The following is a 249,619-nucleotide window of genomic DNA, read 5'->3' as shown; positions in this document are numbered from 1 at the left end:
ATATTATATTATTTGTAAAAGCCTTGAAAAGATATTTTCGATATGTATCTCATATTAATGATACATTATGAAACATACAAACCTATTGCAAATATAATATTGCACGTCTCAATTATTTGTTAAAGGCAATGTCAATAATAAAGAAAAACAATTGAGTGTTTGTGTCATACTGTCACTTTGAATTGACAAAGCTGTAAAGTGCATACTGACTATGCACACCTTTGGCAAATAAAATAATATTTACAAAGTAGTATTTTACTATGAACCACTAATTGGTCATATTACATAGTGGAAACGGTATTATCTCTCTGTATACCTCACCGTTTCATTCATATTAGCAATTATTTATAAGAAACCTTCTATGCAATCAATGTAATATTAGTTGTTAATGATGCCCTTTCGTTATTTTTTTTATTACTGTGAATCCTTATAGAAGGTCATATTAATTAAATAAATAATAACGTAACTATTAATATCAATAGAAAATGTCTCAACAAACGAAATCGGTCTTAATAAAGTACAAAAATATGATTGTTATTATATTAAATATATGATTGATATGTTATAACCATAAAATATGGTTATATATATATGTGATGCTACACGTTAATTAATTCTTACAGTTTTATTTAATTATTCAAAACTATGTCCCTGCTTTTTCGTACAAGGTGGTTGTTAGTAATTTTGAACAATTACAAACACACAGGCTCTGAGAAAATCACATAAATATTATACCTCATCGAGAATCGAACCCAGAGTTACCCAGCGCTCGAAATGGAAAAGTTAACGAACCGGAGCGCTCGAAAATTTTCTGAGGATATTAACATGGTTATCAAATTTATAAACATGAGTGTGCTAGATTTTTTGTTATATGCCATATCTAGCTCAGACGGTCAAATTATTTTGTCCACGAGATGGAGCGATAACTTTACAGATTTCACGAACCGGAACGGCGCTCAGGTCCATTTCGAGCCCTGGAGCTACCGGATGAAAGGCTAACGCTTAATTCTTACAGGTTGTACGAAATCGACTATTAATAACTATCAAATATATTGGAAAAAAACGTTATACAAAGATGAAGCCTGTAGAAGGGAAACTGTACGTCATTTTAGCAATGGAAATTAATTTATAGTAAGCTTCCACTTGAAACCTGAGATTTATTTATCAGGGTCGCACTGAGATTTAAAAATAAACACGTTGCATTCGAGCCGCATGCCTAAAATATTGTATAATGAATAATTTATATGAACAATCGCAAGCAGACTGCTATTGCCTTTTTTATTTCCAATACAATGCTGCCGACGCAGGTAATATTAGTTTATTCTACCAGTTTAACCTTCCTAAAAATGTTCTGGAATCGCTACGTACGTATCGTAATATAAAAAGTATGATTTTATCCTTATAGTACAGTAGTTTAATCGCCTTGACTTCGATTTCTTGCTATAGTCACTTCTACATAAATGTAACATTTTACACAATTAACGCTTTTTACACATTAAAATATCAATCAAAGCAAGATAAGGTGACCCTCGTTGTCCAATCCGTAAGATACTGGATTGTCATTCCGGTGTCTTCGGGTTCGATTTCCGGGAAGGTCAACACACGATGCTTCAACGTCAGGCCTGGGCAAACTACGACACGCCCGTATTTATGTGGGGCCCGCAAACTTCAATCATATTTCTGAAAAAAGTTTTTTTTTTCAACATTTCAACGCATTTTTTTTTTTAAATAAAATTTGAATATACATGAATTGCACCGTCGAGAAGGAATCTGCAAATTGTACAACACTCTTAATTATTCAGACAAATCCGAACAACTTAAAGATTCTGCTCGAAAAATGATGGTTATTTTTGGATCAACCTAGATATGTGAACAAACATTTTCAATTATGAATATGAATAAAAATTCTTTTCAATCAAGCATCACCGATAAATATTTACAAGCAGTTTTAAGAAACTCTACTACAAAATTAACACCAGAAATTAAATTAATGTTGAAAAATGTAAAACAGTTTCATTCTTCTCATAAAATTTTTGGCTATTAGAAAATCATTAATTTTTTTATGTTGAAATTCTTTTTCATGATAATAAATAAAGTACCTATGTCTAAAAATAGTATTTTACTTGCGGCCCGGCCCGTCGTTCATTGTATATTCCTAATGTGGTCATTCATCCAAAATTTTTGCCCAAACCTAATCTATGTGATTTTCTGACACCTATGTTTTTCTGTGTTTGTTTCATTGCTACTAAAGCATCTATATATTGTCCCGGCATTCAGGAATCTATATCTCACCTACCCGCAACATTATGGTTGTGATTAAATCAACAGCTGATGGCCGAGGGATCATTTTTTTGATTCTGAACCGAAATCTACGATTAATCGTACAAGCTCTAGTGCACTACTTCGTGGTCTATTGTAGTGAGAAAATGAAAACAACTACTATATTATTAATAATATTAAAACGTCAAAGATCAATCAACTGTAATATGATTATAGTTTATAAATATTATTTTGTAATAGTGAATATAATTATTAATTATGTGTAGGTACGTATTTAAACAATGCGTAGAATTTGAATAACAATCACATCGTTCATTATTCATGATCCATCACCTTAAAGCATGAGGCCACCAGTTCTGCCGACGCCTATGTAATAATATCATAGTCGTATGCCGTCTTTCAATATGTGACTGCCTATAAGAAGCTTTCAAGGCTTATTTTCTGATGAAAGTGATTATTGAGACTATAAAAACTAGACTTGCAAATAAATTATTTGGCTGTAGGTAGCAATGCCATCGAAACTGATTAAGTGATCTGACTTAAACTCATATTTAATCTAAATTATGTTAAAAATAACAAACCAGGAATAAGTGTGGCGTATAATCAGAAACAGCGGCGAGAAGATTTAAAAGAGGGCATCGAAACAGTTAAAAACAAGTAATTCAATTTAAAAAATAAGTACAGTAATGAGAGTGCCCTGACTTACGCGAACTCGGAGTTACGCGGTTCTTGGTTTTTTCGTTTGGCAACACTTCAGATCCAGTTCCGCCAGAAAAGCACATAACAATTTGCAAGAGCAGAAGGTCTCAGCTCAATTATTGAAAAGGGCTTATTCTTTTTAGAAAAAATAGACTCCAACGAAGAACGAGTTATAGCTGCAAAGCAAGGATTAAAATTATTAGCTTGCTACAAACCAATCCTGCATGAAAAAAGAAGGCATTGTATCGTCAGACGAATTAGATTTTATGAACCCATCGAAATAACTTTACGAAACATATTTATTATTTTCAACATATTAATATATACGAAGAACTGCAATTTTAATAAATATTTTACTTCTAAACTAGTGTTTTTGTTAGTCTTTGGTCCCAATTTGAAATAATGATATGTATAATATTTATATGCAAAGTTGTACCCCGACTAACGCGAATTCGACTTGATTTTTGTCGGATCCACCTATCGCGTAACATCTTACTGTACAGAATATTACCCAAAGCGTAACAAAATCCTTGCAACTAATATTATAAAGAGCATATAACATAACCTCAGTCAGATACTTGTAAGTATACAAAAAAAATCACTAATATTATGAGGTGGGTTTGGGTCGAAATCCCGAAGGCCGGAATCCCGAAGGCCGAAATCCCGAATGGCTGAAATCCCGAAAGCCGAAATCCCGAATGGCCGGAATCCCGAATGGCCGGAATCCCGAAGGCCGAAATCCCGAAAAATAAAAAAATACAAACAGCAACAATTGCGCAATCTTGAATTGCGCAATTTTTACAAGAGAGGCAAAAGCCCATTTTTTCTGGAAATATAAACATCAATAATTGCGCAATCTTGAATGGCGCAAATTTTTTTATAAGAGAGACAAAAACCCATTTTTGCGAAAAATGGGTTTTGCAGATTGTGCAATTTTTTGCAGGAGAGACAATTTTGTAGAACAAATGGATTTTGTCTCTTGCAAAAATTGCACAATTATTGATGTTTGTATTTTTATTTTTTTATGTTTCCACAAAAATGGGTTATGTCTCTCTTTTAAAAATTGCGCAATTCGAGATTGCGCAATTATTGATGTTTGTATTTTTTTTATTTTTCGGGATTTCGGTATTCGGGATTTCGGCTTTCGGGATTTAGGCTTTCAGGATTTCGGCCATTCGGGATTTCAGCATTCGGGATTTTGGCCTTCGGGATTTCGTCCAGCACCCTTATGAGGTATGTGTCTTCAACTCTTCATTGTCATCTTCGATAATAATTGGATAGCAAAAAGATTCATTGTTATTTTACTAGATACGTTGGTATTAACGTAGCTAGTTAGAATTTGTGTTTTTTTTTTAATCTTGGGGGGGTTCTCAAAGTCAGTCAGTGTTTCGGGCCCCAAAATCCCTAAGCCCGCCACTAGTCACAAACGCGAATTCTACGAAGAATTAGGGAAAATATTCTAAGATATCTAAATTTTACGACATAAATTTGCTGGTCATGTTCAACGAATGGAAAGTTTATCATGCGAAGCCGTCTCGGACCTAGTCGGAGAGTGTTGAGCACCAAAATTGCGACCCACGTGACCCAGACCGCATAAAAACAGACATATTCCAAAAAATATGATTTTTTTTTAATTTATGTAAGAAGACAAACAAAATAGAATTAGAAAAACAAAAATAATTCAAAACATTACTTATTAAAATAGAATTTCAAAAAACACAGACTGTCAATCGCTTCGTCTGACAATCGCGTACGCTTTTGAGACACAAAATTCCCTAATGTTGCAAAAATTGCGCTCATTTTGAGTCGACGTTGGCTTAAGCAATTGCTTACACAATTAATTGCGTTAAATTCCCCGATCAATCTTTGAATGTTTTGTGTTTTCTGTCCACTTTTTTCGTATAAAATCGTTTTTTTTCAATTAATATTTGATAATAAAGAAAAACCGAATACCGAGATAAGATTCTCCAGATTCGGGATGGAAAATCTCGAAAATTTCTCGAGAATTCCGGTCGGGAAATTCCCGAAACCCAACTCTACGCATGAGCAATCGAAAGAGGTTTGCGCAGGATGCACCGTATCGGATACGACGGATTGAGGAAGCAATACCAAATAACGACGTGTGTCTGCGCTCTTATTAACATTAATTACGAATTTATTATATTAATAAAATTATCTATTATAATTCTATATATATATATATATAGGTATATCAATTATGTTTTCGTACAACTAAATTTGCACAATACTGTTAATTAACTGAGTAACAACTTTGGCTCACGAGTTTTTGGTTTTCATTGATTATTGAGTATTTTTACATTCCTGAATTGAAAAATCTTGCTTTTTTACCTTTGAGAACATGGCATTTATAAAATTTAAAGAAGAAAAAATAAACTAACCTTAACATTAATAATTGAATATTAACAGTGAAATAATCGTTGAAATTTTCCTTTTATTTCATTTATTTATTTAAGAAAAAAAACATTGTGAACATAGCAAAAAACATACTTACTTACAATTTTAAACAAAAAAATAAAATTTTGAATACAAAATACATGGCACGTCACCAAAAATGTGTACATCTTTGGGGAGTGGGGACCCCTCGCTAATGGTGTCTGATAGGCTTGACACGAGGAAACGGTTCCGATCCAGAATAAATCATGGCTGCGACCACGTAGGTAATTGACAGGCGCATGTAAATTCAAATTCATTAGGACACCAGGATTGGAAACTATCCCTCGCGATAACAGGCAAAAGTGTTTCAAGAGCAGAAGAGACCTACGAGATTCAAAAGGGTGAAAAGTAAGCATGCCTCGTAGAAAGGCAGTCGGAAAATAATCGTTTGACAAATTATCGTAAGGAATATAGTTATATTATGTCTTAAAATAATTATTATACTTTCGAACAGTCAACCGGTTAAATTTCAACACATCAGAAAAGTATTGCGAGATTTATGGAGAGCAAATATTTAAATACAAGAATATCAGAATGCATCTGGAGCAAATGTCGCTGGTTATCATAATTATAAATTGTCTCGCAACAAAATTGCACGGCATTTGAACATGAAATTAGCGGTTGTGCCTTTATTTTTATTGCGTAGTCTCTGTAGATAGGTTAATGACTCTTCTAAAACAATACAATTATTATTTACATAATCATTACTTAGCTTAGAATGATTGGAATTTAAATGTTACGTTAATTAAATACAATTCCTTAAAAACATTTATGAAAAACAATTATTAATTTAACTATAATAGGTACCATATTTATTTTTGTAACACAATCCAGAAAGCAGAAATCATTGCTTTCCAGATATAATATTCATACACAAAAATGGAAGAGGAATGAGTGGATAAGGAAGCAGACAAGGGTTTTCGATGTAATAGAGTTTATTGAAAGCCTTAAATGGAGATGGGCTGAACACATAGCTCGAAGAAGAGACAATCGTTGGACAAATCTAGTGATCCAGTGGTATCCAAGAAGTACAAAACGTCCGCAAGGTAGACCTAGAGGCCGCTGGATCGATGAAATGATAAAGTTCTGCGGAAGTACGTGGCAACGCAATTCACAGGACCGAGAGAAGTGGAAGCAGCTTGAAGAGGCCTTCATCCAGCAGTGGATAGATTCAGGCTGATGATGATGATGATGGCACAAATATATTAGTGAAAACATCATATGATATTATTTTATATTGTATAAAGAGGTGGATGGAGTACATGAATAATTTATTAATTACAGTTTGTATTCACATTAATTGTAATACTCTTTACCTAATGGATATTAAAATAACGTTTTATCATTATTCTTGTATCTAGTGACATCTATTATAATTTCAGTCGACGTAATGACATTAAGTTAATATTATATTTGAATGCGTATTGAATTTCTTTATAGGCACTATCTATGATGATTTTTCACAAAGTTTTCCACGGTAAAAAAAACTATTTTCAATGAAGTATTTTGTTGGTGTTTGCATGTAAGTTCACTAGATGTCAGGTAACAACACGTTATAGAAGGAAAATCGTGAGATTTTTTTAACATTTCAGTTATACAATGTATCAACAGATGGCAGTAGTTGTACATTATTATGTTCAGTGAACATTTTTGTACTGTTGTGTTTTTGATCCTAGATAATTCATACCTATAACCAGTATAACCAATATCGATACTGATTGGGAAATGTATCATGCAGCGTTGCCATAGCCATAGACTGAAATTTCAGTAGATCTACTTATATTTTTTGCCAATATACTGAATTTTTTTTTTTCTTAATTCAAGATATCTACTGATATTTTGTGTTTTTCCATATTTGTAAGTTAACTGATGATTATTTTAATAATTAACTTGAAAATAATGTATGACACTTCCAACTGGACAAAGAAAGGATTGTAACTCTACTCAAGAATGCCATTTTACCCACTGACATCATCATTGATTATAATAAAATAATGTTATTAATTAGGTATTGTTTTACATAATATCAATATAAATAAAAATATAACAATAAAATTTAACGAAGTTGACTAATTTTATTATAACAAGAGGCATTATTGACAAGTTTACAAAGAGCTCATGTCTACTGAATAGATTTATTATTGTTATTTTTCATAATTAATATACGAGCATATAATGAAGTGCATGAAAGTCGATATCTGCACAATGTGGGCTATCTCCATATTTTAAAAGCATATCAAATATGTTGCATTTTCCAAAATCTACTGATATTTTATAGAATCTACTGATTTTTTTTTGTCAAAATATACTGAAATTTAAAATTTTGACTTGGCAACACTGAATGTATGGTTTGGGATGCCATTGTGGTAGATACACTCGCGGCATCTCATCTGAATAAATCAGTCGAATCGTCAGGGCCAGCTCTTTTAGCTGAATCTAAGAAAACCAGCGCTCGAAATGGAAAAGTTTACGAACCGGAGCGCTCGACAGTTTTCTGAAGATATTTTTTAGTTTATTTATCAAATTTCATGTGTATTTCATTAAAATAAGTGTCTATCTAGCACAGATGGTCAAAATATTTTTTCCACGAGATGGAGCGATAATTTTACTGATTTCACGAACAGGAACGGCGCTCCGGTGCGCTCCGGTCCATTTCGAGCTCTGAAGAAAACCAAAAAATACGACTGACTGTCAGCAAATTATATCGTGTGTCCCTTGTGTTTCGAGATCGGTCATTGCGTGAATGATAAAACATATGAGTTCTAGTCAACCGAGTACCTTAGACATCGAATACGCAAATAAATTCAAATAAGTAATGAAGGAGTTATTTTATATGCTAGGGAGTAGGGGAAACCCGGGATACAAATAGTTTCATAAATATTAATTTATAATATTATAAGTATGTAATATACACCTATGTATGTTTGTGTATACCTATATCATTTAATTGTATACCTTTTCTCACTACTATTTTGCTTTACTCTTTAATTATTATTATTATTTACTTATTTATTTACTATGTAATTTCATCTTTTAGCTTATATTCGCCCAATAATAAAGTCTAAAACTCAATCTAACACGATACCGATGAACTAATTTTCTGAAAATTTATCGGAAACCCGAATAATGGAGATTAATTTCCCAAAGATTCTATGATTCTATGTTCTATGGCACAGTTGGGATTTTAAATGTTTTGCAATCAAATAATTGTTTAAAACTTCTATATTGTAGTATTTTTTGTGACGTCAAGGTATTCTAGGGCGTGAAGCTAAATTGGGCCCAATCAGTCCAATCACCGTAAGACCGGGCCTGGTATTGATAGGTAGTAATCAAACAATATTTAAACATCTTTTTACATGAGACACATGATCACATTGGTTTACAATTATAATTTATTTCAATTATTTTTAAGTGGTTACATTTAACCATATTACATAGTTGATGCATCAGAATTGCATTAGCGCACTTTGGAACCACTCATCAAACGGATGTTATGCTAAATAAATTCAGCCCACGATGTCTGAGTAGTTACCGCGCCTTTTAGTGTCTAGGAAACCGGGTACGAATCCCGGATCTGTCAAAATTCACATGTGGTTTTTCTATGTGTATTTGGACCCAGCGTATGGATCTAATGGGTTGAGCAAGTGGTTAACACCCATTTCTCGTAAAAAAAAAACAAAAATCAAACGATCTTCTTAGGATCGAATATGGTATAAAAAATGTGTCGATATATGGAAATTTACTCAATATAGCTTGATTATTCCAAATCCGAAAAGACTGGCTAATCACTGTCATAAAATAAATGATTATTTTTTCCTCATCATAAACACGTTAGGTGCAGTCATTCACATACAAAAAAGTTATATTGTTGGTAACAAATAAAATTTAATGTAAGTAATTAAAGGAAAATGTATTTTTTTCTGACAACCTCATAATATTTCTTGTAAGCAGCATTCCATTTTTTCATCTCATTTGACCTCATCTTTTTCTCCCCATCAAAATACAAAAACAATCAACAACACTAGGTACTAAAAATCTTCTCTTCGTAGAAAATTTTTTTTGCAGAGTTTTTGCGGTTGACACTTGATTCTTGAAAATATGAATGATGATGTAAATATTATTAACACTATTGACCGAGGGTACTTGATGGAATGTGAATTTAAATTCTGGCGGATTTAAGTTTTGTACTATTCCATTTGAGTTATTTTTGCAATCCGGATTTCGCCTTTTGGCATCTTCAGGCAATAGTACTAAACTTAAATCCAATAGAATGTAAATATTGTAAGAGAAGGCCAGCGGCACTGACTGATTTTGATGTCTCTAAATTAAATAAAAACCATAAATTACAACTGTATCAATGTATCTTTTTCCTAAAATCACTGTGATTACACACACTACAATATCAGTAGGTAATTTATGTTTTGTACAAGTACAAGTATCTGTTTAAGTGGTTATTTTACAGTCCCTTTGCTGTTATTAACAGTGATTTTGTTATGCTTTAGATATTATTTTATACTCAATTTGTGAGAATCCGCATCTTTTTAAAATTTTGGTATGTTCGAAGCCCTTTTTAAATTGTATGAAGAATCAAATTGCATAAACATTTTTCATTTTCAAGATTTTCATATTCATTTCCAAGAATTTCCCAAATGAGCGAACGCATTATCTTTTTGATTTTTATGCGCCTCTACTCACCTAATCGGCACTCACCTGTTATGTTTCATCCATTAATCAATTTGTATTACCATCATCAAAGCAGTGTCAGTGCCCCAATATATCAAAACCCCGAGGACAGAAAATATAGTTTTGTAACGGGTGGGTGTATTTAAAAAAAATGATACCTTTAGCAGAGATCTGCCAAGCCCGATGACTCAGATGATACATCCACTACTGACTACAGTGTCATTTTAAATCGTGCATTTCCTTTCACTCCACACAATCATCATAAAATATTTACGACTCAAAAATAATCGAATAAATTTAATACTCGTCATCTCGTTGCATCCATATACCCATTCTGTCTATACTACCCACATAATACTGCTTGCCTATGATTAAAAAACCTCCAACGCTATCGTTTTATAGTACAATACTATTTAAATAATAAGTATATCTTTTTCCTACATACCTACTCTTCAGATGAGAAAAACAAGGTTCTGAATATTGACATTTCTTTCATTACTGCATTAAATATTGACATAATACGTCATAAATCATACAAACATGTCCTATATTACGTATTGATTACTGCAAAACCCTTAATTGTTGCACAAAGCCACGACATGCGTCTGTCATCCAATATAATATTATATGTAAAGTACCAACATGTTGTTTACAGTGGCTTTTAGTTCAATGAAAAGTATCAATGACAAAATTTAGTGTGCCACCCTTCATCAATGAGATATTATATATCTGCTAAATTTTATTTTTGGTGAGGGTAAAAGGAAAAAATATATATAAAAAGCGTAAGAAATTGTGACTTTATCACACTCAATTAGAATATTTAAGGGAAATTGAATATCCTCTTTCCCTGGTTAGTGGCGCAATGTAATTTCGCTACTGATAATTTACAAACATTCCCAGAAAAGACGATATTATAATTATTATTATCTACTTATAAAAATATATTATACGTTAGATTTTTCGATGCGCTCATAGAGACGTTCATACAAAAGAAAATCGTACGTTGCTCCCCGTCAGTTTGGGCAAACCCGATAAAATAATTTATTGGCTGAAGATTACTCCACCTTTGTTAATTTTTAAAGCGAGATAGACAGTTTTGACAGTTTAGAGTTTAGACGGCTAACCTTTTGTAACAATTATAACACCTCAATACATAAATATTATAAACTTACCCCGATAGCCAGCGATAGCAGCCTTGTGTACATAATAGATGCGCAGATCCACATAGTATTGTAGAACGAATTAAAAAATATAAAAGTACTTATATATCATTTTAAATTATATAGTAATATGTGCTATTCATATTTTGTATTATGTGAATAATAGTTTATAGCAAACTATCTTTACAGTAAATAAATTTAGTTGATAATGGGTAAAGTTTATACGTCATATTTAGATAAATTTTATTTCTACTATTAGGTAAGCAATTTGGAAATTATTGTTATATTATATTATAGCTACAAGTAACTTAATTGTTAGATCCCGCATGTTATTCAATAATTGATGATAATAATTTAATAACCATATTATGAATAATTCATTCGTTAATAATGAGAGTAGGGGGCAGTTAGTATTAACATTTGAATATTATCTTGCAGCATAAGATTGTTTTAATAAGACAGGGGTGGCGAACCTTTGGCACTCGTGCCACTGCTGGCACGCGAGTTGATTTTCCATGGCACGCGTTTGAAGAGAAAAAAATACCTATAATAATAATAAATGACAGATCGCATTGTATAAAAAATAGCAGGCAAATACTCTTCAAGAATAAGCATTACGTTGAATGTAAATGTATAACTGCATAGGTCTTTCCTTAAACTTTATTTGTCACATATACTATTATCACACTAACCTCATCAGGCGGCGGGGGATGCCGTGCCGTGAACCTCTAATTTTGATCGAGACCACTGTAGCGAGAGAATGCCTCATCTGATCGGAGCAATTCTCGTGTCAATTTGTGCGATTTGATTAGTAAGAAATAAAACTATTATTGGTTGCTAAGTGGGTCCTAGCAACTAAATTATTAATATTAATATATACGTGCGTTACTATGGAAATATGGTTTAGAAAATTTAAAAACGTTGTATATAAAAAGTTCTTTTTATCTTGTAATTATTATTCATTTTATCTTAACAAGAATATTATAACCTAACATAAAAACAACTCATAAATTTAAAATGTGTTTAAAATTTTATAATTAATGGGACATTTCGAAAAGCCTAGCTCAGTGAATTTTTAGGGATTCTATTGAAGCCGTTATTTCAAATACTAATATGGAGTTGGGTTTAGTTCCAGTTGAGTATGAGACTTATGTCGCATACGCACGCCAATCGCTCTATATTCCAAATACTAGTGAGTATTTTGGAACAAGTTTCGATAGGTACTAAGTATTTTTTATACTGGTAGTAAGTATTTATTTGTCTTCAAAATCGACCAGTTTTCCCACCTCTAGCATAATATACCATCTGATATACCGCTGTAGACGCTATTATCTAAGTACTGCAGTGATACATAGTTTAACTAATTTAACCTAAAGTTGTATTACATGAAATATATATATGATATACATATAATTTAACGTATACTTATACGTTTAAATCAATATAAATAATCTAGTGCTTAGTATCAATCGGCATTTCAAATCATGCGAACTTACCTTCATATAACAAGCTCACGACATTTTTCACACCAACTTGCATATTATTTCCACAAACATTTGAACGATATTTTCTTAAGTAATATTATAGCATAAGTCATAAACTCATAATACGAGGTATAATGATACTAATGACGTAATATCAACATGAATTTAGAGGTGTAGTTATTCTGATTAATCGGTTCAAAGATTTAGAAGAAATTAACTAAAAAAAAGATTTAAAAGAAAGAAATTAATTTAAAAAAAGATTTAAAAAAAATTAACTTATTTTACGTATTTATTAATCAATTTTACAATGTTTACTGTAATCATAATAAAAATAAGGTGCGGTTTCGTCCGCTGAAGCCATGTACACACTGATAAAAAGTTGACAACCTCATTTTTGTCGTTGAGCTATTAACAGCTCTGGTGTTCCAAAATTGAAATTTTACAGAAAAAAAGAGGTACAGACCTACAAACTTATCTGAAGAATGGGATGGGGGAGCCACTGTCGAAAACTATCTAATCAAGCCTCGTAACTGGGCAAAATCTGACATTCGAATGAAATTTTTAAAATGGCGTCCTATTTTTATTTCGTAGTTCCATTTTTGGCCATTCTAAAGATACGTTTGTAGGTCTGTACTTTGTTTGTCTGCAAATACGAGGGTGGGTCAATAAGTCCTTAGAAAAGCCAACAGGTGGCGCGACTAGTACTGTAAGCGGTTTGTTTTCATGCAGCGGCACTACCGATTCAGTATGCTGCGAAGTTTCAATCAGATTGGTCGGGTTGTTGTGTGTTTCTCGTACATTTAAAAAAAAATTTGCTTGTGGAAAATGGAAAAATGGAAAATGGAGAAAATTGAGTTTAGAGCTGTTATTAAACATTTTAATATAAAAGGGTTAACAGCAAAGAAAATAAAAAATGAGTTGGATTTAGTTCACGGCATATCTGCTCCTTCACTTGCAACTATTTATAACTGGTTAAATGAATTTAAACGTGGTCGTACATCAACAAAGGATGAACCACGCTCAGGACGTCCTGTAGAGGTGACTACACCAGAAATGATCAATAAAATCCACGATATGGTGTAAAGTGACCGAAGATTAAAGTTGAGTGAGATAATTGAGGTTACAGGGATCTCAAAAGGTAGCGTCATTTCTATTTTACATGACAAATTGGGCATGAAAAATACGAGGGTGGGTCAATAAGTCCTTAGAAAAGCCGACAGGTGGCGCGACTAGTACTGTAAGCGGTTTGTTTTCATGCAGCGGCACTACCGATTCAGTATGCTGCGAAGTTTCAATCAGATTGGTCGGGTTGTTGTGTGTTTCTCGTCTATTTAAAAAAAAAAATTGCTTGTGGAAAATGGAAAAATGGAAAATGGAGAAAATTGAGTTTAGAGCTGTTATTAAACATTTTAAAATAAAAGGGTTAACAGCAAAGGAAATAAAAAATGAGTTGGATTTAGTTCACGGCATATCTGCTCCTTCACTTGCAACTATTTATAACTGGTTAAATGAATTTAAACGTGGTCGTACATCAACAAAGGATGAACCACGCTCAGGACGTCCTGTAGAGGTGACTACACCAGAAATGATCAATAAAATCCACGATATGGTGTTAAGTGACCGAAGATTAAAGTTGAGTGAGATAATTGAGGTTACAGGGATCTCAAAAGGTAGCGTCATTTCTATTTTACATGACAAATTGGACATGAAAAATATTTCTGCAAGATGGGTGCCGCGTTTGCTCACAGTCGACAATAAACGCAATAGGGTGGTGGCCTCTAAAGCCCTGTTGTCGCTCATGCAACGCAATCCGGATGAATTTTTTCGTCGCTTTGTGACTGTAGATGAAACATGGATACACCACTATACTCCCGAGACGAAAGAACAGTCAAAGCAGTGGATTGCGAAAGGCGAACCATGTCCAAAGAAGGCGAAAACCGTAAAATCAGCTGGTAAGGTTATGGCTACTGTATTTTGGGATGCACGTGGAATTATTTTCGTTGACTATTTGGAAAAAGGAAAAACAATAACAGGGGATTATTATGCATTTTTATTGGACCAGCTAAAAAAAGAAATTGAAGAAAAACGGCCTCATTTAAACAGGAAAAAAATCCTCTTTCATCAGGACAATGCCCGTGTTCACACATGTTTACGATCAATGGCTAAAATTGAAGAATTGAAGTTCGAATTGGTCGACCACCCACCGTATTCGTCAGATTTAGCCCCCAGTGACTTTTTCCTTTTCCCAAACTTAAAAAAATGGCTAAGTGGACAACGTTTTTTTTCAAATGAAGTAGTCATCGATCGGACAAATGCTTATTTTGAGGACCTTCCGAAAACTTATTTTTCTGACGGTTTAAAAAAAATTAAGAAACGTCTAACCAAGTGTATTGAGCTCCAAGGAGATTATGTTGAGAAATAAAAAAAAATACAAAAATAAAAACTGTTTTAATGCTTTTTTCTAAGGAATTATTGACCCACCCTCGTATTTCTGCAAGATGGGTGCCGCGTTTGCTCACAGTCGACAATAAACGCAATAGGGTGGTGGCCTCTAAAGCCCTGTTGTCGCTCATGCAACGCAATCCGGATGATTTTTTTCGTCGCTTTGTGACTGTAGATGAAACATGGATACACCACTATACTCCCGAGACGAAAAAACAGTCAAAGCAGTAGATTGCGAAGGCAAACCATGTCCAAAGAAGGCGAAAACCGTGAAATCAGCTGGTAAGGTTATGGCTACTGTATTTTGGGATGCACGTGAAATTATTTTCGTTGACTATTTGGAAAAAGGAAAAACAATAACAGGGGATTATTATGCATCTTTATTGGACCAGCTAAAAAACAAAATTGAAGAAAAACGGCCTCATTTAAACAGGAAAAAAATCCTCTTTCATCAGGACAATGCCCGTGTTCACACATGTTTACGATCAATGGCTAAAATTGAAGAATTGAAGTTCGAATTGGTCGACCACCCACCGTATTCGCCAGATTTAGCCCCCAGTGACTTTTTCCTTTTCCCAAACTTAAAAAAATGGCTAAGTGGACAACGTTTTTTTTTCAAATGAAGAAGTCATCGATCGGACAAATGCTTATTTTGAGGACCTTCCGAAAACTTATTTTTCTGACGGTTTAAAAAAAATTGAGAAACGTCTAACCAAGTGTATTGAGCTCCAAGGAGATTATGTTGAGAAATAAAAAAAAAAAAAAAAAACTGTTTTAATGCTTTTTTCTAAGGAATTATTGACCCACCCTCGTATCTTGATTTAAATTCTAAATAACGAGTAATATAAGGCATGTTATCATCGAAGGTTTATAATATCTACGATGTAATATTAAAAGTTTTATTAAACCGGGGGGCTCTCTCATTAATTATATTTTAATTTTAGTGGTGCTTAGAAGATTGGGCGTTTGCTTAAACATGCGGTGCAACATAAAAAAACAGGAAATACAAAAAAAAATAGTTTGACAACTTTTTCAGTGATCATAATTTGTTTTTCCATAAATTGTTTTTATTGGTTGTTGCACTAAGAACGACTTCATTATAAGTATATTGTTTTCCCATATTTAACACACGAGTTGAGTAAATTTGCCGTTTTTATGATATCAAGAGAATAGTGGGTTAATATAGTAATAATTATAATATTTTATGTGTTAATATAATTGTAACATATTGCAACAATGAATTATGGGGTGAGTGAGTACGTAGTATTAACGTCAAAGGTATTTTTTTATAAATATATTTTATGTTTAATTGATTAATACCTATATTTTTTAAATATCCAATATCAAAAGTAGGTTTTTTATAATATGTAATATGAATTGTAATACAATCACATTTGTTTTGTTTAGAAAACCTTTTTTAAAGACTTCTTTGTTTAATAAATAATATGTAAAAAAAAGTAAGATGTACTATAATATAACCTTGTATTTTTCTCATTAATTTTTTTCCAGAACAACACATTATTGAGAAATATTTATTTCAACAGTACAAAAGAAACATTTTTTTATATATTGAAATAATTAGCAGTGTCACGCTTGACATAATATTATGACCATGGTCTTATGATATTATTAATTCCTTAATACTTATTTATAAATTCATTTTTAATTGTAACCTACATAAATTAATTAATGAATTTAAAGTAAGAGTATTTTCCGTGTAAGGATTACATTGTTTTTAAATAGATAATACAAATACACAAACTCTTTAGGTACATTCTATGTCTATCTATATAGGACTTTTTAACACAAAAATAAACTTTTTACTTAGTGGTTACAATATTAATATGAACTCATTGAACTTACATTATTATTTCTTAAGCAGTTTTTTTTTTATTTTCTTTATAATATAATAATATAGTATGATAGCTGATAGCCGTCGAAAAACTTACATATTTTTCGTTTGATAATTTTGCTTGAATGGCATTCAAAGTTCAATAGGTATATTGTGTGATATATGTAAGTACATACTCAATATGCGGATCTCTTGGGACACATAAGAGGAGGAACTTTATTTACTTTTTTTCAATTATTCAATGCGCTGTTCAAATAAAAATGCGTATTTTCATATAGCTTAACAAAATGTTATATTTATTTACACTTATTTCAAATAACAATAACAAGTTTACGTACAGTATAGAAATTGGCTGTTTGGTTTTATTCTAGAGTGGAATCTTTTATTTGACCGCGATTTCCTTCGGATATATAATATTATTGAAAAACTTACTTCGGTCTTTAATTATTTAAAAAACCGTAGATAATTTTTTCCAACTCCTAGACAGCACCCATCACCTTTGAGTGGCAAGAAAAGCGAAAAAAAATTGCATTGAAACTGTCTAGATAAAAAGTTAACGGTAAGGGAAACATTAGAAAGAAAATTCAGATGGATGAAGGAAATAATTTGGGGAAAAAAACTAGCTTCAACGGGGAAAAATGGGAAGAAAAGCTTAAAAATGGCGTTGACTTTCGGTATTGACTGACAAATATATACAAAGTAATTAACTATTTCTTTAATTCAACGAATAATTCACAAGATTTAAGAATTTACCATTCTAATTATTGAACATACATAATTTTGAAAAACACTTTCCGAGAAAAAATATTATAACCAATGGAAGAAATCTTTTTCGAAAAAAGTAAGCCACCCCGGCAGGGAATCGAACCCTGCATCTCCCGGGTTTACGCCCCATCCGCGCATTACTTTTATGCTACGCAGTGACATACTAATTGCGACAAATTTTAACTATTGGCCACTTTTAATACCCACTCGTCAGCGCTCTTCTAAATCAATGAGTGGGTAGTATTTGTGTAATGAAAAATTAAAGGCAAGAAATTAAATCTGAAATATATAAACTATAAGAAAACGAAAGATAAAAGTCTACATTTTAAAAAATAAAATAATATACATCGATAATAATTTAAGCATAGTCATACAATTAATATGTAATCAGGGACACATACATCATGCGATACGCACTAATTGTAAGATAAGTAAAACCGTCAAAAATAAATATTGCGAGATATAGAAATAGAAAGATTACAGGAAAAATAATCCGAACCTAATGCCCGATAATTAATGTTTTATGAAAAATACAACTGTATACATAATACAATTGTTTTTTTTTTATTAATAATCAATCTTTGTCTAAGGACTTTGGATGTCGAATTCAACCTCTAATCGACATTGTTGAAAAATAAGTACGTTTTGAACCGTGTGTATACTTGGATCAAAGGGTATGTAGCCTTTTGTTTGAATTTAATTTAATTATTTAACATGTTCCTTGAAACATAGACAAATGGCATTAGAGGGACTGCAAATACATACCTTAGCCAACCAACTAAATATACGAACAGAACCAAAAGCTTATTCAAACGACTATTATAAACGTTGCAACGATATTGAAGACAATTCATTTACAAAACTACAAAAAAATAATTGTGAATTAGTATATTCATTTGATAGATTGGATAGTATTTTTTTTTAATTTTAAATAATCGACGTTTTTGCACGACAGTAAAATATGTTTCATAATATGAGGATTTTTTTTTATTTTATAATCCGTAATTAATACAACAGTCTTACAGTAGGCCCTCGTAGTCCAGTGCATATGGCGTTGGTTTTCATAAGGGATCCCAGGTTCGATTCCCAGTAAGGTCACAATATATTTACTTATGTGATTTTCTCAAAGTCTGGGTGTTTGTATTTGTTTCACTTAAGTATATCTAACTACACTACTGTTTTACTCCACTACTGTCATTCGGTACCATGGCCGGTTGTAGTGTTAAAAAAGAATAAAAGAAAGTGAAGGTTAAAAAACGTAATTATTAAAGTAATACTTCATCTGCAGTCAGATGTCTGTGGCGCTCAGTTTCTACAATGCTACAAAAATATAATTCCTATAAATTTATTATTATGTACAAATACGAGAGTATATTATGATATTATGAAATGGCAATTGGCCGGATCACCCAGTGAATGGACAACCGCTGGACTAATGCAGTAATAAAATGGTACTAAAGTACCAAAGTGTTGCCTGAAAACCTGCTGGATTGCCAAACTCACCAAATTCGGCTGATGTACACGGCAGCAAGGAACTAGGGACTGAGAAGAGTGGAAGAAGGTAGGGGATGTCTTTAACCTGCGATGATTCGATCACGACTGAAGATGATGATGTAAAATTAGTGAGCGTCACTGATTATAGTGTAATTTAATATTATTACCGTATACATAGATCAGTTAGTATTATTTTGCATTTATTTTAATAAAATACCGTGTTTTAGTGACTTTCTGTTACATGTAAATATCAGGCTGGCAGACTTTCTATGTCAATGTAATTTTAAATCTGATATAAAATAGAAGAAACCGATCATTGGAATTTATTGGAAGCAAAAACCGTTTAGACGGTGACGAACGATACTAGTAATGTTGCGGTTTATTATAAAATAACGTTCCAGATTTAATGTATAGGTACATTCTGACATGAATCTCTGCAATAATAAAAATAGATTTCTAGATGATTTTATTAGATATTGAGAGTAGGTAGTTGTTTTTTGTGTAGATTAAAAACACTTCTATTAAACATAAAAAAGTATTCATTTTTCAGGCTAATAATCATAAAATATAATCTATTAATAAGTAGACGTCGGATTTTTTGAATATAGAACACAGAATCAGTAAATCAGTAAAGACCGACAAGTTTAACGTGAGGCTCCTCGGCAACGCGGCAGCTACGCAGCGGAGCCCCACGTTAAACTTGTCGGTTTGTTCGGAATCGAACTTGGAGCTCCCAGATGAAAGGCCAGTATCTTACGCACTTCACCACGAGAACTGCACTTGGCATCATCATGGACTAGTTCCATTAGGCCCTATTTCCCAAACATTCGACATCCGTGTACCCCTTCTCTAATTTTCTTAACCCTGAGTACCCCTAGTCAAAAAAAATGCATATACTTTAATAACAATCAAAATATATATTTTTTTCTTTTTTTAGTACATAAACAAAATAATAATGAACGAAAAATAAAATTCGTCCATAATAAAACACAAATAAAAGTTATATTATAAATAACATTCATTATAATCAATGAGAAGGATGAAATTGTTTATGTTGAGACAGATGATCATAAATTGGCGGTTCCATATCCAAAAGCCTGTTCTTTTTTTTATTTAATGTCTACAAATGCTGAAAAAGCAACTTCACATAGATATAAAGTTGGAAAAGGAAAGATGTATTTCAGGACTTTCTCTGTTAAAACTGGATTCACATGTTGCATTTGCAACCAGAATGGTGTTAAAGTACACTCCTTATATTTATTTTTCAATAATCCGTCTGAAGCTAATTCCAACAATAATTATTGCTCTTATTCCGCATGCGATAAACCTTCTAGCATGGATGTTGTATTGATGTATTAATACTTGTTGCACCAGGTGCAGCCAAAGCCCGGTGCAGCGGGTATCCCCACCAAACTCTTCCAATACCCCACGGGGTACGCGTACCACACTTTGGGAAACACTGCATTAGGAAATTGTGGGATATATCCAGACAGTTTCTCCTAAAATACATTATATAATTTGAAATATGTATAGCCTACACACAGCTAGACAGCGGCGAATTTCTTTGACATAATCTATTTGTCAGAATATATAAAGGGGAACCTCAAAACAGTTAAAACCAGTCGCACCAACATTCGATTATACCAAAATCTTAAAAGGATGCGTATTTCTTACAAATTGGGTATAAGATATTATCCAGAGCAAAACAAAATCCCTGTAACTAACTAACTAAAAAGGTTTATAACCACTCAAAGAGATTCTGTACAAAAAAAATTTACCACAATTTGTCATCACTGTCATCTGAAACAAAAATTTTATATGGAAGTTAGTTGGGATTTATATATATATATATATATACATATATATTATCGGGGGATCTCAAAACCAGTCAATGCCTCGGGCCTCCGATTCCCTAAGCTTACTAATCATGCTAGAGGTTAAGAAATTCAATAAGCTCTCGTAAGTCACTTATGCTGTTAAAGCATTTTTCTTTGATCTCACGCGGTATAGTTTCCAATCCTGATATTCTGTAAAATTTGAATTCATATGTCAATATGCTTGGTAGCAGCCAGGATTAGATGAAAACTATTTCCTGGTTGCAGGCTTATGATCCACCAATATCGAGGACTGTGCGGTTCTTCGAGACGTAGACATTGTTATTGATGCGCTATATATTCTGTTTATTGATATTTTTTTGCTATATTTAATATTATTTTTGGGTTTTTTTATATTCAATTGGTTTCATTTTAAATATCATGTTCTGAACGTCTTGAATTAGTAATTTATTATGTACTCAATATGTTTTTTTTTAAATAAATAAATATACTTACATCAAACAATTTCCAATATACCTACAGGTTTACATATAATATCATATCGTCAAATGCAATTATTGAAGTTAAACGATGATTTAATTGCATAATTATTAATATTTAATTATGCATGCATCATTATTTCATATATATATACGTATGCTAAGCGATATATTATAACAAGTATAAACAAATTATCATATTATTTGTGAGAAATATTTATGAGGATTGAATGCGTTGATTGAATTTTAATTCGTTGTTTCCTAAACAACCTTGATCGTGAATAGTATAACAAAACACCTTCCTTGGGTCATGGATAGATTTTCTTCGCGGTGAGCATAGAATTTCATTTAATACCGCATCGGTATAAAATTATATTTTTATAATAAATTATTTATTATATCCCACGTATACTAAGCTTATAATATTTTTTTCGACCATGTCCGATCCTAATAGGATCATATTATGGGCCTTCATAGAGTGAAGGTTTGTATTAACAGATTTTTGTTTTTTACGAGAAATGGATGTCAGCCACTTGCTCAACCTATTAGGGCCATACTCTAGCTCATAAACAAATTGAAAAATAATATGCGTACTTGGTAGACCCAGGATTCGAACCTGGGACCCACGACGCCGCGCGGCCATATAACTCTTACCATGCAATCTCGATTAGAATTTGCAAGCCTGGGAGCCTGCGGTCCAGTGCAATTTCTTCAAAACGTAATTATTTTGAAAGTACTCTTGTGTTTCTAAATACGTTTATTAAAATGTGAGTTGTTATTATTTATTAGGTTTAGAAAAATATTATCAAATTTAATATATTTTGGGATTATTCAATATAGATTTTTAATTAGCATTTTTTTCTCATCAGATGTTTAAAGGTTGTTTTAAGATTTTCCAATAAAAGTCTTGAATCAAACATTGCTATCTCGGGATTACGGAATCAACTATTTTTTCAGTATTTGTATTAAACAGGGAACACAACATTAATGGGAGCTGGCTTACCCTACTGCATGTGGTATAATAGACTATGGATGTCGAGTGTGTAAAAATACGGGATAAACTTAAACACGTGTTAAATAATGTGTTCTTTTGAATAGTTACGTTTGTGATATATAATAATATGCATTAAAGTTTTTCGCGTAAATGTAACGCGCATTCAATATTGAGTGCAGTCGGCTAGTTTTATTATACTTAGGTTTTACGGTCTGACTATCATAAAATACCCTGCTTCAAAACCTTGGTCCGTGACGATGGCTTATACATTAAATTGTATATGCATTAATTTGCTATATTGTAGGTTGTTACTTGTTGCTAATCCCAGGTTCCTGGACCTGCTTCTGGATCGAAAATACTAATCCCGAAATCCTGGGATTAAAAAATCTATATAGGATAGCAGAATCTCGGCAATGCCGTTATATTATTTTTACGTATGGAAAATAACATTCACTGAATGTAAAAGACATCAAATGTCATCTTTATTAAACTTGTTTTATGATATTGTATGCGCATAACTTAAGTTCAAATCGATTGCTTAGAGCATTGATTGTTAATTTTTTTTGTTTGTTGGAAGAATTGCAACATTTTGTAAAATATCAGGGAACCCCTCTCTTTCTAGATGACATATGAAGCGCCTAGTTTCAAAAGCCCCTAAAACGGTTTTCATAGATTAGATATATATTTAGAGATATGTTTTTGTCCACTATATGTTGGACAAAGTTATAGTTTCAAAAAAGGCCTAAACCCTCAATATTTATTATCAAAAATTAGGCTTAATTTCAAAACCCCCTAAAACAGTTTTCGTGTGAATTTCAAATCCCCTTAAAATTACAATCCCCCTAATTTGTACAAAATATATTTATTTTTTCTACAAGAAATTTAGCCACAGGACGCCTTTTGCAATTTCCTCATGCGCCCCTCCATGCAATACCCCCTAAAATCATACATGTTAATTTCAAAAACCCCTAAAACGGTAGTTGAGTTTCAAAGTCCCCTAAAATGAAAATCATTTGATTTTTAATAATATATTCTCTCAGTAAAATATGCAAAAAATGAGTAAAGGATACTAAATATTATACTCTTTATAGTGTATAAATCAAATAATAAATACATAAAGTTCACGCATTCAATAGATATGACTTTTTCTCATTTTTCTCAGAACTGTCAAAAGTCGTTTTAGGGGCTTTTGAAACTAGACGCTTCATATATTACAATACATAAAAACACATTATAACTATACGTAATAAAATACACCTAAGCAAAGTGACACCCTTAATTAGTAAACTCAAAAGGGTTCCATGAATAAACAGAACATGATATAACAGAACATGAAGAAACAGAACGGTGACAAAACAGAACATGAAAAAAAGAGTAGGTACCTGGTATTTATCGCTAACATTTAGTTACACATCTACCGATCTAAAAGATTTCGTTGTAGCTTTTTCGGTCGCATTTCAGAATTTCCGTGTACGCACCTTACGACTCGCGGAACTCATGTTGAGAATCACAAAAACGTATTATTTTATATGACATAAAATAAACCAGAATACATTTAAATGCACAGAAATTAGCTGTTTTCGCACACATATCATCCTTATTTATATTAGACATTGACTTCGGTACTCGTAGACAAGCACCAGAAGAATGTAAATAACATCTGGGTATTCTTATACACGTTCGGTTTTTTTTTTAACAGATAAATACAGATGAATGTGGTTAAATAATTAACTTTACATACATTGCAATATGGGTGCTTATTGCGATTCTATGTCCATGTATTTACAAAAATGTTGTACTATTCTGCTAGCTCTTGTGTATAAAGTATTCTACGTATGCATATTTACATAGTATACTTAATATTTATTAGTTTTATAGCTTTCGGTGCTTTTGTATAGTTAGCAGAAATGAGTACCTTTATAAAAGTACATTCATAAAAAATATTTTTAAATTGCATGATCATAAAATAATACAATAAATCTTGGTTTTGAAAAACCGCAATAAGTATATTACTATTTTTATTGAGTATATGAAAACTTGACTCTCGTGGTTTAGAGCTTAACATACAATATTTCTTGAATACCTATATGGAAATATTTCATCAAAATAAGTAGCATAGCTATGTTTCTAAGGTTGTTTCAAATTATAGGTATATATAATACTCTGTTCAATAATGATTGCTACGTTATTAATCGTGTATGTTATGCATTGTATATTCTTTAAATAAGGAATAACCAGGGCTCGAAATGAACCAGAGCGCACCGGAGTGCCGTTCCGGTTCATAAAAAACCCAAATTTATCGCTCCGTCTAAATTAATTTGACAGTCTGAGTTAGATAGGTCATGTAACACATTTTTTTATAAAATACACACTTATTATGTATAATCTATGTACTTATGTTAATATTTTCGTAAAATTATTGAGTGCTCCAGTTCGTAAAATTTTTCATTTCGAGCGCTGAGAATAACGTAACGTAATGTAAATAATAATAATATTGACTGAAACGAAAGAAAATACGAAATTTTCGATGATAGAAGACGTCATCATTATTGGGATTTTCTTCTTTCAAATAATATAGTAATCTTTTCCTCGAGGAAAGCATATTAAATTATTTATTACGTTATCTACCTGTCATATTATAATAATAATATAACACATAACATGATTAAAAATATATACCGGCGTACGTTGCCGTTTTGCAGAATTCAGCCCAAAGTAATCATAAATTGAGGTTACTGCGATAAAATGTATTGACTATATGTAAGTAAGTAGATACTCGGCCTTCGTTGTAAAAATACACCCAACATTTTCACCCATATTGACAAGTACTAGCTAGGTACGGCGCGCGCGCAAAGGTTGTCTCCGGCCAAGATGAGCCGGCTTAAAAGCAGTAATTTATAAAATTAATAGAACCTTTCGCAATCACCTTACAAGTACGCATAGTACGAACGGTTATTTGATCGGACTGTTGCATTTCAACCAGTATTTTTGATACGTTATCGTCGTTGCGAGCCGAAAAGTTGACGGTAAAAAAACGGTGTTTGGCCGGCGAGAGAAGGTTTTAGCATCGCGCATGTCAGTCGGTTTCGATCTGTTGCCGCGGCTGCGCGCTCCGCTGGAATAACCAAGTGTGTCTACGATAAACGAACAATCCAGCCGGTGAAAAGTTCGGCTTTGTTTTCTTTCCGTTTATACTATTTTTCTGAAGTTTCCCGGAAAGCAGTCAATGAATATAAAGTTAATAATAAAACGTTCCGCGTTTCAAATATTTCATTCAAATCTGTGCAAATTCACAAATCGGAATTATTTTTGGAAAGGACTTATGAACATTCAACCTCGTAAACAAACAAAAGTAGTTCAATTATTTATTATTGATCTAGTTTTAAATAATCTGCAGTTATTTTTAAACGGGTAAGTTTGTCTTGTCTAGACTTAAAGACATGCATATTATAATACTATTTTCAAATATAAATGCCTGATATTCAGGTATTAGGGGACGCAAAAAATATACAATGTCACTTTTAACCTTTTATGTATTAATTTCATTGTGACTTTTTGTCGTTAACTTTCATCGGTATAGTAGTAGAGATACATAGTATGTCAATGTGCAATGGTTAATAAATAGCCTTGTATTCAATTATTATTTAAAAAAAAATTACAACTGTATATTTTTGTGTTAGAAAAGATAGTAATTTGTAGAATTTACACACATATAAACACATTAACAGTTAGGTGCACAGGTAAATAATATTATGCTGTTTACAATTATCTTCTTCTGCTTTAATTAGTAATTACCATTGACTTAGTTTCTAAATTCATTCAATTCATGCACTCATTGATTCATCTCAAGATATTTGTAAAAGCCCTTTGTTAACTACTTATAACATAACAATCCAAATAATTTAATCTAATCAATGCACATTTTTTCCTGCATTTTTACCATATACGTATGCCTGATATAAGTGACACAATAAACAAAGAATAGTTATCATAGGTACATCTACATACTCATTATTAAACATGTTATGGCATGAAAAATGCACTATAGCATCTAGGAAACTAATGTAATACCTACTTAAAAAATCAATTAAATATTTTCAAATGTATTGAACATAAATATATCAGAAATAATACGATTATATCGGTTATTTCTCAATACTGCAAAATATAATAAAACATTTTATAAATGGGTGGGTACTTTTACACATTTAAATTTATTTTGAGAAAAAAATAACAGGACAAAATATACCAACAGTTTTAACCTGGCAAATACAATTTATTTATGTATGTATAATGTGAATGCACCGCCTACCTGAAGCATTTATAATATGAAGCCTGCAATTTGAGATAATTTAAATTAATCAATACCTACGTATAGATAAAACATTTAAAAAAATCAAGCCAAAGATCAACTTAATGTTAAAAAAAAAACGGTTTAAAATATGAATTTATTCAAGGATCCTGTATTATTAGTACATACTAATTGACGACTACGTTTATTATTATGTTCATAGTTTTAATTTATTTTAAAAAACATTGATTGTTATACAAAATAAAAATGTGTTTAAATTTAAATCGTTTTATTTATAAAAAATCGAGCTCCATGGTGGCCGAATAAAAAACCTTTTAAGACCTTTAAAAAGCATTTTAGTATCAATCTGTTATTTATATATAACATACTTGTGATATCCACGGGCATACATGTAGACATGCAAGATTCACATATTATGTTTTTATATATAATATAATTGTAAATACTTTATTAAAAACTATTTGCACCAGGTTATTTTTTACATGAAGAAACCTACAACGTTAATTAAATACATACAAATTTTGAAAAGGTGGTAGCAAATAGAGCGGTAGCAAGAATTATTCAGTGTGTGTAAATGGTTGAGAAGCACTGCACATAGTGCATTATTAATAATTACGCATATTGATCAGAAGTCTGAAAACATTTCAACACTACACATTATTAACCGTTTTGCGCTGTTTGTATTGTTCCCAAGGTCCGTTAGTTGAATTACTGTGGCACAACTTTTTGTCAAATTTAATATTATTTTGTAAGACGCATTCATTCATTGCACAAGCGGGTAAATGAAAATATTTGAGCAATATTTTTTTAATTAATAAAAAAAATGTCATCATTTTTCCCAGGAAGCAAATTAAATAATATGTTGGTACACTAAGACAAGAGAAAAAGTGTCTTCACAATAATCTCTTCAACGTTTCAACATTTTCTAACTAAATACACAATGCAATGAGGTCTGAAAATATGTCTTGATTTTGAAACAGAGCGTATACATACATTTTCTATTCAGCTATTGTAGTAGTACAACACTAGGGTTTTAAATACCGGAATTCTGATGCCGCTCAATTTACTAGTCTTAGAATCCAGGGATTTGGGGATTAGTTTTCATATGATTATCATGCGAGTAGTCATAATACAATAATTATATTATAAGTGAACATACATAATTTTGAAAACACTGAAGAGAAAATATAAGCAATAGAAAAAATCTTTTCGATAAAAGTAAGACACCCCGCAAGAATCGAACCTGCATCTCTCGGGTATCGCGCCCACGCACATATACTACTATGATAAAGGAGTCATACTAAATAGCGACAAATTTTAACTAATGGTTTTTAATATTCACTGAAGCGCTTACCAAATTGAGCTACTATTTTTTTATTCAACGAATAATTCACAAGATTTATGAATGTAACATTCTAATTATTGAACATACATAATTTTGAAAACACTTGTGAGATGTTACTTATGTTACAATTATTTAAAAGGAAGCAATTATTTATTTTATTATTTTATGTACATATTTAAAATATTATTGTTATTTATATTATTTCGTTACATTATGGATAGAAACTTAAAAAAAATCATAAAAAGCCTCATTGTCATCTTTACATAAGTACTTACTTTTTTCGAGATCTAAATACATAATCAATGAACCATAAATATTATTTTTTTTAGATAATTTAATATATTTAAACCAATTTCGACTTTCCGGGTATAACAATTGCATGTGGACCTCGACTTTCGTACGTTCTACTTTTGTACAATTCGCTATTTCGTATCGAGGGATTCAACGTGCGTGTTCTATTAATGCGATCGTGCAACAAAGACGCAAACTCTTTCGCAATCGATGTAGTTGTTTTTGTAATATAGGTCCTATATACCTATTTGTAATAACAATTAGTTATTTATTTTCAAAACATTGTCAATGAGAACTATAATGTGCTGGCATATTATTTAGAGCTGTTAATTTTAATTAACATAAACCGGTTTTCATGTGCAATCATATTATTTTTTTAGGATAAATATTAATCGCCTTAATAATGAAGTACCGATACCCGTTTAGTTTTTTTATTTTGAATTTAGAACGAGTTCAACATTTTCATTTATGAATTAGTTACATGTTATAACAATGAATTAAAATTTAAATATGAGTTTCCTTCCCTGCTTCAGTGCGGAACATATTTTAGTAGTCTTTTTACGAACATTATTATTTAACTTTTTTCTCAACCCAATGTATCCAAACACAATATCATTGATTGAAACAAAATAATATAGGATGAGTGCAAATTTATTGAAATTGTGTATTTATTATGGGAAATACATTATTTGCATTTAAATAGTATTTTACTTTTAGAGGCTGGCAATATTAGGTATGCTTTTATGATAATGAAAACCACATAATATCCTTGAAACATTCTCATATTTGAATCTTCGTCTTGTTGACCTGTTATTTGCATAATTTATTTTTGAAACAGTAAAATTTAATGTAATATTACGATAACTTTAAAAGTAGTACTATTTTTTCTAGACGTTTGGTAAACTTAATTTTTAAAAAACGCTTATTTTGTATTTTATAATACGTTGTTTCATTCACAACGTATCTCTTATAATGTGATAATTACATAACAGCATGTTTTACTACAACGTTGTTAATTACATGACAAATTAAAAATAACACTATAATATTTTAGAGGTAAATTTTCTACTATATTAATCACTGATTAGTCAAAAATGAATTCATATCTACTTTTGCAGGATAAAAATACTAAATGATTAAAAAATTAAGTCAATTTTGTTATTTTTACATTTTTAAGTTACAATGAATCCGCAGAAAGAGCGATTTGCATTTGATGACTGTAAAATACTATTTATTTTTAATTTGACAATTGCATAATTTTATTATATACTAAAACTATTTATATCATTTGGTTCCCAAACTTTTTCATAGAACGACCCCGAAAATCTAGAAAAAAAATCCCCGGCCCCCGTGTGCCGAAAAATATTCCGAAAGAAAAGCAAATCGTCATAAAGTTCTGAGTCATACTAATACCTGACAATAACTACTAAATAACATGCTCAATTTGTAATATCAGTAGATTAATGGAGCTGAATTGCGCCTTATTTTAACCAAAATATTAATTGACTTTTAATATTGTCCCCATGCATTCAACTTTTCTTTTGATAGTTTTATTTTGGTCAATATAAATATTTTAATAAAAAGTTTTGCATAGTGTGTTTTTATCTGACACATTTAAATGTATAAATAATTGTAAAAAATATTAACAAATACTTACAGTTCTGCTGAAATGTTTCGCCCTACCTCCCCTCCCCCGCAGAAATCTTGCGGCTCCCCAGGGGTCCGTGACCCATGAGTTTGGAAAGCACTACCTTAGAGGCCATCCATGGACTGAAACCGTATGCGGTTTAGATCGGTGTGCCATACTAAACTTATGAGTTTTGTTCATGAAAATATATTTTCACTAACTTTGTTAATGTAAGTGTATGGTATAAAAGATCAGATGCTTATAATATACTTTGTGGAAATATATTTCCATGAACAGAAAAGATAAGCTTAGTATAGCACACGGTTCGAAACCGCATACGGTTTCAGTCCATGGATGGCCTATTAGTAGCCATAAAAGATCTCCTCCAGTCCCCAAGAGTACTCTAAACAGCGACTGCATTTTACCTCTTTAGATTTATATGCTTATTCGCTGTCTCAGGTACTCAGTTGAACGGCATTCACCTGTTTTATCAACCAAGCATTGACCGATCTCAACCACAATAATAATAATACTTTGATAATGGTGTGACAACCGAAATAGCTATCGACTAAAAAACTCACTCTTGAAAACTAATATTATATAGCCAATCAGTACCTATATAAGTATCCACTAATACGTCCAGTTAGGGGATTAACAATATTACGAAAAGTCATTTAAGAATATTTTTACAATCGATTTTCTAAAAACCTGGACATACAATATTAGTACATTAATCTATCAATGCATGAATATTATATATTACTATTTTTAAATAAATTATAATGTAACTGTGTTTCAATATCACTTTTCAAGTCAAACTCGACGAAAAATTCACTCAAGTATGGCTCGGCTGTAATATAATTATTGTGAACACGAACTTTCACGGTCGCGTGTATGTAAGCCAATTGACCTTTTTTTAAAACACTTTCGCTGCAAGTTCTCAGCATCATGCTAGAATAATCAATTCATTACCATCTGCTCACTTTATCTTCAGAACAGTTAGTCAGATACATATATCATTTATTTATTTTTTTATCATTTAATTCACACTGTTTTGAACCTATTACTTTCATTGAATAAATAAAATTTCTTTGATACTCTTCACGTTATTATTTTCAACCTGATAATTCTCCACTAAACCATATTGACATTTTCATTAGTACCTATCTATCACTGGAGCTTTCATCTCAATACGTTATTTATAATGAGATATGAGGTCAACTGAAATTGATATCGATTTAAAAAAAAATCGGTGTGTGTACTTATAGTTAGAAGTTATACTTCTTTGGCATAACAAAACAAAATAAGCCGTTACCTGAGTCTATTAATATTACAGTGGGTTAGATTGATGAAACCGTACGCGATTCATCTGTGTCTCATATAGCGCATGATAATCATTGTAATTTAATTATTGTATTGAACCAAAACTCATCTTTGCCATACAGCGGTTATAATCGATTCAGAAGTGCCCATGATGAATTAATAAAAAATCTAATTTTAATATAATTATTTTTTGAATTATTTATCAACTATTCATTCACAAAATGTATTTATTTATTGATTATACTATTGATACAATTTTACTCATAAATAATACTTACATAAATATAGCCTCAAATCTTGATACACAATCTTTACAATGAAAAATAAATATACACGCCAATATAAATAAAGTTTTATGAATATAAATAATTAACAGTGTAGAATTTTTTTTTTATAAATTTTAGTTTTGTTTATAAACATATATATTTATTATAACACAATATTGGTTATCTTTACAACACGTGTTGTTTACTTGGTTGCATTGAACGACTAACTAAATGACACTATGCGCATGCGCATGTACCCCTGAGACCGAAATGAATATAATCATAATAAATTATGTGTTGCATCGGCGCGCGCAACTTCGTCACCCGCCAAAAATATACTCTTATCTGTTTTCCCAAACGCGCCAAAAGAAGTAGGTATAACTTCGGCGGAATGTAACATATTATGATATTAAACTAACATAGGAAGACAAACATGTTTGAAAATTACTGGTTCACTCTATTATCAGTGCAGTATATTTGGATTATATTTACGTAGTAATTAGTGATGAAATTAATATTTTTTTAAACATTCAAACTTATTAAATACGCACGGGATTTGAATATTTATTCTGAATTGTCTGTAAATGTAACGTATTAAAATGTTGCACTCGACAATTGTACCATTTTTGACACATCGATAGTTATTTTATGAGTAACTTGGAGTTGAGAACAAACGTGGATTTTAAACAAGATGTACAATATGTATCTGCAAGTGTCAGTGCTCAATTCAATCTGTGGGTCTATTCTATACTTATCGACCGCTAAAGTGATAAAGTGATAAATATTATCAAACTTAGGGTAGGTTTGTTTCAAAATATTAGCACTCATTGTAACAATTAGACGAAGTTGGTTTTTATTGTTGCAATAAGTGCTAGTTGTTAAAATGTTTGAAATAATGGTCTATCATGTGAGTTTATTAAGTAATCGTAAAAAGGATGACTTTAAAATAAAGACTGTTTATTTATTAAGAAGGTTTCCAGACGGTAAAGTTTAAAATAAGGAACATTTTGGTACTAACTCAATATATCATTTTTTCGAATTAGTGTCTTCTGCCAGAACAGTGACGATATGATATATCATTATAAACAACTACCTACTGCCCGAAGATTACAATATATTAAATGAAATATTTGTAACAATTTGCATTCAAGGTTTAAAAGTTTCATAATAATTATTAATAGACATATCTACTTAGTTATAGTATACTTGTATATTGTAATTGTGTACTGGTATAAGTATAATAGTATATGTACTAGTTTAATTGTCAATCTACTTTTATTAATACTGGTTTCACGAGTATCATGAATATCATGATATAATATTATTTCAATTAATAGAAAAGTTGAATGACACTATGCTATAAAATGAAGATGTCGAAAAACAGTGTCGACGACACGTGTACGTACAGCAAAAAATACCGTTATTAGGTTAACTATATTATAATATCTCTGACTATATTTTACATAATACCAAAAAGTATAATAATATAATATTATCGATTCCTGTTTTAACTCCAGTATTTACTGGAAAATTCACGAAAATCGAGGGTAAATACAACTTTGTTGATTTTTACACGTTTTCAATTCGATTTATACACTCCCGAAATGACTCCAGTGGGTCTATTTTATATTTATCGAACACTAAAGTGATAAATAGTATCAAACTTCGGGTAGGTTTGTATCAAAATATTAGCACTTATTGTAACAATTACACGAAGTTGGTTTTTATTGTTGCAATAAGTGCAATATTTTAACAGCAGCAAGATAGGTGCTGTACGCATTTATGCATAATAATATACATGTTTAAGCTTTATTATAATATTAAGTCGATAAAACGCTGAAATATAATGTAATTTTCATTCTAACATCTAACATTATTTTTAATATTTGTTGTAAATATAAATAAGTACCCATGTATAGACAATAAATTAATTGATTATGCACATCTTTAAGTTTTAACGAGGGAATAATTATTTTCTTTTAATAAACATCAAAAGGCATAATAATTATTCTCAATCTATATTAAAAATGTGTCAAGCGCGAAATGTATAAGGTACGGCTACTGAGAAGATAGAAGCATATTAAACTGACTTGCTTATTTACTCCAACAAATCGTAACGTACGTCTATTCCTTTGCGCATTTAATTCAACTGTGCGGCGTCCAATCCTCCCGGAGGCCAATTGGGTCGGCGTCGAATTGGGTCGGCGTCCAATTGGGCCGGCGTCTGATTGTACCGGCGGCCAATTACCGGAGGCCAATCGGCGGAGGCCAGTTCGCGGTGCCAAATCGTCCTAGACCCCCTAACTAAGGCCATCCTCTCACGTGAATACTCAAAAAAGACGAGACTGAAACTCCAGTATCTAGCTAATGTATTTTAATGGCAGCTCGCTGACGGCAAGACTGGAATCTTTCAGTTCCAAATCGCCCGCAATTGAAACCGAGTAGACGCGACATGCTAGTCTCCCAATCTCTCAGTTACCAGTCATCCATTAAATAGTGGTACCAATATCAGTAGATTTGATGAAAAATCATATTATCTTACCAAAATTCGTAGCACTGAACTGAAATACACAAGCAATAATAAATCAAAACGTCAAAATTTAAAGATGAGCGAACCGATTTTTAATTTTAAATATGTGGCAGATGTAAGTTGAGAAATACTCCTGCCTGTATAATTACAGGTTGCCAGAATATTCCCATGCCAGTTAATGAATTCCATCAGCAACCAGTTTATCGGATTTTAGTTTCTGCGTGAGAGGATGGCCTATCGGCCGCTGTTCAAATTTGGAACACAGTTTATCACTCTATATAAAAGCGTCTCAGTTAGCGCATAACTTATGCTCAAATTACACCGGCAGACTCTCAAGCCGATCGCCCTTAGCATATTCTGAATCGTGAAATATCATTTTGAAACGTTACCTAGAGTCGTGAGCAAAATAGAATAATTCCTATTTTTCGCAAATAATTCAATTGATGACTGGTGATAGTTTCGTCGATGATTACCAAGAACGTACGACAATCGATTCAACTGTCACCAATATTTGATTGAATCGTGAGCAAAGGGTAGGAATTATTCTCTTTGGACCACAACTCCAGCCAACAATCCAAAGTAAATTTTTTATCGGGGGAGATTCGTACAGACGATCGGAGGGACGATCGTGGCAAAAGATTTGCGTGAGAATCTGCCAGTCTAATTTGACTTTTATACTGATATACGATTATTTATACGTACCATTTGCGCAATAACATGTTATTTTTCACTGTATATTTTTGATCCTGAGCATAGACCCAATAGGTTGAGCAAATGGCTTATATTCATTTCTTGCAAATAAAATTTGATAAAAACAACCTCTCCGTGTCACGGACAAGATCTTCGACCAGATTGTAGAGCAAACGAAAAAAATATCTAATAAGTACATAATTTTATCTGTAATGTTTAAATTATTACAGAAAGATTACTTTTATATTATCTACAAATATACATAGGTACATTTGAATCTTATCAGAATACATTGATAATATAACATGATATGTAATACGTATTACGAGGTATGTTTAGGTTTGAGTTTTATTTTGAAAATATTATATTACAAGTATTGTGAAAAAATCATTTTCGAAAAAAGGACGTACTTAGTAATGACGTGCGGTCCATAGATGCTGTGGATGCGACCCCATAAATAGCCAATGAAGTGGTATAATAATATTGATAATATTGCGTGACAATTTCTGTGCAATTGGGCGGTAAGAAAAAAATTAAGTGTAAGTAACACTTTCATTAGTCAGTCAGTATTTCAGTTACAAACTCAAAGTATAGTATTATACTCGTAGTATAGAGTGGACACATGCGTATTTGTTTTTCAACAAAATGCCTACCAGCAAAAGTCACCGCACGCAAGTCGCAACTGCTAGTTAGGTATACTTTTTAGTGTGTCTAATGATATTTTTTGTAATCATGCTTATATATTTTAAATGAATTTAAGTGGTTCTAAAATTCACCTTTTAATGATTCTATTTTGTGTTTACATTTTAATAGCTTGCCAAATTACTTTTTTTGCCATGTACCTAGATCCTCAGAATTTTGATCTTTTAGTTACACGTTTTACAAAATGGTGTACGTCATTAGTTATTAAATTCAACTAGAAGAACAAAAAAGATATAAACCCAACATACTGAACTCAGCTTAATTAGTGCTCAACTATAGCGAAATAACATGTATTATTAAAATAATGATACCTACCTAATTGTAACGTATTAATGGTTTAATTCTTTACATTATTTTTTTTTAAATTCAGCTGCTGATTTAAAACAAATTGACGACTTGTCATCAAGTGACTGAGTTTTTGTATCATCGATAAAAATATTTATTTGCGTATATTTTTAGAAACTTTAATTAAAATCTTTATCATTCTGAGAAAATCAACATCGTAATTATTCGTTCAACAATCCAGTATGAACCAAGACCGCCTCCCGAAGAGCTTTTCTACATTTGTTCAACCTACTCGTAGTATACCATGATCTGGATGCAAACACAAAATAATAAAGCAACATGGAAACGTCCACAATGCGTGATCTCGTAAGTCACGGCTTTAGAAGATGTGGATCGGCATTGCGAAATTAGGATTTTTATTGCCATATCTATCATTTATGAAAATACGCATCTAGCGTATTGCGTTAAATCGGACGTCTTTAGACAACGCAAACAGCTTTAAAATATCATAAAAATAATATTATGTATGAAAATCAACATGCCGGCCTCTTGTAACATAAAATATTTTACTGATAAATTAAATAAATAAAATACAATAAACTGATAATCAAATATTGTACCTGATTAATGTTTGCTCGTATGGCTTAGATATTTATTATTGTAAAATGATTAATTCTCATTCTTCATTTTGTTGTCGTAAAACAATGTTTAAAATTATGACTTATTTTTTAAAAACTGCTAGTTTCTAGACATCTTTAATTATAGGAAAATCTAGCAATTTTTCTTATTTTTGTACTCTACCTAGCATATTTTTATCAATGAAAGTTGGCAAGAAGTGGATATACCACTACTCGACCACTGTGGGTGCTGGTAATGGATAATTTATGTAAGATATAATATATGTGTTATTATCACAACCATGAAACTAATAACCTGACGTATTTTACTCAAGGTTCTGGGGTAGACCGATTATTATTTTTATAGCCAATAATTAAAAAATAGCTCTAGGCAAATCTAATAGAATATATACTAAACGGTATTCTTGGTCACAATTTTCTATCATGCAAACGTTTGTTAGCTTCAATCAACAAGCTAGATTTCAATTACTAATTACGCCAACATTTTGTTTGTATTACCTAATAATGTATTAATATTTACATTAAACAAATTATTTTTTTAACTAAATAGTTTAAGTAAATCGATATTTACTGAAAGAATGGCATGACTTACTTTAAATTAATTGATTAAATTAAAATTCTAACGTTTTCAAGTAGGTAATGCGCTCTCTAGCAGTCGCGAAGAGAATGATACTAATGCCACTAATCAAATGTTTGCCGTTTCATAACATGAACTATTGATTGTATCTCAAATCTTTGCGTGGAGATTTTCCATACCTACAATTTGCACAATTTTGCATTGTTCTTCAACCTTGTATATATTTAACGTAGTGTTGAGGAAAGTATGTTTAGATCGGTGAATCGTGACGATTTTCATTTACACCTTTAACCTCCATAACTTGTTAAGCATTCATAGAATTCTTCTTATTATTTAAACGTCAGAACAATCTGGTCAATTATTGACTACAAAGTTGTTAAAACGATATACCTACAGTAGATACTATACCTAAATGTTATCTATATAATGTTATCCAACCTAGAGTACCTTTAAAGTTATTTTAATACTTTGGACGCGGAAGACGCACACGGCGCGTAATGACCATGTAATTAACGTGCATTTTAAAGGGGACAATTAAAAAATCATTATCGACTCAGCAGCGAATGGGCAAATCTGGTTATTTTTATATCTAATGTCCCAATTTGGTTACTGCTTGCATGTGTTATTTGTATGGAGTTTCATATGAATTTAAACAATACACGTAATGTTGGAACTGTAAGCTCAAAACGTGTTTGAAGATAATCGCATTTCATGGGATAATATTACGCTTTGTTATCAATAACTTGACAATATTATTGTTAATATATTAGTAACGGAAATGGTAAAAATGAAGATAAATTAGTATCCATAAAAAATGGAGCTTATAAACCTCTATGGATTGGAGCTGTATTTATATATTATATAAGTAACTAGGGGTTTTTACAGATTAGCTATGTATTTGCGTCATCTATTGGATTTGATTCGATTCAAGTACATATTATATTAATTAGGATATTGGTCGAGGTAACCATACAATATGTCTTACATCTCGTTTTTATCTTTTTCAGATCTGATATCCAAAGTCTTTTACCCAAGAGAGTGTGCGGACTAATGAAACACAGGAATGCAATCGAGAGACGATGAAATATTTAATTTCTACAAGTATCTACCTACATAAACGTGTCTATCCTTAATAACTTTGCAATTTCGTACGCGAACACCGTGAATACCGAACCGCCGATACAACCTGTTTAAAGTTGCTTGTGGTAGGCCTTCGCCCTACATTATTTCGTTCGTCGCACAAACGGCGCGGATTGAAAAAAAAACAAATAAAACAACTCGATCGGTCGACATCGACACCGAAGCCCCGGTTGTGACATTGTAACAATTGCGTGCAACTAAGTGTACGGAACCGGCGAAAAGTGAAATGAAATTACTATATGTATGGCATGCGATAATGCCCATCAGTGACGCATTGCGACCGTGTTAGTAGTTTGATGAAATCGTGTAACCTTACTTACTTGTGATTTTCACTACGCTAATATACTATTGTTAAAAAAAATACTATAAACAAATAATTTACATTGAAAACAATACTAAATATTAACACAACAACTCTTCGTGTATAAAATAAAGTGCATAATAATAAATTCTATTTGCATATTTTAAATAATTATTTAAATTTAATAGTATTAATTACAACTAAATCAAAATGGTGGTCGTTGCAGCATCACAAAATGGCGTCAAGAATGGCTCGGCCGTCGGCTCCATGGGCCATCTTGCGGACGGTGTATCTTTAATAAAATCTGTGATAGACATCATAATATTTATAATATGCAGTATTGGTTATATACTCCAAGCAATATTTTGGACAATATTTGGCCACCCGGAAAAAGAACTTAAGGATGGAGTGGCCGTAGTGACAGGTGGGGGAGGCGGACTTGGTCGGTTATTGGCCATGCGACTAGCAAGACTCAATTGCAAGGTCATCTTATGGGATATCAACAAAGAGGGTAAGTGTTTTCATATTTTTACTATACTATAAAAGATACACAGAAAAATTATTGTCTTTGAATAAACGAGGATTATTTTTCTAAACGTCACGTCTTTTTAGCTGAGTATGTCCCAAAATATTTAGCGAAACTGATCTATAGTTGTATAAAAACTGTTAACAAACATCTAAAATATTTTAATATAATAATATTCGTGATTTTTTATTGTTTACCGCATCGGATGGAAAACATTTTTTACGTATCTTGCACGGAACTAGATATAAAATATAGTATTTCGTTAAAATTATTGTTTAAAATTTAGCTACGAACCACAGTCAAGAATGGTAGCGATTTTTATATTTGGAACCAATAGTCGACAAGTTACCTTGCAGTTTCTTATTTTACAACGTTTCATAAATTTTGAACACCTTCAATTAACATCATTCAATTGAAACGTGTTAATTAGGAAATGGAGTTGAATTGAAAAATAGTTTAATCTGGAAAAATATGTTTTTATTACCTACTGAATTTACACACAGAAACCTTTTTTCGAATCGTTGAGAAGTGCGGCAAATTAGCATACTTTTTGGAAAATGTACTTTATAACGAATGGAACTCATTATCAGATATATTTAATTAAGTGAAAAAAAATATTATATACATACCTACTACATCTATTTGTGTCGACATTATTATTATTGTTGCGAACAACTATTTTCATCGATGATTTATATCAAATTTAAAATATGAAATCGCTATGGCAACGCTTTGAATGCATTGTGTTTATGATTAAAAGTTTCCAGTTAAAAACTGGAAATAAGTACACAACAAAATAAGTATCTCACTTAATGCTGAAAAAATATTATTGTGTATTGTGTAAATTTGTAATATTATGATAGGTAGTAACAACACCCCCTCAACGATACGCCACTGCGCACTTCGTTGATGTATTTTCCTAGCTCAGTCGGTGGAGGGGTTATTAATAATAACGATGTTTCCTTTTGAAAAGTCAATAATCTCGTTTATTTTCTTGTATGTAGCGTCTAGTAAATAATTTTACAGGCCAAATGTAGGTGAAGGCGGCAGACAGGAATACGTGACGGCCGATGACTGCGAACGCGAGAGATGTTTCCCACCCGTAGGTAAACGGGATGTGAAACTCTCCCCGGGGAGTACTTCGGCGTTCAAGAAGCGAAGAGATGCGCGGCGAAAACTGGTGAAACTGGTCCAGAGTGTTTGAAGAGAGGCTGCTAGTAGAGATGAGACTTGTTCCCGAGGGAGGATCCGGTAGACTGATAAAAATCTCTCGGATGCGCCCTCTTTTATAGCAGCCTCCCTTATTCTAATTGGTCCAAAGAGTTTGAGAAGGGGTGACCAAAGATTCTACTATGTCCGTTAATTCGTACTGCGTAATATCTCTTGTTTATTTAATAAGAATTTACTGGATTGTCAGAAGGACCAAGTATCAAGAGATAATATATTCCGTGCACGTGGATGGATATATTGACGTTATAAAATATCGTCTATCTAATTCTATGGATTTTATATGAATTTATTTAGAGCATTTAAATAGCTATCTCCGGCATAAACTCGCGGTTTTAGTCTTATGCCAGGAGTAAACACACGATTTGATTAGCGTTTAAATTACATGCATTTACAACTACTTACTAGGTACCTATTGACATAATAATAGGCCCTGTAATCATTATCCATCGACCTTCACATAAACATTTGTGATTTTACGACGTAAAACCTGTCTGTTGCCTTTACCTTTTACAATATTACATTTATAATAATAACAGTTTAATCTTAAAACTACGTCTTATATAGTAATACGAAATAATATTTTACTATTTCCGAAAAATAGCAAAATACTACTTCTTCATAGAGGTAATTCGCAATTCAATGTCGAAGAGTATATCGATCGGCGATATTTCCCCCGCATTGCCTTATTTTTAGCCGCTGTCTTTACACCGCACAGCTGCATAAAGGTCGTGATTTTAATTTATTTTATTAGAAATCGGCGAAGCTCCCGTCTGTTGCTATCAAGAATTTACTCTTTCTTAAATATGCGAATTTCCTCATGCTTTATATTACAGACGATAAATACCCTAATTAGGAACACAATAATGAAATAATATTTCCGAAAAGTTGAATTCTAGAGACTTTAAGGCGTTATTTTCTGAGTTAATCTGTGCGCCGGATACTTTTTAGCCGGTAACATTTTCGTATACACGCACAGAGGCACACCCATACCAACGCGTTGGTAGGTGTTGCTGCGTTATAATTTTAAGTGTTGCCACTCGCGGATAATTGATTCTATAATTATTAGTTTGCTATTAATGAGTTTACGAATCGAAATACTATTCGATTAGTGTGTTCCACATGACATATTAATTAATTATATACACTTTTAATACTAATCACTCGCTACCGCGTTCTTCTTCTTTATGTTAACAGTTATTCTTCTTCTTTCATACTATTACAAAATATATTAATTACACTTATACACTCTTATAATAATCTCTCGCTACTGCATTCGTCTCTTTATGTTTAACAATCATTCTTCCCCTTTTATACTAATATACAGTTACATAATACATTTATATCTAACATTTTATAATAACATCGTCACAGGTTTTTTTATTGTACAGAACAAGGCAATTTTACATCCATCATTCTTTCACACTGCATTACCCTGCTCGTAGCAATCGATGCCCCGTTCGATACGTTTACATACCGAACGGGTAGCGTAAAAACCTGTGAACAGATAAACAATTTATATGTGATTCGACAAAGAAGCGTTTTTAGGCGTTTTACTAAGCCGTATAGTTAGAGATCAGGTTTACATGTCGGCTTATTACTAATCAATTTATTGTGCGAAGGCACCTACCTACAGGTAGGTGGTGACAATTCGCCCCCTCCGATGAAAGCTGACATGTACAGCCTGACCTCATCGGCCGCCTATACCTTCCTTGTTTAACCATCATACACATATAATATTTGTTTTTTTTTTTTTATCTGGGTCCATATACATTTTCGTTTTCGTTTATAGTTTACAGTTACAATTGACAATTTATAATTCACTGGTCTGACTGCAGCTCGGTAGAGAGTTTTATTAATTGCAATCGTCGACTCCTCCGAGTGCCAGCCTTACGGGGTTGTGTGCCCTCCGCTAACCGTTTGTTATTTATTCTTTCGTTAACTTTCTTTCGGTTATTATACACGTTCATAGGAATAGGTGTGGCCACATCTACTCCTATGGTGATAATTGTTTCGGGTATCGATACTTGTGTCGAACTAGTTGAGGGCATAGTCTCCTCGCAGATACAGGGAAGTATTTTGAGAGGGCGCATCTTTTTCCATATCCTTTCCTTAACTTGTGCTAAGGGCAACTCGTCTTCAGATTCCTCACGTCGCGGTGACGGGGTTTGGGGTCGTATACTACCCCGCTCCACCTCCTCCGGTATCGCAAGTTGTGCGGGGTCGCCGTCTAAAGCACTGGGTTCTGCGAGTATGGCTTCCATCCGTCCTGCATCATTATTGTCATCCTCGTCATCCCTGTCTTCGGTAACTTCCTCTTCCATTGGAGGGTAATACTTTCTGATATGATCGATGTGGAATTTGTACGGTCGTCCACGGCGATCTACGTAGAACATTACGTCGCTGACCTTCCAAATGATCCGATGCGGGCCGCTCCATTTAGGATCAAAGCCGGCACACGCACCAGGAGGGCGATTCATGAATTTAGCATGGCCGACGTGAGTAGTGTGAGTAGTCATAATTGGATAGTGATGCTTCGACAGAAGCACACTGTTCCTTCCTGTGTCCAATAATGCAACCTAATAATTGCCAAAAACGGGCGTACATTTATGATCGCCTAAGAGTTTTTTTGTCTATGCCCACATCTGACAGCTATTTCTCGCGCGCAAAAACTTTCATAAGAACAGATACGTCGGTAAGTCAGATTTGATTTCAAATATACTGTTTCTTTTATAAAATAATATGTAGGAATCATACTAAAAGTGTATTTATTTATTCCTTTACAGAATTAACAAAATGCCAGCGGCAAATAGCCACCAGATGGAGCAATTGGTAGAATTCATGGAATGTCAGTATCTACCACGTTTTTATTCAATACTCGTAAGAAATGTAGCCTACTAAAATTATGCCAACATGTGGAATTAACACAGTTCGAGGCATAGCCTGTGTCATTATTATGACATACTTATAATTGTGTAATGACCTCGTTTTATGAGACTAAAAACCAAACCATAACTTACTGTAACTCAAACCAGCTTAACCGCAATGATATGGAATACTATAACATTACCATATTTTCCGTAGTGCATCCAGACCTCGTCGCCGGAAGGCTCACCGGGCAGTTCACCAGCCTCGACATGGAGAGGTTGTGGACAGAACTGTCGGAGCAATTAAATGCTTGTTTGGGCGGTGCTACAAAATCCCACAGACAGTGGAAAAAGGTGATTTACTATTTATTACTAGTATTGGTAAAAATGATTATTTATTTAAATATAATAGACTGTGTCAACAACCTATCCAATATTATTTTACAAAATATCTTACTCTCCACATAAATCCACCATAGGTAGCTATAGATAGCAAGTTCAAGTAAGAAATGTTTTCATAAATTAAACCACATCTTTTGAAAGCATCCCAAATGTCACTGCTGTAAATAGTACTAGATCGTTAGTAATATTGTTGAAATTGAAAATTTCTAATTATTATTGTTTACAGGTATGGCAAGACACGAGGCGGAACACGCGGGCCAAAATGGCCAAAATCCTGATCTCCCAGAGGAAGACAGGAGGCGGCCCGCCCTGTAGAATCCGGCTGTCTGCTCTCCAGCAGCGAATTATGGCTCTAATAGTGCCATTTACAGTTACTGGGGAGCAAGGTAGACAGGGCAATTACACTGGGGGGGTAGGTCATTCATGAAATTCTATATTGATTAACAGTATAAAAGGGTTCACCCGTCGCATGTTTACTTATGGTGATAACATTTAATTCACAGGTACCACAGGAAATTTTGGGTCGCGTCTGTGTCAACGTCGGAGCCCCAGCGGTGGATCATCCAACCCAGCACCAGCAGCATGGAGGTGGCACTCACCGCAACCCCTCTTACTGTACCTACTACAGCATATTCTGAATCATCATCAGATGCAGATATGATGACAACCCCCGAATGTGCAATTTCTGCGACACCACGGCTCACGGCTCAAACTGTTGCACTGGAAGACAGTGCTGCTTTCACAAGAGCCCATGCTGCTACAAGTGAAGGCAGTGCTGTCTTCCCAGCAACGGTGAGAGCCCGCAGGCTCTCGTTGTCACAAACTTCTGTGGCAACGCAGACAATGGGTCCGGTGCCCGTGTTGAATGCCGCCGTAGAGTTGCTGACCATCAACATTGCTGCGCTCAGGTCTGACATGGTGGCTCTCGGCATTGCAACCAGGTCAGACACGCAGGCTCTGATCATTGCAGCCAAGTCAGAGACTGCGGCTCTGATCGGTGCAGCCAAGTCAGAGACTGCAGCTCTGATCGGTGCAGCCAAGTCAGAGTTGAGCGCACTAATATTAATGCTAGGTGCAAAAATTGACAATCTCGGCTATGCACCGTAATCGCTTCTTTGGGGTGGTTGTTGCTATTTCGGGGGTTTCACTGAATCATAATTACCGTGTTGAGCCGAATATAAAATAAAATTTTACAGCATCGTGTATATCAGTATAAGTGATCCTTGTTACATTTTAAACGATGTATGATTTCACCTGTTTACAATCAACTGTGAAACATTATTTTATATTTGTCTCAAAACAGTTTTTTCATGTAAATACTCAAAAGAAATCCATTTCAAACTATACATTCATGTCAGTATCCTTATGAAAAACCAATAATTTGTCTAGTTCTGTTTCAATGCAGTGATTTATTTGAATGGAATTGTTTAATGAGTATTTATGTGTTTCTGCATCTATGATTTTTCCAGCCTTATATTGTTTGTTATTATTATAATAAGTGTCTTGAAAATTTGCAAATTTTATGCAAACCTATATTAAATTTCATATTTTGTGCGTATAATTACTATGTATAATTAGTCTATAAAATATTTCTAAGGAATTGTTTAAAGAGTGTTTATGTGTGCCAGCATAGTGTATTTTGTTTGATATTATAATAAGTATCTTGAAAATGCAAATTTTACGCAAAACTATATTAAATTTAGTGAATTGTGCTATTGATTGTGTACATAAATCATTTTTTGAGACAGGATGAAATAAAATTCCAAAGTATATGAAATAATCATTTTTTTTTATTGCTTTCATATTTCACAAGAATATTCAAATATTCTAATATTAACATAGAGTAACAGAATCATAGTTTTGATTTTTAAGTATGTGTCCGATGCATATCGTCGTCAAGATATGAAAACCTCATAACTTCACAGTTTTTTTACTTATTTTATTTTTGATGAGCTATTGAGGCGTCTTAACTCATGTGGTATTTATTTATAGTTACTGATAGATACTTCGCTGCCTTATTTCCAGGTTATTCTATATCACATTTTTTAGCAAAATGGCTTTTTGATTGATTCGAAGTGACATAGAACAACCTGGAACTGATAAGATACTTGATAGATATCAACACGCTCTATCGTCTGGTAAAACAAGCGTCGTCAAATTCATTATACCTAATTCCTCCGTAATTTTATGATATCACTACGTGTTAAGTCGATATTGAATATATTATTACTGGAAAATCGCTATAAATAACTATAACGCTTTTGTAAATCAATATCTATACTGGCAAAACACGATAAGTCAACTAAAGATTATTTGCCAGTAGAGATTGGCGCGTGTTCGCATTGACCAAGTCATATTGGGCGGTCATTTAAGTTTAAGACAATGCCTGTGTATAGTTTGGTATGTCGTGGAACTAGTACTAAAAAATTATTTTTTATTTGTATTAATAAAGTACACTGATATTAAATCGCCATGATTTAAATAATGTGAACATTCCTGTAATTGTAATATTTAACCATTTATGTACCTATTTTGGTTTTCATAAATAAATTTTTTGATAAATAAATGGTTTTATACAAATACAAACATCTTTTTTCATAATTGTTGAAATATCCGACAAACTGTTTTTATATTCCCACATTAATTCCAAAATTCTGCTGGACAAAGACGCTATGTGATGCCATTTTACAAACAAACAAGTAAAACTATGTGTTAATATAACAGAAAAGGTTCACTGTTACATCCTTAATCGTAATCATAAACCATTGATGAATAATATAAACTAGTTGTCCTAACAATTTGTGGTTGATTGTATTTAACCTTTAATCCTAGAAGCCAGTTATCCATAAAGATTACAATGGAATTTATGATTCGCTATTTACATGGATATTTTTTATCCAATTTTGCTTAACCAGATGGCTGCCAAGAACGTCTTAAGACGCGCACTTTTCCGAGAACGCCTTGGACGTACCGCTTTAAACGGGATTTCACTAATGTAAATCAATTATTTTAAACATACAAATATGTTGAACACGTATATTGGGAATATCGTCACACACTCAGAATTGAAACAGAATCCGTTTAAATACATTTTTAAAAAGATATATTTAGAAAGTTTTATTTTGGTACTATTGGTCACACGTTCGATTGGTTTTTTCGGCCCTATTTATGCATGGAGCTTGTTCACATTTATTAAGAGTATAGCCAATAGGTTCCCTATCATCATCAAACAGATTTTCAATATATGTCTTCCAACGAGTCAGCTTCTTTTCTATATCTAATATAATACGCCCATTTTCGTCTTTCAAGATAGTTGATGAGGTTCCTTTCGTAATTCCCAATGTTTCCTTTATCTTCTTGTGCATATTAAAGGAATCATATTTACGTGTAGATTATTAATTATTTTATATAAGTACTCACTCTTGTTTCATAGGCTCCAAATTGTCAGAAGGGAATAGCACCCATTCGTTCAACAAATGGTCATCAATGGCCATCGTCACTTCTTGAACGGCTCTGCTGACAGATGCTTGGCTTATCATAACTGTGTGCTCATCGCCGACACCCGTTTGATAATTTCCAGTCGCCAAGAACCGAAGTGTGGCTAAAACCTACACACAAGAAACAATGTTAAGCAACAAACATTTAATATTTTTTTCATTACCTATATAAATAGACATCAAAGTTCACCACTCACCTTAGTTTCGACGCTTAATGCCGAAGATCTGGGTGGAGGTGCCATCAATTCTTCCAACCTGGTAATAAGTCGATCTGCTAATTTTTTTCGATAACCGAAAACGTTTTACAAATGAGTTGTCGGTCATTTTGAACGCATCCGTTCGATTACCGAATTCTGACTGCGGGACTTCCATTTTGGGGGCGTAAAATATGTTAATAACATCATATTTAATCAGTATTTACCCGTCAACGTTGCGATATAAAACGTACGTAGATAATTAAAAGAAAGAAACGTCTCCATTATTAGAATATTCAATACAAGATACAACAATATTTTACAGACAAACTATTACAAAATCACAATAAACACCTCCTTAAATGAGAATTGAAACACGAAATAATAATTTTAGCGGTAATATGTAGTAATAAATGGTAAATGTATAACAATTTATTAACAGCTTTCTCCAATATTACATATGATACGAATTGAAAATCTGACGTTTATTATGTCAAACGGAAAGTTGCGAGCGCCTCTACCGTCAAAGCATGTGTACTACCAAAGCCTGGCCTAGTGACATCCAGCGGTCGACTTTTAATATGCTACGGTTGAAGCAAGTTGTGCAATAGTTGTGCAACTGGTCACTTGTGCTAAATTCATGAATCGCCCTCCTGGCCGGTTGGGTCGTGTTAGCACGTGTTTTTGTCGAGCTATTTTTAGAAACTCGCGCGGCGTTTGCCGGTATTCCACTGTTTCTCAATATTTCTAACCGAGTTTTCGCACTTGCCGTATTATTTATATCAGCTTCGATATACATGTTATTATTTAATTCAGATACCCTATTTACTTTGTTCTTTAACATAATAGAGTCTTGATTAATGTTATATTGATATAGTACGTTAATATTTTTAAAAAAAGGTTGGTTTTTATTATTAATAGGATCGATGCCTTTATAACAAGAATTTAAACAACAAAATTTTGCGTCTGGCCTGACGTTAATATTTGACGTTAATTTATTACTTTGGCCTTTGAGATAATTGACGGGTGCTTTAAGAGCCGGGTAATTAATAATTTTGCCAGAGTCAGCTAAATATTTACTTACGGTTTGGTTTTGTGAGATCTCTGGATGAGCTGCGCCGTAGAGATGTTCTCTGTTTGTAGATAAAACTTGTTTCCAATCATTCTTCACCTTTCTTTCCTCGGATTTTACCATAGTTTTACGTCTTCCACGTTCGTTACTAATTATTTCACCTAACAACGCCGAGCCAAATACTTTTCGTCGTTTTGACGTAATACCCGTAGTAGGTATTTTTATCTGGGTAGCACCATTTGTTTCGGCGTCGTTAGGCGAAGTTATACATTTATATGGAACGTAAAACTGTTTACTAACATAATCTTTCTTATTACCTTGAGGAGGTTTCACATATTCACTGTTGTCAGCCGTTAGAAGAACGTCCTGCCTTCCGCACTTAACACTAGTATTCAAGGACATTGGAAGAATGTTCCCACTTTTAGCACCATGATGTCTGGCACTTGCAGATCCCCAGTCATCACCGTCGAGCCGTGGGTGACGTCTAGCTCCTGCAAGTCCTCTTCATTGCTCCCTCTGGACGTTCTCAGCCGTTGTCGTCCTTTCTTGATATTCCGGTCGGTTGTAATCCCCGCGCCAGTTCCCTCGGTAGTCGCCACGGCCTCTACCACGGAAGTTACCTCGATTTACGAAATATCCACCTCGGCCAACATAGGCTCCGGCCGGTGTTCTATCTGTGAGGTTTTCTTCCATCTGCGGTCTATGCCGGTCTACGTTTTCTGGGCGCGTTTCCCTCGTGGAATAGTTTATTTCGCGTGGTGGCGGCTGGCACGTACAGTGGCACGCGCAGTCTCTTTTAGTTGCTGGCCTCTGAATATGTGACAGCGGTACTGGAGGCAGGTAGTCTGGTGCCATCGGTCGAACGCGTTTGGCCACCTCCAGCAGTCCGTCTAGTGATTTCCAGCCACTTTGGCCCACTCGAAGCTGGTCGTGAGGGTTAAGAAGGTCGAAGAAAATCTCCGCCAATTCTTCTCCACCCGTAGTCGGCATCAAAACTTTGGCGAGCGCTTTCTTGTTCAGCAAGAACGGAAATACGTCCTCGTCAGGTTTCTGTCGGCGAGTTTTAAGCTCGCTTTCCTGTACTCGTCGTCTTGTGGAAGATTCAAAGAACCGGGTAATCCGGCTTTTGAAGGACTCCCAGTCGTCTTCGGGATCTACTTTCATGCTCCAGGTCTTGGCTTCACCTCGGAGCTGGCGTATAGCGAGTCGCGTCCAGTTTAGTGACGGGCTCCTGGCGGCTGCGTAATATTTCTCGCACTCCTCAAGAAATTCGGCTACTCTGTGCTGAGGTGCTCCGCTGAACGTCACCTCTAGTTCAGGTTTATGCATCCATTCCTTGTATTTTGGAAATTCCCCGGTCCTAGTCTCCTGAGTAATGCTTGGTAAAGATGACTCCGTGCCCGGGCTCCTCACGAACGCTGGTATACTGCGCTCAGGTATTTGTATACCTTCTTCCATCTCCTCATTCCTCTGGATCGGCTCCATCAGTGGAGGGTCCGCCATCTCTTCGCTAGATGTGTGTGGGTCCTTTGTCTGCGATCTAGTTCTCATATATATAATATATATATGAAATATATATATATATATTCCTCGTGTCTGTCGTCCGGTCGTGGATTCGAGAAAAAGAAGCTTTTTCTGAGCCCGTAAACGTTTGGCGCCAAATTAACAACACCCCCTCAACGATACGCCACTGCGCACTTCGTTGATGTATTTTCCTAGCTCAGTCGGTGGAGGGGTTATTAATAATAACGATGTTTCCTTTTGAAAAGTCAATAATCTCGTTTATTTTCTTGTATGTAGCGTCTAGTAAATAATTTTACAGGCCAAATGTAGGTGAAGGCGGCAGACAGGAATACGTGACGGCCGATGACTGCGAACGCGAGAGATGTTTCCCACCCGTAGGTAAACGGGATGTGAAACTCTCCCCGGGGAGTACTTCGGCGTTCAAGAAGCGAAGAGATGCGCGGCGAAAACTGGTGAAACTGGTCCAGAGTGTTTGAAGAGAGGCTGCTAGTAGAGATGAGACTTGTTCCCGAGGGAGGATCCGGTAGACTGATAAAAATCTCTCGGATGCGCCCTCTTTTATAGCAGCCTCCCTTATTCTAATTGGTCCAAAGAGTTTGAGAAGGGGTGACCAAAGATTCTACTATGTCCGTTAATTCGTACTGCGTAATATCTCTTGTTTATTTAATAAGAATTTACTGGATTGTCAGAAGGACCAAGTATCAAGAGATAATATATTCCGTGCACGTGGATGGATATATTGACGTTATAAAATATCGTCTATCTAATTCTATGGATTTTATATGAATTTATTTAGAGCATTTAAATAGCTATCTCCGGCATAAACTCGCGGTTTTAGTCTTATGCCAGGAGTAAACACACGATTTGATTAGCGTTTAAATTACATGCATTTACAACTACTTACTAGGTACCTATTGACATAATAATAGGCCCTGTAATCATTATCCATCGACCTTCACATAAACATTTGTGATTTTACGACGTAAAACCTGTCTGTTGCCTTTACCTTTTACAATATTACATTTATAATAATAACAGTTTAATCTTAAAACTACGTCTTATATAGTAATACGAAATAATATTTTACTATTTCCGAAAAATAGCAAAATACTACTTCTTCATAGAGGTAATTCGCAATTCAATGTCGAAGAGTATATCGATCGGCGATATTTCCCCCGCATTGCCTTATTTTTAGCCGCTGTCTTTACACCGCACAGCTGCATAAAGGTCGTGATTTTAATTTATTTTATTAGAAATCGGCGAAGCTCCCGTCTGTTGCTATCAAGAATTTACTCTTTCTTAAATATGCGAATTTCCTCATGCTTTATATTACAGACGATAAATACCCTAATTAGGAACACAATAATGAAATAATATTTCCGAAAAGTTGAATTCTAGAGACTTTAAGGCGTTATTTTCTGAGTTAATCTGTGCGCCGGATACTTTTTAGCCGGTAACATTTTCGTATACACGCACAGAGGCACACCCATACCAACGCGTTGGTAGGTGTTGCTGCGTTATAATTTTAAGTGTTGCCACTCGCGGATAATTGATTCTATAATTATTAGTTTGCTATTAATGAGTTTACGAATCGAAATACTATTCGATTAGTGTGTTCCACATGACATATTAATTAATTATATACACTTTTAATACTAATCACTCGCTACCGCGTTCTTCTTCTTTATGTTAACAGTTATTCTTCTTCTTTCATACTATTACAAAATATATTAATTACACTTATACACTCTTATAATAATCTCTCGCTACTGCATTCGTCTCTTTATGTTTAACAATCATTCTTCCCCTTTTATACTAATATACAGTTACATAATACATTTATATCTAACATTTTATAATAACATCGTCACAGGTTTTTTTATTGTACAGAACAAGGCAATTTTACATCCATCATTCTTTCACACTGCATTACCCTGCTCGTAGCAATCGATGCCCCGTTCGATACGTTTACATACCGAACGGGTAGCGTAAAAACCTGTGAACAGATAAACAATTTATATGTGATTCGACAAGGAAGCGTTTTTAGGCGTTTTACTAAGCCGTATAGTTAGAGATCAGGTTTACATGTCGGCTTATTACTAATCAATTTATTGTGCGAAGGCACCTACCTACAGGTAGGTGGTGACAGTTGCCAATTTTATTTCTTTTTTTAAGAATTAGGCAATTACTGTGATACATTGACACATCTTAGAAAAAGTTTCACCATCCCTGCTATGAATATAATGATATTGTACCATATGTTAATGGCTACTATTGAATAACCATTGTTAACTTGTACGTAATTTAAGTACCTAATTTACTATTTATTGCTCATTCCACGACTGGTACCCGCCGCGAACAGTCACACTTACACGTCCCGATACTAGTACTAACTTCGGTACGAATCCGCCACTATTCTATACCGCTATATTTCGCCACCTTACTCCGCCACCTTCGCCGATTCGATTTCAATACGACCCTACAACATTCGTTGAAACGATTCCGCCACCTTTGCCGATTCATTCCGCCACCTTTTCAATCACCCACCCAGTTGACACCCAACTGACCTATTCCGACAGAATCAGTCTTTCTTAAGATAGATTCGACAGCCGATTGACTGGAAACTTCTCTGCAAAACCACCACAGCACATAGTAGACCAACACCTGATCTCCAAAAAAAAAAAAAAATTTTTTTTTTTCTTTACTCTCAAGATTCACCCACAAACCGCTACAACAACACAAAATGGAGAAAATTCTACAAGAAATTGAACCAGATATCATCTCCCTAATGGAAACAACCCCATCGTCCGCTTCCAGCATCCACCAGCCACCACAAGCCAACGATGAACTGGGAACCACCTTTAAAAAAATAACAGAACTAATTACAAATAAGGAGCCAAAAGACATCCAGACCACGCTCAGAACCATTCTCACCATACTTACGACATGCAGAATCCTGAACCCCCCATCCACATACCAGAAGATTCCTTCATCCCAACCGAACTCCGTCAGCTTCAAGATCAAACGCCCCAGATTCACCAAAACTGCAAAAGTGCACAAGAAACCCGAATCTGAAGAATCCCTCACAAACTCCATGACCATAACCTCCGCATCTCAAAACCGCCCTACAGAAAACGTCGACTCTGACGCCTCTTCCTCCTCATACGCCACGATCACAAAAAAAAAAAGATGTACCGAAAATTCGCCAAAATTCCCCACCCCTTCCACCCCAAATCCGACCCGCAAAAGGACAGCCTCCGATGAAACACAACCAAACCAGCGACAACAAAAACCCACAAACCCGAACAAGGACACCACCAGCCAGAAAACCAGGATCCCCCCCATCATTCTTCATTCAAAAGCCGATTACCGCACCCTTATCAAGGACATGACTCTAGCCGGCATCCAACCCGGCATCGCCACCAACACCAAGGAAGGAATCAAAATCGATCATACTGATTCTACCTCCTACCGGAAGTCAGTTGCCTTCCTTGAAGACCGAAGCATCCCTTTCCATTCTTTCACGATGCACGAAAACAAGACATACAAAGTAGTAATCCGCGGCCTCACTCCCGATTTCGACGAAGAAGATATCAAAGAGGAACTAATCAGACTGGACTTCCCGGTGATATCGGTCCAGAGAATGAGGCGCGGCCCCAGTCGGGAGCCTCTTTCTCTGGTTCTGGTTGACCTCGAAAAAACCGACGCCGCCAAAGACATCTACAGCCTTGAAAACCTATACTACATGAGAATCCAAATTGAGTCCCTCAAAAAAAAACAAACAACAGGACAATGCCACCGATGCCAAGGCTTCGCCCACTCCAGCAACAACTGCCGTGCCCCCCCAAAATGCGTGAAATGTGGACAATCCCACTTCACTCATGAATGCACCCACACCCCCCAAATGGGCCCAGCCACCTGTGCAAACTGCTCAGGACCTCACCCCGCCAACTTCCGTGGATGCCCCAGCTTCCCACATCAACGTCAGCAACGAAGCAATAGTTCACACAGACAGTCCTGGCCAACCCCCTCATGGCAGAGGCAACAACAACACCAGCGCTGGCAACCCCGACAGCCCAGCCCCTACAAGGACGCCCGCTCCAACCAACAACCGGATCTACCCGATGTCCCAGACAATGAGTCGTACTTCAACAAGACCTCGACTCACACCTCCAGCAACCACAACAACAACAGGTTAGTCGCTCAACCCAACCAATCCCCCAATACCCACTCCACACCATCCAACTCCCACCCAGATTTCAACAACCTAGCTCGCGCTATCTCCCAAATGCAAAAAACTATGTTGGAGGCGACAGCAATGCTAGCTCAAGCCACAAAAGTTGTTCAAAATCGCTACTAAGACCCAACCGGTTTCCTTACAGACGGCCATCTGGAACGCACACGGCACGATGATCAAAGATAAGGGGGAAATCTTAAATTTCCTTACCCTACATGACATCGATATTTTCCTTGTCAACGAAACCCACCTCAAACCCACCTCCCGTATCAACTTCCCGAATTACACAACTCACCGATCAGACAGACTCAACAATAAAGGCGGCGGTACCGCCATCTTCATAAAAACTCATATAGATCACTGTGCGGTGCCCGTGCCCCCTTCACAGTCAATCTTAGAATCATGTTCCGTAGTAGTCTCAACACGCACCTCTGGTCCCGTTAAATTCACCGCAGTATATGTACCTCCGTACTCATCTGAAAACCGCAACCTAATATCTTACACAGATTTCAACAGCCTCCTGGACGCTAAAACCCCCTCAACATTTATCGCGGGGGACTTTAATGCCAAACACCCTGAATGGCACAGCCGCGTACCGAGCACCAGAGGGAGACTACTACACAAATTCATCTGCGATAAAAATGCCAGCATAGCTGCACCCTCAGAACCAACTTACTACCCCACCAATAATAGCCACAAACCGTCACTCTTAGATTTTGCTATTCTTATACAAACAGAGTTCATACACGAAACAAGGGTAGTAAGCGAACTTAACTCAGATCACAAGCCGGTATTAATCCATCTAGGTGACCCATCAGATGCGGTCTTAGCTCTTAATAGATATACCTTTTCCCAAATCTCATGGGAGGACTTTCAAAAAGCTTTAGAGGAAAAGCTCACCCAACCAACCCTTCTTAACACTGAAGAATGCATAGATTCAGCAGTCGCGACGTTCACGGGCGAAATCCTTGAAGCCGTAAACTCAGCCACCACAGTTAACCAATCAAATTCAACACACCGCCCAGACATCCCACATCACATTAAAGATAAAATTAGAGAGAAAAACATAGCCAGAAAGGAGTGGCAGGATCTCAAGCTCCGCACCTCCAAAACCAAATACAATAGGTTACACGACGAAGTCAGAAACGAACTCGCTGAATTTCATAGCAATAAATGGCACGATAAAATCAGTAGATTAATCAAGGGCAGTCCTTCATACTGGTCCCTAACAAAAACTTTAAGACAAGATAAACCAAAAATAACCCACCTTCAAGGGCCGAATGGCCCCGTGTATTCATCCTTAGACAAAGCCGAAGCATTCGCCTTGAGCATAGCTAAACAATTCTCTCCGAACACATACGATAGGTCCAACAAGGAACTAGCAGAACACGTACGGCTTGTCACTAGGAAAGCCAGGGCTATTTACAAAGAGAGGTCAGACCCTCCAGAAAATCCTCTAAAGCCGACCACGATTGATGAAATCGAACACTTTATCAAGCGGCTTAACAACCGCAAAGCCCCTGGTAATGACGGACTATCAAACCAAGCCGTCAAGAACCTCCCAGACAGAGGATTCGAAATCCTAACGCAGATAATCAACGCATGCTTAGAACTCCAATACTTTCCAGCAGCCTGGAAAGCAGCGGACATTGTACTGATCCCAAAACCCGGCAAAGATCTAACCAAACCAGAAAATCACAGACCTATCAGCCTACTGCCTGTACTCAGTAAAATCTTTGAAAGAGTCATAAAATCCAGACTTCAAATCATGATCGATGAATTAAGCCTCATCCCGGACATCCAACACGGATTCAGAGCAAGGCATTCAACCAACCATCAATTACTTAGGGTTATAGAATACATAACCAAATCCTACAACAAAAAAGTCTTCACAACAGGACTCTTTTTAGACATCGCAAAAGCCTTTGACAAGGTCTGGATCAAAGGTCTCATTGTTAAATTATCAGAATCAGGACTCAATAAAGCAATGATCAACATGATAAGCTCTTTTCTTCGGAATAGAACTTTCAATGTTAAATTAAACGGTATCAGATCCACAACAAAAACACCCACAGCCGGAGTCCCACAAGGATCCGTGCTAGGTCCCACCCTGTACAACCTGTACACGCGGGACATAACGATTCCCATAGACAGCACCGGTAGCTCTACCATCTTAGCACAATACGCGGATGATACAGCTATCATAGCAAGATCGCACAACCTCAATCACGCCACCAAATTAGTCCAGACCTCGGCAAACCAAATTTCCAATTGGTGCGACAAATGGCGTATTCAAATCAACCCTTCAAAAAGCTCAGCCGTCATATTTTCCAAACGCGTAAACAGAAGACACTCACATAACGTTAAAAAAATTGTAATGAATTCACACCCCATCCCTTGGGACAAATCAGTTAAATATTTAGGCCTCACCATCGACAAAAGACTCACTTTTAACCCACACATTAATATCAAAAAACGCCAAGCCAAGGTAATAAACTCACGACTTCAACCCATGATGGGTAACAAAAGTAGACTGTCTACGCGAGCAAAACTTCTGCTATACACTGCAATCACTAGACCCATAATGACATACGCATGCCCCATCTGGGCATATTCAAACCCAAAACACCTGAAAACTCTACAGATAATACAAAACAAAACACTGCGTAGAATCACAAACGCACCCTGGTTCGTGCGCGGTTCTACGCTGCACAGAGATCTCAACTTAGAATCCATCCACGACCACGTCATGAAATTGTCAGAAAATTTTTACAAATCCTTGACAGGCCACCCTAACCCGACTATCCTAAACCTATCAACCTACGAAAAAAGCGACACAGATAACGTCTATAGGAGACCGAGGGCGATCCTTGACGACAAGCCACCATAGTTCCCCTCACATCCCTACCACAGACTCCCTCAGCCCGAGCGACTTAAACCACTGTTTAAAAACCAACCTTTAAAAAGACAATTACTGATGTTCGACCCCTCCCCGAGGATAAAAAAAAGATGAAGGGCAACCTGCCGCCCGTCGCTATTGCGCGGACGGAAGGAACTTTCCTCCCCTGACTTTTTAGGGGGATATCATGTATAAAAGATAAAATACTGCTCGGGTGATACAATCGGACATCGGAGGAAGATAATATTTTTGTTATCATCATGTACATCTGTTCTTCCACTTGTTAACTAATACTACTAACAGCCAAAGCTTTCATATCAACGACCAAGAGATGAAGGAGATAGGGGGCCCAGCCCCGGAGCTCCATCCAAATGTAAAAAGCTATACACCAATAATAATAATATTTATTGCTAATTTTATGATCTCCACCTACTAAAAATGTGTACCTTTATCGTATTATATGATATATAATGATAGCCACAAGTAAAGAAGGATATTATATCCTCGTAACAATCAAAGATACCATAATATGACCACATTGTAACCTCAAATTATGCAGTTTATGTATCTGCACATTGGACAATCAAGCATAAATTATATTGTATTAGATTTTTATCTCACAATAATGATGTTCTCTATTATACACGTATGATTATGTAAATATATGTTCAATATAATTACTTATATGAACCCTTTATTTACACACAAACAGTACGTTTTTTTATAATAAATGAAATCAGTTGCCGTTCAAATGTATTGCAACTCATTTTCTTTTGGGCATATTGTACCCGAAAAATAATAATTGTATATAATAAGACTATTTACAAAATATCTTTTAATTTTAACATTTAAAAATATGTTCAGTAAGTAGGTATGCAAATAAACGATGATGCATCTATCTATATCTAAACATATTAGTTTGATATGAATAAGCATCCTAATATTTTTTGAAGACAATTCAATTTTAAATAAGTAATGAAATTACAGTACACGAGTATGCTATTATAAAAATAATCTTCAAAGTGACTTAAAAAAAAGGTTTTAATAGTTAAGTTGATTTCTCCCATTTAAACCATTCAAAACAGAGCGAGGAATTTAACCGGGAACTCTAATAACCCCTTCATTATTTTTATTCATTCATTCCAGTTCTCGCGAACCTTTAACCGGATCAAGAATAAATGAAAATTTTAATCCGCGGTTCCGATTTTTGATTTTATTAAACCGGTTCTCAGAACCTAACCTCATCCAATACGTAAAAGTGGAAGATTCTAAAAAGAAAAAACTAATTTTAAAAGTCTCAATGAATATGTTTTTGGTAGGTTAGTATGTCTTGTAAAATTATTACATCTAGGGGCATCTTTCACTTATAAAATTAAGCTCAATGTCAGCGAAATCTAGGTTACTATAAACAAATTTCATACAGAAAAAAACGTTGTGTCGATCACCGTTATTATTAAAATGTATTATTAGAAACTTGTTCATCCATTTCAGGAATACCAAGCTATCGATATAAATCGTAAAATTAAGGCTTTGAAACAAACAAAATTTCTAAAATACATTACATTTTGACCTAATTAATATTTGCTTGATACATATAAATAACACGCCCATAATCACAATTTAAAGAGTAGTAGTTAGGATACGGATGTGGTTCAGTTTCGGTATTTGGTTATGATCAGAACAGTGCTGCAAACCGTAGAGTATAGGTACGCTTCATAACTTTGCACTCCGGCTCTAGAATGAAAATGATGTAATATATTCTAAGAATATGTTTTTATACATATATTATCTATTCATTTATTTATTACCTGCTACATACATTAATGCAAGTGAATATCATTTGATCTAATTTTATGCGAGGGAGTGTCAGTGTAGTAAAAAGTGTAAAAAAAGTGCGAAGTTATAAAACATATACACCATAATTATATATCTAGTACGTATCCTAAAATTATTTTTTTCCTTCTTTCAATATTAAAATTATATAGTTCGCTAACAATACTAGGTATAATTTTGATATATATATTGTAAATTATGACGACCTGACACTGCAACACGACGCAACGGCCGATGGGTGAGCATAACCACGTGCAGTCCGAATTGATTGTGTGCTGACTGGGTATGCATAAAGGGGAAGCTAGGTAAAGCGTGGATACCAATGGAAAAGGAATACGGTTAGGTAATATATAGATATGAGGTCGCACAGGGGAATTACTATTACAAGACGTCGAAAATTTCTATTGGTTAACCGGTTAACCCAACCACCAGCCACTGCGTGAAGTTGCAGAGGCAGTCAAAACAGACGAGGCCTCTAAAAGCAGGATGCTCGGAAACACTAAAATTAGCTCTCGACTATTATAGTTTTCAAGAGCAAACTGTCTGTCAGCCGCTCGAAAAAAAAATCTCGAACCTATTTCAACGGTGGATTTACCGGTATTATACCCTAAAAATGCGCGGTATGTATTGTATACTAATTAAAAAAAAAAACGAAAAATCACCCAATTCTCGGCAACAATGTTTGAAAAAAATGAAAATACAATCATGGAAATGCTTATCAGAGATTGAACGCAGTAAATCGCCGCCATCATTTTTTTCTTAGTAAGAAAACAAAAATGTACTGTCTGTAACAAAGGCTTCATATTATTATGTGACACAAAAGCTAGAATGGTTGAAGAGAAAAAATCATTTAAATGTATATTGGAGCTATTGATTTCTATTGACATTTTACGTATAATATTCATGAGACGAAAAAATGAGAGCATTACAAACTAAAGAGAGTGAATATTGAGTGAAATTCAAGAAACGTGTATATTTAAGATTTTTTAAATGTATGCTTCCGTGTCATTTTAGGGAAATAGTTAAATTTATAATTGAGAATAGCATTAGATGTTTGCGGTTATAGATTTCTTTTCAATTTGTTATTAGGTGGTTCAGTTTTACTAAGATACTACCTACCGCAAATTCTTAATTTTCGACCTTTATACGGGACGTGTACCCTTAAGAAGTAACTAGGATTTTTTTGTACATATAGTTGAGTTAATAAGAGTGCCATTTTATCTCACAGGATTATTGTAGAATCAATATTATTTATGTCGTACATATGAGCAAAAAACTCACCTCTTCGCTTAACATAGGCGTAACTTGACATAGTGACCTTGATAGATTATTTTAAATCGCAATCATTATCTGATGAAAAAATACGTATTTAACGATCACGGTTGTAATACGGTCAATGTTGAAAATGCGCATGGCTTTGGGAGATTAAAAAGGTTTGCTCATTTGTATTTTAAATATTAAATAGGTAGGTATCACTTTTTTGTGTCCCTTAGAATATATATTTTTTACTAGGTAAACGCTATGTGACCTTTTCATTTAACGCATTCGCTGCTGACTACATAATGAGATTTTAATTGCCCCCTTTAAAATGCACGTTAATTACATCGATCGGCCGCCTGGTCATTACGCGCTGTGTGCGTCTTCCGCGTCCAAAGTATCAATAGTATTAACCAGCGCTCGAAATGGACCGGAGCGCAGCAGAAATCCCTGAGATTATCGCTGTCTCATGAAAATTTTAAATAGTGCTTTCCGGTTCGTGAATTATTAGAAAGTAATTAATTTAACTTTATATATATATTTTTTTAATTTGTACGTAATTTATCGGAATTATAGTAAACAAATAATAATATTTATGACGTGGTGTGACGTAAACCTCGATTTCCGTCTGCGGCGTCGACAACAATATACCCTAATGCCACAAGTATAAAGACTGCTATTCTATTTGATCTTCTGATGTTGGCAGGTAGGTATACAATATACAATAAAACAATCTAATACATTATTTTGTTATGTAATACATACATAAAATAATTTTTGGAATATTATCGAGCGCTCCGGTTCGTACAATTTTCCATTTCGAGCGCTGATTAAGACTGTCCACTCGTCTAAAAAATAAACCCCCAGGGACGAAAATATACGAATATTGTTAAATCGTGATTAAGCGTTCAAACTTTCATCTTTAGTCAGGCGTTACCTCATAGCTGAGGATCATGATCACTTCCAAATGCAGCCATATTATTTTTATGCATCTAAGTTAGAATTTGCCCGATAGGTATATCTGACAAATTTAATTCTTGTGATACTTTATATGGTACGTCATATAGTCCGGAGAAATTACAATAATGATAAAATGATGATCTTAAATTCTAATAATAATTAAATATAATAAAAATTCTAATAATAAAAAAATATTTAATATCACTTTGTTAAAAATACATGACTACTGCTTTTATTTATTTAATATTTCGATGCAAACTTTTGATATTTTCATTTGACATGGCTTTTACCCTAACTCTAAAATTCAAATTCAAATTTATTTATTTATTTATATAAGTATACTTATTGAAATTCACATTATGAATTCAAGACACTCACAATATGATACTGATAAACAAAGAAATAGCATTAAAATACAAAACAAAGAGATAGAAGAAGTATTAGAAAACTAGAAGTACGCCGAATGAGCTAATACCTAATTTAAAATATATAAATAGCAAATTCCATCTAAATACATCCTCAAGTAGGTGAAATATATCAATATCTAAAGCGATTTGGTTAAATACAATTATTAATGCCCGCCAATCGGCATTACCAATGACAGGTTACTTCTGCATCTTGGGAAAACAAAAAACTGATGTTCCCGATTTCTAACATAGTTATCAGGGACACTTAAATCAACACCGAAAGTGGCAGAGTTTGCATTTACACCCCGTATAAAAGCCAAAAAAATAATATATATGTAGGTACTTCACTCCATAGAACACAATAAACAGCCAAAAAAATAAGGAACTAGTTACTAAAAAACATTTTGCAAAAATAGAAATAAAACAAGAAGTGTTTATCTCGGTACGTTATTGTATAATACGAAATCATCTTACTTTATTTATTTACTGAAAACAAAAAAGATGTTGTCAAAAAGTTGTACACACAACAACGTCAACAATTTAAAAAAATAATTATCAAGACATAAAACCTGTATTGCTATAATAGTTATTGCCATTAAAAAATGACAATAGTAGATCAGTTTTTCTATACTTATCTAATCATAAGAAAAAGAATAAAATTTAACGACAAAAAATCATTAAAACTACTATTGATATCGGTGAATTAAATATAAATATATATACTAACCAGTGGTGTTGTGCTAAATAAAATAGTGGCTAATAATAATAAACTAATAATGTATCTTGGTCGCCTCCAGAATACATCTCCATTCTCCTCTTTATAGCGCAAGCTTTCTCCACTGCCTTAGGGTGTAGAATACTGTGTCAAGTAGGTACTACATAGTTCAATGAATTTTATCTAGGTATCACGACCCTCCTTTTTTCGTCCGGTTTATTGAAGAAACGTATCTTGGGTAGTAGCTAGTAGTAGCTCCGAAGATCCATCTCAATATTTTCCTTTTTTAAATATTCTTAGGTCTAACACTCCGAGCCATATGTCAATATGAGATTGATGTCATTTCTATAGAGTTCTGTTTAGTATTCATTGATCGGTGAATTCAGATTTATCTCTGACCCGTATTAGTGTGACAACGTAATTCTTCAACTTACTTCTTGACTGATGTCGTTTTGAGGAGTAATGCGTGATCATAGTTAAATTTAGCAAATAATGGTACATACTATTATGTGAATCGATAAGCATAACTGCTGTCTACATAAAGCATATAGGGGGAATGGGACGACTGGACTCCGGACAATTGGACGCCGCACTGTCGTAGACACGTATACAGAACGTAGACGAGGTATTTTAATCAGTTTCTATCTACTACTTAGTAGTTTTAATTCATTTTACTCTTAACATAATGTATTCTTTATTGCGGATTGAGAATAACCATGCCTAAGGCTTTATATAAAATAAAAAAACTCTTTTTTCGTTGGAACTTAAACATATGCACGATTAAATCATTATTTACGTCTGCATATTTACATTCTCACCAACTATTAAATCATAATATAATCATTTAAATATAAATAATAATATAAAATATTTTTTTAAGTACTTTTATAAGTACCTAACGTCTATTTATTTTCGAATTCCATGGCGTCCAGTTGTCCCGGTGCCAAATCGTCCTAGACCCCATACAGGTATATTCACTTACCTACATAAATCATTAAAAATTATTCAAATAAGGTTATAAAAAAAACGCTCATTATACGGGAGGATTACTGATAACGAATTGCGCGTCGTGGTTGCATAATTTTGAGTTCAAAGAAAATATAACAGGACGTGACAGATAATAATACATTTTTACAAACGGATATTGGCAAGTATATTTCGATTTCCCAATGACATCAGTTGAGGTTCACACTATATGGCAAAATATCGACATATTATTATATTATATTTATCTCTGATAAAGTAAACAATTGTGATTCATTATTTTTGTGTGTGGACAGTCTTAAAAAAAACAATTATAAATTATAGTAATAATGCTTAGAACGTATTTATAAAATGAGAGAAAATGCCGACCATATTATTATCTTAAATAAGTGTGGTGCTGATTTTATGTCTATAAAGTCAGCTGTTGCACTCCGAATAAACGAAAGTAAAAAAAAATACGTGCCAGTTCTCCACAGTGAAACGGATGATAATAACGACGTTATCATTGGTGGCGATGCTTTTGAAACTGTAAACTCGTCTGTGTATATAGGGTCCCTTGTCACAAACACTAATAATACAAGCGACGAAATAAATAGCCGGATCACTCTCGCCAACAGGTGATATTTTGGTCCCCAAAGGTTTCTAATAAACAAGGCACTCTCCAATCTCCACAATATACATATACCTCATTGTAGCAATTAATCATATAAAAACACCCGTGTATTGCGTATTTTTCATCGTCACTAGATCAATAAAAACCACATTTCAACATAATATAATACATAAATTCAATATTGGTCAGAATTCTTCGGTGACAATATAATATATTTGGGTATGAAAAGTACCTATTCATTTAACAGTGATAATGGGATAATAATCATTTACAATGACGTTTTTCAGTTTTCAATGTAAGATTGTTTTAGACAAAACCCAGACAATATCCCTAGCTGAAGATGAAGCTCGAGTATGTAAATGTAACCCTAATCAAAAGTATGGAAGTTATAATATGAAGTATTTGTTTTTCATTAAGTTAAATAGGTACTTCAAATATTTTAATGATATCACGTCCAACAAAGTTAATAATCATTTTATAGTTTGAGTAATAAATAATAAGTAAACACAGGTCTTGTTTGCGTAATATACAACATATTATTTGATAATCACCGCTTGACATTCAACATTTAATTATTCTAGTGTGTTCTCAAATACTTGGCATGTCAGGTATTTATATAATAAGATTAATAAGTAATACTACAACGTCATTCATTAAACCGGGATCTCAACAAAAATATTTCCTTACCTATTATAATGTATTGTATAATTAATTAAATGTATTATTGATAACATTGTTATTTTATTACGAATATTCACAATAGTTTGACACACTTAGGAAACTAACGTACAATTATGTTCGTATCTCTATATCAATGAAACAAGCTGTTTCTTCAACTGTCGCGGTCTAGTGAATTCATACAAAGAAAATACGTTTTAATTATGCTGATTATTTTTAAGTGGCGTCTAATAATGTCATTTAAATAATATGCCGAAGAAAACTTGATTGGAACCGTACAATTTAAAAATGTAAGAAGTTCCGTAGGTCTGCTGAAAGTGCTGTATGAAATTTTGAATACGCCTGTCAGTAGTGGCAAATTTATCGCTACTCAGAAGAAGGACTGTGCGCTGACAAAAAGCCCCCAAATTCAAAAAATATTAAGCAAAAACTGCGAAATTCTTTGCAATTACAATATTATGATGACGTGTATTCCAGAAAGAAAACGCGATAAAAATACAAAGAATTATTATCATCTCGGAATTACGAAAATATTGTTAAAATATTTAGAAAGATGCACATGTCAACAGATAATCTAGTAAACTACTCAAAATACAAACTTACAACAAAATATAAAAAGATATTCAGTGGTATTGAGAACTTCTGAACATTTTTAAAACAAAGATACACAAATAATATTGTTTCACTGAACAATATTTGTGCATTGATTTTTTTCAGTGATTGGTATACCTATATTGTAAATGCTCTATATTAATTTCATCTGTATTTATAAGGCCATCCTCCCACGGCGCAACGTATGTCCGTCGAAACTGAAACTAAAATTCCAGCCAGTATCTAGCTAATGTATTTCAATGGCGGCTCGCTGACGGCGAGACTGGAATCTCTCAGCTTCAAAACGGTCGCGAAGAGATGCGATATGCTACTCGCGCGGTCTCTGAAGTTTCCAGTCACCGTAAAACAGTAGTACCAACATCATTAGATTTCGGTGAAAAATCATATTTTCTTACCAAAATTGGTAGCACTTCGTAAAGCCGCTAGCGTCATATCGTAAAAACCAAAACAACCAGAGACGTCAAAAGTAAATATTAATCGGAAAATTAAAATAACATAATTGTAAACGCTGCAGCGCGCGTATTGACAGTTTTGTACAACACAGCTGACAGTCCAGTTTGATAGTTTTAGGTTATGTGATTATAATTTCAACTGGGTTTCAGTAGCGCCGTGTGCGAAGTATCACATTGGTCAGTTTATGAGTTCCTTCACAAACCAGTTCCATCGGATTTCAGTTGCGCCGTGGGAGGATGGCCTAAGGGCCACATTATGTAGATCATAGCACACTGGACTACTAATCTGTGAGTCACGTTTTCAAATCCCGTGGTAGGGACGAATTTACAATAATTATTGGTTTTCCAATGAATAGACATATTGTCTATTTTGGTTCGGGATATCGACACGATAACACGGGCGAATAGGTTATTAATAATCTTGTTAAAAACTCTTAAAAACCTCTATACTATAAAAAGGATTCACTTATAGGTTACAGTGACGTACGGGGTAGGCAGATTGAGCGTCGCTTGAGGGCGGCAGTTGCTCGAAGGGCGGCAAATCGAGGAGAATCATTAGGTATATATAGAAATAGGTACCTAAACTTAGTAATAACGGGAATAACCTTTCATTTTTAAAAAATGAGCTCACTGGTTGAAAACAAAATGTATTAATTAACATGAAAGGTTTAACAAGAATGTATTAATTTATTTGTCGAGTTTGCGATGTCTAGTTTACTTCCGTTGTTCTTGGACGCCACTTCCTTGATGACCAGCAATGACACGTGCTGATTTTCGAATTATATTTTAATTATAGGTAAGTACATAATAACGTAATAAATTTATCCAAATATTTTTGCCAGTCACTCACGAGTTTTGAAAGTTGTCAGATGTATTTTTAAATGTATCTGAAACCGTGGACCCGCAATATTATCTATTGAAGTAGAGATGGCATTTAAATTAAATTTAGCGGTATATATTTTGTTCTTAATGTATCCATACAACACATTTCTTAGCTATTGGAGTCATGAATAATGATGGTAAAAAATACTGTATAAAAATGGGGCGGCATATTGGCGCTGCTTAGAGGCGGCATTTTGTCTAGAGACGTCACTGACTTATAATTATACCCCGCGGGCTACACAGACAATATTTATATGCATCGGAAAACCAATACATATTGTAAATTCGTTATTACATTTTTTTCTCTGCAAGTTTTACACTATTACATTGACTAGGTAATTATAATATATTATAATTTATACATACTTTTGTTCTGAACCGGATTTTTTTTTATATGAATATATTATAAAATGCACGTAAGGAATTAGATAAAAACTGCGCTGAATTAGTCAATGCAGTTGTTATATTACTAAAACAAACCTGATTGTAATGAAAACGAAGACATTACACCTCCAACAACATTACAAGCGAACAGAAAGGTTATGAAAAATGCCTACGATGCAATTACAGCCATGTTGTACCTACCTCAAGTTGCCCTGGTACGCACAGCTTCACCTGAATGAAAGTACGAGTTTAATAAGCTAGGTACTTGAACATTTATAACCAGTGAGGTGCGTCAACTTAAAAAGAAATGACCATATTATGTGTTTTTTTAATTTACACGTTGTTAAAAAAGCCATGTCTAATAATTTTTGCAAGTATACGTTAGTGAGCAGGGACGTGTCCGGAAATTTGTACGTATGCAGTTGATCGTAGCACACTTTAACGTGAGCCGTTGTCCTGGCAACATGATAATATTTAATCAAATGACGCATTTTTTTTAAACATTTCACCGTGGAGTAAGTTGTACGTGTTACAAAATGCGGCACAAAATGAACAAAAAATATAAAACATTAAAAAAAACCTCACATTATTTTTCTACGCATAAATTTTGCGTGTGAGCAGTGATGCCAACCGTACTATAATTATAGTATAATACTATAACTTTAATTCTGCGAAAAATGTAAAATACTATAATTTTACGCCAAATATACCAAAATACTATAATTTTAAAGGATTCAAGACGAACAATGTTCCTGTACTATATATTTTTTAGAAATACTATATTGATTAAATGCTATACAAACATAATATTATTATGTTTTCACGACAACGGCTCACGATGAAAAGTGTTTCGGCCAACGACATACGTAGAAATTACATGTATGTAACCAAGCAGGGAACGTAATGTACAATTAATGGAAACTTGCTAACCTTACCAAGTATGGTATGACAGGCTATGGATCTTGAGTGTGGAGAAATATGGGATAAATTACTTAAACTCGTGTTAAAGAATACCTGTGTTATTGTCAATAGTTGTGTCTTTTTTAGTAATTATGCATTAAAGCTTGTCACGTTCATGCATTCAATATTAAATTTGAGGACAGTCGGCGTGCTTTGTGACCCTTGGATTTTATGACCTAAAGTAATAAAGCAAACTCTATTTCACTACTTCTCTACTTCTATTCCGGTGGACTTTCACATTTATCTTAATATTAATAATCTGTTCTGTGGTAGTATAATAGTAAACAATGGATTAATTTGTTTATATAAAGAAGCAATGGCCTCGCTATTTGCTAGTAATAGAATTTCACTGTTGATGATTGTGACTCCGTTCAAATGTCCTAATTATGTCTCCGCCGTCTGCATATATAGCTGAAGGTATTAATAGAACCAGGGGCCTTATTTTAGAACTTGCGAGTTGTAGTCGCCCGGTCGACATGACGTCGTATGACATCATTGTGACGTACTACCGGAGTGATAATAGCATTCGAGAAAATAACGCTAGTCAAATGCTGGCGTTATTCATTGTCCCCATACACAAATAGGTGTTTCAGCATAATAATATCTATGGTGAGCAGTGTGTGTTGGGCGGCTTGCCTCGAGCGTGTATTGGCTTACGTCACAATTACGTCATGTCGTCGGGTCACTTTATATGACCAGTTATAACATAGGCTTGCAGAGCGTCTTTATCTTCAGACAATCGTGTAGGCGACCTCCCACTTCCGCATCTGACGTTGAACCTTTCCAACATTACTAATATTACTACTTCCTCTTCTAGCTATAAATGACTAAAATCTGCAGAGATGGTCACCTATTAACTTGATATATCAATTTGAAACGCTTATCGATCAGTTGATCAAACATCGTATTAACAAGGATACAGCTGTTTATTTTTATAAATTCATATTCGCATTAAAATTGGTCGTTTTCCGGAATTCTTTTTTCAAATGATGCTGCGTATCTCGGCACGTCATTGGCAAGGTAAAAATATGTATGACAAAACTGCTAGTGCATGTCTGCTGGAAATATTGCGAGTGGATAACTCGCTCGTCAGTGGGTCACCGGTTGCAATGCGCTAAAAACGGGTATAAAATGTAGGAAAAAAATAACAACAACATCGTCGGTGTGGTCAGTCTATTTTAACGCTAGCTCACAGATTACCAGTTAGATACTGTGAAAGGAAACGAGGAATCCATTAGCTGTGGAGTAATTTCAATTTTAATCTGCCTTACACTAACGAGCAGGGATAATACAATTCGATGCTATTTTATTACGAATGGTACCTGATATAGACAATGAAACAATGCAAAATAAATAATAATATAATAATTGATTACTCTAGAAGTAATATACTTACTATATTAGAATGAACTGATCTACTGCCCTATACCATTATACATTATGTTTTATCAGACACACAATTGTATTTTCTGAAAGTATTAGTTTTAATAAATTGAACGACTTTAACATAGATGAATTTTAAAAAAACCTGTGGCAGGCTACGGAACAATAATTATTGTAAATCCACTATATATTACTTTATGGTGTTAACTTGTCAATTAATTATTAGTGGAAATGCATTTTAATTGAAATAAAACACAACATGCACCCACTACTAGTTACAATTATTGTAGTATTAGGACCGATTTCGTCCTCTTCAAAGGGAAATGCAAAGAATATACAATAATATAGATCAGGGGAGGGCAAACTGCGGCCCGCGGGCCGCATGTGGCCCGCCGGGTATTTTTTCGCGGCCCGCCATCGATAACTGTACTTGTGATTACGAATAACTTTTTTATAATTTTTTAAAAAATATTGATAATAGATCATAATTTGAAGAATTTGTTGTTTCGTAAATGTATTATCTCAGTACGTATTCCTTGCGTCTCGTCTCACACTATGTAACCACGATTTTCTACGTTGAACATCGATTTCAATAGATATTGATAGTGTACCGACAGAGCTACAACTTGAGATTATTAATCTGCAGTGTGACACTGATTTAAGAGAATTGCATCGTCGTGAAGAAATCTCCAAATTTTACAATGCCCTTAATTCAGACAAATTCGACCAACTTAAAGAGTAGGTATGCAAGAAAAATGTTCGTTATTTTTGGATCAACCTATATATGTGAACAAACATTTTCGATCATGAACCTCAATAAAAAATCTTTACGATCAAATATCTCCGATGCCCATTTACTAGCAGTTTTGAGAATATCAACTACAAAATTCACCTAAATTTAAAAAAATGTTCAAAAATGTACAACAGTTTCATTCTTCTCATTATTTTTTTTTGTAATGTTTATTTTTCGTGATAATAAATAGTGTATACCTATCTAAAAATGGTATTTTACTTGCGGCCCGCAGCTCATTTTGAATTCTTGAATTTGGCCCTCCATCCAAAAAGTTTGCCCGCCCCTGATATAGATTGTATACTTACAATTTTTAAAGGAGAAAATTATTTATTGAAGATATGAATAATAATTGTAAGAAATTATCTGTTGAAAAATAAATCAATTAAATTTACCCAGTTTATCAGAAAACATTATTATGATCGCATTGAGGTACTTAAGCTGCATAATTGAATATGAATATTTCAATAATGAAAAGTTACTCGGAATTCAATAAATCATGAGGAATTGGAAGGCAATTAATAGTATCGTAAATTCTTTACCGATTGGCAACGTCCCTTTGAAACGGATGACACTCTTCCTGACTAATATTAACATAAGTGAAACTAGTACTAAATAACATTGTGTTTTATTTAAATTGAAACATTATAAATGATTTAAATTTCATATTAGGTATACATAGTTGAATATTTTGAGTATTTCCTGTTCCATTTTTTTTTCTAAATAATAAAAATTGGTATACCTTTCCACTCCAATGTACGTTTAAGTAATGCCACTATATATATGCCATCATAACTCGTCAGGTGTTCGAATTTAGAACTAAGCTCATCATAGTTTAAAGAGTATTGAATGATATGTCAAATAATGTTAACTTATACTGGTTTCTAGACTTAAGGTACGTTGGGCACAACATCTCATACAAACGTACCTATTCGTATTTATAGGTACGCACCTATGCGTATTTATTAATGTACGAGGGTGGGTCAATAATTCCTTAGAAAAAAGCATTAAAACAGTTTTTATTTTTGTATTTTTTTTTTATTTCTCAACATAATCTCCTTGGAGCTCAATACACTTGGTTAGACGTTTCTCAATTTTTTTTAAACCGTCAGAAAAATAAGTTTTCGGAAGGTCCTCAAAATAAGCATTTGTCCGATCGATGACTTCTTCATTTGCAAAAAAACCTTGTCCACTTAGCCATTTTTTTAAGTTTGGGAAAAGGAAAAAGTCACTGGGGGCTAAATCTGGCGAATACGGTGGGTGGTCGACCAATTCAAACTTCAATTCTTCAATTTTAGCCATTGATCGTAAACATGTGTGAACACGGGCATTGTTCTGATGAAAGAGGATTTTTTCCTGTTTAAATGAGGCCATTTTTCTTCAATTTCGTTTTTTAGCTGGTCCAATAAAGATGCATAATAATCCCCGGTTATTGTTTTTCCTTTTTCCAAATAGTCAACGAAAATAATTTCACGTGCATCCCAAAATACAGTAGCCATAACCTTACCAGCTGATTTTACGGTTTTCGCCTTCTTTGGACATGGTTTGTCTTCGCAATCCACTGCTTTGACTGTTCTTTCGTCTCGGGAGTATAGTGGTGTATCCATGTTTCATCTACAGTCACAAAGCGACGAAAAAATTCATCCGGATTGCGTTGCATGAGCGACAACAGGGCTTTAGAGGCCACCACCCTATTGCGTTTATTGTCGACTGTGAGCAAACGCGGCACCCATCTTGCAGAAATATTTTTCATGCCCAATTTGTCATGTAAAATAGAAATGACGCTACCTTTTGAGATCCCTGTAACCTCAATTATCTCACTCAACTTTAATCTTCGGTCACTTAACACCATATCGTGGATTTTATTGATCATTTCTGGTGTAGTCACCTCTATAGGACGTCCTGAGCGTGGTTCATCCTTTGTTGATGTACGACCACGTTTAAATTCATTTAACCAGTTATAAATAGTTGCAAGTGAAGGAGCAGATATGCCGTGAACTAAATCCAACTCATTTTTTATTTCCTTTGCTGTTAACCCTTTTATATTAAAATGTTTAATAACAGCTCTAAACTCAATTTTCTCCATTTTCCATTTTTCCATTTTCCACAAGCAAATTTTTTTTTAAATGTACGAAAAACACACAACAACCCGACCAATCTGATTGAAACTTCGCAGCATACTGAATCGGTAGTGCCGCTGCATGAAAACAAACCGCTTCAGTACTAGTCGCGCCACTTGTCGGCTTTTCTAAGGACTTATTGACCCACCCTCGTATCTTCAATTTAGTGTGGCTTGACGATCTCGGACAATTGACTGGACAAACAATATCGTGCAGACAAACTTATTAAAAAAAAAAACTATTTCCTACTCACTGCTGTATTGAAGAAGATTGATACTTGTTATAATATTACTATATAACTATAATAAAATATTAGTAGTAAGACATCGACAATAATCGGTTGACAACCCCGAGTAGCTTAGTGTAATTTAAAATAATATATTATTTTAATGTTATTCTAACCTAGCAGTAATTTAGCACGAGGCTCTAATTATTTATAAAATAAGTGGTTGGTATTAATGTTGGCACCAGTGTTGCCAACTTGCAATTGATAAAAATATGCCAGATAGAAAAAAAGAAGCTAGCTGGCAGAAAAAAAATATCGAGAAAATGGCAATTAATTTTTTAATATGTTATGAACTTTGATTTCACGATATCAATGATTGAAGATGAAAATATTGTTTCGCAACTAATAAATAAGTTATAGGTAGAACTGAAAAATAATGTAGATGCGAAATTTTTTGATCATTTAAAAATATCCTGTGTTTCATTACATTTTATTGATAGAGGGCTAGCGTAGGCTAGCTTGTTTATTTTCAATGTCAAACAAATCTACGGTAATATTTCAACTTTTTTATGAGAAATTTAAAGCCGTCAGCGGTATTGGAAAACGGTTGATTTACCGCCATTATCAAATGGACATTTTTCAAGATAGATCAATGTCACCATCTTTTTCTATGTTAATTGTAGTACAAAAGGGTAAAGATTATAGTATTTCTGAAAAAACTATAGTACAGGAACATTTTTCATCTCATATTCTTTAAAATTATAGTATTTTGGCATATTTGCGTAAAATTGTGGTAATTTACATTTTTCACGGATTCAAAATTATAGTATTGTACTGTACTATAATTATAGTACAATTTGTACTATAATTATAGTACGATTGGCAATACTGAGGTAGATTCCTATTCATAAATCCTTAATCTGGAAAGAAAAACTATAAGTTGGCAACCATAATCCATACATTAATTATGTTATTAAAGACTTCCACCATCGTAATATTGTAAGTATGTTATAGGTTTGAGATATGTACTAAAATACGCACTTCTATCAAAGAATTTCAACGATATCCAAAGGGAAATAAATGAACTCTTGATTGCGGCTATGTGCGTATATTGAATTCGTAAATATATAAAAATATATTCTTCATTGAGTATATTAGCTTGTAAATAAAAAAGGAAATGACGGCCTGTTTATCGGTACTATTAATTGCATTATCATGTGAATGTTCATTTAATTAATAACGCTCATTATATATAAAAAAAATCTTTTGTATGCTTTTAACAACGGCAACACAGGGATTGATTATATCAGTATAGCTCTAAAAATATATTATAGACTTATAAAGCACATGCATTATTACTATTTTTAGTATCAGACTTGCTATAAAGGCATCTGCAAATAGATATTAATTGCAGCTATTTCAATCATTCGCCTTAGAAACCCATCTTCAGCTTCGGTTTCATCGTCACAGGTAAAGGTTTTTTTGTCCAATATCTTATTTTTTACTATAACATATTTCAGGGCTTCGAACCGGAACTGAACCGAAAACCGGAAAACCCGTTATTTTTATCGGAATGAAAACCGAAACCGAACCGAAAAAAAATATCGGTTTTTCAGTTCGGTACATGTTCAAACACTCGCGTTAACCTGTGTCAAATTTAAGGCGTAAAGAAATCATTCACGATGGTGTGACGCTTCTTGACATAACTCTCATAATGCATTATTTATTATTAAAAAAAAAAAAAAAAAAAAAATGGCTACACCCGTGCGATGCAGCATAACTTTTTGTTTCGGACCATTGCGTAGGGTTATCATACAAGTACCATGAAATGTTCTAAATTATGGTAGGAAATAATTTTTAATACAATAAAAACATTTAAAAATTATATGTAAAATCACTCGGAGCTGAACCAAAACCCGGAAAAACCGTTATTTTCTTCGGAACGAAAACCGGAACCGAACCGATATATTTTTTTTACATGAACCGTAACGAAAACCAAAACGAAAAAAAATAACGGTTCGAAGCTCTGATATATTTCGTTAAATGATTTTTTATTCAAATTTACCATAGGTACTATAATATTCTATGCGACTATGAAAAATATGGATTTTGATTAAGTATTTGCATTTTTAATAACCGTTTCAATATAAAGTTAATGGTTATGAATCTTTTTTATTGAATAAATTATTTTATAGAAAATAACTACAGGATACAATTAAACATGGTAAATACTCCAATTTAGTTGTTGCAAACAATAATATTTTAATTGTTTTATTGATTATTTAAATGATACACTCTATTCATCATCTATTATTAACTATTATATTACACCCAATGGCGGCTGGTCTATTAGGTCATTTGGTCAATGACCCTCCAAAAATAAACATCTTACAATCTATGTAGGTTATAATCAAGGCCTGAACAAAAACGATGCATGAGTGCGAGTGAGAAAGTATTCGGCACCCTTACGATCTCTTTGACACGCGCTAGAGTAAGATAAAAGGTCTACATTTGTGTAAGCTAGTTTCCAAAAATATCGCCATCAAATCGGGGCAAAACGCTTCACACAGCGTCGATAACTTGCGAGCTCGTGTTGCTAAAATTGATATTTTTGTGTTAAACATAAAGTCAGTGGTAAATATTTTTAGTTAATTAAGTAGAAAAGATGGTTCTGTGTGTTGTCTTAAAATGTGGTAGCCGTACTGATAAGCAAGAAGATGGTATAACGTTTCATAGGTAAGTTGATACATGTTCGTGATAATTTATTTGTATTTTATTATATATTTTAATATCAGTGACCTAGTGTTTGTTTGAAATAACTTAAATTATAGATATCTTTATCTAATGGTTGCATTTTGACCGCTTAAAAATACTATATAACGTAAAAAAATAGAAAATTATATTTTAATTCTGAGCGTCTAGTGCGAGCACTTTGGGCGAGCACTAGCGAAATGGTCTATGGTCTCGAACATTTGTAGACGAATGCGTTTGCTCGCTCACAAACCAAACGCAAGGCAAGCGGCTTCATTTAGCAATGCAACGGGTGGCGTCTAGATGTATCTATAGTCTAAGGTTATAATCTAAGATGTAGGTACAATGTATTATAATAATTATCAGCTAACACGTCAAGGCGAGACGCACACGGACGGACGAACTGTGTGTATAAAATTCAAACAAACAGAATTCGCTTGGTCGCTATACTTTGGGTCATTTTGGAATACGCCGGGATAAAATATTTCTAATATTTCTCTTTCTCTCTCATTTTCCATATGTGAAACGGAGAAAGCACACATTTTGCCAGTCTTTTTTTAAATTTGTTTTTACGCAGCATAGGCAAGATTTTCGTCATTGTCCGAGAAAGAGATAACAATACATTTTTCAGTGTGTTAAAGGAAACAGGTATAAAACGTTGTTCTGTTACTAATTATTATTGCCTCGCGATTTCATCGAACATGTTTTGTTTTACCTACCAAACATGCGATTTCATTGAGCATGTTTTGTTTTACCTACCAATTGTTTCAACCGTATTATTTTTATCTGGTTAACCTTTTTATATTTTTATTATTTCAAACTTCCTATTGTTGTCTGAAAGTTTCATATGCAATGTCATTGTTTGTTTTGTAATATTATAGTACTCTACCAAAAATAGCTTTTTAGTTTAGTTTAAATACAACCTTTGACTAAAACGCATCGACTGCATTCATTGTGTTAAACAGTTAAACCATTGTATAAATGTTACCCTTTAAAATGTAATCTGCTATAGGTATCAATCATAAAAGTAACCTTCTAATAAAATCAGTGGAAATATAAAAAGTGTTTATATATAAATGATCCCGCCATTTCATAACAGTACACAACACTTTTTCTGATAGTGACAGTTTAATGAAAAATGAAGCTAAAAAGCTACGGAGTTTTTATTAAATATTTTTGATTGTTTGATGTGAAAATATACATTTTTTTGAAGGGTAAGTAGGTACCTATCTTTTCTATCTAACTATCTAACAATTTATAGCACTTCTTTTATAATGTTTAAAAAGCCAGTTTGCTATACGTCTTTTAAGTGTACAACGAAAAGGCAAATTAAAATAATATAAAATTATTTAAAACTGACCTCCCATATTATCTAGCAAAGAGCCGCCAATGATTACACCTGAGTTAACATGAGATAAACATTACATCAAGGTGGATATAATTACATGATATTATATTTTGTAATACAATGATTAATTAGACAAATAATTGATTATTATTGTCTTGTAAAAATAAAATGAAGAGGCATTGAATAAAAATACGAAGACAGATACGCATATACTATAATTTCAGTTCACTAGTTTCAGTTCACTACTGCCAAACTACCACTAAATACCAGCAGGCGCACAGGCATAAAAATGAAATAGACTCTCCATTTCAAAAAAATAATATCCACACTAATTTTATTTATGATTTTTAAGACGACGGGGTTGGGGGGGGGTTTGTTAACATCTATCAGGTTAACATCCACTGATTTTCATATTTATTCCGCCTACTACGCACTTTTCCGAGTACATTCCCGTTACCCAGGCAATCTGCACTTTAAATCTAGCGATGAACATCTGACTTACAGCTATAACTACGGATGCTCATTAATGAATTATTACGACCTATCGCATCCACGAGTGGTTATGCGCTAAAATTCATAATTATTAGGGTGGTTAGTTTCCGTTTGTATTGTCCTTGCTCTCTTGTCTTTTAGAAATGTTGCATCAGAATATTAAAGCAAACATTGAATGCCTCAGATGGTAGTCCAAATTCATAAGTTCCGCTGACACCGCATTGTGTGTCGTAGAATGCCAAAAGGAGAGAGACCAATCGGCCGGGTCACGATCCTCAATCGTAAATTTTTGACGAAGAAGGTGTGATACTCCATTTGGTCAAGAAACACTTAAAATCTCGTTATATCTACCTAGTTATATCTAGTAAGCTTATATTTATATTGGACAAAAGGTTTAAGGTTGTTAACCGGCCGAACCTATTGCTTGTGTTCAATGACCCTTTACTTGTCCGGTGCTTAATAACAAACTACTGCAATTCAAAATCAAAGAAAACCTGCTTATCAGCGTATCTTCCATACCATGACGATTATTACTACTATGCAACATAGTAAGTAGCCATGTTATATTATTTGCTTGCATACTTACATCATTTAGTCCATACCAAGATACATCGATTTGGTAAACATTAAGTATTCTTCTCATTGTTCCAATTCTAATAGAACCGACCTTAAATTTTTGCTTTCCGACGTGGATCAAAAACATTGTTAATTTAAAGATGTTGACGGTCACGACTTTATTAGGATAAAGAAAATCTTATGTGGAAACACTATTTCCGCCCACTATAAGGAAAAAACAATGAAATCCTTGATTTAATAATGTCGGTACTTTGACATAATAATGGGAAAAAATATAATGGGCAATAATTATTAAGATAAGATATGAAATTACAATAAAAATAATTGTAAACAAGTGTTATAGCGACAGACCACGCGCGAAACCATTTCAAGGTTTATACTGCATGTAATTACTTGCCAACACAATATTATATTTTTGTCATATTATATAAAATTAAAGCTTGTATCGCATCTGACAACTTAACATTTTTTTTGAAAATGCACGTCATACTAATTATTATCTATAGCTCTAGAACTTTTTTTTTAAATAAGAAACCAACCACTCTGAAAATATATCCCATGATATTTGTACTCGTGTTTGTGTACTTACCTACTTGTAGATTTGTGGATTTGTAGGAGCCAATGACAATTGGTAGGAGCGGATATACGCCTATGGTATGGCGGAGCATACTGCAAGACGCCATGCGATGCGCGCACGGCACAGGAGGCTAAATGATTCTAGAATGCTATATTTTTTATTATTGAAAAAAAAACGATTATTTTAACAAAGCCGAGTAACGATTGAACTCATTTTTTTACTGTCCTGCAGCCCGATTTCCTAACTATCGTCTCGTGTGGCACCAGACGACATGACGTAATTGTGACGTCAGCCAATACACGCTCGAGCGGGCGGCATGTAAACCCAAAAACATACCTTTTGGAAAAAAATATAGAAAAAAGATTGACCGAAATGGAATCGATCTCACATCTTCCACTATGCGAGTGAGTCTTATCATTTGAGCTATCGATCCGTCCATTATTCGTGCAAATAATTACTATTGACTGCTCTATATGAGGTATATTCATTTGTCGAAATATGGACCGAATATTTGAAAAAAAAATCCGTTTAAATGCTGGGCATGGGTACTATGTTAAGTAGGTGCACTGCCATTTAATGTACACATATATTATATATATATATATATACAATATATAAGGACGCCGCTCAGATAAATAGAATAGCAGATCCAACTAAAACATGCTTTTTATTTTTTGGATTTTATGCGTCGTTATTTCGACCTGGCTATGACCTAGACTAGACCATACGCCTGTTTTTGCAATAGTCATTAAATTTATATTATTATCATATTTTTAAATAAAACCTAGTCTTTATGTGGGTCGATTCCAATATACTGCCACGGTATTGGTCCAATTAATTAATTAGTAATGCTACTATTGGATATACAGTAATAATAATTGAATATATTGCGTGTTTCGCAGATTTATTTAAAAATACGGAAACGTATCTGTACTCGTACCTACAGACGGTACAAAATCAGTCGTCAATGTGACGTATTACTTTACAAATGATAACGAGGCATTTTCAATGTTTATAAAAATACTTCCTTGATATTATAACGGGTAGGTATAACAATGTTGAATGTTTTTCGTAATAACACCGCCACTATAAAAATAATTCTCGTAGGTACGTATGTATAATTTCGTTTACATTATAGCTTTTCTCGTACCTACAACGTTTTTTATTAATATATTATTTTAAAAAGAAATTAAAATGAAGTTTGCCCCTTTTTTAGTATGTATATTGGTGAATTTAACCGCTTGTTTATTGTAAACATCAGGTTTGTTGTACTTTTTATGTTGACAATGCTGAATATAATAATATGATAAGTGACGTCCCTAGACAAAATTCCGCCCTTGGGCAGCGCCAAAATTCCGCTCCATTTTTTATACAGTATTTATTATCATTCTTTCATGACTCCAAAATCTAATAAATGTGTTGTATGGCTATATTACTAACAAAATATGCCTATACCACTAAAACATACAACATTAAATATTTTTTCCCCAAAAGTGGAGATTTTTTGACGTTGGAAATACAGTGGCTTCTTACGTGTCATTTTTTACGATACATTAATTTTCTCTGTCTTGGGGAATTAAGGGCGATCCGTGTTTTCGTATTTTCTTCTTCACAAAACTTGGCAATAATTGTAATGATATTTTTAGTCTAAGATCACAAAGGATTAGGCATAATAAAATTGATAATCGATAGAATGACGGCGCGACCTTCGATACAGACTAAAATCGTGGACCAGGAGCGGTAGGTAGGACGCTCCGTAAGAGAGGTGCATCTTCAGTTTCGACGGCCAACGAAACATCCATACGTACTGGTTAATAAGTCAGACTGTAATTATTATTAGCGAATCTGCACGTATAGTTTATGGTCACCAGGGACGTCTAAGGACAGCGGAAATAAACTAGACATCGCGAACCCGACAAAAAAATACAGTCCTATTAAACCTTTTATGTTAATGTAATACATTTTATTTCCAACCAGTGAGCTGATTTTTTTAATGGAAAGATATTTTCGTTATTTCTATATACCAAACTCTTCTCCTCGATTTCCCGCCCTTCGAGTAGCTGCCGCCCCCAAGCGACGCTCAATCGGCCTACCTCCAAGGGACGTCACTGGATAGGTACCTATTTAGTTTTTTGTTTAGCTATAGTCCATCCTGATGAAACCTAAGTGGGATACTGCCGTCGGCCAATTAATATTTTTGTATTCTTTCCTTAAACTACGATAATTAACATTGTGTCTTATCTGTCTTATCCGATAATTACTATCCGACGTGGCATTTACATACGCTGCGATTCCACACTACTATCTCGGACGACGGACATTATGCAGGAAAACGGCGTATTTAAATGTGAAGCCTGCCACATCGAACCGTCATCTAGTATCACAGACATTGGACGTTCACATATTGTATTCAAAATAATTTTTAAAAAGAAACTCCCAGAATGTATTGTTTCTTCTACAATTTAACAGAATATTCATATTTCTTTTGCATATATATTAAGATCAGATAACATATATTAATGTAGATTGATGAACATGCGAGAACACGTGCGTATCGAATGTATGACGTATTAATTATCATTGAAATTAAACTATCACAAATTGCTCTTGGTGGTACTAGGTTTTCCCATTTAATTAAGTCTATTGATTCTAGCTTAATATTAAATTAATTTACCCAATATAAACGGTCTCATGTTTGAACTCTGAGGCATAGTATTCAATATTTATTTATTTATTTATTTATTTGAAAAAGACACGTTGAGTACATAACAAATTATTAATTCAGGACGTTCACAACATGACATTTAGAATAAAAATTACAAGTAATCAGTTAGGAAAATCATAAAAAACAAAGTGGAGGAAAAAAAGAAAGCAAAAATAGTTTTATACAAAAGAAATAAAATTTAAGAAAACAACAATGATTCAAAAAGTACAAATTAAACAATAAAATAGAATTTAAAAAACAGAATATATAATGGATCGCCAAAAATATCTACATCTCTAGGGAGTGCATTGACCAACCGCACAGCCCTCGCTATTGGTGCCTGGTGAGCCTGACATGAGGAAACAGCTTTCACCCAAAATAGGTCATGGCTGCGACCACGCATGTAATTGACGGGTGTGTAAAAATTTAAATTTTTCTAGAATATCGGGATTGAAAATGATACCACGTGAGAGCAGGGAAAAATGCTTTAAGAGCAGAAGTGACCTACGAGCTTCAAGAGAATGAAAGGCGAGCATGCCTTGATATGTAATGAATATGTATATTTTATTAGAATAATTCAAGTACCCATTTAATTTTCAGATTGTACTCATTTTATCTATGATTTTGGCTGGCCAGGGATTTCATACTTAGATGTTTGATCGCATACGGTCTCTATGTTTGAAATGCATGTTACTGCTGTGTCAGACATTGACATTTCATTTGATTTTAACATAAAATGTCTTATTACATTCCAGTACACATAAACACGTCACGTAGGCGCCCTCGGTAACAGATATTCGCGTTAGCTAAGTTTGTTCATAGTGATCCGCTCTTACATTCACTATAATAGTGGTCAACCATACATAATTTGAAAGTTAAATAAAACGCATCTACACTAAAAAACTAAAAAATAACATTTAGGAAACTATCAAACGTATTACTTGAAAACACCTACTAGAAAAAATCACATTTGAAAAAATACGACGCCCGATGTGATCTGGGGACGGGGTATCTGAGGTGTTCTCAATTTCAATATTATAGAATGTTACATTCTCAAATCTTGTGAATTATTCGTTGAATAAAAGAAATGGTTTATTAAAATTATTTCCACACCTCACCATCTAAAACGAAGGCCTGAACAAAAATTAACCATAAGTGTGAATGAAAAACCATTCGGCACGCGTATAAGTTAGAGTAAAATAGGAGACATATGAATAAACGACTTACTGAAGCGAGACATGAATCCGGAAAATATTAGTTTCACTTATATTTTTTTAAGGCAAAGTAAAATATTTTTAGTTAAAATTGAAGATTTACTGTGCGTCATACGCAAAGAAAACGGCTTCATGTAGCCGGACAATACCTCGTCTCTCTAGTATTATTTCTCTAAGTGTAAAACGCTTATTATGTCATAAATAATGGCATGTCGACATACGCTGATGAAAAAATACTCACCAGAAAGCTGTAATGATGCCTAACAATATTAAACTACATTTTATTTTACATGTTAATAATATCAATCAATGCTAACTGCCATACAGAAGCAAGAAAACTACCGGAAACAGAAGAACAAGACAAACAATATCGCTAAATTTCAGCTTCACGACGCCACGTGACATTTTACCTAAAATTTGCAGTGCGGCCATAGCTTGAACCCCAGCATTTTTTAAATACATTTACGTATAAAAGCAGTGTGAGAATCTATAATAAGGGTATTATAATAAATTAGCATCTCATAATAATTTACAAAAACCGATTATTACAAGTTTTTCCTTATTGTTGTATGACTCACCGACATGTATATTGTGTTGTCTATCGTGGTGAATTTGATCAAAAACTTGAAAATACCTACACTGCCTACATACTATTATATTAATCATTTCGCTATTATGAATAGGATGCGTACGTCAATGTTGGTAACCAGTTAGGCACGTTTTGGTTAAGGAAATAGGACTGACAAAATAAAAATACAGTTCCCCATTTAAACTTTTACATCTAGTGCCCCCCGCATGCTACCTACCTACCTATATTCTGTATATTTAAAAACAATAAGTAATAATTAAATATTAAGTAACACACAAAATTTATATACTCGTACATGATTAATATTGAGTGTTACCTTTAATGGAAATAATTAACTTTCAATAAATCAAATTTGTGTAGGAACATGAGTTTATTAGTAAATAAGCCACCAACCCACTTCGTGTTTTTTTATTAAAATCAATTGAATTACGAAACATTTCAATATAATAATTAAGCTTGTCAAGTGATCACTTTTTTATTCTTCCTTATTGGACAAAGTTTGACTACGATACTGTCAGTGGCGCGATTGGTGACCTAGAGGTCCGACGCACTGATCACATTAAATTAATTAAGATTTTGAATAATTTTATAATTATGACTAATTTGAACTATTTCAAGGTCAGTTTTTAAATCTTTTGACGGATCGATTGCGTCATCTGCGTCAAAGAAAATCGCCGCTGGACACTGCTAACTATGTCCGGGTCCTTGGTCATATAAATATGCATACAAGAATTGTACATTACGTAGATAATTATAAATTTCATCGAGAAATACGCGGGTGTTAGGTTAGTATTCCAGTTAATACCATACCCGAAGAAATTGTCGGTTTTTATCAATATCATAATATGTATAACTCAGGGCTCGAAGTAACAACCAGAGTTGTGAACTAATGCAAATAGCGCATATATATTTTTTAATGTTTGGCGCAACGCGCACATTCTTCTGGATAAACACAATTGTACTAAGTATAATTATAATAATAACTTTATTGTTAACCATAGTGGTAAAGGTGGGTGTGAAGTAGAGATAAGAAGGCGCACACAGATTGCGAAAAATTCGATGACACGTCTTACTATAAATATATGGAAGAATCGGGGAATTTCAATTGCCACGAAAATGGTACTTGTACAAACATTACTGTTCTCCAAATTATTATATCCTGCTCAGTCATGGACCCCGAAGGTAAAGGAGCAGAAGGTAATTGATGCCTTCGAAATGTGGTGTTGGCACCAAATGCTTCTTATTTCTTGGACAGAGCGCAGGAGAAACTAGCCAATTATTCAAAGACTACAACGGCTCTCGACAATATGTTTAGGACGCATTCTGCACTTTTTTTGTATATTGTTCGGTGCGGACAGGGTAACCTGGAGAGATTGATAGGTTTGGATAGCCTCCAGAAAAGGCGAAGCAGAATAAAAGCGTTGGCGTGCTGTATTGACCAAGTGATGGAGCTGATTAGAGTACCCTTCACATCGAGAGGGGTGGAACGTTTTGGTCACTCAAAAGATGACAGAATTTCGAGGTGGTCACGATCCTCAGCCATGGGGGAACGACCAAGAAGAGACAGCATCCCTAATTATGTGCGAAAAATTACTCGCTGATAATCCGATTCTTGCTTCGTTACATTTCTGGAGAAAATAGTTATATATTTTTTTAAATATATTATGGGTTTTGCGATTATTTCAATTAATACATTTGTTTTGATTAAATGATAATATATATATTTTCAATGTTGTCAATTTCAAGGCAATTTTTGAAGTATAAAAACATTTTTAATTTTGTTTTTTCATGAAAACTTCTTAATATGTTTTATTGGAATATTATATATTTTTTCTAAAAATTAATATCGGTTAACGATATTTTTCTTCCTCTATAAATTATTTTGTTATCAGAAAACCAGGGTGGCCTCCGTATATTATTTGTCTCTGTAAAAAAAATGTGAAATGCTACTAAAATTACATTTATTACTAGCATTTGATACTGAATATAATTTTTATATATATTATAATTGAGGTTACCAATTTTATCTTTTCATTATTTTAAATAATAACAATGTCAAAAGCTGTAACAAACAAAAGATGACCTATAAATGATTTAAATTATCAGTTGACGAAATAAAACGAGGTCCAGAGATTCGATTCTCGTAACTGGTAATCACCTAATTATATATTACATAAACCCACCACCATTTCAATTAAACTCAATTATAGAAAACATATTCATTTCTAAAAGAAAGAAAAAAACTTAAAGAAACAAGATATTTGTTAATTTCTTTTATTGTGTAACTGTCAATTCATTGTGGAAATGCATTTTATTATTAATATAATTTAAAAAAAAGTGTAATAAGTACGATACAAATTTGCGTTTTATTTAAGTAAATTAATAATACGATAGTTGTTACTTTTATTTGTTTTGAGTTAGGTAAGATGAATTCAAATAATTGGACGTATTTCTGCAAACAAGATCCAATTCACACGTGTGTAATTCTGAGAATATTCATTATGTGACTCTTGATTGATTTAAACTGTAGTGTGATTATTTAATTTTATTAAAGTATTCCATCAGATGTATAAATTAAATAATCACACATCATATTTTTTAAACGAATAATTGTCTCTCAAATATTGAATTTTCAGTGCCATAACGTGCCATACGTGTCGGTTGGATCTTGTTTGCTGAAATACGTAAATTATAATAATGTACAAATAATTATAATAATATACGTGCATATTGCAGAGTAGAATTCCAGGTAGCAAAGACTATGATAGAAACGTAATGACCATTGACTGTAATGAAACCTGTAAAACCAGGTCACATACCTTATCTATATAGTATAATATATTACCAATTATCATCTTTCAAACATCAATAGTATGCTTTATATATATTTTTTAAAAACTGAAATAAATTTTCATAATTAATTATGAATACCAAGTTCAAGTAGATACCGGTAAGTTATTCATTGCTTATAATTTAAAAGTGATTTTTAATCGGTACGTCTTGAATATTCTTCCGTTCAAAATATTTAAATGTCATGGTGAATATATTAAATTAGTTTACTAATACCTAAGTAAATTAGACTTCAATAGAGTGACGATTAGCCAGTCGACCAACCAATTGGTTCATTGCATTAAATCAAACACACATTAAAAAAAACCATTTGCATTTTTGCCAGCCGCGGGGTGAACCTGCGACCTAATGATTCAGCGATGGCCAATCTACTAACTAGGCCAATTTAGGTACGTGATCTGTACTTAATTGTAGTAAATATGTAATTATATAATATTTGACCGTATTGTCTTATATTTATTAATTGACGCATAAGCAGCGATGAAATCGAAAATGCTTATATTATGATTATATTTTTATAATCCGTCTATATGTAGGTTTGGTTTATGTTCGTCATTAATGGCCACATTAAAATGGTTTTCAAACATTCATATTTTACTGCTTATTTTATGTAAATCCATAAATTTTGTTAAAATTTGAAGTAAGTAGGAATATAAAATTGTTTATCATTTTTTTATTCATTCCAAATTTATTATTGGAATGGTTTGACATACCTACGGGTGGCATGTTATGTTATCATGGGCACAGTACAATCGGCACGCGGGTCTTCGGTTGCCAGATATATTAATATCTCAGATATAGAATAAGCAGATATTATATTGGTTCCCTAATATTAATGTGGACGAATAAGCTATGAAGGCAAACACCGACCGCAGTTGACGTCCAAATAAGGTGGTAACAAAAGAAGTAGGTAATACAATATAATAATAATCCACGAAATGGTTTTGGCTGAACAAAGATTTTTATTGAAGTTAAGCACATAGCAAAAACGGTAACCATAATGTGAAGATATTTACAACATGTTACGCGAAATTTGATTATGGCGAATTAGTTACATGCGCGATGACTGCTGCAGTGTTTGCTCACTTGAAACTAAAAAATCTGTAAATAGATGTTTCGTGCGAGTGCATGGATATACTGCTGACAGTACATATTATCGCAACCATAACAAGAAAATGTACGTATAAACATGTATTATCCTGCAGTTGCAAGATTGCATGTATGAACCAAAATCAGCGCCTGCACTGTAGAACGATGGTGTCAAACCTGCCGGCAAAAAAAGGAACTACACCGCACCGCACAAAGACTCATTTTTAAGTTAAACAATTTTCACTACCTGTCAAAATAGTACCATAAAATTACAACATTGCCTCTTGATTACTCTTGAAGAATGAGATTGGAGAGACAGTCAGCACTTTTACGTGTAAACAGTTATTGTCACGATAGTTTAAAATACATACTATTGCTGCCAGTAAATCCATGCACGTGTACAGGCACTATAATAATAACAAATTATTTGCAGATGTATGTCTACTAATGAGACTTGTGTCTACCTACATGGTATGATTAAGGGGGGACATGCTCGTCGTAGGTCAAAATTGAGTTTTTATTGTATTTTCAAACCATGATCCTGGACACTCCTTAAACGTTGTGGATAATCTATTTATATTATTTTGAAGCCTTATTATCCTTTATATTTATTTTAAACATTTGATGACTGCATAAAGTATTTTTGTTACATAAAATAGTATTCTTTTAAACCTCTCGCTCTAATGTTTTAGAATATAATCATATTTCGATACATGAATGTGCAGTGGTGTTAATTTTTTTTACATTTATTAATTTTTAAATGCATTTATAAAACCAATGGTATAATTTATGACGAGATAATTTTACTAAAATATTCACGATAAAAAATTATATTGATAATCTCTGTGATCCCAAATTTTACAAGAATTAGGCATTTTATTATTCAAAAAATGGGCAAGATTGACACATGGTTTGAAAATACAATAAAAACTCAATTTTGACCTACGACGAGCATGTGGGCCGTTAAATAGTCATACCAGTGAACTGACGTCTAAGGCGACAAAGTTAGTTCCAAATGGTAGAAAGGTTATGGTCAATATTTTTATGTGCAAGAAATAATTTTCATTGACTATCTTGCAAAAGAAAAAAATAATTACCAGCAAGTATTATAACAATTTTATGCAATGCATAGACGATGAAATCAAAACAAAGCGATCGCATTTGGCCAAAAAAATATACCGTTTCGTCATGACAATGCACCAATTCACACAGCAACGGTTTTACTGCACAAAATATACGAATCAAGGTTTTAATTGTTTCATAATATTCTTTTATCACCAGTTATGGCCCCCAGCGTCTTAATTGTATTCTTAAATCTAAAAATGATTTGAAGGAAAAACACTTTCTAGTAATAAGTAAATTAATCGATTCTGTAGATAATTATTTTCAATAGTTTTACAAATTATTGTATAAACATGGTATAATGGACCTCGATTACGTATGTATAGATTAAAGATGTTTATATTGAAAAACAATTATAATTCAACTTGCTTAATTATTATAATTTTCATTTCCATTGAATTATGAAATGTCAGGGTGGAATGAAAGTTTGGAAATCTAGAATATTTTTCGAAATTAACCGAAATATTCCTACCAAAATAATAACAATTACCGTCTAAACTGTAAAAACTGTCTATATCACTCTAAAAGTTAACACATCCAATAGAGGTGCTGTTAAATCATATCACTTATTGTAACAATTATAATACCTCACTACACAAATATGTTAAACTAACGTCGATAACGGCCGATAACAATCTTGTGTATAGAATAGATGCACTGGTAAATTATGAAATCATAAATTTTAACATTTTTAATCCACCTTTGTTTCGATATCATTGTTATTATTGTCAGTGATATGAGAAGGTAAAAGCAGATATTTTGAAAAATTACCAACCTGACTTAATTCTCACCAAATGCTTATTTAATTAAGTGATTGTTAGTCATCAGATAACTATATCATCAAATGAAATCGAGAGTCGAATGGACGGGATATTACACGCGGCATAATATGTTTCAATAGAAACCGTTTTCACTATAATTTATTCTAGCCACACTCCAGAGTATACCACTCACCTAAGTATGTACCAGGTGTACAAGGCTACTAGCTAGTGATGCGTTTTATTTTATTTTCATCAACTGCAATGTCGGACATCTTTTCTTATATTGAAAACTGAAGTTAACGTGTTTGTAGTATGACAACGCTATAGTACGAGTATATCGACATACCTACTGTCTCTTTACATTCTCTTCTTTGTGATTATATTAATACGCTATCAGTGTTACCAACCGTACTATAATTCTGGTTTCGCATAAAACGCATGTAATAGATAATAATATATTGTATTATTGAATTTGAATGGGTGGCATTCCGTTTTTGCGAAGGTTCTGAGGAACCATATACTGAGCTTCGTGAACAGGTATTTGCGCCGGATACTGGGTGTACGCTGGTATGAATTTAGATTTAATAACCAATAACGAGGTAAGAATTCGGATCATGCAGCCTTTAGGAGTGAGTGGAAAAGTGACAATGGACCTGATTTGGCCACTTGCTTCGTATCAATGAGAATTTCAACCTCTCCTACCTATTTTTCATACCAAACAGATTCCAGCGTCACAGAAGGCCACTAAATACCATATAAGGTCAAACTACAGAATAGTGATATGACATGGGAAGACACAAAAAGACTGGATAGCGACAGAGATTCTTTGATGCGACACGTGGTGTTCACATGCTCCAACTAATTAACATCGGACATAGATCAAGAATAATATTAAGTTGGCCAAAAGTGACGCCAGCTTTGATAAGGGCTTGCGCAGACAGAGAGCGGCCAGGCGGTCTGCGTTCCGCGTTCGGAGTTCTGCGTTCTTTGTACTGTATGGACTTCATACTGTTTGGGTACCCAGCCGGCGGTCAGACCACGCCGGTCAATTGGAACGCCAGCGTTCTAGAGTTCTATTCCCGGAATTACAAAGAACGCCGTACCTCCCGTCCAGTGCCGTCATATGAATTTGAGCAGTCACACAACATAGAGCGAAACCACACGGGGGAGTGAGTACGCAACAGCGGTGCTTTCTCACTTCTACTCGCAGTCGGAATATAGCGGTCTCGCATTATGCAGCGCCTGTGTCACAACGACGTTTGTATACAAATGGAACGATTATTGTTGACCGCCACCTGTCTGCTGTCCCTGAACGTTAGCGGTCAACGGTCGGTTGAACGCAGAACTCCGACCGCTCTCTGTCTGCGCAAGCCCTAATACTGCGCAGGTTGGAGGTTAAAGGCAGTGACATCCCGTGGGGGTAGGCAGATTGAGCGTCGCTTGGGGGCGGCAGTTACTCGAAGGGCGGCAAATCGAGGAGAATCATTTGGTGTATATAGAAATAGCTTCGTAAACTTAGTACTGAATAACGAAAATATCTTCCCATTAAAAATTCAGCTCACTGGATAGAAACAGAATGTATTAATTAACATAAAAGGTTTAATAGTACTGTATTTTTTGTCGTGTTCGCGGTGTCTAGTTTACTTCCATTGTCCTTCGACGTCCTTAGTGACCAAACACGATACGTGCACGGATGATAAAAAATAGTGCATAAAAGGTGGGGCGGCATTTTGGTTTTGGCGCTGTCTAGGGGCGGCATTTTGTCTCGGGACGTCACTGGTTAAAGGTATTTATTTAATACTGTTTTAATCTATAGTGCATATTATGGATAATTCTGTATAATATTATGAATGTGAATCAAATTTAATATGAGTAAGTAGGTTCAGTATTTTTGAGATAATTTTAATAATATTTTACAATTATTTTTTAATCGAAAACACGTTTGTAGTTATATAAAAGAGACAGTAATCTTAGTGATGAAAATCCTATCCCTTTTATGACTACTTCTTCGACAATGAATGACTTCTTTCTTTTAATTCACCTAGTAAAAAAGTTTACGATGTTATACTTTTGCCAAAATATCATTTTTAGTTCTTATGAAGGACAATTGCACAATATGTGAAATTATTTTCCTTTATTCTAATTACTCCTGCAGTATGGTAGTGGCAGAATAACTGGTTCTAAATTATTGGGTTGCAAGTTCAAATCTTGTGCGTAGATTAAATTCACACGTCATTATTAATATTCAATATCGTGGTCGATTAAGAGAACGTTTTACAACCAATCGTGCTAAGAATCTATTAAAAACATACACACTGTAATGTCCCATATTTTTCGTTTTTGAGTAATAATTGCCGAATTCAAATATATAAAATAATATAATAATATTGCTCTTAATAGAAGCGTGTAGACTATTTAAATTTTTAATCATCACAACATTATATACATTTTCATATTTTCCGCAATGAATAAAATTTAGCAGCGATATATAGGTAAAATGATGTTTGACCAATTATCTTTGTTTCTACTCAATATAATTTATTCATGCAATACCGTTAAATCAAGTTTGTTTCATATCCCGTACTTTTGTGTCTATTTTCGAATATTGAAATAATAAAACTACACTTTCGGCCCAGGTCTGCCCCGACCATACTTGCGATTTTTATTACAACGTTTTTATTAGCTCGTATTCTTGTTTGTCCGGTGGTTGTTTGTCCAGTACAAATCCTACAATCGATTTTTATTTAACTTCCCGACTAGCTAGACATTTGAAACTTTTATAATATATCAGAACACGATGCCAATGCATTCTTTTAATACTTTTAGCTATCTTTAAGCAGAATTGAATTCATTTTCAGTTAATTCTGTTTTGCATGGTAAGTTATTTCAGAAAAATCCGTAAAAAGTAAAAGACTATTATTGATTGCTAAGGCGGTGGTCCTAGCAACTAAATTATTAATATATACGTGTAATAATTACTATGGAAATCAAAATGAAATGTCAAAATGACATTTCAGTAAGATTCTATATTTGTTTGTTTGTTTTTATTTACTTCATATCAAGTACAAGTTTGAGCATATTGAGCATAATAATTCAACAGAAAATTTAAAAACGTTGTATATAAAAAAATCTTTTTATCTTGTAATTATTGCACTCTGCAACCCGAATTCAGAGGACAACCAATATTACATTAGTTGGTTCGTTTTTGTTTTAATGTTATGTCTAAATTATAAAATGTTCAAATGTGAACGACTGTCACCCTTCAAAAATATATTCTTCCAGCGGAACAAAATCAACAAATACTATTATTAAAAGAAATGTAGGTACTTATTTAGTAAATAAAAAAGCATCTATTTTTAGCAAATAAATTTCGTAGTAAACAATATCATATTCCCCACATAATTAAAATAGCAGGTTTCAGAAAAGTATTTCTATAAAGTTAATTTTACCCATACTAAACCCATGTGTTATTTTATCAATGAAGATAGTGGGTTGGATTTTGGACATGAACAGCATATGCGGCAACTATTAATCAACTATTAATAATTATTAAAACTAAATGTTGAATGTGGCACACAAGTTCCCTGTTCTATATAAACATAATATTTTAAAATAAATACGTAAATTATCGTGGATTCGAAAAAAAAATTTTCAACGAATTATTCACAAGATGTCAGAATGTACCATACTTTATTGAACATAAATAATTTTAAAACATATAACAACAAAAAAATAATTTTGAAAAAAATACGACGCGTAGCAAAATTCGAACCCGTGAGGTGTTTTCAAATTATGTATGTAATAAAGAATGTTACATTCTCAAATCTTGTGAAATATTTGTTGAAAAAAAAATTGTTTATTAAATAATTATTAGCAAGTGTAAGTGCCTTATACCTAACTACAATTTTGGAGATATCCTGACACCGGTTAGTAATAATTTTGGTAATTAATATTTTGATTTAAAATACGAAACCTGACTTCCAAAATTAACAGAATTTATGAAGCGTTTCAGACATGTGTCAACAACTACTATCTAGTCAATTTCGCCGCAATTAGATGGGACGCACGTAGCTTAGTTGGTAGAACACATTGGCGCACAATCCCGCTAGGGGTGGTATTTTTTTCAACATTTTTTTCTAGTAGTTATATATTTCTCTGAGTTGTTTTCAAATGATGTATGATTAGAAAATATTTCAGTCAAAATCCTAAGAATATTTAGAAAATTATAATATGTGAGTGTATGACCGAAAGTAGGTCCGCAACTAGCAAGTGCCGCCCACTCATCGAACTGGCCCGGTTGACCTCACGACCATATTCTCTTAAGTGAACGTATCTGTTAACATTGTATGTATAGTAAATGCAGGTGCAATATATATTTCGACACACAATTTACTCTGAAGTTCAACAGACATGATCAGTTTTTTTGTAGTCGTACCAATCTATCGCTAAATAAAATTATTTTCATGTGAATTAACAGTCAGTCGCGCCAGCAAAGGTAGATGAATTAGCTATATTTGGGCGGTAAAGACCTAGTGCAAAAATCTTTGTACTCATAATAGAAGATTCAAATATAGAATTTTAAAAAAAACATTCCGTATCCGTATCTAAGTAACAACATTGATAATAGCGGGAACATTATTTGTTAGTACCGAATCGAACATACTTTTCTTTATTGACTGTGCTTAATTAAAGGTTTACTTACACGGGTTTAGTACTAATAATTAGTACTCGCTACCCAAATTAATACCAATGCATGTAAACAGGGCAAATAGTAAAAAAGATTAGTAAAAATTCTAGTAAATAAAAACTCATCCTATTTACTGATCATTAGTAACAAATAAGAAAACGAACAACAGTTTACGTGTTTTTTTTTGTATTTGCTGTGGTGCTCATGGCCCCCACATCCTGAAGCGGGCCTTCTGGCTAAGATGTTTGGCGGCCCCCCTACCTATCGCTAAGGGTAAAAGCAGTGTGACGCGCTGCAGTAGCGTTTTCCAAATGGTGTACGTGGTAAAATTAAGGTGTATTTTTATCGATTTTCTGTATTTTTAATATGTACATCCACTAAAATACAATTCAAAATTGCATCGTGCAACTAAATATTTTTAGTTATTAATATCAATGTGGTAAAAAAGCGCCGCAGGCGACTTTTTTTACTATTTGAGCAAATTTGTGATCAATGTTTTTCTCACTTATCTGGTCGACTCGTCACGCCGGGCCCTTCCTGAGCCCGGGCCCCCAGGCTAGAACCCTGTCAGCCCCCCCTTGTGGGGGCCATGATGGTGCTACTAATAGTTCTAATACACTTTAATTTTTCTGCTCGCGTAGACTCAGCCTATTAAGTAGCTCAGTGGTTAGTGTGACTAGTGATAACTGATGATTAGTACTAAGCCCGTGTAAGCAAGCCTTTAGTCAAGCAAATAATACGCCCTACGTTCGTAAAACATATAGGTATCGCAATTGTATTCTGAGTCGCAAAAATCCATATATATTTGAATATATTAAATCTAATTTTCACCCATTCATATTCTTACTAGTAAAATTACTGAAAATCGACCAGGTAAACTAATACATAGTTGATTGTTAATTTTATAATCATTATCAATTATCATAAAAAAAATACCATTGCATTGACTCCAGTTTTTATTTTCACTTGGTAATGAAGAATATCAAAAGTGGGTAGGTATGTACCTAATTCAGTTGAAAGTATATTTCGATACAATTATAAGTAGGCTTCATTTTAAGTATCTACCAAATCCAAGGCTAAGTGGTATGTTATCCTTGTCTTATTTATGGCCCTTATACATCTACGGCGTGGGTCTAAAGAAGGAAAATGAAGATCGTTTCCTATTTATTTAGGTATTTAATATCTAAAAAATAACAGCGACAGAAACAATGACTTACGTCATTAATCATCTTGTTGTTTTTGACGTCATTATTGTGTGAAAATTTAATAATTTATTATATTTTACATTTTTGTGGCCCCCAATAAAATTGTTATTGAAACTATGTATGTAAATTATATTGTAAAATAAGCTCAGTCCATGACTTAGGTGTATCAAGAAAAAAATAAGAATAGTTCAACAGATTATCTAGTATCAAAGCATTGAATAAAAACTGTTTTTAAATTAATTAATAATATAAATAACTTTTTGTTATAAACCTATCAAAGATGTGTTTCCTTATATCTTTTGTGAAATCTGCTAAGGAACGAGGGCCATCGGGTCTTTTGCCTATCGTGATGTGTGGAATTCTAGTTTCGTCCATCCGTATGTATTCCAAAATATATTTCTTTCTCTCTCCCAGATCTGAGTACATCTATAGATTTTTATTATTTATTACACTATCACTGAGGGTTTTACCAGCAATCCATCTGTATCTTCATTTCTAGGCTTCACAACATAATATGTATATAGGTACCCATGGCCCCCACATCAGGAAGCGGGCCCCCAGACCAGGATATTTAGAGGGCCCCCCTACATATCGCTAAGATGAAAGGCAGTGTGATTGTTTTACATTAGTGTTCCCCAAATGATATTCCGCGAAACTCCAGGATTCTTTGAGATTAAATTAAGAGTTTTTCGTGTATTTTTAAATTAATCCACTTGATAAATTGAGATGTCGCTACTCAGCATCATATTATGAAGCACTAATCGCCACCCCCTTTGTGGTGGTCAAGTAACCACCATTCGACATACCTTTTGGTTAAATGGCCATTTTTATATTGAGGAAACACACTAAAAATAATTATAAAAAAAGTCTACACATGAATTATCATTTAACTAATTATATCAACCTTTGTATCAAATCAAATTGCATCAAAAATCATGTAAATATTCATTATATTATATAATGACTTTTTTTTACTATTAAATCAAATTTGTCGTGTATGTACCTATATCTCACTTAAATAGCTACGCCGGGCGCTCCTAAGCCCGGGCCCCCAGGCTAGAGCCCTGTCAGCCCCCTCCTTGTGGGGGCCATGTAGGTACCTACGCTTAGTTTTAGCTGTGTCTACTTTAGCCTCGATTCCATCTCCATTATTAGCTATTCATTAAACCCATTATGTCCTTGCACTGGATCAAACACGTGTTGAAAAACAACAGGCATAGTTGTATCTCTACTACCCAGGGCACTGTGGGGACCCCAGAATTATATAAAATATATATGCATAACCGTATGTTCAATCATTAGATTGCATCTTGCTGGTTTGCCTGAAAAAATGAAACATATAAGAATATTAGTATATCATTAAATATACATTTAGTATACAGCTTCTTATCTGTGTTGTAAATTCACGTATTATTAAATGAGTGTCATGTATGCATGTGTACATCACTTTAAATTCACTACGATAACTAATTAGTTTGCGATGAAAATTAACAGAATCATAATTGATTACAATTTATGATTTCTATCGTATCAAAATGCAGAAGTGTTTGAAATAATTTAGATTAATTATTAATCTCAAAGCATCTTTCAGCGGAAGTTATGCACTTTTGATTTTGAGTTTCACCGCTGAAAACATTACATTTTGATATTGTAAAATTGCATTCACCATCAAAGCATCATCTCAAGAGTGTACTCTTAATAAATTATAATACATGCTTTTGATTAAAAAAAATTGTTCAAATAAAAACAAGTTATCACGAAACTACACTTACGTGGACTCATCAAAAGATACTCAAAGATAAAGATATCATCATTATGTCTTTGGTCACTACATTAGCGTAGACTAAATACGATATAATAAATATGTGGTACTTATATCCAGTTAGCATAAATACCTACGTCTGTAGACTTTTCTGCTAGTCGTATACCTATTCACATAACGACCAAGAAAACTGAATTAAAATCTAATCATATCAAGGTAAATGTATAACTTATATTTATGATGCATCGTTTATCAATTGAATTGTAATTACGCCGTATCCGGTTACTTCTGAGCAGGTATATATATATTTTAGTTATTTTGAATAAAATAAAAACGTAAATTGAAATAAAATTCTCTCTTGCATGACAGAGGAATGAAAATTTTGTAACTTCTGCAGAGGAAATATATTTTTTATATTTTGTAAAAAAAAATATTATTCGTAAATGATAATACAATGTATGGTAATAAACCGGATGTTATACGAAATTCATTCAAATTACTATTAGAGGCAAACCAACCGAAACTTGAGTCGCTATTTTTATGATAATTTAGATCGAAATACTTGAAAACTACTATTAATTAATAATTATTCAATAGATTTGGTAGTTTATATTAAATATAATAAATTCGACTTGTCCATATCGTAAACATCACATAAATAACAAAACCTTCAAGATTATTCAAATAATTTCAAAATTGGTTTAAACTTTAGGCATCAAATAAATACATGCTCTCGTGCAAAGTATATTAAAACCATTTTATTACAAAATTACTTCTATGACTAATCCAATTATAATGCAATAAAATTACTATGCTCCAGTTTCCGTATAGGTATAAAGTTTAACGTGAAATATGCTTTACTAATAACTCTGCATATCTATATAACACAATATAGAAGATACCGTATTACTTCATATTTTGTCTTGTTCCATATTCAATTTAAATCGCAATCTTGCATAATACTATCAGTGACTTTATTCCATACTCTGTGAAATCTTTGTTTAAATTTATTATAATTTAAGGGAAGTGTACAATGTAATATGTAAAATAGTATTTAGATATGCAGTTCACATTTTCTCAAAATAATAACCATGATGTTTGCACTGCAAACGAAATGTAAAATATTAAAATATCATGAAGTGAAAGTATCTAAAGGCATACATTACTTTTGATTAAAAGAGATTTTTCTTTGATGCATACTAATATATTGGCCTACTTACTCGTTAATTAAATTCGGAAGAATCAAAACAGAAGTCGTTTTAAGAATTACCTGTCCTAAAAATCAAAAAGTAGAATTTTCTCGTTTTGCTTATCCGCAATCTACGCATAACAATTATTCCCAAAATGTATGGAAGGTAATTTCAATTCAAATTCAATCTTACACCTCGTCACAGATAAAGTACAAATAAATTATATTTAACAATTACACAAATAAAATGAATATTTAAATTAATTGAGCAGGTTACATAATCAACTTCATGGAGGCCGTGAATCTCCAACCCATGTTATTTGGCCTTAATTTTATTTAGCCACACTTACCGAAACTTTTCAACCTAAATATGTTTATTCCGTTTTGTGATTTTCTTGAATCATGTAATCAAGAACAGTTTTTTTGATAACATTATATTATGTAATTTATAATAATTATATTATAAAATATAATAATAATTACTAACAAACGTGAGTTCTTAACTATGTACTTACTTACTATTTAAAATAAAATAATACTCTTATACCGAGAGTGAATATTTTATTGTAAATCTTAACTACACACAAGTACATGCCGATTATATTGTTATAATTTTCTCTCAGAATATGTTTATTTTGTTAATTTTTTCCTACTTATTTTGAGTATGTCCAATTTTCCAAGTTATCTAAGTCAATAATTCGTTATATGTAGCTATTTCAAATTTATTGTCATTGTATTATTAATTTAATTTAATAAAACGCATTTTTTTAATCTTATTTATTCCACTTTTATTAATTATATCTGGACCGATTTCGTCGGCCTTAAAGGGACATTTTCAACTCAATCAACTCTTGTCACAAGTGTATAATCCAAATTAATTTTGTGCACTCATTTAGGTACGCGAATACCAATAAATTAGACTATTCGTTGCACCACTGTGTTTTATTTGATATATTATATACCTATCGCCACAGTATCATGCATCTATCTTTATCTAATAAAGTTTCAATCAAACAAATAAGTATTAACACAAAATAAAGTATACGTATATATAACATTAATAATAATTTATGAAGTATCATGATTCATGACCTTTGTTATACTCGTATATCAATATTTTCGTAATTATTACTTTTAGGTACCATAAATTAAATAATTTAAGGTCATTGTGCACATCTTTTTTCTCTTCGAAATCGATCTATTGTCCTCCGGTAATTCTTTATGGCATAGGTAACATCTGCTAATTATTTCAATAAACATCTTCGCATTCGTCACGAATCGCATTGTTGTTATATTGCCAGTCAAAATGATTATCTTCTAAACTTAAGTGTTGCTTTCCAATATCATTATTCATTATACATAGACGTATAGACGTACTCACATGGTGAGCCGTAATGCATCTGCGAGTTAATTTTAAATCAGCAATTTAATACATTTTAATGATCTTTTTAATTTTATATAGGTAATTCAGACGTATGTATCTAAAAAAATATCAAAAACTTATTAAACTTATTTAAACTTAACATTAATTAAATAATAAACTTAATATTTAAAAAACGTAATCGTAATACTTCGATTTGAGTTCAAATATTTCGCGATACAGCTTCGAATTATACCTAATACACAATGGAATGTACTCACCAGAACATAATACATATTATTACGGTACCCTTGAACCCGGCTCTAAATGTTTAGGGAGAACTTCATTAACCAATGAATAGACAGATTCTTATGAACGTAAGTTATTTTATTTCTTCTTAACCTTGGGTCTAATAATAATATGAGTATATGTTTGTTTTGCTATATGTACTAAGTATCATTAATAACATTTTTTTATACTTTGACATTAGTACTTCAATATATTTTTACGATCACTCGATACGTACGAATTACGAACACTCGATTTAAGAGTTCAATAATATTTTAGTACTTACTTAGATATGTTATTCTTCAACATTCTAATATCCAGATCGACGATGGCGAACCTTTTTATATTGACTATACTTACTTAAAAAAACTAAAATATTCACAATAATGTGTAGCGTATCAGCATTGGATTTCCCAGCATTTCCCTTTTTTTAAGCTACATTACAAGTCGAGATCTTTTTCAGTTTTTCCGCGAAAAAAAACCCATTTATAATCCATGTTAACGACTTTTTTTAGCTTTCCTTTACCAAAAAATATTTACAAGACGTGCGACTTTATCGCATATTCTTCCAGTTTCATTCGAGCTACTGAGTTTTTTTTTAAATGTTCTCACAACTTTGCCAAGCGCTACGTGTTATCTACCGAATGGAATGTTTAATAAAAATCAAGCAGACATTTCGGGATATTTTCCGTTCCGGTTGTATGTCACCCGGACGATTCTGCATATAATTCATTCGCGTGCAGAATTTCCGCTCATTCCATTGGTTTGCTATCACTGTCCTAAACACTTTCAATTAGTCAATTGACTCATAAAACTACTAATCAAGTCTAAGGAATTTTTAGTGTTTCATTTTTAAAACTCAGATAAAAATATCCAAAATACAAGTATATTGTTTCATATAATATTATATTGTACACTATGATTATTTATTATACCAACTTAATCGTATTTTTTGATGTACCTATCTCCTAACTTACTGACAATGACATTAAGTACTGACTTTATTTTTTACTAATTATGTCCTTAATTTTGTATTTGAATGATAAAAATTTCGGATAAATATAATATTTACTACCTTGCACCCCCTGTGCAATGATGTTAAAACGATCATAATATAATAATATAATACATTGGTGTGGGATAGTATTCCACGACTGGGCGAATTCACCTGTTATGAAATAAATACATTATATACCAGCAAAACATACTTTCTTAGATATTAATTTAGGTATGTTATTAATGTGTATTAATGGTTTTGAGACTTTAATAATAATTTTAATATTTTTAAAATAGATATTTATATAAACTATCCAGGTTTTAAAATTAGGTGCACCTTTTTATTGAATAAAAATACATGTATTTATTTGTCAAAAACTAAATTACATCCCGGTATTCTTACACTATCAATCCCGCAATCAATGAATTGTGCGGATTTCCGGGATTGCAAACTTTAGTAACTAGTCGGTACGTTGAACGAATGACTAAGCACTGTAGATATGCCCTTGATTTATATTATGGAATACTTTTAATTTTCTCTATTGCTACATAAATTGAACTAAGTATATTATTCCATTATATACTCAATTCTTTTAAAATATAATTTAACTGCTACCTACTGGCCTTTCTAAAGTATATAGCAACCAAATTGAAAAGGTCTTTTTTAGTTGTTCGTAAACTGACAATTATTATTAAATCGGTATGATGGCGTATTTTTTGTTTAATTTTCTAGAATCTACCGTTCTCGAGAAGAAAGCAATAAGAATACTTAAAAATGGCCTACATTTCCCGCGCTTTGCAGCATATTTTACGATGGCAACATCATTTAACTGTGATTTTATTACAATAGATATATCAGGTATAATAATTTTTTAACTTACACCTGATTATAAATTAATAAAAATCTTTTTCAGAAAAAAAAAAGTTTCTATACTTACCTAAATACAAATATACCTACAGCTAAGTAAATTACCATTTTCGTTCGTAGGCTTTGTTATTATTAACTGTTTGATTAACCGGTATTAACATAATTTTTACTAGTAATGATTCTTGAACATCCACACAACTCATTAGGTCCATGCTTTTTGCCAGACCCAGGATTCGAATTGGCGAACACTTCACTCCACCGTGGAGATGAAAATAGTAGCTAATTATTTTTATACGGCTGTCTAAATATATTTTTAATATGACATACATAATTTGGAAATACTTCAGACACATACATATTAAAAAAATGTTGAAGAAAATATATGTTCAATGTTACATTCTTAAATCCTGTGAATAATAAAAAAACTAGTATATTAAATTACTTTATATTATGTTTAATGAAGTCTTTATTGCTATATTCTTTCATTTGAATGTCGAACATTCTTTTAAAGCGCACAATACAGTCACTGTGACTGATCATGAATGACGCAATGAATATATTCATTGGGTATCGCATCATGCAGTTTTGTTCGCCGATCCACCGCTAGCGGGAAAGACGCCTCCCGAGGCGTTCCGACATTCACCTACTTTCCGAATGCCTCCTTCCGCGACCAGTAATACTACCGGCCAATTCAAACCATTGGTACATTTATACGTGGTCGCTAACGGGTGGCCTGCGGTTTTCAGCTTGTGTAAAATGGTTTTAATGGGTCTATACCAATCATTCTCATACTTTATACACCTCTTCATGGACGCCAAAATCTCGAATATTTCATGAAAAAATAAATTCAGACTACCTCAAAGCATCCGTATCACGTAACCAGGCCCATCACTAGTCCCGTTTTCACTTTAGAAGAGACGTCAAACGAGAGGTTACATGGTCCATTCTATGATGTCCTGATTTCTGACACATAGCTGTATCCACCGAAAGCATTTTGTCAAAGCTCAGCAAACCATTTTTCTGATTCTTCTTAAGATGCAATGAATCGAGGTCGTAAAGCAACACCGTCTGGTTCTAGCAAACAGGCATAACATGAACCCGTAAACATATCGCACAAACTTCTTCAATTCTTCCAGCCATTCCCATTTGGATAACAAGCTCTCTTTTCAAAGTGGCATTTCTCATAGCTATACCTAAAGCTGTCAATGCTATCTGTTTTCATTCCATCACCGGTAAAAGAGTAATCAAGATTATAATATACAATGCAGGGGCGGATTAGTACCTAAAGACCAGCTGAGAAAAATTTTCAGACAATCAACTCAAAATTAAATGAGAAAATATAACATTGTTTTGTTTAATAGAAAGTTTTAATCAATCCGGTACCCAGTGAAATATTGAACGAATCGGATACAACACGAAGAAGCCCAAAGAATTATTCATTTGATCTCATTCAAAATTTTTAAATGTCTATGATACCATATTTTTAATCTATATAATGTGCGTTATTAGCCGCGTACTGACTGAACGAGTAGCCTCGCGAGGCTACCTCGGACGTTTGCTTCGCGAAAATCGCTGCGCGAGGTAGCTCTCAATAAAATTAACGTCATGCGAGTAGCCGCGCGCAGCACCTTTGAGCATTGATAAACCGACAACGATTGGATTAGTCGCGGCATCGCTCGGGCAAGGCGGCGCGTGCGTTTGCCTCGGACGAGTCGCGTACTGATTGACTGAGCATTTTGCCTCGCAAGGCTTTTACATATATTATCTATGGCGAAGCCGCCTCGCGACCACGCGAGGCTGCACGCCCAGTCAGTGCGCGCCTATTGACTATTTGAAATAACATAGTTGTACATCATGGTGATACCTTTGTTGCAGTAGCACATAATTTTTTACTTAGGAAAATTGCTAGTGGTAATGCAATCGATTATTTAAATTATTTTACATAACTTCACTTTTTCTACTTTTCATTTCCAATACAAAAAAATATTTGAGTATAGGCTTACAGTAGAATGGAACTACGAACTATCATATGGACGCATTTTGAAAACGTCATTCGAATGTCAGATGCTGTCCAGTTGCGACTTCTGATTGGGTAGTTTTCGACTCTGGCTCCATCCATTCATCAGATAGGTTTGTAGGTCTGTGTATGTATTTTTCCTGATTTCCCGCCGCTTCAATCCGTCCCTGATTTCACATAACGTTGGTTTTCTGGGTTGAATTGTTTTGCAACCAATTGCAAACAGTAAGTCTCAAACGATAACCATAAATTGTAAACATTGTTCGTTTAATTTAAATTTAACCTTGCATTGGTTTTTTAGCAGAGCTAATTCTAATGATTCAATTTAGAAATAAACTACTAACTCATTAAAGCGAGTTCGTCGATCCAAAAAGATAACATGTTTTTCTTGCCCGTATTTTAATTAAACTACACAAATTATATACAATTACATCGTGATTATAATTTAAATTTAATAAGTAATTCTTTGAAAATCTCGTTTGATATTTTCCCGTATTTGTTTGACTTAGTATGCAAAAAATACTTATTTATGTTCTACGGAGAATGATATTTTAACGTAAAAATTAACAAAATGAATAAGCAAACGTATTGTGATACTTATAGATAATTAATAACACATTCAGAAACTGAAATATTTAACTAGATAACTTCTAAAACTGCTCTAAGTCTTCGCATTGAAGAAACGGCGGTCAATAGTAATTTAGTTATAATACTGCTTCGCACTTCAAATAGTAAAAGCCGTGATCTCAAATGAACTTTCAATGGATGAATGACGAGCTAAAAATTGACATGCTTTGAAGGCCGACATTTTTTTCACTATCGAAAGTCAAACAACATTAAATTCAGCATTCAAAATAATATAAATATGTGTCTCATCTCTGTCACTGTCAAAAAGAAAAAAAGAAATGGGTAAAAGCTATTATGTGACAGATTATTTATTTTAATGGTGCATAATAACTGTTCCGAATACAGTAAACGATGTTACGTGTATTATTTTATGTTGTTGGTGTTAAATACCAGGGCTTCAAACCGTTATATTTTTTCGTTTCGGTTTTCGGTTCAGTTCAAAGTGATTGACTTTTAAATGTTTTTATTTGTATTAAAAATTTATTTTCTACCATAATTTGGAACATTTTTTGATACTTGTATGATAGCCGGTGCCAAGCTCCGAAACCAATAGCTATGCTGCACCGCGCTGCCATATTTTTTAAAAATTATATATTATAATTTATGAGAACTATCTTGAGATGCGTCACTACAACTGAACAATAACTGGAGTGGGAAAAAACGATTTTTTTGGTTCGGTTCCAATTTTCGTTCCGACAAAAATAACGGTTTTACTGGTTTTGGGTTTAGTTCTGGTTTGAATCCCTGTTAAATACTTACTATCCTAACGTCGGCTAGGAATCAATGTATGCATATATTATTGGTACATTGATTTAAACCACAAAGGCCGGTTATCAATATTAACGAATTTTTGATGCTCTTCAGTTGTATTACTACTTATTAATTCCATCGGAATTATGTAATATGCAAGTGGTCAATTGGCAAAGCACATTTTGCCGGAATCTGTAGAATTCAGGTTCGAGTCCCGCCCGGTGTCGTATTTTTTTCATTTTTTTCCTAGTTAGTATCTCTCTGAGATCCTATTTATGTAAAAAAAAACGTTAGAAATAAATTAACATGCTGTAAATTATGACTAATATTATAATACCATTTTGCATGAATGAATGCACTTGAGTACTGTTTTTTTATTCTTATCTTAAGTTGAACAAAACTGGGAATTTAAAAAAAATAAGATAGTACATACTCTATTAAATTATTACATTTTATATTTTTTGTAATATTACTTAACAATTTTATATCAGAAAAAAAGTAATTATTTTTCTTATTCAACGAATAGACATGAATTGAAAATGTAAAATATTCTTTATTAAGCATACATAATTTTAAAACACCTCAAAAAATAATATATAACGACTATTATAATAGTAGAAATCTTTTTGAAAAAAATACATAAGATGCCCAGCGGGATCAAAATTATGTTAAAAAAACATACATTAAATTAAGTGGTTTCGCAATAATTGGCCCTTATTTTTAATTCAATTGCACGTCAGGTTAACTAATATACCTATATATTATTATAACTAAACTTTATCGATGTGGTAAGGTGAATAAGTTGTTACTCTTTGAGACGATAGATATTCAGATGCCTGCTTTTAGGAGAGTGGTTTGACCTCAAATAGCACATATTTGCCTATTCGTACCTACTACATACATACCGAACACGTTTATTATGGTGGTAAATGACGGATCAGTGTAAAATTAAATATTGCATATACAAATATATTACACGTATGATTAACAACAAAGGAAATGACGATAAAAAATAATTATCAAACGCACAGATTAGACAAAAAGTATGTTCAATTATAAAACCTAATAGCACCATAATCGGAAACACTAATTTATAGACAATATCGACTGATTAATTTGCAACCCAGCTAACTGCACCACCACGACGAAAAATTAGATTTTTATTGCATTTCGTTATAAAGCATTTTTTCTATAAAATCTTTCTACAAAATTTTAAACTGCTAAACCTATACATAAATGTGTTATCATTCTTCACACAAAACAACCAAGTGCAGGTGCCAAATTGTCAATATCGTAAATGGAACAACTCGCTCTTTATATAAATTTTCTCAAAAGGGAAGCTAAAATAATGTATTAATTCATAGTGCAGCTTATTTGTAAAAAAAATCCAAAAGTAATTTTGGAATTGTTAAATTCCGCTCGATTCTACTTCCTGAACAATTTGCCCGATTGGAGTTAGCCCGTTTGCAGATTAAACAGTAGATATGTCAAATCATGTTATCATATAATCAAACCCTATTTCATCATCATAATCAGCTGGCGTCCATCCGCTGCTGAAAGAAGGTTTTCCCTAGCTCCCTCCACTCTTCTCGGTACCTATTTCTTCACTGCCACATCAATGAACTTTATGAATTCGTCTACCCAATGAATTTTAAGGCTATACCTCAGATGAGGCACGGTCTAAAAAGATCGTGGCTAGGCGATGCGTGGATTGCGGGTCGCGGGTGCAAATGACGCATGTCAAACGAAATATAATTTGTCATATAAATCCAACATGTGTCCATTTAATGTTCTGTTTATTTTTCTATCAGTAACAATAATAATATATTCATTGACATGTTTTCTTTTCAAAGTAAATGGGTAACGGTTTTAGTCATCTTTACACGATTTAAGAATTAATACGCCCATCGCCATCACGATAAAAATTGACATGTTTCCAGCTCAACGTTCTCTCTCCGAATGGCAACGAGTCCAAAATTTCGTCGCGCCTATAGTTGAAAATTATTTGCCGTTTCACTGATGTATCACCTTAAGGCGTCCATGTGGTTGTTTAACGCCTCTTAGGTACTACTGTATGGTGGTATTTATCGAGGGTTATCTGTTTAGCGACTTCTATCACATCGCGTACTCTTGTCTGCTTTTTTATCTATTAGTTTATTGTGTGGTCTTTACCCCGTTATGCCCTACATGCACCTTTCCATGCCCTTTTGAGCTACTCAAATTTTTGAATTTCTCTTACCTACGTTAAGACAGAGCACTGATAGCACATATTGGTTAAACACTTTACAGTTAGGAAAAATGGTAGGTCACTTGTTAAGATACTAGTATTAGCTTAACCACTAGGGAATGACAAAAGAAATGGCGTATTTCAAAAAAACACTACCTTATTCTTAGGTCAATAATTATTATAAAGCAATCATTATTCATAAGATGTTTATCACACTTGAATGGCCAAAGACATAGCTTATAATAAATATCTTTAGAGTTGTCTTCAAATGTGTTAATCTTGCCGATTTTTTGAATAATAAAATGCCTAATTCTTGTCAAATTTGGGATCACAGAGATTATCAATATAATTTTTTATCGTGAATATTTTACAAAAATTATCTCGTAATAAATTATACTAATGGTTTCATAAATGCGTTTAAAAATGAATAAATGTAAAAAATCTTAACACCACTGCACAGTTATGTACCGAAATATGACTATATTCTAAAACATTAGAGCGAGAGGTTTAAAAGAATACTATTTTATGTAACAAAAATACTTTATGCAGTCATCAAATGTTTAAAATAACTATAAAGGATAATAAGGCTTCAAAAGTATATAAATAGATTATCTACAACGTTTAAGGAGTGTCCAGGATCATGGTTTGAAAATACAATAAAAACTCAATTTTGACCTTCGACGAGCATGTCCCCCCTTCTACATAATTGCTATGCTCATTAATTAGATCGTAAAATATTTTAATCGCCATGCAAATGATTTCATTTACTTGAACATTTTTATTTACATTATATATAGGAATTAATATTAATAATTCAACTTGTGATTATAACATGAGGAAATAGTCCGTTTCTACATAATTTATATTTAATTTTAAATCATGCTTGATGACATTGATTTGTTGTATCGTACTTTTTTTAATGACTCTTAGTATAGATCTTGGCTGATGAGGTGATGTCTCATGAGAAATAGTTGCTAGCCATTTTCCAGATGCAAACACTTTCGCAAAAAAAGTTTATAATATTTATCCACTAGTATCCAGTATTCAAAAAATATTTCATAGCGTTCAATTAAATAATAATTATTCCATCACGATAAAAATACACGACAATATATGTTATAAGTTATAACAAATAGGTACTTCCTATTATTAATTAATAAATAATAATTACAATTTTTAAAAAATCAATCGGTTTATTATATTTGAAACTTTTATTTTGAGCACTAAAGCCATGAAGCCCAATAGCAGTAGTACAGTTAGTAATAAAAGTGAAATAATCACAAACCCAAGGCTTTGCAAAAGTCCGATAAATACCTACATTGTGACCTCGCCGGGAATTGAACATGGAGCCCTCGAATGAAAACCCAGCGCCTTATGCATCGTACTGTGCATATGTGACTGTTTACTGTCCACATAATTTAATAGTATCCGCTTCGATAGAATATTTTCAACAATTTCTCTCGATTTTAAATTGTGTAGAACTATGTGAAAACCACATCAAAGGACGTACGAAGAAAATATCTAAACTCTTTTTAATAATTAGGAACTTTATGTTGGCATCTATAGTTTAGGAACATGCCTCTTTAAAATAACAGAAAAATATTACCTACGATCCCCCTATTAAATTGGTAGGTACCTAATCCTATAGTCAGCAGCCATCGTAGTCCAGTATGTAAGTTGCCGGGCTTGCATCCGGGGGCTCTGGGTTCGACCCTGTGAGGTCACTTTATATTTATGTCATTTTCTCAAAACGTAGGTGTTTGTGATTGTTTCACTTATATTACTCAGTACACTATTATTTCACTGTAATATTATCATTGGGTATCGTGGCTTGTTGTAATGTTAAAAAAGAATATATAATATGTACGTACGTATATATTTTTAAATTGTGAATAAATATTTCAAAAATCATTTTATAAAGAAAATGTCTTCCTTATGTACAATTCCATAAATGAAGTAATCCAAACGTCCAGAATCTTTTCTAAAATTCTTTATGATTTGAAAAATTTTCCAAATTATTTTAATGAATCACCACAACATAATATAATAATATCCACGTAATTTTTTTTCACTGAGTAATACGAATGACAGAAACGCTATTTTAGTTTATTTTTTTCATCTGTCATTGACTTCAAAATATAATAATAATATATATATACAATGAATACAATGCTTTCCATCAAGAATTGAGGGTTAAAACCATTAAATGTATCTTTATTTACTGTTTTGTTTTAAATTAAGAATAATCTTACTCAGATATCAAAAATAATATCTTATAACTTATAACTAATATGTCTCTATATGATAAATGTAATTGGGAAACGTAATTGAATAAATGTTGTCCAATTTCATTAATTATTATATTCCTCTTATCGAGACGAGTCCCATTTCTCATTATGGAAAAATATAATTAATATTGATTGTAAAAAATTACTACCTGTCGGATCACATATTTAAGATTTGGCAATTTTAATTTAATTATAAAATTGTTATTTGCATACTGTGTATGTCACCTTCAAGAGTACCTGTTTTATAAATATTAAATCTAATTTAATGATAATATTACCGGTTTTCTATTTGTAATATAATAATCATAATATTATTATTCCGTATAACTATTACTTACACTACAAATGCGCCATCTCCAATTTGTAGCCTGTTTATAGTCAATTGAACTGAGGTGCATATGTTCACATACTGTTGTTTGTTAAAATAAATTATACCCCTTTATAATAATTATCTGATTAATTGTTTTTTATCATAGTTATCTTTGTATCATTTGATACACTACATGTAAAAAGTAACATTAAAACTCGTATGCTAATTTAAACTAAATAGTGTAATGTAGGTATATCGAACATTATTTGATTTGATTAATTTATTTAATTACTAACATTTATATTTGTCAAGAAGGAAAAGAAACTTTATAGTTTTGTTATTAATCTATATTTTTTTTTCACAGGGCTCGATGAAACTTGCAAACTAGTCACAAGTATGGGAGGAACATGTCGAGGGTACATCGTAGATCTTGCCAACAGAGAAGATGTATACAGAGCAGCAAATTTAGTCAGAGAAGACTTTGGAAGGGTGAGTAAATATAAATCTACAATTAAAAATTCCTAACATGTTGACCTACCAGACCACTGCTACGGTTAATGCACACTGAATCAGCAAGCGGTTTCTAAAAGTAGACACTCAGAACCTATCGATATATTTTTAAGCGAATCCAATAACAAACAAAAAACATAATTCTAGTACAAGAATATTTTGGTCCAACCGATATTCAGACCTAAATATTATTCTTATACATACATATTGTAAAATATTAACTTATCGTCATTTTGAATACTGTGGCTAAGCATTTTCTCAGTGTTAATTTATTTATTCAAGTTATTGATAATCGTAACAATATATTCATAATAAATTAAAGTATTAATCCGATTTGTGGGATATGTATATAGGTAATATATAAATAAATAATTTTATTTACTTGAAAATGATTTCGTTGATATTACTTTATTGACGTGTGCGTAAAATCTAATGCTATATTGGCTGTATTTTTGTTATCGCATCACGTCGTTTGTCTGCAGAAATCTGATATCGGAGGCGCGGTCGTGGGACGAGCTTATTAACTGCAGGAGTTATTTTATTATTTAAACCTATATAGTTATAAACACAATAGAAACCGATACCTTCAAGACAAAAAGTATTTTATACAACAATAAAGTACATTATACACTATTGTATTATTAATCTTCGCGTTACATCGCGACCTTTAACACAGGCCAATTAATTTAACCTTTTCCAGCAACAATGACTTGTTATTTTATATGGATTATAAATCATAACATAGGTAACTTATAAAAAAAATATCATCAGTTTGTGAATTCAACTGTTACTAAATTAATTAGTATTATTTTAATAATAATAGCATATGCCTAATATTTATTCACACATAGTTTAAAAAAAATATCAAGACAGCATCATAATTTGAAGTAACATAGGTATTTCGTGAATAATGATATATTCTTTCCCAAGTCTAGACGTAATACGAGTACCTATGTATGTTGTTTTTAATTAAATGGGTATATAACAAATACTCCGGCCTACTCTCCAGTCTGCATTACTTACCTACACATTTACAATGATTGATAGTCCGAGACTTCTTCCGAGTGACATACGAAAAACCATAGTTAGTAAACAGATTCCTACACAAAATGGAGAAATAAACTGATTCGATTTGATTGTTTTATCAATGATATAGATAAGTATCGGTTCAATCTAGGTGCAAACCACTTTGCTATCTGGAAACTGTAACTACCTACTCAAAATGAATTGTTACAACAGTGTTATTTTCGAAAAAAAATTTCATAATTTCGGAACCTTTCGACATATCAGAATGAAACTTTACTGTAGATACATACTTAATTTATTCTAACAATGTTGTGCAGTTTTCATCAATATTGGCCGAGTAGTTTTTTAACGTAACAAACAGACAGACAACAAATAAAAAAAACTATATTATGTGTTTAGTTATCATGTAAATAGTCAAAACGCTGATGAAAAGAGCAAAAATGCAAACCCAGCAAAGTCCCTAGGCAAAGAACCCCCTACCATTAAACTTAAATGTTATATTAATTCATTGCCTCCCTACAACATATTATTACTTTAGGTATATTATTTCTTGACAAGCATTAAAAATTTTATTATCACATCCAATCTGTTTTAGAAAATGGACATACATGTATATATGCGCGTGGTATCCGAAAATCCTTCTTATTTTTACAAAAAGTCGTTTAATAAAATGTAATTATTTGCATTATTCCATAATTTTACCTCCCTGTAAAATGTGACTCCCTTATCAGGGAATGGACCGCCTACCCCAACGGTACGTCTCTGTCTGACACCGATAGACTGTTCATTGTCAACTAGCAACATTTTATTAACTGTATTAGTGAGTTAGAACTTCTCCAAGAAATGCAGAAAAGTGTAATCGTAGCCAAGTTTATACGAATGGTTTGTGACAAAAGACATCACCCCACGGTCTCCTTAAAGTATTATACACATTTTCCATAATATGAGTCTCAGTCGCAATACACAATAAATTGAAAAAAATATATAATTAAGAGATGAAAGCATTTTACATTATGTCACTAAAACCAGACCTGGATAATTATTAAGATATACCTATATATATTAGAATTTTGCTGGGATAAATTTCATGCAGTGACGTATTCGTCTCTTAGACCTCATGCTATGCACCACTGTTATAAACAGTACCTATTTATATACTCTGTAGTAGACAATGACATTAATATGGACGAATCATCTGGAAAAGAAAATGAAACTCACTTTATTGTCGGGTCTGCGAATGGCATAATCTGTTCTAACGCCATTACAATAAAGGTGATATTGCTATAAATTCCTGATGCTTTTTGTTGGGTCTGCCAAATGGTTTGGTTCGAACGGGTTCGCTCAAATGAACATTGACATTAGAAACACTCCTCTAACGCCATCACAATAAAGGTCATATTGCTATAAATTCCCGATGCGTGATATCGCATAATGGAAATGGCGTGACGTCTACCTATACATGCGAATTTACTTGCTAGCTACTGTATTGAGTGCGTCGTCCATTAATAATGTCATTGGTAGTAGCTCATCTTCTTGTTGATTAGAGGGTATTTTTTTAAATCTAGCATGTAGACATCACAAAATTTAAAAACTAGAAAAGTTACTAAAACGGTCAATTATGGGACTCTATAAAATTGTTTAATTATCAATTTAACTGATACCCCTCTACCTATTAGTAGTAAGTATTTATACAATTACATAAATTTAAATATTACATTATAACTTTGACCTAGTTAGATTGTCGAATTTTATTTTATTAAGAAATCACTTGAAGTGTAATCGACGATTTAAAAAAAAATGGGCAAACGATATGTTATCTGAATACACAGGTATATCAATAAATGAACTGGTTAGCCTTAGATATCAGATGAATTGACTTTGGAAAGTTATGCAATTTATTACGTACCTACCGAAAATTCAATTTATTCTTGCACGTCGTACGTCACACACTGGTTCTTAAAGTTATTTTATCGGACACCCTATTTCCACAACACAATTTTTAGAACGTCCTTTGCTTTCCTTTTCACGCAAACTCTTCTAAATTAATACACAATTATTATTACGCCAGGAAAGCTGGCTGGAATTATTATTGACAACGAGAATATTACTAAATGTAGAAATATTGTAATAGATTTATCATCCTATATAAATCTGACGTAGAACCGACACTCGAAACTTTAAATGCATCTTACACAAAACACTAATAAAACTAATTGTCATGTAGGTATGGCTCGGAGTCCTGGTATATGGACCAAAATATGAAGATATTGCTGGACTTATTTATACGTGGTATCTTTTGATACATCATTAACACAGTTGGGTTAGAGACGGTACAATGACGAACTATTCCGTACAAATGATACAGTCCATCAACTTCCCACAGGATTAATGAATCATGTTTGATAAAAACTGACATTTGAAAAACCGGAAGACAGGCATAGGCATAGTAGACCTCGTAAAAGAGGGAGCGATAGTGTTGAGATTGATTTAAAGACCTTGAGCATCCTAAACTGTGGCTTTGGACAGACCTCCATGAATATTATGCCTGGTCCACACTGAAAACAAGTCGCGCGACAACTCGTTAAATTTTACGATAAGTATCGTAAAATTTAACGAGTTGTCGCGCGACTTGTTTTCGGTGTGGCCCAGGCATTAGAGACAGGTGGATGCTGGAGAGGGCCAAGACTCACTTAGGGTTGACAGGACGAATAAAATTACTCCAGATAGTTAATTTTGAGCAAGTTGAAAAAAAAATTTGGGACAGTCGAAAAAATTACATTTTTCAGCTGTCCTTGTTAACTTTAAAAATATTTTTATAACACGATAAAGCCTTATTCTTTTCAATTTTCTCATCTATGTACGGCTACCAATATTTTCCACGACCGCCAGTTCAAGATCCATTGCTATTAATAATGTGCAGGTAATTTTTGGTTTGATGCTAGTATTAAACAATAAACTGGCCTTCAAATTACATTATTATTTTTAAATCATAAATTAAGCAAAATTTTATTATTTGAAAAAAGATCTGGTAATTGCTTCTCGTACAAGAATGATATTTTATTTACAAACTTTTTCTTTTGATACCGTCTACTATCGAAGGTTGGCAATCAAATTTCAGTACATCTCTATATCATTGGCCAGTCTTACCAGATCACCAACATAGAAGATTTATATTCTGTTTTATTCATTAGATGTTTGTTATGCGAAAAATTCTCGTAACCCGACGATGTTTTTCATTTAACTGAGTTTCCCTTTTAATATTCAAAGTATGTTCAGATATTTTTTATTTACTTGAAAATAGTTCAAAACTCTATATTCAGAAATTATTTCATTACGTTATGAAGCTAATATTATCATTATTTTACAGCAGGAAATTCTTACACCATTTAAAATATTTGTATATGCATTGTATCGACTGAATGATGGAGATTTAATTTATAGTCGAATTTATAAAAAGTTTATACTCTTCCATGATGACCGATTTTGTGCTTTAATAATTGTATTATTTATAGTATAACCATAATATGATTGTATACATAAACAATAAATAATTACAAGATAAAAAGAACTTTTTATATACAACGTTTTTAAATTTTCTGTTGAACCATATAAACTTGACTTGACTAGCTTAAACGATCAAAAAAATTTGTACTTGACATGTCATATTGATTTCCATAGTAACGCACGTATATATTAATAATTTAGTTGCTAGGAACCCAGAGCCCTAGCAACCAATAAAGGTGTCGAAATAACTTTTCATAGAAAACAGAATTATCTGAAAAATAATTCAATTCTACTTAAAGATGGCTAAAAGTATTTAAAAAATGCATTGGCATCGTGTTCTGATATATTATAAAAGTTTCAAATGTCTAGCTAGTCGGGAAGTTAGTTAAAAATCGATTGCAAGATTTGTACCAGACAAAGAACCACCGGACAGATAAGAGTATGAGCTAAGAAAAACGTTGTAATAAGTCAAAAGATAATCAATAAAACTGATCACTGTGGAATAGCAAAAACTTCTTCTAATATTATATTATATTAAAAAAACAGTAAAATAAAATTTTCCTTGTATATAAACAAGGTTTTAAATTGCGGAAAATTTCTAATAGTTATATATTACGAAATACCAGATCTAATAAAAAAATATTTTTCGTAAATAACAGCACAAATATATTAATTAAATATAATTTAGAAAAATATATTAAACATAAGAAAACATAATTTAAGTGGAGGTAAAATAATGTCGTGTCCATTTCTGTTAGTTTTAAAAAGATGTACCTACTTACGCAATCCTAAATATTTTAAGCTTTTAATTATTCTGCTGTTGGCATCATCAGGACACGTTGTCTTAATATTAATTGCTTGATATAAACAGTAGCTATCTATACATTAGCCGCAAGGATCCCGAAAATATAAATAACTAAAAATTATCTAGAAAGCTATGAATGAGCCTCCATATATAATGAAATTATGCGATATACATAAAGCTAATTTTAACTGTTTTTATTATTTTGATTTTCAAAAATTGTTGTATTGCACCCTTTATGTATTAGGGTTGTAACCGACCTCTGGTTTATATGGTTTTACTGAGTAACCATTCACCACTGGTTAGCACTATTTATATGATATTATTTATGTTGGCATAAATAATTATGGTTTATCTTATGTTCCAAACGATATATCACCAGATTTGCTCGACGATATTAGCTGGAATGCTAAAAAATATAAAAATTCATAAGTATTCTCCGTAAGTACTTTATTTGATCTGCGTTACATAAAATATATTGTACAAACACCACCACCATAATTCTTGACGGGTCTTGGCGTCTTTCAAAAAAAATCTCCATGCTTAACGATCTAGCTGCCTTCCTACTATGTTGGTCTAGCTTCCTCAAATATCCTATAGTGCAATCCAATTGTCTCAGCCGCCTTACTCTACCTTACGTAATTACCCACCCAGTATTATACAAACGTGAAAACTTGTAAGATTACCTCCATATAGCATCAAGTGTTGTTAAATAATTAGTATGTGTAAGATTAGACCAATTTGAGTACGATCAGTACAAAAAACTAACAGTGGATTTCTCAATTGAATGGTTAATTTTATTCAATGCAATACTTTTAAGGCACCCAAGCGATTTATAATCCACTTAAAATTTCATTGAATTAAACATTCTTTGAAAATGAACTATGTCAACGTTACCGTTCGGAACAAACAACTAGATAATTAATTTTAATGCGTGCAAGTTTTCGGCAGCTTAAAACAAAAAAAAAAATATTATAAACAACAAATCTCGTACAACTTACATACTCACTACTCAGAGCTAATCAATACTGACGTTATGATGCAGGATCTGGTTAGATTTTTGCTACTGGAATCATGAATTCTAGAGAGTCTTAAGACTCCAAAGTATGAGTTTCCCATTTTTGAGTTTGAATCCTCTTATAGCGAATAGCCAATTAACCTGCGAGCCTCTACCATATTTTCATAGTAATACACTTTAATAGGGCAAATAAAATTTTACAGGATTATCAACATATTCTCATTTGAATTGGTTAACATGTGAAATAACAAACATTTCAATTGGTCTCACTTTACTATTTTCAAATTGTTTACTGGTTATATCACTATTTTTCATTGGTTTTGTTTCTTTTTTTAAATTAGTAAAATTAGCATTTTATTTCACTGTACTACTCTGTGTTGATTTAGTGTCAAACATAACACATTTCTGTGCTTATCTGTATGTCTTATTTTTAGATCCTAGAAAAGTGCTAAAACTTGTGAATTACAATGTGTTGTTATAATGTCGCATGATTTGGAAATAATCAACAAGGTATTCGAATGACAGTGGTTCTTTAAATCTTCAAATGACGCGGTGAACGATCGTTATGAGATTCTTAAGTTTGTTGGATTGTGTCAAGCTATGGTAGAACTACAAGGTTATTGATTTCCATATGAACAATATACCTATACTGCTTTTTGAGAATGCATCGGGAAACATTGGTGTCTTCTTTGAAAAGGGAACAATATGCTAACCAGCTAACATTTATATACGTTTATACTTCACCTGAGGAGAATAAAAAAGATAACATTTTTTTTAATAATTCGATACAATAATCCTGACACGTCTGGTTGAATCTATTATTTGATGAAGCCCCCTAGCCCTTTCTATTCCTCGAAATCATTAGTAAGTTATTTAATGTGTAAAAAAAATTAAACCTCTCATAAATTTCATGTAGTATTTTGGTAGTACCTTTCTAAAATATATACGTGTATATCATTTGTTTGCTTTATACATTAAAAAAATCTTGCTTACGTATATAGTTACTTTGAAACATTCAAGTACCTACAAATTGAATTATTTTATTCACGTAACTTATGAAGTTCTCCTCCCTAATTAAAAATTGCGTTCATCAATTTAACAGGTAAATAAGTTTAAATAATAAGCAATAAAACAGATATTAAATTAAGCTGTCAGTCACCTTGAACGTGCAGTCAACCAAGAGCTATATTGCAATATTGACATAACATAATTATTATTACACACATAATGATTATTACAACTTCTGTTGATTCAAATAATTACTACGTGAATTCAAAAATAATTAAACTGTATTCGAAAACATTTAAATAATTCGTTGAAGTGTAAACAACACTTTGTTTTGATATTTGTAATAATATGTAAGAAGGTAAACAACCCCGCCTTGTCTACACGTGCAAAATGAACACAAGGGCGGCCGAATTTAAGGGTCGGACAAAAATAATTTACTCAGTATCTATTCTAATCTCAAAAATCTTATAGTAGATTCCTACATCAGTCATAATGACAGAAAAAATAAATAATTCGCGAGTTTCATCCGTGCCACTCCTGCCTTGCATATTAAATAACAATATTAATGTGGACACGTTGGCAGAATAAGTTAAATGCATGGACGTGAATTTACTCAACTCGTATTGTAATATACTACTACTAATTATTCACCATATTCGATCCTGAGAGGGTCATTTATGGTCATCCACAGCCACAAGAATATTCATTGAAATTTGATGTGACATTATTAAATAATTTAAATATTTTATAGAGTTCAGTAAAACAAAATTATTGACAGTATCAAACATAGCGATACCAACAAATTTTATAATTATTATCAACAACGAAATAGTTACACGCATGATACAATATAACTATTTAGGGGCTTGTCAAATCAATGAGAAATGGGACCAGTTTCTAGAAATTAATCAAGAATTTGCATAGCAAGAAATGCCTTGCTCAAATTGAGCGGGCTCCTTAGTAAACGAAACCTTGATCTAGCTAGACCTAACTCTGCGTATGATTTGTCATATGTTTATGGTTTATTGTTTATGTATGATCCTCCCAATCGTTTTCTTTGGTATGGAGGGGAGGTATAGACGCTAAACCGAAGATATCACAGAGAGTTGAGACATTCAAGATGTGACTGTATAGAGTAGGCATGTCCAACTTCAGGTAGGCTGTGAGAAATATGTGATCAACTTAAACATGTGTTAAAGAATGTGTTATTTACAATAGTTGCAATAGTTTCATTAAAACTCATCACGTTCTTGAAGCGCGCATTCAATATTGATAATATTTGAGAAATGGTCTGACCGTCATTAATTCGTAAAATGAAACTGGCTTCATGACATTGGTCCATCGTGACTGGCTTTCATATTTATATCTTGTTAATCTGCTCTGCGGCATTTGTAAGTATGGTGACCTAAGCCTTGGGTAATGCATTGTCCACATGACGCATTTTGACTCGCGCGCATTCCAGGTACATCTGCTCTCATTGAGCCGTCCACACGCACTCGTGCCGTGGCGACTGTTGCCCGCGGTTGAGGTACAGGTGACCTCGTTGAGGTGTCCACATGCACTCACGCGCCATGTGGACAAGGCCAAGACAAAGAAGACAGAGCGTATGTTGTGCGGAGCGGGTATGGTTTGGAGGAGCTTCAGTGGTATATTGGAATAATACATCATTATTACAATGTAGTTAGAGTTGACTTTTAATCAAAATTATCTGTATTCGTCTGTTTATAAATACATATTATATTGTATGTATGTGCAAACGCAGATGTCTCATTTACGACGGCCACTTTAGATGCAGTATCCATTAGTAATTCAATGTTTCGTAGACAATAATGATTTCTGAGTGGTCATTGCAGCAAATTACTGCATATCTCATTTGTTGAAGTAATCTGCAGACAGCCGGAATAACCGGCAGTAACTGAGTAGAAGACAAACAACTAGTTGGTACTCAATGTGGGTCATGGCGAGTCATTTGTTCTCTTCGATTTTCATTTACACCGAACATACTCGGTACGAATTAGCACCAACTTCATACATTTTTTCCAAGTAACCGACAGTGTACACTTAGTTTAATACGATAGATTTCAAACCAAATACCACGTATTACAACATTGTGTATTCTTTAAAAAAAAAAAAAACACATGTTCACCGATGCTGTGTAAATTCGAGGCGAGTTTACTCAAATCAAGAAACTTGAAACAACGTAGATCCTAAAACTTATAATCAACCAATTCAATATCATATATAAAAATTATTCTGCACAAAAATAACTGAAACATTCTTTGCATTAAACGTTACACTTTTTTAAAAAGGAATAAACTAAAACAATCACGGATCTCTGTATATCAAATGAGCTTACGGTGGTCCATAATTTTATTGTTACGAGTGGCAAACGAAGAATTTTTAAACGCCAACCATAGAGATGAAGCAACAAGAAGAATATTGACACTCAATTTGAGAAATTTATTTAATTATTAGTTAACATACCTACTATAGATCGTGTTTATGGTGGTTGTATTTAAAACTAACAAGTTCTCCAAAAATCACGTTGCTAGTAGCGGGTTTAGAGAAATTAATTCTTGACGTACCTACTGACTGATTTTGTGACCTCCCTACCGCAATAAAAATTAAATAAAAACCTTAAATTACATCCTTTAACTAAAATTGTTTATCAGTGAAGAGTAAGTACCTATATATTTGAGGGTTATGATATATGCCCTTTTGATATTAGTGACAGGGATTTTGTAGTGCTTTGGGTAAATTTGTATACACAATTTATGAGATATACCCATTATTTAATCATTGTGACTGATTTTAATTGTTTCGAGGCCCCTTTTAAATCTTTTGGCGAATCGATTGCGTCATATGCGTCAACAAAAATCACCTCCACCCGATACTAGTTTTCGTATAGTGATAAAATCCTGTAGGCATGTGCAATTTTCCGAGCACGCTGCAAAAACCATTAATTTATTGCAAACACGAAATCATCTCCGCTGTTACGATATGTTTGATAATTTACTTATAATAATTATTGCACGAAACTTGTCCACGGCCAACTTGAATCGCCCAAACGCAACAGCGTGTAAAAAAAATAAAAACTCGCCTCGAGCGGTTGGTTGCCAAATTAGTATGGCCTTGATTTATTTGTCGTCCTTGAATTCTCTATTCGTTTTCGGCTGCTCGTGATTTCTCACTTGTGTAATTTTGGGTTATCCAAGCGAAATATTATTAAATAATCACAACTTTATGTGTTTTTCATACAATTTACAACAGGTGGTATGAAGTAATATTATTATTAACGTTGATAAAGACGATGAACTGCAATCAATCCAATTCTAATTTTACTAACCATAATTTTATGCCATACATAATAAAAAATAAAGCGACGTTTAATAACAAAAATATACTTACCTGAAAAACTTTCCACGTACAGTAGTGGTCAGTTGTATAACAATACAACCAATAACTACAGTAAGCAGAGAAACATAATATCGGGAATGGAACGACTTGGCACCGCAAACTGGCCTCCGGCGATTGGCCTTCGGTAATTAGCCGCCGGTACAATCGGACGCCGGCCCAATTCGACGCCGACCCAATTAATACTACCGCCTTTTTGGCTATCAAATAGTGATTTTGACAATAAAAAATGACCCGCAGAATTAATAATATCAATACATAATGGACTATATTTGTATAGGTATGTATTTTTATCGAAGTTAACAATGAGGTTAGGAAAACCATAAAAGAAATAAGATCCAAAATGTTATGTTATCTACAGTGAAAAAAATTAACTCAATTAATATTGTCAATTTTATTTTATTTATTTCACGTTAATTTACTGTTGTTTTTTTTTTCAGGTAACACTTCTGATCAACAACGCTGGACTAGTAACCGGGAAAACATTCTTGGAGACTCCAGACCACCTGATCCAGAGGACATTCGATGTCAACATTTTGGCACATTTTTGGGCGAGTTATGGAAATCTCTTAATATTTTTTAACATAGTTTAACATTAATTCATTTAAGAAAATATCGAATTTGTAATTATCAGATCCCACGACCATAGACGATTATTTATTTGTAGTATTAATTCAACCAAAGACAGTTGCAAACCAGCCCCAAATACCGACCATAAGAATACTAGTATGTCTTCACAAAAAGAAAATGTATGAAAATATATAGCGGTCGAGTTTTATGTATCAAGTTATTAACCCAACAATCAATTAATTTTAATGACCCCATGAACGTTGGATGTAAATCAAAATTCTTAATTTGATGTGAAATTATTTCTATGCCGACTCTTAAGCCCGTTTCAGACGGGACACCGGTGTCGCGCTTGATATAATATAGGAGGTCTTTGTATTCCAATAAATGTGCCTTTGTATTTTTGTTTATGAACACCCCAGAGCTAATGAGTCAACGCATTATTTCGTGTTATAAATTAGAACATAAAACAGGCTGCGGTAATAAAAACAAGTGTATCGGCGGCTTGAGAATGTAGCGGCCAATGGAAAAGTGTACCGGACACGCGTTGACTCATTAGTTCTCGTGCATTCATAAACATAATATAAAAGACCCTTTATTCGAATACAAAGGTCTCCTTATTATGGACGGTGTCCCGTCTGAAACGGCCCTTATTATCTTGATGTGAGTACAATAGTGTGGATTAAATCACCCTTTCTAAAAACAGAGATATCCAAATCACTGAAATTATAGTTGGAACCTGCAACGCGGTATGCCTTTTCCGGGGGAAATCTTACTATCAAATTCTAACAAGCCACCTATCATTATCATGAAATCTATGCAGCCATGTGCCAAACAATTGTTTTACTAATGAAACAGTTTCGTCTCAGTTCATACTTTCCATTTATATTCACCATAAACTAGCATTTCATTGAAATTTCGCATTCTTTTAATAAATATTTGTGTGGATCCTAAAATCATTGATAATATTTTAAACATGATATCTTCATAATTGGAAACCATGGTCGCTATCACAATACAAAGTGCACACATTATAAAATATTGCATGTATGTACGTAGGTACGCTATAAAAATGTTTATTAACCTTGTCTTAAAAATAAATTGGTATGAAATGCATGTAATAATGACTGTAATTAGATACATAGGTACATTTATAATTAATTGGATAGTTATATTTTATTTTGGTTACTTAACTATGTACCTACTTATATTACAACATTTTATTTTTTATGTCATAATATGTATGTACTTATCTAATATTCAATGTAAGGCTACTGAGTTATTACAGAATAGTTAGGTACCAACAATGCCGAATTGTTATTGGATAAACTCACCATTTTAGTCTCTCATTAGTCGAAACTTTTCAGTATTTCACAAGCTATTGCTTATTCATTCATATTCATTATTTTTCTTCTCCTAGAAGGTTTCAATCCACATTGCTAACTTCATTTCTTGGAGCCAGTAACATTGAACAATTTGTACGATATACCGTTGAAACACTCTCCCAGTAATATGCGCCATCTTCCTGTAATATATGTGCACTATATTATATCTGCCTGTCATATAATTATCAGTTGCGAGAGGTGGAGGTAGGCTGTTAAGATCCGACATAAATAGTGTACACTAAACTTTATCAGTCATACTTATTTGTTTTCATTGAAAAAATACATTATAGAAATGGTGCTGGATAGTTTGTTAAATTCAATTAAGCCCTGCCTAAACCAAACCATAATAGTTTACGTATGCTATGCTTTCGACAAAAATAGTGCACACTTTTTCAATCATACTCATTTATTTTAGTTGTTTTTTTTTAAATAGTTTCTTTGTTAAACACCACAACAGGCCATGAAGCCAAATTATTGTGGCAAAACTCTCAGGCTTGAGGAATTTACATATAAGATTATGTAAATAATATTCTTTGACCTCACTGGGAATCGCGCCTAGAGCTCCCGGATGGAAGGCCAGCGCCTTACGCACTGAACCACGAGAGCATATTACAAATGGTGTCGGTTAGTTTTTTTTTTTAATTCATTAAGCTCTGACTATAAATTAAACCACAAAACCACAATTGATAAAGAATATTCTTCTATCCATATAATATCTTTAATTATTTGCGGTTAAATGGATTAGGCAGGGTTTAATTGGATTTTAAAAATCTACAAATACCATATTATACGGTAGTTGCTCCGAGCCTCACGATTTTGTGGACCTCAATTTTCAACGCTGTTACAATAAATGCCTTGGTTATTTTAATGGATATAAGGTTTTTTTACAAATATCAATTAATTAGAAATTTAAATTCAGTGTATTAAAAAATACAAGTTACCCTAGTCATTTCGTATACCTACTCTAAAATGCTCTGAAGTAGTTTTAGTTCAATGAAAACATAATATACGTTTAACTAACAAAGTTTAGTGTGCACTATTTATGTCATATCCCTTTGCCACTGTATTATGATCTCATATTTACTTCTTCACTTTACATGCCCAAGGATAGGCCATTAGATTAGATTATTATATCAAAATATAAATTAAGTTATTCATATTCAATCAAACTATACTAGTTATATAATTCAAATAAGTTTGGGGCATATATATCGACTTTTAGCACTAGCTGATATGGATATTGGATAAGTACTAACATCAACTACATGTGACGTTACGCAGATGGCCAGATAAAAAGCGTCCCACTTTCAACCATAAAACTCGATGCAGTTCATTCCCACTAAGGGATCAGATACACAGTGGTGCAGTTGCAGCGCGTCGACGTAGTCTAACTTGATTCCAAATGTATCATATTTGAATCTCAAATTAGATTTGTTGTTATCAAACTAGAGATTTTAATCGGATGCATTTGTAATTAAGTAAGAAGGCCTGCGTCGACACGCTGCAACTGCAGTGCTATGTGTCTGGCCCTTAAATTAAAAAAAAAACATTTTCAGATTCAGTAGTGACCTTGCTGTCAAAGTAATAAGACGTGCTCTTGATACTCTGGATATCGATACGAGTCTCAACAAATAAGTTTAAAAAAAAATAGTGTAACACCCCGTATTCGTCCGGAGCTGGAGGGCAGTCTGTTAGTAGGTACCTACCTATGTTAAAGAATATTTTAAAACGTGTATTATAAAAGTTGTCTATATTATTACAAGATACCATTCAAATAAATTCAAGCGTTGTATGAAGTGCCTATCGACTTGTTTCTAGAATCTATATACTTAGATGATTTTCGTTTTTATACTTCTTGAAACTTACATATAAGTATATAATTATCTTTTGATAGACAATCGTGCACGTCATCTAGCCAAATAGATACCTACCTAATCGATCGTTTCTAATGAGTGAGCACACCTAGTTTTGTTTTCTGCTCACCATCAGCTTGTATCGGTTCTTCGTGGTTGAATGACTAAATGTTATGTTATGAATGTTATGATAAACTTCATTTTGAGTATCCACCTACCAACTACCTGGTAGCGTATTGAAAATAGCAAGCTTTATTAGAGTAGTGTTACTTTATACACCTATTTTTCGTAATATATAGTATTGGTATGTCTCATCGTGGTTTGAGCCACTTATAAAAATATAGAGACGCTAAATTACTAGCAATAAAGTACAGACTTTAAAATATACATCATGCCTATAAAATAAATTCGGCTCTGTTATATTAGTCACGATCTTGTTGTGCCATTGTTCCAAACTTTAAATTACGCACTATCGCCAGGCGTATAAATACTGAAACCATTGTATAGTGGTATCATTGGTATGGAAAAAGCGATTCGCAGTTATATTGGTATCATTTGCAAGCACTGAAACAAACAGTGTAGCAAACAATACCAATATACGTGCAACTCGCCCATGGTACTACTGTAGAACGATTGCAGTATTTCATACGTCCGGACTTTATTTATTTGATTTTTTTCAGTTTAATTAACACTATTTATCAAATGTCTTCAAAGCACCGTCACCTATTTAATATTAACATGTAATTTCCATAATTCCATTTGTGTCATCCTTCAAAATTATAGGTAGTATTTTTAGCATATTCGGCGTAAAATTATAGTAGGTACATTTTAATTTACTGTAATTATATTACAGTATCCAGCCACATAGCAAAACAATTTCAAATAATTGTCTAAATTACAGTAGGAGACAACATTGAATCATGAAAATTGGGAGAAAGAATCTTAATTAGAAAACCATACACGTCAAAGTACATCATATTATGATTATTTAGGGTATGTAGACGAAGATGTACATTTTATTCTTAATTCCAACTGGCATTCCAACATCTCGTTCAAGTCAGGCGACTGTCGGGATTCGACCAAAAAATATAGCACCACAAAGTATTTTTTCACACGCGGCGATTTTTTTCGCGCGGTATTTTTTTCCTATGTCGCAGACATAGATGTGTCGCAGCTTTCATAATATGACGATGAAGCGAATTTTTTTCTAACGCGGGAGGCGATTTTCATCCCCGCAATCTTTCTGCCACCCTATATCGGGGTCATATCCACCAGGCACTAGGGTATTGGTGTTCGTGACCTAATGCATGCTTTCACACGCAGTCACCTCTGTTCGTTGGATAGTTCCCAAACAACTTTACTTGAGTTCCGATTCCTTAGCGATTATTTATCTCTTGTTTACCTAATTGAAAGATAAAATTGACACACGAACGTAATAAATTAGAGAACTTGTTTCCGTTCTACCGTCATTCAATGCATAAAACAAACCAACATCGTCTATTTCTTGACTTATTAGCTCCGGGTACCCAATAAATTCAGTCTCAATTATATTTTCACCGACGATGGTATAATAACCACAACGCAACCACACGCGTATGTTCCGCGCCTAATCCGCACATAATGTGAAAACACCTGATCCGCGCTGATTTTCATCGCAGTAGTACTAACGATCACCATAATATCTAGGTGCACTATCTTGACTCGAGAATAAAATATATCTCCAAAATACTTATCTGGCCTTCATGTGTTTGTACATTGTTGTTTCTAGAGCAAATTTCTTGATATTGGCTATTTGTATTGACCGTACTTTTTATTATCATGCCATCCTCTAATGGAGCTCGACACCATCAGGAGAACACTTTTTGAATGAAACAGTATCAAAGCTATTCATGCTGCCTGCTTCGATTATATACGAAATTATATTTCTTCTTCGATTTATACAAACGCAACTAAAAGTCGCGGAGGCTTTTGTGTTTCATACGCTTCGGCGCTAGAGGCGCCAGTTTGTGCTGGCGGTCGTCCATTTTAATTTTGACAGATCGAAAACATATAGAATGTCAACTTAACGTTGTAAGATTCTGTTATTTATTGTTTTTCTTCTTTTTTTGTTAATTTCGTTATGCCTTTTCTCTCCCCGGCACGTTGCATTAGAGTAAAATCAGTAAATTCAGTCAAAACTCACACGAGACTCGGGTAACTGCTCCTGGAATATTACCGGGCGTAAACAACTATACAGATGCTTCACATCAAACGTAGTGCCTCGTGATACCCTCGATTAAAACCGAGTGTGGTGCGGGGTGGGTTTGGTTTGGAGGGCGTGTTTGTGTTGTCTTTTAAATATTATCGTTGGAAGTGTTATTTTGTATTTAAATTCTTATTTAAGTATTTATTCTAATTTTGTAAAATTCTTATTATATCTTTGATTTATTATCTGCTATCTGGAACAGTTCCATGTAGCTGCACTCGTTCTTACGTCATGCGACGTCGTTCTCTACTACGTTAATCATTGATCTTTCCATGGATGACAAGTTGAGAAATCCTGTAATTTTGTCCTCTCACAGTGTAGCCGAGGTGCTGTAATTTTCTTAATACTACGCAGAACTTCTCAGTCATTTCCCATTATATTGAGAATATCAACATATTTTATCGCCCGGTCAGTCTAAAGAATGTTGAAGTATCTGTCTATAAAGCCACATCTCGATAGCCTCAACTCTCCGTGATTATATCCAATATTTCTTACTCAGTTCTTTGATTTACCGAAGTAGACTTCTGATATTATATATTTAAATGTAATAATTAATATACCTATTATCCGATTAAGGAAAACGGTGATATTATTTATTTGTATGTACCGCGGAATTATATTACAGGGTAATTTACGCTCTTCTTTGTATATTATACCCAAGTAATATCTGAATGAAAAACTAAACGTTGAATAATTTACCTTTTCAGACCACCAAAGCCTTCCTCCCGGCTATGATCAAAGCCGATGATGGCCACATTGTGACGATAGCTTCTCTTGCCGGTCACGTTGGAGTCGCCAAACTGGTAGACTACTGCTCCTCCAAGTTTGCTGCTGTGGGCTTTGATGAATCGCTCAGGGCGGAGCTGGAATCCATGGAAGTTTATGGAGTCCACACTACAGTCATATGTCCATTCTTCATACAGAGCACGGGCATGTTTGAGGAAGTTCATTCAAGGTAAAAAATATTTTGTACGATATGTCACTAATATAAATAAAATAAAAACCAACTAAATAAATAACTACAAAATTAAGAATATTACCTATTTAATTTTTATTGTAATAACTTTTTCCACGTTTTAACTCTTTATTATGCAATTTATAATAGGTAATATTATGATATTAGATGTATACTACTCGTATCTTAAAATTCAACTCCTAGTTTCTATGATTGCAAACAAGACTGTGTTACTTGTTTAGACGCTCCTTTTTATAATATACGAGTATATTCAGGAAAGGAAAGGAAAGGAAAATATTGCAGCACTGTTGTTATGTAAAATAGAGGAAGCTTAGTGGAATGCTTACTTTTTAAGATATCATTTTTATAATAATGACATTACTAATTCAATTTCTATTATTTCCAGATTCGTTCCTCAGTTGAACTCAAACGAAGTCGCTGATAGGATTATCAAAGCGATCAGGACTGATGAAAAGTACGCCATCATCCCTGGCTATCTTCAAGGTTTGCTGGCCTTAAAATGGTAACTGCCCCATACTAATATTAACTTATATACTAGACATATTATGACTACTGGATATAATATGATGTAATTATACACATTTGTAGGGATGTGCAGAAAAATATATTAGGTGAATTAATAGGTGGGTTCACAATTTTATAACTTTACAACTAGAAAAATATACCTGTTTATTAATATTTATTTATTATTTATTATTATTTATTAATTATTGAACTCTAGTGTACGTATTAGAACTCCATTATTAAGGTATTTAACAAAGTTATTTTTGTTAATTCTTTGTTAATTCAAAACCATTTTTATTACCTATTTATTATAAGGCCCCTGAAAATATGAATTCTGCCCAGCCACTAATTTTTATTCACAAACGGAAATATCGGAAAATCATTCGTTATTTGATGGATAGCAACTGACATTTTTGAGTAGCTGGAATATTCGCTCCGGCGATTTTGATAAGGAAACCACATAATTCTCCGTCTTCATATGCAACATCGTTGATTATACGATGTATGTTGATTAGACGTATACAGTCTCTGAATGTTTGAAAATTACTAGCCGAACCGTGTCATCTATAGATAACTACTTTTTGTACAATATAATTTAATGTTCACACATTAATATTATTTTTGGTTATTTGGTCCGTCACTATACTACATTCCGAGTCATCTAAAATCAGTTTAAGCCTTCGATCATGCCTAATGGTGTCCATCCAGTTCGTCAGTGTTCGGACAGCGGGAACAGAATCAATCCACCATGAATAGAGACACAAAACGAAAATATACATGCGTGAAACGTCAGAAACCATCTACAAAATAAACAGCAGCTGAAACATATTAGGTAGGTACTAATCATCAGTGGCGAAGGGTGGAGGTAGGCTGTTAAGATCCGCCATAAATATTGCTCACTAAACTTTGTCAGTCATACATACTTGTTTTCATTGAAATAAGACTACATTTTACAGATGGTGTTGGTTAGTTTTTAATATTCAATTAAACCCTGCAAAAACCAAGCCATAATAGATAATAGTCAAAAAATACTCGTATATCTATAAAATATCTAAAATTATGTAATTAAATCATACATAAATTTGGATATTTTATAGATAGAATAATAATTTTTATCTATTATAGTTTGGTTTAGGCATAGCTTGATGAATTAAAAAAATGAACCAACAATATGTGTAATACGTATTCTTAATCTAACGAAAACAAATAAGTAAGAATGAAAAAATGTGCACAATTTTGTCATATCGCCTAAAATATACCAATACTATTATGGCTTGGTTTTCGCAGGGTTTAATTGATTTTTAAAACCCAACCAATACCATCTGTAAATTGTAGTCTTATTTCAATAAAAACATATACATTTGACTGAAAAAGGTTAATGTGCACTATTTATGACGGATCTTAACAGCCTACCTCCACCCTTCGCCACTGCTAATCATACTAATGAGCTACTTTTTCATGCGACAGCTAGTAAAAAATATAGAGGTAAAAATCAATAGTCACCTTTATTACTTATCTAAGTTACGTTATATGTGCATACATAAAAGATTAATTTGATATTTGTGAACATAATTATAAACTATTATTTTCTATGAGTTCAAGGTCTATGCTTAGTGATTTGATTACTGATTACATGTACGAATAATAGACAGCGATTATTTATTTTTTGCTAGCGCTGTCATTATTCGTGTATTTTCGATGTTTATAGGTACTCATGTGATTTAATGAAGACTTTTTTCACATATTATTATTATTACTATATTATGAGTATTCGGGCATTTTCGCCAAAGTTTGTACATGTTTGAAATTTGGGTAATATTATTTTTTCACTCAAATTAACCATTTTTATATAGCTAGCAGATTCCTTGTTCTATTACTGAATTGGTGATAGCAATTTTTCAGCAAAATATTGATTAATACAATATTTATATCATTTTTATTATGAAATTGGGCATAATAAGTTTCCGTTCCGTGACTACGAAACTTAGCTTTTAAAACATGAATGAAACACTTTTTATCACTTAAAAGAGCTCTATTAGATTAAAAAAACCATACACTTCAAAATAAAACTACAAATAGTCAAAAAATATTATTGAATTTTAATTCTTGGGCACATTTCGTTCCCCTCCGTTACCCTATGTCTATAATGGCAGAGCATTTTTCCTTTAGTATTTGAAAAAACCAATCAATGTTCGTTCTGCTATTTTTTTAAAGACAATAATCACTTTTACTAAATTTTATTGGAAAAATAAATAAGTTTCGTTATTTAATAATCAAATGAAAAATAGTTAACGTTCAACTTTTTTGGGGACATTTTCGGAATGGAACGAAATGGTAACGGAGTGTAATTTGTAAAGCTTAAGTTACATGTTACCATAAAAACAAATTTTTGTTTTATGAAATTTATTTGAATTTTTTGATAGACAGATAAATATTCAACGTGCGTCAAAATAACAAAACAAATCAAACTTAATCACTAAAATAGATATATTTTATAATAAATTTCACAATACTTGTAAAATAAGGTAGGTAATAATTTTGACACACTATACATTACCATAACTTTATTTGGCATTTATATTATTTGTAACTCAGATAAAAAATATTTTTAAGCAAATTAACAATATATGAAAAAAAAATCAGCAAGGGATTCAGACGCGAGTTCCTAGCGCGGCACGGAGTATATAACTTTTACGAAAATAATTATAGTCAAACTCGGTTATTACGATCTCGGACATAGCGAGATCTCGGATGTAATAACGAAACATTTGTTGACAATTGGTTTATGATTTTCGCCATACATTTAATTTTTTCACTGTTATAACGAGCAACTTATCGGATATACCGAGCTAAAATACTGTTAATGTGTCGACCGTTTTAAAACATTTCGACCCTAAGCAATAAAATCCGATTGGACAGGATGCCGCCGGGGTCGGATTACGTTTATGACACTAGTAAAGTGTCTAAGTACCTACCTTATTGGTGTTTCACCGACAATAATAAAAAAGTATCCACGCATATGGTTGAAAAATCCAAGGTTTGTGAAGTCCGTAGGTACCTACCAGCGTTAATTACAATAAACAACTTCTTTTGTAGTTTATGAATGCCATGCTCGTTTCGGGGATTTTTACGATGGTTTCCAAATTTTTTATTTTCGACTTTTTGTGTAATGTGACATGCTCATTTAAAAATACCTATTCTCTGATATAACGAGTAACGCTTATAACAAGCAAATTCAGTCGGTCCCATCTTCCTCGTAATAACCAAGTTCGACTGTATGTTGTCTTGAAATTTAATTGTATTCATCAACATAAAATGTAGCTATACAGGTTGATTGTAATCAAGACGTACTTTTCTGACATTTCGTGAATACCTACAGTTCTAGGTATTAAATCTAATCGAGTACACATTTCTGTTAAACGTGACAAAAAAATACTTTTTCATACATTTTTATAAATTTCTATGCCTAAAATGTATGGAGAAGTTTTAAAATTTTGGTGGCGTATAACAGAAAGAGTATGACAGAGCCAGTGCCTGTCTCGCAATTATTTCAGTCTGGTGTTTTTTCTTTTCCTTCTGTTGTTTTTTCTTTTCCTTCTGTTGTTTTTTTTTATCTCCATACTTTTATGTGCGCTATTTTTGCGTATTCAGATATATCACATACTTTTTTAATCTTTATTATATTATTATATTATAGTCAGGTTATTTTCTATATTTTTTAATGAAAATATTTTTGTTTTTCATACGAACAGACAAAATAAAATTTTTATAATCTATGAAGAACTAAACACACACTGTAAACCCAACTTTATGCATGCCATTTCGTTACTTTTACATTCCACATATACGTTACCACCAATATAGTTTCGGAATGGAAGTAACGGATTCTGTTTCAGAAGTGTTTGAAGCCAAAATTTAGCTTAGTTTTATTGTTAAACCTGCGATATGTTTTATTATATCTGTAGTATGAAAGATAAGCTCAATATGTGTAGTATGTGAAATAGAAATATGTGTTTTCTTACCTTATAAATCGTGGTAACAGTAGTGGAACTTCTTAAATGACCAACCCAGAAAGCAACCTGTTCCGATAGCGATACCGACACACACCAACAATTTAAAGTGTACATGGCGATCAGTGTTATACAAAAATGTTGCTACATTAAAAAAAAACATATTTATAGTGAAAATTTTTCGCCTTCATGCTAAAATCGTGGTAACGGAATGTGGAGTTCCACTTTTTCAAATATCCTGGGACACACTTTAAACGTGATTTTTTTTCAATATTGGTACAAATTTACGAAAAAACTATATATTTTCCAAAAATATATAATGTAAGCTGTTGAAAACACTACGAATTTAATTTTACACACTCAAAATTAATGACGAAATTAGACTTTGTTTATTTGAATTTATGGGTGGGACATGGTAAAAACGCACTACCTTTCGATCTAAATAATCAATTAAAAATATATACAGGTCAGATAGTTGTATTTAACTGATTGAATAGAGTAAATTAATAAATTTGCATGTTAAAAGTACATAACTTTCCAACATTTTATAATATAATAACTATGAAAAAATCAATCAAAGTCATGGGACATGCCAAAAACGCAATGTACAAACTTTGGCGAAAATGCCCATTCACCAGGCAATATAATGATAATTACTTATACCTATGTACCTTCACTTATAGTACAAACTTCATCAATCAGAGAATACTTCTTGCAATATCAACTGATATAATAATTATAAACAGTGGCGATGACCCCTTACTAAACGCTATTTCGATATTACCTTGAAATATATTTTTAAACTACGAGCGTTTACTATAATAATAGACTAGCTAGGAACAACTCCTTGTAAGAGAAAATCTGGTGTGATGAGAAATTTACTATTAAGTAATGAAAAATATAATTATTGGTCGTGTGAAATTTCAATTTTTGATTTTAATGCTACATAAACCTACAATATTATATGTCTAATAAAATATTATATCGTTTAGCTTGCCCACTCCACTGAATATTGTTAGATGGCATTATTTTGTTATATGCTGGGCAAAAAAAGTTTTTTAATAAAATTGTATCATAAAGTCAACAGAGAAAATACATTTTAAATTTTCTGAAGGCATTTTCTGCTGAATCAATAATACCATCACATGCCTGCAGGTAGTTTCAATCAGTATTGTGGTGTATTTTAATTTCTTTGCCGCAGCTATTCTAGATGTGTTGTTAATAGCTGCATAATTTTATATCTGTATGATCTCCAGTCTGCATCGGTGATATTGGGGCGCCGAGTAAGCATATGACTCTTTTTTCTAACATCTCCGTTTCGTTGTTAATCAGCAACTCTAGTTTGTCGTTACTGTTCAGGTGCTAGCTAGTGGTATTGATCTAATAGCCACTAAAGCAACACCCGATTCTACTAAACTTGTGCTCGTGAATTCAGATATAGGAGAGGTGGACTACAGGCTTTTGTGTCTTTATAAAAGAAACACTACACTCACGCAAAAGAAACTCGAGTTTCTTTTTTCAAAAAATATCTTTCAACATCTTTGGTTTAAAAAAAATTATCAATCAATAGATAATTAAAAATACATTTTTTTTAAACATTTTCTGATTGCTACACTAAATTCATTTACTTTTATTAAATATGTACTTAATCAATAATATTCAGTAGAACGTTAATGACAGTATATTTTGCGTCTTTCGTTTGTTTTTGTAAATCTTGTATAAACTGTGTACTTGAGATGAAGAATTTTGAAATTGGAATGGTTACATATTACAGACCTAAAAACTTTTCTGTAGAATGGCCAAAAATGGAACTACGAACTACCATCGGATGCCATTTTCAAAATTTCATTCGAATGTCAGATTTTGTCCAGTTGCGAGTCTTGATTGGGTAGTTTTCGACAGTGGCTCCCCCATCCCATTCTTCAGGTAAATTTGTAGGTCTGTAGGTACATATTATTATAAACATCGCAATATACCCCTTACGAATTTATGATATGAGGCGTCTACTAATAAAAATCGATAATTCCACAGTTCAATATCAGTGGGAAATTACTTTTTAATGCGTCTGGTGTAACTAGTTGGTTTCAACGTTGGTTTTTTTTCTATCGTATTTTGTTTTCAAACTAGAACGATATGCATATTTATATTATCTGATTAACATATTTGCAATACATTCATGAAATATAAAATCAGACATATCAAAATTTATTTATATCACTTTAAATAATCGGTTTCAGTAAATCGTTAGGTTTTCAAGCACTTTCTTGTGTAATTTTAGGGTGTTTTAGTAGTTATAAACTATTAGATATTATTCTAAGAAATTGCATGTAAAATAAAGACGTGGGTTTTTTTGTAAGATTTTGACCATATTATGTGGATTTAAGGCTTATTCTTATTAGACGCCTCGTATATTATGATAATACCCAATTACCGCATAAATGCAGATTAATATAAGTTTTCATACAAGACAATTCTCCAAGATAGCATATTTATTATTATTATTATGATGTTTACATATACCTATGTTTGTAATAATTATTAAAGATAATATATTTTATACAACAAATAAACAGTGCCATCTTCCGAGTAGCTATCCAACCAGTGGATTTTCCAAAAGAAAATAAATCTATCGATAATTTCATACATAGTCACAATATAGAATTTAAATAATCTATTAATAGAGAAATAAATTTGATTATATAGCACCATCTATAGTCCATAAATGTAGGTGTATATATACTATATTATTATATAAATAAATTGGTTTTTTCGACACCAGTGTTCGGTTAATATTATGTTAGGTAAGTGTATTTAATTATTTAAAAAACTATTTATTATTCATTGAATTCAATTTATATTTTCGTTTTATCTGGTAATTTGTTATCGAATTTATCCATGCGCTTGTACCTCATAAGAAGATTTAATAAAACTATGTATATGATTTTGTAAAATGAGAATGTTATTTCTTTAATTTATGAAAAGATGAGACATTATTTATGAGACATTACATTTTTCATTTATTTTGCATCCATATTTTAAAACAATATTTTTAGAATATATTTGGCGGTGCCCAAAAAATTCACCTGCCATACCTTTAAAATATTGGACTAAATTAGTTTAAGAATAAAATCAATTGAATGAATCAAACATACGAATTGAACTAATCCTCGGTACTATTTTTCAGGTTCTTCCCCTGGGGATGTGCATCCGGTTTCCTTCGTCGACTTGTACCTGATGCTGTACCAGAACACGCTTCTCCTACCCCTGTGGCAGTACCCAAACCACCGACAAAGGACGTCGATACAAAGCCTTCGTCGAATGAAATGCCAATCAGAAGAACCGTCACGTCTGAGAGACAGCCATGAAAACAATTGTTTTTTTAATTACATTATGATTGTATTATTTATACCTAATGTTACTTTTCATTATTTACCTACCATAGATTTTGTTTGATTTGACAGAAGAAAAATCAATAGGTGATACAAAAAATCAATCTAACTACGCTCAATAAATAAATCCAAATAATGATTAATTGAGCTAGTAACTATCACTATCAGGATCTTATTTACGTTTTGAATCACCGGTATATGGATAAATTATTATTATCCATACTTTCGTTATTAAAACCGTTAAATTCGGCAGTTATTTCACATGTCATGTACATATTTTTTTTTGTTCTGTAAAGAGGGGTGTAATATTTGTATAAATTGTTATTCTCTAATATTGTCCAATAAAAACAGTATTGTCTATGTGTGTAGCTATGCTTTATTTTTATTTATGGTTAGAGACTTTCTTTAATACAGGTAAGGCAGGTAAGCACATCCTTAGCTATAATATGTTTGGCACCATTCTCTTTATGAAATGTGTTTTTGTGATTTTTTTAATAGATATATAAAAATTATGTCAAAAATTAAATCGTTTGTAGTTTTTTCATCCAAATAATTACAATAAAAAACCTGTATTAAATATAATTTGTGTAGATAATTCATAAAGGAAGTAGGTAAGTACATTCCTAATGAAATTATTTTATTTTATGTTGTGGATTTATTTATGCACACCATGCATGTGTATTGATTAAATAATACTAAATTTCAAATAACTAATATCCTTACATTTTAAATGTGTCAATAGTTATATAATCAAAACAATTTCATACTAATTTTTGGTTGGTGTTATAACATTACAATAATATTACTTGAGAACACATAGTTTCCTAAGTGGAGTATAATATACTTAATATTTTTTCTGTAAATAAAAACTTTATATTCATTAAAAAATAGAGTACGGCAGTTATTTTACCTCTTATTCATTATTTATAAAATATATAGTTAAATGCCTTATCTATTAATGTACTTAATTAAATTGTGATGATAGATTTACCATTGAATATATTGAAGCCAATTTAGGTATTGATAACTTTTTGTACCATACCTCAAAATGCGTATTCTACTATTTTAATGTTGAAATAAAATCGCTACACAACATAAAAAATATGTTTACGCATTTTATGCTCAAATGGTAATCAAAAAGATTATATAGAAAATATAACGTTACCACTTATGTTTGTAATATTAAGGAAAAAATATGACAAATTTATACAATTAATTAATGTGTTTCAAAAAATACATGAACAGATTTTTTGGTTTTTTATCAGTTGTTTTATTATTATATTAAAAGAAAAATTACACTATAAAATTTAAATTATTTTATTATCCTGTTTCCATACAAAAATTAGTTTGTATCACATATTAATACATTGTTCACTTCACACTTAAAATTAGGGATTGCAATACCGAATGAATATATCAATACCGGTATATCAGTATTTCTTATTGAATACCGGTATTCGTCAAAACATATTATATAAGCAAATAAATACCTACCTTTCAATAAAATATAACTATTACAATATGTTTAAAACACTATGGTAACCTAAAGTAACTACCTACATTTATTATGTTGACCTTAGTAAATATGTATAGATCATAATATTTTAGAACTGCTCATTTTTACAAATACTATAAGCTCGGCTTCAGAAAAATCTCTCTGAAATTCAACGTTTGGATCGATAGTTATAGGTATTAGAAATATTTGCCACGAATGTTTTCTTTTTCAAAATATGTTAATTCATTCATTATTCCTATTTCTGAAGGATATTGTTGTAATGTTTTTTGACGTTTTTGTTGGTGTCAGTCCATATATTTGCGTTTTGGCAGCATACAACTTATACACCCAATTTAATATACAATATAGTAGTAAGTAATGAAAATATAAAATTAAATTCTCTTTCTTAATAGCGAAAATGCCGGTATTTTGAATTTTTGAAAGGGTTATCTTAGTATTGATAAATAAATGAATACCGGTTTTGAAATATCGGTATTGCAAACCGTACTTAAAATATATCAACATTGTTTATACTCTAATTCAATAAGAATTTCAATTTGTATTATTCGAGAAAAGTATCTATTAGAAATTAGATAGTTGGTCAACAACTTTAAAACACAAACACGTCATAAATTACACAACTTTTAAAATTAGGTGTTTATGAATAAATGATGCTAACAACGCTCGTATAAAAATCATGAAAACTCTTCATTAATAAAAAATAAAAGTATAAGACTTACATTTATGCATTTTAAAATGTTGCCAATTTTATTGACTTTCATTTATTCCTAAATTGTGGAATGCAATTCCGAATGTACAAAATATCCCAGCATACATTGTTCTGAATACCAATTATTAATGATAATTACAGATTGTTTTGAATACCAGACCAACACGATGCCAGCAAACAAGTCAAATTGTGAAAAGTAAAGAATTTAAAAGGATTAAGTTAAAAAGAAAAGGGCATATGTAAGTATAACTATTTTATTGGAAAACATCCCTCATTTTTAGCAAGCGATCACATGACGTGTCATCTTCAGTCATTTTCACACAGACATGACTACCAACCTGCCAACAGTTAATTAAAATTGCATTTTAAATGAAAGACCAATCGTGGACTTACATTCCTGTTTATAATATTTATATTCTTCGCTACGGGAATATTAATGTAATTTACATTTATTCAGAATACAATATACGGACAGGCTTTGTCGTATTAGCAAATTTGAACAAAAAGATAACACGTCGAATAAGAAAGGATGTCTTTTGACTTTACTAAATAAAAGACGATCGACTTTATTTCTGATGTAGGGGGCTAGATATAATACTTAACCACCACTGTACATAGAAAGTTTTTAAATATTTTCTGGTTTAATTTTTAATTGTTTTAACATTCAGGATCGAAAGTTTTGGGGGACAAAATGGCAGTTTCCATTCTGAGAAAATGCTGGGAAACCAATAAAAATATTGTATTTCTCTCTTATAATATTATGTTCGTAAAAAAGAAATGAAATAGCCATGAAAATGCGAATTCGATTAGTAATAATAATTATAAAATAAGAATAAAAATATCATATTTAGAATACTTTTTTCAGAAATTATGAAATTATAAACATTTTTATTGGTTTCTCAACATTTTCTCAGAGTGGAAACTGCTATTTCCAGAGGCCTCATAAACATGCTAACTGTTCTACTATTCACATGATTGATAACACAATCACTGTTGAACTTTTAATTACCACATTCGCGTATCTTAGATCTTATCAGATACTCGTACTTTATTGCACCTTTGTGCGATCGTATTCATCGGGCATTCTGAATGAAGTAACCGGCGACTTATAAAGAGGATTTTGCGCGACACCGCTCATGGGCACCGTTTCCAATTCCGTTACAAATTCATTGTAGGCTTTCCTATCTCGGCAAAATTGGATAGCCTTAATAATGATTATCACCAAAAGGCCAGCGATTACCGTTATGATGAATATCCCAAAAGCGCTAGCCATCCCGGGATTATTGCAAGGTCCTCGAGCTTCGGAAACTGTCAGAAGAACAGTCCCGTCTTTTTGGACCTCGTATGTGAAGGTATATTTGCAGCTGTTGGGACTTTCCGATACCCAAAAGTGGCACAAACTCAGATTCGTCGAAGGACCTGCAAAATATGGAATGGATTTGAGACGCACATTTAAATATAAACACTCAATATCAGTATTTTTTTCTAAATCAGTGATTAGCAAAGATGTTGACAGCCTCCTTCTATAGAGATGGAGTATGCATAAAATTGTAGTAAAAAGGACCACATGTTAAATTAGGTATAGGTCTGTTACCGAATGTTGAGGCGACCAAAATACTCACGCAGACGAATTGTTTACAAACAGGCTTCAAAATTTTAAATCGACTTTTAAAAAAGGAGATTATTTGTATTGATTTAGGAATAAAATCGAAATAATCAAAAAAGGAACAGCCTGTAAAAGAATACTGTATTCTTCAAAAATACACCAATGCACACAATCGTTCGTATCTGTATCTGCATCCACCAAGGGACGACAAACGTATGTGTTTTTCCAGATGTGTTCTGCAGGCTTCAGATGAGACAACTAAAACCAACACACTGGGTAAGCCAGTTCCTGATAGGCCATGGTGACTTCGCAGCCAAGATGCACGGTTTTCGTTTGATAAAATATGGCCCGGAATATACATGCGGCCACGACCATCAAGACGCTGAACACGCCCTCTGGGACTACCCGCTGATGGGATCCGACCGAGCGGAGCTGTTGTTTGCCAGGGTCCGTCCATACACGAGCCCGATTGGCCGACTTGATATCAACCAAGGCCAACTTTGAGGCATTTGAAAAATTTGGTACGTTATAAATATGGAGGCCGGAATAATTCCGATCCCTCCATAGATGCATCACTTTGACTCCTCTATGTTGGCAGAGTTTCAGTACACGGGTACAAAGACCACTTCATGTCATTAAAGATAAATGACGGCAGAGCAAGTCAAGATTCTTTTGTATTTTCTAAAAACTCTTTCTTTAAGCACCAAAGTTGCGTGGTTGCTACATCAGTCCCTTGTAGCTTCGTTTCGGGACAAGGAAGAGTAGCACTAAAATCGTTTAATTCTGACACGTTTATAACGTCAAGGAAAGCGGTCGTGCATAAATCACGGCTGCATATATATGGCGGGTGGGAATGGGGTAATTCAAACCATGCTCTGAGAAGACCGGTGTCAGACGGTACCACCTGGGAAGCGCCGCCCGGGTCGCGCGACTCAGTGTGTATGTACAATGTAATTATTGGTACTGCCACATGAGGTGGCGCCACTCACCAAATCACGCACAACAATCGACTGTCGGCGAATCAGCTGGCTACTTATAAGTGTAGCAACCTCGTTCAACCATTATTTATTATTCAGTCTATCATACTCCGCAACACAAGCAGCCTGTTTGCTATAAGACACTGGTGATATCATCTGACACTGACCTTCTGAGGATACTTCTACACAACACATCTCAAAAACATCAACCTTCAGCCTCATGAGTTTCATGATTTATTGCTCTATTCAGTAGAGAATGTGAACCTACATAAAGTTTTAATACGTATAAAACACCATTATTCGTAAGCTGCTGATAAGTAAAAAAGATGATGGATAGTTAAAATTTTAATTGATTGTGAATAAGATTAGTCATTGGTGAAATAAATATTAACAAAGTGAATTTAAAATAATATTGTTCTAAGGGGGTGGTCATGGCTCCCATGGCACCCCACTGCCTTTGGATCCACCTATGAATAGCAAATCATTTCATGAAGGCAATTAAACAATACATGTAATATAATCATGATAACGTCTTACTGATGTATTCTTCGGTGAGCTTTGGAATGTAGACCGTTCCAGTTCGAGAGGCGCACACGCTTTCCACGCAGCGCCTCTCATCACCGAGGGTGCAGCGGGCGCACTCCTCGTAGATACTGCATGATGCATCATCACACGTTGCGCAGGTCTGGCAATACGCTCCAGTATACTTGACACCTTCGTTCATATTGTGACATCGGCATTCATCTAGAAAAAGTGCTAGAATGTAAATCTGCCATCATAAAATAAATAACATTAACTCCATACTATGGGGATTGGGAGGTAAAGTTATTCTAAAGTTTAGATAAAAGAATCTGCAAATAGATACGACACATAAATATCATAGTGATGGGAAAAGATATTTTTGTTACTAAGCAAAATAAATATATATTTTTTTTTACATACCCAATTCACATTAATGATTAATGATCGATACCGGGTTCGTCGTCTAATAATAATTACAACTTAACATTTACGTATACCAATATTTTTTTAAATTGTAAAAACGTGTCTAAAATTATTAGTTTTGGTAAGCAGTAGGTATATTGTTAAATAAATAATATGCAAATCTGTCCCTGATATCTTAGAAATCGGAAGCATCAGTTGTTTGCCGTCCCAAGGTGCAGAACTTACCTGCCATCGGTGATGCCAATAAAAGGGAGTGCAATAACTCTGTTCAACCAAATCGCTTCGAATGTTGATATATTCCTCCTACGTGAGGATGAGTATAATTAATAGGCGGGCGTTGTTTTATATTCTTAGATTAGGATCCACTTAGCTCATTCGGTGTGCTTCTATGCCTTATAATTGTTAGGCCTGTTTACTTTTTATTTTGTTTTTGTGATACTGCATATATTTCTTTCTTTACACTGTTTTAATACTATTTTTGCTTTTAAATGTCTTGTTGTCTTATCATTTGTAGTATTTACTATAAATATGCAAATATAAAAATAAATTTGAATTGAATTTTATTCGATTTTGATTTTGATTTTTTTAAATAAAAAGTACCCGTTGAAACCACGCTTCCTTCATATTTTATTCTTTTTCTCTTCCATTTTTTGCGATAATGTTTGAGGCAAAATAGCAATCAGCTGTTTGTATTTGAACGACTTCCGATAAATTCCATCAGGTTTGTTGATTGAATATTTTTATTTTTAATTGCCTGATTGGTCTCAAGCATTGTAAATCGATCAATATCAGAGGTTCACGAGACGGCTTCTCCCGCCGCCTGATGGAGTCAGTGCGATAGTATTATATGTGGCGCATAAAGCCTAAGGGCCGACATTAATTTTACAAACGTAATGCTTATTCTTGAAATTTGTAGTATTTGCATATTATATACAATGCGATCTGTCATTTACGCATTTCGTTGTTTCCGTTTTCGCATCGATAGGTAAATATTATTCGTAAAAATATTATTAAAAACCGAAGAAAATACGCATTGCTGTCGTCATTATTTTTTTAATTTATTTGTAAATTCTTATATTTTTTTAATAAGTCATTTTTTTCTCTTCAAAATAAAACAAAACAAAATCGTCTCGCGTGTCACTAGTGGCACGCGTGCTATAGGTTCGCCATCCCTGCTGTATATGGTGCCCTTGTAGCCTGATGATGATGATAGTGATGAAAAATCAGTCGTGCATGTGGTAATCACACCTTGCAAATCAAATCAGAAAGAAAATAATATTGATACAAATTATCAATCACGTAATAGCGTAATTGGCAGCATGCACACCTACTAATCGAGAGATCTCGAATTCGATCCCGACCGCTGCCGATACTTATTTTATCGCTTGTTGAGACAATCATGAAGCCTTTTCGCCGCGCCAACGCGGAATTCACTTATCCGACAATTTTAGAGTGCCGTGCGTAAAATAGTTTTACAAAACAGCATATTTTATATTATCATCTATCTTAGGTACCCACCGCATTCACATTCTCCCCGTCCAGAACATGGTACAGTATCACCGGGCGCGATGCAATGGGTAACTCCTGTCTTGCAGGAGCACGTTGGCCCACTCCAGCCATCGTTACAAAAGCATTGAGAATCCAGACGCTTGGGATCACAAGCGCACACTCCACGTAACACTCCTCCACATACAGCTCCATTATCTCTGAAATTAAAATAAGTATTTACAACACTCAGGTCCCATTAATAAGCTAAAAAACGTCTCAGCTTTTGAGATCACTTTCTCTCTCTTAGAATCACTCTTAACATCACGGCACACGATGCAAAATATAACATGTTTGCGGCAACAATAAGTACCTACTTATGTATGATATGCTATCACTTTTTTTTTTAATTTTGTTCAAAAATGTTTTGCGTATTTCGCCTGAAAAAATATAGAAATATAATATATTCACACAATAAAATAGACTGTTTTCACCAAACACTGTCAACGTTCTAAATACTAAAATCACTACCAATAACTATAAAAATAGTTTTTATTGTCAACTTACAAAGAGGTTTCGTAACAGATTTTTATTCTACGAGAAATGCACCTGCTTGAGCTATCAGCTCCGTGCTATCAAATGCAAAATTAACATGTGATTTTGGCAGACCAGGGATTCGTTTTCGGGTCCGGACCCCCCCCCCCCCTTCTCTTTCCCAACCACAAGAAATGAAAAAAAACATTTTTTTTTTATTTTAGATTAATGGAATACAGCTCCCTCAAATTCCTCATTCGGATTGTGACCAAGATGATTTGGTTATGGATACAGATTGACTCGTCTCCTCTTGACATTCTAACTCACTCATGTGTCAGTAGAACTCTTGAATTAGTGCAACCATCTGAGGCATCTAATGTTTACTTTAAGATTCTGACAGGTCTAAAAGACAATACAGTATGGGCTGCACTAAGACCCGTTTCACACAGATTCAGTCTGAAAGTGCCCATTCAGTTATGTGTAAATGTGGCCGCTCGTCATGCCAGTTTGCACGCCGTACGTTACAATAGCCCGTAGTTAAGCCACGAGAAGCTATAAGTAATAGGCGGGATAAAAGCGGATGTCAGTGATATATGCCTCGCGCCGCCTCAATAAATCAAAAGTAAATTTATTATTATAGACATATTTTCGAAATGGAAACCCCTCCCCCAGACCACTTTTCTGTGTACACGCCTGGGTGTATTTAAATTTAGAAAAGATAAACCACACGCATTAATATTTTACACTCACAAACTTTTCTGGCAATCTCTGCAGCTACAGTAATCTCCGTGAAAGCCTTGAACGCAACTGCAAACTCCGCAAATGCAGTCACCATTATTCGAACAGTAATTATTTTCGTTCATATAAGGATTGCGACAGTTTTGAAGCTCGGTTTCATGGCCTGCCTGACAATCACAATCATTACCCAACCTGTAATATAAACGCATTATTTATAATATTTTATTTAAGTGAGTTGTCATGTTATTTATAACCTGACACACTATTTTGATGATGGCAACAAAAGCAGAAGATCGACCTGAGTGAGCATGCGCAGACGTTAGTTTCACAGAGCTCGTAAACTATTTCCGGCGCTAAAGAAGAAGAAAGCGGCTTTTTAATATGAAGGCAGAGTGGTAGTCGAGGTCTCTCAGTTTTTAGCTTTCGAACGAACAGACGTCTCTCTTAAGTTCCGAGCCAAGGGAACCGGGGCACATGGCCTTGATTTCCTGACGTTTTGGAGACGTTGATGATGGCCCACCGAAGGACGTCCCCATCAGGCCAGGAGATCGAAGGAAGCCCCATGGACCTGACGCATTCGAGGACGGCGAAGAAAACTGAAGAGCATAATTGTATCGGTATTACTTATATATCATCACGTTACGGTCCAGCGTTTTCATTTGTATTTCTAAAATTGTTTGATTATTATATTGCGTTAGGCGCTCGTAATTAACTAAATTAATATTCACTTTTATGCACTTTCACCCGCAAGCTATTCTTATATATTAATTATACTTCTGATCAATTTCTTTATACGCGTTTAATTTATATTACCTTATCACTATTGTCTCTATGCATTTCATAGAGTGGCGCTCAAATCCGAGATATCTATTAATTCCATGTTTATGTCTTTTATTAATACAGGAACCTCCACAAATGAGTGAAGTAACCGGACAGGTAACTGAGGTCTTAGAGGTATTGTCAAACCACCCACGACCCTGCATTTCCCCCGAGTCTCATGCTCTCCGCACTCCTATCCTATACCAACTCCAATCCACTCCTCTTTTCCTTACGTCACAATCTGATCAATTGTCACAATTCCCACCTTTCCCTACATTCCCACCTTCTTTCATGATATGACAGAGTAAACAACATTTACAGACAACATTTTTTCGTTTTGTTGTCAAAAGTATTTTCCATTTTTTCGTGGACTAAAATCGGTAGTTAGCGGTGACATTAATTTTATTGAATTTCAATATTTGATAACAATTCCAGAGAAATTGTAATTGATGCTTCGTTTTATGGACAACACAGTGTGCTACTGGTGAATAATGCCAACAACCTTCAATGTTGAGTGTTTACTGAATGTCAGATATACAGACTTAGTAATAATCTGTAAAAGAAAAAACCGTTTTGCGGTCGTCAGTATAACAATAGGTTGGCAATGTATGCCTGCACATAGATGGTAGCCCTTGTAAAGAGAGTATAGCATGTGCATTACCTTAGTTACCGTCTACAACTACATGAAGATTTGACCCCGACATTAAGATTGAAATGACAAGGACAAGAAGCAATTTTGAAAAATGAAATATCTCTAGTGCAGGGTAGTCAACCTGGTCCCTACCGCCCACTAGTGGGCGGCAGGGGGTTTAAAAATATTTTCATTATGTTTTCATAAAATTCCCGGTGACAATTTAAATTTCAGAAAATATGCTATTTATATATTTTATATATATCCTTTAGCTCATTCGACGCGGATGGCACGGCTGCCGTGTCCCCGTTAAGCGGCCGATCGATCTAATTAGCATGTTGTTTAAATACGGTAATTAAAAGGTCCGCAGCGATTGTGTTAACTTACTGTAATTCTGCTTTATAAATTTTATAAACTAGAGTTACTGTGGAACCGGTGGGCGGTTAGAAAATCAGAGATACAACAGTGGCGGTAGGTATAAAAAGGTTGACTACCCCTGCTCTAGTGCGTCTAAGTACTCGATAGATTGTGATCAGGTAGGTACTACATTATAACTGTACTAGTTTACGGAGTCGTAGCCTGGACGAAAAAACCATAAGAATACTGAAGGGTTTCGGGATGAGACTGTATCGGCGCACCATGAATATATCCTGGACCGATCATAGTACCAATGAGGAGATTTTGAGATGGAACAAAAAAACTTAATCATTATCAAGCGCAGAAATGTTGCATACTTCTTCCATATTTTCCGCAATGAGAAGGTCTATTTACTTCTGATAATACAGATAAAGGGAGCAGAACAGTGCTCGAAATGGAAAATTTCACGAACAGGAACGCTCGACAATTTTCCAAAAATGTGTGATATTAGATATAATAATATCTGTAATAAAAAAATATCTTTTACTTTTACATGATGTACTTTTTTTATCATCATCTTCGCCCAATACGCTATCGGCTATAACAATTAGTGGTAACATACAAATATAGAGTCATTTTAGTTTACGAAATCGTTTTCTAAAAAATACATTAATAGTTATACAAATATAAATAACTAAACGTATATGAATCTAATTGGAGTGGGAAACAGTATTAAAATACACGAAACAATAGACAAACTAATCACAATTTCCCATTGGTTTCGTTAGTAGTTTGAATAAAAATATGCAACTAAGAGTGGATAGAAATATGAGTGAAGATTCTTCGGCTTAAACAAAATACATGCCGCTTTTTTCAAAGCTCTGATTTTTCGTAAATTCGAAATATTTTGATTATGGTAAACTATTTTTTAATCAAATCAAAATCCATCGTATACGAAAAAGCAAGGGCATGGTTTTAAATAAATTAATTAAAAAGGTATGTAATATGCAAGATTTACAAATGTAGCATTATTTATTAAATATGCATCATTTTAAACAACCTCAGAAGTGTAGGTACATATTATTAGAAAAAAAATATTTACGTCATGTGGACATGTAGGATAATTTATTCTAATAGGTTTCCAATGTTATAGAAATTGTTATATACAGGGAAATTTTTCATATATTTATCCTATTGGATTCTGATTGATTTATTTAAATATTTTTATTTCGTATTGTACCTTAAACAATACAAATTTTTTTAACATGCATACGATGTTCACGAATATGTATCTATATTAATTATGGAATTATTTGATTTAAGTTATTAAATCTATTATAATATTAGTTTAACCATCAAAAACACAGTTCATTCAACCCGAAAAATATCCATATAAAATTAAAACAATAAAGATATATGATAGAAGATAAAAAACACAACTTAAAATTATTAAATTTGGAAAAATAAGGAGTCTAATTTTGTCGCTTCCTCTGATGAAAACGCTTATCATTGGCTGCATACAACTTAATATTGATAAACGACCAATGAACGACCTCGATTGCATTATGAAATACAAAAACTATGAACGCGTCAAACCCATGTCAATTTCGCTAACATAAAATATGATAAATGGACAATTCGGCCAATTATGGTTGTCTCGATACAAAATTTAAAGTTTCATTACAAAAAACAATTGCCTACCACTGCAGTAAAGATAATATATGTATTGAATGTGTTTCATTTAAAATTTAAAAGTTCCAGTGTGCATTATAACTATTACGTTATTAACTCACTATATTTAGGCATGTAACTTAACCTTAACTGTATTAATATAATATGTTTGAACTTGCAAAAAAGTAAGTGTCTCGTTTTATAAATTAATAATACAGTAAATCTACATTCCAATGTAAAATAGCTTCCAACATTTCCTTACAATCATAAAAACCTTTTTTTTCAAAATACATTATTGTCCCATACGACAATGCAATAAATCTAACTTACCCCAGTGCATTTCTTTGTATACAATTTTATTGTTTTATCACCATTGACGCAAGAGTAATATGTCTATTGGTGCATTCAAGGCCAAATTCGTTGAAAAAAGTATTGTCTTGAAAAAAGGTTATTTCTCAAATACGCTGTCTTACACTTACTCTATCACTATTTCAAAAAAACTCTAGTAAACTATGTACGGGTCATAGAAAATCCAGTGGTTCTAAGCCAGTAAAATTATTTTTTAATAAAAAAAATATTTATGTTTTTGTACCTTTGTACCTATCAATTCATTTTCGTAAATTTTAAATCTAGCCCGGAACGTAATAATATTAAGTATGACGCTTGAGGATTTTACTAGACGACTCGCTGTCCGTCGGATATTTAACGAACCGGTACGCCATTTTCGAGGTTTTAACGAACAGGAACGCCATCCTTAAGAATCCCACGAACAGGAACGGCGCTCCGGGGCGTTCCGCTCCATTCCGAGCGCTGGAGCAGAAGCGTTGATAGAAGGAGATTCACTTCGATACGTAAACTCTATAAATGGCTAAATTCCCAGAGCGTTGGAGATCTAATACGGTTATTTAACGGAACACACTTTTGAACATATGAAATATTTTAAATTCTCCCTAAGACCGGAAGAACTAAAAATATATTTCTCAAATCTCTAAAATTCATGAAAACGAAAGTAAGTATGAACATATGGGATATTATAGTGATTGAAGAGTTAAATAAAGACTGACATCCTGTCTGAACCCGAATAAAACAAGCTTACTTATGTAGTTATTATATGAAACACATCTCGATATTACAATAATTTTACAACTTACCATCCATGTTCACAAACACATTTTCCACACACCAAGTTGGAGTTTTTTGGACACTTTTTGGTCAATTCCAGAGTGTCACATTTGCAGTCGCAGATTTCATAATATTCAACTTCGATCGTAAGATCAGTTTGGCCTAATCGTCGAGCATCTGATATCACAATGGTTGTTTTCTAAAATGAGTAAAAATAATCCCAAATAATTAGTTAATTATTAAGTAAAACCAGTAATAAGCCATTCATGACCTAGCTATTCAGCATTGCGAGGTGGTGTTTTCTATAATTTTACAATATTTGAATATAACCCAAACAAATTTTGTAAAAGCCACATTTTTGCCGTCTTTTTTTTTTTAAAGCTTTTTGGCAATGTTATATACTAAGTGAAAGAAACCGATCGTGATAAATATGAAATTAAGTATTTACTATATATGGTGTTTTTATAATAGGTAATAAATCATATACTTTTAATTTATTTATTTGCATAAATAACTATGACCTGTGGGAAATTTGAGAATTTAATGTTAATTCAATATAAATATTAAATTTGATAACTAATAATTACGATCCTCACTTATCTACTTTTTGAGATTAAAAACGATTTTATTACCTCCTCTTTCTTACTTAGGCCCTGTTAAATTTCAACCATGACCGAAAGATCACTCACTATTCGGTTCTTCAGATTTTAGGCTACTATTTGGCATATACTTATACTAACCATAAATATATTATATTAAAGCTAATTTATTAAGAAATCGAACTGCAGGTAGAAATAATAGATAAATTTAATATTTATTACATAAAATACATAACTTGAAAGTACCTCAGATATATACGTACTAGAAAAAATCATATTTGAAAAAAATTCGATGACCCCGTCGAGTATCATATTTTTTTTTCAAAAATTATTTTTTCTAGTGGGTAGGTATATATCTGTTTTCAAGTTATGTATGTTCAATATATGGAATGTTATATTCTCAAAATCTTGCGAATATTCAATGGTTTATTAACTATTACTTACTTAAATAACATAATAAAAAAATCAAACATATTATGAAAATTATATGCAAACTCACTGTTCCTGAGCCGCTTGGTGGAGCTTCATTCAATGTAATATCTACTGAAAACTCGTAAAATTCTCCAATTTTTACGTCACTGCAGCTGGACGTTTCAACCTCCGGTCCGCCGGATCCACATCGTGAGAAGAATGTGAGTTTGAAAGGGGCCGGCGCATTGTGGACAAAATTCACCGACTTGAACAGACCTTCGTACCCTTCATTAAGCAGGTTCAGAATGTTGGAGCTGTCATTTTCTAAGCTTCCGACGAAAGTGTTTTCAGGCAGAAGGTCGTGAAGTTGGTCGTAATGTGATTTTCGATTTTTGGTAACAGCAAATATTACACTAATCTGTCAAAAATATTTAGAGTTCAACATTCAATATATTGCACCATCGCAACTAAACTGTCACAATCCAAAAAACGTCAAACAGAGAAAATCAGATTTGAAGTTTTTACCTTTCGCATTTTTGCACTGTGTTTTTGAAATATGTTTAGATATTGAATGAAGTTTTGACTTGACTTAGAGATATGACATTTTCGGTACATATACTATGAACGATAGACAATGAAACGTAGTAATTAACTCAAAACACGTAAATTTGGACTTGTGGCGGTATAGTTACGATGGTGCGATATATTCTATGAATTAACAACTGTTTATGTAAATAATTCGTTCAGGTCTCATGCGTTCTGATCAAGTTAAAAACACAATTATTTTTTATTTATTTATTTTACTGAAAACCCCAACAACAAAACAACCGAAAACATTTAGGCATTACTCTAGATCGGACACTGTTTAATAAGTAGTGACGGCGTTAGGGATTTTGAGGTAAGATGCAGAGTCTGTGATCGTTTTTAGAGCCGTTTGAGCCGTTACAATAAAAAATAGAATAAAACAAAAATTCCACACATGCCGTAAGTGGTTTATATTTTTGTCTACAAGTACGTATCTATTTGGCTGGTCATGTTCTAACTAGGCCCATTTAGTGTTAGGGCATTTTTTTAATATGCTTCGGTTAATATTTTATACTCGATATGTGAGAGATGTGCATAGTATTAAAATATTGGTATATGTAGTTTAATAATTGTATAGTAAATAATATGCTTATTAATCATATGTAAATAGATAAAATAATATTAAATACCTTTTTCTCTAACAGCACTCTATACATTTGGTCCAATGCTGGGTAGTCAAATAATGTAGAATCAATATAATCCCCATTACTATCTAAATGGCATTTTTCATCAGTCGGTCTAACAACTCCGCCTGAAAATAATAATATCTTAGAATAATTTAAAAACCTTATACCTAATCGTTTATGATTTTTTTTAATTCTTAATTTCTGTATTCAGTAGTAACTGGATTGACTTTTCATTATTCGGTTGTTCATTAAAAATATCTTAATAATTATGATACGTATATCACAGATAAAAGGTGTCGTGGTAAAATGATATCTGTATTGTGATGTATTATGAAAATGAAAGTGAAGCGTATGTTTAGATTGGTGGAAAGACGACATTAACATATTCACTGCTCACCAGATCATTACTAATTAATTACCACATTTAAATATCATGCCAACTAATGGTCTGAAGATCAGATCCAATACATCCAATGGCTCAAATGAATCTACGACCCTTGAATTTCAAATTTTGACGTTGAACCTCGACTGAATTAATTTAATATTCAGTTTTCCGAGCCCCCGGGTAAAGCGGGTCAAATATTACATTGTTTTATTTTTTGTTAATTAAGAGGTTTAAATGATTAACTTTGACCAATGTTATATTTCGTAACTCGTAGATTATTTGAACATGAAACACACATCATTCTAATAAAACTGTCACGACTAATAATTATATTCAATCTATTTTTGTAATCTTTTTATAATTGTGTGATTTTAGTTATGCGATGATCACAACCGAAGTGAATGTTTACATCCAAATTAGATAGCTTTTACTTGTGCGATGATATATGCATACGATCAACGCACTGACGGATTTAAAATAATAATATTATGTATCTACCCTACCCACTGCTACACGAACATCGCATTGGCGAAACACCACTTTATATGGTTTGCTTTGCCCATAGTTTTGAATAAACATAGTTTTTATTGGTACAATAATTAAAATAGCTAGGTAGAAATAGACTTATAGAATTTAATATAATTAATATTATCATTTTGTTAAAATAATGCGTTGGTACCTACATAATAAGCGTAGACTAAGAATTAACTTGCAGCCATAATAGATTCGATAGCTTTTATTATGAAACACATTTAAGTTGTGAAAATTTAACCAAATTCCATATATTTTCTCAAAGGTGTCATAATGATACAATCGTCAATTACCTAACTTCCCATTTCCTGCAAAATGCAGAAACCCGTCAGTCGTTAAAATAACAACGCGATGTGCAGTATGTGACCATCCAATTATGTCTTCGCAGACGGCAACCTGCATCAGAGCATCGAGGCCAGCTTCGGTGTTGTCAAGATTTCCCGTCACCGCAGACGCATTCACTACCTTAATGAAATTTTCCACATTCGACGTCATGCTCAACCTGTGCGCGAAGGTATACGTGGGCAGACATGTATCCTGTTCTGATACGCATGGGTTATGTCTATGCTCTTCTTCCATATTGGTGTAGGGCATCAGCGGTTTTTCGGCGAATGATCCAAAACCGAACCTAGTTACAATATGTGTTAGATTAATTTATTATATATACCAAAGTAGTTTCATACGATTAACATCCGTTTCCGTGAGTTTCAAAATAAAGGATAAAATACAAAAGTATTAAACGTCTTTTAAAACTTCCATAAAAATAGTACGCAACCAATATCGGTACCACAAGTGACCTTCGGTGTATTTTTCTCACTATATTTTTTAACCCATTGATGCTATGATTTTTACCAAAATCGTGACTCTTTTACATTCCGAAAAGTGAAACGTAGGTATCCATTCGCTGCGGACCTTTTAATTAATGTTTAATTACCACATTTAAATAACATGCTAATAATTATATCTAATGGCCAGTGACGTCCCGTGGGGGTAGGCAGATTGAGCGTCGCTTGGGGCGGCAGTTACTCGAAGGGCGGCAAATCGAGGAAAATCATTTGGATTATATAGAAATACCTAAACTTCGTAATAACGAAAATATCTTTCCATTAAAAAAATCATCTCACTGATTTTGTCGGATTCGCGATATCTAGTTTACTTGCGTTGCCCTTTGACGTCCTTGGTAACCATAAACGACACGTGCAGGTATGCGAATAATTAGTCTGATATTTTGTTAGTAATGTATCCATATAACACATTTCTTAGATATTGGACTCATGAAAGAATGATAAAAAAATAATGTATAAAAAATGAGGCGGCATTTTGGCGCTGCCTAGGGGCGGCATTTTATCTAAGGACGTCACTGCTAATGGCCGCAGTGTTGGACGCAGTTAATTGGTACTAAATTTTAGTCTAGGACATTATTTAAAGACCACTACAATAAGTCGTTCTTATCCTAATTTACCAAACTGCCCAGGAGGGCGATTTTTGAACGAAGCAGTATCATAAAATATGAAAACCTGCTTGACATAGCTTCAAAGGAAGTATAGTACTTCGAACGATGTCCAATAATGCAACGAAAATATCGGGCGGACATATTTATGGTCGCGTAAAGCCGGGTACTCATTAGCGAACCGTAACTGTGACCGTTGCAGATACAGTAACTAGTATGGACGTCAAGTAATTAATTCGCAAGCCTAATAAATAATTAGTCACATCTAGAGTTAGTTACAGTATCTGGAATGGTTACAGTTACGACTCGCTAATACTCGGCTCAAGAGTTTGCATTATATTTTTGTCTATGCTGACATGAGAACCAATGTTAGTTCAAGTTAACATGTAAGCAAGAATATAACCTAAATTGTGGTAAAGACATTATTAATTTATGGGCTTACGTTAATTATTTATCTTATATGTACCTAATATTGATATTACCATGGTAAATACGAGAATGTTAATAGAAGTCCCGATGTCTTTACAAACCTAATATTACAAAATTACAATAATTAGTAAAAGACAAAAAAAAAACAATAAATAAAAGAGTTTTTCAACGTTACGTTTCGACATTTAATCTGTTTTCGATCTGTCAAAATTAAAAACGACCGCAGCACAAATTAGCGCCTCTAACGTCGAAGTATATGAAGCTCAAATACGTCCGCCACTTTCAGTGGGTGTATTCTATACTTTTATCGACCGCTTAAGTGATAAATAGTATTAAACTTAGGGTAGATTTGTATCAAAGTATTAGCACTTATTGTAACAATTTCAATAAGTTGGTTTTTATTGTTGCAATAAGTGCTATATTTTTACAGCACCTATCTTGCTGCAGCACTTACTTCGATTTTGTATGAGAAATTTTACTTCTACTTCGATTTTGACAACGGCATCACAGTGGGTCTATTCTATACTTATCGACCGCTAAAGTGATAAATAGTATCAAAAAATATTCTGTTGAGACACTGTGACAGTAAACATAAAAGATATTGAAACTTAAAAGTAAATAAATTCCAAGAAATAGTATATAGTGCTGGATTTAATATAAGAATTCTGCAATCCAATGCATAAAAAATACAATATTATTTTCCTGTTTTTGAGCAAGATACATAGTTCAAAAAATACATCCCGCGTGGCACTCTCTTGATAAAGTGGCCATTGGTCGCAAAATGAGGCTTTCGTTGATTTGTGGAGTGCTGTATAAACATTTTACCTGAATGAGCTCGTCAAATTCCGAAGGGCCATCGGAAGAGCATCACCCAATCCAACAAGAGTATTCTTGTCATCTTTCATGGACCACGTTAAGTCCATCAAATAGTATAGATCAAGTGGATAATTTTTTGCGACTCTGTATGAAAAATTTATCCTTGTCGTCTCACCTGAAACAAAATTGTTAATTGGTCAGGTATTACGGACCTTTTTATTATCGGTTATCCACCCAACATGACCTATCCGCGCGATTTTTGAAGAGCCCAAAACGACCATTATGTCGGTGAACCAAAATCGGCATTACGTAAGAAAATAGATTAAGTCACTAACTTCTGTAGATTTACTAAATTGTAGTGACATCTATTGGCTAACCTAACTCTAACCTAACCTAACCTAACCTAACTTCTGTAGATTTACTAAATTATAGTGACATCTATTGGCGAGAATAAATAAAAACTCGCTTAGCGATAAGACAATTTACTGCATTGTTATTTTGTGTTATACCTAAGTGCCAGTCGTGTTTTCTCATTCATCCCATTCATATTCACACACATTCACCTCGGTCCTATCTCATAATATTGATAGAAAAAACCAATTCGACTTATGGGGTTCGAATCCTAAACTCCGTCTCACTAGCGTGATTCGCTACTTATTTCTGTGATACGAGGGAACAAAGATCTCTTCTTGGGGCGGTATAAACTACAAAATTATCAAGCATATTGTTTTTTTTTTGTTTGATTAGGATTCTATGAAATAAAACATATTAGGTAAGTCAAAATAATGTCAACTGCGTTGTATCCGATTGGGTATTGAATTGGAAATATATTTATAACATGATTCGAGATAAATTTTGTGGAAGTTGTAAAATTTACCTGACTTCAAGCCAATCTTTACTTTTTGGGGTCTAATTTGATTGATGTCGGCAGAGTTCGACGATGAAAAGTCCAGCATGGGTTCGTCTTTTTCTATCACCAATGGTATTCTTTTTGCAGTTAAGATGTTTTCTTCTGGACATCCAGAACTTTTGAGGCTAAAAATATGAAATGAAATGAGATCGCTAGCACTGCACGTCAGAATCAATATACCTAGATAATTTCCTTTTCATCCAGTTATATTATGTGAAAAAAAAATAATCTCATACTTGAAAATAATTCCCCTCAAGGATAGTCTTTACATGCATGGTGGTAGTGCCAGTAATGATACACATATGTAGTTGTGTTATGGTGAAATTGTTTTGTCAAATGGAGAACGATTTATAGTTCAGTAGAGAGACTGGGCTCGAGTGGAATAACGGTCGACTGTGTCGAGTGACCGGACTCGATGTGAGTGAGGATTTATGGATTGTCCTTGCTATTTATACAAATGCAGTTCATACATTATTAGAGACATTGTCGCAATTAAACAAATCATAATAAACTTTACTAATCTAGTTATGATCGAGGAAATGCTGACCATCGCTTCCACTCCATTGTTTTGTTTTACAAACAAAATATACAAATAATTAACGTGTGTCACCCTTGTAATGCTGAGTGGAATTATTGCTACATATATTATATATGATATTCATCTGTTGTAGTGCAATAGAGTAAAAGTTATAATTTTATTAAAGGATGAAAGCGTTTTGGGTTTTACAATTGACGAAATAATTGACGTTTTATTATTATAATTTAAGAAGATTTAATTTAATTTAAGGGCCGCAATTCATGCCATGGATTAGTGGCGAAGACTCCATACTAAGCTATTATTTAAAAATGTCTTTTAATTTAACTTGTTTTTTTATATTCTACAAAAATATTATAATTTCCCAAATTTGCCAACAACGTCTGACTGTAGATAAATGTGTTATCAATTGATTTCTCGCTTGCCTAACATGACTAACACGTACATGGCAATACGTAACCAGCTATGTCACTAACATAATGAAAAAGGCTCTTAGTAATTTCGCACATTTCAACCATACAACACATACACATAACTAAGGCTGTAGATATATTTAAGCCTAACGGGCCCTCTGGTGATATAATATTTTGTAAATGTTCATTTTGGTAGGTACTCTGAACTCGATGCTAAATGGTATCACGGTCAAAACTCTCAACTATCGTGAGGTAGAATTTTCTAGCCAGTGTACGAATCGAGGTTGGACATACCTCTTTTCTTCTTTTCATGTAATATATATTATATATATAAAAATCTCGTGTCACGATGTTTGTAGTCGAACTCCTCCGAAATGGCTCGACCGATTTTTATGAATTTTTTTATGTATATTTGTTAGGTATGAGAATAGGTCAACAAGTATATTTCATACCGCTAGGTGATTAGGGTATCTCTATCCAGAAAAATTTTTCTTTTATTTTTTTGAAAATTTCTTTTTGTATTTTTTTATTATTTTGCATCAAAAAATATCTATAACCCCAAATTTTCACTCTCCTACCCTAACCCTCCCATTTTTTATACGCGACTATATATATAAAAATCTCGTGTCACGATGTTTGTGGTCGAACTCCTCCGAAATGGCTCGACCGATTTTTATGATTTTTTTATGTATATTTTTTAGATATGAGAATAGGTCAACAAGTATATTTCATACCGCTAGGTGATTAGGGTATCTCTATCCAGAAAAAATTTTCTTTTATTTTTTTGAAAATTTCTTTTTGTATTTTTTTATTATTTTGCATCAAAAAATACCTTTAATCCCAAGTTTTCACCCTTCTACCCCCACCCTTCCATTTTTTAATCGCGACTATATATATAAAAGTCTCGTGTCACGATGTTTGTGGTCGAACTCCTCCGAAATGGCTTGACCGATTTTTATGTTTTTTTTTTATGTATATTTGTTAGATATGAGAATAGGTCAACAAATATATTTCATACCGCTAAGTGATTAGGGTATCTCTATCCAGAAAAAAATTTCTTTCATTTTTTGAAAATTTCTTTTTGTATTTTTTTTTTTATTTTGCATCAAAAAATACCTATAACCCAAAATTTTCACCCTCCTACCCCTACCCTCCCATTTTTTAATCGCGATTTTATTATTTTTGTATGAACAAATTTAATCGTCGTTCCTATTTCAAACAGAAAAAAATTATTTATGTTGTTGAATGACAGATGGCGCTACGTCCGAGAAGAATTCAAGAAAAGCGTCACGTCATTTTGACATTTCATTCGGCATATCACAACGCAGTGCGTGCAAAATTTTGTACGATTTATTTTAATTTATCTATTTTTATGTGCGTGTATTACAGTGCACAATGCCAGCAAGACGCAAGGAGGGCCATTTGGGCCGTCGAACGAATAAAGCAACAAACATGCAAAATAGTAGAGCAGAAAGAACAGACGAACAAATCTAACAAGATAACAAAAACGTGCGTGTAAGCATGTCGCAATTGCGTGCATCCCAATCACAAGAGGCACGAGCTGAACGAAATCAACAACAACAATTGGAACGGAGCCAAGCGCGCCGGTTCGTAGTTAACACACGCAGAGCAAATGACCGACAACGCCAACAAGTACATCGAACATTTACATCCGTTTCGTTCCTTCGTCTCGCATTCGAGTACGAGCCAGATATTGAATATTCCGCTCATCCGAAAGTGCTGATTGGTGCTATGGACAAAGAATGTCCCCATTGTCATGCGCTCAAATTCAAACATGAGTCAGCTGGGATGTGTTGCGCATCAGGAAAAGTGCAACTACCAGAAATTGAGATACCACCAGAATCATTGAACGGCTTGCTCATCGGCACGGTTCCAGATTCAAACCTGTTCCTGAAGTCCATTCGCACATTCAATTCATGTTTCCAAATGACTTCGTTCGGAGCAACAGAAACAGTTCACAATACTGCGGCAAATGGTCAGCAATTCCATTTTACGTTCAAAATCAAAGGCCAAGTATACCACAAAGTAGGCTCATTGCTGCCAATGCCAAACGAACCACATAAATTTTTACAAATCTACTTCATGGGCGGTGAGGACATCAATCATGTGGATGCACGTTGCGGCTACAATAGCCTCAATTCGCCTAATGCCAGGCGCATCGTCGGCGAACTGGACGCCCTGTTGAATGAGCACAATGATTTATTGAAATTCTTCAAAGCACACATGCACGAATTGCAAAGTGACAATCACGCTATTGTCATCAATCCTGATAAAACACCAGCTGGAGAACACATGCGTCGATTCAATGCGCCTGTTGTTGACGACATTGCTGGAATCATGGTTGGCGACCGCACATCGACGCGAGAAATTGTGATTCGAAGAAGAAACAATAATCTGGAGTTCATCGCTGACACACACCGTTCATACGACGCTATCCAATATCCGCTAATTTTCTGGAAGGGACACGACGGATATTGCATAAACATTAAACAACGAGATCCTGTCACAGGTAATTCATTCATTATGAACATCATTACTCATTTTGAATTGAGAAAATGAATGATTGATGTTTTTTTGTTTTTATGTGCGGTCATAGTCAACAGCGCTCTATTCCTCTTTCTGTCACATATCCCATCCCCACACACTTACGATACATTCGTTATTTTTTATTTAACAACCAAAATATTCACTAGAAATAATTTATATGGCAGAACAACGTTTGCCGGGTCAGCTAGTATATTATAAAAAGGTAATTTTACCTATAATAATTTTTGTTCAGTTAAATAATGAACATGTTCAAAATTCAAATTCAAGTCCTGTAAATATGGCTGTCCTAAAACTTTTTCAGTTATTTATTACAGCCTACCTACCTTCAACAGGCACCCTTCGCCACTGGCATGGTATACCATAAAGTGTTTCATTTGTCCCCCAGATCCTCAGTGATAGACCACTGGCATACGTAAGGCATAAGGGAATGGATTGTGTTAATTAAATGATTTTAACATTGATTTTACGTGTATTATGAATATATTAGTTTACAAGAACAGAATGAGGCATTACTACTAATCAATGTAAGTATAGAATTTGTAATACTGCATTATCTTTACGATATACATACCCTTCTTCACCATTGCAGGGTCGATTGGAAATGTCATTAATAAAATCATAATTATCACACCAAACGCAATAATCCGCTGCAGACAGGCATGACTTGCAGTCAGACAGCCCTCCGCAAACAAGACGTTTTATGGATTCATCTGAAATTCAATTTATTTTTAATTTTACTGTTCTTAATTATTCTCTTGACAGAAATAACAATATAATATGTACGTATCTACTGTCAGATAGACTCGATTATATAACCATAAAAATGGAGAGTTTAATATTATATGTAAGAATATTATAAACAGATCAAGCGACATGTCAAAAAAGGGAGTTATGAATGACTTATTTTGCTAGCAGGTACCTACCTAATTAAGTTTTTTTTACTATTACCATTTTTTAAAACAATGATGATCGATGTTGCTTTTAGAAAGTTTTGAATTAAGCGACATTGTGTGGAGCAGTATTAATTGCGATCTATTTTTCTGATGACTATCGAATTTAATATTATAATATTTAATTTATATGTGAAAAATAACAAAACATAATTTTCATTTATACCAATGCTGCTAATCGTACTAAGAGTATAATTATTAATTACATATAGTACAATACTATATTTTGACTTTGCGAAAAATTTTAACTAGTATTTTTACGTCAAATATGCCAAAAACACTATATTTTTGAAGGATTCAAAACGAAAAAAAATCCGTGTATTATGGAATAGTATGTTTCAAAAATAATACTGTAATTTTTACACATTCGTAGAGTAGACTGGTTTTAACTTTCTGGAGACTTCTCCGTTTTTACCTACATTTGCACCAATTTAAACTAATACCCCGTTTACACGTGTATGGATTTACTGCTGACAGTACGTATTATCACGGTCATAACAAAAAAAATGCACGTGTAAACATGTATTATTATGCAAGTTGCAAGATTGCATGCATGAATCAAAAAAGTTTCTGCTTTTGAATTTTCACGCAACAGTTGGATTTGTTCGATATCTGCGCCTGCGCAGTAGAACAATAGTGGCAAACCTGCCGGTAAAAAACTACACCACGTAGGGACTAATGACAACATCGCGTCTCGCTTCCTCTTGAAGAATGAGATTGGCGAAACAGTCAGCACTTTTACGTGTAAAATGTTATTATCGCGATAGTTTAAAATACACACTATTGCTGCAAGTAAATCCATGCACGTGTACAGGCGCTATATATTATGTCTTCAACAGCCGAATCTTGTATATTATGTAAAATTTGAGTGAACATAATAATATTATAACATGTATCTTACCTTGACACAAGCAGACACCAGCAAGCACAATAAAACATGTGATTTCTTTTAATGAAATGCTCATATTTAGACTCTTCAATATGGATTAGCACGTTAATTTATTCATAGGTATTATTGAATCATGTTTAGGAAACATGAATACATTTAAGTTTGGTTGCCAAAAATATAAATCGTTAACTGCACGAGTCAGTGCTCAATACCAATGTCTATATTTTTTATCAATATGAAAATTGATAAGATTAGACGATTAGGACGTGGTGAAGGTACCCACCCAAATAGTATTATCATGTATGTATTTAAGATAAAAAATAGTAGGTATAATGGTTTTGTAAAAATAAAATTTAATAGTAAATGACGCATTATGAGAATCTTCATTATTTTTTAGATATAAAGTACGTTTCCATATAGGTACTTAGAATGAATGTTGACTCGATAAAACAGTTTTCTACGACGTAAGTCGTAAATAATAATAAATAACAATATATATATACGGTAGTGAACATACAGACCTACAAACTTATCTATAGAATGGCCAAAAATGGAACTACGAACTATCATTATCATAGGAGTCATAGGACGCTATTTTGACAAATTCATTCGAATGTCAGATTTTCTCCAGTTACGAGGCATGATTGTATAGTTTTCGACAGTGATCCCCCATCCCATTCTTCAGATAAGTTTGTAGGTCTGTATGTGTTTTCAATACATCTCGTTATGATCATTTATGTAACCCCATACAATAATCATTAGAAGAAGCTAATTTTGGCTACTAGGGACATCTAATGACGGGAATTACGAAACATTATATCGAATACATTTTTATTTTACAAAGATAAACTTACAATTGAGTCGTATAGAATCATATTTAGAACTGTGCACTATTCATCGTTTCGAGAAAATGACGAAAAATGCTTTGTTGGATTTTTGAGTTTTATAAAAGCATAAAATATTTTTCTACTTTTAGAAATTAGAAATATAAAACAGAATTTACGTATGTCAGAATTCTGATTGTTGTAAATAATTAAATATACATGTTTTAAAAGTGAAGAGTGCTACATTTGATACTCACATAGTATACAGTTCTGTCTTTGTTACCAAGGTTGTGTAACGTTCTGTATTTGATCCCAAACAATTGTGGATGACGTCACTAAGAAGTAGTTCAAATTTACCAGTGCAGTACATCATTATAATAAAAATAATGTATTTTTTTTTATTTATTGATTTCAATTTTAATAGGTACCTACATAAAATTTATAATACTTTAATTTTAAATTGATTATATATTGTGGGTATTAAAAAAATAACATGAAACTATAAACATACAGGGAGACAGAGATATTATTGTGTGACATATTTTATAATAAAGAAAATAGGACATATTTTCCAATGTATTAGGTATTAAGAATAATAACGGAATAAAATCTATAAGTACTATAAGTTCATTTAGAATGTCATCTTGTATTTCACCAAAGTTCACGTCCCCCGAATCTCGTAAATTATTCCGGGAGTCATTTTCATCAAATGGTTTTTTTATAGAATTGGAGAGTACCTAGTAAAGTTTACCATTGTGCCCCATAATGCTTAGTTAATAATTTATTCAAAAACTTCTTTCACTTGGCACCCTTTTTGCAACTGTAAATGGACGAATCGTATCAATGTTATTATTTTCCTTGTATAATATTCTTTAGTTTCCCGTAGTCTGATCGATATAAATTCTCTACCTGGACTAAAACATTCCCCTAACGTTTTGAACGCTTCATATTTCTTTTGCACTCAGAAAACTTAATATGTCATCGATAAGAAAAAAGGAATGAAATAAGCAGTTCACAGAAAATAAATAACAAAAGATTTAAGAACACAAACAAAAAGTGAACAAAAACAATCCAAATAATTATAGAAACTATTCTTGTTGGTGGAGAGGGGGGACATTGTTTTAACGCTTTCGCTGCTGAAGAGATAATGAGATTTTAATTGCCCCCTTTAAAATGCACGTTAATTACATCGATCGGCCGCCTGGTCATTACGCACCGCGTGCGTCTTCCGCGTCCAAAGTATTAATCAAGTTTTATTAATATAAATAAAATTTCATAAAAACAATTGTACTAAAATCTACTTTATTAATGACTCAGGAGTGGTTTATCCTTATAGGAAAATTTTCAACTGAGGTTTCATTCTTCCGAGGATGAAAAAGAATTAGCACTATGTATTTGAAATAGTTTAAACTTGGATAAATAAAATAAAATAAAAATATTTAATAAATAATATTTTCAATACATTTGATGTAGGTACGCCTATGGATTTTACACGCACTGACCTGCCAACTTTGTCGATTTTTGACTGTCATTTTTAAGGATTTCTGCTTCTCTTGCGACCTTTCTTTATTATTACTGGTGTTGGTTGGACCTCCATGAGGGGACTAGCCATCAGTATTTATATGTTTTGGTCAAAAAACCCATAAAAAACTCAACTTTAAACACGGCATGTCAACAGTCACAACTGAACGATATGTATGAGCGGGAATATTGTGACGTCACTTAGGGCAACTCTGTGATTGGTCGAAACCGAACAGTTCTACGTGTGTTTCCAAAGACGTGAACAGTTCTAACTTTGATACCAAGCCCTATTTTCTTTTACGATTTTATACCACACAGATATGATTTTAATTCGAATATAATATTGCTAGTCATACATTATGATCCGAAGAATAATGTGGCATACTTAGTTCAATTTCGACATATATGCGACAGTTCTACTTTTAATACTATACGACTCAATTGATACAAATTTTCAAAAACAGTTTCAGTTTGTTATTAGGTAGTATTTTATGATTATTTACAGCGTTCGAAATGGGCAATTTTACGAACCGGAGCGCTCGATAATTTTCCGAAAATATTAAAATATTTATGTAAGATTATATAAAAAGAGTGTATGTCATTAGTAGATTTTTTGTTATATACCTACCAAGATTTAACGGTTTGCTGGGACAGTTTTGTGGCATGCAAGATTTGGGCATAATGTTGTCGGAAAGGTATATGAAAATTGAGTTAAGTTTTCAGTTTCGTATAAACTTTAAAAATTATATTTAAATATGTAAATGATTAATTCACGAATCCTAATGCAATTTTTCATTTTTCCACGAGCCGAAGCGATAATCTCGAGGAATTCACGAACAGGAGCTGCGCTCCAGTGCGTTCCGGTCCATTTGGAGCGCTGATTATTTATACAATTGAAATAGTTTGATTTGAAGTTATCTTGAAAATGTAAAGGTGAATTTTGTATTAGGTACAGTCGGTGTAACAATACTGTCTAAACTGCACATTTTGTTATGAAAATGTTGAATTAGTAGTAGTTTGTAAAGGAATCTGTATTTTATTGTACATTTCCAACACAATATTATTATTAACTAAATATATATATATATATATATATATATATATATATATATATACATACATATTTGGCGGTCTCGTTGTAAAATGTAAAGGGACGAGAGCTGTAGGAGGTGACCAGAGAGTTGATGAGAATGAGATGAGAGTCAGACTTGTGGTTACTCCGATGAATGGATGAGTGAGTTTACATACAATTTCACACACTTTAAGAAACATAAAATGCATTTGGGATATTTTTTTTTAATATTTATACATACTTACCTGATAATAATAAATATACGATAATAATATTATATTATATTTGGATATTTGATTTAAAATAATTTTTTGCACATTCTATTTGGTAACATACCGCATACCTATATTTAATTTTCAATGACAACATTCATAAAATATATGAAAAGGTAATAATTTGATAATCCCATCGTGCATTGTTCCAATCCATTCCTGATTCTCATTATCGGTCATCTTTACTTCTCCTGTAGTCAAATTATTTTCAAATGTAGCTGTTAATATGCTTCCATCGGAAAATTTGTAGATACCATTTTTAGAATAAGTCATATCTTTCAAATATCCAACGAAATCTGCACCATCGGCAAAAGAAATCTCAGATTCATCCGATGAAACCAATTGGTCATTTTTCCAACATCCCGTGTACACTTGACCTTCCCATGTTGTATAACATCCTCGTCCTGAATTTTTTACAAGATGTAGATCATTCGTTTGGAAATTAGAAATGGAGTTGGATGGAGAAAATTTGGTTGTTTATTTTATGGACTTTTACGCGCTTTACGCAATAGACGGAGTGTGATGAAGAGATAATAATGTCATAACGACTGTTTAATTTGCAGCTAACTGCACTTTTGACTGAAAATTAGATTTTGATGGCATTTTATTATAAAGCATGTTTTCTATATTCACACAAAATTTCAAACTCCTAAACCTATTAATAATTGCGTTATCGTTCTATCATAAATAGAACAACCCGCTCTTCATATAAATTTTCTTTATATATAAAAGGTAAGCTAAAATAGTGTATTAATTCATAATGCAGCTTATTTGTAAAAAAAATCCAAGTGTACTTTCGGAATTGTTAAATTCCGCTCGATAGTTAAATTATTAAGTTTTTTCTCCTTCCTGAACAATTGGCTCAAATGGAGTTAGTCGGTTTGCAGATTATACAGTCGATAATACAAACGCGTAGATCAGTGATGACCTGTAACATGCACGAAAATTCTGTTGACATCTCCAAAGAGAAGAGATTAAACGTCTCGAAATTTTGAAGGGTATAGGGCATAGCCCCCCCCATGATGAAACGGGTCCCCAGGCTAGGATCTTTGGCGGCCCCCCCTATCTATCGCTAAGGGTAAAGTCAGTGTGACGCTTTACATCAGTGTTTTCTAAATGGTGTACTCAGTAAAATTAGGGTGTATTTTCAACACATCCATTTGAATTATGGAGTTGTCGAGTATCGACACACAATTAAACATTTTATCACACAACCACATATTTTAATATAATAACAGTATTGAAGTAAAATAGCACCGCAGGCGACTTTTTCACTATTAAAGCAAATTTGTGATGTGTGCTTATCTCACATAACTGCTCGACTCGACACACACATCTGAGCCCGGCCCCCCAGGCTAGAGCCCTGTCAGCCCCCCCTTGTTGGGGCCAGGGTATCGAGTATCGACGCTACGTAATACCAAACAAAAATGGTAAATCGATTTAGAATATAGATGCATATTTATTTTCGGTAGAGAAATCTGATCTTTTTGGAATGAAAACTTTCGGCTCTAGGCGTAAATTATTAGGACGCAAAAAAAACGTCTCGTCAATTTGTTAGATGAACAGTAATTATGAGGAAAGCTAAAAATGGTTACCTTTAATTCTATAGTTTTTTTAATAACAAGCGACCTACAGCTTCCTCTAATCTTGAAATGCTCTTTCTAATTCTGAAAAAAAATCCCTTGGCACAACACCCATTGCTACAAAAATGCTGTTTTAGTTATTTTGGTACCTAATCATAAAAAGTTTTACCACCTCTGGTCTACATCAAATATATATATAATATTAGTAATAATGAGTAATGACAATGACACTTATTAAGTCTATAATGACCAGGAATTGAGCCTGAAACGAAGCGTAAACTGATATCCAACCCAACTCGTTGATGACAAAAACTTTTTTCATTACTGGATGGGAGTTATCATGCTGCGCTCTTTATTGATGGGTCTCGCATTCGAATCTCGCTGGTTGAATTAAATTAGCATGTTATTTTTGTTATCAACCATGTTGAGTTTTTGTACGCAGCGCCCAGCAGGTTAAGAAAATGAATAACAAAAAATCTTTCTAACAAAATATTATCAGCGGAAACCTTATTATTTCTCATATAATTTGTAATTTCTCTCAAAAAAATACTCCGGATGCAAAAACTAACAATACGCCATCGTTTGAATCGATTTCTTTTGTAACAAAAAAAAAATACAATATTTACAAACCTTGTTTCGTGATTTTTCTTCCTATTTTTCTGGCTTGGTATTGACCAACATACATATCTCCATTTGGAAATTTAAACTCACCCTCGCCATTAAAAACATTTGGTGTTGGCATTTTTGACGGGGCATTTACATTCGACATCATTTTGTTCAACTTACCTATACCCGTCAAGTACCCTCAGTCGAGAGTAATAAATGTTTTATTTTATTTTATACGCCAATTGAGTGTTTTATCAGGTACCCAAGAATATAGCTCTGAAGCCTATTATATAAAAATAAGTATATCCCTATTCATGACATTTATATTATTTCGATTCTTGTTTGTTTCCATATTCGAAATTCGAATAAACTTCTGTAGTTTTTTTTTTATTTTTATGGCGAACAACCAATTTCCTATCATCCATACTTAAAATGATGTTATCACATGATATTACTCTTCTTGTCTACAAAAAATGAGATATTGAAATACTATTCCGTTCATGATTATTAAAATCAAAATTATACAGTACCTACGTACACATTGATAATAATAACGTACAATTGCACATTTCAGCCTGATTTGAAAAGAATAAAATAATTCATAATTTATCATGATAAACGAAATGATTACAGTTATCAGAATTTAACAGAACACTTAAGTTAATGACAGTAATTTAAATAGTAACGCCCTTATACTACAGTCTTATGTGAAAATACTTACTGAAGGTACAATTTTATTCTGCACGCGTATGTACCATACAGTCCCGAATAAAGGATTAAAATAATTAATTGAAATGCTTGGCATGTTCGCTTTAAATTAGATACTAATCAGTTATTTCTTGTCGCGTTGACTTTTGGGTGATATTTACCACTTTCCATAGAAAACCCAGATTTTGCAAGGGTAGGTAAGTGGTTACAAATTAAACTACGATTCACTGAGCTTTAGCTTCCAACAAATATCCAAAGCTCAACTTATACCAAATCGGCAATTATTGCTTTTACTCAACTCTCTTCCTCTGCCAACTCAAAGTTAGATGGAGATGAACCTGAATGTGTCTTAAATCCACATGAATTGGTTTTATATAATATTCTTGAAATTATTGTAGATAAGTGTAACCGGGTGAAATATGTGTATTTAAAAAAAATGATCATCATAGAATGGTGGTACAAACTGGTGCAATAATGGGAAACCTTCTTTGTCATCATCGTCATTAATTTCTCTTGTCCATAGTAATAACTCCTGAAAACTGTATTGTAACATATTCCACCAATATCAAAATTTGCATGTTGATTCCCTGCAGAGATTAAATACCTTTATTTGCCGCCCTATATAATGTGCTGCCCCAAAGCAACGCATGACCTGTCTACCCCCACGCGTTGTCAGTGTTTATTAAGCTATCATTATTCCCAAGAATTTTATTTTTATCCCATTTAGGGTAATTTACTCAGTTCCCCGACAACTGGTGTAGGGCGTACGAAACATCGAGAAAGGAGGAGAAGATAGATGACACACAATAAATAAAAATAATCCACCTAGGTATAACACTAATTTCTAAAAATATAATAAGTTTCGTTTCATCGTTTTTTTAATCTGAAACTCTAATATTTTCAAAATATTATTATGATAGGTACTTAGTTAGATATTATTTTAATTAAAATATAAAATAAAACAATAGAAATGCCAACTTGGATACGGGACTGGCGAATGATAGTATTTTTAAAATTTTGTTTAGTATAAAATATAATCATAAATTGCTAAACCACGTTTATGAGCATCTGTCTCCAAGCTGCACGCCAAGTGCAAATATTTCAAAAGAAGGCAAATCAGTAATTTTCCCTTGAAATGTTTTTTCTGTTCGGATACGTTTTTCTCATCAGCAGTGTCGCGTCGTATGTAAGTGTTCTTCAATATTTTCCTGTTCGATTTATAGTAATTCATTTACAGTCATGTTCATAAATAATATGTATTTATACACAATAATGTTAGTTACATATTATATATGTATCTACCTATTTAACGGCGCCCTCGATGTGTAAATATTTTTTCACAGCGCCCAAATCTTGGAATCAATCTATAACTGGCTACCGTCATTTCCGACAGAGAAAGAGAGTGGGAATCTAAGTCCTATCTGATTTCCACTCCATGTGTAATGTATACGATAAGAGAAGAACAGTATAACGGCTCGAAATAGAAAAGTTTACGAACCGGAGCGTTCGACAATTTTCTTAAGATATTAACATAGTTTTCAAATTTATGTGTATTTCATAAAAATAAGTGTGCTAGGTTTTTTGTTATATAGCATATCTAGCTCATACGGTCAAATTATTTTTTTCCGCGAGACGGAACAATAACTTTACCGATTTCAAGAACCGGGACGGCGCTCCGGTGCGCTCCAGTCCATTTCGAGCCCTGGAAGTGTTGTTACCACCTAAACAAAGGTGCCGCCAAATCAAACTAATTAAGTAGCATTGTGACCATTAATCTGTGCATTGAATTAACATTGCCTGCAATTATTGTTAAAGCATTTAAATGCCATCATCTTTTTAACGTACTCTGTGTAATTCTATGTACATTGGCGGAAACAAATATCAATAATTATTAAACATCAGTAACCAAACTACCAACAATATAAGTCGTTTAAATCGTTCACAGAAAATTTACTACTTACGATTTATTGACGGCAGACAAGAAACGAAGACACATTTTAATTCCAGGATTTACCAGTTACCGTATTATTCGGGAATCTATAAAATAATAAATCTTAGTAGGTATTTTCAAAACACTTGTGGATCTGTCCGCTTGTTTAATTTTCCGTGCAGTTAATAATTATACGATAATAATACATCAACATATTACATTGTAACCATGGCCGTAACGGCTATTATACACATATCGTACTAGTCATTGTTGAGATGTCACAGATAGACAGACATTCATTTTTATATATAAGGTATAGCCTATACTCTTTGCGCAAGTGCAAGCAATAAGTTGACAAAGTTTTATCGCAATCGGATGAACGGTATGGCAGCGCATAAAACACGAACAAACAAACAAATATTATTTTTTATATTATAGATTATAAACATTATATTTTGCAGAAAGTCAATATAACAGATGTTGAATCATGTCCGAATATGGAAGTAGAACTTCCAGTCGAAGTTTTCAACGTGACCTACGTACCAAATGAAGAGGGTCTCGTCGACATGGTGCATTGCCAATATATTGTGAGAACAGTTGACCAGTCAGATAGAGATGTAAGTACCTAATACAAGATAAATAAATAAATATATACTATAAATCCCGAGATTTTGGGGTTAATATTTCCAATCCTGGTCCAGTGATCCCGGGATTAATGAAAATCTGTGAAAAAATATAACATTTTTAATATGGCTATGAATTTTAGTCAACGAAAAAAAATCCATACCTCTAAATCAGTGATACACAAACAAAAATGCAAAATAACAAGTACTTCATCACCAAATTTTTCATTTAATACGACAAAATTCTAATTTCCTATACCTACTAAGTTCTATCGAGCAAACATTATAACAGCGATTTCCAAATTGGGAGGCGCGGAGGGTTGCAAAGGGAGTCGCGAAAAGTTTAACACAATTAATGTAACCACAGGTTTGCAGTTTGCAAATGCATAGTTTATAAAACGGCCGCTAGTTATAAACTAAGTACATAAAAAACAGTCCTATAAAAGGTTGTTTGCAAACCTATCTGAAAATATCGAGACTAATTTTATTATAATACCTCACTTCAATACTATTGTAATGCGCGCTGGCTATCTAAAATTAAATAAAAGGTCAAATCAAAATTTTGAAATTTGAGGCAAATTTGTTTAGGAACGATAATTTTGGTGTTATTTAACGTTGTAATGATTTATGCGCAAGATATATTGAAGCAAACAAAAATCTATTTACTGAGTTCTTGGTTAGTTTGCTAATGCACTTTCACATTATTTCATTAAGGGGGAACATGCTCAGCGTAGGTCAAAATGGAGCTTTTATTGCATTTTCAATGCATGATCCTAAACATTCCTTAAACGTTGTAGATAATATATTTATATAATTTTGAAGCCTTATTAAATTATCCTTTACATTTATTTTAAACATTTGATGACTGCATAAAGTATTTTTATTACATAAAATAGTATTCTTTTAAACCTCTCGCTCTAATGTTTTAGAATATAGTCATATTTCAGTACATGCATGTGCAGTGGTGTTAAAAAATTTTACATTTATTAATTTTTAAACGCATTTATAAAACCATTAGTATAATTTATGTCGACATTATTATAGTGAAATATTTACGATAAAAAATTATATTGATAATCTCTGTGATTCCAAATTTGACAAGAATTAGGCATTTTATTATTCAAAAAATGGCCAAAATTAACACATTTGAAGATAATTCTAAAGATACTAATTATAAGCTATGTTTTTGACCATACAAGTGTGATAAACATCCTACGAATAATGATTGCTTTATAATAATTATTGACCTAAGAATAAGGTAATGTTTTTTTTTAAATACGCCATTTCTTTTGGCATTCCCCAGTTGCCATAAATTGACAAACTGTAATTGAAGTAGGGAGTAAAATGATGTTAACGCGCGTGTTTGAACATGTATCGTTTAAAAAACAATTCGGTTAGGTACGTTGATTCCACGAGACGGAACGGTATTCTCGAGGAATTCACGAACCGGAACGGCGCTCCAGGGCGTTCTGCTCCATTCCGAGCGCTGGACAGAAGGGAAAGTTATTGTTTTTAATAAACATATGGATTGTTTTAGGTAATATTGAAAACATATAAATGTAAAGATAAACCGGAAGGACTTTGCGAAGAGAATTTGGAAGAACGCAGGTACTCTTTTACTTGTGAGGAATATTTAAATGACATCGGACCGTGGACAATATTCGCAGAAGCAATGTCAGAACCAAAATGCAGTCATAGAAAGGTTAAAAAAAATATATTAGTTCATTTCAGTTTCAATTTCACTACAATCAATAAAAGTATAACAATTAATCATTTGAAGTTACCTACAGAAAATTTCATTCGCAAAAAGCATATTCACGCATATGGCAGTAAAAAGAAATGCGTTGATTATGCAAAACATGAGTGTTTTTTTTTTCATACAAATGTACATACATTCACTTAGGTACCAATAATACTGTCTCCCAACTATTATCCGCGTTCATCCGAAACTACTGAAACCAGGCGCGCACAGAAGGTGTAGGGGGTTTCAATTTCGGACCCCCCCCCCCCCGGAACGAAAAATAAATCAAAATAATAAAGGTGAATGGATTATATCTTTTTCTTCTTCGTCAGGATCATGTACGAGTAATAAATTTTAAAATCTTAATGGGTTGACCCCACTCCTCTCGGCATAGTACGACACGCAAAGCATGTGTCTGTGAAATAAATACCCATAGGTAAATGTGTAAAATGTAAAATGTATAAAAGAGAAGACAGCGCCGACGGTACAAAGAGACACTAACAAGCCTAATAATTATGACTGTGAGGCCACGTATAATCGATCACCACTTGTGGATGCCACAGGTCGAAGTGAAGTGAAACTTGGAGTGTCTGGATATGGGGAATGTAACCGGAAAAACGCGGGGGTTCGTGATTGATGCGACGAAAAACTATAAGTTACAGGCGGGTTAAATACACAAGTCAGTGGCCGAAATTTTGTAAAACCGACCCCCTCCTACCGCATTAAAAAATGAATAATAAATTATTATGGACATTGTTTCAAAATAGGCCTGACTGAAACTGTTTACTTCTTCGGTCTAGAATTTTCGACCCCACCAGTCGCTTGCAGGCATGCCAGCATTTATTCCCGGAGATAAGGTGGATTTTTATCTCCTCTGCTGTCTTACTATTTATTATTATCTGTATTTAGGCTGGATCCGAGATACGTGAACTTGTCCACCCCTTCATATGCATGCTGTCCTATGTCTATATTCTGCAGCGGTACCTGATCGCGTGTGCTGACCATATACTTAGTTTTTGATTGGTTTATTTGCAGCCCAGCGTTTTCTGCTTTTATTTTCATAGTGCCACCATGGTCGATCATCCTCTGTTTGGATCTGCTTGTAATTACTCCGATCGAAAGGATCCAATTGCATATTATTTTTGTATATTTTGGAAGCATAATTATTTTGTGTTTTTTATGTTTTCATACTGAATTTGAGTAAAAAAAATTGTGATTATTTTCAGGGTATTTTTGATCTTCGAAACGCCAAATTTGACCCAATTATACTGAAAGGACACGTCGAAATTGAAACCAGATTCACTCATTACCGAATTATAATCGGTTTCCATCTAAAAGGAAACGGATCACCGGGAGCAATGAGGACGTGTATTAGCATACAATTTGATGTCATCTTTTAATATTTTTTTTCAATACTTAATTCAAGTTAAGAAAATTTAGAAAGCTGCATTCTTCTCAGCAAGCCAAATTTTATATCACCCTTGAATAACACCCAAAATATAGTCATATTATTATTATGTAACCAATTTTCTTTCATTTGTCACAACACAATAATTATTATGTTTTAGCTAGAATGCAATTTTTTCATATTGCCAAGCCCTCCGCAATAGCCGATTTTAGTGAGTAATGTTTTACCAAGTGCATAGCCAACACGCCAGTGTTGCCATAATATAATTTATAAAAATATTGATTGTAAAATTATAACATTGGAATAAATATTCGATATCTGGCAACACTAGACACGCACACTGTCACACATATTTTCGAATAACCCAGGAAAGGGTCGCGGTGGAAGCGTGAAGGGGGCGAGGCCAGTGCGTGAAAAAGTTCGTCATGTTTTGAAGGACAAACACATGCAATTGCTCTATCTATATTTTTCTATAATCTAAGCATATTGCATTCAGTCATCTAAAATATCATTTTTATGTCATATTAATTGTAAGGTTTGTGTGATATGTGCTGGGCCGCAAAAATCATCTCATGGGCTGCTCATTACTGCTTTAACTTATAAAAAAAACTCCAAAATTGTAAATAAAACAGATATCTATTTTTGCAATTTTATTTTATTAATATACAAATAATTTACATAATCAAGCAATTTATTTTATGGGTAAAATTAATGAAGGCAATGTTCCTATTGATAAAGTTATCCATTTACAAAATAATGTTTTAAAAAAAAATGGCAGTGAATAGGTATAATAAATATTGATGAAAGTAAACAATTTTTTTAATTCTCTTTCCAAATTGCAAGGGATCAAATACACATTGATATAACCTTTTTTAGATAGAAGGACAGGATATAATATAACATAACCTCTAGGTAAAATTTTAAATTTTCATTAATTAGGTATGACTTTCTCCATTTCAAAATTGACTCCTAAATCTAAAAAGCACCAGAACGTCGTTCCATACTTGTTTTGGAAAATGCTATATATAGTTGCTTTGAAATGTTTTATGCAATAAACCAGTAAATACTGTAAACAATAATATTATTTACCAACAATAAGGAATTGCTTGTAATCTATTTCCTTTAAATACGTTGATAGTAAATTTTAGGAATATATATTGTTGCAACTAACACCCGGCTTCTATTAATAATCAAAATGCACTGCTATATTCTTCACCAAATAATAAGAATTGGGATTGTGATTGTGCTAATATTGGGAGAGTAAGAAGAATAAATAATATGAATTACTCGTGAAAGTTTATACAATATTTAAATTGTTCACAGAGTGAATAAATAACATGTATACACATTTTTACAGGTGTCCCTGATGAGATTTATGAATATCGACAGTGAAATACCTAAATAAATTGTTGACATTCTGAACAAATTTGTAGAAAATGTATTTAAAATGTCAACAATTTGTTTAATTAAATAAAATAGGTACAGAAGAATGTTTTCTTAATTATGTTAATAAATAATACCAACATTGAACTAAAATATCATCTTTTCTAAGCATTTTGATCAGTTCAATAGTGAAATAAACATTTTCATCACCAGTTCATAGTATACTTTAGAAATAAATTTTAAATTACACTAATAGTGGGTTTTTTCCTACTAAATAAATTTTGATGTAAAATTGTACTAGTGACCTTTTTATAACAATAAAATGAATAAATCATTCTCTAACTGTTTGACAGTACGAGTATATATTGAATACTAAAAATGTAATATAATTTTTAGGTTTTTCTAATAATTGTACGTGAATAACGAAGATAAATATTTTCACTAAATTATAAAAACAAAAATAATATACAAATTTTGCTTCAAACATACATATATGTTTCAAATAGTTTTTATGTTATATTTACACTGGATAATTAAATATGTGAAACATAATATGTATTGTAAGAATTTTATTAAAAAAAAAAACTACATACTACTGTTTGGTAGAGTAGAAAAATTCTAGCGTCATGAAATATTTTTCATAAATCTTGAGCAAGAATTTCCAACTGATACATAATTGTTTCATCTCGCCTGTGAGTCTATTGTGTTTCCGAGCCGCACACCTATTTACATTTCGTAAAAATGCTATGGACTTAGAAACAACCTCTAATGGACCAACCACTTTTTTATGATTGTACAGTGAATTGTTGTTATTTATTGACCGTTTTGGTGAAAGCAGCTGAAGTAGGATACTCTAAAAGTAATTTGTTTCTAAAGTAACATGTTCGACGGATCTTCCATATTCTTTCTGAAAGCCATGAGCCATTGCGCCCCCACCGCTCCATCCACCACGCGGTGGTCGCAGCTCAGCGTCACCGAGATGTAATCACTCTGCTTCCATCTAAAAAAAAGTGCATCCATTAAATTATTTATTCTTCTCAAACAAAATATTACATTAATGCCGTGAAACAAAGAACGCGCACAGGTTTATTGTGAAATGTTCCACTACATTATTTTAAGTAAAAATCCAATGACATATAAAAAATAAGTGAAAATAGTGCTATTATCATTCGCGTTCCATATTCATTACACTAAAAAATTTGTTACATAAATATATTGGAAGACGAAAAGGTGATCCATTTGAGTGTTGATTCAATTGATATAATAAAGAATTTAATTAGACTTATCGCAAGTTCTTAGATGTTGCTTTCCAGCTTGTCATCGATAATTATTATGATACAGAGCCCAATGAAGAAACACGAAAAAGCCATCCAAACATTTGAAATCAAAATTCTTTAAATACTTAGCCCGTTGAAAGAAAACACATCAAAAGAGACAAATCCGTACCAACACTAAGCACCTCAATTTAAGCCCCCTGTAACAAGACTTAGATGACCATATGACATAAGACCCACGGGATAACTGCAGTAAGCATTTGACCCCCGTGCTGACGTCTGGAGGACAACTGAATGGTCACTTTAGCGCCAGCAGTTCAGTAGGTATCAATAATTATTGTATGCATGATTTCTTTGAAATATCCTTTCTATGTGAATCAACACATCATATTATACAAAAGCAATTAAATTCTAATTCAGTCAAGTTTGAAAAATATATCAGAAGATATTGGATAATAGAATATGTTTTTGAAAATATTTCACACAAAATGGTGTGAAGGATTCAACGGATACTAGTGCACCGTTGACCAAATCTCATAATATGAAATTTACCCTTTCTCCGAATCCTTGTCAGGGACTATTCTTTGTTGTGTTGTACCAACAGCCAGAATGCAGGACTGCGGAGGGTTGACAATAGCATTAAAGGATGTCACGCCTAGAAACAAACAAATTTCAATCAATACCAGAAGTTCAATAAGATAAACATAATATTTAATAATATTACCCAATGTGTAATATGCATATAATTTTATATTGCATCGTTTTCAATTTTCAATATTTACAATAAAGATCAATAAGGTCAACAAAGATGACTTGTGTTAATTATGCTGCATTATTTCATTAAATACATTAAATTTATTATGACAGCACTTTTCAATATTTGAGAATTAGAATTAAAAGCAAAATAGACAATAAATAATCTTGTTGTGCTCTTGCAATAATATATTTTATAGAAATAGATGGTTCATCGACAATTATTTAATTTAAAAAGAATTCACTATAGATGGACCACTATATCATGACTGTGATCCTATAGTGGTCATCAACGGAACTAAAAATCCTATACTCTTTCAATGTATGTACCAATTCCACTACCCCCGACTACCACCCTTTACACTACATACAGAATGAATGATACTTTTAATTTTTTGATACATCTATAGTTTCCGAATAAAAGTATAAGTACATAGGTGACTTACCAAACATTCCCAGATTGGATATGCTAAAGCTTCCTCCTTGGAACTCGGCTGGTTGGAGTTTTCCATCACGAGCCTTGGCCGCTAGAGCCTTTACAGTAGTTGAAATGTCGGAGAGACCTCGTCCTTCCGCACCAAATACAATCGGGGTGATGAGTCCCTTGTCGGTAGAGACTGCTACACAGATATCAACGGTATCAAATCTAGAAGAAAATAAAACAAATATAAATATACTTATCACTTTTATACTAGAAACATGACCTAAGTGCAGTGGACAGAACGCTTGCCTATAAATATGTGGTTTGAGTTTGTGGTTGGATAAATATGTTGTCAGTGGCCAACTTAATATGAATAATATTAAAAAAACATTGGGGAAAGACGAAGTAGGAGAACATGGTGATAACCCAAACACAAAAAGAATCCAACCGCACTATCAAGTGTCATAATAGAAAATTTAGCATAACTCTTTATAGGTATCATAATGAATAAATTGAGATATCTTGAATATGTACTTTTTCTGTAGACTAATCGCGAGCCTAATTCTACAAGGTTCTAAATGCTTACTTTTGACAAAACAAACCCAATAATGAAGTAGTCTAAACTGCCTCATTGTTACTTTTGTTTCTCCACAAATAAACACTTAGAGCCTTGTAGTTTTGCACTCGCGTAATACGGAATAATAAGGGATGAGGAAAGTTAGTATGTATTTAAACTTACTGTCTAATGAATGTGTCCATCCACGCAGAGTTGGCAGCGGGAACCTTTTTGCAGGCTAAAGCGGTCGCCTTGATGATGAAGTCATTGACGGAGAGCTTCACACCATCTTTCTCAAGCTGCTTGTTGAAAGAGCTCCTCATTTTAGTAATTTTGTCCACATTGACATCGACAGACAGTTGATAGTGGGGGATGGTGGTTTTGGATTGGAGAAGTCTCTTGGCGATGGTGGCCCTCATACTGGTGAGCGGAATATCAATATAACGAGCGCCGGGAGCAGGTGCCGGCATACTGGCGGCCGGTTGGGACGCTCCCGCCAAATCACTACTCACGATCGATCCATAGATGCCGCTTCCGGGTCCTGATATCAGAACAACACTTTTTTATTACAACGTACCTACATAACAGATCGTCAAAACAGTGCAGAACATGACTTATTCTTCTACACAATTCAATTAACTGACCACTAAATGGAACCCTGCAGATGAATCAGGCCGCATTATGCATTACAGATTGAGCGACATGGTATGAAGAAATGAAATGATTCTTGAATGCCAAAAATGGCGAGTAAAATTTTCAACAAACATAAAAGTTAAAAAAATATCAACGTATTAAATATTCATCGATGCCCCACCATTTTTTTATAACTTGCATTCAGACATATTTGGGCTGTTTTTATGGTGAAAAAAAAAAACCAAAACTCTATTTGCTTGACATACAAATCAGTGTTATTTTCAAAGCGGAATTATAGTATAGAGCCTCTAGTACGCGTTGAATGACCAATACTTCTCTGCATTTTCCAAAAATTTCGCATAAAGTAATTAACGTCTCGTTTTTTTTTAGACAAAGTTCAAATTTAAAATAATAATGTAAATTTAAACGAAAGGACCTATTTTTAGTTCTCCCGGGTTAAGACTATCCTCCACGTAACCTTGCCATTGTACACAGTGACAAAGATTTGTGTGTATACTCAACCGTATAAATTTATCAGTAAAAGCCGGGCACTCGATTGGTTTACACACGTACGCCGTATAATTGTATTAGTAAATTCCAAGCACTCGATTGGTTTATTCATGTTTTCATTCAAAAACATCTATTCCAAATGGCAAGGTTACGTGACGGAGACTCTACTTTTGCGAAATTTTTCATGTATTGCCAACTTTTTTTTCCGATTTTTCAAAATAATAGTATTTTGGGCGTACTATACGTGTTTTATATTGTACATAGTACACAGACGAAACTTATAGTACAAATACTATAATTATAGTACGGTTGGCAACACTGATAAATGCATAATACATACTGTCAAATTAGTGATCAAAGATTATGCTACATTAAACTTGTAATCGACAATCCGGCAGTCCAATATACAAATTCTCAGCAGAATTGTATTCAATAATACATCTACATTCAGTATGGCAATAACTTACGGTGGTGAAGAAATCACTTATGCTTGAAATTTAGCAAGTTACAAGCTTTCCAGAAAGTATTTTGATATCGAACCAGGCCATAAAGTAATTTTCAGTAATGCTAAATTACAAGCATAAATAATTCTTCGCCGAATTCGGCTTTGCACTTGTAACTTGCTAATTATTCATGTAAGTAAGTGATTCACTCACCCATTGTAATGCCTTCTCTAGCTAATCTTGCTGAAAGAAGAGAAATATTATAGTTTAAAGGATGTCTAACAACAGTTTCGGTAAAAATTTTGATAAACATTTGAGAACATAAAATTATCCACGTTCTCTCTCAGTAATCCGCCACCCCAAAAACCAGACAAGTGTCCAATTAGTGAAAGCGGCGCATTATAGTGCATACATACAAAATATGGTAAAAATTAAAACAGGTATTACGTAAAAAACAGTTTTTTTGAGAAATTTGTACGAGCAAATTACGGTTTTATTTATAATCAAGTATTTACTAAATTACACATATTTATAAACTAAGTTTATTAAAATAACTAAATATTAAACAGTAAATCACTTGACACAACCAGTTGTTCAGTGAAGCAGATATTCTTGAATGGATTCCTAGGATTCCTAGCTTCCCCTATGACCAAAAGCTTCAGTTTGTGTGTCCCGGTTGCATTGGAGCACGGCATAATTGTGATGCGGTCCTTGGGCACTTTCCTCCCTGGTACGTTACTATCTCTGCGATGAACGTACGTTTTACGAAGAAGTTTCCAAAATAAACCCGTCTCATCTGTGTTGTATACTTGTACGCGGTGGACTACAGAATTTGACAATCGAATACCGGCAAATTATAGAGCTTGATTTTGTGGTTTTCGCTAGTAAAAATAACGGCAGATTATAGTTGTCGGATAATTGAGCGGCGGATTACTGAGAGTGTACTGTATTTCAAAAATGTCTTTGCTTCAATACATATACTTGGTAATATCCAATGGAAATAGATCTCAAGTAAAATTTTATTAATAACGAATTGAATTTGCAAATTATAAGACACCTTTCTTACTGGTCAGTTATACATGCTACTATTACTTTGATGAAATGAAGTCATTCAAAATGTAAATATTTATTCCATTATTTTTAAAGTACATTAATATGGCTACCTTGCAATCGCATATTCTGTGCTTCAGCGAGACGCCTAGCCATGGGACTCACAAATAGACGAGATCCAGGGGCGGCTCCTGGAGGTGGGGGAGGGTCGGCAGAAGGGGAGAAGTGCGGAGCCGAGGGGGCAGCAGCGGGAGGAGGGGGGGCTGATGTGTCAGCAGCTTTAGGAGGCGCTGCGGCGGCACCTATGACAAATTAAGATAATTACACTATGGTAACACTAATACCTACCTACAAGTAAGCAATAAAAATCATTGGAAGCTTTCAATTATCATATTTGATGTGTCTTGTAATGGCAAATCAGATTGGAAGTATTAGAAAAATGAATATAAAAATACATCTACTCTCATAATTATTTATTGTAAACTTTATGCTGAAGTCCATTCATAAAATATGTAACATTGGTTTTGAGTTGAATTTGGCAGCCTTTAAAATTAATTAGATAGTATATTTTGCATATAATCCAATAATACAGGCAAATTATATTTTACATACTTCTCCCTATAAAGCTCTAACATAGGAACGTAGGATTAGATCACACGACTTCCCTTGATCCAGCATCCTCTAGTTACATTTTATGCTATATAGTTTATATTTTTGATTTTAGGACATTAAATTGTTGTTTTCATCCATAAATAAGCCAAATGGGCAGAGTGGAAGATATATTATATTTTTATGAGGAATAGTTGTTAGGCTATCGCCGGACCAATTGGGTCCAGGCTCTTGATAAAGTACACAATTAAAAAACAACATGCATTTTTTTGCCAGCTGTGGAATTGAACAATCGATCCACTGTTTTAGAGAAGGCTGTTGTAACTAAGAACTAAGCCACCGTGGATGAAATTAAGATTTTACAACATACATAACATAATAATATGTAACTTATCTTCCTGCACACCTCATATTAACTAATTTCTGTTAAAATAACCATTAATTGTTACATTTAAACTATTTGGAACATTTTACATTATTCAATCAGATAACAGATACTAATAGATCAAACGATCACAGGTTGCCGGACAGATCTTATCCTTGTATGATTACTTCATTACTAATATCATGATAACGTTTATATCAACAATATACTTTAAACAAAATCTTTTCATGTGCCTCTATATGCAAACAAAATCATTTCACTGATTACAACATGTAATAAATAATATGTGTACACAGAAGTACGGACATAAAGTCAAAAGAATTCTTATACTAAATGACCTTCTCAAGATGTTTGCATTGCCGGAAAATTATTAATATTTGTGAAATGAATTTTTTCCCCCACATTAAAACTGTAGCAAATAACACTTCATGCTTGGACACTATGTATTAATTAATTATCTGGTGAACCTCATAAATATTACATAAAACTCTAATCAAGGTAAGCAGATGTCTAAATGACATATCTCTACTTTAGATATGAAATAAAATAAGGAAACTACTTAAACATAATTTTTTAACACGATTTTTTACATGCAGTACCAGTGGAAATTAGGAAATCTAGCTGTATTTTTTTTCAGTGTCCGTTTGATGCAGAGCACGACATGGTCCATGGATTGACCGATGGCTAACAAGCTTTCATTTAAAAAAAAAAGCCTTTTAAGATAACCTACACTGCGTGCAGACAAAATTTTCAAACATTTACTACAATAGATTATTCGTATTCTTCTCATTTTAATAGCAATATTTAGTAGGTGTTTGATAGCATTTGAAATTGGGGTGTAAGGAGTCTACTTACTGCCATCATCTGCATAGTCTTTGAATGCTGCAATGCTTGCTTCGTCTTCTACGATGACGCAAATCAACTTTCCGACGGGAACGCCTTTTGTGCCGGCTGGAGTCAATATTTTCGCAAGGTAACCTTCTCCGGGGGTTTCAAATCCCATTGTAGCTTTGTCAGTCTCAATCTCGCACAACAGATCACCTGCCAAATTACATATTAATAAGTAAACAAATATATCCGGCCAAACACATAACATGGTGACTCGGAATATAAAGGCATTTATATGTACACCCACGCTGGCAGAATGGCTTAAATGCCGGCCTATAGAGTCGAGGGTCCCAGGTTCGAATCCTGGGTCTGGCAAGTAAACATATTGTTTTTCAATTTGTGTAATGGACCTAATAGGTTGAGCAAGTGGCTGACATCCATTTCTCGTAAAAACAAATATCTGTCAATACAAACCTCCACTCTGTGGAGGCCCATATGATCCTATTAGGATCGGACATGGTCGAAAGAAGAATATGTCAAATAAGACACGTAATGTGATATAATTGTATTACAATGATAACATTATCATACTATCAAAAACGGTCCTATCCAAATTTTTCACTGAAATCAAAGAACGTTTCAAGAGCTTATAGCATGGCAAACTGCATTTCCTTGTGTTTCCAATAATTTTTGCATGCAAAAATGGTTTCTAGTAATGTCAAACATAAATTTCCCGTCTGGAAGAAGATACATCATTGGTTATAGCTCAGAAAAATACTGGACTATATAAGTGGTACATTTCATTAAACTTTCATCGCATTATCTGAAATGGTTTTTGAAGTAACAGGATAAAAAATATTTCATTAATTTATCATGAGTACGCAAAGTGCTCAGATAGTAGCGACGGTATGATGAGGTGCGGTAGAGGGGCGGTTGCCTAAATCCAACAGTTCTTGATTGCGTGGGCTTGTTCATGATTTCAGTCTGACGGGATATTAAAAATTATTGGCTTTTCATCACGTTATTTTGAAAAATCTTAGGTACAAAGTACTTCAAAATAGAGGTGCTTTTGAATGTCGAGTTACGAACCAAAATTTTTCCTGGAAAATGTCACATAAATACCAAAGGTTCTTGTCGGTTTAAGGGAAACCAGTGGCAAACAAATTTTAAAAATAGCAGATATACTGGATTATTTGTTAGGTTAGGTTTTTTTTCTAACTTACATGTGATGTATTATGTTCATGTGTCACTGACAACTATCTAAGGAAACGGGATCATCAGTTGTTTATGGTGCCAAAGGCGTGCAAAACGAACTTGCCATTGGTGGTACTAGGTAATTGGGATAACAATTGCTGTGTTCGGTTAAAATGCTTTGAACATCGAAATGTTCCGCTAGCACTAAGATGAGTTTAGATGAATGTTGTTTTATAAATTAATGCTTATGACAGGGTCTAATTTTCCTGTACTGATATATCATTTTGTATAATGTTTCATCACACTATTTTTTTATATGTATTATAATATTACGTTTTTCATTGTGTTACATAGCTTTCGTTATATTATTATATCTTGAATGTGTAATAATTTGTAATATATGTTCTTACATTTCGCACTTGTGTTATTAAATTATTGGTTGATTTTTAAATTGTAAAACTAATAAAAAAAGTTTAGTAATGTAACTCGGTCGTTAGTCTAGGAATACGTGAACTAGAAATAGGGGTTAGTAGTACCTTGGGACCGACATTCAATACGGCATACTGATCTAATGGTTCTATGGTCTTTCGTCAATTTAGTCAAACACAAAACTGATATTTTTGATTAGAAGAAATCTATCCATTAATAATTTCTCCTGTAAACCGAGAAAACAAACTGCAATGATAAGGGCTTGCGCAGACAGAGAGCGGTCGGAGTTCTGCGTTCAACCGACCGTTGACCGCTAGCGTTCAGGGACAGCAGACAGGTGGCGGTCAACAATAAGCGTTCCATTTGTTTACAAACGTTGTACTGACACAAGCGCTGCATAATGCGAGACCGCTATATTCCGACTGCGAGTGGAAGTGAGAAAGCACCGCTGTTGCGTACTCACTCCCCCGTGTGGTTTCGCTCTATGTTGTGTGACTGCTCAAATTCCTATGACGGGACTGGACGGGAGGTACGGCGTTCTTTGTAATTCCGGGCATAGAACTCTAGAACTCTAGCGTTCCAATTGACCGGCGCGGTCTGACCGCCGGCTGTGTACCCATACAGTATGAAGTCCATACAGTACAAAGAACGCCGAACTCCGAACGCGGAACGCAGACCGCCTGACCGCGCTCTGTCTGCGCAAGCCCTTAAGTCTATGAAACTAACTATCACTATCGACTGAATTGACAAAGAAATGGATTTAAGCATCCATTTTTTGCTCAATTGTATTTTGATAAGGTGTAAGTATTACTTATTATGCATGGAAAACTGATGATGCGTATACAGTTTGTCTTAGCAATTGGAATTTAGCTGTTAAAGAAGATGACACTTGGAAGTCAAAGTATAATGAGAAACTATATCTACTCTTTTTGGGGGTGAAAAGATCACGTGCACATATGAAAATGCAGACTGCGCTTAATCAGCCATGTAGATAGAATGTTGGAGTTGTTGCCAGCAAGGGGGGTTATGTACGCATCCCCTGAGGGCAAGAGAAAACTTGTGCGATAGCTGGACTGCGCGACGGGAGATTTAAGAATGTTCAGCCAAAACAACTGAAAAGCATCACCGCTGAAGCATCCTAGATGGGAAAAAAGTTGAAAAGGCCAAGACCAGCCAACGGTTGCAGTGCCATAAATGATAATTGTATGGTACCACATAGTAACCATTGCCTAATATATGTATTCCAGAAAAATAATGCAACCATATTACCATCGGAGCCAATTACTAGAGAGAACAAAACCTTATAGCGTTATTCTCCATAATAAAAAGTTATATCATTCTATAGATGTAACTGTACGGCAATGTAAACCGCATTATATTTCATTATTGTTTAATGTGTAAAAATGTTTAAAGCAATGTATAGGTATTCTGTAAAAGTACTTATTAACATGGAATTAAAACTATCAATGAAATTCTTTAAATGTTTTACGAACCATCATTCAACTTGTCACCCTCCTTTTTTTCCCAGTTTATTATCGTACCGAGCTCCATTGTTGGTGATAATGCAGGTAGGAGAACTTTTGTGTGAGTTGGTAAGTCAGCATAGTGTCGGAATTGAATAAAATTCCAACCAAATACTTTATTTTCATTTTGAAGAAAAGACACTTGTCTGAAAAAACAAAACATTACTTTTAAAAATAACAAAAAAAATATTTTATTAAGGATCCATTCGAAATATTCATAATTACTCACAATTTCATAAAAGAATCAGCTAAAAACGGAAAGCACGTATTCGCTGGAAGTATAATTAATCTCCAAAAGTGTTTGTTTATGTGGCAAGGACAATATAAATATTAATACATTTCTCGCACAAATTGAATTAAACATTTGATGTACTTGAATAATACTCAATATATTAAGTATATATATGATTTCACGCATATCTTTGTCAATGTTTGCATCGATATGTAGACCTATTTAAGTTCGTTTATCGAATGACAGTCTTTGGTTATGCAATTTCGCAAGGTAGGTACCTATTTGAAATAATAACATTCACGTCTCATTTCCATTTAAACGATAACACAATTCCTATATATCACTTGTCCTGTAAAACTGCCATGTATATTGATAAATCACTATTATGTTTGAAAATGATTTGTAAAAGAATAATATCACACCTGTGAGGATGTCTTCGTCTTGAACATTCAGTATTTATACACCGTACAATATTACCTTTAATAACTCTTTTAAAACTACCCCTCACAGCCTCATTTCGCAATGCAATCGTTCGCAACATTTCTAATTAACTAAAAAAAATAATTAAAGAATTAACTAGAGTCAAACCACCCCAGCTGTGCCAAAATCTGACTTCCCCTACTCTACTCAATCCAAGCACGGCAGTCGACAGTCGACCTTCTTCTCTCTGTAGGTCAATTGAGAATATCGAGATACAGTGTTGCCATATTTTAAAAGTGGAATTATAGTACAGAGCCTCCAAAATTATAGTATTTGGAGATAAAATATAGTACGCGTTGTCATCTGTTGAAAATGAAAATTTTCCCAATTTTTCATAGTCGGCTCGTTTTTATTAAAAAATATTTCGTCGCGGGCCGCAGGTTCCCAAATTTTCACGGTCGGCTTGTTTTTTTTGGGAAAAATATTTCGGCGCGGGCCGCAGATTTCCAAATTTTCGAAGACCACTCGATTGCGAAATGGCAAATGCAGAATTATAGTACTTTTATATAAAATTATAGTACTTTTATATAAAATTATAGTACGATTTTCAAAATTATAGTATTTTGGGCGTACTATACCTATTTTATATCGTACATAGTACGCGGACCAAAATTATAGTACAAATACTATAATTATAGTACGGTTGGCAACACTGTCGAGATATCAATTTTGAGATACCAAAGACAAAAATTCTTTAATATGAGCCATTGGGAAAATATTGGCAGGAAAACCAAAAACTGAAAAAAATATATTACAAGATTTAGCAATGGATAAATGGTTTACTCTTCTCACTTACCTTATTTTGTGACAGCCATTTTATATATAATAAAATATTTGTTTTAATTTCTTTACATTGGTGGGTAATCGCTATCATTCTTTCGATTCCAATTGTCAAAGTGGAAAATCGGTAGGTACTACAATTAATTATTTTTTGTGAAATAATTTGGAAAATCTTTGCATCATTTCATCAATAACTGTTAATAGGATCGTGTATAATATAATATTATATTATTCGAATTTGACTTAGAATTCCTTGAGGGAGGTTTGCTCTTTCTTCTCCGCGTGAGGTTATATTCTACTAATTTATTTTCCTTTTTCTTGTCGTTGGTCATTCCTCCGTTTTTATTTACTGGTCATACCCGCCCGTCCATTTTTTATGTATGTAGTTTGGGACCCCTTTTGTCTTCATTCTGGATTTGGCTTTCTTATTGTTTACATGTTGCGTTTGACAGTTCTTTCTAACTATCAAAAAAATTATCTTGGATGAACGTTAAGAGATAGTTAAGTGAACGTTAAGCGATCAGTGATTATGGCGCAACATCTGAATGACCGTGAGGAGGATATTCTAAAAGCAAGGGACACCAAACGGCGAAGCAGAACTGCTACCGGAAGAAAAGTTCAACGTACGAGCGTCGATTAATATGCTGATGTTTGAGGTATCCTCGTTACGTACCTTATTTCAGCAGGAGGACCGGCAAGGAGTGGCACAACGCCCAAAAAACAATTCTTGGCGGCCCCTACGGTCGTAGAGTTAGGTCTAAATAACAAGTTGCGTCGGTGCGACCACTCGTCATCAGCTAACCATCTGACGGAGAGGACCATCGCGGCCCTCCAGAATGCGATGTTTTCCCAACGGGACAGCTTCTGAAAGGGTATGCAAGGGTTAGTGGATTGGGCAACCAATCCTCAAAACATCATAACAGCGATAAGCCTGTACCAAAAAATCAAAGAGGGTTTTGGGGACAACGCATAATAAAATTTGCGAGAACATGACTCAGATCCTTACCGGAAGAATACCTTCACTCGGGAGGTACTATCAAGGATTCCTCCGAGCTGAGAGTCCCGAAAGACCCTCGAACTCACATTATGGCCGGGGTACTCCCAAGGGGCGACGTCCTGTGGGAAGGAAGTTCTCCATCGGAGGTACGGGCTCCACCAGGGATCCGTACTCTAAGCGGAGGTGACCGCATCTGGACAACCAACAACATTGGGGGCCGCCTAAGAGACTTTTGGGGAGTCTGGATGGCGTAGTGTACCCCCCCCCCCCAACATTGGTAAAAATAATAGCCGTAGCCCGCGTAAGTCCTTCTTTACTTTTACGGAAAGAATTTCAAACGCAACAATCAGCAGAGGTCACTCTCGAGATAGAGTACTTAAAGAACTCAGGGGTTCTAGAAGAAGCGGGTCCAACCTCCAGTTTTCTCTCAACCCTGTTTCTGATCAAGAAAGAAGACGGGCCCTATGCCCTGTTTTCAACCGAAAGTGTTTGAATGCGTTCCTACAGCCAAAGCCATTCAAACTAATTCACCATTACGAGGTTCCAGCTGTCTTACAAACAGTACCTCAGTACCTCAGTACCTCTAGGTACCCATGGCTTCTCAACATCGTTGATTCGTTCGACTAGCCTACCAAGGAGAGCTCTTACAATTCACGTGTCTCCCGTTCGTGCTGTCAGCCACTCCGATTATGTTGGCATCCCTGACCAATTGGGTCCCCGAACGCCTACGAAAGAATGGCTGAGAATATTCACTTACCTAGACGACTTCTTAGTAGCCAACCAATCCGAGAAACAGTCTCGGTTCAGGTGGAATACAGGATAACCTTCCTATAGTCTTTAGGGTGGTTAATAAATATTAAAAGATACTGTCTGAACCCAAGCCAACAATGAGGGTTCCTGGACATCACGTGGGACACACACAACAAGCGGAGGTTTCTGTCGCCGGAGAAGTGTGTAGCACTCCGTCACTATCTGCTAATGCAGGCACATATCCAATCCCTTCTGGGGCGACTCAACTTCACATCCTACCTCCACGAGGAAGGTTGCATTGCCGATGGCTACAACGCTCCAGTCATCAATATGGCCGAGGTCCCATCCTCGCCAATTGATGACAATCCCACCACAGGCCCAACAGGACATCATGTGGTGGCTCTAGGCGATAGGACCCTCAGAGTTGACACAACGCAGGTACAAAAAGGCAGTTGGTCCCTCAGACAGGCACATATCCAATCCCTTCTGGGGCTACTCAACTTCACATCCTACCTCCACGAGGAAGGTTGTATTGCCGACGGCTACAACGCTCCAGTCATCAATATGGCCGAGGTACGACCCTCGCTAATTGATGACAATCCCACCACAGGCCCAACAGGACATCATGTGGTGGCCCTAGGCGATAGGATCCTCAGATTTAACACAACGCAGGAACAAAAAGGCAGTTGGTCTCTCAGGCAGGCACATGTTCAATCCCTTCTGGGGCGACTTAACTTCGCATCCTACCTCCACGAGAAAGGTTGCATTGCCGACGGCTACAAAGCTCCAGTCATCAATATTGTCAAGGTCCCATTCTCGCCAATAGGTGACAATCCCACCACAGGCCTAACAGGACATCATGTGGTGGCTCCAGGTGATAGGCTCTTCAGAGTTGACACACAGAACGACATTCAATCACTTCCTGACGACAGACGCAGCCAGCACAGGCTAGGGAGCCCAACTGAATGAACACCACCTATCAGGTACGTGGGAACAAGACCAGTTAGCATGGCATGGCATTCCAACAGGAAGAAAATGTTTGCAATTCAATCTCGGGTACAATCAATCATAGGATCAGATCTGCTTCTGCAGACAGACAACAAAACAGTGGTGGCATACATAAACAACGAGGGCGGCACAAAATCTGTCACCCTCCTAAACCTATGCCGACAGATACTAGTATTTTCAGATCCAGTGACTGCAATCATATAAGATAGGATAAGTATATGCTCAGAATATCAGTCCTATGCGACATTTCTTTTACAACAGGAAAAAACTCGACTACAAATCACCTACGCCTTGCGCTACTAAGAATTTTCCAGGGTTTTTGCAAGGCGGTTTCATAGGCCCTGGCCGAATTCAAATTAGCAATACCTAATGCGGGTAGAAGAACAGTTTTCAATAAGGCATATTCTCTCAGCCGGCACAATTTTCATTTGACTAGCATCAAGTAGAGTAGTTTGCGTGCCAAAGTCCTTAAGAAACCTCGATAGTAAATGCGAGGTATCCATAAAGGCATCTAGAAAAAAAAAAAAAAAAAAAGATACTAGTATTTACCAGTCGAGCCAACATCAAGTTTTTTTTTTTTTTTTTTTCGACCATGTCTGAGTCCAACGCTTATGCCGCGCGGCCACCGTGGGCGTCAAACATCACGTTTACTGCACAATAATTCCACAGAAATTACAACTGCGTGGCAGATCATCTCTCCCGCAGACAACTCATTCCCGAATGGCACCTCATCAACACCGCAACCACCCCCCTGTTTCAAAGATGGGGTGTTCCAGAGGTCGATTTACTCGCAAGCGAAACAGCACATGTCATTGCAACGTATGTGTCACGAGATGTTACAGACAGTGGCGCGCTGTTTCACGACGCCTTCAGCCGAGTGTAGGACTTCAGACTGGCGTGGATATTTCCCCCACCAAGCATACTTTCACGAGTCCTAGCGCACCTGAACTCAGCAAAAGGGAAATACTTACTAGTGGCACCGAGCTGGGAACAATGCTTTTTGGGAGTGGACTTACGAAAAAGGGCGATAATACCTCCTTATACAATGCCTCACCTACATACGACACTAGTAGGTATGGAGACCAACCGTCCACCTCCAAGGACCCAGGACCTGTCCCTTTAACTATGGATAATTTCGGGTGGGGTGAAATAACATCAAATCGAATGGTGGAAAAAAGGGTACTTCTTACTTCCAGATGGCGGCCTTCGACTCTAAAAACTTACAAACCAGCTTGGAACAACTGAAAGACAATGACATGGTGTAAGCATGAACCTAATGGATCATAATAGCCCTCAACCAATGGAATTGGCCTGATACCTAGGCTACTTGCACAACATGGAGGGTTTGTCGTACAACACCATCCTGGTGCATAAGTCAGCCATAGCCACATTTTGCAAACCGATTATCATTGTAGATATCTGCATCAACGTGGTAGTACAACACAATATGTTACAGGCAATTTCGGTACATAAAACGAAGCCCGTCAAACCACCGGTTTGGGATCCAGGACGAGTGGTAGATCATCTTAGGAAAACAACACCGGTGGAGTACAACCTATTCGAAACGTCTCGCAGGACAGCTACCTACTCAGTTGCTTCTCGCATCGGGACGAAGGGTTCATGACCTCACACTTCTCAGTAATACCACATAATCTCACTACTACTCACTACACACCACATAATTGTATGGCCAATGTTTGGTGCAAATACAGATACCGCCAAGCATCGTCAATCGGAATAGAAGCTAAGCGCTTCCACGTGTTAAAACATCGACCCAGTATTCTGGTTACGGAAACTCGTCTGCATGTCAAACCCAAGGAGAGAGGAATGTGGGGATATTTCGGAATTATTTATATCTTCAAGAGGACCACCAAAACCAGCCACCAGGACAGTTATAAGGAATTGGATAAGGTCAGTACTGTTGGAAGCAGGGGTACAAGAACTACCAGGCAGTGTCCGCTCAGTGGTGGCTTCCTCAAACTGTAAATATTCCCAATAGATGATATCTTAAAGAGAGGTAACTGGCGTAGTGAGTCGAGATTTCACGACAACTATCAGAGAACGATGGACACACCACCATCAGAAGGGGAAAGAACCCATTAACTTAACTATTAAACATATACATTGAAAGTCACGATGGTCTATACCTCGTCAATGAATCATTGTCACATACAGGAATTTGGCATACCCAACACCAGGTGATAACAAACAGATATCTCAAGGACTTCAAAGTCAAATTCGAATAATGAAAGGAGTTTTACCTACCAATAAAACTCTTATTATTCATGTTGACTTTGAAGTCCAGGTAACTTCTACCTGGTTCCTTGAGCCATATCATAATGAAGACAAATGGGTCCCAAACTCCATACATAAAAAATGGACGCGCGGGTATGACCAGTAAATAAAAACGGAGGAATGACCAACGACAAGAAAAAGGAAAATAAATTAGTAGAATATAACCTCACGCGGAGAAGAAAGAGCAAACCCTCTCTCAAGGACTTCAAAGTCAACATGAATAACAAGAGTTTTATTGGTAGGTAAAACTCCTTTCATTATATTATTATTATCACCGTATGGCGGACGTACTATTGTTTAGTCTAATGAGGTATATTAAATTACTGAGTCAATTCTCACCATTCTCGTGCTTTGAAAATGGCTTCTGAAACAAGCACGAAAAATGTCAAGAAAGGAAAATGGTACCTAATTATACAAACAGTAAGTAGCTAGGTATGACATAGGTAATATTATAATATTATACAAGCGCTTTGGCTATAAATACCTACAGTGGCGCACCCAGGATTTAATATTGGGGGGATCCCAAGGAGGAGAATGTAAATTAGTCCCATAGACTCTTTTTCTTCTTCATATAATTATTTTTTTACATATTTTCAGCATACACGGCGGCATATTTGTACAGTTTCTCATAGTTTTTATTAAATTGGAGGCATAGTGGCGGTAACCGTTGAGCGTGTCATCAGCGACTGGCGGATTGGAAGCGACTAACATCGACCATGTGCGCCTAGTATGCTAAAACATAACTCAAGCTACCCGCTTGGTCTAGAGAGCTACAATATTTTATGCCGAATTACACTGAAAAAAATGTTCATTTGATTTAAACCACCACTGACTGTAGTGGGTATATTCGTTCTTTTCGCCGAATGCTTATCATCGATTTTTGGTTTTTTAATATTGAGGTTCCAAAATATTAATTGAAAATGGACAAAAAAAAGTATTATTGCATTTAACTTATACACAAACCTACTCAACACAACACAGCCTAACTTCTCGTTTATCGGTCTTTTGTCTATTGCACTCGGTGTACCTACACCATGGCCCCCACATCCTGAAACGAACCCTCAGGCTAGGATATTTAGCGGGCCCCCTACCTACCGCTTATATTAAAGGCAGTGTGAAACGCTACATTAACGTTCTTCAAATTGTGTTTTAGTTCAAATTAAGGGTTATTATACAGTAAATTATTAGCGATTTTTAATACATCTAATTTAATAATGGAGCTGTTGACATAATAATAAGAAAATATATTGCACAATTATATATTTTTAAATGTTCATGATCATGAAGTGTAATAGCGCAGCATACGAATTTTTTACTATTAAAGCTAATTTATGATGTGTGTTTATCTCACTCATCTGGTCAACCCGACATGCCGGGCCCCCCACAGTCCGGGCCCCCAAGCTAGAGCCCTGTCAGCCCTATCAAGCCATGGCCTACACCAATCCGGAATTCGGGTGGACACCGAGAATTTTTTGACAGTTCCATTAGGGACTGGGTTTCTAAAAAACCCGACATTAGTGTTTCGAATTTTTTGTGTTAGACATTAAAATCTAAGATTTTTTTCTAAAAAGGGTGCTGGAGAATATTACAAATTATTTTTTTGTCATGTTTTTATTTGTCTCGTAAGGTATAGTATATTGGCTTTCAATTTCAATGTTTAAAATCATTCTGATAATTTTTATGTTTGGGAGGTGTCAGGGCCCCTTGCCCCCCTCCCTGGGTGCGCCACTGAATACCTACCTACCTAATAGTTTTGAAATACAATCCCTAGTTTCTTAATATTCTTAAGATAACTATAACAATAAAAATGTGTTCATATTGAGGGGTATTTTTGGCAGGAAAAGCTAAAAAATTATGGCGACTGATTTAACAGGGAACATTGAATAAGTATTATTGGTTTCGGCAAGACCGGTCGGAAGCTCGTAGAAACCTTCGAATTAAAAAAAATCTTGGCTCACGAAACCAGAACTAAAACTAAACTTAAGGAATTTTAAAAATTAAGAGGCACAACACAGTACTTTTCAGCAAATATCACGTGTAATGCCACCTTTGTTGGTATCTTCGCATTTTCTTTAATATTTTCAAAAGTTGAAATGTGCACTTAATTGACTTAATATAATATATTAGTTATTACTTCTGAAAACGTTTTGTTGACAAGTAATTCCGAATAGGTACCAATCTATAATATATATTACATTATCACAGTTCTTGACATACAAATATACTAATTGCAAATTATTATTTCACACGTTCAATGAAACTCTGCGCCCCAACCTCGAATGCGCACCATCCGGGCTGTGCCTGGAATGACTGCACTACGTCACTGTACGAAGACAGACACCGACTATATTGTTTTAAATAAGTGGATTTAATTATTTTTCGTAATTATTCCATAACCTGGGTGTAATTTCTTGTTTTTCACGACCGGAGCCGCGTTCCGAGCCGCTCCGGTTAATTTCGGGCCGGCCAAGATTATACAAAGATAAACGGAAAGAGATTAAACACTAAAAAAAATGAAAGTTCAACCCTTTGAACAAGGCGGCTCTCGTGGTGCAGTGGGTAAGGCGCTGGCCTTCCACCCGAGAGTTCAGGGTTCGATTCCCGGTCATGACAAAAACATTCATGTGTTTTTCTCAAATTGGCCTGGGTGTTTGTGATTGTTCAAAATTACTAACAACCACCCTGTACGAAAAAGCAAGGACATGGTTATTAATAATTCTAAAAAAAAACCCTTTGAATAAACCTCGCCAGCACTAATATTTCGTCAAACCTACCACGTGATAGGAAAGTATTGTAAAAACATTATTATTAAATACCTATCTACCTATTTTATAAAAAAAGCAAAAAAATATGTTGGGTAAGTTGTTTGAGTTTGATAAATAATTTTAGAGTGCCGCGAAAAAAATCTACCTAAAGTGTGCCGTCTCAGGTGAAAAAGGTTTGCAAGTGCTGGCCGTGATTCAGTAAACCCAATATTTTGAGTTTAGCCATAAAAATAATAAAAAAATATTTTTGTATGATGTTGTTGTTTTGTCTATGGTTCTTTTCTTAACGTGAAATAACCGTGAACGTCAGTCAAAATGGTGAGGTTTTAAAATTTATAAATATCTCTTTAATCCTGTGTCTATTACAAGATTTCTCGGTGAAATCCGGCAATATTACTATAATATTTCAATTGTTTATTTGTATTTTGCGCCTTGGTTTCTTATAAATTAGTTTGGTTTTGACAAATTTGACATGTTCGATTTCGCAAATATTTTATGACTTCGTTTTGTATTTCAGGCCAAACGCACCAAGAAGGTTGGAATCACCGGCAAATATGGAACCCGTTATGGTGCTTCCTTGCGTAAAATGGTGAAGAAGATGGAAATCACGCAACATGCAAAATATACCTGCTCTTTCTGCGGAAAGGTAACATAACCTATTGCTGTCAAATCACCTAGTAACTTCATACAATATTGGAGCTCCTTGTGAATTCTACATTGTAAATATGATTTACCGACCATGACATTACGCTGGGTAAACTTTACGTTTATATTGTGAATTGGATGAAAAACAGAAACAGTAACCGTTAAGCCATTTAAACTTATTGTGTATTTCAGTGACTTGTAAAATGCATGCATACAGAACAGTGATTGTTATGTTCGTGATGAGTGAGATAGTAATCCAGCCCTGTTATTATTATTTTCTGTATGGATTAAATGACATTCGCGTTTATACGTATAAAACATTTGGTTCACCACAATCTATGGTCACTTTTGAATATTGGATTGTCATAAAACCTAGTCCAGACTTAAGAACATCTGTATAGGAACAACGTTTTCCATCCCCTTTGGAAAACAAAAATACATGGACAATTGTTAGAATATCCTTAATATCCGGAAACAATTTTTATACAACTTTCGAACAGTTTGTACACACTGTTAAATTTTCACAGAACTGTATTTTGGTCTGGACATAGTAAGAGCTAACTAAATATAGACAACTGATCTTTCTAGCTAGACAATGCTTAGAATTCATAAGTCAGTTATTAATATTATCCAACAGTTTAAATAACATGGTTGGTTTGGTATGTCAGATATTTTTACTATTCATAATATGTAATTATCTAATATAATATGGTAATACAGGACCAGGACCACATCATGAAAAAAAAGTATTTGAAATATGGCTTGAAATACAAATTCTTGTTCATGTAGAAATCAAAATAAACATAGGTATGCCTGCCAAAGATAATTAAAAGGTAGCATTGTATTTCATTCCATGATTAATAAACACCATTTGACAAGTCGATGACAAGCAAACTACAGTGATGGCAGGAGGCGTATTTAATCAATACTCATACATTTTTATGGTAGTGGTATTTTGGTACCTAAAAATAAATAAAATCCTAACAACCCACAGCAATCCAGAAATAAATAGGTTTTTTTAATTTCGAATTTAATGGAGGCAAATTGTACTATGTGTAATTGGCGGTGAAATAAGTTGAATTTTTAATAGTTATTATATTGCTAAAATTTATCTAGTTTAAAAAAACATTGTAATTAGGTACTATAAATTAACTTGAGTACTGTATATTTATTAACTTACAATAGATAGATGCTCGCTGGTTATTTTAGATTTTAATGTAGGTAATTAAGTCACTTTTAGCCGGCTCTCACGTCTAAACTCGTCTCGCCTGTAACGTGTCGAATATGTCGATATGACGTCATCGTTATTCACAAAACACACATCTTATGGACCTTCACACACTATTGGAAAAAAACATTTTATGTTAAAAAAAACATCTGGAGGCGCATGCAACTATTTTCACCTGACATGCAGGTATAATCCCGAAATGTCGCACTTCGTCATTTATTTAGACTTGCCGAGTTACGTCATTGTCCTCGCACTGTCTTACTATACGCACATAAGAAAGTTGCATGTTGCGCTCAGTTTTGATTTATGACTATTATCCCAGTCGAGACGATTTTCAATGTAATGTGAGACTGGGCTTGCTACTTGCAAAGTTTTAGTAGACAGTATTATTATTTTCGTAATTAAATGAATTCTAATCGGCTTTTTAAGCACCGCTAGTCAATCATCATTTTAATCATTCTTTAATTTACACATTATAAATTCGCATCTGTAGATTCATTTAAATGCTTCCGCCCTTACAGTACATACAGCACTATGAATTCGCATTAATTAATAATACGTTAAATTCTAAATTTGGTTTGTTGACAATAATTGTATTCCCATGTCTGCGGCTGCATCAAGGTCACTTTCGATACCTTATTTTAATTCCAGAGTATATAATGATTTTCAGATTGAATTGATTGAGAATTTTGATTTGATCAGTTTCTTTTCAGGATATTTTTCGGTAAATCATCCTAAATGTCAATAAGAGAAACTTTTTATAAATTTGTGTTCGTTAACTGTCAGAAGTAATTACACATCGGTATTTATTTCCGCAGCTGACATCTAAAATTGTCAAATCACTATTAAGATACATATTGACATTGTGCATAAATTTTGATACTGAACTAACCGCTTGGTCATATTCTCAGTTTTTATTTATATTTTCTGCATAAGAAATTAACATGATAACCGTTTTGTAATATTATTTTTTCTATTAATTTTAGGAAGCAATGAAACGCGCATGTGTTGGTGTATGGTCTTGCCGAAGGTGCAAGCGTGTTGTGGCCGGTGGTGCGTGGGTGTACGCCACTATTGCTGCCAGCACAGTCCGATCAGCCGTCAGACGTCTTCGCGAGCAATAGTCACTTCTATACCTATTTTTAAGTTAAATAAATAAAACCAATTCAATTGGAATACTATTTCTTTTTATTTTACACTGATCTAAAGAAACCTGATTCCTTATCTAAAATAACTACACTCCGACGACTCAGGTAAATAACGGTACAGCATTATAGAGAATGTTTAGTAAAGTAATTACCATGTTCAATTCTAACCCAAGTATAATATAGGTAGGGTTTGCAATACCGAATGAACATATCATACCGGTATTTATTATTGAATATTCAGTACTCGTTAAAACAGAAAAAATGTTACCTATCGATAAATATAGCTATTTAAAACATTATATTACCATCTAAAGTACCTGCATGCATCTATTATGTTGACCTTTATACATAAATATGTAGAACTGCTGATTTTTGAAATTACTATTAAGTCTGAGTGCAGGAAAATATCTTAATTCAATGCTTGTTGGATGTATGTACTACAGTACACGTTGGATCAACAGTTATAGAATAATTGGAAATACCTTCTTCCCACAAAACGACACCCACAATGAACAAAGCAGTAACTCAGTTTTGGTCATTTTTCAAGAGATCAAATTGAATGTTTGAAATATATCGAAATGCAAAGAAAATATCTGGTAATAGGGTTAAAAGACAGTGCTAGTAATCCAAGTATATTAATGTTTTATCATTGTAAAACAACCGGAAGTATACTTTTTATGAGTTACGACTTGTCATAAAACAGCATATTCCCAAAGAATAATGTAACTCATATTACAACCTTTTTCATGAGATTATTTAAAATAAAAACATTGTTGTAACTTATGGTATGAAATCGTTTTGTGTAAAGTTAATCATAAAATGATTTATTAAAAATATTTACTCATAGGAAGGCTGATCAATTTCAATTTATTTATTTTTTTAACATTTTGTGGACATTACAAATTATAAGTTAAAGACGTTCACAACATGACATTTAGAAACAAAGATGTATTACATAAAAGAAAGAGTTAGATCAGTAGATAAATTAGATAGGTACAAGGAAGTACACCGGATGAGTTAAGCAGACCCTTTTTTAAGAATTTATAAAACAGCGTCCACCTAAACTCATTCTCACGTAGGTGGAATATATCAACATCCAAAGTAATTTTGCTGAACATAGTTATCGCCCTCCCAATTGGCATTACCAGTGGCAGGTTTGTTCTGCACCTTGGGAGAATAAACAACTGAAGGTCTCTATTTCTAAGATAGTTATCAGGGACACACAGGTCAACACTGCCCAGAATGGTAGAGTTCTCATTTATACCTCGTATAAGTCGAAAAAAATACGTAGCTAAATAAAGATTTCTTCTAAATTGCAGACTGCAGTATGTAAGCATGCCTCAGTGCCAGCGTTCGGCGCAGCGTTGAGCGTTATACCCAACTCAAACGTATAAATGTATAACCAAAAAAAGACATTGTCTACGAACATTTTCACACACGGTTATACGTTTTAAGTTGCGCAAAACGCTCAACGCTGCGCCGAACGCTACCACTCAGGATGTACACTAAGAGAAAGTCAGTTAGATAAAGTCACGGATAGTAACCATACAACCTCAAGTAAAGGAGTCTCAAGAATTTCTTCTGTACCCTCCACCATAAGGCCATACTTCCAACTGATGCAGTGCCCAAACAATAGACCCACTCTCAAGTCTACTTCGAACTAAAGAATTAAATAAAAGTTTTAATACCGTAACATCTGAAAAGACCTGGGAAGTACGCATGACAAAGCCCAACATTTTAAGCGCTTTGTTACAAATGGTAACTATATGGCTAATAAATGTCAGTTTACTCTCAAACGTAATGCCAAGATCCCTTACAGATCATATTCGTGACAGAACTCTGCCATGCATCGAGTATTGGAAAAACAACACTTTTGAGGCTCTGGTAAACGATAAAAGATTGCATTTATCAATATTGAATTCTAGTTTGTTACGCCTGCCCCAATTTAATATATTATCTATTAGTTGGAGCTGACGACAATCGTCCAAGGTGACAACTTCCAAAAAGAGTTTCAAGTCATCAGCGAACAACAAAAACATAGCATTTTTTATTACCAATGCTATGTCATTTATAAAAATCGTGAACAGCAACGGCCCTAAGTTTGAGCCCTGGGGGGCACCAGAAAATGTGTGAAAGGTCTGTGACTGATAAAGGCCGTACGATACGTATTGTTGACGGTTCCTAAAATAACTCCCGAATAGCTTCAAAAATCGATCCGACAATCCAATAAGTTGGAGTTTTTCCGCCAAGATGTCATGATCAACTTTGTCAAATGCTTTCGAGAAGTCATTGTAAGAACAGTCAACCTGGTGGCCTATATCCAGTGCCGATGACACATAATCGGTAAGTACCATCAGGTTAGTTTCCGTTGATCGGCCTGCTCTAAATCCATGCTGTTCATTTATTATAAATGACTCAATTTTTGGAGAAATCTTGTGCATGATCATCTCAAGAACTTTTGCTGGTGCAGAGAGAACAGCTACCGGCCTGTAATTCTCCACTGATGACTCTGTACCACTCTTATGGATTGGAGTAACCTTCGACATCTTCCACGTTTCCGGAAAGATACCTGTCTCCATTGCGAGATTAAATATATACTAGCTGAGCCAGCTGGCGGTCGCCAGTCTGTCTCGCTAGGTCTTGCAGATGGCTTGGCGGTGTTGGATTTTAATATAATTGTGAAATATGCATAGAGTTTTCCCTTCGGAATTGATTTTCATTCACCTCAAGACAGTTTGACATTTTGCTGATTTGTCAGTTTTACGATTTTCAAGTCGTCACTGTCAATATAAATTTGGGGTCATATGCGTAGTCTATTCTGGATTCTGGCCTTCACAATATCGTACGACACCACCTCAGGCTGATAGGCCAAATAGAACTGCTTGCAATCGCCGATTGCGACCACTGACATTTTAATAGAATAAAATATGTGTAGTTATATAAATGTTTCGTTAAAACACATTCATTTAAAAATGATAAATAATTATACATCTCATATATTCGGATATAAAGCAATGTATGTCATTATTATAAATGGTGATAACATGAATATTAATCTGCCACGGGACCCATTTAGATAATAAAAGGTTAGCAGTATATAAATAATAAATGCTTGCAGCCGTTGAATAATATTTAAAAAATCAAATTTTGAATTAAAATTTAACCTTAAATAACATAGTCTTCCGGTGCGGGACATTTATATCGAAACAAAATTTATTTTGGGTAGGGTTTGGGTATTATAAATAGGTAGGTATATAAAATCACAAATTAAAAAAAATATAGCAATTTATACGACCAAGTAGAGTAGAATTAGGTTGGGATAACCTTCATCCAGCAGTGAATTGATCCTGGTTGATGATGATAAAAACGATATTATGAATGGGTAAATACAATATCAACAATTTTGATAAATATAGCAATCGTTTAACCGCTAGTAGTAGAATCAGGTTGCGGAACCCTTCATCCAGCAGTGGATTGATCCTGGTTGATGATGATAATGATTATAATGACGATATGAATATGTAGATAAATAACATTAGCATTTTTAATAAATATAGAAATTCAATACTGTCAAGAATCGATAGGTAAATAATAATATATGACTGGTTTTGATAAATATAACAATTCATGTGTAAGTAAGGAGTAGAATAAGGCTGAGGAGGCCTTCATCCAGCAGTGGATAGGTCAAGATTGTTGATGATAGGGACGATAAAAATAGGTAGATATTATACAATATCACACATTTTGATAACTATAACAATTCGTATTAGTTTCTTTCATTGTTTGCAATGGCAACTTTGTTAGTTTAATATGACTATATTGTGATCTATGGAAATTAGTAGCCTAGGTAATTATTCAATAAAAAAAAAGAGTGCGTAACAGCCACAAAGAAGTATTTTAAAAAATCAAATTTGGAATATCATGTTATCTATGAAATGGCGGACAGTGGCGGACGCTACTCTTCAAAGATAATTTGCGTAGTGAATTGTACCAAGATTATTGTTTTCTCACCGGAAAAAAGTGCGCCAATGCCTACATTACGATATTTGAATAAAAATAATCGATTCCGTTTGTCAATTAAAGGATTATAAGGTCTTAAACGTCGAAGACGTCATTCTGCTGTACGTTAAATGAAATATGGCGAATCGTATACGGTATATGAAAAAATATCGCATATAAACGTCACGTACTTGTAAAATCATTGAAAATTTCTGAAATGTGGTCAATTCAATCGGTAGCGCACATTTTGAAGTGAAGATGTAAAAATAACAATAAAATGTCGCTTAAATGGGCTATTGGTGCGTTTTCCAAAATCTCTTAGGATAATAATATATAGGAGATGATTTCGGGCCTTTGAAAAAGTCAATACAACCATTTAAAAAAATGTAGGAACATAATCAAGTCCCAAAGAGCGAGTACTCTTTAGTTTTTTAATAAACTTAAGTACATCGCCCTCATTAATTGAAAAAATATCGACGGATTGGGCACCACATGACAGTTTTCCTGACGTTGAGGCAAAATCCAGATTTGGAATACTACTTGCGTAGACAGACTTGAAATGACCAGCAAATGCTTCCGCCACTCAATGTCCGGTCACCTCTTCGCCCTTCCAACTCATCCTATCGGTAAACCCACCATCTCTTCTTAATGATTTTACGTAATTCCAAAACAATTTAGGATTTTTGCGAACCTAATAATCCTAACCGAATTTTTTTTTTTTAAACGGTACATGTTCAAACACGCGCGTTAACATCATTTTACTCCCTACTTCAATTATAGTTTGTCAATTTATGGCTACGGCCGTATGTTGTAGCTTAACCACTGGAGAATGCCAAAAGAAATGGCGTATTTCAAAAAAAGCACTACCTTATTCTTAGGTCAATAATTATTATAAAGCAATCATTATTCGTAGGATGTTTATCACACTCGAATGGTCAAAGACATAGCTTATAATTAGTATCTTTAGAATTATCTTCAAATGTGTTAATCTTGCCCATTTTTTGAATAATAAAATGCCTAATTCTTGACAAATTTGGGATCACAGAGATTATCAATATAATTTTTTATCGTAAATATTTCACTATGATAATGTCGATATAAATTATACTGATGGTTTTATAAATGAGTTTAAAAATTAATAAATGTAAAAAATCTTAACACCACTGCACATTTATGTACTGAAATATGACTATATTCTAAAACATTAGAGCGAGAGGTTTAAAAGAATACTATTTTATGTAATAAAAATACTTTATGCAGTCATCAAATGTTTAAAATAAATATAATGGATAATAAGGCTTCAAGATTATATAAATAGATTATCTACAACGTTTAAGGTATGTCCAGGACCATGCTTTGAAAATAGAACAAAAGCTCCATTTTGACCTACGCTGAGCATGTCCCCCCTTAAGAGTATTATAATATTCATAGTATATCTCAGGAATGAATTTTGATATACAGAGGGTTTCAAGTCATTGTATTTTGAATTCATAATATCCAAACTGCCGTTGTAAGCGAGATATTATAATATCAGTAGGCATTGTTGCTTGATCGATTGTTTCTGAATGAGTATTTATTTTTGTTGACCATGTCATTCTGTTACCTGAAATCTTTGCTTTAACGGAATTGCTGTCTAAGTTGATATAAACCAATTTATCCGAAAGAAAATCATACTGTAATTGTAACTGTTCCGGGTAATCAATTGTTATTTTAACATTAATTTAAACCGCTTTACTTTCTCCCTGTTCGTATCATATAGTAAATTACGTTTGGTTGTCAAAAGGTGCTCAAAATTATATTGCTTTGGTTCATTTCAATCACACAATATGGTTTTCCGTTTGCTTTTACACATCTGACTAGAGTAACCCATTGTTGCAGCACATATATAATTTGATTTATTTTCACTTTTCAATAAGGGCATGCATTGAATACCCTTCGTTTTGTATATGGCCAACCTCAAAAAAATTATGGGTAATATGTATTAATTGACTTAACCCTCACAGCATATGCATACATACAGAAAACTACTCTATTGTTCTGGCCACTGCAATTATCAGAATAAAATACAAACGATACACCGATGACTTGCGAACATTTTGCCGCAGAATACAGTTGTAATTCATCATACAACTATTTTACATGTATGCTGTTCAATATTGTAAACTGATTTTCTTACAGGTTACAATGCAAAAAAAATAATTACAACCTTATTCGAGTTCATATCTCTGCAATTGGTATACATAGAGATGCAATGTTAATACAGGCAGACAGTGGCGCACCCAGGATTTAATATTGGGGGGGGCCCAAGGAGGAGAATGTAAATTAGTCCCATAGACTCTTTTTCTTCTTCACAGCTTAATTTCTCATTTATCGGTCTTTTGTCTATTGCACTCGGTGTACCTATACCATGGTCCCCACATCCTGAAACGGGCCCTCAGGCTAGGATATTTGATGGGCCCCCTACCTACCACTAAGATTAAATGCAGTGTGAAACACTACATTAACGTTTTTCAAATTGTGATTTAGTTCAAACTAAGGTACTTATAGGTACAGTGAATTATTGGCGATTTTTAATACATCTACTTTAATAATGGAGCTGTCGAGTATCGACACATAATAATCAAAAAATATATTGCACAATTATATAAGTAATTGAAAATGTTCATGGGCAGGAAGTGTAATAGCGCCGCAGGCGACTTTTTTACGATTAATGCTACTTTATGATGTGTGTTTATCTCACTTATCTGGTCAACCCGACACGTCGGGCCCCCCACAGACCGGGCCCCCAGGCTAGAGCCCTGTTAGCCCTCCCCAGGCATGACCTACACCACTCCGGAATTCGGGTGGACACCGAGAACTTTTTGACAGTTCCTTTAGGTATTGGGTTTCTAAAAAAACTTAAAAAAAACATTAAAATCTAAGAAATTTTTCTAAAAAGGGTGCTGGAGAATTATTACAAATCATTTTTTTGCCGTGTTTTATTGGCTTTCGATGTCAATGTATAAAATCATTCTGATAATTTTCATGTTTGAGGGGTGCCAGGGCCCCTTGCCCCCCCCCCCCCCCCCTGGGTGCGCCACTGGTGTACACCACTCCGGGTGGACACCGAGAATTTTTTGACATTTCCATTAGAGATTGAGTTTCTAAAAAAACCCGACATTAGTGTTTCGAAATTATTGTTGTGTTAGAAATTAAAATCTAAGAAATTTTTCTAAAGATGGTGCTGTAGAATTTCAAATCATTTTTTTGCCGTGTTTTTATTTGTCTAATCTATTGGCTTTCAATTTCAATGTTTTTGGGGGGGGGCAAGGCCCCTTGGCCCCCCCCTGGGTGCGCCACTGCAGGCAGATAGTATTTTTTTCTTAGTATGCGTGATGTCGTAACTCAAAACAGCCAGAAAGTGAGTTACCTACTGCTTTGAACGGGGTGTCGAAATAATATTTTCGTTTTCGAAATATGTTAATTCATCACAAAAATTCTGTAAGTATATTTGAGGGATTTTATTATTCAACTTTTGTTGGTTTCAGTCAATTTATTTTCATTGTGGCATCATAAAACTATTTAATATACAATAACACTTAGTGAGTACTGAAAAAATAACATTAAATTAAGTACATGCATTGTTAGATTTTGAATTGCATCTAATTGAAGCTTCTCGAATGCTGCCTTATTGGGTTACAGCTTGCTTAACGCGTTCCTAGCTAGAAAGGCAATATTTTTTGACATTCTAGAACAGTGATTTCGAACCTCCTTTGTTAGGCTGAACTTTAGGAAACATTCTGTAAAATTTTTAGGAACTCATTCTGGAGCAGTGATGTCTATCCGTTTTCATTTGGTGGAACCTTTGGGAGCATTCTGTAAAATTCCAGGAAACCCTTATACCGGGGTTTTTACCAAACTGTTCTGCGAACTTATCAGAAGATCAAACCAATATATTAAAACACGCTATTATGGTTTACTACATGTTTATGCAAAGCAGGATTTTCTTATTATGCTGCAACAATGTCCAGGAACAGGCTCGACACCACATCAGATTGAGAAGTCAACTTTCTAATATTGTGCCCGATGTATGACCGTAGTATCATATTTTCAGGTGACTGAGCGTGAGGGATCACGATAACTGTATGGAAGAAACACCCCATTGGTTAGGACATGGGGGTTTCTCTTGAATACCTAAAAGTTTTACTAACGAAAGGCAACATCAATGAATTATTGGCAGATTTTTTGAAAGAAGAGATGTATCCAACAGATTAGTTCCTTCTAGAATCGAACACTTAAAAATGTAATTTTTCTGGTTCGATGTAGGCATTTGGACCTGCACCCAAGTGTTTCAAAGAGTGGCGTTTTACTAATAATAATTAGTACGTGGGGCTAAGCTTGATGGACAGTTTTATGCCCATGCTCCATCGGCACGCAAGTCAGGTGATTAATTCCTATTTAGGACTTTCTTCCACGTGAAGCACCCCAAATCTGCAGACTTTTGAGTCCATGGACTAAGTTCTTTGGATTTCAAACATGTTTTATATTTCACTAGCTGGTCATCAGAATTCATCTGAAACTGTTAATGTGAGTTTGAACCGACACTTATACACATCATTTGGATCAAAAAAATATTGGGTGATTGTGTTTTTTTATTGATTAGTTTATTAAATTACAGGATAGCAATCATTTTTGCTTGTATTTATTTAATTTCTCAAAGTAACGTAAATTTGTGTTTTCACTCCTATATTTTTTTTTGTTATATAAATAACACAAAATTTCAAAGATAATAGAACGATATATCTGAAAAAAAAAACAAAAATTCAATCAAAATTTTATAGGCATAACTAAAAATTACTATTCCAGCATTTAAATTAACGTTGTGGTGTCAATTAAAATCGTTCTACTGAAAGGTTACCATTTTGCAGTTCCCACCTTATACGTAGGAGGTGTTGATCTGTGGGAGCGCCTGCATTACACTGAATAATGATTTATGGTATGATTTACACAGGGCTTTTTTTTTTTTTTTAAATAAAGGGCCAGAGCTCACTTGCCAAATTTCTTACCTACTAAAGAAAATTATATTCAAATATCATTTAAAGCAACTTTTCCTATGCCACGAAAAAATTAAACAAATTCAAATAAACAACTAATGTTGTAAAAAATAAAATTGTAAAAACATCATTTATATTTGAATAAAAGTATGTAGTGATTTCCATGGCCCCCACATCCTGAAGCGGGCCCCCTACCTATCACTAAGGTTAAAGGCAGTGTGACGCTCTAGAGTAGCATTTCTTAAATGGTGTTTGAGGTAAAATTAACGGTATTCAGTGTAGGTATCAACAAACATTAACCAAAAAATGCAATTACACCACCACATATTTTAAATGTTAATACGTATGAAAGAAATTTGCGCCACAGGCGATTTTTTTTACGATTAGAGCAAATTTGTGATGTGCATTCATCTCACTTATCTGGTCGATCCCCTAGGCTGGAGCCGTGTCAGCCCCCCCCCCCCCTTTGTGGGTGCCATGGTGATTTCCAAAGTTCAGTCCAATTCTCCACTGAGTAACCACCGATCAACGTATTTTGAAGGATCGAAAAGTGTCAAAGGTGGTCCAAAGAGTTTGATGAACAAAAGTGCTGAAACTGTTTTGGTCTTCGGCGAAGCTCTTATAGGGGTTATAATTAGATTCAATTGTGAAAATTCGCGTTCACACTTGAAGTGGTAATAGAATTCAATATATCAAATAGTTTTTCAGGATATGTCTTTTCATATGAGATGATTCAGGAAAATTAACTTGTACTATGTAAGCGTGAACATTGTTTCGTCTAATTGCATTTGAAACATTAAAAACACCGTGAAAAAAGGTGCCAGAATGTCGATCCACCGCGTTACATGACAAAAAAGCCCTGAATTTACATATGATTTTTCGGGGGTTCATAATAAAATAAATATATGCTTTTTATATTATTCCGTATTAATTTATTGCTCGTTTTAAACAATTTGGGGAAAACAAGTCATTTGCAACAAAAAAGTTATGCAAATCGAATTTAACACATTTATTGTAATTTTATAAAATTTTACATAGTAAAAACCTTAGAACACATTCTGTCAATTATTGTTGCTTTGAGCTAAATCGAGCAAATGTCAAGAATAAAAGTGCAAAAATATATTTCTGTACAAACCACTAAAGCCTGCAAAGACTTCAGAAAACCTTTTTTCTACATAAAATGATATTATTTTATAGCAAACTGTTTTTTTAAGAATTATTGACGTTTTTTTTGAAAAATGTTGAAAAAAATTTGTATACATTCCAGATACAGCTGATAATTTCCTAACTAAAAATACTTAAATAATTTCACAGTTCATTGCGTAAATGGATGAATTTAATTATTCCCCCACACAGCGTTTCAGTAGCATAAACAGTGCTGCAGTGCAGTCGAAACACTAGTGTGTAAGGATCATCGATGCTCAAGATTCAGCATTTTTTGTTAAATAAAGACTACTTTATTGTTGTAGTATTTACATGAAGCTTGATAAATGAGTAAAATAAACTAAACTAACACGAATGTGAAATATTGTTCTAGCAAACCAGAAAGTGAACCTCAAAAATAATGATATTAATTTGATGCGATTTCATTAGACTAATATTTTTGTATGTCCAAAACAATATCCGATTGAACTGCAAAAGATTTTGATTACTTTTTAATACTGAGTTAAGCATGTTAAAAAAAATATGTCAACTATTCCCAAGATTTATCTTAAATTAAATGAAGATTGAAAACATAAATTACTATTATGTACAATAGAAAATCTGTATGCGAAAGGTAACTACAGTATGTCCAAATTTCGTGAAATTACATTTTTCATGCTATATAACATAATAATAATAATGTAGATAGCAGAAACTTAAAATGTCTTTAATAACAAAGCAAAACATTAAAATGTCTTTGAAGGTCAAAAAACACTGTTTTGAGCATAAAAAAAACAAAAATATAATTTATTAACTAGAAAAAACAAATCAAAAAGTATATATTATTATTATAAAATAAATGCAGGTATTTTAAACCTTATCCCTACCAAACACCGGATGTTTAAAGTGCAAAAAATCACAAATATGTCTCTCCTATAAAGTTGTCAATATGGACTTAGCATTGTTTCCTTCGCATACAAAAATAAGAATGCTGTTTAAGCGTGTACAAGAAATTAGAAATGATTCAATATATCATCACCTTAGGATTGGTATTACTTCATGGTTTCTGCACTATTCAAGAATGGATTTTAAGCATCAGTACGTATATAGTACCCGGTACCTTACTCTATAATCGATTTATTCAAAAGCCTATATCAGTGATCAGAAAAAAAAAATACTCTTAACCATATTTTCATATTATGCTGTAACTGAAATACAGAGCGATCAATAACAATTACTATGTTATGTAGTCGTTTTATTTTAATTCTACAGTGTATGCTGTTTTTTTCCGACAACCCGGTGTATTATTTTAGCTAAGATTTTAATAAATTACAGAAAATCAACTGTCTTCTTGTGAAGAAATAATTTAACAATTTGTCGGCACAACAATTATTTGGCAATTAAAGGTGCTTTTAATAGTGAGAACTTATAAACAAACAAGAAAGTGATGTTATTTATGTTATTAAAATAATGAAAATTGTTCAGAATTAACTCTTCAAATCAAAACAAATTAAAATAAAACGTATTTGGCCACGGCAGCTTTTGAGTCACTATAAATTCAACTATGGAAATGGATGGTGAATAAACTAGCACATAACTATTGCTGTGTATTGTAGTTTATATGGCATTTTTTTTTTTTTTTAAATATCTTTGTTACTAGTGGGAAATAAAATACTTTTCTAATGATTTCAATGTGTTCTCTCTTAATCTCAATTTAGGCAAAAATGGATATTTGAGAAACTGATCTAAGGTGATGATAATACATATAATACAGTAGTTTGATAGAGTGGTCATTAAATTGGCTATAAATAATGAGATTGTTAACATAATTCATTGTAATGATAAATCAAATTTTCCTACGCTAAAATAAAAGCCTTTGCATAGTTGAAAAATTGTTTGTGTACAAAAGTAACACTCAAATTATATTTTATTACAAAAATATAAAATTTAATTTCCATCGTGTTTACATAATTATTTTTTGATATTTCAGATGTATTGTGAATTCGATTATCAGATGAACCAATAAATTAAAAATATAATCACCAGAAAGATGATATGGATGCGCCGATGTAGTAAAAAAGGAATAGGGGGCAGTAAAATTTTTCATGAAATAGTGATTGTGTGATTTAACGCAAAAAATACTTTTTATATTGCAGCCTTACAATAAATACCAATCTGTTACAAATACTCTCAGATTTCTGATCAACTTCCATACCATTCGATAAAATACACAATATTTAATTAGCCATGGAATTTTTATCATTTAAAAAAAATAATTTTGATATTAAGAGATAGTCCAGTCAAATTAGACCGAAAAATACGTTATGGTTGCAAAAGGTCGGGTAGAAGATTTTTTTTTTAATTTGTATATATGGTAATGAGTGACAAGAAAACGAGTTTTGCCAATTCGGATAACTTCGGCACAACTTTTGGCGAGCAAAAAACCACAAAATTTTGGGTGTTTTTTTGGTTATATCTCAAAAACGGTTGGTCGTAGCAAAAATATTGTTATATACAAAATTAAAGTTTATTAGATTTCCTAAAATGTTTATAAAATACGTTTTTTTCTATCTCTGACCGTTTATGAGATACTTGCTGTTGAAAACAGTATATCATCGCTCTAGGATTATATTGTCCAAAGCAACAATGTGTGAAATGTTCAGGAGACGAAAAACAAAGTTCATTACCTTATATTTCAATATTATTATTTTATTTTTACATTCAATAAATAGGTTGGGTAGGTAATGGTGGGTTTATTACATTCATGGAATTTGGGCCACAGGTAATGGAGTGACTAGTTAGATAAAGTCCATTAATTTCACTGGGTTTTTTCAGTTAATATGCTATTGATATTAAATATTTTGTTATTGTTATTTGAAATTATCCTATAATTACCTTTTATTGGTTTAAGAATATCTTTCTGATTCAAAATATGGTCAGTAATATTAAAATTATTAAGAATTGAAATTATTAGGATACCTACTTATATAACAATAAAATATTAGTTACCTATTAAAAAAAATATTTGGGATTTATTAATTAGTTTGGGTTTACAAACAAGACTTTATTGTCAATGGGCGCAGTGTTCCAGATGGTGCGTGGGGGTGGGGGAGGGTTAGTGGGAGTGGTAGTGGGAGTGGTAGAAAGGGCCACATTCTAATTTCTACTTTCACCAGCATTGAGACTCACAGCACCAACATTAACAATCAGTTTATTGTGGTTGACGGAGGACATCTCCTACATAAAGTAGTTTGGCCCCGAAATTCTTTGCTTTGATGACATTGCGAAGATGTATTCGGATTATTTGACAAAACATTATAAGTTACAAATTGAAGTTGTATTTGACGGATATCCATCCAATGCTGCATCCAGTGGGACAAAGTTTGTAGAAAGATTACGCCGTATAAATTTAAAACCATGCCCTGAAATTATGTTTCAAGGAAACACTGTCAATCAGGTGGACCAGGAACTTTTTTTGAGCAACGGAAGTAATAAAAATCGCTTGATAACACTACTTAAAACACATTTCTCATGGGTTGGCATAAAAGTGAACCAGGCAGAAGAGGACGCCGATGTTTTAATTGTAACTACTGCCATTTCAAAAGCAAATGAATTTAAAAGCGTAGTAATAATAGGTGAAGATATTGACCTTCGTGTACTGATGTCGGCAAGAGGACAATTCTTGGACAACTTATTCTTTCGAAAACCTGGAAAGGGAAGTAAACCAGATGTGTTGTTCTCAACAAAATCGTTGAAATATGACGCACGTACCATTCTTTTCACACACGCGTTCAGTGGGTGTGATACAACATCCTCTCTATTTGACCATGGAAAGATTAAATTGTGTGGTATTTTGGAGAAGAATATTCAGTTGAAGGAAGTGGTCACAGTATCCAACATTCCAGATGCCAGCACTGATGAAATAGCTGTAGCAGGAGAACAGGTACTTATGAGGTTGTACAGTGATGCCTGTAGACCTAAGGAAACACTGGACACTGCGTTATTGGTTATTCATGAAATCGGCCAAACAGATTAAATTTAATCTATCAAGACTACCACCAACTCGAGACGCAACGCGACACCATTCGCTGAGATCCTACTACCAAATACAAACTTGGCTTGGCAATGTTAAAAAACCAGAAGATTGGGGGTGGCAGCGAACCAGAAATGGCCTAATACCCGTGGAGATCATTAAAGATTCAGCGCCTGAAAAAATACTGAAAGTACTTTCTTGTGCATGCAAGAAGGGGTGCAGTAAAGCATGTACCTGTCGAAAATCAACGATGAACTGTTCGTCAATTTGCAAGAACTACAGTGGAGTAAATTGTGAAAATGTAGCAGATATTTCTGGATTGGAGGAAGAGGACGCTGAAGAAGATGACTTTTATACTCAAGCAGAACTTCCCAGTAATGAACAGGTAATGGATGATATGAAATTAATATATATATATATATATATATAATATCTCTCCATTCTTTTCAAATTAATGGAATATATATAGTTTTGTAGGATAATGATCCCGACGTGGGAGCTGCATTGCAAGATTTTGACGACGTAGACGACCTTTGCCTACTCCACCTCACCAAAGCGGCAGAAACGGTTAAAAAATTAAGATGTTTGGTGAATATTATTATTCTGTACATATTGACATTTGTTTTGCAATCATTACTAAAACTATGAATATACTTTATTTGTAAGATCTTAAGTTTAGATTAGTATTTCTTCTCATTAAAGTTTGATTTTTACTAAAACGCGTGTTTTCAACAGCAAATATCTCATAAACGGTTAAAGATAGAAAAAAACGTGTTATATAAATATTTTTAGGAAATTTAATAAGCTTTAATTCTATGTAAAACAATATTTTTCTACGACCAACCGTTTTTGAGATATAAGCGAAAATCCAAAAAAACACCCAAAATTTTGCGGTTTTTTGCCCGCCAAAAGTTGTGCCGAAGTCATCCGAATTGGCAAAATTCGTTTTCTTGTCACTCATTACCATATTTAGAAATTAAAAAAAAAAAATCTTCTACCCGACCTTTTGCAACCATAAAGTACAGATTGACTGGACTAAGACTCGAAATGAAAATTTGACGATAAGAGGTTTTAATAAAATGAATACAAAATCTAATCTTTCAGATGAAAATTAGAGTTCAAAACAGGATGGAAATAACTAATACTGTCAACACATTAGGATAAGATAAATTCATTTAGAAGAGTAAACAAAGACAGGCTTAATCTAGATAGGACCTAATTAATTACAATATATTTTTTCTAAAGATTGCACCGAAATTTATGATATGCATTACATAAAATTTACAATATTCATTTTGTAATTTAATGAATGTGACAATAATGAAAAATTATATAAGAGCAATCGCAGGGTTGCCGACTGTGTCTTTTGCAGTAGAAGACCCCCACTCTCCGTGTTACAGCCCAATCGTCGATCTCTGTTTGTCGAGATAACATGTCACACTATTCATTTGTTTACCTCGAAATACTAGGGCAGGGCAATTTTAGTAAATAATCATATTTACGACATTCATTTAATTTCATAATTAGGTACATATGTAATTTTTTTTATCGATTATTCAATAGATTCCAGCATACAGGCATAAGTGTTATGTGATTTATAGTCGTGTTTTGGAAACGGATTTAAAGTATCATGATATAGTGTAATATTTATGTTATATCACAAGTCTTTTATTTTTGACACTGAAAAAATATCCAGCCAGAGTCGGCAACCCTGAGCAGTTCTCAACCGTAAAAAGAAATATGTACAGACGATGGCATACAACCCTTAAAGTAATAATTACATACAATTATTATAAAATTAGGTGAACTCAAGTGTCAGGAGGAATAATTCAGAGTAAATAAATATGTGTAATCGTACAATTTGTAAATCCTAAATAAAAATAGGGCAGTCGTATTCCCCAATCCGACTTCGTTATTTCTTTGTTCATTCAATATGATCCGTGCCAATGAAATCAGTCACACTTCCCTGTAGTCTGATCTTAATAATATTTTCAATATATCTCGTCTAACAGTTCCTTACGTTTCTTAATATGAGGTCTATTTACATATTTTTGATCCAATTTCTCATTAATTTTAAACAATTTACACCATTAACTTAAACTTAATATTTTTATAACAATTTAATGATTTCAGTTATTGTAATTTAGAAGCAGTGACAACTGCAAGATATAAATGATATTTAAGTTAAATCAATGTATATTCAATTTCATGAAAACTGAAGGTCTTTCAGAATAATATGCAGGTTAATAAAATAATTAAATGGTCTAAATTTAATGATTGCCATAAATTTTAATCTTACATAATGGTTTCGTAACCACAACAGCCACATGGATGATTTGATTGCAAAACATTAAAAAAAAAAAGAATACATTCAACATTCTATTTGACACACTTCAGATTAATAAATTAGGTATCGGAAACTCCTACAGAAGAATCTGCTGAAATCTTACATAAACGGTTTATTGGAAATTTTGAAAAAATATAATTATATATATAAAAAATAAACTAATAAATATAACACTTTTTTTAAATGAAATAACTCAATGTTTTACATATGATTTGGCTTCGCGATATTTACTACGATTTTTATTATTTCATGCAAAGCATTGGATGGCAAAAGCTCTCATAGCCATAAGTTCCCGATTGTCAATCTAGCATGATATGTATGTATAAATGAATAAGTCTTTTGTAACTATCCAAAATATATCCAACATTCAGCTGACTATGAGTTGAATCGGCCATTTGTAACCGACTTGTTTGCATGTGACCAATTTCTAACTTTTTATTTTTATGAGTCTGATTTCTCTAATGCATACCAAATAATAGATACATTAACTGTAAAAAAAATACATATATATATATATATTGCATCTTTATACAGTTAAAAATATTAATCTGAAAAAATTGTGTCGGCTGGATGAAATTATTAAACTGATACACCAATGACTACGTTCATAATCAGTTGGTGTGGCTATAACGATATATGGCGATATTGTGCGACATTTAATTTCTCGAAACAAATACAGATCTTGCGCAACTTAAGATATTATATAGATAAAAAATGTATGCTTTCAGCAAGTTTTATCGAATGACTTAGAGCAGGTGTAATGTTAAAATAACATCACAAATGTCATGAAGCGAGTATTAATTTAAATAACAAATAATTATGATTTTAAACGCATCTTAAAACAAATAGTTCAATAAGAATAAATAAAAAATACAGAAAAACATTTTTCCAATATTCTGCTTGGCACATTGAATAGGTATTGGATAGTAAAACATAGTGAATTGATAGTTTACATGTGAGTTGAATAATTATTTTACTAATTTATCAGTACATATGTCTAAGATTATTTTTTCATCAATTACATTTTTTTTAAATAAGAGCGTCAAGTGTTTAAAATTAATTTTACAATGTACCATAAATAACTATCGACAATTTTTTTAATTATTCCATAATTGAGATTGAATCTTTGATGAATGAATAAAAGCAGTAAAAAAACCTCTCTTAAATGCCTCCAAAATTTTTAATTTTGCTGGAAAAAAAGTAATCCAATTAAATTGACTTCTTAATAACTATTTCTACCTAAAGTATTAGTCAAAAATGACTTATTTTATTTACAGTCTTATATTATTTAAAAATAGCATCAAAAACGGATAAACGCAATAGTTTAGTTGTATTATTTTAGGAAATGTTAATTTCACTCTGCAATTTGTTATTGGAATGTTTTATAGGAAAATATATTACTTTGGAAAAGTAACATTTATATGTAAACGTCTTAAGATGCTATATGAATAGTAAATAAACTAAGAAAAGAATTATTTATCAACAATACATTTATAAAAATCAATCAGATGAGAACTGAATAAAGTGATGAGGTAGGGCAGAGCGGGGTCACTTGATCATGATTTTGCTCAAAGCAGTATGGCTTCTAATTAATGAAGAAAATACAAACAAAATCTTTCTTAAATCTTTAATCCAAGTTATTAGAAAACAATAGGAACATATAGTTATACTTGTCTGTACTTTTTTCTTCTTTTGGAGATTTTTAGTTTTCTTAACAGTTCGTGTCTCTTCCATCAGATTCAGAGGAACTCTTCAAAATAGCTTTCTTCACTGAAAGTTTCTTCGATTTTACTATCTTCTTGCTACCCTCACTTTTCCGTTTACTTTGTTCTGCAGCAAGCTGGTCCTTCTCAGGTGTATCTGTTACTTTCAGGTGTACGTTTGTTATGGCTCAAATGACCCCTTCCCCAAATTATTACTAATTGGATTGAGCCACCCAAAGACTATTGAAAATAGATTATTTTTGATACTGTCATCGCATAAACACACTTTTGTTAAATCAAAATACATGTACTTGATTGCCGTAACACCACAGACATGTGCTTGAGAGTCTTGAGACCAAAAAGTATGAGGAACTGCTTTCTTTACTTTTGGCGTGAAAATAGTAACATCGCACGTTCACAGTCACATCGAACACCGGACGGTGACTGATGCAATTGCGGATTGGCTGCCTACCCCTCCTGCTTTGTTCGGAATCTACCGCTTGTATCTATAATGCAGCGTAAGAGTGATACTACGGGTGGCTCAGGTGACCCCGTGGCTCAAATGACCCCGCTCTGCCCTACTTTTGTGTAAATTACATGTTATTATATCTCCACAGTAGTCTTGAGAAAAACTGATATCTATAATTGATTTCTTAGTTGTAGGTTTGATATGGAAGCGAATATAGTTTATAATATGTACTTAAGATATATCCATAAAAATTACATTTAGGTATATTATAGTATATTAGATTAAAATTATTAAATGTAATATGTTTTAAAAAATTTAGATATTTAGGACATTTTTCTTAATCGTTGATCACTTGAAGTTGATTTGTTGATGATTTTTACAGATTTACTTCGAATAAGTACAAACCTATCGGTAAAAGTATGAGCAACATTTTTGTGAAATCGGTAAGTATCACTTATTACAACATTATCCAAAGCTAGATTAATTTACCGTACAAGACACTTGAATTTTACTGATAATAAATAAACAATCAGCAACCGACATCTCAGTTTATATGAAGAATGATTTCTTTATGCATTTAAAACTAACACTCTCAAAAATAACAGCAACGGAAGACTTCTTATTTAGTTGAATCCATGGCCACTGAAAACCAAACATAACTATATTAGTATAGAGATTGAAATAACTATAATAGAAAGTGTCCTAATAATAGGTCAATATTATTACATAGTGTTAAAATATATATTTGGGTGTCATGTGTAACTGGATTAAAATCATCCATTGGTTTCATTTTCTATCAAATTAGAACAATACATACGTATGTCCATTTCTATTAGCTGATAAACCCTGTTTTGCATTAAATATATAAAAAATAAAATGGGACACCTTATATAATTGGTTTCATTAAATCATTAGGTTATTAAACATTTTGCAATATAAAATATAATGGTGAAAGTTTCTTACACAAAAATTGGCTATGAGCGCTGGATGACATATTACTAGCTTCCATGGCCATTATGTTGTTTGGGCGCACTGTCTCCGTCGGCTTGCCACTTAAACTTTGTGTCCATTAGCCACTGCTGGCCTACGTCTCCCGTGCACGATCTCAGGAGAGGAGTCTGAGAGTCGGAAGGGTCAGCCCGTTGAAGGCAAGCGCCCGTGTTGCTGTGTTTTATTGTCTTGCTCTACAAAAGAAAAGCAATTGAAGGTTTAACCCGTTCCAAAATAAAAATTTGCTAGTTTTAAAATTACATAATAAAATTTTTAGAATTGACGATTATTGTAAGATGACTGTTAAAATGATTCCCGCTGAGAAGTAACCATGGTTACAGTCATAATGATAAATTTTTAATATTGGCAGTGTCGTTGTTTGTTTTCGGTGATATTCATTAATAATAATAATATTATATTCAATCATGTTTCTTAACTTTCTATAATCCTGGTAAATAAACATTGATTTCTGGATTTTTTATTTTATTCAGTAATATTGTAGCGTTACAATTTTTGACTAATGCTTCACATATTAGTAAACAATATTGTGAAATACATAATATATTTCAATAAAAAAAGATGTCTTCGACTTAACGCTTCGCGAGATGTTAAGTTGACTAAGTAAACAAGTGCAGAAAAGTTAACATAATCCTGGCAATAACTGATACCAATGATTACCACAAGCACCATTAATATTATGGATATGAAAAATAGTACATACATGATTGTCGTATGTCCACGCTTGGTTTCCAGCCATTCCGTGGCATCTGACAAGTCTGACAGGACCTTTAGGGTGAGCTGCATCCAGGCAGTTATCATCAGACATGATCTGCTGCCGCTTTGTGTATGCAAATACTTGGTTGCCACCGAGTTCATGGCAGTATGACATACCAAGATTTTCTCCAGACTTATGCCCCATTGTATCTAAACAATTCTGTGTTTGGACGTTTCTTATCTGAAATTTAAAAAACCATGTAATATTAAAGATATCCAACTCCTTCACGACTTTTAAGAAATGATTCTAAAAACTGTTACAATTCATGATTTGTTGAAGAGTAAATTTATTGAAAAGCTATACTTTCAGCTTACATGAAAACTACTTTAGCGTGTAGATTTAGAGTTAGCGTAAATTGATTTTATATCATTAATTCAGTCAGCATTTACTTGGTAGAATTCCATTTTATATTGAAAGCTCGTTGGTGAAGAAAACCTTCCAGGTGAAAAATAAAACTTTTAAATCGAAAGTATTAAAATATAGATATGTATGTATATAACAACTACGTGGAGGTATGTAGTGGGTCACGGGTTCAAATCCCATATCTGGTAAAATTCACAAGTTATTTTTTCAATGGGCAAGGACTTAATTAGTTGGGAGATTTTCTGACAACCATTCTTTGTGAAAGAAAGCTTGTTAAAACATATAACATCCAATCAGAGGCACATACATATGATGAGAAAATGGTAATTTAGTTAATTAATTAATACATTTAATTAAGGCTGTGGAAAAACTTACATCTCCTAAGTAATAATAATCCAGAGGCATTTGGCTTTCAGGGTAAACATTTTCCAAATACCATCGAAAACTTTTACATTTCAGATTGTTTCGTAGTTCTTTCCGTTCAGTTATATTTCCAACGGGCACCATTCGAGCACCTAGACAAATTTAAAATGTCAAACAATATTCATATCCTGTATTAGATTTAATATTGAATACGGGAATGGGAATAAATATATAAATGTTAAAAAATAAATAACCAAAATGGAAATGGTAATGTTAATTCACTGTTATGTTACTATTAAAATCTATGCTTTGTTACTACAATAATTCTAAAATAAGCCCAAAATGTTAATAATATTTGTGACAATGATTTATGTTAAAGTTAAATAATGGTGAAAATTTTAGTATAGTAACATGTTTATGGATTTTTAAAATGATGAAAATGCGAAAGTCAATTTAGTCTGAAACTTTAATAAATATTATATGGACACCTTTGCAAATCGACATTACAATAGGTGCCACGGTTCATATTGAATTTTAAAATGGTTGCACTTCATATTTATTGGAGTTTTCAGAATATATTAACTATTTGGTGATGCACAAAAACAACTGTTAGGTACATTTTGTTTGATTTGTTCCCAATTTAAAGCCACCGAATGCTAAATCTCTCACAAAGTAGATAGATATTCAGAACGAGATATTAACATACATACATGTTATTAAAAGATGTAGTTAAATTTACATATTGTTTGATGTTCAATGACAATACATAGTAATACATAATTCTATTAAAGTTGGCCATTTTATTTGACATTTTCAAAATTTATTCAGCAGTTAATCAAAATGGAATATTTCAAATTAATGATACGATTCATCGGTCAAATTTGACACAAAAAAAATAGCATTCGTAAGTTAATGCAACTCCTAAACAGTACGGGAAGAGTTTCTTTTAAAATTGTCGAGCCGAATCAAAGAAAATGTATATAGTGTAAAAACAAATCTAAGTATTAGTAAAAAACCTGGGTTTATGCTGTAGTAGAAATTCTTCCACGAGTCTAGCCACACTTCGGCAAGACGAGCATTATTATGATTGACAATGCGGCTAGTTCCACCGGGGAAGGAGTACGGTGTTGACTTTCTAAAAACGTGCCCCACGTGCGAGCACGGCGATATCTCCAACGTGCCCCCACACATCCACACCTGCACCCCGGGGCAAGCGTGCCACACCGTTAGCAATGATAGTGATTGGAAACAAAAGGAAAATCGGGTGACCCAAGTCATCAATGCAAAGTAATCAAATACAAATGCCTGAGCCCTTTTGAAAATGTGACACAAAAACGCGATTTGAATTAAAAATTATAATTCAAATTGCATCATATTTTCAATGAAGCTTTAAAAATAATCAATGAAAAATATTTATTTGACGTATTGTCAGATGATGTTGATTAAAAAACTTTTATAAAATTAGTAAGTATGTACTTAATCAACTCAATTAATATCTAAATACCATACTGCATAGCATAGCAGGGTATAAAATCCTTTTTAATTAATATATCGGATCTGTGTGATAAGTGTGTTATTATTAATGTTTTTGATTGTAAATAGAATGTTTATATATTTACAATTTTAATGTTGATCTTCTGTTTTTGGAACCAGAAAATAAACAGTCATTAAAAGCAACACATAAACAAATTTCGGCGGATGAGAGCTTCTGTTAAAATGTTAGATTGCAAAATAAACATGAAAAACCCATTTCGTTAAAAACACATTGTTAAATGTTATTGTCAGTCAGGTTAAAACGATACATGTCAAATGACTACATATTATGTGGAATGATAATATGAAAAATATAATGAGTTATGTTGCATTATCGATAAATACGAAGCAGTAAAATAAATGGATTATTATTGTTATTTCTATTATGCCATGAATACCCACTATAGCTACATCCAGTATAATATATAATTATTTCATGTTTTGCTGATGTCATGATGTCATAATAGGTGTAATGTATACTTCAGTTTTAAATTGTACCAAAGACTTAAGTGTGCTACAGTAAGCCAACATAAAATTGATAAGAAAAAATGATAAATGGAAGATTAAAACATAAACAAGCATAAAAATAAAATGTTTGAAATAGGATTCTCTGTGAGCACTATAAGGATGTTAACTGAAAAATTTGTATAAATGTGTAGGTAATAGAATTATGACAGAAAATAGAGCATTATTGTGTCATCTGAAATTCTTCATGAACTTAATTCTTTACACAGCCTTGAAATTATAATAATGTGAAGCACATTGATAAAATATAGTAAAACTGGTATGGAAATTTTATATTTGTGGGCACATTTGTTGAAATAATGTTAATTTGTATGGTTTAAAAATAAAGTTCTGAGATTTACACATTATAACAATGATTAAAATGTGCTGGTAAATAATGTGGATAAATAAATTGTGCAAATAGCATATATATAACGAATACATAAGTACATATATCATGTTGAAAATAATCTCCTTTCCTTTCCTACAACAAAATGATGAAAATGGGTGTTAGACTTCAATTTTGTTAGGACAGTAAAACTGATAAATGAAATGGTGATTAATAAAAATAAAACAAAAACTTGAAAATGGAAATCATGATAATGCAATGGAATGACATAATAAAAATAATCAAGATACAAGCACAAGAAACAAGTAAATATAAGCATGTCTGTTGGTACAATAAAATTCTAGATATAGATGAAGATTAAGATTTTATGACAAAAAAGATTATTGAAATAAAATTACTCCTTTTGATACCAAATAAAAAAAATGTAAAACTAAAAATAAATTTCTAGCCAGAGGAATTTTATTTTAATCGGAAACAGAAAAATCAAACAATTTATAGTTAACAATTTTAATTTTCTCGGAAGTAAAATGTTTCCATTATTTATTTCGAAGAATTTGAAATCAGGAGTAAATTAAGATAACAGATATTAAAGCTACAACTGTTAATTAAAAACAAAAAAATTAGCTTTTTACTAGTCGCTTGCGTGGGTGAATTAATTATACTACTGCCCACACTAGCCGGTGTCTATAGCCAACCTGGGTTCATGGCGTAATAGAAATCCCTCCATTCGTCCATCCAAACTTCGGCGACACGTGCGGCATTGTGCAAGACAATCCGGCTTACGCCACCAGGGAAAGTGTACGGTGATTTATCTCTGAACACGTGTCCAACATGTGAGCATGGTATTATTTCGAGAATACCGCCACACTGCCATACCTATGTCATGATTCAAGCCAATAAATATAACAAAATATACATAAATAAACTTAGCATACGCTAACAAGACACGTGTCGATTTGACACATATATTAATATATAAAAATTTTACATGAATCGATTTTACTTTAATCATAACTTGCATTTCGACAAACAAGATATCGTTCAATAGTGTAAATTAGTTTAGAAAATAATATCATTTAGAATGCAAGTTGAGAACAATTAAACAATTAGTAGACCGTGAGACAACATCACAGTACAATATATCTGCCATACAAAATTTGGATTTCAAATATTGACACGGGTGTATTTTGGTATGTATAGGTACAAATTAAAGATAATTAATGAGAACACAAAAATAATTATGTATGCTTTACTTTTAAATTTGTTAGGAAAGTTAGAAAATTAAATTATGGTTTCATATAACTATGTTAAGTTACTTTCTAAATTCATTCTACTTTACAGCCTATTTGTATCCCTAAATGATACGAGTATAAGTTGACGAGTGATAAATTGGTAATATTTTACTTCAAAATATATTAACTTTGCATAGAAAAATACTATTTAAAAAATAGGATAACCTAAGGTTACTTATAACTATATTTAAAAGGGTTACAATGATAATTAATTATATGAGAATATGTATAATTCTATGTAAATTCATAATCATTTATGTATTTACTTATTGAGTTTTATTTAAATTTATTATACAATTATTTCCATACAAATTTGTATTACCTAGTTAAAATTGTGAAGGTTAATTGCAAGAAAACCACATTTTGTAATAACTAATTTGCAGGTAATAAAGATTAAATACACGCATTTGCTTAGGCGGGAGGTACTTCCAACTTTTTTTTAAACTACGGAAACATTTTACATAATATGACTTTTTTTGTTTTGTGACAAAATTGAAGAAGATAATTTTACCCGGAAGCTCATCTCGAGGTTCTCTCCGCCCCAAATATCCATTCCCTCATCATAGGACCCGACTTTGTAGAAGTAATCTCTATCGATGGCAAAGAGCCCTCCGGCCATTGTGGGAGACCGGAGCGGTGCCGTGCGATCACCGTCCCGTCTTTTCATTTCTCGATCTGGCACCCGATACCTGTTCAAATTCCACCATTCCAAATGTATCAATACCGAATGACAAATCTACTGTACAAATTAGTGTTCAAAGTCACCACGTTCGATATTCAAGATACTCAAATATGCATAATTTTCAATAAATAACTGCACAAGCTATATGAGAATAACAAAAAAAACCCAACATTATTTTTTTTACACACGATAATCGATATAATGCGAATGGCGTGAATATGTTGATAGGTCAAAAAACATCGATTCTCACGGTAGCTATTTTTAAGGTTGGTTTTCTGTGGTACATCAGGACTATTTTTAAATTTTAGTTTGTTGGGAATTTATAAACATTTTACGAAAATTCAAAAACATCCAAAACATATAATCTGATTTACCACAGAAAGCCGAACACACAAATAGCTGCCCTGAGAATTGATGTTTTCAGACTTATCAACATATTCATGGTATGGATATAATAATAAAGTTATGTTTATAAAAACATTGACCAGTAAACATGTAATAAAAATAAAACTATATATTGCATGAATGTTAGTTGTAGATAAGAAATACCGGGAAAAAATAATAATCAATTTATCATGCAATACAAAACTTTTGATACGAAAATGTAATGCCTTTTAGGTTGAATATTACAGCTGGTCTTTTTAACCCACATGCAAAGAACCCCACCAGCCGAAATATCAACTCGGCACTTTATTTGATCTGTGCGGCTTGTCTAAATAAAACAAATACATTTCCTACATGTTCCCAGTATTTTTATGATTGTGAAAAAACATTACTGACCTTTTTTTATGCAAAGGGATGAAATTATTTTAAAACAGTTCAGTTTACAAAAGGAAAAGGACAGGTTAAATATCTCAAATTAATCATATTCCAAATCTGCATAAAGGGGACGAATTGAATCGACACTGATTAATTAATAAATTTCATGTAAAACATCCCGTTCCCCGAGAAAGTTGTCAACAACTCAATCTTCTTTTGGTTCCGAATTACATCACACAAAACATTGTTTATGGGTATCTCAGATTCCTTTTACATTCATTATTAAAATGTTATTATGATTTACTTTTTTTTGATTATGAGACTATACATTTTATGGAATCATTACATACTTTTTTCATTTTGATATTGACATGAAATTTAAATGTTATTAATGATATTTCCGAAAATACATAATAAATATTTATTTCTTTAAAAAAAATCTGTTTCATTGAAAAATAAGAAAAAATCATTTTTTCCAGTTATTACCAAGATTAGATTGGATAAAAAGATCGCAATAAAAAAGGTGTTTATTTGCTCATTTTCCCTCAATAAACAAACATACATACATCTATTTTCTTTTGTTTGATTGATGTAAAATCTAGATATTATCATAAATAATTAGGTACAAGATAAAAAGAACTTTTTATATAAAACGTTTTTAAATTTTCTGTTGAATCATATAAACTTGACTTGACTAGCTTAAACGATCATAGAATACTGAAATGTCATATTGACATTTCATTTTGATTTCCATAGTAACGCACGTATATATTAATAATTTAGTTGCTAGGAATCCGCTTAGCAACCAATAATGGTGTTGAAATAACTTTTCATACAAAACAGAATTAACTGAAAATGAATTCAATTCTACTTAAAGAAGGCTAAAAGTATTAAAAAATGCATTGGCATCGTGTTCTGATATATTCTAAAAGTTTCAAATGTCTAGCTAGTCGGGAAGTTAGTTAAAAATCAATTGCAAGATTTGTACCGAACAAATAAGAATACGAGCTAAGAAAAACGTTGTAAAATACATAAAAAGGTTCAAATCTTTAAAACATACATCAAAAGAGTTATAAAAAAAAAAACAAATTGATTTATTTCCTAAAAATGATTGTGAGTTTTTTACATATATTATAAAGGAAGAATATTTACCATCTAAAATTAAGTTTCCAGTTGAATCCACCCCATGTCATGTCGGATGCGGTGACATACTCAAAAGTATCGTCTGATATGACATCTATTATTGGACAAACCACGGTTGTACGGTCCTCTACAATGCGAGCCAAAAGGGGTTCGAGCCACCCTTCTGCAAGATTCAAAACAAAGTTTATTCAAATAAATGTACAATAAAAATAAAATACTTATTCTTAACTCTCTGATTATGTGAAATAGGTAAATATGTGTACCAATTTATAAAATTATACTTTGTTTTACTTCTATGCATAATCTTATTTTTCTTTAATACACTATGAAGAGAAAAAATCTTAATTTCTACTGGGTATATAGGCCATTAGTCCTGTTTGTATCACCTATTTCACATATACAGGCGAATATTATTTGAATGAAAATTGATTATGTATCAAAAATTTGGTTACCAAATCAATGAAGAAATAGTATTCAGGAACATATTTTACAATACAACTCATTCATTGGCAAAATAAATACGCAATCACAATTTTACCATATTGAGCAATAACAATAGCAATCGATTTTTTTTATTTCCTGTCAGCATTTTCAATTACTATTTTGTGCAATCCATCAATGCATCACGAATGCGTACACTTCATTCAATATGCCATTCATAAATATTGTAGAACAATCAGCAAAAAATATATTTCGTTACCAAAACTATAAATTATAACCAATGATTAATTGAATAGGAATAAATGGACAGGGTGAAGTGGCACAACCTTAACTTTGCCCTATCATACTCGGAGACTGGACCATGCGCTTAAATGAGTACATAATTTAAATTGTAATTATGTATTACCTGTGCATTCACAATGAGCATCAAGGAATGTGATGACATCACCAGTAACGTGCTTAGCTCCTAACAGTCTTGCTCTGATGAGACCAGATCTGGTTTCAGTTCTATAAACATATGTGGGGACAGGGAAGGTTTGGACGTAATCTTCCAACTGTCTGCCTAAATGATCTGTAAAAAAATGATATCAATTTTGATTACAATTTGAACAAGCGAATGAATTTTGTAATTTATTGAAGGATCTGTCAATAAAGGTTAAGGATTTATGGGAAAAAAAACCCCAGCATAATAAAATGTAATATGTATAGTAATATCCATAATGTCCATAGCTGTGAAAAAATGTAAAATCTTGCAATAGGAGATAATTTTTACTGTCAGATAAAATAAGTACAGTAGACTCCCGACTAAATCCCGAGAAAAACACGGCTAATCCCAACTCCGGTTTTTTCTTATTAAAATACTACATATACATTTCTAAAGCTGACAATTATTTTATCATGTTTAATACTCATTATTTATTAAGAAAATCTGTGATTTTGGTTTGTTTACAGGAATCTTTTAATGATTTTCTAATATCAACTCGAATTTTTCTAAGAGCTATTATACCATATACACCGTTTCGTGCACGGATAATCCGCAAACCGGATAATCCGCACACGAATAATCGGGAGTTTACTGTGATTACAAATTACTTATATGTAGATAATAATTGGGGTGCTGAAGTTTGAATGAATACAAAGTGTAAACATGACATTTTAAACTCTACCGTTATAACCATTTTTAATATCATATAAATTAGGTCTTGTTCCCAAATTATCCATTATTACCAGTCCATGAAAAAGACTTGATATTTCTCTGTTTATTAATGTTTTAAGTGCAAACACCAAGGAGGATAATAAGTTAAGCCGAAGCATTGCATCGCAATGGTATGAAAATAATGACAACATTTTATACACTATGCCCATGGGGATATATTTCAATTATAGGAATAAAATTGGTTTTTATACAAACCAATTACCATATTCGAATCTTTTTTTTTTATGCATAACTATGTAGGTATTTCGTGATATGAAAATTGTTTTCAATTCATTTTTTAATTACCTACATGTCACTTATACTCATTTAATCCTCAGCCTCTCGAGATATTAAGATTATCTTTCAAATTAATTAATTCATATTATATTTCTTCTAAAAAAATCTAAAATAACAAAAGTTAACCTTTTTCACTGGCATCATCAACTAAAATTATTTCTTTGAGTAATGGCCGTGGAGAACGGTTAATTACGCTCCATACTGTTCTCAATAATGTGGTCCACGCCTCATTGTGGAAAACTATAACTATACTGGTAGTTGGCAGCAGCTGTGGATATCGCTTATTTTTACAGCTGAAAAAATTAAACACATCATAATACAAAGATCTCTACAAGTTGTAGATATAGCTTACATCTCAAGGCAGTTAAATTATAAAAATATTATTAAGATATAGATAAGCATAAGATTCACAAAATTAGACAAATAAATAAATGTTATCTAGCTGCACGCATCTTGTATTAAATTTGATGATTTATTAAACAGATGTTCATTCCTAAAGTGACTAAAGAATAGAATAAAATGATGAGCAATGCATACTTATTTTTTCTTTTGATATTCTATATTGTTTATATTACTTATTTGGGTAAAAAAAACCTACTATCAGTGGTAAATTTTTTTTTGAATATAACTTACCCTTCCATTCTTACATCGGTAAGTGATCTATTTAGAGAAATTAAATCACTTGCCATCAAATTGAATTGATTTTCTTTAAATTTCTCCTTCATTATTGCTTCTTTTTCAGGAGGAATAATAACAGCTCGACCTAAAACACCGTATAAAATTATTGTAATTTTCCTTCACTGCGTCATATAAAAATTTCCATGTACCTATTCATTGCCATGAAAAATTATTTATATTAAATTGTTCAAATATATATAATAACAACATAATTGCATTTTACCATATGGTCGGTATTTGATAGTGTAATTTAATGTGCATTTGAGCAAACAAGCAATGTTAATATTTAAGTAAAAATGTTTTAACAAGTGGGCATTTAATCAAATAAGTAGATTTGACTGTAAATTACAATAATTAAACAATTGAACGAATAACAGAAACTGATGGATATATGTTGCAAATTTATATGAACATATTTCTGTAAGTAATAGAATATTCGTGAACGGCTAAAGTTAGGTTCATAATTCCAGACAAAATTTTCGATCACGCGCTAAGCACGGGTATAATATTTATTCAATTCCAGTTGAAAGAAGTAAAAACAAAAATAAGCAATTTTTTTTCTTGATTTTCCTTTACAACTTTCACTAGATATGAGCCTCTACACTTGAATTATTGAGTTATCGGTACTCGGCATCATAATCGTATCACGTACTCTTTTGTGGTAGCCAAGTAACATGCGACCCCTCGCCATACAGCGTTGAGGTGATATTCGCAAAATTTTTACAAAAATTTAGAAATTGCCGAACCCATCAGGACACAGTTTGAAAACACAAAAGTGTTTATTTTATCAGACAGGGGATTCAAACTCACACACACAACTTCAGAGACGACTACTGTACAAAAACTCCATTTTTTTTGATAGTGTCTATATCGACGTAACATTCAATTAAATCAAATTTAGTAGGTAGTAATTTTTACCCCAATAAAATACAGATAAAAATAGTATTTTTCATAGACAATAATATATTTTTATTTATAGACCAGCTTTCTTCAATTGATACATCATAAGTTGACAAAAACGTAATCTTTTTGACAAATATGCAAACCTCAAATGCAGTGCTTCCATTTATAAGTTTTCTTTTGTTAATACTATTTAGTTTAGATACTTGTAAGGCGAGAAAAGGCACTCTTAATAACAAAATTCTTTTAAACCGAAAAGTTTTCTTTTATTGAATCTTTGGGCTCCTGACTCCATGTCCAAACATTTTTTCTGTTAATTTTGACTTAATAAACCTGACAGTGTGAAAGTTATTAACAAAAATTTCAATTACTGACCCATTTCCCCAGGAGAACCAAAATGCTCTGTAATAACAGGCGCAGGTTTCCATTTCTTTAGCCGTGAAGATGGATAAGGTCCTAAAGATTGTAGATTATTCAAATCATCATCCACATGATGTCTCCGACCTGCCTCTATTGATTCTCTTTTTTTATTGGCTCGGGCAAATGTGTCCTTGCCATTCTCTGATTTCATATAGCTTGCGTGTACCTAAAATAAAAAATACGTAAGTAAAACGATTTCGATAGATATTATCCAATTATAATATTTACAATAATATAATGTATAAACCGACAGCCATCTAATTGAATCTAGTGATTAAGCAATTATATTTAAGAAACGTTAAAAAATCTTTGATAGCAAGAATATTGGATACGGAACATATAAACATTGATTGAATTAGGAAAGTATAAATTAATACAGGTAAGACAAAATAAATATAAAATTATCATGAATTACCAATAAGTAAACAATAAAAAATCGAAAATTTGGATGTTTAGTTTTATTTGATTGATATGTACCTATACCTATTTAGTACAAAATAATTTTACCACATCTAATTACATCCAGGAATTTGTTGAATTTTGGATTTAAAAATACTATTAGTTTGTAAATTAGATAAAATAATATCTAGTATCTATAGTATTTGGTACACAATATGATTGTTATTCTGTCATCATTGAATAAAATGTATATCAAATAATCTTCACAATGCTCTAAGGTGGCTTTTGGGTTGCAGTCCGTAAGACACTGCCCTTTCATCCGGGAGCTCCGGGTTCGATTCCCGGCGAGAACACAATATATTTGTGTGATTTTCCCGAAGTCTGGTTGGTTTGTGATTGTTTCACTTCTATTACTAAATACACTACTGTTAAAAACTACTGTAGCGTTAACAACAATATATAATATAAATATAAGACTATTCTTTCAGCACCTTAGGCAGTATGGCTGGAAAGCAATGTCAACTAGGTATGTGGTGCTTTAAGATATACTGGGTACCTATCCATACTAACAAATCTCCTTCTGGTTCCTGATGAATAGGAGGGGAATCACGAGAGAGAAGGGGTGAAATGTTTTTTGAAGGGCGGTTGTATCAGGATAAACAATGATGAAATTACAGAACTGATTTATTGGAACGTACACAGTAAAAATTATTAAATGGTTTACAGTAGGAACAATTTAAAGTTTACAATGTGTGTCGAAACAATGTATGTATTAAAAAAAAACATTTATTCATTATTTAGCGGGAAGACAAATGCTGAATATGAAATAATACTCGTTGGGGGAATGGTTTCATTGATTTCATCACATCGTAATTCATCATATGTGACCGGTGTACTGATCGTATTCTCACATTGGTACGAGGCCAAGAGAATTAATTACTGAACCAAGGAATCTCCTGAAATGCATACAGATGCGAAGCCATCATTAGTAGGTAATATCAATCGGTAGGTACCTACCTATATTATGACTGATATACATTTGGATGAAAATCCTTGAAGTAGTTACCTACTCAGCTACCCCTAAGAGGTAAATGAGGAAAATATGGCATTTTTATTGCAGTATGAATTCTTCAGATTTTTCCATTGGTAAATGAACACGATTTGATAATAGTAAGTAGTATTAGGTAACTAATAAATATTGCTATAACTTACTTGGACATCATATTCATCTGGTTTTTTCCCACAATCCCAGCTACCCAGACAATCTGCATAAAACATTAGAAGGACTACATCGACCAAAAGCCACACCAGTGATGTTAATAATATAATGCGACACGTGTGTATTCTTATTTTACTTCGAAACATTTTGAAACACTATTATTTCTAACACATTCACAATGATACTTGGCACAAAATAACATAAATCCCAGTCAATTGACGCGAACTACGAATTAGCACATCGTAATTATTTGTCGATAACTTATACGTCGGTTATTATCATTTTAATCAGTCACAACCTAGTTAATGTTTCACGCGAGGCTACCTGAAAAAAGAAACCGGTAAATTCTTTAATGTCACAATCCAGTACCCCGCGATGACACGATCAGTTTACTGTCAGACCAACAGATTAAATACTCCAAAACGAGGGTCACTGAATGAAATTGAACAAGAGCGAGGTGTGTAAAAAAAATAAACAAAGAATAATGCAAGAATGCAAAATTTTGATTAGGTTGACGTATAAATTAAAATTACTTGTGACAAGTTGAAAAATAATAAACGTTGCTGTCGTGTCACAAAACGTCAAATTCTCAAGACAATTTAATTAAAAGCAAGTTACAATACATTTGAAAATTTGTATGTGTGACTTAAATTAACAATATCCACCTGCATAAATCTTTCACACGTCGCACAATTACACCTAATTCCAAGTCGGCCATCAATACAAATTCATACGTCAAACGGGTTATGTTGGAAACTTTCTCATTTTTTGATATACTGCGATCTCTCTTTCTCTCATGAACGTTGTATAAAGCTTATTCTTTCTATGGTAAGATCGCGAAGGCCGCCGATGATAAATAAAATGAGGTGGCAACATCAAAATAAATTTCATAAAAAATGCATCATTCCAGAAATAGTGTAAAATCATTATCTTTATCAAAATAATTATAAATGGTTTTATTTCGATGTAACTATACATTTTCCTCCATTTTATCATTATTATCGAGTCTCTTTAACAAAAATGCGATGTATGTTGGCAAACCTGATAGGTACATTGTGTACCACTCCATTTGAGTTTAGGCGGGAAAGGTTCCGCGAGCCTGTCGAAAGTATTATTATGCGATGCTTGGCCGACGCGTCCCACAAAGTAAAATTTTCAAGATAAAAAGAACCATTTTATATACTTACCACGTTTTTAAATTTTCTGTTGAATCATATAAACTTGATAATTATTATATGTATTAATAAAAACTTTTTATTGTACTTGATAGAAATACTGAATAAATATTATAGAATATAGAAATGTCATTTTGACATTTTTCATATTGATTTCCATAGTAACGAACGTATATATTAATAATTTAGTTGCTAGGACCCACTTAGCAACCAATAATAGTGAGTAGTGAATTATGATAACTTTCATATTATATAACTAGTTAAAATTAATGGATATTTTTGCTTGCCAAAGTTCCACATTTTGTGGTAAAATGTACCTGGCATTTTTATTTATTGTGAAATGAATTCACATGACGTAGTAAGATATTTTTTTTTTTTCAGCAGCGTCCTATCCAATTTTCCATCTTTATAATAATAAATAACTCATAATTATATGAATTTGATTTTTTTTTTTGCAATATACATTTATGTACATAATATATAAGTATTATAATATAATAATAATATGTATGTCAGAGAAGAATGTGATTTGACGAATAAATGAGACGAAAGCCAAAGGAATTTAATAATGAGTATGTAAAAAAAAATGGCAACACTGTTCGATAGAAAAAAGTTAGTAGAGGGTCGCCATTTAAAAAAGGCAATATCGACCTCACGACTCGGGTGTAAAAAGAAACGACATAACCACGCATGCATGGACTTGAAAAATTAGTTTGAGAAACGGATATAGAGAATTAAGTTTAAAGTTAAAGCGAATTAGAGATTAAGCAGTAATATTAAGTGACGGAAATGTGTAAGAATAATATTGTGAATTGATGGTGTGTCGATATAGCCAAAATATGAAAACCACGTTCCCTGAACGAAACAATCGAGACTTTTTCAATTTACTGCTACCTATTTCTATTTATTATTTGATTTTTGTGAATCCCGGGTCCCATCAACATCCCGAGCTAGCCACAGGACCCGGGATATCTCAGTAGGTACGCTCAGGTACCAATAGCTGCGACCTGTTGCCAGGCACAAGTGGTTGGGTTCATGTTGTGAGTTGTGACCATAGTGATTTACATATATCACTAGACTGATATCTGAAACCATTGTAAAATAATATGAAATGATGCTTTAATGAGACTTTAAGGGTTGCGTTGCTTGTATCGATATAGATTTTTGGCTTCCACCGCATGCTCTTCCTCCTTCTTTACTCGTTACTGTTTCAACCTCTGCAACAAACCCGAATTAATGTCGAGGAAAGAACAAGGAAGAACACGTGGTGGAAGCCCAACAATCTTTTAATCCATATAAAATGCTTTTAAAATAATAATGATATCATGTTAATAGTCAATAAAATATAACAATATAATTATTAAATTCAAAAAGGCGATTAACATTGGTCCCTATAATAGTTAATAAACTACTGATAATGGTATAAAAAGTGGTTCTTCCTTTGTATTGAGCGCTACAGAGTAATATTGTATAGCTAAGGATCAGGAGGAAAATTATTTAATGATCCGTTATCTCAATATTAGAGATTACCTATACCTACATTCTTTAGACTCCGAGTGATTTCCAACCTTTTTGTTTGCCTTGAAGCATTTCGTAAGTCCTGAAAAACCCCTATCAGGCTGATATATTATTAAAGGGTAATAATTACAAAAGAGACGAGTAAATCAGTAAATAGTGATATGTCTAAGCAAAGTGTCGCCCATGATCAAGTTACATTTTCAAATTACTTCATTGTTTATACCTACACAGGCAACGTTTTTTACAACGGCAAAATTTTGGTGGTGATTATGCTGTCTTTAGAAGGGATCTAAACTCCGGAATAGGCCTCAGGCAGGGAGGAGGCTGCCTCCTGGTAGTTAGAAATATTTAAGGATTGCAGGCCGAATGTTTTCGTATTTTGGAGGCTTCTAACTAGGATCTTTGGGTTAAACTAACCTGTAACGGAGAAACTGTCTACGTTTGTGTCGTATATTTTCCTCCACCAAGTGAAGTGGAGGCGTATAAACTTTTTGTTGAAAAAATGTTACCAAGTATCGTCATATTTGGGGATAAGGGGTTGTTGTATTGGGAGATTTTAACCTAAACTCAGTGCGCAGCGGTGAAAGTATCGAAAGTGAACTGGAATTTCTGTGTGCTGTTTTTGGATTTTCCCAGTGGCCAGTACAATGGTATTCTTAACTCTAAATGTGGACTTCTAGATAAGATTTTCAGTAACGCTATTTTATCAATTTCGCGATGTACATTACCTTTGATACAAGAGGATGTGTACCACCCTACATTGGTTTTTTTACACGTATTTCATGCGATTTGCCCAGTGCGAACAGAAATTCCCTCACACGAAGCCAATTGGAGCGGGATGGAAGTTTGATGGTGAAATTTCAAGCTGCTTTACTCTTTACTGAGTGAAGTAGATTGGAGTGAGTTGCGTGAGATTTTTGATCTGAATGAGGCGGTACAATACTTTTATAATGTTGTATATAATGTGTTTAATAAATGTTTTTCGAGGAAGTCACTATGTCGAGGTGGAAGAAGATATCCGAAGTGGTTTTCTCGGGAGATTATTAGAGACATTAGAGTCAAACACTACTATCATACAGCCTGGAAGGCTAAGCATGGTCAGCATGACTATGAAATGTTTGGTCTTTATCGCATGAGAGTGAGACAAGCTGTTCGGCTGGCCTATCGAACATATTATATGGAATCGGTAAAGGATTGCATTCGCGAAAATCCTAAATCGTTTTGGGATTATATAAAATCATTAAGAAAGGATGGTGGATTTGCCAATTCGATTACTTAGAAGGGGAAGAGGTGACTGGACATAGAATGGCAAAAGCATTTGCTGGTCATTTCATGTCTGTCTACGCAACTAGTATTCTGAATCTGGATGTCGCCTCAACGTCAAGAAAACGATCATGTGGTGCCCAATCCGTTTACATCTTCCCAATTGATGAGGGTGACGTGTTTAAATTTATTAAAAAAACTTAAGAATACGCGCTCTTTGGGACCGGATAATGTCCCAACGTTTTTTTTAAAGGCTGTATTGACTTTTTCAAGGGCCCACTTTCATATATATTTAACCTGACAATGGAGACGGGTATCTTTCCGGAAGCGTGGAAGATGTCGAAGGTTACTCCAATTCATAAGAGTGGTACGGAGTCATCAGTGGGATACTGTAAGCCGGTAGCTGTTCTCTCTGCACAAGCAAAAGCTCTTGAGATGATCATGCACAGCATGATTTCTCCAAGGATTGAGTCATGTATAAAATGAGCAGCATGGATTTAGAGCAGGCCACTCAACGGAAACAAAACTGAAGGTATTATCTGATTATGTGTCGACAGTACTAGATAGAGGCAGCCAGGTTGACTGTTCTTACAATGATTTCTCGAAGGGATTTGACAGAGTCGATCACGATATTCTAATGGAAAAACTCCAACTAATTGGATTGTCTGATCGATTTCTCAGGTTATTCGGGAGTTATTTTAAGAATCGTCAACAATACGTATCGTACGGCCTTTATCAGTCACAGACATTTGAAACATTTTCTGTGTGCCTCAGGGCGCAAACTTGGGGCCATTGCTGTTCACGATTTTTATAAATGACATAGCATTGGTAATTAAAAATGCTATGTTTTTGTTGTTTGCTGATGACTTGAAACTCTTCATGAAAGTTGTCACCTTGGACGATTTTCGTCAACTCCAACTTGATATAGGTAGATACTATCTTAGATTGGGGCAGGCGTAACAAACTGGACTTCAATATTGATAAATGCAATGTTTTATCGTTTACTAAAGCCTCACGAGTATTGTTTTTCCAGTATTCGATGCACGACAGAGTTCTCTCGCGAATATCATCTGTAAGAGATCTTGGAATTACGTTTGACAGTAAACTGACGTTTAGTGGTCATATACCTAGATACGAGGGTGGGTCAATAATTCCTTAGAAAAAAGCATTAAAACAGGTTTTATTTTTGTATTTTTTTTTTATTTCTCAACATAATTTCCTTGGAGCTCAATACACTTGGTTAGACGTTTCTCATTTTTTTTAAACCGTCAGAAAAATAAGTTTTCGGAAGGTTCTCAAAATAAGCATTTGTCCGATCGATGACTTCTTCATTTGAAAAAAAACGTTGTCCACTTAGCCATTTTTTTAAGTTTGGGAAAAGGAAAAAGTCACTGGGGGCTAAATCTGGCGAATACGGTGGGTGGTCGACCAATTCGAACTTCAATTCTTCAATTTTAGCCATTGATCGTAAACATGTGTGAACACGGGCATTGTCCTGATGAAAGAGGATTTTTTTCCTGTTTAAATGAGGCCGTTTTTCTTCAATTTTGTTTTTTAGCTGGTCCAATAAAGATGCATAATAATCCCCTGTTATTGTTTTTCCTTTTTCCAAATAGTCAACGAAAATAATTTCACGTGCATCCCAAAATACAGTAGCCATAACCTTACCAGCTGATTTTACGGTTTTCGCCTTCTTTGGACATGGTTTGCCTTCGCAATCCACTGCTTTGACTGTTCTTTCGTCTCGGGAGTATAGTGGTGTATCCATGTTTCATCTACAGTCACAAAGCGACGAAAAAATTCATCCGGATTGCGTTGCATGAGCGACAACAGGGCTTTAGAGGCCACCACCCTACTGCGTTTATTGTCGACTGTGAGCAAACGCGGCACCCATCTTGCAGAAATATTTTTCATGCCCAATTTGTCATGTAAAATAGAAATGACGCTACCTTTTGAGATCCCTGTAACCTCAATTATCTCACTCAACTTTAATCTTCGGTCACTTAACACCATATCGTGGATTTTATTGATCATTTCTGGTGTAGTCACCTCTACAGGACGTCCTGAGCGTGGTTCATCCTTTGTTGATGTACGACCACGTTTAAATTCATTTAACCAGTTATAAATAGTTGCAAGCGAAGGAGCAGATATGCCGTGAACTAAATCCAACTCATTTTTTATTTCCTTTGCTGTTAACCCTTTTATATTAAAATGTTTAATAACAACTCTAAACTCAATTTTCTCCATTTTCCATTTTTCCATTTTTTTTTTAAATGTACGAGAAACACACAACAACCCGACCAATCTGATTGAAACTTCGCAGCATACTGAATCGGTAGTGCCGCTGCATGAAAACAAACCGCTTGCAGTACTAGTCGCGCCACCTGTCGGCTTTTCTAAGGACTTATTGACCCACCCTCGTACCATTTGTAAAAAGGCGCTAAAGATGTTGGGCTTTGTCTTGCGTACTTCTCGGATGTTACGGTACTAAAAATGCTCTATAACTCCTTAGTTAGAAGCAGACTTGAGAGTGGGTCTATCGTTTGGGCCCCGCATCAGTTGAAGTACGGCCTTATGGTGGAGAGAGTCCAAAACAAATTTTTGAGGCTCCTTTACTTTCGGCTGTATGGATATTATCCGTGGCTCTATCCGACTGATTTTCTCTTAGGGATGCTTACATAATGTAGCTTAAAATTTAAAAGGGATCTTTATTTAGCTACATATTTTTTCAGACTTATACGCGGCGTAAATGTAAACTCTGCCATTCTTGGTGGTGTTGGCTTGTGTGTCTCTGATAATTTACCTTAGGAATCGAGGGCATCCGTTGTTTGTTCAGAACTTCCGTTCAGTTCTCCCACGGTGCAGAACTAACCTGCCATTAGTAATGCCAATTGGGAGGGCAATAACCATGCTTAATGAAATCGCTTCAGATATTGATATATTCCACTTACGTGAGGGTGAATTTAGGTGGACGTTGTTTTATAAGTTTTTAAGATAGGGTCTATCAAAGTTCACTCTGTGTGCTTCCATCTACTTTTATTTTGTTATTTTCGTTATTTTATTTCTTTTATCATTTTACTTTTTATTTTATTACTTATTGTATTATTAACTCATACTTCTCTGTATTTTTATTTTTAAAAATTATTAACACTTATTTTATGTCAATGTCGTGAACGCTTTGAATTTATAATTTGTTATGTCCATTATATGTAAAATAAATTTCATTTGAAATTTCATTCATTTATTTGAACGCTATAGCCCGAAGCTATTATAATAATAATTGTTTATTCGTCTAGGTATGTAAGTAGGTAAAACTTTTTTCATTATTATTTTTGCAATCGTATCAACTGAATGAACTCATGAAACCCCCTCAGAGGTCTCTCGGAAGTGATCAAATAGAAAAAATATAATTACCACTTTAAAACCCTTACTTTTGTCAACAGATTTGAAGTAACCAAAACAATTTAATATATTATCGTCACCTTACTATTAAGACCTCGTAAGTCCAATAGTATGGAAAAATTAAGTTTGTACGACAAAATTTAATCAAAAAATCATTTTAAATCATATCAAAACCTCGATTCTCTAGACTAGTATGCGGTCCATCTATCGAAAACATTTAAAAACTTGTAAGTCTCGTGGTTTCAAACATGAAATTAAAACCTCGCACTTCACACCCAGTGTTAACAGATTCATCGATTATTCCCTTCCCCTCAACATTCTTCTCAACGATAATATGCAGGGGACTCAGAAATAATGGGAACTGAAATACCCAACTGGTAAGGCTATACAGGCAACCGATCTCGAGTAAGGTAAACTTAAACGCGTGTTAATAAAACGTTATTCTAAACTTGTGCGTCGCCCTGACAACTGCTCTCGGTTTTATGTTCAGTCAAAATTGAAAATAGCAATCTGCTAAGTAAAAGGTTGTGGTAATGATACAAATATGAAAAATAAAACAAATAGTGCAACTACATTTCACAAGTAAGCATATTTTTATTGTTATTTTGAATATTTATGTCAATATCGTAACATGCATTAAAATTTATTTTCTGCGTGGCATTTGACGTTTACGCACGAACAATATTATATGTTTTCGCAACGCACACCATCTTATGCATATAATGCGTGTATTTAATCCATTATAAGGCCTACCGCGCATGGACGATTACATTACCGGCCGGTAGCATTCGGACAATCGTTGGTTTGCTCGCGCATGATCCAAATTATTACCGGCCCATGTTTGAGCGCGCATGGCGTGATATAGATCGGAGGCAATGCGCGCGCACTGAAGATATGCTTCCGCACCAAAAAATGGCGGACGCAATATAAGAAACGTCAAAATGGATTTTGTAGAGCTTATATTATATAATATATAGAGGTTTTGTATAGATAATCAAACTGTTTTAAAATGTGGGTGTATATATTAATAATTTATGAAGAAAGAAACTGAAAAAATGCGACTGGTACGCGCATACAAAGCCAATAGGTACGCATCGATGAACTGTCAAGTCAAATGTGGCGGTTCGATGTATGCGTGCGCTACATACGACCGCGTCATTTGTGCGTGCATGTATGAGTGCACTCTCGGCCGGCCATGACTTGTCATGTGCGGGCTCTCATTTAAAAACATTGCCAATGGGACCCCGGCCGGTTCGAATCGGTGTAAAATTTTGTGTCTGAACACAGATTTTCAATTCGGCCGTTCGCTCGATCGTCCATGCGCGGGGTTGCATTGCAATACGATGGTTACAACTCCTCGATTGTTGACCGTACGATAGGAAATCGTTCATGCGCGGTAGGCCTAACTGCTTTCGTTGATCATAATGATTTATTGTTGCATATGCAATATGCATAGGTAAATGTCTATTTATTTACTGTCAATATTCACTTTAATTATTAAATAATCAAATAAAATCATGTTTCAGTTATTAATTATTGCTCACCGTTAATGTAGTGTATTTAGATACCGTTTTGTAACCAAGTAAGCGGCACACTGGTGAATGGGATTTTGTTCCGCGGCACACCAAATAAATATGCCTTAAAAAGGAAATGTACCTTAATAATATAATACCTATTTAGAATTACCTTTGTATGTAAAATATTGCTGTACTTATCTTGATATTACTTAATCGTATATATTATGTCACGTATAAGTTTGATGAGGTTTTTATAATTATATTTAATATTTTTCATAATTATTCTGTACAATGTGCTATGTATGTTCATTCATTTCATAGAAATATACTTACTACAAAATCCAATTAATATCCTTTTTTCAATTTCTATGAAGTATATTCCTAACTGTGTGTGAAAGTGTAAGTTAAATAAGTATGTTAATATAGAAAACGCGTTAAAACACCAATATAAGTAATATGTATTTATAATATTATATTGTTTCGTATGAAATCTTTCTAATAAAATGTAGATTTAGTTTTAGAAAAGTAGAATCAATAACGTGGCTCCTCTGTGTGTGCTGCGAAGGTAATTTTTTGTCCGCCCACCCTATTTACGCACACTTCTAAAATCCTGCTTCACTTCGCAACGTTTGCAGGATCGGGGATAAGAGTTCTATTTATTTTTCTTTTCTGTGATAATATGTCATTGTTTGGCAGAGATCTAATGCCGGCGCTCCATTGGCACGCAAGTCAGACGATTTACAGTCTTCGGACTTTTTTTTCGCGTGGAGCACCCCAGGTCTGCGGACTTTTTAATCCGCAGACCAGGCTCGTTGGATTTCAAACATGTTTGATATTTTACTCGCCGAGCCGCTGAAATTCGTACGTTCACCACGCTTTACCGTCACATTATTTATATCTATGCCGACGGACGACAGCGCCATCATTATTTTACTGTCATTCAAAGTGTTCGGACATCTCACATCGATAACAACAATGGTAGATCTACGAGTGCATTCGAAAAGTTTCTTGGAAGATTTTATTAGTTGTTTTAAAGACAACCCATCGTTGTGGAAGACGACCAGCCCACTATACAAGAATCGTGATGCCAAGTCCTTGGCGTATGCGGAACTTTTGGAGATTTTAATCAAGGTGGAGCCGCAGGCAAGGGTCGACGATGTTAAAAAGAAAATACAGACATTGAGGTCGGGTTACAGAAAGGAGAGAAATAAAGTAAGGACATCATATCGAAGCGGAGCCGGCACAGACGCAGTTTATCTACCCAAAATGTGGTACTATAAAAATTTGGAGTTCTTGAACGACCAAATGGAAGGTACGTAGGAATGCTTTAAAGCTATTTATTATACACGTGCAGATTATGAAATTGTCGTACCTAGCTCTGAAAGTGACATCGCATTAGATTAGCTACTATTAAGCAATTAAAACATACAGCTATGAATCATTTCTAGTCACAATAAAATTTCTTATTCTTTGCCGAGGTAGGTAATAAATAATAATAATATATAGGTACGAGGGAATGCTTTAAAGCTATTTATTATACACGTGCAGACTATGACATTGTCGTATCTCTGAAAGTGACATCGCATTAGATTAGCTACTATTAAGCAATTAAAACATACAGCTATGAATCATTTCTAGTCACAATAAAATTATTTATTCTTTGCTGAGGTAGGTAAGAAATAATAATATATAGGTACGATCATGGCGGTGGAAGCGCGGCTTATTGAGTCGTGGTCGGGTCCCAGGTTCAAATCCTGGGTCTGACAAGTACACATTGAATTTCAATTTGTGTATGAGTCAGAGTATGGACCTAATATGTTGAGCAAGTGGCTGACATCCATTTCTCGTAAAAACAAAATCTATCAATACAAACCTCCACTCCGTGGAGGTCCATATTATGATCGGACATGGTCGAAAGAAGAAGAAAAGAAATGATCATAAAATCAAAAATCGCTCGAGTTAGGTTCCTTCAGAGACAATCAATAAATCGTCAATCATCAATCAAAATTAATGGTACAGTTTGGTTATGAGGAATACAGCGGAAAACACATTTTGAAAATACCCGATATACTGGATTACACCAATTATACCAATATCAATATTAACCGTATGAAGGAATGGGTACTTAGGGGAGAGATAATAAAAAACAAGTTTGAGTATTATGTTGTATTTTAACAATTTACATTTTGTTTTACAGAATCGAGCTCAATATCCAGCATGGTGGACGATTTGGAAAACATGTCTCCTGATGAGAGTTACTCCAACTCGTTAAACAACGAAGATTGTATTGAGGTAAAACATTTTAACTAAATTGTTACATTGGTTTAATTTATCTATTGCTTATCATACTTTCTTGCCATGTGACAGCCCCAGTAGTATTAAAATATTTTTCGAAATCTCCTCGCGCTTTCTAAGCATTGGCAGTCGAGTTCCGATTAGTCGTTGCTTCCAAAGGCGCTAAGGTGTCCTGTGACCTCAGTCCGAGCTCTATTAAACCTGTCTCAGGATTTTCCCTATCAAGGTCATGAGAAGGAGTATAAGTATGTGTTGATTTGCGACGAAGAAAGTTGTGCAGCACACAGCAAGCTAATACAACTGTATTGATATTTTCAATTTTCATGTTTATTGGAGCTTGAAAAATGCGGAATCTAGCAGCTAAAATGCCAAAAACATTTTCTATAATTCGCCTGGCTCTGCATGTCCGATAATTATATATTCTTTTACTGTGATTTAATTGCCTTTGTGAATACGGCTTTATGAAATCGTTACGTAATGCAAAGGCTTCATCGCCAATATAAACAAATGGCAGTGCATCAGAATTAGCAGTAGGTTTTTTTGGTGCAGGTATTTTTAATCTGCCTTCGTCTAAACGTTTGAAAAAATCAGATTTTCTCAGTACGCCTCCATCAGAAATACGTCCATTTGTTCCAACATCAACATAAATAAATTCATAATTAGCATTTGCAATCGCCATCAAAACAATGCTGTGGAAATGTTTGTAATTATAAAAGTGGGAGCCGGCGCCTGCAGGTGGCACGATTGCAATGTGTTTCCCATCAACTGCGCCCAGGCAATTTGGAAATTGCCATTTACTATTAAATTCTTCTGCAATCGTCTCCATTTCTTCGTGCGTATCAGGGAACTGCAACAAAAAATAATCAACATTTTATTTACAGATAGAATATTCGCCTTCAACATCCACGTTGTCGACTACTCCAAGGTCGAATCTCAATAGAGCACCAGAACCCCCATCGTTCAAACGAAAAAAATCGAATGATAGCGCCAACAAAGTGTTAGAATTAATCACCGACAAACTAAGCAAGACTGAAGATGAATTTGATGTTTTTGGCAAAATGATGGCCATGAAACTACGATCGATGTCACAGGGACAAAGATTGCTGGCCGAGAAGCTGATGCATGAAGTTGCCTTTATGGGACAAAGTGACAAAATAATGCCAGCAACTACTGTTCATACTCAACCAGTTTATCGTATATTAAGCAAAAATGTACAAAAGCCGGTATAATAAATTAATGTTTTTTGTATGAATAAAAATCTTGTAAAAATATTTGTTTTTTTGTTTGTTTTTATGCCTATAAACCTTAGCTTAAGCGATACAACAAATGGTAAGTATTTGAGCTATGTTAGCAAACCTATATTATTATGTGGCCTCATTTAGAAATCAAATTCCATGCTTGCTTTTCGAAGAATATGACTAGTATTACAATACATTCAACAGGAATAATTAAGCAGCTTGCTTACAGCCTATATGGAGAGTCCTCGGTACAGCATTCTAATGGTCTATTGAATATTTAGCATGTCAACGATGGCCTTATTTGTGACTATATATATACCTAGGTATCTCAAATGCATCTTGTCTGCCATTCTTATGATGTTGCCGTCTATGATTTATATAGGTAAAACAATCCACTAAACGTTCACTTTATAAGACCAACCAATGTCTACTTGTTAATGATATATTTGTAAATTTGCCCAACTTTATTAGATGACGTATAATATAATACACACCTTGAAATATTCTCCTTTCAAAACGTCAATGATGACTTGGCAAGTTTCGGGAATTACCTATCTTGCCCAGAGTTTGTCTTCCAATCGCAGTTCTATAATGCAAGTCAGTGAATGTTCCGCCGGCAGCCAAAAATCGCAGGGTTGCACATAATCTATCATGAGGAGAAATAGCTTCCCTCATCATAGTATTTTTTTTTTTAATAAATGGGGAGACCAAATTATACAGTTCTGTGTATACATCCTCCGACATTCGCAAATAATTGCGGAAATCGCTCGGTTGCAAGCGCAATTCTCGTATTAAATTTGTGTGGGATAATGTCGTTCGTTTCCTTATCCAATGTTTCACCCAGTATTTGTGTACCCTTTGCTTCGTTATTACATTATCTGCCACCCAATAACCCAAAAAACATAAAACGTCGGTATCATTTAACGCCATCACGATTTAACTGTCAGATATACGTATATTATCTATGCTGTCAAAGTCGACTGTTTTACTCGTCAAATTAATTATATACTCGTTTCGTTGAACGTCTGTTGGCCAGTAGCAGAACGTAGAAAAATCTGAAGACTTATTGTCGTCGGACTTTTGGCTCGCCAATGGAGCGCTGGCATAACAATCTTATTACATAATTGGTATAAAGTCACCTCGTTTTAAAGTAAAATACTTTATAAAGGCTGGCAGCACTCAAGGTTGTACATTCTACATAATAATAATATTATGTGTCTATTAAAATGTCTATGATGAAACTGAACGTCAAATGTCATTCACAGGTGTCACTGAATGTCAATTCAAAATTATGGCGAAGTTATTTAATATTACTTCGCGTTTTTGAATAAATTTGTTATTTAATTGATAGGCGTTTATGTACTTTTTATTTCTTTCGATATAATATACTTTGATAAATATCGTAATCAATTAAAGTATACTGAATTGTTTTGATTATAAAACATAATGAACGTTATCGAGGTTTCAACGTGACGATTGCGATGTTATTTTTAACGAAATTTTATCACAGAGCTACGTAGCTAATATTATATACTATTGATTGTAGTGATCACTGCGGGCTCATTGAATAATATTCATGTTACTTAGTGTACTAGCAGAGTTGCTAAGAGAAGTGTTAAAATATGCATAGGTCGAAAGCGTCGACGGTTACGACGATGGCACATAATATTCACAATTCGGGAGGAATCGATGCAGTTGATAGTGATACAGATCATTTGCTAATAAATGCCGAAAAAAAAAGTGAACCCGAAATTGCTGGGGAAAATATATGGGTCGTCGCCGTGCAAATGTTTATACCGTTTCTTTTGGCTGGATTTGGTATGGTTGCTGCTAGTTTACTCCTTGATGTCGTGCAACATTGGCCAGTGTTTATCCAAGTGTCGGAGGTTTACATACTCGTCCCAGCTCTGTTGGGATTAAAAGGCAACCTGGAGATGACTCTGGCGTCTCGCCTGTCCACCCATGCGCACATGGGTCACATGGATTCCAGTATGTCCCCACTGATCATAGGAAATTTATGTTTAATTCAGTGCCAAGCCGTACTTGTGGGGTTTTTGGCCGCTTTAGCTGCCGTGGTAATGGGTTGGGTGCCGGATGGGGTATTTGATATCCACCACGCTATGTTGTTATGCGCCTCTAGTGTACTTACGGCTTCCGTTGCGAGTTTTTTCCTCGGCTGTATTATGATACTAGTGATAATTGTCTCCAAGAAATTGAATATCAATCCTGATAATGTCGCAACACCGATCGCCGCCAGCTTAGGAGATCTCACTACATTGGCTCTGTTATCGTGGATAGCGTCTTTATTGTATCGTTCGATTGGAAACAATGTATTGTTGCCGGGATTCATAATTATGATTGGTGCAATAATTGTACCCTTGTGCGGTTATTCAGCATCAAAAAATAACTTTACTAAGCAGGTGTTGGATGAAGGATGGTCTCCTGTCATATGTGCTATGGTTATTAGCAGTATCGGTGGTTTGATCTTAGACTATACTGTGACAAGTTATAAAGGCATCGCGGTGTTTCAACTCGTAATCAATGGTGTCGGTGGAAATATGGCTGCAGTTCACGCTTCAAGATTATCCACATGTCTTCACACCGGCGGAGTTGTAGGTCCTGTCTTTGGTATAACAACAAAACTGTTACTACTTATGGTCATTCCCGGTCACTTAATATTTACATATACTATAAGTTATCTGCACGCCGGTCATACATCCCTCACACCTATTTTCCTAATGGTGTACATGTGTGCTGCTATAACGCAAGTGTTATTATTATTGACAATCAGCCATTACTTAGTCCTATGGATGTGGAAGCTAGGTGTTGATCCTGATAACTCTGCCATTCCTTATCTAACTGCGTTAGGTGATCTCTTAGGGACTGCTCTACTAGGTTTAGCATTTCAATTCCTTTATGTTATTGGTGACAAAGATAGTGATCTGGGCGATTAATAGCTAAATACATATTATTGTAAAAAAGTAGATAGGAGATAAAATATAATTTTTTTTTTAGAAAATGTGTGTAATTTCAAAGAAACATTAAAGCCAAAAAGTTTTGTAACTAGTCCAACAAAAAAAAAGAATCACAAAAATATCGCCCAGGTATTATCTCAATGTGATTTCACTATCAATAATGTATAAATTATCATGTCTCATGTGCCTAACATTAATCAATAATGTTTAAACTTATTAATTTTATTGGCAAGTAGGTGACTACTTACTTAAATTATCTTTATTTTAATATTTAAATAATGTAAGTAGGTATGTAGATTTATGAACTTCACAATAATATGTGTGTAGGTATATAATATAAAAAGTTATATTATTAAGGTGTGTCTGACCTGTGATGTATCCCTAGGAGTTCCCGCTAGTCGGTTGAACGGTTGCTAAATTTTCTGACCTCACTCGTTTTGTTTATTTTACATTATAACGTTGGTTGCAAATTAATAAAGCCATATTCTAAAAAAGTTGCAACATTGTAAGTACAATAAGCAAGCCATTCAAAATGAAAAAAACACAATATCAAAGTGTGCTAATAGGATTAGGTATAAAAAGATAAATAACAAATCTTTCAATATACAGATGGATAAAGTCAACAGCCTTTCTAGAATCTACAGGTATTTTTGTTGTTTTTATTGTTTATCGAGCCTGTTGATGATTAATTATTTGGGGATATTTTAATTTTAGAATCTTATTTAATATCATTTATTCTTTCAATATGTAGTGTATGATAGTTCAATAATATAATATTTATTATTTTGTTCAGATTTGTATGACCAGATAATTTATTACTGTATCAAATTTGAATTTAACAGTGTTGAAATATTCTTCAATCACCATAATCAACAGGATCATGACAACATGAGGCGTGTCTTGGGTCTTGGCTTCCTCCAACAACTATCTCCATCTGTCCCTATTTATTACTTTGGTATATTTTCAAAGATACTTAGTAAATACTTTCCACTATACTGAAAACATCACAAGCTAAAGGAGTGAAATAATGCTGTAGATATCTGCTAATTGTCTGATTTAAATATTGATTTATTCCATTAGTTATCCCTTTTTGTTTGCCAATTACATAATTCTGACACCTGTGCTTAATGTTTATTATAAATAAGCAAGACAGTAAAACTTATCTTGACTGAAATTGAAAATATGTTTGTATTTTGCCAGGCATATTAAACTTATTTTCCTGTTGTGATATAATTTTTCTTTTCAAGCCTCATTTTATATTTTGTGCCTAAAAAAGAGAATTATATTCCATTGTTATGATGTTTATTTAGACCATATCTGACTATAAGAAAAAAGTATAAATTCCTTTCACTCATCCCCTTAATATTGATTATGATGATGCAAAATAAACATTCCATACGACAGAATCTTTTGCGGTCCATTTTTCTTATGAAATTATTTATGTAAGGTACTAAATACTTTTATACAGATTTGAAGTACCTACCGTATAATATACCTACATAGTAGAAAATTATTCCATAAATTGTTATTGCCCACTGAAAATTTTGCTTAAATTGCGATTATGTACTTTATTATTATTACAACACATGTATGCTTGAAATTTGTTTATTTAATAATAATGTAAGTAAGTAACATAAATTTTTTTGTCAAATATGTTTTTTTCAAGCTATTTAATATATTTATGGTTATGTGTAGAACTGGTTATTATTGCTAATGATGTGCCACAATCAATGTTTTGAAATGCATAATGCAATCATGTGGATTGTTTTCATATTAGCTGATTATGGCAAAAACACTATACATTATAGATCAAATGACATATCGCCAATCCGATTGATTTATTAGTTGAACCCAAATACAGTGAACCCCGTTTCACGTTTTTGAAGGGACTGACAAAAAACTTAAATAAAGGGAATGGATATTTTTTTTAAAATAATTAATATATTTTTTATTAAAGAAAACAAGGTAAATGTGCTGCAGATGCCGTCATGAGAAGTTTAAAAAAGTAATTTTTCACCTATTAAAACCCGGGTGATAATTTTTAAAGAAATGAGTTACGCATGACAGCAGCTGTTAATAAAACCATTTAAACACAAATATATATTTAAACAGCTGATAATTTAGGACCAAATTATTTCGGCAGAGTTTCGACTTTGTAACACGATATGTTTTGCGAAGACCACTTGATCTGTAAATGTATAATGTTGTCCCATATATCTGCTGAAAAATTTCACACCTTTGGAAATTTATGTTTAAAATTAAATCATACAACTTGTCCATTTTGTGGGTGTATTGGTGTTGCAATTCATTACTTTTTGGGACGACAGTAGTTGATGGTAATGTATATTATATAGGTATTGATTACTTAAAACTATTTTTCTTTATTCAAATAATACACAAAATTTAAGAATGTAACATTTGTTATTGAACACACATAATTTGGAAAACTTGAAGAAAATACCTTTTAAAAAATATATGCTCACCGTGCAGGACTTAAACCTGCATCCATCAGATTTCAGTCAATGTGTTTTATCAAAATATTACTAACTATGCATCCAAAGTGTTATCTTTTATAAGTGTTTCGTTAATAATGGTCACTATTTTTTTGTGATTTTGAATCAAGGTATTAACAATCGGTACTTACCTCGATTCCTCGTGTCAGGATCTCTTCACATTTTAGTTTTAACGTACTTAAGACTTGTTAATAATTGTTAATACTTTGAAAATAACAAAAGACGGTCGCCATTCTTCACGAATTTTGAGATAAGACGTCGTTGAATGAAATAGTTTTGGAGGGAATAGGTATCGTACAGGTTGTTCCATCGATAAAGCACATTGGTTGGAATCCGGTGGATGAAAGTTCAAGACCCGCTTGATACACATATTTTTTCAAATAGGTTTTTTAAGATGTTCCAAAGTATGTATGTAAATATAATATATTATATAGTATTACGGTAAGGTTACTCACATTTGCAGTGGGACCTACTTTAAATCAATAAAAATTATTGTTATCTTGTTGTCTTTTACTGTCATAAAATAAGCCTCCATTTGTTTTTCAGTTGTGAATCTGTTAAAATAGTAAAGACTCTTGTAGTGTACGAGTACTTACTTGATTTAAAGTTGGATGTTATTTCCAGCTAATAATATTTCAAAGTGATATTAATTATTTCATATTATTGTTTATTAAAATACTGACTTACTTGTCTTGTGTTACAAACAATATTTTGATACTATGAAGTTGTTATTGAAATATATTTCTACCCATTACTAAGTTAAGTTGACTAGTCATAATTAATTATTGCTTATTACAATTAATTTTATTACTTATGTACACTTATGTAATTCTTATGTTTTTTTTTCCAATTTTCAATGTCGACTTTTGTCCAGTATGGTCCCCTTTGGAGATATCGATAATTGATTACTTCAGTATTAAAATGTATCTACATAATAATTTTTATTATACATAATTTTAAACAATCTCAGAAACCCGTCTGAAAAAATCCTGAAAATAAATTTATCCTGAGTGGGACTTGAACCCAAATTCATCGCAATCCGCAAATCCCACCAAATCCGCAAACCATTTTACCAATTAAGCGACAGATACAATTACTAGTCTCGCAGAAATTTCTTAACAATCATTCATTTGAGGTGATATTTTAAATTCAATTAATACAGACGTCCGCGTACTCGCATACGAGGTGTCGATATCAGTGGGAAATTACTTTTTTTGTGAGAAGCGTAACTGGTTCGTTTTAACATAAGTTTCTTTTTTCTGTTACATCTTATTTTCAGACTAGAACGATATGCACATTTCTATTACTTTAAAATAATCGGTTTCTGTAAATGTTACGTTTATAAATATTTTTTTCATATGATTTTGGGGCGTTTTAGAAGTTATAGACCATTTACGTATTGTGTGAAAATGCACATGTCAGAGGGACATATCTTTTGTTAGATTTTTACCATATTATGGTCCCATCGGTTTTTATCATTACCTTATATATAAAAAAAATATTATATATTATTTCCTAGAAAATAGATAAGGGTTTTAAAAAATCAATATGTTCTTATTTAGAGGATTTTAAATGTAAAGATAAATAGAATAGATATTAAATTTTAAAACAGATGGCAACAAATATGTGAAATGGTCAATGTGTGCCTTTTGATACTGAAGAATTCAATGATA

At 33.3% G+C, this 249,619-nt stretch overlaps 7 protein-coding genes across 12 annotated transcripts; 4 read left to right on the top strand and 3 right to left on the bottom strand.

Moving 5' to 3' along the window:
- The first annotated feature begins 25,517 nt into the window (after positions 1 to 25,517).
- On the top strand, positions 25,518 to 136,490 carry LOC147068030 (estradiol 17-beta-dehydrogenase 11-like). The gene is made up of 7 exons (XM_085952178.1): positions 25,518 to 26,032; positions 38,215 to 39,159; positions 109,361 to 109,485; positions 120,719 to 120,829; positions 127,036 to 127,283; positions 127,690 to 127,806; positions 135,003 to 136,490. Exons 2-7 carry the CDS (start codon positions 38,859 to 38,861, stop codon positions 135,181 to 135,183), a joined length of 1,083 nt encoding a protein of 360 aa, XP_085808304.1. The 5' UTR covers positions 25,518 to 26,032; positions 38,215 to 38,858; the 3' UTR covers positions 135,184 to 136,490.
- Positions 43,049 to 46,247, top strand: LOC147068031 (uncharacterized). Of its 3 annotated transcripts, XM_085952303.1 has the most exons (5): positions 43,049 to 43,096; positions 43,188 to 43,249; positions 43,486 to 43,622; positions 43,897 to 44,082; positions 44,174 to 46,247. In XM_085952303.1, the coding sequence occupies exons 2-5, from the start codon at positions 43,198 to 43,200 to the stop codon at positions 44,306 to 44,308; spliced, it is 510 nt and encodes a 169-aa protein (XP_085808429.1). In that variant the 5' UTR covers positions 43,049 to 43,096; positions 43,188 to 43,197; the 3' UTR covers positions 44,309 to 46,247. The 3 variants fall into 3 exon arrangements, with proteins under 3 accessions (XP_085808429.1, XP_085808430.1, XP_085808428.1); XM_085952304.1 differs by having other exon boundaries at positions 43,074 to 43,249; positions 44,174 to 44,415; XM_085952302.1 differs by lacking the exons at positions 43,049 to 43,096; positions 43,188 to 43,249; positions 43,486 to 43,622 and having other exon boundaries at positions 43,952 to 44,082; positions 44,174 to 44,913.
- Positions 136,491 to 138,480: 1,990 nt separating the features above from the next.
- Positions 138,481 to 155,105, bottom strand: LOC147068029 (integrin beta-nu-like). The gene is made up of 9 exons (XM_085952579.1): positions 155,027 to 155,105; positions 154,159 to 154,324; positions 151,748 to 152,082; positions 150,542 to 150,663; positions 149,416 to 149,745; positions 144,155 to 144,313; positions 142,479 to 142,664; positions 140,553 to 140,784; positions 138,481 to 138,851 (listed from the first exon to the last, which is right to left on the bottom strand). The coding sequence occupies exons 1-9, from the start codon at positions 155,103 to 155,105 to the stop codon at positions 138,481 to 138,483; spliced, it is 1,980 nt and encodes a 659-aa protein (XP_085808705.1).
- Positions 155,106 to 173,346: 18,241 nt separating this feature from the next.
- On the bottom strand, positions 173,347 to 185,611 carry muc (dihydrolipoamide S-acetyltransferase muc). 2 transcript variants are annotated; one of them, XM_085952724.1, is made up of 9 exons: positions 185,348 to 185,611; positions 184,664 to 184,839; positions 181,575 to 181,760; positions 179,839 to 180,027; positions 178,889 to 178,918; positions 177,273 to 177,630; positions 176,559 to 176,758; positions 175,912 to 176,014; positions 173,347 to 175,085 (listed from the first exon to the last, which is right to left on the bottom strand). In XM_085952724.1, the coding sequence occupies exons 1-9, from the start codon at positions 185,464 to 185,466 to the stop codon at positions 174,956 to 174,958; spliced, it is 1,491 nt and encodes a 496-aa protein (XP_085808850.1). In that variant the 5' UTR covers positions 185,467 to 185,611; the 3' UTR covers positions 173,347 to 174,955. The 2 variants fall into 2 exon arrangements, with proteins under 2 accessions (XP_085808850.1, XP_085808851.1); XM_085952725.1 differs by lacking the exon at positions 178,889 to 178,918.
- Positions 185,612 to 194,277: 8,666 nt separating this feature from the next.
- RpL37A (ribosomal protein L37A) lies at positions 194,278 to 197,049 on the top strand. The gene is made up of 3 exons (XM_085952727.1): positions 194,278 to 194,318; positions 194,518 to 194,646; positions 196,860 to 197,049. The coding sequence occupies exons 1-3, from the start codon at positions 194,316 to 194,318 to the stop codon at positions 196,995 to 196,997; spliced, it is 270 nt and encodes an 89-aa protein (XP_085808853.1). The 5' UTR covers positions 194,278 to 194,315; the 3' UTR covers positions 196,998 to 197,049.
- Positions 197,050 to 216,087: 19,038 nt separating this feature from the next.
- LOC147068026 (polypeptide N-acetylgalactosaminyltransferase 5-like) lies at positions 216,088 to 230,772 on the bottom strand. Of its 3 annotated transcripts, none has more exons than XM_085952723.1 (13): positions 230,674 to 230,772; positions 230,044 to 230,374; positions 228,388 to 228,598; positions 227,068 to 227,197; positions 226,561 to 226,727; positions 225,349 to 225,513; positions 224,511 to 224,664; positions 222,429 to 222,606; positions 221,321 to 221,501; positions 218,252 to 218,391; positions 217,460 to 217,693; positions 216,712 to 216,932; positions 216,088 to 216,390 (listed from the first exon to the last, which is right to left on the bottom strand). In XM_085952723.1, exons 2-12 carry the CDS (start codon positions 230,194 to 230,196, stop codon positions 216,747 to 216,749), a joined length of 1,899 nt encoding a protein of 632 aa, XP_085808849.1. In that variant the 5' UTR covers positions 230,197 to 230,374; positions 230,674 to 230,772; the 3' UTR covers positions 216,088 to 216,390; positions 216,712 to 216,746. The 3 variants fall into 3 exon arrangements, with proteins under 3 accessions (XP_085808849.1, XP_085808847.1, XP_085808848.1); XM_085952721.1 differs by having other exon boundaries at positions 230,716 to 230,772; XM_085952722.1 differs by lacking the exon at positions 230,674 to 230,772 and adding an exon at positions 230,584 to 230,636.
- Positions 230,773 to 243,641: 12,869 nt separating this feature from the next.
- Positions 243,642 to 247,321, top strand: LOC147068025 (solute carrier family 41 member 1-like). Its single transcript, XM_085952726.1, has one exon. The coding sequence runs from the start codon at positions 244,081 to 244,083 to the stop codon at positions 245,410 to 245,412; it is 1,332 nt and encodes a 443-aa protein (XP_085808852.1). The 5' UTR covers positions 243,642 to 244,080; the 3' UTR covers positions 245,413 to 247,321.
- The last annotated feature ends 2,298 nt before the right edge of the window (positions 247,322 to 249,619 follow it).

This window comes from Rhyacophila brunnea, unplaced genomic scaffold (genome assembly GCF_057557595.1).
Source record: "Rhyacophila brunnea isolate RB1 unplaced genomic scaffold, BYU_Rbru_1.0 scaffold_3, whole genome shotgun sequence".
NCBI classification, from domain to species: domain Eukaryota; kingdom Metazoa; phylum Arthropoda; class Insecta; order Trichoptera; family Rhyacophilidae; genus Rhyacophila; species Rhyacophila brunnea.
Note: the sequence above shows the minus strand (reverse complement) of the source record. Positions and strands in the feature narration are given on the sequence as shown.

What these genes read in the sequence shown, in the direction of transcription:
- LOC147068025 (XM_085952726.1), top strand. Translation starts at nt 244,081, where the DNA reads ATGCATAGGTCGAAAGCGTCGACGGTTACGACGATGGCACATAATATT.
- LOC147068026 (XM_085952723.1), bottom strand. Translation starts at nt 230,196, where the DNA reads ATGTTTCGAAGTAAAATAAGAATACACACGTGTCGCATTATATTATTA. An exon ending in TGGTTCTCCTGGGGAAATGG is followed by an intron (nt 227,198 to 228,387) that starts GTCAGTAATTGA and finishes ACGGTGTTTTAG; the next exon opens with GTCGAGCTGTTATTATTCCT. An exon ending in TGGAAACTTAATTTTAGATG is followed by an intron (nt 222,607 to 224,510) that starts GTAAATATTCTT and finishes GAATTTGAACAG; the next exon opens with GTATCGGGTGCCAGATCGAG.
- LOC147068030 (XM_085952178.1), top strand. Translation starts at nt 38,859, where the DNA reads ATGGTGGTCGTTGCAGCATCACAAAATGGCGTCAAGAATGGCTCGGCC. An exon ending in ACATTTTGGCACATTTTTGG is followed by an intron (nt 120,830 to 127,035) that starts GCGAGTTATGGA and finishes TTACCTTTTCAG; the next exon opens with ACCACCAAAGCCTTCCTCCC. An exon ending in GGTTTGCTGGCCTTAAAATG is followed by an intron (nt 127,807 to 135,002) that starts GTAACTGCCCCA and finishes ACTATTTTTCAG; the next exon opens with GTTCTTCCCCTGGGGATGTG.
- muc (XM_085952724.1), bottom strand. Translation starts at nt 185,466, where the DNA reads ATGTTGCGAACGATTGCATTGCGAAATGAGGCTGTGAGGGGTAGTTTT. An exon ending in AGACTATGCAGATGATGGCA is followed by an intron (nt 180,028 to 181,574) that starts GTAAGTAGACTC and finishes AATTTGTCATAG; the next exon opens with GTGCCGCCGCAGCGCCTCCT. An exon ending in ATCCAATCTGGGAATGTTTG is followed by an intron (nt 176,015 to 176,558) that starts GTAAGTCACCTA and finishes GTTTGTTTCTAG; the next exon opens with GCGTGACATCCTTTAATGCT.
- RpL37A (XM_085952727.1), top strand. An exon ending in CCTGCTCTTTCTGCGGAAAG is followed by an intron (nt 194,647 to 196,859) that starts GTAACATAACCT and finishes TATTAATTTTAG; the next exon opens with GAAGCAATGAAACGCGCATG.
- LOC147068031 (XM_085952302.1), top strand. Translation starts at nt 44,253, where the DNA reads ATGGAGGTGGCACTCACCGCAACCCCTCTTACTGTACCTACTACAGCA.
- LOC147068029 (XM_085952579.1), bottom strand. Translation starts at nt 155,105, where the DNA reads ATGCTGGACTTTTCATCGTCGAACTCTGCCGACATCAATCAAATTAGA. An exon ending in GCTCGGAACTTAAGAGAGAC is followed by an intron (nt 142,665 to 144,154) that starts GTCTGTTCGTTC and finishes TTAATTTCAGAG; the next exon opens with ATAATGGAGCTGTATGTGGA. An exon ending in ACGGGGAGAATGTGAATGCG is followed by an intron (nt 140,785 to 142,478) that starts GTGGGTACCTAA and finishes TTATGATGGCAG; the next exon opens with ATTTACATTCTAGCACTTTT.